The 288,358-nt window shown below is 43.3% G+C and overlaps 5 protein-coding genes and 1 non-coding gene across 7 annotated transcripts; 1 reads left to right on the top strand and 5 right to left on the bottom strand.

Moving 5' to 3' along the window:
• Positions 1 to 17,106: 17,106 nt before the first annotated feature.
• On the bottom strand, positions 17,107 to 21,565 carry LOC124040778 (lathosterol oxidase-like). Its single transcript, XM_046357872.1, has 4 exons — positions 21,290 to 21,565; positions 20,896 to 21,028; positions 20,700 to 20,800; positions 17,107 to 20,193 (listed from the first exon to the last, which is right to left on the bottom strand). The coding sequence occupies exons 1-4, from the start codon at positions 21,497 to 21,499 to the stop codon at positions 19,726 to 19,728; spliced, it is 912 nt and encodes a 303-aa protein (XP_046213828.1). The 5' UTR covers positions 21,500 to 21,565; the 3' UTR covers positions 17,107 to 19,725.
• On the bottom strand, positions 20,332 to 20,463 carry LOC124042378. Its single transcript, XR_006840133.1, has one exon. It is a non-coding gene; the product is annotated as a small nucleolar RNA SNORA57 (small nucleolar RNA).
• Positions 21,566 to 27,861: 6,296 nt separating the features above from the next.
• Positions 27,862 to 96,576, bottom strand: rin2a (Ras and Rab interactor 2a). The gene is given in 13 exon segments (XM_046358676.1): positions 27,862 to 30,715; positions 30,800 to 30,963; positions 31,157 to 31,288; positions 31,402 to 31,710; positions 40,765 to 41,281; positions 41,284 to 42,293; positions 50,310 to 50,401; positions 53,182 to 53,254; positions 54,147 to 54,258; positions 54,865 to 55,075; positions 56,203 to 56,303; positions 79,583 to 79,679; positions 96,249 to 96,576. Coding segments are annotated over 12 exon segments (3,252 nt in total). The 5' UTR covers positions 79,643 to 79,679; positions 96,249 to 96,576; the 3' UTR covers positions 27,862 to 30,244.
• Positions 96,577 to 105,951: 9,375 nt separating this feature from the next.
• Positions 105,952 to 110,566, bottom strand: si:dkey-187a12.4. The gene is made up of 4 exons (XM_046357871.1): positions 110,012 to 110,566; positions 109,079 to 109,305; positions 108,794 to 108,953; positions 105,952 to 106,667 (listed from the first exon to the last, which is right to left on the bottom strand). The coding sequence occupies exons 1-4, from the start codon at positions 110,304 to 110,306 to the stop codon at positions 106,474 to 106,476; spliced, it is 876 nt and encodes a 291-aa protein (XP_046213827.1). The 5' UTR covers positions 110,307 to 110,566; the 3' UTR covers positions 105,952 to 106,473.
• Positions 110,567 to 120,021: 9,455 nt separating this feature from the next.
• On the bottom strand, positions 120,022 to 236,946 carry slc24a3 (solute carrier family 24 member 3). The gene is made up of 17 exons (XM_046358674.1): positions 236,491 to 236,946; positions 183,517 to 183,645; positions 132,245 to 132,321; positions 131,231 to 131,305; positions 130,943 to 131,027; positions 128,628 to 128,731; positions 128,415 to 128,489; positions 127,888 to 127,913; positions 127,727 to 127,780; positions 127,480 to 127,607; positions 127,230 to 127,390; positions 125,053 to 125,326; positions 124,625 to 124,791; positions 124,191 to 124,305; positions 123,566 to 123,678; positions 122,708 to 122,773; positions 120,022 to 122,555 (listed from the first exon to the last, which is right to left on the bottom strand). The coding sequence occupies exons 1-17, from the start codon at positions 236,681 to 236,683 to the stop codon at positions 122,406 to 122,408; spliced, it is 1,992 nt and encodes a 663-aa protein (XP_046214630.1). The 5' UTR covers positions 236,684 to 236,946; the 3' UTR covers positions 120,022 to 122,405.
• A 15,700-nt stretch (positions 236,947 to 252,646) lies between these two features.
• LOC124040776 lies at positions 252,647 to 264,303 on the top strand. Of its 2 annotated transcripts, XM_046357870.1 has the most exons (5): positions 252,647 to 252,692; positions 261,510 to 261,741; positions 263,425 to 263,467; positions 263,561 to 263,812; positions 263,961 to 264,303. In XM_046357870.1, exons 2-5 carry the CDS (start codon positions 261,668 to 261,670, stop codon positions 264,174 to 264,176), a joined length of 585 nt encoding a protein of 194 aa, XP_046213826.1. In that variant the 5' UTR covers positions 252,647 to 252,692; positions 261,510 to 261,667; the 3' UTR covers positions 264,177 to 264,303. The 2 variants fall into 2 exon arrangements, with proteins under 2 accessions (XP_046213826.1, XP_046213824.1); XM_046357868.1 differs by having other exon boundaries at positions 263,561 to 264,303.
• Positions 264,304 to 288,358: the final 24,055 nt, after the last annotated feature.

The following is a 288,358-nucleotide window of genomic DNA, read 5'->3' as shown; positions in this document are numbered from 1 at the left end:
CAAGTTTGCGGATGACACAACAGTGGTAGGCTTGATTACCAACAACGACGAGACGGCCTACAGGGAGGAGGTGAGGGCCCTCGGAGTGTGGTGTCAGGAAAATAACCTCACACTCAACGCCAACAAAACTAAGGAGATGATTGTGGACTTCAGGAAACAGCAGAGGGAACACCCCCCTATCAACATCGATGGAACAGTAGTGGAGAGGGTAGCAGGTTTTAAGTTCCTCGGCATACACATCACAGACAAACTGAATTGGTCCACTCACACAGACAGCATCGTGAAGAAGGCGCAGCAGCGCCTTAACCCTAACCCACTCACAAACTTCTACAGATGCACAATCGAGAGCATCCTGGCGGGCTGTATCACCGCCTGGTACGGCAACTGCTCCGCCCACAACCGTAAGGCTCTCCAGAGGGTAGTGAGGTCTGCACAACGCATCACCGGGGGCAAACTACCTGCCCTCCAGGACACCTACACCACCCGATGTTACAGGAAGGCCATAAAGATCATGAAGGACATCAACCACCCGAGCCACTGCCTGTTCACCCGGCTATCATCCAGAAGGCGAGGTCAGTACAGGTGCATCAAAGCTGGGACCGAGAGACTGAAAAACAGCTTCTATCTCAAGGCCATCAGACTGTTAAACAGCCACCACTAACATTGAGTGGCTGCTGCCAACACACTGACACTGACACAACTCCAGCCACTTTAATAATGGGAATTGATGGGAATGATGTAAATATATCACTAGCCACTTTAAACAATGCAACCTTATATAATGTTACATACCCTACATTATTAATCTCATATGCATACATATATACTGTACTCTATATCATCGACTGCATCCTTATGTAATACATGTATCACTAGCCACTTTAACTATGCCACTTTGTTTACATACTCATCTCATATGTATATACTGTACTCGATACCATCTACTGTATCTTGCCTATGCTGCTCCGTACCATCACTCATTCATATATCTTTATGTACATATTCTTTATCCCCTTACACTGTGTATAAGACAGTAGTTTTGGAATTGTTAGTTAGATTACTTGTTGGTTATTACTGCATTGTCGGAACTTGAAGCACAAGCATTTCGCTACACTCACATTAACATCTGCTAACCATGTGTATGTGACAAATACATTTTGATTTAATTTGATTTGATTTGAATTTCACGATCTGACATGATGGTTGCTTCCTGGGCTTTATATTGGAGTTTAGCTATTTTTGTTCATGGTTCTAGTTCGATAAAATGGCACCGATGGAGAAGGGCAACATCTTACGAGTTCCAACCTAACTTTGCTATATAGTGACTTTTATCCTTTTTATCTGAACGTTTTTTTGTACAGAAAGTTCATACTATTATCACATATGACCGCCAAGCACTTCTGGACATCAGATCGACAGTTACTAACCTTGATTTCAAATACGACTTCTACTCAGACTCAGCTGTTCCACTGTTCAAACCGGACCTTATTCCTTTGTTCCATGGGCAAAATACTGCAGGCATAGACGTGGAGTCCTGGTGAAATTGAGGCGAAGAGAAAACAGAACGGTGCTCCCCTCCGTTCTATTGGCAAATGTCCAGTCACTGGAGAAGGAAATGGATGAGCTTCGTTCGAGAGTCTCCTATCAGACAGACTTGAAAAGCTGCAATACCTTGCTTTTCTATTTTATGTGTCATCTGTCAAATGTCTGCTAAGCCCACATGCTCACAAGCTCTATAAACTGAGAGTACAAACAATTAGGAACACATGCTCTTTCCATGACAGACTGACCAGGTAAAATCTATGATCCCCTTTTGATGATTTTCACAACTCACAAGCATACTTGGTGCTTATAATGATGTTTAGGTTACTAATATTTTCTTAATTGACCATGCATCTTGATGGTTTGGGCATTTGTATTTGTTTTGTCATCATAAAAATATGCTTTTACTGTGTTTCATAGTCGTAACAAAGGCAATACACAAATGAAATAGATTTTACACAGTAACATAAAGTAATGAAAGTGTTATTGTTCTTTCAAATATTTACATTTCATATTCTAATGCTATCTTCATAAGACTGGCGGCTACTCTAACCCACTTTTATTCTACCCACAGAAATGCATACAAGGCCCTCCCTCGTCCTCCCTTCGGAAAATATGACCTTGACTCCATTCTCCTGCTTCCTGTTTACAAACAAAAACTCAAACAGGAAGTACCAGTGGTTCGCTCAATACGAAGTGGTCGGACGAAGCTGACACGAGGCTACAAGACTGTTTTGCTAGGACAGACTGGGATATGTTGTGGGATTCATCCGATAGCATTGAGTAGTTTACCACAATAGTCATGGGCTTCGTCAATAAGTGCATAGACGATGTCGTCCCACAATGACTATAAGAACGTATCCAAACCAAAAATCATGGATTACAGGCATTATCCGCTCTGAGCTAAAGACTAGAGCTACCGCTTACAAGAAACGGGACACGGATGAATACAAGAAAGCCAGCCTCTGATGAGACATCAAACATGCAAAAGGACAATATAGCGACAGGGCTTGCAGACAATAACAAATTACAAAGGGAAACCCAGCGATAAAGAACTCTCAGACGAGCTAAATGCCTTTTATGCTCGCTTCAAGGAATAGAACATTTCGCCTTGTGTGTAGGCCCCTGTTTTTTAGATGACTGTGTTATCTTGCCCTCTGTGGCCGTTGTGAGAAAAACAGGTTAACAATCACAAGGCCTCTGGGCCAGACGGAATGACAGGGCATGTTCTCAAAGCATGCGCAGACCAGCTGGCAAGTGTCTTCACAGACATTTTAAATATCTCCCAGTCTGTGATCCCAACATCTTTTAAGACGGCCACCATTATCCCTGTTCCAAAGAGCTCCAAGGTAACCTGCTCAAATGACCATCGCCCTGTAGCACTCACATCTGTAATTATGAAGTGCTTTGAAATGTTGATCATGACATACATCAACACCATTATCCCAGACACACTAGACCCACTCCAATTTGCATACCGCCCCAACAGATCCACAGATGACACAATCTCAGTTGCACTTCACACTTCCCTCTACCACCTGGACAAGAGGGGAAATAACCACACTAAATTTCAAAAGTATGTAGACACCTGCTAGTCAAACATCTCATTCCAAAATCATGGGCATTAATATAGAGTTGGTCCCCCCTTTTGCAGCTATAACAGCCTCCACACTTCTGCGAAGGGTTTTCACTAGATGTTGGAACATTGCTGCGGGGACTTGCTTCCATTCAGCCACAAGAGCATTAGCGAGGTCGGGCACTGATGTTGGGCGATTAGGCAATTAGGCCTAGTTCGCAGTCGGTATTCCAATTCCCAAAGGTGTTCGATGGTGTTGAGGTCAGGGCTCTGTACAGGCCAGTCAAGTTCATACACACCGATCTCGACAAACCATTTCAGTATGGCCCTCGCTTTTGCTTCCGAGTGGTGCGGCGGTCTAATGCACTGCATCGCAGTGCTTGAGGCTTCACTACAGACCCGGGTTTGATCCCAGGCTGTGTCACAGCTGGCTGTGACTGGAAGATCCATGAGGCGGCATACAATTGGCCAAGCGTCGTCCGGGTCCTTGTCCCATCGCACTCTAGAGACTCCTGAGGCAGGGCGTATTCACGCTGACACGGTCGCCAGATGTACGGTGTTTCCTCCGACACATTGGTGCGGCTGGATTCTGGGTTAAGTAGGCATTGTGTCAAGAAGCAGTGCGGCTTGTCTGGGTCGTGTTTCGGAGGACGCATGGCTCTCGACCTTCGACTCTCCCGAGTCCTTACGTGACTTGCAGCGATGGGACAAGACTGCAACAACCAATTGGATGCAACGAAATTGGGGAGAAAAAACAATTTAAAAAAAAAGTTTTATGTCTTGCGAGCCGGATTTGTCTTAGGTCTTGGCTGATTTCTTTTGATTTTCCCATGATGTCAAGCAAAGAGGCACTGAGTTCGAAGGTAAGCCTTGAAATACATCCACAAGTATACCTCCAATTGACTCAAATGTCGTCAATTAGCCTATCAGAAGCTTCTAAAGCCATGACATAATTGTCTGGAATTTTCCAAGCTGTTTGAAGTCACAGTCAACTTAGTGTATGTAAACTTCTGACCAACTGGAATTGTGATACTGTGAATTATGTGTAAAATACTCTCTGGAAACATTTGTTGGGAAAATTACTTGTATCATACACAAAGTAGATGTCCTAACCGACTTTCCAAAACTATAGTTTGTTAACAATAAATTTGTGGATTGGTGGAAGAACAGGTTCTAATGACTCCAACCTAAGTGTATGTAAAAGTCATTAAAACTCGTTTTTCAACCACTCCACAAATTTTCCAGAAAATGATGTCATGGCTTTTCCAAATTCAACTGTACACACACACACCACATTAGACACTCCCACACATTCACATACACTACAAATGCACACGCACACACACACACACACACACACACACACACACACACACACACACACACACACACACACACACACACACACACACACACACACACACACACACACACACACACACACACACACACACACACACACACACGCATGAAAGCAAACACATACAAAAAATGAAATAACTTATTTGCATAAGTATTCAGACCCTTTGCTATGAGACTCAAAATTGAGCTCAGGTGCGTCCTGTTCCCTTTGATCATCCTTGGGATGTTTCTACAGCTTGATTGGAGTCCACTTATGGTAAATTAAATTGATTGGACATGATTTGGAAAGGCACATACAGTCGGAAGAACAAGTATTTGATTCACTGCCGATTTTGCAGGTTTTTCTACTTACAAAGCAAGTCTGTAATTTTTATCATAGGTACACTTCAACTGTGAGAGACGGAATCTAAAACAAAAATCCAGAAAATCACATTGTATGATTTTTAAGTAATTAATTAGCATTTTATTGCATGACATAAGTATTTGATCACCTAACAACCAGTAAGAATTCCGGCTCTCACAGACCTGGTAGTTTTTCTTTAAGAAGCACTCCTGTTCTCCACTCATTACCTGTATTAACTGCACCTGTTTGAACTCGTTACCTGTATAAAAGAGACCTGTCCACACACTCAATCAAACAGACTCCATCCTCTCCACAATGGCCAAGACCAGAGAGCTGTGTAAGGACATCAGGGGTAAAATTGTAGACCTGCACAAGGCTGGGATGGGCTACAGGACAATAGGCAAGCAGATTGGTGAGAAGTTCAAGATGACGGTCAATCTCCCTCGGTCTGGGGATCCATGCAAGATATCACCTCGTGGGGCATCAATGATCATGAGGAAGGTGAGGGATCAGCAAAGAACTACACGGCAGAACCTGGTCAATGACCTGAAGAGATCTGGGACCACAGTCTCAAAGAAAACCTGCAGCGCATGCAATGTCCCCCTGCTCAAGCCAGCGGATGTCCCGGCCCATCTGAAGTTTGCCAATGACCATCTGGATGATCCAGAGGAGGAATGGGAGAAGGTCATGTGGTCTGATGAGACAAAAATAGTGCTTTTTGGTCTAAACTCCACTCGCTGTGTTTGGAGGAAGAAGAAGGATGAGTACAACCCCAAGAACACCATCCCAACCGTGAAGCATGGAGGTGGAAACATCATTCTTTGGGGATGCTTTTCTGCAAAGGTGACAGGAAGACTGCACCATATTGAGGGGAGGATGGATGGGGCCATGTATCGCAAGATCTTGGCCAACAACCTCCTTCCCTCAGTAAGAGTATTGAAGATGGGTCGTGGCTGGGTCTTCCAGCATGGCAACGACACGAAACACACAGCCAGGGCAACTAAGGAGTGGCTCCGTAAGAAGCATCTCAAGGTCCTGGAGTGGCCTAGCCAGTCTCCAGACCTGAACCCAATAGAAAATCTTTGGAGGGAGCTGAAAGTCCGTATTGCCCAGCGACAGCCCCGAAACCTGAAGGATCTGGAGAAGGTCTGTATGGAGGAGTGGGCCAAAATCCCTGCTGCAGTGTGTGCAAACCTGGTCAAGAACTACAGGAAACGTATGATCTCTGTAATTGCAAACAAAGGTTTCTGTACCAAATATTAAGTTCTGCTTTTCTGATGTATCAAATACTTATGTCATGCAATAAAATGCTAATTAATTACTTACAAATCATACAATGTGATTTTCTGGATTCTTGTTTTAGATTCTCACAGTTGAAGTGTACCTATGATACAAATTACAGACCTCTACATGCATTGTAAGTAGGAAAACCTGCAAAATCAGCAGTGTATCAAATACTTATTCTCCCCACTGTACCTGTCTATGGTCCCACAGTTGACGGTGCATGTCAGAGTGAAAACCAAGGCCTGCGTTCGAAGGAATTGTCCGTAGAGCTCCGAGACATGATTGTGTCGAGGCACAGATTTGGGGAAGGGTACCAAAACATTTCGCCAGCTTTGAAAATCAATAGACCCCATCATTCTTAAATGGAAGAAGTTTGGAACCACCAAGACTCTTGCTCGAGCTGGCCGCCTAGCCAAACTGAGCACCTGGGGGAGAAAGGCCTTGGTCAGGGAGGTGACCAAGAACCTTAAGGTCACTCTGACAGAGCTCCAGAGTTCCTCTGTGGAGATAGGAGGATCTTTAGAAGGACAACCATCTCTGCAGCACTCTACCAATCAGGCCTTTATGGTAGAGTGGACAGACAGTAGCCACTCCTCACTCAAAGGCACATGACAGCTCGCTTGAAGTTTGCCAAAAAGCACCTAAAGACTCTCAGACCATGAGAAAGAAGATTCTCTTGTCTAATGAAACCAAGATTGAACTCTTTGGCCTCACATCTGGAAGAAAACTGGCACCATCTGTACAGTGAATCATGGTGGTGGCAGCATCATGCTGTGGGGATGTTTTTCAGCGGCAGGCCTGGAAGACTAGTCAAGATCGGGGGAAAGATGAGTGGCGCAAAGTGCAGAGAGATCCTTGATGAAAACCTGCTCCAGAGCACTCAGGACCTCAGACTGGGGTGAAGGTTCACCTTCCAACAGGACAATGACCCTAAGCACACAGCCAAGACAATGCAGGAGTGGCTTCGGGATAAGTCTCTGAATGTCCTTGGGTGGCCCAGCCAGAGCCCGGACTTGAACCCGATCGAACATCTCTGGAGAGACCTGAAAATAGCTGTGCAGTGACGCTCCCCATCCAACCTGACAGAGCTTGAGAGGATCTGCAGAAAAGAATGGGAGAAACCCCTCAAATACTGGTGTGCCAAGCTTGTAGCATCATACCCAATAAGACTTGAGGCTGTAATCACTGCCAAAGGTGCTTCAACAAAGTACTGAGTAAAAGGTCTGAATGCTTATGTACATGTCATATTTCCGTTTATAATTTTTAATAAATTAGCAAAAAATCTAAATCTAAAAACCTGTTTTTGCTTAGTCAATATAGGGTAGTGTGTAAATTGATGAGGAATTTTTTTTAATCAATTTTCAAATAAGGCTGTAAGGTAACAAAATGTGGAAAAGTAAAGGGGCCTGAATACTTTCCGAATGCACTGTACATTCGCACACACACACTTTTACACTCACCATTTGCTGCTGCTACTCTGTTCTTTATTTTACTCTTATTATCTGTTTGGATGCCTCGTCGCTTTACCCTGCCTTCATGTACATATCTACCTCAAATACTTCCTACCTCTGCACCTTGATCTGGTATTGGTACTCCCTGTATATAGCTCCATTCTTTACCCTGCCTTCATGTACATATCTACCTCAAATACTTCCTACCTCTGCACCTTGATCTGGTATTGGTACTCCCTGTATATAGCTCCATTCTTTACCCTGCCTTCATGTACATATCTACCTCAAATACTTCCTACCTCTGCACCTTGATCTGGTACTGGTACTCCCTGTATATAGCTCCATTCTTTACCCTGCCTTCATGTACATATCTACCTCAAATACATCCTACCTCTGCACCTTGATCTGGTATTGGTACTCCCTGTATATAGCTCCATTCTTTACCCTGGCTTCATGTAAATATCTACCTCAAATACATCCTACCTCTGCACCTTGATCTGGTACTGGTACTCCCTGTATATAGCTCCATTCTTGTGTATTTTATTTTAGTCCTTGTGTGTTACTATTTTATTTGCATTATTATTTTTAAACTCTGCATCATTGGGATGGGCTGGTAAGCAAGCATCTCACGGTAAACACCAGTTGTAATCCGCATGTGAGCATTTTGAACGAAGAGACATTTAGGAGCCAAATGAGCCAGCTAACCAAAAAGCCTCTGAATGACAATCACTACCATGTATCCTCACATGCTGACCACACCGCTGGTGTGAGCGTTGCAAAATAAATATACACATACATGTTATTCAATCATTGCACCCACACTCAGTGATGCCAATTTAGCAATTTTGTTGCTAGATTTAACAACTTTTCATAGTACTCTGGCAACTTGTTTTCAAACAGCACCTAGCAGCAAAGTTAGCTACTTTTAAAAATGTATTTGGAATTTTTAGCAACTTTTGAAAAGTGACTCAAACGCTAAAATGAGAGAAAACCGATTTTCTCTGTCACACACTCAGTCACAACACATGTGCCTGGCTGCAAAAGTGCATTGTGAGTGAAGTCAGCAGCAGGCGCTCAGCTCGTGCACAGGCAGCAGCAGGCCAGCAGCAATTTCAGCATATTACAAATCATTGTTGGCTGACTGCAGCAGCAGTAGTACGGGTTCGACCAGCAAAACCCAATGAATATAGTTGGTCACGAATGTTTGATCTTGAACAGAACTTACAACATCAATCAACATGTCTCAATCAAAATTGTACAGCCAGAAGTACAGAAAAGAGTGGGAGTCTGGACCTGAATTTAAAGGGTGGCTGAAGCCAGTAATTGGGGATGATTGTCGGGCATACGGTGCGTACTGCAGATCAGATATGCTTGCAAAAATGTATGACATCAAAAAACATTGTGCAAAGCATATAAATAAATCAAAACCGTACAACCCCACAACGCAGTCTACATTACCACAGTTGGTTAAGAAAGTGGAGAACTGCAAAAGCGCAGAAGCTACTATGGTAATGGCCATTGCGGAGCATTGTTCGCTGCTAGCATGCGACCATTTAGGTATGGCTTGCAAAGCTGCCTTTTCAGATTCTGTGGCAGCAGCAAACTTCCAAATGCACCGCATCAAGTGCACAGAAATGATTGAGGGAGTACTGGCTCCTTATTTTCTCAAAAGGGTCATGTCAGATGTGGGGGATGAGAAGTTCAGTCTCCTTCTGGATGAGTCCACTGATGTCAGTGTCTCGAAATACCTGGGTGTGGTGATTCGGTATTTCAATGCTAAAAAATAACTGTCGTGTCCACACTTCTAGGGTTGGTTGAGTTGGAGGGGGGCGATGCCAGATCAATAGCAAAGGCGGTAGTTGAGTTTCTTGAGAAGTGTAACCTTAAAAAAGAGAATCTTCAGGGTATTGGCACTGATAATGCGTCTGTGATGACTGAGGTGCACAACGGGGTGCACAAGATTTTAAAGGAGGAATGTGCATTGCCCAATTTGGTACTCATCCGTTGTGTGTGACATTCTTTACAATTGACTGTCAGTGCAGTATCCAAAGAAACCATCCCTAGGACTGTTGAGTACTTAATCAGGGAAACCTACAACTGGTTTTCAATTTCCCCAAAACTGTGCGAGGCGTACTAAGCAGTGTACGTCACCATTAATTGTGTCCAGAAACCCCTGCAGATCACCAAAGTGTGTGGCTATCGATTGAGCCTGCGGTAACTCGTATATTAAGCCAGTGGGAAGAACTGAATCTCCACTTTGAGATGACCAAGGCCAGTGAGCATTGATACATGGTGGATGTGCTCCACTCTATGTCCATGGACAAGACCAATTATGTCTACCTGACATTCTTGAAATCAATCCTGTCTGACGTACGGACACGTTGCAGTGAAGTCATTTGAGGGAGAGTAAACAGATCCTGTCAAACTTTTGGTCAATCTGGTACACCTCTTAATATCAATTTGCAGCAGAGTAGTCAACCCTATGGCAAAAATTGATGTCTTGAAGGATGCCATTGATGGACATCTCAGTCCATCACCATACCTTGGGTACCTTTTCGAGAGCATGGTGTACTAACTCAGTCTTGCGCCAGAGGAAAAAAAGAAGAGAAAGTGCATCTACTACATTGTTGCTTTAAGCAAGGAGCTGCAAGCAAGGCTCCCAGACAACCTTGAAGCCTTGTGAAACATGGCCCTGTTCAGTGTTAAGGAAACGCTAAAGTACAATAAAGGCACCACTGAAATGATTAAAGTAGCTGAGCTACTGGGGTACCGGCCCCAAACAATTGATACAATTGTTTCCCAATGGAGAAACATACATCTGTTTAGGTGGGACTCAACTGAAAATACAGTAGAGTTTTGGAGTGAAGTGAATAACTGCACGGACTCTTCCGGGTCAAATTCATTTGAAGAACTATGCAAAGTGGCACTCGCTGCCCTCTCCTTTCCCCACTCAAATGCAGAGGTTGAACGGCTGTTCATCCAAATGATTGTGGTCAAGTCAATGTTAAGAAATAGAATGTCACTGCACACTCTCAACTCCATACTCCTGGTGAGGTATGGACTGAAGTGGCTGGTGATACCTGTTACCAGCATAAACTACCAGGTGAAGTTCTGCAGCAGTTTGGCACCACAGCAGCATACAGCTTTAAGGCCACTCCATCCTCTACTGCTGGTTCCAGCTCCGTGACAATGCAGTTGGACAGTGAAGATGAAGATGATTTCCTTCCCAATCTATGATTCCTCATATTTACAGTACGTATGCAAGGGGTGGACCTGGAATTTTGCGGAGACACACAGCTGATGGTGGCAGTGTGTATTGCAGCGTGTGCAAGAACAGTGGCAATATCTGGAGGAAACCATTGAGCAGCTAGCCAGCCAAGCAGCACAACAACCTGGAGAGAGCTGGAGAGAGATTCTTAGAGCACACATCATTATTTGAGTTAAGTTGCTTGTTCAATAAGATAGCATATATACCTTGTTATTAGCTTGTACCTATAATTGCTGATCAGTCAGGTAGCATGTTAACTAACTACCAATACACTGCTTAAAACTATAATTGTTCAGAATGTGTAGGTTTACTAGTTTAAAAGAAAAATTTTTAAAATGTAATTGTTCGTAATGTGTAATTGTTCAATAATTCAATGTGTTGAATTCTGATCATATAAAATGTGTTTATATTACTTTTACAAATAAAAATATATGATAATAAACAAACAAATCTAAACTAACAAATGTCAAATCATATTTTTCACCGAGATGGCCAGTCAATTTGAGTAATGTTATTGTGTATTCTATGTAATGATGCAGTTTTACGTTACGTTATCACAACGTCATTTAGCAACTTTTAGCAACAAATCGACCTGCCTCAAGCAATTTCCCCTGAAAATGAGTTTGCAACACTGCCCACACTGCTCGCGTGCGCCAACGAGCGTCTGCATTGCCAAGCGCTAAAATAGAAATCAGTTCTATTTGTGACGCTGAACGCAGTGCAAGTCCTACCTCTCCTATCTCCTCATTCGTTTATAGAAGCTTATACCCACGTGCCATTCTGTCATTGGTTATACCCACGTGGGTGATTGAAAGATGAACTGAGGTCGGTCGGTCGGTTGTGGTATTTCACCTTATTATGAAAGTTAGATGCCAATCGCCATATAAAGTCCAAAGAAGAAAAATCTTGGAAGGAGGAGAGATGACTAGAAACGATTCGGTTGACCGTTTTATGTGTGGAATAATTGTTGGCGTAGAGGACCTTGTGCATTTCAGGTAAAATAACAACTCAACGTTTATATCTCAGGACAAATTAGCTGCAAGCTAACTAGCTAAATTGCCATAAATGTTTAATGCTTTCCGACCTGTCCCCAAATTAATATAATTGGTTCAGAGTTTGTTTTGATGATTTAACCGGCATGTCGAGATCGCGTTTGGTGTGGGGGGGACAAAATCAATTTACGCACACGCGTCACGTTTGGTCATGGTGTCAGACTCTTCAACAATGTACTCATTCCTTCTCCAAACACTTGACACATGGCCAAACTTTTTACACTAGCGATATTGTAATGGTTTGGGCACAAACACTCTTACCACATATCTCACATACCCCAGCTTTACGAGAAACTCATCAAGCATCAATAAAACCAATAGGCTTACCTCCTTCTATCCATCCACCTTTCGGGTCAAGTGACGTGCATCCACGAATCCTGGAATGTTCCGCCTGAGAAAATCTGCCTCAATTTCCGACGAGACGACAGAGATTACACTTTACACCTGCTCCGAAAATCAAGGCTCTCCACTTCATATGATGATAATTCACATGATGACTTCAGTGTTAACTTGTTAAGCCACAATGCCTTTTCCTTCTGCTCTTTTGACACACAGGAAATCAAAATGACTTCTGGTCACTCTGACTGACTCCACCTTTCCTATTGCCTAGAAGTCAAGCATCCCAGAGTCGCCTCTTCACTTTTGATGTTGAGACGGGTGTTTTGGAGGTACTATTTACTGATGCTGCTAGTTGAGGACTTACGAGGCGTCTGTTTCTCAAACTAGACACTATACCACTTGTCCTCTTGCTCAGTTGTGCACCGGGGCCTCCCACTCCTCTCTCTATTCTGGTTAGAGCCAGTTTGCTCTGTTCTGTGAAGGGAGTAGTACACAACGTTGTCCGAGATCTTCAGCTTCTTGGCGATTTCTCGCATGGAATAGCCTTCAATACTCAGAACAAGGATAAACTGACGTTTTTCAGAAGAAACTTCTTTGTTTCTGGCCATTTTGAGCCTGTTATCAAACCCACAAATGCTTATGCTCCAGATACTCAACTAGTCTAAAGAAGGCCTGTTTTATTGTTCTTTAGTCGGAACAACAGTTTTCAGTTGTGCTAACATAATTGCAAAAGGGTTTTCTAATGATCAATTATCCTTTTAAAATGATAAACTTTGATTAGCTAACACAACGTGCCATTGGAACACAAGTGTTGCGTGTGTGACTATCATTAAACGTGAAGACTGTTATTTTATCAAATCAATTCTCTACGTGTAATTATTATTACGTGATTAAAACTAATCATGTAACTTTAATTAGGAAGTCAGGGCACCACAGATGTTTTTTTATAGAGTCTCTAATTCCCGAATCGACTCTTCAGATATGTTAATTGTAACGGCTGTTGGAAGCAGAGCATCAAGGTGCAGCGTGGTATGTGTCCATATTTATTTAATGAACACAGAAATAACAAAAATAGCAAAGAGAACGACCGAAACCGTTCTGGCTGGTGCAGACACACGACAAAAAACACTAAACAGAAAATAACTACCCACAGATCATAGTGGGAAAACAGGCTACCTAAGTATGGTTCTCAATCAGAGACAACAGTCGACAGCTGCCTCTGACTAGGAACCATACCAGGCCAAACACAGAAATACAAAACCTAGAACAAAACATAGAATGCCCACCCCAACTCACGCCCTGACCAAACTAAATCTGAGATATAAAAAAGGAACTAAGGTCAGGACGTGACATTCATATCTTATCAATTAGTCTTCCATTAAATTATTATTAATTGCTACCTCATTAGTCTCATACCAAAAGACATAACATTCTTGGTTATCTGCACAAACCCTAGTTTCCATAATGAATCAGCAATATAGAAATTGGTTAATTATTTATTTACTAACTAACAAAATAATCACAGAAATACATGAACAAACAGTTGATATTGGTTACTAACAATGATAGAAAAGTCCCTAGTGGGCTAAGTCGATATGATGGCTTGGTAGACAAAAGGAAAGGGCTGGGGACTGAGAAAGAGTGGGAAAGACAAAATGGATTCACTCCACACAGTCTGTAATTATATTCATTGGAATGACAATCCTTTGCACATGAACGGCTGCTCAGTCGAGAATAATTGCAATTGATATATTTACGCCCGTATGTCATTGTTGTCTTCTCTGTTGGAATCCTCGATCGTCCTGTAGGATTCATCAGTCTCATGTTTTCTAGTCTTAGAAATTGAACCATTTGCAACCTTAGCTTATACTGTGGTCTGGTGTGAATTTCATCAGGAGTGGGTTATATACATTTCAGTAGAAAAGGGTGGTTCCATAACACAGACTCTCGTGGACGTGGCCACTGACTAGTTCATCTTTATATGAAAATCCTCTCCTTTAGAAGGTTAACATCACATTACATTTTTTCACAAATATTTTCATGTTTAATCACATACGTTTCACAATATTTAGATATAAACCTGACAGCTGGGAAATGTACACTTTAAGAGATACAGTTATGTGTGTTTCCTGTCCTTCATGAGATCGCCAAATGAAAGACACTCGTCATAACTGTCCCTTAGGTGTCCACGGACCATTCCCACATTTTCAAAAGTGGAAATATTGTTTAATTCTCCCATTTTGGGGATTTAGGAGTTTGGTCAAGAGAGGGTCTTTGTTCTCTTGGACTCTCTCAATATTGCATGGCAGGTATTTATGACCTGTCGTAAAGTCATAAAACTGTGAAGAGAGAGAGATGAGGGCTATGATCCACCCCCCAGGGCACGTCATGACACAGGAGTGATGGTTGCTGATAATGGGCCTCTATGTAGATATTCCTGTTACAATAGTCATTTACAACATAAACAATGTCTACACTGTATTTCTGATCAATTTGATGTTATTTTAAGGGACAAAACATTTGCTTTTCTTTCAAAACATGGATATTTCTATGTGGCCCCAAACTTTTGAACGGTAGTGTGTGTATGTGACGTTAAAACACGTTGTATGTACAGTAACTTTTATTGGACTGATCAACTCAACGTCTTACCTTCACAATCTTAGCTAGCAGTCATCATGAATCAAGTCAACTGGCAAATCTTTTTTTAATCCTTGTCATATCAAGAGAAATAGTGAAGAGAAAATACAGATAAAACGTATCAGTGCTCATCGGCCATTGGACATAAACATTACAAAACTTTTTGGAGATTGCAAATTCAACAATGAGTGGTTTGTAAGGAATCGGTGACAGTGGCTAAATGCAAGCATTGCTACTGGGAAGTTGGGAATAATACGTTTTGAACGGTCAATCAACTCAGAAATGTAAACCCAACATCTTCCTCTTTGATGACAACATTTGCCCACGAAGGACAGCCGCACCAGCTTCCTGTTCAAGCACATCACAACAACATGAGTCCAAACATGTCTTATGCTGCTTCATAAATTATGTAGGATGCCAGAGAGATGTATGTGTACAGTAGCTAAGAAAGTAATACTAAGTGTATGTTGTGTAGTAAGCTTTTAGTAGCCCATGTGCCTCACCCTAATCATTTGGTCTATTTTCACCAACGCGGTATTGTAAACACATCGTTTGTGGCAGGTGTGTGCTTGTTTGCAAACTTTTTTTTGTACAGCTTTGACAGTGCTACTGATAGTAGTACACTGTAAGAACAGCCCATGTTCTGAATTCTGTCGCTGTACATTTCAGCAACTGGACAGTAGTGGAGAAGGTGGAAAGTTTTAAGTTCCTCGGCATACACATCACAGACAAACTGAAAGGGTCTACCTACACAGACAGTGTGGTGAAGAAGGCGCAACAGCGCCTCTTCAACCTCAGGAGGCTGAAGAAATTAAAACCCTCACAAACGTTTACAGATGCACAATTGAGAACATCCTGTCGAGCTGTATCACCGCCTGGTACGGCAACTGCACCGCTCCCTCAACCGCAAGGCTCTCCAGAGGGTGGTGTTGTCTGCAAAACTTTATGTAGGCCCTAACAGTTTGTGGGCTCCGTTTGTCACCGTTATAGTGCAATTAATGTATTGTTTAGTGGCTTTGCTGGCAGGCATCCCACATTTTTTTTGTTGCCCCACCAAGATTTACATGCTACAATCGCCACTGGGAGCTTCGATAACTCTGACAGTAGGCCTATGTGAACACGGCAATGATTTCAAGCTCCAACATTTGGGTTTAAATCATACTTTGCACAACTTAATAACATGCAACTGAATAACATGCAACTGAATTAGTAAAAAATGTAATCAATAAAAGTGCTTTCAGAATATCAAGGTATATTATTCTATCAAAACTGTTTTTTGTGTGTTTCTATTACAGATGACTGAAGACATAATGGAAACACCAACCTATTGTCTTAATAGGGAGTTGGGCCACCATTAGCCCCTTGATCATGACTCTCAGTTCCATTACATTACACATAAGAGTCATTGGAGAGTTTTGTTCAGAGCCACAACGCTGGGTCTGAACATTAACACGCATCGCTTGCGGTACAGTTTTGGAAGCATAAGGACCTTATCGTTCAAATCGGCAAGAAATAATTGTGAAAAAAGTAAAGGTTAAATTGATACACACCTTTATTGGGCTAGGGTTCCCACAGGGTCATATTTCCACGTTACAGAGCTTGTTTACGTAAAAGAGATAGAAGACAGAGTGGACTACCTGTGCTAATTAGCTATCTGCGTCTCTAAACACCTGTGTGTAATCGGAAAACTGTCGCCACAAACGTGTTAAAACAGTGTACATACAGTAAGTGTGTATTTTGCATTTGTGAAATTATTTTGATGTGACATGAAAGTATAGGGATTCATGTTTCTAGAACTGTACCGCAATTGAGTATCGATTCACATTTAGATGGAGTAATTGGCTGTTTTGGCTTCCAGTGCCAATTCACCCTTTAAACAGAACATGTAAGGTCCTTGGACTAGGGCGTAACATTAGGCTCCTTTAGTCCAATATTGGGCTAGGCCACCAGAATAGCTATAAGGCACCTTGGCATAGATTAATTATTTCACAAGAAATTCCCATAATTTGGTCTTTCGTTGATGGTGGTGGAAAAAGCTGTCTCAAGCGTCGCTTGATAGCCTCCTTTTGGCGAGGAAGCACAAGTGTATCTTACCGTGGAAGAGTTTTGCATGCGTTCAGAAACAATATACAACTTATTGTTTTATCTATAAAATGTCTTGCTTCATTTGTTCGTATAAATGTACACATTTATTTTGAGAATTGTATTTCTCTCCAAGCCGCCTCTCCTTGATTACCTTTCAACCTTTTTCAAAAGTAGGCGAGAGAGGATGGAGTGAGGATGCAGGAGGTGAGCAAATCTAATTGAGAAAAGGCCATTGTTCTTTTAAGACCCTGTTGCCCCTTTAAGAGCTTTCTTGCGCAGTTACGCCTAAAAAGTACAACTCCGATTGTAATTCAAAACGGTGCCATGTATTGTTGTGTTAATTCGAATCTGGTATCAGGATAAATATGACACTGAGTCACCGATTGTATGCTATGTATTTTTTATTAGCTAAGCAATAAGTGGTAAATGCAATTTTTGTATATTTGGGCTCTCTGTCCCACCTCGCAGGGCAAACAGAGAACTAACTGACTTGTTCTTGACAAGGATATTATAAATATACCCTGACAGAAATAGTTCCTGCTTCCGTGCCGGCCTGTCAGAGTAGAGACTGAGCGTGGTTTAGACTCACCCAGCCTATCGTTGATTGTTGGCGCAGAGCTGGTCCCAACCCCCTAAGTGCTTCAGCTGATAGATGTAACTGTTGCTGTGTAGAATATATATGCGCTCATGCTCGATACTGTTATTTCGCACCTGGCTCCTGTTATCTAACAAAAGACTGTTTGTTCTCGCAACACTACCTGAATGTGCCCCCCCCTAACTCATTGCACAGTTCCTGTCTTCATGTTATTCTGTATTTTTCCATCATGAGAAAGGCCCATGGCCCTGAAACTGTTACCAATGTTTCAAGTCAGCTATGTTGCATAACACATACATACATCCACACAAGCCAACAGCAGATAATATTCAATCACATATATGGTAACGGGCTATAGTGCATAACACAGAATCCTCATAGTATGTAATTTTAACTATTGTTAGAATTATAATTGAATTGTTTCATATTATGTTGTAAAGCAAACATGTTAAAGAAATAATCTAAAAATAATGATTATCTTTGTAAGTAAGAATCTTCAATGGGTTTATAGTAAAATAACACTAAAATAAAATAACACTGCATTCATGACAAGTTGGAAACTCGGAACTTCGGAGTTAAAATGAACATACCTTATTTGCATAGAGTTTCATATTGGTTTATTCAGATACTGTCCAATTGGGGAACTCAGGTATCGTCTTTCTACAATGAGTTTCCAAGTCGGAAATTGTTGACTTTCCTAGTTCTGACATCTCATGAATGCTGCATTAAATCCACTCTCTTAGGCCTATTCTTCAGCAGCTTTATATTAACCTCAGACTCTCAACTTTAAATGGATAGTTCACCCAAATTACAAATTAACATATTGATTTCCTTACCCTGTAAGAAGTCTAAATATGACAGCTATCCATGCTTTGGTTTAGTTTCACTGGCACTGTTTTGAAATGCCATTGTTTTAGTATTTGTGGCACAAATCCCATGCAAGTCATATTAGCCTATATTAGCCTTTTTTTTGTGCATAATATCCAAATCCTCCTAAAGTATCTTAAATTGATTATGGAGCTCAGAAACATCACTCAGATGACATGAACTTAATGAGCTAAAAATGCTAATATAGGTATCTTGACTTGCATGGGATTTATGCCACAAATGCTGAAAACGTTAGCACTTGAAAACCGTTCCAGGGAAAATAAACCAAATAATGGATTACTGTCATACCTTGTATGCATACAGAGTACATTGACTGCTTACAGGGTAAGGTAACCAATATGTCATTTTGTGTAAGTTGGGTGAACTATCCCTTTCAGGAAAAATGGAATTTGTCTCAAAAGTAGCCTAATTACTAGTTATTGTTATTTGTTATTGACTGAATATTTTTTCCTAATGTCACTTTATATTTCTGTTTAATCTTTTTTAACTTTATATTTTTTCTGCATTGTTGGAAAAGGACCTGTAAGGAAGTATTTTACTGTTAGTCTACACATGTTGTTTATAAGGCATGTGACAAATAACATTTGATTTGATTTATAGTAACCTGACTCATAGGTTCTGAGAAGCTTTATACATACGGCACATGTTCTACTATATGTTTTTATTTGGACATTTTGTAACGTTGCACCCTCCAGAACAAGCCCTATGTATGTGCCACATGTGCACAAAGTGCCTCTGGTGGCCAAAGCTCCAGATGGAGGGATGAAAAACCAGGGTGGGAGGAAAAGGCGCCTGTGCTTGAATCCGAAAGTGCGGCAAGTGATGTGTGTGATAATGAATGGAAAATAGTGACATCACAGAATGGAACAAAACAAGCAAAAGTTGTAGTAGGAAGAAGACAAGGACCGGTCCATTAATGCATTTCTTATTGGGCTCCATTTGTAATATGGAGGACTGTGAAGAAAGCAGTAGGAAAGGTAGATCCAATCAAGGTGACTAGAAGTGGCCTTGTTTTGGTTAATTGTGTTGACGAAGAACAAAAGAAGCGTTCACTGGATCTGGCAAAATTGTCCATGTCAGAAGAAACATGTATTGGATATAGATGAGTACCTTAGTCAGACGTCAAGGTTATCCAGCTGGCTACTTTACTGCTTGGATGCGGCAGGGAGACCGCTTCTCCTCAGATATGGCGGTGAAAGGTTTGCTGAGAACCCATTGGCTATCAAACACACAATGGAGTGAGGCATGGGTCTTGATGGCCTGGGTGGTTCTCTGAAAGAATAGTTTGGTTAGCTGCTACCAGCTACTCCTCCTTGCTCGTTGTACCACTTCCATTATCATGCCCATTCGTGTGGCCATTAGCATTAGCCCCATTAGAGCTTATCTTCCCCTCGGCCGTCAGTCTTCTAATGCAGTCGAGGGGGACCTTCCCTTCGAGAACCGAGGGTTTTTTGTAAGACCCACCAATGCGGTCCCACAAGGTGAAGTACTGGCCGTAGTTGACGTTGAAGCAGAGGTGGTGGTCCGTGTGGTGGGCCGCCCCGTTGACCACCTCCTGCAGTGGACCGGGCATGCGGTAGGCGCCGTCGTGGATGGACACGGTCCAGATGTTGACAAAGATGTAGAGGGCCAGGTAGAGCACCTTGTGCAGGGGGAAGAGGAAGGGGTAGACATGGTAGGGCAGGCTCGAAAGGAAGCCATCCAGCGGGTGGAAGGCGTGGCTGGCGAACGGCGTGGGGATCTTCAGCACATGATGCTTCTTGTGGAAGTGCTGAGGGGAGGGAACATGTCACAGAGATGGTCCATTCAAGTGAAATAATTTAAAAAAGGAACTATATTTAAAAAAACATTTGCTGAGGAATAGATAACATACAAAACATAAAACCTACGGATGTTTTTGATCACAATCAAGTGTGCCAGCTATTGAGGAGCAGCAGACGATAACACACACTGTACCGAAGATATAGCGCTGGCTTTGTTCTACCACTGTACATTACATACACAAGAATTTAGCAACAACATGTACGCCAAGACGTGGAGGGGAAAACGGTTAGATTGTTAATCAACTTTAAGACAATGTCAATTGCCTTAATCTCAGTAAGATAATTAGTTGACTTATTATACAGTATTTGTCTGTCATTGTCTGTCATTGTGGACTGATTTGTAATACTGTGCATCTTCAACATCACATCTACAGCAACAATCCATGTCCAATTGACAGTGAAAGGGCCTACCCATTACCACACATTCCCATTGGTAACAAGACTTAATGCCCACCTTGTAAATACATCTGTGGTGAAGAAACCGATGAATCCAATAGATGCACCCATCCGTGAATAACACAAAGGAAATAATGCTGAAAAGCACAAAGGGCCAGTCTGATAAAACAAACCACCATTAGTATCAAAATGACAATCCCGTTTGACAAACATTACAGAACGTCTGAGCGTCAGTGAACGCAGCATTGTCTTACCCATGGGAGATTCTTCAACGATGTCATAGAGCTTACTGTATCCTTTGACCTCAATGAAAAATAACGCCACGGTGGGGATACTAATAATGGGTAGTGAGGTCATGGCATGTCTGATCTCCAGCCACACCTGGTTCTGAGGACCAACAATGATGTATGATCAATTTTCATCAAGAGAACATTTGGGAAGAAAGAATAGTAAACAAAAAGCAAATGGCAACTCTCAAGTAGTAACCTTACAGTATGTTAATAAACCTAAGTTGTTTGTCGCAGACCAACTTCATTCAACTATTGTAGCCTGGTCCCAGATCAGTTTGTGCTGTCCTACAGGTATTGTAACATTAAACAAGATCTGTGACCAGGCTACAAGTATTGAGTATAATAAAAAAGGACATACCTTTAGAAACTGTGGATGTTTCATGAGGTTGTGGTCAAAGATGAATTGGTAGCTCAGCCAGCCAAGGCCCAGGTAGAGGACCGCGATCCCCAGGTTGGTGACTACCAACAGGCTGATGATCTGGCGCAGTGCTGTGTCCTCGGGCCATGACAACGGGTACACGTAGGGGGTGAGGACATAGTGGTCGGCAACGTTCAGCACGAGATCCATGTCTGAATCAGTCAAGATGATAAGCAATGGCTTTGAGCAAAGCCTTCTAGGCTCCGGTTAGAAGACTCCTCTTAGACTCCTCCTCTCAAGGAGTTAATCCAACCCACCCACACATCATGTGAAAAACAATTCTTCTACATCTGCAAATTCCTCACTTATCAAAGCCAGAGAGAAGGCTCATCCAGAGAGAATGCTCTGGTTTTGATAAGTGAGGAATTTGCATGTGTAGCAGACAAAAATGTCACAAATGAATTGTGGGTAGAATAGACTCCTTGAGAATGACATGTAAACTGGATATGGCTTATACGTAGTGTGGGTAGTCAACTGGTCACTGTTAGATCTATAGACTATCAATTCTAGATTTTTCATACAGATACAGTATTGTGTTGTAATAGTACTACCGTAAATAACAGTATGATAAATGGTAGGGCCTAGTAATGTAGCTCTTTTAAAAAAAAAAAGCAGTGACATTTGGGAATGCTACTGATCATGCTTTTTAAAGCAATGACATCTGGAAATGCTACTGATAATGCTTTTTAAAGCAGTGACATCTGGGAATGCTACTGATAATGCTTTTTAAAGCAGTGACATCTGATAATGTCTTGAGGTAAACTGCTCGGTAGTCTTTTACTAGGCAATCTTTTACTAGGCACCACCAAACATTTTCCAGGAATGGGAATGCTTAACTGGGTACAGGTGTAGTCATTGTAGATTCTTGGTATTCCAGAAAGATGATAGCAAATGGCTTTGAGCATTTAGTCTGTCTCCCATATGTTCGGTCATTTTGGAAGATGTATGTTATCCCTTTTTTAATTTAATGGAACACCAAGGCTCTAATTTGGTAGTTCCATTAATTCCTCTAATTTGGTAGTTCCATTAATTCCTCTAATTTGGTAGTTCCATTAATTCCTCTAATTTGGTAGTTCCATTAATTCCTCTAATTTGGTAGTTCTATTAATTCCTCTAATTTGGTAGTTCAATTAATTCCTCCAATTTGGTAGTTCCATTAATTCCTCTAATTTGGTAGTTCCATTAATTCCTCTAATTTGGTAGTTCAATTAATTCCTCTAATTTGGTAGTTCCATTAATTCCTCTAATTTGGTAGTTCCATTAATTCCTCTAATTTGGTAGTTCCATTAATTCCTCTAATTTGGTAGTTCCATTAATTCCTCTAATTTGGTAGTTCCATTAATTCCTCTAATTTGGTAGTTCCATTAATTCCTCTAATTTGGTAGTTCCATTAATTCCTCTAATTTGGTAGTTCCATTAATTCCTCTAATTTGGTAGTTCCATTAATTCCTCCAATTTGGTAGTTCCATTAATTCCTCCAATTTTAGTTCCATTAATTCCTCCAATTTGGTAGTTCCATTAATTCCTCCTCTAATTTGGTAGTTCCATTAATTCCTCTAATTTGGTAGTTCCATTAATTCCTCTAATTTGGTAGTTCCATTAATTCCTCTAATTTGGTAGTTCCATTAATTCCTCTAATTTGGTAGTTCCATTAATTCCTCTAATTTGGTAGTTCCATTAATTCCTCTAATTTGGTAGTTCCATTAATTCCTCTAATTTGGTAGTTCCATTAATTCCTCTAATTTGGTAGTTCCATTAATTCCTCTAATTTGGTAGTTCCATTAATTCCTCTAATTTGGTAGTTCCATTAATTCCTCTAATTTGGTAGTTCCATTAATTCCTCTAATTTGGTAGTTCCATTAATTCCTCTAATTTGGTAGTTCCATTAATTCCTCTAATTTGGTAGTTCCATTAATTCCTCTAATTTGGTAGTTCCATTAATTCCTCTAATTTGGTAGTTCCATTAATTCCTCTAATTTGGTAGTTCCATTAATTCCTCTAATTTGGTAGTTCCATTATTAATTAATTTGGTAGTTCCATTAATTCCTCTAATTTGGTAGTTCCATTAATTCCTCTAATTTGGTAGTTCCATTAATTCCTCTAATTTGGTAGTTCCATTAATTCCTCTAATTTGGTAGTTCCATTAATTCCTAATTTGGTAGTTCCATTAATTTCTAATTTGGTAGTTCCATTAATTCCTCTAATTTGGTAGTTCCATTAATTCCTCTAATTTGGTAGTTCCATTAATTCCTCTAATTTGGTAGTTCCATTAATTCCTCTAATTTGGTAGTTCCATTAATTCCTCTAATTTGGTAGTTCCATTAATTCCTCTAATTTGGTAGTTCCATTAATTCCTCTAATTTGGTAGTTCCATTAATTCCTCTAATTTGGTAGTTCCATTAATTCCTCTAATTTGGTAGTTCCATTAATTCCTCTAATTTGGTAGTTCCATTAATTCCCTAATTTGGTAGTTCCATTAATTCCTCTAATTTGGTAGTTCCATTAATTCCTCTAATTTGGTAGTTCCATTAATTCCTCTAATTTGGTAGTTCCATTAATTCCTCTAATTTGGTAGTTCCATTAATTCCATTAATTCCTCTAATTTGGTAGTTCCATTAATTCCTCTAATTTGGTAGTTCCATTAATTCCTCTAATTTGGTAGTTCCATTAATTCCTCTAATTTGGTAGTTCCATTAATTCCTCTAATTTGGTAGTTCGGTAGCAGTTTCTGTTTTTATGTCAGTCAATCAATGTCAGCAAAAAAAAATAGATTTGTGAGTTAGCTTGCTTCTAGACTGTCTAAACCTGTAGTAATCATGGTTGAATTACCAACCGGAGCACCCCCATTGATAATCAGATATTATATTAAAAACTGCAAACATTTGTCTCCACCCTACAGTAAAATGTGTAGAATTCAAATCAAATCATATTGGTCACATACACATGGTTAGCCGGTGTTAATGCGAGTGCAGCAAAATTCTTGTGCTTCTAGTTCCGACAGTGCAGAAATATCTAACAAGTAATCTAACAATTCCCCAACAAGTACCTAATACACAGAAATTTAAAGGGGTGAATAAGAATACGTACATATAAATATATGGATGAGCAATAGCCAAGCGGCATAGGCAAGGTGCGATAGATGGTATAAAATACAGTATATACATATGAGTAATGTAAGATATGTAAACATTATTAAAGTGACATTATAAAAAGTGGCATTGTTTAAAGTGATTAGTGATCCATTTATTAAAGTGGCCAGTAATTGGGTCTCAGTGTAGGCAGCAGCCACTCTGAGTTAGTGATTGCTGTTTAGCAGTCTGATGGCCTTGAGATAGAAGCTGTTTTTCAGTCTCTCTGTCCTAGGATTGATGCACCTGTACTGACCTCGCCTTCTGGATGGTAACGGTGTGAACAGGCAGTGGCTCGGGTGGCTGTTGTCCTTGATCTTTTTGGCCTTCCTGTGACATCGGGTGCTGTAGGTGTCCAGGAGGGCAGGTAGTTTGCCCCTGGTGATGCGTTGTGCAGACCGCACCACCCACAGGAGAGCCTTGCGGTTGAGGGCGGTGCAGTTACCATACCAGGCTGTGGTACAGCCCGACAGGATGCTCTCGTTTGTGCATCTGTAAAAGTTTGTCAGGGTTCTGGGTGACGAGCTAAATTTCTTCAGCCTCCTGAGGTTGAAAAGGCGCTATTGTGCCTTCTTCACCACACTGTCTGTGTGGGTGGACCATTTCCGTTTGTCTGTGATGTGTACGCCGAGGAACTTAAAAACACTCCTGAGTGCCTCACCTCCTCCCTGTAGGCTGTCTCATCGTTGTTGGTAATCAAGCCCACTACTTTTGTGTCATTTGCAAACTTGATGATTGAGTTGGAGGCGTTCGTGGCCACGCAGTCGTGGGTGAACAGGGAGTACAGGAGGGGGCTGCGGATGCACCCTTTTGGGGTGCATTCAGTGTTGATGGTCAGCAAAGTGGAGATGTTGTTTCCTACCTTCACCACCTGGGGGGCGGCCCGTCAGAAAGTCCAGGACCCAATTGCACAGGCGGGGTTGAGACCCAGGCCTCCAGCTTGATGATGATCTTTGAGGGTACTATGGTGTTAAATGCTGAGCTGTAGTCAATTAACAGGATTCTTACGTAGGTATTTCTCTTGTTCAGATGGGATAGGGCAGTGTGCAGTGTGATGGCGATTGCATCGTCTGTGGACCTGTTGGGGCGGTATGCAAACTGAAGTGGGTCTAGGGTGACGGGTAAGGTGGAGGTGATATGATCCTTGACTAGTCTCTCAAGGCACTTCATGATGACAGAAGTGAGTCATTTAGTTCAGTTATCTTTGCCTTCTTGGTAAAGGAACAATGGTGGCCATCTTGAAGCATGTGTGGACAGCAGACTGGGATAGGGAATGGTTGAATATGTCCGTAAACATACCAGCCAGCTGGTCTGCGCATGCTCTGAGGATTTGTCTCTCTACCGCATGGCAAAATGAGAAGAATTGCATGAAATGGGTCATAAAATTGCAAATTATTTTTTCCGTTGTCGAATTGCAGTAAACTTGATTTAAAAATGCAACATTTTCTCTGTGCCCCATGGCAAAATGTGTAGAATCAAGAGGGGTGCAGAGGGCACATTCGCTATGTAACACATTTTTTGTGACAAAATCATAAGTAGAATTGAAAATGCAAGGGAAATTCATTTAACTTGTATTTTTTTTATTCGGTACATGGGAATTTTACTGCAAACGTATGTGCACAACATCATCATGCCCAGCTTTTAATTCGCAACAAATCAATTAGATGGAAACACATCTCTGGTGGGAAGTCACATTTATACATATTTTAGAATATTATAAAATCTGTCCCAAACTGGATGGAAACCTAGCTAGTGTGTGGAAATATCCTTTTAGAAAACAGGAAAATCTCACTTTTGACTGTGTTGCCCCATAAACAGTGAATAGCAAACTAGAGCAATCTCTAAGCAAAGGACTTTATAAATATGAGACTGCTCCTGAGCATGTTTACAACAAAGCCAGTTAAAATAGTACCACTCACTTCTGTCCATGCACTCCCTCAAACATGTCCACTTGGAGAGACTGAGGAGGCTCTGATCTGAGCAGGCAGAAGGGCTGGCAGGTGTGCAGCCCCCTAGAAACCTGAGCCTAGCAACCTATCAGTGACCTGGTCACAGAGGTCACTGGGATTTTGAGGGGCAGGTTAATGAACCCCTAGTCTCTCTGGCACCATCTGGGGATGGGTGGAGTGAGGTGTGAGATTAATAGAGACACAGCACCACTGGCAGTGGGAGTTCTCTACAGCACCAGTGGTGTAAAAATACTTTAAAGTACTACTCAAGTAGTTTTTTGGGGTATCTGTACTTTACCATTTACTTCCACACCCAAAAGTACTCATTACATTTTGAATGCCTAGCAGGACAGGAAAATGGTCCAATACACACACTTAGAAAGAGAACATCCCTAGTCATCCCTAGCTTCTGATCTGGCGGATTCACTAAACACAAATGCTTCGTTTGTAAATCATGTCTGAGTGTTGTTGGAGTGTACCCCTGGATATCCATAAATAAACAAGAAAATGGTGGGGTCCTGTTTGCTTAATATAAGTAATGTGAAATAATTGTTACTTATGATACCTAAGTACATTTTAGCAATTACATTTACTTTTCATACTTAAGTATATTTAAAACCAAAAGACTTTTTACTCAAGTGGTATTTTACAGGATGACTCACTTTTGCTTGTCATTTTCTATTAAGGTATCTTTACTTTTCCCACTACTGTGCAGCATATAACACAAAGAAAGAATTCCACCCGCCAGAATGTCAACAAAGTCTGCTGGGAGCCAACGATGTTCCACCACCCTGTCACTTCAAGTTGAATTTTGGCTACCACATAGCGCCCGAAAACATTGTACAACAGAATGGAACTTGAAAAGGAAAGACAAATGAATCCACCGGATGGTGATGTAGGCACATGATATTCTTCATTTCCTGGCAAAAATAAAATCAGATCACAACTTTGAGGAAGTTTGGTTGAGGTCATTCAAATTAAAATAATTGAAAAATCATCATAAAAATGTCAAATTACATTTAATTCTGAATAGCCTATTTGCTCGAAACTGATGTTGACCCTAAAAGACCAAGCCAGTATTAAATAGTGTAACTACACCTTTCTGTTGAATCAGTCCTATTGAACACTAAGGAATAGCAATTAAATTCTCACACACACACACACACACACACACACACACACACACACACACACACACACACACACACACACACACACACACACACACACACACACACACACACACACACACACACACACACACACACACACACACACACACACACACACACACACCTGTATGCCTCCACTGCAGGTGAGCGTACCATTTCCTGCGGGGGGTAGGTGAATCCCAGTAGGTGAATTTCAAGTTGGCCAAAGATGTGGAAGGAAGTGGCCCCTTTCGTGGCAAACACACACACCGCACACACATATGCACAGTCAAATTCATGACCAAAATTTATTGAGTGCAAAATAATATCATTCAATGATACAGAGAGTCTTTAGCATAGGAACATAAGTACATTTCTTGTTGAGATTGGAAGACTGTTTTTCCATTTCTGTTATATTGCAATCTGTGAACAAAATCCCAGCACAGATATAAATACAAACATGTGTATCATTTAAAATCTTGTTAGAGTAGCAATTGTATTATAGTATAACATACATTTAAAACAGGATAACACCTAAGTCCCAAAAAAGTTGAAATATATTTAAATATTTTTAACTAACATTACAAGCTACATAGTGTTTAACAATAATGCTATTGCCTCCTCAACCTTTCCTCAATCACATTTACCATTTCACTTTTCTGTTATCGTTCTACAGCACCAGCAATGCCCAACTCTACATTTCAAATGGTAAACATTGAAGTACTGATACATTAATAGAATGCAATTTGTTTAAACATGATTTGTGTTCAGTTAACGAAAAACATTAGAGCCTTATTTTATTAATGATTCAGTTCTACTTCACATCTCATTCTTTTCGCTCTCCGTCTTTTAAATCTGTGTCCTTCAAAATTCAAAAGGCACTTGCACATCTTAGCCATCTTTGTTGCAGGGTGCATGGTAACAATTGAAAAAGAAACCTGCACATTACACTTGCTAGTATCACTGCTCTTTATTAACCTTTATGTATCGACCTCAAGGCCTTTGTCAAAGCTTAAAAAAAGAGCAGTGATACCTAGCAAGAGCAGTGTGCAGGTTTCTTATGTTTTCTCAAATCTGCATCCTTGCAAATCTCTTATGTCCTCATACCCATTGCTCAAAATCTTACCAGCCAAGAGCCAAAACACACACAAGTTTGTGCATTTGTGTGTGTGTGTGTGTGTGTGTGTGCATAATCTCAGACCAGCTTGAGAATTGACACACCAAATTTCATAAGGCAATTTAGGCCTACTTTTAATATTTGTCAGTAGTACAATATTTCATGACCTTGTCTGGGATTTGACGCCGGTACTGTAGACCAAGCCAGTCAATCATATATCACACAATCACTATGACAGCAATGACCTCTATAAACTAAGGATTAGCTATGAGGGATGTACAGTATCATATCTCCTGGATAATCATAAAATTAAAGACGTTCATTATTTCGTCACTGGCAGACATGCCCGCTTCTAACATTTAACAAAGAAAAGAACATGCAATGATAAAACAATATTCCATAAAAATACATATCCTGCAATTTTACCAGCAACTGCAACAAGTAATTCATAATAGATGTAGGCTATCACCCAGATAAAGTAAATGCTGTATATTTGCTATAAAGGCTATATTCTGTCTGAAGAAAAAGTGAATGGACAGAATGAGTACATCACGAGATGGAACCATTGCAGACAAAAGTGAACCCTATCCACAGATCTGAGATCAGCTTTCCCTCGACTTATCCTTTGCTTCACCACTAGGAGTTACAAACCAAAAACTGACCCCGAATATGAACTTTCAGACACTTTTGCAGTATGACCGTATAGACGGTCTGTCTGTGTCTGTAACAAGACTATTTCAAAGCTTTTATCCATCCTTAATGTGAGTGGCGTTTGCCCTCACTTTATCCATCCATATCCATCCTTTATGTGAGTGGCGTTTGCCCTCACTTTATCCATCCATATCCATCCTTTATGTGAGTGGCGTTTGCCCTCACTTTATCCATCCATATCCATCCTTTATGTGAGTGGCGTTTGCCCTCACTTTATCCATCCATATCCATCCTTTATGTGAGTGGCGTTTGCCCTCACTTTATCCATCCATATCCATCCTTTATGTGAGTGGCGTTTGCCCTCACTTTATCCATCCATATCCATCCTTTATGTGAGTGGCGTTTGCCCTCACTTTATCCATCCATATCCATCCTTTATGTGAGTGGCGTTTGCCCTCACTTTATCCATCCATATCCATCCTTTATGTGAGTGGCGTTTGCCCTCACTTTATCCATCCATATCCATCCTTTATGTGAGTGGCGTTTGCCCTCACTTTATCCATCCATATCCATCCTTTATGTGAATGGCGTTTGCCCTCATGTGTGCTCCTTGAGTTCCATGTCCCAAAGGTTCACAAATAGAGCTGCAAAATAACCCCATCTGTCGCATTTCCTTCCCTCTTCCTCTCCTTTCCTCCTTTACTTAGACAAAGCTTTCCGCTTTGAGGACGCCCTGCTAGACAGAAGATTCACCAAAAAGGGAAGTTTGTTTTGGCTAAACTCAGCATGGCTCAGCTTAACCCAGTTAGGCCCAGTTCAATCCAGTTAAACACAGCTCAGATCAGTTTTGTTGGGTTACAGAAAGAATGTCCAGATGGAGGGTTTCCAGCCCTGCAGCCTCAGATAGATATGGAGTTGCCATTTTGCTGGTTGGGGGGTAGACTGAGGCTGAGACTGGGACTGAGACCCAGGTTGAAGTTGGGTTGGGGGTCCGAAGGGGTTAAGGCTACATCATTGTGATTGGGCTCAGAGTCCGTGGTAAGGGTGACGTTATTGAGGATGGACTGGGGGTCAAAAGAGGTCACGTCCAGTTCATTGAGGTTAGCCACGCGACGGAAGACGAAGTGAAAGGGTGCGGCCTGGGGTCGACTGTGGAGCTCAGCTTTGATCTTTTGGGGGTATGTGTCAGGGGCTAGCTGCTGGCTCGAGCCCTCTGTGAGCAGGAACAGAGCGTAATCCTCAGGGTCGGGAACTTTGAATTTGTAGGCACAGATCTGGCAGACTTCCTCTGTGGTGGCGTAGGGCTGCACCTGCAGGGTTTTGGCCGTGCAGCCGCTGTCCAGCTCCTGGAGCGCCACTCGCAGGTAGTTCTGAGGTAAATTAAAAAGATAGGGTTGTTTAGATGTATTTAGTCAAAGGGACTAAGAGTTAAGAATTCAGTGTGTGTGTGTTACCTGAAAGTCGTCTACAGAGGGAGCAGTGCGCTGGGTGGTGCGGCGACGGTGCCACTGGTGGAGTGTGTTGCGTGTTTCAGAACTGAGTACACGAGCTGCTTGCTCCTCTTGGAAGTTCCTAATGAGGGACATGGCTCCGTACGCACTGGTCAGGTAGTATCCACCTGGAACAACACAGGAGAGAGGTCAAACATCGCTGCAGCCTGACACTGCTGCAACAGCGGTCAATGATTGACACTCAAGATTTAGTTGAGTTTACGTGACCATTACCATCTACAATAACATGGAAGAAGAATGGGAAGATTAGGAAGGACATACAGTACACATAAAGCAGGTGTGTGTGCGTGCGTGTTGTACCTTCTCCATTGAGCAGAGAGGGGTCCAGCAGTTCCATCATGTAGAGGATCTCGTTATCTAGTTGAGGCATGTCACACTGGGCCAACACATAGGTCAGCATGGGCAGGAAGTCATCTGCCCCGTACAGACGACCTGAGACACACACACAACACTACAATTAGAAAGAGAGAGTGTCGATGTGTTTGTGTGTGTGTGCATACATATGTAATTGGTCTTGTTTATGCATGCGTCTGTACACTATGTACCTGAGTTGTCCTCCATGATGGTATAGATGAGTTTACACACGCGCAGCAGCATGGTCACCTTCTTCTCAGGGGAGTAGAGTTTACACATGGTGTGAAACTTGTGCCGGATCTTCTCTATGGCGACTGGATCTGGAGGGAGTGCGTCAGTCACGCCCATTTCCTGGGGCTGCCGGACCTTGGCCAATGAGAGGTTCTCCTTAAGCTCCTGCCATGCCCCGCTGCGGACCTGGAACTCCTGGAGGGCCACCCCCACCACACCTTTTAGGGGCTTCAGGACAATCTTATGCATGGCCTTCTCTAGGACATAGTCTGTTTGGGGGAAAGAGGGAGAAATACTATTATTTTGACAGCAAATACTGATAGGCACCATTCACTCTATATGAATTCATTGCAGGAAGTCTTAATAGATTCCTGGTAGTGGTACGAGTGGGATTCAATCCATATCAAGACATTATGCAGACATCAGGTTTTACAAGCACTCTCAAAGAGACCGACTACTAGGAACCATGATATCATAATACACACAGGATGAATGCAGAGTGGGAGTCTAACCACAGAGCTGAATAAGACAGAGAGAGAGAGCTGACTGTGCAGTCGAATGGGGCAAACTCAGCAGGATTATAGTGGAGACATCTGCAGACTTAGGAACAGCTTCTTCCAACACAACATTTTCAAGCCGTTCCCACATTGTCTTGACCCACTTTTCTCTCTTTCCTTTCTCCTGTGTCAGATTAGCTGCTTTCAGGGCTACTCTTCCTGGGGTCCAAGCAGGAAACTACACAACAAGTAAAATACATCATATTTACTGAACAAAAATATAAATGCAACATGTAAATAGTTGGTCCCATGTTTAATTAACTGCAATAAAAAAATCCAGAAATATTCCATATGCACAAAAAGCTTATTTCTCCAAAATGTTGTGCTCAAATGTGTTTAAAATCCCTGTTCGTGAGCATTTCTCATTTTCCAAGATAATCCATCCACCTGACAGGTGTGGCATATCAAGAAGCTAATTAATCAACATGATCATTGTGCTGGGGACAATAAAAGTTTATTTCACACAACACAATGCCACAGAGGTCTCAAATTGAGGGACCGTGCAATTGGCATGCTGACTGAGGGAATATCCAACAGAGCGGTTGCCAGAGAATTGAATGTTCATTTCTCTACCAATGTCATTTTTTAGAGAATTTTGCAGTATGTCCAACCAGCCTCAAAACCACAGACTACATTTAACAACGCCAGCCAAGGACCTCCAAATCCAGATTTTTACATTTACATTTAAATTTAAGTCATTTAGCAGACGCTCTTATCCAGAGCGACTTACAAATTGGTGCATTCACCTTATGACATCCAGTGGAACAGTCACTTTACAATAGTGCATCTAAATCTTAAAGGGGGGGTGAGAGGGATTACTTATCCTATCCTAGGTATTCCTTAAAGAGGTGGGGTTTTTTCACCTGCGGGATCGTTTGAGATCAGCCACCCGGACAGCTGATGAAACTGAGGAGTAGTTCTGTCTGTTATAAAGCCCTTCTGTATGGGTGACCGATGCTCTTCCAGGCCCACCCATGGCTACACCCTGTCCAGTCATGTGAAAGCCATAGATTAGGGCCTAATTCATTTATTTCAATTGACTGATTTCCATAAATTAACTGTAAATCAGTAAAATGGCTGAAATTGTTGCATGTTACGTTTAGATTTTTTGTTCAGTCGTACCCCAACAACGCATCACATACATAGCACTACATTTACATTACAATCTAGCCATTCAGCTGACGCTCCCATCCAGAGTGACCCACAGCTAGAGCATTCATCTTAAGATAAGCAGGCGAGACGACAACATCACAGTCGTACCACATTTCACATACATAATGTCGTGCCGTAGAGTGTTCTTTTATCTTTGTTTTGTTATTTGGTTTCATTGCTAGCTCGAGTAGCCTGGGGTGGCAGAGTTCCATGTAGTCATGGTTCCATTTAGACACTATTTAATACTGTGTGTTTCCCAGCCTCTGTTGGGGACTTGGGGGACTTCTGGTTGCATGTCTTGTGTGATACCGAAGAGTGTCCGAACTGTGTGCCAACTGCTTGAACAGACAGCTCAGTATCTTCAACACCTCGCACAAAGACCAATCGTGACAAAGTCAATCATTCCTCAACTTTAAGCCAGGAGAGATTGACATTCATGTCATGTCATTGACATTTGCCCTCCTTGTACATTAAGTGTAATACCTGCTGCTCTGTTTTGGACCAACTGCAATGTGCCTATGTCCTTCTTTACCGCACCTGACCACAAAACTGGACAGTAATTCAGGTGCAATAAAACTTCTCAGAGTCGCCTAACCACTCCGTCTGAGAATGTGTGTAATGCATATAAATGTGTCTTTCTTCCTCGTAAGTCAAGATCAGCAACATATTTCCTTCCTTGTAGGTGTTACATCACTGTATCATTATCAAAGGTATGGTTTAAAAATAGACACTGGTAGTACAAAATATAATTCTTCCAGTAAGCTGAATAACCAACAGGTTAAACTATACTTGTGACACTTCACTGGCAATTAGTCAAATTTGATCAAAGTCAACTTGTCATCTTCTATGAACAAGCCTGGTATTTGATATTTATTAGGATCCCCGTTAGGCACTGCAAGAGCATCAGCTACTCTTCCTCAGGTCTACATGAAACATAACATAACACATAGTACAGAACATTATTAGTCAAGGACTGAAATACATTTAAAACGTCAAAGTCTACATATCAGTACGTATCTAGGTCTAATACGTAGTACAATACAAGATATATAAAATGGCTGTCTGTTCACAGTCCCCTTTGTGCAGTAGTGTTTATTTATCTGTTTTTATTGTCAGCTTGAGTTACCTGGGATGGCAGAGTGTTCCATGTAGTCATGGCTCTACTTAATACTGTGTGTTTACCAGCCTCTGTTCTGGACCTGGGGTCTGTGTTAGAGCAAGCCCGGTACCTTGTAGTTCTGTTAAAGTGGTTCAAATCCATGGAATGCAGTGCCAGCACTAAAAGACCTCAGGCCTGCGGTTGGGCTCAGTGCATGTTTCCCAGTGGGAGCACACATGTACACACACGCACCCATACAAAATCCCCTGTGGCCTTTGTTTTTGCATGCACGTTATTTTCAAGTTTCGCTGGACTGGTCTTTAAAACAATGTGCCTCAAGCTACTGTCCTTCCTTACATACTTGTACCGCTCATAACTCTGGTCATTAGCACTGTGGAATGTAACAACATGGAAGCGTGGAGGGTTAGAATGCAATTCTGTAGTGTACTAATGCACAGGGAGGCAAACTTGTGAGAGCCCAAAAAGGTGATACTTTAAAAAAATTAAACAAATAATATGATCTACATCAGGGGTGTCAAAGTCAAATGGACGGAGGGCCAAATAAAAAAATTTAGCTACAAGCCGAGGGCCGGACTGTTCGAATGTTCATTGAAATTTTTTAAATGACGCATATAGTCTAGTGAACCTAATTGAACCTACTGAAAACCTAACAAATATATTCCAATATGATCAGATAAATAAAGCAATATTTTCTTATGGCTCTGTCAGTAATCTTTAATTTTCAACAGACACAAAAGACAAATTTCCTTTATATAAAAATCCCCATAACATGAACATTAAATGAAAGAAACCGGTATTCAAGGCACCATCAGTAGCCTATATTTTCTATTTTAGCAAAAGTGGGCTAAATTTACTTCAAAGAAAAAAACAATAATAGCAATTTTCTATCATCCACTCAACTGAAATATTTTTAAAATATAATTGGATTGAAATACAATAAAATAAAGTGCAAAAATCTATTAATCAAAAACAACACTTTGTTTAAGGAGAAGTAACATGCAGTGAAAACAAATATTAAACTTTAACTTTTAAACTTGAACTGAGTAAAAACTCTAAATATGTGATTGCACAGTAATGTTCACTTGTTTGAGGTTGAGGGTGATACTTGGTGGTGTCCCATCTTTTCCACAAGTTCATCAATGTTCGGGGTAAGGCTCTGAGCTGAGGAAATCCTCAGAATTGAGTGGAGGTGTTCAGCAGTAAGTCGACTTCTGTGTGATGTTTTGGCTCAAATTTTCTTTCCGCATCTGCGTCTCCCACAGAGTCAGTTTGGTTTTAAATGCCTTCACTGTACTGTACATATCAGAGATGACACGATCCCGACCCTGCAGCTGCAAGTTCATTGCATTCAGATGACTCGTAATGTCACACAGAAAAGCCATTTCACACAGAAACATTTCGTCTCTGAGTTGTGTTGTGTCTTTCCCTTTGCTGTCCAAGAACAGACAAATCTCCTCACGAAGCTCGAAACATCTTTGAAGCACCTTTCCCTGGCTTAGCCATCGCACCTCTGTGTGATAAGGCAAATCACCATGCTCCGTTTCTAACTCCGTCAGAAATGCCTTGAACTGGCGGTGATTCAAACCTTTGGCTCTGATAAAGTTAACTGTGCGCGTGATGATGCTCATTACATGCTCCATTTTCAAGGCTTTACCGCACAACGCTTCCTGGTGTATGATACAATGATAAGCTGTCAGCTCACCTGTCGCGTTTTCCTCTTGCATCTTTTCCCGTATCTTCGCCACCAGTCCGCTCCTGTGTCCACACATCGCAGGTGCTCCGTCGGTTGTCAAACCCACGAGTTTTTCCCAAGGCAGCTCCATCTCATTTACACATCTTGACACCTCTTCATACAAATCATGCCCCGTAGTTGTGCCATGCATAGGACGTAAAGCCAAAAACTCCTCTGTCACGCTTAGGCTGGAGTCCACTCCGCGGATGAAAATTGACAACTGGGCAATGTCAGAAATGTCGGTGCTCTCATCCACAGCCAAGGAATATGCAATGAAATCTTTTCCCTTTTTCACAAGCTGCTCTTTTAGATTGATGGACAACTGGTCTACTCTCTCGGCAATGGTGTTTCTGCTCAGACTCACATTTAAAAAGAGTTGCCTTTTTTCTGGGCAAACTTCGTCACAAACTTTAATCATGCAGTTTTTGATGAAATCCCCCTCCGTAAATGGCCGGGCTGATTTAGCGATCTCTTCTGCCAAAATAAAACTGGCCTTGACAGCAGCCTGGCCTTGTGATTTGGCTTTTTTGAACAGAGCCTGTCGAGATTTGAGGCCTCGTTTTAATTCCTCTGCCTTTTGTAGCCTTTGTTCCATGTCCATATTCTTGTTTTTGTCCGCGTGTTTCGTTTCATAATGTCGTCTCAGATTATACTCTTTCAGTACCGCCACACTTTCTCCACACAGAAGACACACAGGTTTTCCAGCTACCTCCGTGAACAAATACTCCGACTCCCACCTTGTTTGAAACCCCCGGTTCTCAGTGTCCACCTTCCGTTTTGCCATTTTTGATGGGTATCTGAAAGTTAATTTTACTGTGATGCTGACAACTGCTGTGCCAATAAATATTGAAATGAAGCAGCCTACTGCTCGGTGCGTCACCGTTGCATTGTGGGAAATGTAGTATTGGTGCGTGTAAAAGATCTGCGGGCTGCCGGCTTGCTGCGGTCTGCGGGCCGGTTCTAATAACAAATCAAGATCATCCCAGGGGCCGTAAAAAACCTTCTCGCGGGCCGGATGTGGCCCTTGACTCTGACATATGTGATCTACATGATCCGTCTCTGTGTGTAAAATAAAGTGGTTAATTTGAACCTAACTTTCATCTAAAAAATGTAAAGAAAGCAATCCAATGTTATTTGTTGCCTAGACTTTACTGCGTATGATACTCAAGGTCTTGAGAGAAAACAACAATACACTAATATTGCAGTTAGCCATGACAGCCTTTATAATATAACACTTGAACACACACATCAATATTGCACTTGGGGAAAAAAAACATCTAAAGTAGAAATAGAATGAAACAAACAGGCATTCTTTTTTTGCTCTATTATAGTGGCCACTATAGACATTGATCAAGTGCACAAGGCTGCATGTGAGTTGAGTTCAAGTGAGTGAGTTCAAAAAATATACTCTCTCACACACACACACACACACACGCGCGCGTTACTGTCAAATTCAACACAACAAAAGCAATATCTTTGGGCTACACTGCAAAAAGCCTCTTTTTGACCTAATTCTCTAATTCGGAAAATTAACCACGTAAATTACTGTAGATGGAAACATTAGTTAATGGTGGTTGGTTAGGGTTAGCCCTAACATTTCACAGATTGCCATGGTCCCTTAAGCAACTAACGCGTTATAACTTGAATGCAAGGGGTCGTATACCAGTTAATACTGTAATGAAACAGGCAGGGAGCAGGTCTCGAACCCTCGACCTTGTAGCCCGAAGTCCAGCGCCCCTATCGACTGTGCCGCAAAAGCATGTTCAAGCGGCAGAGTTGATATCCGCGCTTATAAACCCAAGGTCGTTACACTACTATAGCGAATTGGTTAGGTTACTAATGTTAGCTCATTTGATGTTGTAACATTAGCTAGCAAGCTAATTTTCACAACAACAACTCAATTATTTGATCAGACGAGTTGGCTAATGTTGCTCAACATTTCTCTGGCTGGCTAACGGAGAATTCAATCCAGTTTATCTAGCAAGATTCTTAACAATGCTAATCCTTGTTCCACCACACTTTCGCCCTCACCTAAAACTTTCCAAATGGCAGTTATTTTGGGGTTACAGCTCATGAGGTACGCCTCAACACCTTCTCACCCCCGTCCCGTGGTCAGGCTTCTCACCTAACGTTACCTCTTTGTTATCGTTCACTCGCTTCTGTAACTGCCTTTCTACTCTCTGCTGTCTTTCCAGAGCGCGCGCTGATCATGTAACTAGCAAATTGGTTGTCTCTTCTCTGTTCAGTTGCTTGCTGCGCTGCATTCTGTTGTTATGTGAACAATTGGCTGAGCCTTGGATACAGTCAGTATAGCTCCAAACGTGCATCACTCTTTCGCTTACAGCCAGTAGTGATCCCCCCTAACTTTTCTCATCGAATCTACATGAATCACGTAGGTCACCTATTTTGGATTCAAAACCGCGAATTTCGCTGAAAGGTGACTAGTTTGCATCCCTGAATGCAGTTGTTAAACTTACTGTATGGCTTACAACACATGCTAGATGAGTAAATGCTGAATGAGCAGGTTGTCTTTAGAGAAGTCTGAGGTCAATATGAGTAAGTGGGAGTTTGATGAGTGGTGTGAGAGGGGACACAGGAGGGACTTTTCATGGTCACACACTTATTTCCCATTAGGCCACAGACACGCAAACTCACACAAACGTACAGTATGTACTGAGGGCCACCTCCGCTTCAAATACACATCTCCCCACCAAAAGAACCTCCCTCACCCACAATCTCACTCAACACATCCTCCCTGCAGAGCTTGCACGTGAACCGGAGGGAGGGAGGGACGGGAGGGTGGGACAGACAGGAGAAGTGAATCCATTCTCACATCCCACACCCTTCCAGCGCCATCGTGCCGCCACATAGTGACAGATTGCCTCTCTGTGACGCACATTGAGGCCAACACGGGTGCACACTCACAGCGCAAACAGAAATCCCCTGACAGTATATTCACTATAGCTTTCAACACAACTTTGAATAGATCTCTAATAGCTCACACTATTCTTGTCACATTTCCCAAAAGTCAGTATGTAAAAATGGCCCTGCAATCTAGAGGTATGGCAAGGCCATCCAATCTGAGCTGTCGCCAAATTCAGGGCTGCAGCTGATATGGACTCTATTTACTTCCTCGTGAGTACTCTGCCTGAAGATTGGCTACCCCTCGTACATTTCCAACAGCCCCCACTCTTCCGCCTTCATGTCCCTATTGTTTTTTATCTATAGAAAAATGTACCCCTGGCCCCTACATAGTACAGTACTTGTGAGTCCTAAATGAATGGTGTTCATATGGTGAGATTTCCACCTAGCCTAACAGAGGGCCATGTGGAGCAAGCCATCGCTATTGCTAATGTCTGTCCAACCCTTTCAGATCTACATGAAGTGCTTAGGGTCTAGGGGTGGAGTTGGAATTGGGCAATAGAGTCTCCCTTCCACAAACTCCTTACAGGCCTATAAACAGAGCTTCAAAACAACTTGTTGCTCAACTTGGCACTGAGCATAGCAATGAAGCCAAAACAAGGAAAAACTGCCAAGTGGGTTAATTTAAGGAGACACAAGGGTCCCATTCTCCCCCCTCCCTCTTCACCCCTCTCTCTCTCCATGCTCTTGCCTCATACACCCACAGACAAATGCAAGCGCTGTCAACACAGAAAGGGATAGAAAAAGAGGGAGAGATTTAGCGGTTTGCAACAAAGGCTCCGTCTGTGATTGGAGAGAGTGGGAGAGTTGGAGAAGGATAGAAAGAGAAGAGAAGTGATGGTCGAGCGGGAGGAATTTGCTTACTTGGCGAACAGCCACTGAAGCACATCTGGAGAGGCAATTAATTCAGCTAAACTGAAAACACTTTCTGCTGCAACAAAAACATTGCATAACAATTCCGATTACCAAACATTGCAGGAAAACTAATCGTGATGTACGAAATCCTTGGATTAGTTGTCAATCAAGAATTATTTTACTGTCTTTGTCTTAAAGAACTATCTCTGATGTTTGTTCCTGACACACAATAAACAGGAGAACGGTTTTGTAAGGATCAAATACACCTCCCATGTGTTACTGCTTCACAGCTCTATGGTATATTGTCTTCTTCCTCTGCCAACTTTGAAAAGGACCAGTGGGAACAGGTTAGTTCACAGAAGGATCCTCTCTGGCTGAAACGCGTTTTCACTGTTTACATTTGGGCCAGTTTCTAATCCCAATAATTCCCACATGAATACCTTGGCCTTTCTCTAAGCCCCTCCCCTGGGCAGGTGTGTCATAAAGGCCAAGAATAACACTATCTAAATGCTAGCACTGTTGTCTCACTAGCAATAAAGTATCCCAATCCCATTGGTTAACCGGTTTGTCTGTAACTCAACTCCTGCTGCTTCACCGACCACAACCCCTATTCCGAGATGCATTCCAAAGAACTGTAATCATCCTGACCAAAAGCACCCAGCTCACACACAGACTTGCATACTGAGCTGCTCTCGCCATGGCTATAGGCATACAGAGTGTTGTCCAGTTGGCATATTTTCAGATATGACGGTTTATGATTTTCTTTAGTCGTTTGGTTGTTTCAATGTCAAACATGAACCATTTCAGAGATGACGATGGAACAACTTCCTAACAAGTTCAATGTACATTTTTACTGTAAATTCTAGCAAACGATCAACTTTTATGCAACGGTTAACCAACATTGACTGGTGTGATGTGCAATAGATGTACAAATGTTGTATAACAGTAAAAATCCATACATTCTTACACACCCCTTGCTACTCACCGATCTGATCCTCTGGGATGAGTGACTCGATGGGGGGCTCCAGCTCAGAGCTCTGCCGCAGGTAGCTCTTCATCTGGGTGATGAACTGGCGTAGCGTCTGCAGCAACTCCAGTCCTGATGCGTGGCATTGCCAGGCCTGGCTGCCGCCTCCCTCCTGCAGGAAGCTCAGGTAGTCCTGCACCAGGCAGCCGAAGTAAGACCCCTTGTCCCTCGACAGCTCCAGGACTCTCCGTATGGCCCGTTTCTCTGGAGTCATCAGCGAGTTAAACACCCCACTCATTTTACGGAGGTGGCCCCTGAGGGCCCGCTGGATGACCATGGCCCCGGCGCTGGCTCGCCGTTTGGTGCGCAGCCCAGGAGGGGTGATGGTCAGGTCCTGGTCTTGGTCGCTCTCCAGGCTCCCGCCGAAGTCTGCTTCGTCTTCATCATCATCATCTTCCTCCATGCTGCTGTAGGGGTGGGTGAGGGGGGGGCAGGACCAGGTTGTTGGTGGTGGGGGGGCTGGGTTCAGAGAGAGGGGGGGAAGAAGCCCTGGGAAAAGTCTAGTGAGTCGGCAGAGGATTCGGTGGAAAGGCTCATGTCGCTCAGGCGCTGCACACTGTCCCCTCTTCCTCCTCTTTCTCTTCCTCCTTCCTCTCGACGGGAGGGGGCTGGGTCTTGAGTGGACGGACTGTTTCCCTCTGTGTTGTCATCAGGCGTGGTGGCATTTCTCAGTGACAGCTTAGCCAGACTGAGAGAAATGGCATTCTCAATAGTCTGGTCATCGAGAGCAAGATGGCAGTCGACATCGCTTGGCGGCGTGGGTTTTGGCCTACTTGGGGAGGAGAGGGACAAGGGAATAGAGATGGGGGCACTGATGCTGAGCTTCTTAGGAGGGGAGGATAAGAGGAAAGAAGAGGATGGACTGATACTGAGAGAGGAGCCCAGACGGGAGAGAAGGCTACTGCCCTTCTCTCTTTCTCCTCCTTTCTCCCTCTCTCCCACCCTGTCCTTCTCTTTGGGGGGGTTGATCCAGGATATCTTCTCAGGCATGCTGCACTGGCGTCGAGGAGGGGCAGGGCGACGGGGAGCACAATGGGGAGGTGGGGGGCGAGGCGGTGGTGGGCGGGACACGCTCTTAGCCTGGCTCACACTGTTGTTATAATGCTGGGGGCTGTTGCCAGGGCTAGGACTCTGAGGGCTGTTGCTAGGGGGTTGAGGGCTGTTTGTGCAGTCGATAAGTTGCTCTGGGTTGCTGGTACAGTGCTGTTGACCTTGTACCGTTGTTGCTGTAGTACTATTGTTGTTTAGGTGGTGGGGGTTGTTGTAGTAGCTGGTGGAGGAGGGAGGGGTGTGGTTGCCCCCCTCTGGGTCGTGAACCTTCAGGAAGAGGGGGTTGATGAAGCAGAGAGCCCCGTTGGACTGGGAACACTCAAGCTGGGACGGGGTGCGGGTGACCAGGGGGCTGAGTGATTGGTCCTGGATGGTTGTCCCGGACAACCGGGAGACGGAACTCTTGTTCCTGCAGCAATGCTCAGAGTCCCAGAAGCCTGCAGGGCAGAGACAGGAGAGACAATATCAGAACAGTCAGACACTACAACAGCAACATTACTGAAAGATATAGCGCTGAGTGATTAGTGCTTTATGAGGTCAGTTCAATTATATATATATATATATATAAATAACCGATCAGTTTTCTATTTCCATAAGTTTTAAACATTAAATGCACTATACATTAGTGTTGCACGGTATACTTGTACCACGGTACCAAAACGTCATGATACTTATGATAAACATTTTAGAATACCGCAGTACCGTTTCATATGATACTACCAACTTTTTCCAGCCCTACAAATCTAAAGAACCTGCTGGCGCCTGTTATAAAATGTTTAGAAAGTCAGTTTTGTTTATAAATTCAGTTGAATTTAAGCAACAGCCACTAGACTCGAATATGCACAGGTCTAATAATATCCATTTCGCTTTAATGCTCATATCACACGGCAGCTGTAATCAGCCAGCCCCATCCCCTAACAGGCCTCACTCACCTGCTTCTCTGTCTGCTCTTTTTTTTAACCTGTATTTAATTAGGCAAGTCAGTTAAGAACAAATTCTTATTTACAATGATGGCCTAGCCCGGCCAAACCAGGACGATGCTGGGCCAATTGTGCGCCGCCCTATGGGATTCCCAATCACGGCTAGATATGATACAGTCTGGATTCAAACCAGGGACACCTCGTGCACTGAGATACAGTGCCTTAGACCGCTGTGCCACTCCGGAGCCATCGGTGTCGATTCCGCCATCAGTTTAAATAATATATAATTTAGTACTGATGGCGAGCGGGGATGCAGACCCTGATGAGTCTTCCGTTAGATTTGCTACATTGGAGCAGCGCAAAGCAAGCAATGTTGATACATTGTATAATTTCATCGTCTGTTATAATGAAGAGAACAGACCAGTCTGAGGAGTCTTTGCAAGTTCATGCAGCCTCAGTGTCAGAGGGGAAATGTAGCACATGTTTGTAGCTTTACAGCGAATAAAACAACTTGTCTCTAGTCTAAACAGTTAAAAAAAGATCACCCATATTACCGGAGATGCCTTTTTTTCTCCTACCGTGATTCCCGCGCATTTGACATAATTTCACAAACCATGTCGTGGGCCGTTTTAAACTAATCGCGGGTCGCCAATTACTGGTTTAATAACAATGTTGTTCTAGCTAAAAACCTGGTATTTTGACAGTCGGTTTGGGCTAATTTGATTGACAGGAAGAAAGGAAAAGAATCTGATGTGCTTCAAAAGGTAGGATTCATACAGACCGAATGTAAGCCTAAACTAAACCAAAAATCTATTTAGTTCTGGTGCTCCTTCAATTGTTTTGAGCCTATCGTTTCAAAAGCTGGGAGCAGTGTATGTATTGGTGGGATATCGAGTGGTGTGTGTCTATGAGAGTGAGGGAGAGAGTGTGTGTGTTAACTGAAGAGTAAAGGTTTGATGCAGTGTTTTCCCCTTATACATGCAAAATGACATGACATAATGACATTATCCATGTATACAGTATTCCTTCCTCCAGCCAAGTAACTGGTAGGCCTTAGCAAATAAGCCAGTTTATACACTGAACACTGAAGTTAAATTCAATGTGAAACTACTTGGTATTGTGATACTTGGCCTGGCATTGTGTCATTTGTAAAATGTTGGTATCCTGACAAGCCTACTATGCATTGTGGTTTGAATGCTGTAACACAGACTAAAACAATTAATACAAGTCAGATGATAGTAGTGCCTTCCCATTACTGCTTATCACTTACTAACCATCATTTATTCACATCACTTCAGTTATTGTGTAAATTACATTTGTTTTATTTGATGACTATTATATCATCCAACTCCTCTCTATAGAGCTGCTGCCTATGCTATCTGACAAAGTCACTATTTAGTATTTCTTCAAAGTAAATCAGGCATACTTTTATTCAGACATTCAATCAATTAGATCATGTATTTTCCCGGAGAGAAATGAAGCAACTGCTCTGTCACGCATTCTTCTCTGCTCGCTCACACTAACCTAACGTAGCAGGCATAAAAGAAACAGACAAGTAGGGGCGCAATATATTATGGTCATTGTAGTTAACTACCACGTTTTCTGTGGTAATTATGTAAAATATTGGCCTGTTGGAAACTATACCTCCCTACTACATAGCACATCTAATTTACAGTGCATTTGGAAAGTATTCAACCCCTTTACTTTTTCCACATTTTGTTCAGCCTTATTCTAAAATGGAATCAACACATTTCTTTCCTCATCACCCTACACACAATACACAATAATAACAAAGCAAAAACCCTTAAAAACTGAAATAACATTTTAGGCATTCAGACTCTTTACTCAGTACTTTGTTGAAGCACCTTAGGGAGTGATTACAGCCTCTTGTCTTCTTGGGTATGACGCTACAAGCTTGGCACACCTGTGTTTGGAGAGTTTCTCCCATTCTTCTCTGCAGATCCTCTCAGGTTGGATGGGGAGCGTCTCTACACAGCTATTTTCAGGTCTCGCCAGAGATGTTAAAATCGGGTTCAAGTCCGTGCTCTGGCTGGGCCACTCAAGGACATTGAGACTTATCCCGAAGCCACTCCTGCGTTGTCTTAGCTGTGTGCTTCGGGTCGTTGTCCTGTTGGAAGGTGAACCTTTGCCCCAGTTTGAGGTCCTGGGCGCTCTGGAGAAGGTTTTCATCAAGGATCTCTCTGTACTTTGCTTCGTTCATCTTTTCCTCAATTCTGTTGAAAAACATCCCTACGGTGAAGCATGGTGGTGGCAGCATCATGTTGTGAGTGCCAGGTTTTCTCCAGATGTGACGCTTGGCATTCAGGCCAAAGAGTTCAATCTTGGTTTCATTAGACCAGAGAATCTTCTTTCACGTGGTCAGAGTCCTTTAGGTGCCTTTTGGCAAACTCCAAGCAAGTTGTCATGTGCTTTTTACTGAGGAGTGGCTTCGGTCAGGCCACTTTACCATAAAGGCCTGATTGGTGGAGTCCTGCAGAGATGGTTGTTCCAAACATCTTCCATTTAAGAATGGAGGCCACTGTGTTCTTGGGAACCTTCAATACTGCAGACATTTTTTGGTACCCTTTTCCAGATCTGTGCCTCGACACAATCCTGTCTCTGAGCTCTACAGACAATTCCTTCGACCTCGTGTCTTGGTTTTTGCTCTGACATGTACTGTCAACGATGGGACCTTATATAGAGAGGTGTGTGCCTTTCCAATTCATGTCCAAACAATTGAATTTACCACAGGTGGACTCCAATCAAGTTGTAGAAACATCAAGGATGAGCAATGGAAACAGGATGCACCGGAGCGCAATTTCAAAACTAGCAAAGGGTCTGAATACTTATGTAAATATGGTATTTCTATTTTTAATTTTAATACATACGCAAAAAAAAAAAAATGTTTTTTAACTTTGTTTTTTTGGGGTATTGTGTGGAAATTGCTGAGTATTTTATCTTTTTTTTTTTGGGGGGGGGGGAGACTGTGCAATGTGCGCATTGAGCTCACTGAAAAAACCAGAATGAAATGGAATTCAAATAATTGAACTGAAGTTGCTCAATTAGTTGTTTAAAAACCTAAAATCACTCAGCACTAGTAAGATAACACTAACAGCATGCCAATATTACACCTACATTATTTCAATATTGCCCTAACTCACAATAACATTAATGGTCAAACGCTGCAGGAGTCCATCATTCTGATATTACACTACAGAGAAACATTAGGATAGCATAACACTGTAATATAATATCAACACAAAGTAACATGCAGTGATGTTCTACATTAACACAGAGGCTACAATAACATAGTAACTGAAAAGTATGCTAATAAAACAATGCCAATACACAGACATTAGACCATCGAGTCAATGAAGCTACTGTCATACCACGTTGCCAATGCCTACATTACAGTATTCATACAAAAAAACATTAACACATTGTTGCAAATAAGTACAACCATACCAGTCTACATAACAGCAACAAAATAACATTCCAAATCAGCATGATATAACCATAGAAGACTTAGAAAGAACAGCGCTGGTCACTACTCAACACAGCCACCAACTTAGCAACCAAAGCCATGTACCAACCAAAGACACTATTGGTGCATTTCAATACAGGATTTACCCCAGTGTTTTACTCAAAAGGCTGAGAATTTTCTGTTCCATCTACGCGGGCCAGAACTCTAGTATCACTGGACATTGCCTCCGGTGGACCTTCTCTTACTTGGGGCCAAAGTCAGGCCACTAGTACTTTTCAGCTTTCATTTACATAAGAGGCTAACTGTGAACTTGAACAACTTCTCACAAAGCAACTGTTTAGATTATGCAGAGGTTGTTGATTCGGCTCTTCACAAGTCCTCACGGTCAGCCCTAGCTACGGAAACAATGTACCTAGTATAACATAAGGGCATATACACTAGTGTAACACTGGTGTTACAGTCGAAAAAAGCAGCATGACAGAACTAACCTACTGCAAGAGACGCATCCAACTGAAGAGCATATACTACAGTGCTGTACTAGACAGAGCAAAACGCAGAAACTCTAGAACAATTAAAGACAAAGCCGTACCAGATTAAGCCGAAGTCACATCACAATGTAAGACCAGAGAAACTTTGACTTACTGTTCTCACATCAGCAGACAAAGACCAGCTCTGATTTTAGTTTACTAGTGAGAGACCTCTAGAGCACACTGCCGTCCAGTCTGAAGCCTCGCTGTCATGTCTCACACACACACAGACTTATGACTCACACATGATAACGAGTGCATGGGGGCGGAATGTCAACAGAGCACGCTCTCCTCCCCCCGCTTCTTGCTCTCAATCCCTCGCTCGCCAGCTCTCCGTCAGTATTTCCTGCCCCATTCCTCCAAGACTTTTATTTTTCTCTGCTGTTTTTGTTATTCTTCCATTTTGGCAACTCTTGCACTTTTCACGGTTATTGTCTGGGGTGAACTTTTGGTTTTATAGGTGGGGTGGAGACCAAACCTGTCAGGGGGTACTCCTTCAGAATTTATTTTCTCCATCTAAAGCTAATTTCCTGCATTTCAACACAATTTAAGTGATTCATAAGACTGAACTAGAGCAAATGTAATTCAATAATCAATATTTTGTTACACATAGAACAGAATAAGCAGCTTGAAAAAAAAGCAATCGTTGGGTACAAAGACGTAGCTTTTGATGGTCTTCATGAAGACTCCCTCTATATCAAATGTCTTCAAACTTAATTAGCCAGACAACATTTCATGTTTCTATGACTAAGATATCTTGTTTCAAAAGCCACTGTCATCTTGAGCTAACTTTAGGCAACAATAGCAGCAAGCTCACCATGTTCAAATGTTGTGGCCAATTCACCTATAAGTAACTTCAAACTAAGTATTTTAGAGTTGATTTGTTTTGCAATTTTGAACACTGAGCTTGCCACTATCCCTATGGTTTGTGGTTAATCTAGCTCAAGCTAGCAGTGGCTTTTGAAACAAAACAGTCGATGACAGCCTCTCCTGGCCCCATAAGACTTAATTCAGGGAAAATGGAGAAGAAAAAAAAGTCTAAAAAGTGACGATATCCTTTAACATTTTATTTGGTTCCCTCAAAAACACCAATTATAAAAACATTTTAATACACTCAGCATATGTTTAAATGTGCTCAAAACAGGAGCTACACAAGAAAATCACATTTAGACTCCGCTGGGCCTTTAAGACAGTGATAACATGGACCTTCACATTATTCTAGGACACTTGGGGGTATCGGAAACAAATGTAATTATTTGATTACACTTTTGAATCTGGCCTAATAAATAACAAAGCTGTTTCAGTCTGAATGAAGTATGCTTAGAAGTTATTGAAGTGCATCATACAGGTATTGGAAGATTCAGGAAAGCAGAAGAAAGCTCAGGCAATCATTGTGTATTTCATCTTTCTTAGAACAGAATATAAATTCATTTCCCCCAGTCATTCTGTGTTCCCCCAGTCATTCTGTGTTCCTGAGAGCCATAGACTTCCCCCAGTCATTCTGTGTTCCTGAGAGCCATAGATTTCAGGCATGGGGTCATAATTGAAAATGGCCAAAACGGTTCAACTGCTAAAGCCAAATTCATAGGAAGATCAATTACATTCAATTCATTTCCCCCAGTCATTCTGTGCGATTTTGTCAGTCCCGTCTAACGAGTCCTGTGCGACACGTGAGCTTTGTGACCAACTTTGTTTTTATACTTGTAATGATAAACCTAAATAATCAAAGAAATGCATACAAAGATGTCCCCCCACAATGGGTTGGGGGTTATGACCCTCCCGTCCCTAGTGAAAGTTCCACCCCTGGTTACCTTTAAAGTCAGTTTTTGTTCCTTGCCAACAATAGCAGTGGTATTTGATATTTTGTTGGGTTCTGGAAAATATGATTATTGATGAAAGTTCTGTTCCAGACATAAAATCACTTGTCTTGGACCAAAATATCACACATTTATCCACAAAGTGTTAACAATAACTGATGTGGTGGGATGTGGGGAGGCAAGGGTTAAACTGGTTGCAACAGAAACCCTGTATCCCAGGTAACACACCTGTGTTGAGTTCAGTTTGATTAAATATTTGCTATGTTGCTTGATGGTTTGTAATGAACGTTTCCCCAAAACATTCTTCAGTGTTCTTGAACAGACTGAGGTATGTTTGCTCTGTTTGGTGGGGTGTTGCTTGAAGCAATAAGAGAAGTTTTTAAAGGGCAGCGGAGTGTTCCCCAAACCACAATTCCTCCCAGTTTTTCCCCTAGTCGTTCAGAACATCACCATTTCCGTTTAATTGAACGATGCAGAACATTTTTTCATCCTGAACACTGCCCTGAGACACTGAGGGTGTGGCCTAATGGGGGAAATGTCTTTGTCTAAAACTGGCAGCTGGGAAAATCTAGGGTGAGCTGAGGACAATGAGGGGAGGAAACCTGAAATTCAGACAGATAACAAAGTGAATTCATTCTTGGCCAAAGTTTAGCCTCTTGGTAAAGAATGACAGAAATGTCAGCTAATGGTTCGCTGCTTGAAAAAACTTCTTTAACAAGCCTTGCTAGTACGTCCAGCTACTGTGTACTTCTTTTTCAATCAAGCTCATCTTCTGACAAAGGGTTGAATAGAGACCGACAGAATGAAAGAAAGAGTTTACTTTCTCTGAAGCATAGAAGGACACATCCCCATTGTATTGAATCAGACCCACGTCACAGGTGCGGTTACCAATCCAGACGTCAGAACTCAGCACTGATGTCTCTTGTTCTGTCCAAAGCCACATTTCAGTGACGCGACATAGCCTACCTACACACACAGCTCATCTCCGGCATGGTCACCTATATGAATGTCATTAAAATATATGTGAACCTTCACTGACGCTCATCTACGTCCACACAATCATTGTTCAAGTCTCAATGCAGTCTCCTCACATTACTCATAGGGAAAAATAGACAGTGGGGCTGTTGTGTGTGAAGATCACTCAAAACCACACCAAAGGAAGGGTGTTATCAAATTATTGTCTTTGCAGAGGCTAGTATATGCCTGTACTATATATCAACTCTTTCAGATGCAGCCAGGCAAAGTGACATTACGGCTTTGGCACAGAGAGCACATTGCACAGAGAGTGGTTCATGACCGAGTCTGAGGTTTAATACCCTAGTGAGGCCTACTCAGGGGCTCCAAAGCCCCAGTGCTCTCCTGATCATGTGCCCAGCTGAGCAGCACTGATTTGGGGCTCAGAGAGGCATTGTTATTATGGGTGACTCATTGAGCCATGTCACTTTGGGCTTTTACTAGTTTAACTTGGAGAATGTGGTTAAATGTGATTTATGAGAACACCCTGAGGAAGAAAAGCTTGGTTTTAAACAGAACAGATGTGGGATTAGACCTAAGGTAGTAACAATACTTTTCTAAAGCAACGAAAGTCAACTAGCAGGCAGTCAATGACCATCCAGATAGAAAGGGAGGCTACACTTTTAATATTCATGCTTCAGACATGCATTATCAATATAAAACGCATAGTATCAGTCTAGTGGACACTCACCTGCTCCTAGCTTGGCCACCTCCTCCAAGTCTGTTGGTGTCCTGGCTGCAGAGATGGCTTCAGGAAGCTTTAGGGTGAATGGCAAGACATCCCTAAGAGAGAGGCAGACAGAGTCAATATGTGAGATGAAAATGAGTGAGAAAGACAAAAAGAAAATGGAGTGAGAGAGAGTAAGAAATAGGGAATAAATCACTGTCCCTGCAGTGAGTCATTTAATTTGGGTGACCAAACAGCCCTTTCCTAACTAGTGTTTGTCCCATGTGTGGTTTCTTGGGCTAGAGAGAGAAGGAGTGGACACACACACACAGAGCGAGAGAGAGGCAGACAGACAGACACAGGCCAAGAGGCGCAGCACCCCACCCTGTTCTTCCTGTGTCTCAGATAACTTATGAGTCTGAAGTGCACATTTAATAAGCTCAAATTGACATTATCATGACAAAAAATGTAACCAACATAATTTCAAGAGTAAAATAAGGCTGCTATTTTGTCATAGGCTGTCATATATTTAATCTGAGCCTAGAGGAAAGTCCTTGTCCTCAGGCCTGAAGGGAAGCCAAAGTAATTCCGCTACCCATGAGTGGTAAAGCGCCTTTACTGGTTCTAACAGTAGACCTATAAGCTTTCTGCCAGCTCTGCTGAGCAAACTATTAGAAAAAAATGGTGTTTGACCAAATACAATGCTATTTCTCTGTAAAAATATTAACAACATACTTTCAGCATGCACTCAACATGCACTGCACTGACACAAATGACTGATGATTGAAAGAAATTGATAATAAGATTGTGGGAGCTGTACTGTTCGATTTCAGTGCAGCCTTTGATATTGACCACAACCTGTTGTTGAAAAAACATCCGTTATGGCTTTTCAACCTCTGCCATATTGTGGATTCAGAGCTATCTATCCAATAGAAGTAAAATGGTTTTCTTTAATGGAAGCTTTTCTAATGTCAAACATATAAAGTGTGGTGTACCGCAGGGCAGCTCTCTAGGCCCTCTACTCTTTTCTATTTTTACTAATGACCTGGCATTAAACAAAGCATGCGTGTCCATGTATGTTGATGATTCAACCATGTACGCATCAGCAACCACTGTTAACAAAGAGTTTCAGTCTGTTTTGGAATGGGTGGCCAATAATAAATTGGTCCTGAACATCTTTCAAACTAAGAATTTTATTTGGTACAAATCCTTCCATAAGTTCTAGACCTCAGCTGAATCTGGTAATGAGTGGTATGGCTGTTTAACAAGTTACTTTGGCGTTACCTTAGATTGTAAACTGTCAAGGTCAAAACATATTGATTCAATGGTTGTAAAGACAGACAGACCTCTCCCTGTAATAAAGAGATTATCTGCTTTTTTGACACCACACTCCAAAAACAAGTTCCACAGGCTCTTGTTTGGTCTAATCTTGATTATTGTCCAGTCATGTGGTCGAGTGCTGCAAGGAAAGACTAAATTAAGCTGCAGCTGGCCCAGAACAGAGCGGCACATCTTGCTCTTCATTGTAATCAGAGGGCTCATATAAATACTATGCATGACAGTCTCTCTCTTGGCTAAGAGTTGGCTAAGAGTTGAGACTGACTGCATCACTTATTTTTATAAGAAACATGAATGTGTTGAATCCCAAATGATTTGCATAGGCAACATACACACAGCTCACGCACGCACACAGCCACACACACACAGCCACACACACCACACACAGCCACACACACACACACACACAGCCACACACACAGCCACACACACACACACACAGCCACACACACACAGCCACACAGCCACACACACACAGCCACACACACACAGCCACACAGCCACACACACACAGCCACACACACACAGCCACACACACACAGCCACAGTGTTTTTACAGTCCCCAAATCCAGAAAAATGTAAGAAAGCGTACAGTATTATATAGAGCCATTATTGCATGGAACTCCGTTTCCTCTCATATTGCTCAAATAAACAACAGACCTGGTTTAAAAAAAAACGATAAAGCAACATCTCCGGCACAACGCCTCTCCCCTATTTGACCTAGATAGTTTGTGTGTATGCATTGATATGTAGGCTACGTGTGCCTTTAATTTAAAGTTGTTCTTGTCTATTAATTTTATGTTTCATGTTTTGTGTGGACCCCAGGAAGATAGCTTCTGCAACAGCTAAATGGGAACCCTAATTAAAATACAAAATATTCTTAACAGAATTGAGAACTTTGAGCCATGCACTCAGTTGAAATCATACTATACAAAGTTCATGATCATTTTTGACCCCTTATGTTTTGTTTGCAGTTTTGTTCCAGTCTCTATACGTAAACACAAGCTACAGACAGTTCAAGGCCTGTTTTCTTCCTCATAGACACTTCCTGCTTTCCACCCCGCATCCCTATTGATTTGTGGCCTTGACATGTTGCCATTCACCAGCATCAACAGACACAAGAATGTGTTTTCAATCAAGCTCAACCTCCACGTTTTAACCAAGCTTTAATAGCATTGTTTGAAAAGCCTTGAGCTTGTTCAACTAACCAAGTCAATATGTAATTAGAATTATTATAGTGCAGACTCGACTGACATTGTTAGCTTTCGAAGAAAACAGTGCAATAGTCTCAGTGCAATAACGTGAAGTGATGAGGTGGCTAGTAAATGCCATTCTTTGTACTTCAACTGAAGCATGGTTCTTTCAGTAACTTCTGGGATCCATGTGTTCCTCTTCAAAAGGAATATGTGATTTATAACTAGGATGAGAAAGGTAGTGTTTCTTGAGGTAGTGTGTGTGTGTGTGTGTGTGTGTGTGTGTGTGTGTGTGTGTGTGTGTGTGTGTGTGTGTGTGTGTGTGTGTGTGTGTGTGTGTGTGTGTGTGTGTGTGTGTGTGTTACCTGCTGATGCAGCAGAAGGCCACAAGACGGAACAGGTCTGCGAAGCCGAGGCCCGATCCCTCCAAGGAGAATGCTGTGAAGGGATACATTTATATTTAAGGAACTTCAAAATCAGGAGCAAAGCTGTACTTGCATAATCAGAACAAAAGCATGGCAATATTCCTAGATGGGAGAAGGGAGTTGGAGTGATGTTTTCACTTGGGAACTACTATGTCATACTATATACACACATACACCACTAGCATTATCATGAGAGTAGCTAACTGTTGCTCACATATTTACAGAAGGGTAAGTCTGTTTTCTTGGCGTGCTGGCATGGCTGAGTGGGTGTGCCTACACCTAGTAGGCATTTGGTGCACATACAAGCTGCAACAGGCCATCACACTTACCAGGCTACATCGCATTAGTAAAGAAAGGCAAAAATACCTGGTGAGACATTTTCTGGGATAACACACCCAACAAATAGCCTAATACGATTGTTCTATTCACTTCAAGAACATCAACAAGATGTGGCTATATTAAGCCTTGTTAAAGGTTACCTTTTGTGGGACTCTTAACTACATAACACAACTACTTTCACTAGGTAAGTATCAGGAAATAGGTTTTTGGGAAACTCCAAACGCTCTCGGCATTGACCTCGGAGCAGGGAAAGTGAAGTGAAAGGGGGATACCTAGTCAGTTGAATGCATTCAACTGAAATGTCTTTCACATGTAAGTAGAAAGAAAGAAGAGAATATTGAGGCCCAGGATGACGTCACATATTGTACTAGACAGCAGTAAACTGTGACAGCAACACAGCAAACCCAAGGGGAAATGCACAGAGAGCAAAAGGAATACATTAGAATAGAATATTCAAATGATCAGAGGGAAATTGTTATTTTTTTAAAAATAAGCTTATAATAACCACATGTATTTGCGGGATACATTTGAATGATAAAGATGGGAATGAATAGGCAGGTGCTTACTGTATTGACTCTCCTTCACAGGGAAGTCTTTGACGGGTGTCTCAGAGTCCTGATGCATACGCAGAGAGATCACCTTCCTCTGCAGGGTAGTCGACTTCCTCACCAGAAACGTCTGCAGACAGGGTAAAAAAGCAACTTGAGAAACACAGACAACAATAAAAACATTGAAATGTAGAATATCAGATAGTTTGAAAGTATATGTCTCCATTGTGTGAGATTGTCGAGGTGTCTTTGCGTATTGTGAGGTTGTTGTTGCATGAATAGGAGTTTAATGGTCGGGTCAAGTAACTGATGCACCTAAAACTGGTTTCTGTATTCCTCCGATTAGCTAAACGGAAATGGCTGTCAAATGGCTCTGCTCTTTAAATGGAATGAAACAGCCGTGTGAGATGTTTTATGTTGTGTTGACCATCTATGCGAGATGTTTTATGTTGACTATCTATGCAGCTTTAAAAAAGAGATGGAAATCACAGTGTGACCTCTATGGCTAAATAAAGGATCAACATTTAAAAAATAATAAGTGATCAAAATGTAATGGTTGAGTGGTGAGATACATCTCATCTAAATACACAGTAGTTTAGAATTGTATCATTGATTATATTGTAAAACAGTGTAAGCTTTATACATGGACAATCCATGTAAAACTTGACTCCTGTTTCACAATCAGTAAAAAAAAAAATATATATATATTAGAATGACTGAGTGTATCTGGTCTCACCCCGGTGGGCTGCGGTTCCAGTATGCTTGTGGAGTCTGCATGGTTAAGTCCCAGCTGCAGCCACACAACGTGCGTCTGCACCAGCCTGTCCAACACACTCATCCTTCTACGCAACGAGTCGTAGCCTGAATCTCTAGCTCCAGCCAGCCGTGCCCCCACACCAACACAGGGAGGAGCCTGTAGAAACAGACCTCCCACTTCCCCATCCAGCCTGAGAGAGGGAGAGAGATGGGGAGAGGAAGAGATCAAATTAGAAATATACCTTTCAAATCCTGTTTCCTGATAGTAATACCCACACGAACACAGAAAAGCAAGCATGCACAAGTGCACATACACACAGACTAATAATAAAAAATGGAATGTAATACATTAGCATGGGAGTCAATTAGTGATATTGAGATAAATCATAGTTATAAATGGATTTCAATACTGAGAAAAGCATAATGGCCCAGGAGGAACATTACTTCAGTGGAGAAGGGCAAATGTACCCAATAACATCTAAAAATGAAATGACGCAAAACAAGCACACTTACTGAGGCCCGTATCCCTCACCACTCATACTTCTGAAGAAATGGGTGCTGGGTACACTGACCCACGAGCCACTGCGGCCCCTCATTAGGAGTTTGGTTTTTTGGGGGGGCAGGTGACCAGTACGAAAATGTATGCACTCTAAAATGTAAGAAAAACGTGATTTCCTTTTTATAATCGAACCGAAACGACCTCAAATCATTAATCGCTCAGCACAAATATTTAGCAATCGACAAAATGAAGCCAATACTGGGTATATTTTATTATAATCTACATGTCATTATTATGTACCTAATGTCAGGTAACCTGTAACCCATTATCTAATTTACACATATATGCTTGGTGTTCACTTTGAAAATCCTATACTCTTATACTCTTTCTACTGTCAGATCCCTCTGACTTCCTGTCAACACAATGACATGATGAAACTCCACTACGTGAATGACCAGAGCACACTATCCACACCTGCTGGTGGACACCAGGAATTACAGTGGAACTAAAAATCAACGTTACTCAAACTGGCACTCATCATCATAATCAATCATTCCTATCAAGCATCCAGTAACAATGAATTTAACCACTGTTATTACATTTGAACAAGCAACAGAGGTCTGGAAGGATATTCTACTCCTTCCTTAACGAAACAATCCCCGTTTGAATGTCTTCCACTGTTTCCTCTCCCTCTAACATGCACAGCTAACGTTAGTTGTACATCAGCCCATGAAGGAGGCTGAAGCCTTCTCATCATACTGGTACTAGAGTAAACAGATGTACAGAAATAACCATTTTGTCTGTTTTAAACACACTTACCCCTGTAGTACGACAGGCTCTGGGTCCCTCTCTGCTGGCTCAGCCTTCTGCACCACCTCCCTCTTCAGAGTCCCGATCTCCCAGGCAAATGAGTCGATCAGCTACAGTACAGAAAGACGGGAGAATGATCAGTGATGAGGGATAAAGGAAGAGTGATAGAAGCAACCAAGTTGAGAAAGAAATGAAACCGAGTGAGAGTGTGTGTGTACATTTCTTGTATTTGCGTGAGACTACTTTTCACTCATTCCTGCAGACTCAGGAGCAGGGAAAATGTTAGTCACCTCCCAGTGTGTGTGTCCACCCTCGCCTCAGAAGAGCCACTTCCCCTTTACTGACTGGCCAAGACGACAAGGAAAGAGAAAAATACCCATTTCTAGACAAAACAAAACAGAAGAGACGCCAAACTCACATAACATCCTCTAGCCTAAAACATCTCACGCTGATACTGAAGTTTACAAGATAAATAAATCCAGCCATGCAAAACAAATAGTCCAATTTAGAATTTTTCCACAGACCAGTCATATCCAGTATATGTCACTGTTTCAAACACACAAACACAAAATTAACTGAGTTCACACACACAACTGTGAAATCTGACTGGACTCATACACGCACCCAGACCCCATCCTCAGAGTCTATGCTTCTACAGCCATTCCTTGCTCCTTGTTAGTCTAACCATAAATGAGCACCAGTCAGCAAACCGTGCACGCACGCACTGCCTGCTACTCTCCCACTACAGCTCACTGCCAAGACACACAGCCGGAGAAGAGCAAACGGAAGCTTTAACACATGCTTAATCCTAGAATCCAGTAGATTTAGACAATTACAACCTTCCCTAAATAACCACTTTAGCCATGCTTAAACGACATCAGCTTCTATACTGAATTACTTACATTAGCAATAGTTCACAATATCTAGTGTAAATCTCTGCTTATCTTGAAAGTGGGTTAGGTAAAATAAGCAAAGGTCAAGCATCATTACCGCAGAACAAAGACCTCAGCTTGACCACAGTCACCTCTGGGTGTTTTCATTTCATATGAGGCGACAAACGTCTTCCTGAAAATCAGGAAGATTGCTCAATTACGTATATGGTTGATTCTAAAGAAGTGGTGTAAATTGCAGTCCCACACGCCAAAAAAAAAACATTAAAAAAAAAAACGAATTCAATCCAAGGCAATAGCAAACATATTGTTGAATTTATATAGTAAAAAGTACATGTTTAAACACCTATTTCTATTAAAAAGGTGGTTGTCCCAAACCCTGACTCCTAAACATAATGTTTGAAAATAAAGCAATTAATACATTATTACTTTTATTATTTCAATAGAACAGAGTTCTTATTATATTGAAATAAAGGTACCGATCTAATTAGTAGTTTTGTTTATTTTTAAACATCTAAAAAAAATTCTGTTCCACCTTTTGATGTCAATACTGAAACACATTAAAAGACTGTAGAACGAATGTCTTAAGCCACACCCCTACAAATATTACCTGGTGATGGGATTGCACCCCTCAACAATGGCCACATGGTGAATAGTCCACAAACTTTCTCCAAAATATTTGCAGGCAAGTTGACACATCTTCATGTATTTTTAAGAAGTGTAACTACCGGACATCTAATATATCAAGAAATATGTAAAGTACGGTTTTGGTACTAAAATAGGCTGTTTGCTGGAATGTACAGTCGTGGCCAAAAGTTTTGAGAATGACACAAATATTAATTTCCACAATATTTGCCTCTTCAGTGCCTTTAGATATTTTTGTCAGATGTTACTATGGAATACTGAAGTATAATTACAAGCATTTCACAAGTGTCAAAGGCTTTTATTGACAATTACATGAAGTTAATGCAAAGGGTCAATATTTGCAGTGTTGACCCTTCTTTTTCAAGACCTCTGCAATTCGCCCTGGCATGCTGTCAATTAACTTCTGGGCCACATCCTAACGGATGGTAGCCCATTCTTGCATAATCAATGCATGGAGTTTGTCATCATTTGTGGGTTTTTGTTTGTCCACCCGCCTCTTGAGGATTGACCACAAGTTCTCAATTGGATTAAGGTCTGGGGGGTTTCCTGGCCATGGACCCAAAATATCGATGTTTCGTTCCCCGAGCCACTTAGTTATCACCTTTGCCTTATGGCAAGGTGCTCCATCATGCTGGAAAAGGCCTTGTTCGTCACCAAACTGTTCCTGGATGGTTGGGAGAAGATGCTCTCGGAGGATGTGTTGGTACCATTCTTTATTCATGAACATCCGGCGCCGACAGAGATGGCCGCCTCGCTTCACGTTCCTAGGAAACTATGCAGTATTTTGTTTTTTTGTGTGTTATTTCTTACATTGTTACCCCAGGAAATCTTAGGTTTTATTACATACAGTCGGGAGGAACTATTGGATAAGAGCAACGTCAACATTACGACCAGGAATACGACTTTCCCAAAGCGGATCTTCTGTTTGGCCCACCACCCAGGACAATGGATCGGATCCCAGCCGGCAACCCAAAACAACGGCAACGCAGAAGGGGCGGTCTTCTGGTCAGGCTCCGTAGACAGGCACATCGTGCACCGCTCCCGAGCATACTACTCGCCAATGTCCAGTCTCTTTACAACAAGGTAGACAAAATCCGAGCAAGGGTTGCCTTCCAGAGACACAGAGACTAACGTTCTTTGTTTCATGGAAACATGGCTCACTCGAGACACGCTATCAGAGTCGGTACAGCCACCTGGTTTCTTCACGCATTGTGCCGACAGAAACAAGCATCTCTCAGGTGAGAAGGGCGGCGGTGTATGCCTTAAGATTAATGAGACGTGGTGTGATCATAACAACATACAAGTCCTTTTGTTCACCTGACTTAGAATTCCTCACAATTAAATGCAGACCGCATTATCTACCAAGAGAATTCTCTTTGATCATAGTCACAGATGTGTATATCCCCCCCCCCCCCCCCCCCAAGCAGACACATCGACGGCCCTGGACGAACATCATTTGACAGCATGCATTGTAGCTGTGGATTTTAACAAGGCTAATCTGAAAACCAGCCTCCCTAAATTTTATAAGCATATCGATTGCGCGACCGGGCTGGCAAGAATCCTGGATCATTGTTATTCTAACTTCCGCGACGCGTAAGGTCCTCGCCCGCCCTACTTTTGAAAAAGCTGACCACAACTCCATTTTGTTGCTCCCAGCCTATAGACCGAAACTAAAACAGGAAGCGCCCGTGCTCAGATGTTCAACGCTGGTCCAACCAATTGGATTCCAAGCTTCAAGATTGCTTCGATCATGTGGACTTGGATATGTTCCGCATAGCGTCAAACAACAACATTGATGACTACGCTGATTTGGTGAGCGAGTTTATTAGCAAGAGCATCGGTGATGTTGTACCCACAGCGTCTATTAAAACATTCCCCAACCAGTGCTTTTAAATCAGGGCAAGGTGACCGGAAACATGACCGAATAAAAACAGTGTAGCTATTCCATCCGCAAGGCAATCAAACAAGCTAAGCGTCAGTATAGAGAAAGTAGAGTCGCAATTCAACAGCTCAGACATGAGAGGTATGTAGCAGGGTCGACAGTCAATCATGGAGTACAAAAGAAAAACCTGCCCCGTCGCGGACCTACGATGTCTTGCTCCCAGAAGAACTAAACAACTTCTTTGCTCGCTTTGAGGGCAATACAGTTCCACGGAACAGCCCACTACCAAACCCTGCGGGCTCTCCTTCACTGCAGCCAATGTGAGTAAAACATTTAAACGTGTTAACCCTCGCAAGGCTGCAGGCCCAGATGGCATCCCCAGCCGCATTCTGAGAGCACGCGCAGACCAGCTGGCTGGTGTGTTTACGGACATATTCAATCAATCCTTATCCCAGTTTGCTGTTCCCACATGCTTCAAGAGGGCCACCATTGTTCCTGTTCCCAAGAAAGCTAAGGTAACAGCTAAATGACTACCACCCTGTGGCACTCACTTCCATCATCATGACGTGCTTTGAGAGACTAGTCAAGGATCATATCACCTCCACCCTACCTAACACACTAGACCCACTCCAATTTGCTTATCGCCCCAATAGGTCCACAGACGACGCAATCGCAATCACACTGCCGTAACCCATCTGGACAAGTGGAATATCTATGCGAGAATGCTGTTCATCGACTACAGCTCAGCATTTAACACCATAGTACCTTCCAAACTCGTCAATAAGCTTGAGATCCTGGGTTTCAACCCCATCCTGTGCAACTGGGTCCTGGAATTCCTGACGGGCCACCCCCAGGTGGTGAGGGTAGGTAACAACATTTTCACCCCGCTGATACTCAACACTGGGGCCTGTTCTCAGCCCTCTCCTGTACTCCCTGTTCACCCATGACTGCGAGGCCATGCACGCCTCCAACTCAATCAAGTTTGCAGACGACACTACAGTGGTAGGCTTGACTACTAACAACGACGAGACTGCCTACAGGGAGGAGGTGAGGGCCCTCGGAGTGTGGTGTCAGGAAAATAACCTCACACTCAAAGTCAACAAAACAAAGGAGATGATCATGAACTTCAGGAAACAGCAGAGGGAGCAGCCCCCTTTCCACATCGACGGGACAGTAGTGGAGAGGGTGGGAAGTTAAGTTCCTCGGCGTAGACATCCCGGACAAACTGAAATGGTCCACCCACACAGACATCGTGGTGAAGAAGGCGCAGTAGCGCCTCTTCAACCTCAGGAGGCTGAAGAAATTCGGATTGTCACTAAAAACACTCAAACTTTTACAGATGCACAATCAAGAGCATCCTGTCGGGCTGTATCACAGCCTGGTGCAGTAACTGCTCTGCCCACAACAGTAAGGCTCTCCAGAGGGTAGTGCGGTCTGCACAACGCATCCCCGGGGGCAAACTACCTGCCCTCCATGACACCTACAGCACCCGATGTCACAGGAAGGGCAAATAAAATCAAGGACAACAACCACCCGAGCCACTGCCTGTTCACCGCGCTATCATCCAGAAGGCGTGGTCAGTACAGGTGCATCAAAGCGGGGACCGAGAGACTGAAAAACAACTTCCATCTCAAGGCCATCAGACTGTTAAAAAGCCACCACTAACATTGAGTAGCTGCTGCCAACATACTTACTCAACTCTAGCCACATTAATAATATAAAAAATGTAATAAATGTAGCACTAGCCACTTTAAACAATGCCACGTTATATGTTTACATGCCCTACATTACTCATCTCATATGTATATACTGTACTCGATACCATATACTGCATCTTGCCTATGCCGTTCGGCCAGCACTCATTCATATATTTGTATGTACATATTCTTATTAATTCCTTTACACTTGTGTGTCTAAGGTAGTTGTTGTGAAATTGTAACGTTAGATTACTTGTTAGATATTACTGCATGGTCGGAACTAGAAGCACAAGCATTTCGCTACACTTGCATTAACATCTGCTAACCATGTGTATGTGACAAATAAAATTTGATCTTAGGCAAAATTGTGAGTGAGCCCACTCCCTTGGCTGAGAAGCAACCCCACACATGAATGGTCTCAGGATGCTTTACTGTTGGCATGACACAGGACTGATGGTAGCGCTCACCTTGTCTTCTCCGGAGAATATTTTTTCCCGGATGCTCCAAACAAATCGGAAAAAGGATTCAGAGAAAATGACTACCTCAGTCCTCAGCAGTCCAATCCCTGTACCTTTTGCAGAATATCATTCTGTCCCGGTTGCTTTTCCTGGAGAGAAGTGGCTTCTTTGCTGCCCTTCTTGACACCAGGCCATTCTCCAAAAGTCTTCGCCTCACTGTGTGTGCAGATGCACTCACATCTGCCTGCTGCCATTCTTGAGCAAACTCTGTACTGGTGGTGCCCCGATCCCGCAGCTGAATCAACTTTAGGTGATGGTCCTGGTGCTTGCTGGACTTTCTTGGGCGCCCTGAAGCCTTCTTCGCAACAATTTAACTGCTCTCCTTGAAGTTCTTGATGATCCGATAAATGGTTGATTTAGGTGCAATCTTACTGGCAGCAATATCCTTGCTTGTGAAGCCCTTTTTGTGCAAAGCAATGTTGATGGCATGAGTTTCCTTGCAGGTAACCATGGTTGACAGAGGAATAACAATGATTCGAAGCACCACCCTCCTTTTGAAGCTTCCAGTCTGTTATTAGAACTCAATCAGCATGACAGAGTGATCTCCAGCCTGATTCTAGTCAACACTCACACCTGTGTTAACGAGAGAATCACTGACATGATGTCAGCTGATCCTTTTGTGGCAGGGCTGAAATGCAGTGGAAATGTTTTTGGGGGATTCAGTTCATTTGCATGGCAAAGAGGGACTTTGCAATTAATTGCAATTCATCTGATCACTCTTCATAACATTCTGGAGTGTACAAACTGAGGCAGCAGACTTTGTGAAAATTAATATGTGTCATTCTCAAAACTTTTGGCCACGTCTGTACATCTGTCCAAATGAAAGATAACCAGCCATATGTTAGCTATGGGGATTCTTCAAAGTCCAAAATAAGTAAACATTTGTAAACTAAAATGGTCACAAGCAAAACAATTGACACTACAGAGGCAGTGCCATTGAGGTCATCTCCATTTTAAAGTTGCATGTGCCATGCTCTACCAACTGAGCAACAAACGACCACCATCTGGATAGTGGACAATTGCATACTTCAGGAAAAAGTATAGAGATGCATAGGCAGCATGGGGCTCCAACCGTCTAAGAGCCCAAACATTTACATCTATTTCGCCAAAGCACAAACATCTATAACGTGCTATACTGTATTGTACCCTACTGTGATCTACTATACCTTACTCCACTGGACTGTGCCCTACTCTACTGTGCTCTACTGTACCCTATTCTACTGAACTGTGCTTTACTGTATTCTTCTATGCTGTACTCTACTATAGTGTACCCTACTCTACTGTACTTAAGTGTCTTACAATTAAAGGGCCCATTGACTCTTGATCTTGTGGTATTGAGACAACTCAAGACCACAAATTAAGTCTTTAATTTGTCGTGGTCTCAACTCACTGGGTCTGGTTCTTTCTTGGGACAAAGGAGGAAATGCTCTCTGATCATTGGCTGAACACTCCCAACCTATAGGAATCCCAACCAAGTTGACTACATTTAAAATGGTGGAAGCCCTCAACGGCAATGTCCATACTAAATTAAGTAATATCCTCCTTATATCTCTAGGGTTGACACACGACACAAAAACTGCTTTTATTTTACCAAAATAAAGATTGGTAAAATGATAATTCATAATATGCATAAGTAATAAAATCAAAATTCATAATATGCATAAGTAATAAAATCAATCAACACGTTTCAGATTCGTACAATCAACATTGAACATTTTACAGAGAACAATAGAGAAGACATTGCACTAAATTCAATTGAAAGGTTCGGAAAATCAGGTTAAATCCTGTTTTTGCTATTTTGTTAATTTGGTATGCAACTTTTTCCATTATGTTTCTGCACTGACAAATTTAGTGGGGTGGAAAGGAATTCAGGTAAATATTTCAAATATACCAACAAAGTGTGTGAGTAGTGTGTGTGTGTGTGTGTGTGTGTGTGTGTGTGTGTGTGTGTGTGTGTGTGTGTGTGTGTGTGTGTGTGTGTGTGTGTGTGTATATATATATACACATACACATACACATACAGTGGGGCAAAAAGTATTTAGTCAGCCACCAATTGTTCTCCCACTTAAAAAGATGAGGCCTGTAATTTTCATCATAGGTAGGTACACTTCAACTATGACAGACAAAATGAAAAAAAAAATCCAGAAATTCACATTGTAGGATTTTTAATGAATTTATTTGCAAATTATGGTGGAAAATAAGTATTTGGTCACCTACAAACAAGCAAGATTTCTGACTCTCACAGTATGTGTACAGTGAAGCTAAAACATGAATGTCCTCCTGTATTTTGGATTTGAGATCAAATTAGCAAAATTACATGACATTACAGAATGCCACCTCTTATTTGAGGGTATTTTCATACATATGTGTTCTACCATTTAGTAGAGGTGTTAAGGTTAAACAGAAATTGGAATCGTTAACATTTAGAAAAAAAGAAAATAAGAGAAAAACAAAGTATTGCTACAAATGTTTAAATGTAGCTAATTAAACCAATCACACGCCAGGCACACAACCAATCCCATTTCACGGAAATTTTCTCCTCAGATCTGTGCCGCCCATTTCTGTCAGCTAAGTAATAGCTAGCTAGCAAGAACAACAATGAAATGTGGTGTAATTGAAGCTTTTTCTTTTACAAAAAAAAACAAATGAACATGAACAACCACAACCAAAAGTAGAAGATGGATGATGAAGATTGTAGTGCCGGAGATGTTGCTACCAATCCACCACCTCAGAAAAAGATCGCTTCGCAATTTCAAGTGGCAAAGGAGGGACAAAACTTGCAACACAATGTTCTGTGTGTACTGTCGAAAATGTGGAGTAATAGCAGTAGGGAAGAGTTATTTTGCCACTGGGTTCAAAAACATAAAACACGAGTCGCTGCTAAAACACAACTTAAGCCAAAAGCACATCCAGTGTAGAGGTCGACAAATTTAAATCGGAATGGCTGATTAATTTGGGCAGATTTCAAGTTTTCATAACAATCGGAAATCTGTATTTTTGGACACCGATTTTTTAAATATTTTTTCTAACTTTATTTAACGAGGCAAGTCAGTTAAGACCAAATTCATATTTTCAATGACGGCCTAGGAACAGTGGATTGTTCAGGGGCAGAACGACAGATTTTTTTTTACCTTGTCAGCTCAGGGATTCAATCTTGCAACCTTACAGTTAACTAGTCCAACGCTCTAACCACCTGCCGCACGAGGGGCCTGCCTGTTACGCGAATGCAGTAAGAAGCCACGGTAAGTTGCTAGCTAGCATTAAAGTTCTTAAAAAACAAACAATCATAATCACTAGTTATAACTACACATGGTTGATGATATTACTAGTTTATCTAGCGTGTCCTGCATTGCATATAATCGATGCAGTACGCATTTGCGACATGTACCTAAACATAAACATCAATGCCTTTCTTAAAATCAATACACAGAAGTATATATTTTTAAACCTGCATATTTATCTAAAGAAATATGTTAACCAGGTGAAATTGTCACTTCTCTTGCATTGATTGCACGCAGAGTCAGGATATATGCAACAGTTTGGGTAGCCTGGCTCATTGGGAACTAATTTGCAAGAAATGTACGTAATTATGACAAAACATTGAAGGTTGTGCAATGTAAAAGCAATATTTAGACTTCGGGATGCCATCCATTAGAGAAAATACGGAACGGTTCCATATTCCACCGAAAGAATAAACATTTTGTTTTTTCGAAATGATAGTTTCCGGAATCGACCATATTAATGACCTAAGGCTCATATTTCTGTGTCTTATTATGTTAAAATTAAGTCTAGGATTTGATAGAGCAGTCTGACTGAGCGATGGTAGGCACCAGCAGGCTCGTAAGCATTCATTCAAACAGCACTTTTGTGAGTTCTGCCAACAGCTCTTCGCAATGCTCCAAGCATTGCGCTGTTTATGACTTCAAGCCTATCAACTCCAGAGATTAGGCTGGTGTAACCAATGTGAAATGGCTAGCTAGTTAGCAGGGTCCGCGCTAATAGCGTTTCAAATGTCACTCGCTCTGAGACTTGGAGTAGTTGTTCCCCTTGCTCTGCATGGGTAACGCTGCTTCGAGTGTGGCTGTTGTCGATGTGTTCCTGGTTCGAGCCCAGGTAGCGGTGAAGAGAGGGATGTTATGCTGTTACCCTGGCAATACTAAAGTGCCTATAAGAACATCCAATAGTCAAAGGTATATGAAATACAAACGGTATAGAGAGAAATAGTCCTATAATAACAACAACCTAAAACTTCTTACCTGGGAATATTAAAGACTCGTGTTAAAAAGGAACCACCAGCTTTCATATGTTCTCATGTTCTGAGAAAGGAACTTAAACGTTAGCTTTCTTACATGACACATATTGCACATTGACTTTCTTCTACAACACTTTGTTTTTGCATTATTTAAACCAAATTGAACATGTTTCATTATTTATTTGAGGCTTTTTTGGTCCTCCAATAATCGGTATCTGTGTTGAAAAATCATAAATTGGTCGACATCTAATCGAGTGCCAGGACAATTGCATCGTGGCAGGAGCAACATCACTACGTCAACTAGCTTAGACATATATTTGACAGGCAACAGGTGACAGCCGAAGCCGGTGAACAGGCAAAACTAAAGATAAAATGTAACACTGCAATGCCAAAAGACATTATTTTTATACCAAATTCATGCACATGTTTCTCAACCCAGTAAAATAATGGAATACAAATCAACCCGATATATGGAAGCATGGTGTCCTGCACAAATGTTATTGGTAACATCGCGGACACTATCCTGTAAGAGGGTTAGTGCTATCTGGGATCCTTGACGTCCCTACCCTAAACCTAAAAGCAACTTTATTTATTAGCTAGATTCTAGAGCAAATCAATTGATTAGTTATTGTGAGAGGAGACTAAACATTTATTTAATTATTGTCACCATCATAATCTGTTAGCCAAATGCAGTAATGGATAACAGTTCAGTTCTGTTATACTTTTGAATACAATCAATGTTATGTTTTGTATGTTACATATGTTTATCCAAAACAAATCACCTATGTAAATATGTTTGCAGTTGCACTTTTGAATAGAATTATAAAAATAGTTTTTATTCTAATGTCTTGCCCACTCTCTAGTGATGTGTTCGACACAATCAAGGTAACAACTGATGACCATTGAGAATGATAGGAATGTCACTTGCAGTTTTTTTTTTTAAACAACACATTTTGTCTGGTGCTCCATATTATTTGAAGATCGGAACATCAGTGCTACCAATGAAAAAACACATTTAGAGCCCTGCATACGTGGCGTTAACAGATGTTTGGACATCTATGAACATGCTATCATATCATTTGCAATGAGCCATCACATTGCTGAGAAGTGGGACTGACCACCGAGAACATGGAGGAGGCACACAGCAAAGGACCTAAAACAGCATCTAAAAACAGCATTGTGTGTGGGGGACAGCAGTAAGGTAAGCTCCGTCTGGTAGCCATGACTGTGATAAATGGAACTGCACTGCAACCTCACGGTCATAACCAGGACCATATCTGCATTGTGAATTCACTTCATTTCATTTTATGATTTCAAAAAAGAATTTAAAACGTTAAGAACAATTTTAATTTGTTACATCCCTACCTAGGGCTGAAGCGGTCATGCCATTTTGTCAGCCGGTGATTGTCAAGCAAATAACTGGCGTGCTCAAGGTAATTGACCGGTAATAAACACATTTAGCATCTCCTGGCCTCCACGCACAGCCTACAACCTACTGATGCAGACCTATGGAACATCTACATTTTAAAAAGTCTAATAAATCCAAGTAATATATCCAACACAATAAATCCATTATTTATTTTAGACACGTTTAAAGAAACATGACATGAAGAAAATGTAGTCCATTTCAGAAGAACAGAATAGCACTCTCTGATTTGGCTATGTCATATAGCTGTGAGCTACACTACTTCATTTAGCAGACAAGACTTTCTTAGAATTTGGTTGCATTATTTTATAGTATGAAGAATAAGATTAAACAGCTGAATGAAATAGAAATGATACTTTCTCCAAACGATTTGAGGGAGTGAACACATGCAGCTATTCTGTGTTGAGCGGCTAACAAAGAAACAGGTCCTCCTATATGCTTTATTTACAGTTATTTATGTAACTTTAGTTATACAAATGTTGGGAAATATGTTCTGATTTGTAATACATTCTAAGGCTGTATGATGCAACTAATGATCATTTGAAAAAAGTTGCATGAAAGGCTGTACACACTTCATCAGTCTCTTATTCATAATTTGACAAGCACTTGATAATGCCTCAAATTCCCCAGCTGCACCCCGTGTGTGGCTGTAAAGCTCCATAAAAAAAACAATGCCTTTTGCGGCCAGTGGGCGTCGTGCCCTTGGGCTGAATATAATAATTATAATTCCCTCTCCTGGCTGTGTGCCGAAGCACTTCTAACCCACATGGGTCTTTCTCACAGGCTACAAGTGAAGACCGACACATCGGGAAGCAACTGCGCGTGGCGCATATTGAAGATATTGGAAGAACTGTCCACATTTACTTTTTGTCAGCCGACAAGATGAGTAGACCTAACGAACAGCAAAAGCTCCAGCCTGTCAATCTACTATCCCCTTGGTACAAAGGTTGACCTATTCTCTTCTGTACCAGAAATAAATATTCCAAACATAGTCTGCAACAGTTGTGGGATGCGATAGATACCAAATTAATACAACCACTACCATCAAAAAAACATGTTTTAAGCAATAAGTCTGATGCAAAGATGAGAACATTTAGCTTAAAATTGATAAACTATTACACTATTTCTTCACATTATAAGCGCAGCAATGTGCACACGGAAGTAGGCTATAATTGCGAATGTTTCATTAGCAGGAAAACACCACGCTCCAAAGTGACCACAAATGCGATTATGCACGTAATACCTTTTATTATAAAGGAGTATTTTTATGGTAAATTATCTTCCCCAAAATTGAAACTCGATGCCTATGTACGCCAGTTAGGCTCTACACTCGTTGTAAAGTGGATTAATGTGTTTCATTTTAAGAGGATATTTAGCCACTTTAGTTGTGATACAAACCTTATCATGAGGCGTGCTACATGAGGTGTGAGACCTATGATTTGAAAAAGTTGCAGCGTAAGGTTAGTATTTGGTCCCATATATTGCTTCTACCCAATGACAACAAACATGCAGCTTGTTGGGTGCATTTGCTGTTTGTTTTGGGATGTAAAATGTAAATGTAAATGGATGTTTATGGGCCATGTCTAGTGATGGGTGTCTGGAGTAATTTTCTTTATAACAGAGCATAGACAATATTTCTGAACACTTTGAAATACATCATGATGCTGCAATGATTAACTTCTTATGGCTGCAGGGGCAGTATTGAGTAGCTCGGATGAAAAGGTGCCCAGAGTAAACGGCCAGCTCCTCAGTCTCAGTTGCTAATATATGCATATTATTATTAGTATTGAATAGAAAACTCTAAAGTTTCCAAAACTGTCAAAATATTGTCTGTGCGTATAACAGAACTGATATTGCAAGCGAAACCCTGAGGAAAATCAAACCAGGAAGTGGCTTCTATTTTGAAAACTTCATGTTCCATAGGCTGCCTTTGCTCCATTTAAAGGGATATCAACCAGATTATCTTTCCTATCGCTTCCTCAAGGTGTCAGTCTTCAGACAGTTTCAGGCTTTTATTTTGAAAAATAATTCAGAAAGATAACATCGCGTCAGGTGTTCGCATGAGTTTTGCTTGCGCAACAGTTTGGGCAGCCACTGCCGTTCCCTCTCCTACTGACAAATACAGTTGCAGTTGATATATTATCAATCATATATTTTAAAAACATCCTGAGGATTGATTATAAAAAACATTTGACATGTTTCTGTGGACATTACGGATACTATTTGGAATTTGTCTGCGTTGTCGTGACCGCTCTTTCCTGTGGACTTCTGAACATAACGCGTGCCAAACAAACTGAGGTATTTTGGATATAAAAATAATCTTCATGGAACAAAAGGAACATTTATTGTGTAACTGGGAGTCTCGTGAGTGAAAACATCCGAAGATCAAAGATAAACGATTAATTTGATTGCTTTTCTGATTTGTGACCAAGCTACTTGATGCTAGGTGTACATAATGTTTTGTCGGGTGATCGATAAACTTACAAATGCTTGGATTGCTTTCGCTGTAAAACATATTTTCAAATTCTGACACGACAGGTGGATTAACAAAAGGCTAAGCTGTGTTTTGCTATATTGCACTTGTGATTTCATGAATATAAATATTTTTAGTAATATTATTTGAATGTGGCGCTATGCAATTCAGCGGTTGTTGATGACAATTATCCCGTTAACGGGATGGCAGCCATAAGAAGTTAAGACAATTAATAAATTGACATAGGCTACAACAACAGATGCTAACCTTTACCAGGGAAGGTTAGCATCTTTAGGGGTATCACATTGTCATTATTCGGATTTTTCATAATCATGGCAGCATCCAAGTGAATGTATGTCTTCAAACCAGGACTGTCAAAGTTAAAATAAAAAAGCATTGCGCTACATTTTTAATGCTGTAAATATTTTTGACTGCATTAATCGCATCTCTATTTCTTCACCGCACTGACCTTAACACATACGTTACTGCACGGACCCTATACCACACACGGCACTCGATGACAGTAGCACCTTACGTCTTAAAAATCCACTATGTGCGCAGTTGAGCAACAATTTTTAAAGGAGAACTTAAGAGTTCAACCATAAACACATTTCCAGGCATTTCATTAGAGAACAGCAAAAATATAATTTGTACAGAAGTAGCTAGCTAGTTAAGCTAACATTAGCTATCTAGCTAAACAAAAGATTGTTTACTATGCCATGGCTGAATGCCTCTTAATATAGCTCTAATTTCCTACAATGGTTCCCCCCCCCATCCATAAGATTCTAAGAAAGTTGAAGCTCATTTACAGCATTTCTATACAATTTAAAAACTCTAAAATGCTATTTGGAGATCTCAAAAACCAGCAAAAATGACCCCAGCCATTATCACATTGGCTGGCGTGAATGAAGAAGCTACAGCAACCAATCTACAAACACATTGCCTATTAGCGGCACCATGAATTCACATTAACTCATCACCGGATTAAAAACTATAATTTAATACGTACAGAAAAGTTAGCAGAAAAGGTATTTTATTAACAGATGGTAAACAAATACATTTGCTTGAAATATTTTTCAGATTTACTGCTAATTTTCTGCAATTCTACACATTTTGTCTGGGGTGGAGATACATTTTTGCAGTTTTAAAAGCTATTTTCCTGCAATTCTACACATTTTGTCTGGGGTGGGGAGACATTTTTGCAGTTTTAAAAGCTAATTTCCTGCAATTCTACACATTTTGTCTGGGGTGGGGAGACATTTTTGCAGTTTTAAAAGCTAATTTCCTGCAATTCTACACAGAATGCCATGACTTATGCCATCCGAGTAAACACTCATGAATTACGGACCGGGCTCGCAGGGTTAGTTAGGGCCCCCGGGAACATGCCCTGTTGGTAATTCACCCATGGTAACTACAAGTTTAAATAGCTGGTTAGACTAACTAGACTAATTTACCAATCAAAAAATGTTTAACTGACATAGTCTAATTGAGTGACTGTCAGTGAGTGACATATAACAAGCGCAACCAAGTTTCAAAATTGCACCTTGTGTATTCTACTAACAATCAACAATAAGTTGAGCCGCCAACAGAGTTCCTAAATAAATAAAAATACAAAGTCCCGACCTCGGGGTCCTCACATGTAGCTACGGCCGTGTGTGTGTGTGTGTGTGTGTGTGTGTGTGTGTGTGTGTGTGTGTGTGTGTGTGTGTGTGTGTGTGTGTGTGTGTGTGTGTGTGTGTGTGTGCAAGTGTTAACCTTCAAAAACATTGATAACAGGGAGTAGGCCTAAGGTGGTTGCTGAGGGGAGAAGTGCTCATAATAATGGCTGGAATGGAGCAAATAGAATGATGTCAAACACCTGGTTGCCATGTGTTTTATGTATTTGATACCATTCCAGCCACTACCATGAGCCCGTTCTCCCCAATGTTCCTCGGCCTTCATTGAAAATAAGAATCTGTTCTTAACTGACTTGCCTAGTTAAATAAAGGCTAAATAAAAAATTAAGGTGTCACCAACCTCCTGTGGAGTAGGCCTACTTAAATATTGGGAGCATTTTGTTTATGATACAGATTCATTTTGTTTCCGTCCCTGCAATGCACTGCTTTTTAAATGGACAAATCTTTCTTTAGGACCAAAATTTTAGCAAATTAAAAAATGTTGATTAAAATCACGATAAACTAACAAAAATCATTTGATTAATCACGATTCATTATTTGACAGCCCTAGTTCAAACATCTTCTACTCTCACTTACAAAAAATGTAATACAAAATTACACCTGACATCATTCAGTTACTAATGGGCAAGACAAACTGGGCGGCAGGTAGCCTAGTGGTTAGAGCATTGGACTAGTAACCGAAAGGTTGCAAAATCGAATCCCCGAGCTGATAAGGTAAAAATCTGTCATTCTGCCACTGAACAAGGCAGTTAACTCACTGTTCCTAGGCCATCATTGACAATAAGATTTTGTTCTTAACCGACTTGCCTAGTTAAATAAAAGGTAAATAAATATACACTGCTCAAAAAAATAAAGGGAACACTTAAACACAATGTAACTCCAAGTCAATCACACTTCTGTGAAATCAAACTGATTGACAATACATTTCACATGCTGTTGGACACTCCCAATAAAGGAGTGGTTCTGCAGGTGGTGACCACAGACCACTTCTCAGTTCCTATGCTTCCTGGCTGATGTTTTGGTCCCTTTTGAATGCTGGCGTAGCATGAGCCGGAGTCTACAACCCACACAAGTGGCTCAAGTAGTGCAGCTCATCCAGGATGGAACATCAATGCGAGCTGTGGCAAGAAGGTTTGCTGTGTCTGTCAGCGTAGTGTCCAGAGCATGGAGGCGCTACCAGGAGAACGGCCAGTACATCAGGAGACGTTGAGGAGGCCGTAGGAGGGCAACAACCCTGCAGCAGGACCGCTATCTCCGCCTTTGTGCAAGGAGGAGCACTGCCAGAGCCCTGCAAAATGACCTCCAGCAGGCCACAAATGTGCATGTGTCTGCTGAAACGGTCAGAAACAGACTCCATGAGGGTGGTATGAGGGTCCGACGTCCACAGGTGGGGGTTGTGCTTACAGTCCAACACTGTGCAGGACGTTTGGCATTTGCCAGAGAACACAAAGATTGGCAAATTCCCCACTGGTGCCCTGTGCTCTTCACAGATGAAAGCAGGTTCACACTGAGCACGTGACAGAGTCTGGAGACACCGTGGAGAACGTTCTGCTGCCTGCAACATCCTCCATCATGACCGGTTTGGCGGTGGGTCAGTCATGGTGTGGGGTGGCATTTCTTTGGGGGGGGGGGGGGGGGTCGCACAGCCCTCCATGTGCTCGCCAGCTGTAGCCTGACTGCCATTAGGTACCGAGATAAAATCCTCAGACCCTTGTGAGACCATATGCTGGTGCGGTTGGCCCTGGGTTCCTCCTAATGCAAGACAATGCTAGACCTCGTGTGGCTGGAGTGTGTCAGCAGTACCTGCAAGAGGAAGGCATTGATGCTATGGACTGGCCCGCCTGTTCCCCAGACTTGAATCCAATTGAGCACATCTGGGACATCATGTCTCACTCCATCCACCAATGCCACGTTGCACCAGACTGTCCAGGAGTTGGAGGATGCTTTAGTCCAGGTCTGGGAGGAGATCCCTCAGGAGACCATCCGCCACCTCATCAGGAGCATGCCCAGGCATTGTAGGGAGGTCATACAGGCACGTGGAGGCCACATACACTACTGAGCCTCATTTAGACTTGTTTTAACGACATTACATCAAAGTTGGATCAGCCTGTAGTGTGGTTTTCCACTTTAATTTTGAGTGACTCCAAATCCAGACCTCCATGGGTTGATAATTTATCAATCAAAATCAAATGTGCGTGTGATTTTGTTGTCAGCATATTCAACTATGAAAAGAAAACAGTATTTAATAAGAATATTTAATTCAGATCTAGGATGTGTTATTTTAGTGTTCCCTTAATTTTTTGAGCAGTATATATATTTTTTTAAATGGACCCAATGACTCACAACCGTGATGCAGTCATTACATGCAAGGGATATGAAACAAATACTAAACTTTAGACTAATTGAATACACTACATGAATTTGTCCAAAAACATGATTTCTACAAACAGATCTGTATGAAAATACCCTCAAATAAAAAGTGACATTCTGTCCTATCACCTTATAGTAATCATTTGATCTTATAACCAAAATGCTGGAGTACAGAGCCAAAATTAAAATGTTAGCTTCACTGTCCAAAGTATAGAGTATATAGCCTTTCATCTTTCCCTTGGTCTGGTAAGCCACATGAACAGGAACTGATTTATGACTGGACTGATAAGACTCAGGTTGAAGTCAGACAGATTCCTGGAATTTCAGTCTGGAGTGGACCTAGTGACACTTCTCTTTTTTCCCCACTTTCCTTTTCATCCTCCTCTCTATTACATTTTAATCATTTAGCAGGACGCGCTTACCCAGAGCGACTTACAGTTAGTGCATTCATCTTAAGATAGCTAGATGAAACCACCACTTATTTCACTGTTGTAGTAAGTACAACAATGTCAGTGACAGTACGAAAAGACAAGGTTATTATTTTTTAAATACATTTTGTGTGTGTGTGTGTGTGTGGGGGGGGGCATATGTCTTATTTAAGATACTCTTCTGAAGAGGTAGGTTTTCAGATGTTTTCAGAACATGGGCAGGGACTCTTCCTTCGTAGCATCAAGGGGAGGCTGGTTCCAGAACTGAGGTGCCTGGACAGAGAAGAGCCTTGACTGGGCTGAGCAGGAGCTGACTTCCCATAAGGGTGGGATGGCCAACAGTTCCAGAGGTGGCAGAATCGAGTGCTCAGGTTGGGATGTAGGGTTTGAGCATTGCCTAAATGTAGGAAGGGGCAGTTCACATTGCTGCTCCGTAGGTAAGCACCATGATCTTGTAGTGGGTTTAGACTGAAGGGGCGAAGGAAAAAAGTAGTTGCATGTCATCTGCATAGCAATGATAGGAGAGACCATGAGAGAACATGACAGAGCCGAGTGACTTGGTGTATAGAGAAAAGAGGAGGGATAAATCTATGAAGATGAGAACAGAGGAGAGAGTCAGCTTTGGCAGAGCGGAGATCCTCCGTGACAGAGTAGAGCAGTCTCAGTTGACTGACCCGTCTTGAAGCCTGACTGATTAGGGTCATGAAGATCATTCTGAGAGAGAACGAGATAGTTGGTCAGAGACGGCATGCTCAAGTGTTTTGGAAAGAAAAGAAAGGGATTCCGGTTTATAGTTTGAAAGAGGGATCGGGTGATGGTTTCTTTTATTTTAAAAAAAAGTTTGTATTTACCCCCTTTTTCAATCTTGTTTCATCGCTGCAACTCCCCAGCGAGCTCCGGAGGAGAAGGTAGAGTCATGTGCTCTCCAAAACATGACCAGCCAAACCACGCTCACTTAACCCGGAAGCCAGCCACACCAATGTGCCGGAGGAAACATCGCTCACCCAACCCGACCCGCCACAGGTGTAGCTAGAGCACTGAGCCACCCCGGCCAAACCCTCCCCTAACCCGCTGGGCAATTGTGCGCTGCCCTATGGGACTCCCGATCTCGGCCGGTTGTGATACAGCCCAGGTTAACAAACAGATCAACGACCATTTCGAATCCCGCCATGCCTTCTCCGTTATGCAATCTGGTTTCTGATCTGGTCATGGGTGCACCTCAGCCACGCTCAAGGTCCTAAACGATATCATAACCACCATCGATAAAAGACAGTACTGTGCAGCAGTCTTCATCAACCTGGCCAAGGCTTTCGACTCTGTCAATCGCAGACTCAATAGCCTTGGTTTCTCAAATGACTGCCTCGCCTGGTTCACCAACTACTTCTCAGACCGAGTTCAATGTGTAAAATCGGAGGGCCTGTTGTCCGGACCTCTGGCAGTCTATGGGGGTGCCGCAGGTATACTCAGGCCGACTCTTTTCCCTGTATATATCAATGATGTTGCTCTTGCTGCTGGTGATTCACTGATCCACCTCTACGCAGACAACACCATTCTGTATACTTCTGGCCCTTCTATGGACACTTAACTAACCTCCAAACGAGCTTCAATGCTACACAACACTTCTTCAGTGGCGCATGCTCTTCAACCGATCGCTGCCCGCTCCCGCCGGCACGACTAGCATCACTATTCTGGACGATTCTGACTTGGTATTTGTAGTTGTCCACATATTCTTAGGTATCTGGTTAGACTGTAAAATTTCCTTTCAAACTCACATTAAGCATCTCCAATCCAAAATTAAAATTCTGCAACAAAGCCTAATTCACTCATCCTGCCAAACATACCCTCATAAAACAGACTATCCTACCAATCATTGACTTTGGCTAAGTCATTTTAAAAAAATAGCCTCCAACAATCTACTCAGCAAATTGGATATAGTCTATCACAGTGCCATCCGTTTTGTCACCAAAGCCACATATACTACCCACCACTGCGACATGTATGCTTTCGTTGGCTGGCCCTCATCTTGTATGTCTTTCATTTCCTAATAATTGCACCCACAGTTGATTTCTTCAAACCAAGCTGCTTACCTATTGCAGATGCAGTCTTCCCAGCCTGGTGCAGGTCTACAATTTTGTTTCTGGTGTCCTTTGACAGCTCTTTGGTCGTGGCCATAGTAGAGTTTGGAGTGTGACTATTTGAAGTTGTGGACATGTGTCTTTTATACTGATAACAAGTTCAAACAGGTGCCATTAATACAGGTAACTAGTGGAGGACAGAGGAGCCTCTTAAAGAAGAGGTTACAGGTCTGTGAGTGCCAGAAATCTTGCTCGTTTGTAGGTGACCAAATACTTATTTTCCACCATAATTTGCAAATAAATTAATAAAAAATCCTACAATGTGATTTTCTGAATTTTTTCCCCCTCATTTTTTCTGTCATAGTTGAAGTGTACCTATGATGAAATTTACAGGCCTCATCTTTTTAAGTGGGAGAACTTGCACAATTGGTGGCTGACTAAATACTTTTTTGCCCTGCTGTATATCACTGCACCTGTACACAGCCCATCTGTAAATAGCCCACCCAACTGCCTTATCCCCATATTGTTCGTTTTTTTGCTCTTTTGCACCCCAGTATCTGTACTTGCACGTCACCATCTGCACATCTATCACTCAAGTGTTAATGCTAAATTGTTATTATTTCGCCACTATGGCCTATTTATTACCGTACCTCCCTAATCTTACTACATTTGCACACACACTGTATATATATTTCTCTACTGTGTTATTGACTGCACGTTTGTTTATCCCATGTGTAACTGTTGTTTTTAAATCGCACTGCTTTGCTTTATCTTGGCCAGGTCGCAGTTGTAAATGAGAACTTGTTCTCAACTGGCCTACCTGGTTAAATAAAAGGTGAACTCAAATTAAAATAAAACTGGAACTATGAACCAGTCCCAGACCATTATACCTCCTACACCAAACTTTACAGTTGACACCATGTATTCGGGCAGGTAGCATTCTCCTGGCATCCGCCAAACCCAGATTTGTCCGTTGGACTGACCGATGGTGAAGTGTGATTCATCACTCCAGAGAATGCGTTTCCACTGCTCCAGGGTCCAATGTTGGCGAGTTTTACACCACTCCAGCCGGCACTTGGCATTGCACATGGTGGTCTTAGGCTCCTGCTCGGCCATGGAAACCCATTTCATGAAGCTCCCGGCGAACAGTTATTGTGCAGACCTTGCTTCCAGAGGTTGCTCCTGCTCTGCAGTGAGTGTTCAAACCAAGGACATATGGTTTTTAAGCACTCAGCGGTCCCGTTCTGTGAGCTTGTGTGGCCTACCGCTTTGCGATGTGACCTACAACTTTGCGGTTGAGCCATTGTTGTTCCACGTCACAATAACAGCACTTACAGTTGAGCAGGGCAGCTCTAGCAGGACAGAAATCTGACGAACTGATTTGTTAGAAAGGTGGCATCCCATGACGGTGCCACGTTGAAAGTCACTGATCTCTTCAGTAAGGCTATTCTACTGCCAATGTTTGTCTATGGAGATTGCAAGGCTGCGTGCTCAATTTTATACACCTGTCAGCAATTTGTGTGGCTGGAATAGCAGAATCCACTAATTTGAAGGGATGTCCGCATACTTTTGTATATATAGTGTAGTTGGCACTGGACCAAGGTATGGTTGCGCTCTCCCTGGTGCACATCTACATTCAACACCTAGGTGAATTCTGCTGATTTCTCACATAGACACCCATCTTATATCAGGTTACAGACCAGCTAGCTAGGTCTAAGAACACTAGCGAGTGCAACAATTTTATCAGGCTAGTTATTGGTTTCGTAACAACTGCCACAAGTACCGAGCATTCAGCAGTTCAAAGCAATGATTAAAGGTGTCCCCATGCTTCTGGTCTGAAACAGTTCTTGCATATATTATGACAACATTTGGGTCTTCGGCAAGTGGTTTTTACAGCTGTTCATGCACACTGCATTTGTTCCCTGAGGCTAGCCGAAGTCCTGTAGCTAAAGTCTACGCCCCTTCGTCTGATTTGTCAACAGTAGGGATTCTTCCATTAAGTGTTTGTCGTCATTCAACGAGAGACGACTGGTTTTCATGCACATTTTTTTCTCTTGATAAATACTGCACCACACACTAAGATATCCTTGGAAAAATGAATTCTACTCGAAGGGCAGCACTTAATATAGTCTGGCTAGGGCAATTGTAGTCTGGCTAGGGCAATTGTCATTTACCTCTCATCCCCTTTCCATTCTTCCCTCCTCCCCTGCTAAAGCATCACATGTATGACAGGCTGTTACAGCAGCCTTACTGTATTTCCTATTGAACGCCACAACCACATGAAGCCTTTGATTTACTATATGAAATGAATGGCTTCAAAGAAATTAACTGGTATAAAAATAGAGTGGTTGTGTTCTATGGAACACAACAGTTCAAAAGAGAGTAAACCTCTTACTCTCCCATTCAGAGTGAAGATCTATAGTGTTTATTGGAATCAGTATATCTTCTAACCCTTTTCACAGCAATGAGGGGTGAGTTGTGGTGGTGCTGTGTGTAGGTCTATAAATGACTTTTCTCCCCGAGTGAGATAGCAGGGTTTACACAGTTAACAGCCATAATATATGCCTGGCTGGGGATATGGGTCCTTGAGTAGGCTAAAGAGACTCACTAGCTAAAGTCTCAGCAAGTTCCCAGCACATAACCACCAGATTTATTGAAAGAGGAGCTTCACTGAGTTCACAGCTTAAATGTGGTAGATGTCATTACTACAGAGAGATTAGTCTCTGAGCTGTGGGTTCGTGACTCTATGGTAAGGCGTGCTAAACTACAACTAAATCACTTCAGCCTATGACATCACATTTCATATGGAGGGTATTTATAAATCTGATGCATGGACATTGAGAGGAGAAAAAGAAAGAACATGGGGACTGATTAATGTTAACAAAACTAACCCAAACTTCCTCTCAAATAAGTATCAACTGAGTAACTTGATAAAACACAACTAGAACAGGCCGTTAAAGGACAGAACAAAAACAAACCACAAGGAGTTTCAGGAAGGTGCCTCCTATCTACCCCCCACCTAATCTTCTCCTTTGTTTATCTTCTCTCCCTCCATACCTTGAAGAAGCTGCCTTTCTTCTCCCTGAGGCTGGGTTGGATGAGTGTGCTTGTTGACATGCTATCCTCCTGTCCTTCGTCGTGCCTGTGTTTGTTTCTGTGGGGGAGGAAAATGTCATTAGCTGGGTTTGTGTCCATACAATTGACAACAGATTTTCATTCAAATCATTTCAAATATGCATTTCCCCTCCAGCGGGGTGTTTACACCAAACTGACGTGTTGCGGATAAACGGATGCACGTGATGACGTAGTGCATGTAAAGATAACTTCAAAACTACAAGTTTAAAAATAAGTTTCCATCGCAATATCAACTCTACTGGTGGTTTTTGTCTGTAAAAATGTTGCGTTAAATAGAGTGTGTGCCCTATCTAGCCAACAGCTCACAGCTGCAGTGCAGTATCCCCTACATGATGAGTACAGACAAAAGACAGAGATTCTTTAATTGTCAAACGACAGCCAAGCATCGATCGTCATGTCACCAGAATAAGACCCTGGATATTTATTGGAAAGCAGCATCAAGCTCATCACCGTGCACGTTCACCACCCCGTGAAGTTAATCATAACGTATTTCATCTGTAGCCTAATAAAAAAACGGCACGCTTTCCCGAGTTGTAGTGGGAGAAGCACATAACATCTTATCACATGACTCCAAGTTTACTTCGATATGATGGTTATTATATCAATGTTTCTATTACGATTTCTCGCACTATTTATTTTAACGATACAAAAAGATCGCACCCTAGCGTATTTTGTTTTGTCGACATTTGGAATGTTTACCGTAAATTTGCTTTTTCCATCAGGCCTGTCCTGAGATTTTAAATCCAGTTAGGCTAGTGTCCGCCCTCCAGTACAGCCCAGTACTGTCTAGTTCAGGTGTCCCCAATTAAATTCAGTTATGAGCCGATTCTTCCAGATATAGTATTTGACAGAACAGAATTATTTCAAACCTTGATTATTGGGATAGATCACATACAGTACCTTCAGATAGTATTCACACCTCTAGACTTTTTACACATTTTGACATGTTACAGCCTGAATTTAAAAATGATATAAATTGAGGGGGAAAAAGTGTCTACACAAAATACCCCATAATGTGAAAGTGGAATTAATTTACACTTAAATGTCTTGCGTCAATAAGTATTCAACCCCTTTGTTAAGGCAAGCCTAAAAATGTGCTTAACAAGTCACATACTAAGTTGCATGCACTCGCTGTGTGCAATAATGTATAACGTGATCGCAAAAGCTCGCAACTGGCGATGATTGAAAGACTGCTCCTGCCTGTCGATGCAATAGCCTACAGTCCTCCTCGATGCGCTCTGCAGAAATTGGGAGAACAGCAATACATCACATCCATAGGACATGATCCAATTCTGATTGGAGTTTGATATTGTCATGTGTGATTATTTTACCTTACATTTTTTACTTGTCCTGGGCAAGTGGACATGCATTAACATCGAGCCCTGTATCTGTTGTGCTCCATCATCGCAGAAGAAAATAATGACATGAGCTCCAGTACCATCATGTTTGTGCCTGCTGACTGGTTGCCTTGGTTAGGAGTAAGAACCAGAAGGTTACGCTTGCAGCTCTATTATTGCATCGCAGGCTTCTTGTTGTTTTCTATTTATGATTCGAGTGCAATTACTGAGCACTAAATCCATGAAAACAAACCCTTTTGCTCGAAAGGCAAAAAATGCTGGGTCGTTCCACCAATTAGGTGCCTTTCACCCTTGGCAGAAAGTGGATGTTTCTGATTCAGGGATAAAGTATATTCAACCAAACTCTGCCCAGGTGTCATTCTAGGTCTGCTACAAGTTTGAGTAGTGTAACTTGCTGGAAAAAAACAACTTTGATTTCACAACATTTTTCCATTGTCATAAAGTGCCACAAATCCAACATAAATCCCCTTGTGACAGGGGGAATGGAAGCGTGTTGTGTGCAACCGGGGATAATTGAACGCAAGCTTTAAAAACAAATGTATTGTTAAAATATTTCTAGCCTGTCTAAGGGTAAGAGGGTTGACTTATGCTCGACCTGCTCAGTTTTCCACCACCACACAACACCAGAAAATGACCAAAGAGTAGAACCAGCTCTTTTATTAGATGTTCAATGTTTTAAGGAAAAGTTTCACCATATTAAAAAGAGTTCAGTTCACGTAACAGGGTTGACCTTAAAATGAGGGACAGGTTGTGTGTGTATATATATATATATATTGAATTTTGGCACTTTAGCAAGTCTTGAGTCATATTATAAATTTGATTTATTGAATTTGAATGTTGCCTTTATTAAAAAGGGCACTTCATTTAATATAATATGCTTTTTTTAAATGCAATATTTGTGCACAATATCTACCTAAAATATCAAAGGGACGCAAAAGGTACTCATTTAGTAGTAGCAGTAGTAGTAGTAAATGGGTGGAATATGCCACCTGAAAAGACGAAACAAGCCATTCTCATGCTAATGTTAAGGTAGGGCTGGAAAATTGCAGTATCTTTATGTCCCTTCTCTATGTGAGGGCAGCCTCGTCATAAATCTGCATTTTCTCTGAGCAGACAAGCTTTGATAAGTATTGTGGTTAACCAATTGTGAACGAGTAAACTCCAAACACTGGCCAGCACACAGTATAAGACATGACACATCTGAGACTGTGGACTGTAGATAGAGGAGCAGACAATCTGAACTATCCCTCCAAGATCCAATTCTACTTCTAAATAATATTCAGGACAATTTGAACACACAGAACCTGCTATTCTCCCTCTATCGGAGAAAGGGGGAAAAACTATTAGCTAAGTAATTAACTGCCAGTCTTAGCACACTTATATTCCTTACCTCAAGTTATACTAGGACTTCAACAAAGCTCAACTGTAATATTGTGTGCCCTCAACATCTCACACTACCTCAACATGACAAGTCAAGATCTGTCCGCCTGTGTTTTCTGGAACATCGCTTCAGGGAAAACGTTGTAGTATCTGATGATTTTTCTCCTCTCAGTTACCAGTTACCTACTCATTAGATTGGTGAGACTTAACTTCTTATGGCTGGGGGCAGTATTGAGTAGCTTGGATGAATAAGGTGCCCAGAGTAAACTGCCTGCTACTCAGTCCCAGTTGCTAATATATGCATATTATTAGTATATTTGGATAGAAAACACTCTGAAGTTTCTAAAACTGTTTGAATAATGTCTGTGAGTATAACATAACTCATATGGCAGGCAAGAAGCTGAGAGAAAATCCAACCAGGAAGTGGGAAATCTGAGGTTGGTCGTTTTTCAACTCATTCCCTATTGAAGTTAGTGGGATATTGGTCATGTTACGCTTCCTAAGGCTTCCACTAGATGTCAACAGTCTTTAGAATATTGTTTGATGCTTCTACTGTAAAGTGGGAGCGAATGAGGAGAAGAGTATCTAATGTTCCATGTATAACACATGTATTTTCATCAACATTTATAATGAGTATTTCTGTAAATTGATGTGGCTCTCTGCAAAAATCACTGGATGTTTTTGGAACGACTGAACATAACGCGCCAATGTATACTGAGATTTTTTTTATATAAATATGAACAAAAAATACATGTATTGTGTAACATGAAGTCCTATGAGTGCCACCTGATGAAGATCAAAGGTTAGTGATTCATTTTATCTCCATTTCTGATTTTTGTGACTCCCCTCTTTGGCTGGAAAAATGGCTGTGTTTTTCTGTGACTTGGCTCTGACCTAACATAATCGTTTGTGGTGCTTTCACCGTAAAGCCTATTTGAAATCGAACACTGTGGTGGGATTAACAAGATGTATATCTTTAAAATGGTGTGAAATACTTGTATGTCTGAGGAATTTTAATTATGAGATTTCTGTTGTTTTGAATTTCGCGCCCTGCACTTTCACTGGTTGTCATATCGATCCCATTAGTAAGAAGTTTTAAAGGATGGCAGCAGTCCTGCACATTGTTTAAGAATGAATTGATCTGTGGTCTTTTGCAAAACTTTGTTATAGCATTCCCTGTGATCTACCATTTTCTGCTCAGACGTACTGTGATTTTAGGGGAATGGTGCACGGTACATTATTTTGTTATGGTCACTGTCTTTTTTAGCTGATGGCTATGGATCTCATGGCAGGAGAAATTTGTGTTTATTGTCCACAGAATCCACTACCGGAGAAAAACTCCCAGGCACGTGTAGCTTGCCTTGGGGCTAATCTGGGTGCTGAGTGTCTGCGTTGGCAGGAATCATCTTGTCCTGCTCAAACCACAGGATGCATTCATTTTAACAGAGCCACTGCAGGGCTGCTCTGTGAGCCTAGAATTATGAGAGCATCTATGAACTTCAGTGCTATGGAAATGGTACTGCTCTATGGCCCTCCCACTATAATCATGACTCTTTCAATAACAATCTTCTGCTTCTGTTGTGGATGCATGTACATGTAGGCACACAGGGCTGTGGCTCTCAAAACTGTACCCTTCTATTTCTTCATGTTTTCACTGTAGCTGATGCCAATAATCTACAGAGCAACCTGCATACTATTACTAGAGCAAACTATGTCCTGTCACTTGACTTAAGTGTGTATGAAGCATATATTGGGGCGGCAGGGTAGCCTATTGGTTAGAGCGTTGGACAAGTAACTGAAAGAGTTGCAGTTCAAATCCCCAAGCTGATAAGGTACAAATCTGTCGTTCTGAGGCAGTCATTGAAAATAAGAATTTCTTCTTAACTGACTTGCTTAGTTAAATAAAGGTAAAATAAAAAATAAAAATCACAATTATACCGTTTAGCATTGTACCACCATTCATCAGCACAATTGTCTATATCAGGCATTCCCAGACTGGGGTACGCCAAATAAAAATGTGATTCACATGTTTTTTTTTAATACCAAAAAATGGTAATAAAAAAATTAATAAAAAATCACATTTTCAAACAGTCCATTTAGTAAGGCCCGTGTTCATAGAGACACATACCAGCTCTGTTGGTAGTACTGCCACTACCAGCACTACTACAACTTCACCTGTCGATGACACAAGTTGTTCTGCTTCCATGAGCACATCCAAAGCTAGCATCAGTCATTCTACATTTGTTGTTAGCTCAGCTAGCATGGACACTGAGTTGTGAATCTGATGCAGCCGAACAGCTACTGCCCCCTTACCCAGGAATGCACCAAACAACCAGGACAACAGGAGAGGATTTTTTTAAACTACTGGACAACTTTGTGACATCAAATGGAATTTGGTGGTCAAGATGTATTGGTTGGTATCCGTACTGATGGCGCAAAAACCATGACAGGGAGACATAATGTAGTGGTAACGCACACGCACACAGTTGCTCCCGACGCCACATGGGTACACTGCAGCATCCACCGAGAGGCTCTTGCTGCCAAGGGAACACCTGACAGATTGAAATACGTTTTGGACATTACAGTGAAAATAGTTAACTTTGTTAAAGAAAGGCTTCCTGAACTCTTGTGTATTTTCTGAAACGCTTTTACAACATACATAAGTGTGCTGGTTATCAAGGGGCAAAGTATTGACACTTTCGTAATTGAGAAACGAGCTAAAAGTTATTTTTACTGACCATAATTTTCACTTGTCTGACAGCATGCATGATGAGTTTCACACTACTGGCCTATCTGATGTTTTTTTCTTGCCTGAATGATCTGAATCTAGGATTATACAGAGACTCTCCGCAACTAAACTCAGCAAAAAGCAAAAAGAAACGTCCCCTTTTCTGGACCCTGTTTTTCAAAGAACATTTGTAAAATTCCAAATAACTTCAAAAATCTTCAGTGTAAAGGATTTGAACACTGTTTCCCCATGCTTGTTCAATGAACCATAAACAATTAATGAACATGCACCTGTGGAACTGTCGTTAAGATACTAACAGCTTACAGACTGTAGGCAATTAAGGCCACAGTTATGAAAACTTAGGACACTAAAGAGGCTTTTCTACGAACTCTGAAAAACACCAAAAGAAAGATACCCAGGATCTCTGCGTGAACGTGCCTTAGGCATGCTGCAAGGAGGCATGAGGACTGCAGATGTAGCCAGGGCAATAAATTGTAACGTCCGGACTGTGAGACGCCTAAGACAGCGCTACAGGGAGACAGGACGGACCGCTGATCGTCCTCACAGTGGCAGAGCACATGTAACAACATCTGCACAGGAGCGGTACATCCTAACATCACACCAGCGGGACAGGTACAGGATGGCAACAACAACTGCTCGAGTTACACCAGGAACGCACAATCACTTCATCAGTGCTCAGACTGTCCGCAATACTCAGAGAGGCTGGACTGAGGGCTTGTAAGCCTGTTGTAAGGCAGGTCCTCACCGGCAACAATATTGCCTATGGACACAAACCCACTGTCGCTGAACCACAGGACTGGCAAAAAGTGCTCTTCATTGAGGAGTCACGATTTTGTCTCACCACAGGTGATTGTCGGATTCTCGTTTATCGTTGAAGGAATGAACGTTACACCGAGGCCTGTACTCTGGAGCGGGATCGATTTGGAGGGGGAAGGTCCGTCATGGTCTGGGGCGGTGTGTCACAGCATCATCGGACTGAGCTTGTTGTCATTGCAGGCAATCTCAACGCTGTGTGTTACAGGGAAGACATCCTCGTTCAGATACGGATTTGCTTTTGATTTTGAACCCCTTTGTTCAGGGGCACATTTTTCCATTTCTGTTAGTCACATGTGTGTGGAACTTGTTCAGTTTGTGTCTCAGTTGTTGAATCTTGCTATGTTCATACAAATATTTACACGTTAAGTTTGCTGAAAATTAACACAGTTGACAGTGAGAGGACATTTGTTTTTTTTGCTGAGTTTATATTCAGTGTGGAAATAATTGAGGCTATGATTAAGAAGCTGGAGCTCTTCTCTGTCTGCATTAACAAGGACAAACAGGTCTTTCCATCATTGTATGATTTTGTGTGCGCAAATGAACTCAAGCTTACGGACAATGTCAAATGTGATATAGCGAAGCACCGGAGTTGGGTGCGCAATTACGCAGGTACTTTCCCAAAACTGGATTCGTTATCCCTTTCATGCCCTGCCTCCAGTCCACTTACGGTTATCTGAACAAGAGAGCCTCATCGAAATTTCAACAAGCGGTTCTGTGAAAATGTAATTTAAAATCAGAAGCCACTGTCAGATTTCTGGATTGGACTACGGTCAGAGTATCCTGACTTGGCAAATCGCACTGTTAAGATACTGATGCCCTTTGCAACCACAGTATCTATGTGAGAGTGGATTCTTGGCCCTCACTAGCATGAAAGCTAAATACAGGCACCAACTGTGTGGAAAATTATTTAAGAAAGACTCTCTCCAATACAACCCAACATTGCAGAGTTATGAGCATCCTTTCAAGCACACACTTCTCATTAACCTATGGAGTTATAAAAACTTATTTGTTAATCAAAAATTGTGAATATATAAGTTGTTTAAATAAAGAGCAAATTGATTAATTATTATTAGTGCCCTGGTCCTATAAGAGCTTATTGTCACTTCCCAAGAGCCGTGTTGTGACAAAAACTCACTCATTCTTATGTTTAATAAATGTATCGTATAGTGTGTGGGGCAGGCTTACAATGATGGCAAAAAACAACATTTGAGAGTGCGCTGACCCTGATGCTAGAGGGGGTACGCAGCTGGAGGTTGAATGTTTGAAGGGGTACGGGACTATAAAAAGTTTGGGAACCGCTAGTCTATATGGTCCGTAATGGGGTTGTGCGGATCTGGCCATGCTAATAATCGTATCCGTAAATTGACAGTTGATAGTCTGATCAGATAATACTCAATCTGAAAAACATACGGTTTTTTAAATGCCTTAAAAATGTCTGCGCACGTTTGTAGAAAGCACAACATCTGCAGATCAAGAGTCTAGAGTATGAGTGTGTTCTTAAAACATGCAGATGAGTTAGTGGTCACTCAGTCAGAATGCGCATCTGTTTTATCTATTTTGTTTAGTCTTTTTCATTGACGTTTTGTCTGTATCCTTGCTTCCATATCACCCTTCCTGTCTCACTATCCCCCACCTGGCTGCTTCCTCTGATTCCACCATACTCAGGGATACATTCTCCATCCACTCTGATGTCCTACCATGTGATTCCTCCACCTTTCCTCCTGGCTGTCACTGGATTCAATGTTTTACTGTTGTAATATTACATTTATCCCCCATTTATCTGTTTATGGTTTTGTTTATTATAATTTTCGCTAGGCGTTTATTGTCTTGGCATTTCAGTATAAATATGCTCTTTTTTTTAAAGAATGCCTTCTACAGGAATGCCAAGACAAAGGCTTTTTATATCAAGACGCTCATCCTTCCATTTTCTTTAATAGTACGCCTGCCTTGATTGGAAAAGTAAGCACCACAATTAAAGGGGAGGCCAACATACCCTTAATTTTTCTGCCAGTCATAGACTGACCAGACAGGTCGCCTACCATAATGTATCCAATGCATCGGCTGGACCGGAGGCGGAAATGACACTCGCCCACGGAATCAGTCCATGTCCTGCCGTAAGCATTAGCCTACCACCAGACACAAAATTGGTAGCAAGTCGTTTGAAGCCTCCCAAGTGAATCAAACATCCTCTCCAGACCTTGTGCTGTTGCTCCAAGGTCGGGGGATTACCAAGACTAGTCATAACCTAACCTTGAGACAGAACTCAACCAAAACAGACATCTCAATGATAAAGACTCACAGCACAAAAGCAAATGCACACAGTTTTTTGGTGCTGTGCCTTTCCTTTATCACTGAGGTGTAATTCTTGTTTTCACGGCTTTGGTTGAGTTCGGTCTCAATTCTACAACATTAAATATATTCTGTGTAAATCTATAAATGGACATGGGATATATGTTAAACATTTGAAAATATTGTATTTTGATTATACCTTGTGTTGATGTTATGAGCTTATTTGTATTTTTGAAGAAATTGTGAGTGAACAAGTTAAATATTTCATGTAAAATATTTAGGAAGAATAAGAAAATGGAATAATGAACACCATGTCAGCGATATGGTTGATAATGTGATAGTGTGTGTTGGTGCTGTCTTTTCTTCATCATTGAGATGTACAGTGCCTGCAGAAATAATTCACATCCCTAGACTTTTTCCACATTTTGTTGCATTACAGCCTGGGGAAAAAATTGATTGAATTTAGATGTTTTATTGTCACTATAGCCTACACACACTACCCAATAATATCAAAGTGGAAAAACTTGTCCATTTTTTAAAACAAATTAATTAAATGGACTGTTTACACTTTGGATGGTGTATCAATACAGTTGCCGGAGAGGAAGGAAACCATTCAGGAATTTCACCATGAGGCTAATGGAAGGATGGATCAACAACATTGTAGTTACTCCACAATTCTAATCTAATTGACAGAGTGAAAAGGAAACCTGTACAGAATAAAAATACATATTCCAAAACATGCATCCTGTTCGTAATAAGGTACTAAAGTAAAACAGCAAAAAATGTGACAAAGCAATTCACTTTTCATTCTGAATACAAAGTGTTATGTTTGGGGCATACCCAATACAACTCATTACTGAGTACCACTCTCCATATTTTCAAGCATAGTGGTGGCTGCACAATTTTTATTTTATTTTAGTAATTTAGCACACTCTTTTATCCAGACAGATTTTTAACTTAGACGGCTCGGGGGATTCGAACCAGCGACCTTTCGGTTACTGGCCCAACGCCTTGGCTACCTACCACCCATGTTATGGGTATGCTTTTAATCCTTAAGGGCTGGGGAGTTTATCAGGATAAAAAAATAAACCAAAATGGAGCTAAGCACAGGCAAAATCCTAGAGGAAAACCAGGTTCAGTCTGCTTTCCACCAGACACTGGGATAATAAATTGACCTTGCAGCAAGATAATAACCTAAAACACAAGGCCAAATCTACACTGGAGTTGCTTACCAAGAAGAAAAAGCATTCCAGGTGAAGCTGGTTGAGCGAATGCCAAGAGCATGCAAAGCTGTCATCAAGGCAAATGTTGGCTAATTTGAAGAATCTAAAATGTATTTTGATTTGTTCAACACTTTTTTGGTTACTTCACAATTCCATGTGTTATTTCATAGTTTTGATGTTATCACTATTATTCTACAATGTAGAAAATAGTAAAAATATAGAAAAACTCTTGAATGAGTAAGTGTGTCCAAACCTTTGACTGGTACTGTATATATTTGCAGACACACACACACTTTTAGAGCAGACTGTAGCATAACTGTTTTCTTTCAATCAAAATAGATTTTGTCTAGTGGTGCGAGCTGTTGAGTTTTGAACACATGAGAAAAATGACAGTAACGCTATACTATGCTATTTAATTTGGTTCTGTTATGTAGAATACTATCATTATGTGATCTTGCAGACATTGATTCAACGTTGACCTAACTAGACAAGCACCATTCTCCACTCATCACTGAAATTCAACTGAGTAGTCTTTTCTTTCAGAACCCCCCCCCGCGGTTCTAAAGTTCTGATGACTCTTTCAGCCATCAAAGCATCCCATGTAACACCCTAAAATCTCAACTCCCGCCACCCCTCTTCTCCTCACACCCCAAACTAATGTCAACAGACTGGTTTTCTTGCTCTGATAGCAACATATTTCCTGCACTGGCACATCTACAGTACTATTTAGTTGGGGCAAGCAGACAGATGTGTGAGGTGAAAGACCACAGGTTTATGAGCTGTGAGTGTTGTCACGGCTTGTTATGGTAGGCTTTAAACCAAACTCCGTATGACAGCATTTATGACTACTATTTTCAGAAGTTGAAACTTTCTTCCTCTCTCAGGGCTGAATCCTAACTTGAGACACTCCAACTCTTGACCGAGTCTCTCATAAAGCGTATATCTTAGGGTGTCTGTGGTTGGAGTCTCAAGTGATGACAAACACACTTCTCTGTTGGTGATCTGCATACAAACACAGCAGACTGATTGGGAGGGGGGGGGGATCTGCGAGACCTGGGAAAGAAAGCTACAGCCAGTTACACTATGGTGATAGGGAGAAATACTGTGGTAGAGAGTATTATGGGGCTGAGTGTGCCTTTTTATGTGGCCTGTTTTGGGGAAGAGATAACCACTAATAACTGCTCCAGGGGCAGATATGTCAGAATGTTATAGGGCAACAGTGACAGGAACAATGTGTGGAGACAGCTGGCAATGTTATGCAGTTGGGCAATTCCACGGTAATGGATTTACACTCACATTTTTCACTTTAAAAATGTATGCCAAAACAAAAAACATACAACTCTATGCACAATGACTACTTTGGACAAATATTTGCTGAAAAAACTGTAGATGCAAAGTCTCTGTGCAGATACAAAGTTTGGAAACCGTAATTATGTTACCAAACCTTATGTTTTTGTAAAATGTTCAGTGTATTCCAATATTTGAAACGTTATGTACTTTGCCTTGCCATTGGCCAACTGAGGAAACCCGAGAGCATACACTTTGGCTCACACAATCTGCTCCTAAGCTACACTGTAACCTTGACAACACATGATTTAAAACAAATTGCCCATGCAGGGAGCTTTGAACACAGGGAACCTGCTAGTCTCTAAAGGAGAGAGGGTAAAAAAAACTATTTTCTAAGTAACAAACAGCCAGTCTTAGCACACTTCTTAAATTCCTAACCGGTGACGAAAGTTCTACAAAACAACACCAGTCTGTTTTTCCCCCAAAGCTATGCTTAAGCATATTAACATATTTTAGGGCAGACTGGAAAACTGGCACCTTGGCAAGTATGTAATTGGCAAAAAAAAGTGTTACTCTTTTGCAGAGAAAGTGAGAGGTTTGAGAAGATTGTGGAAAAATAATGAACAGGTTTTCAGTCTAGTTTGGAAATCTTTAGGGTGACAGCTACCGACTCTGAATAAAAAGGATGTAATCAGAAACTGTAATCGTTAAACACTAGAACAGAAGTAACCTCTAAAAATGGAACCGCTCCTTAGATCACACATTCAAGTGAAGGTCTATCTGTGACTCCCTCTTATGACTCACCCAGCTGAACAGAAAGCGAACCTTCCAGTACTGAGTCACAATGAGCTTTGTTCCACCTGTATAACTCCTTTGTATTCCCCATACTTTCTCTGAATTCACAGGGTGAAATAACACACCGCTGATCACTTAGGGGCAATTTAGAGGGTGATGAGAGCATAAATTGGGATAATTACACAATATTGATATTCTATTTATATTATTAGTAAAAGTTGGTTATAGCCTTCTGAGGGCTATGTCTTCGTATATCTTATCAGGCCCACTAGAGTAGGCTTACTTCAATATTCCAATGTACAGTTTACACTTGTTGATTGCAGCACACCCCTTGCTTAACAACTCACACAATATTCCCCTGTTGCCTTGCTTGGCAAGCATTTTGAACTTTGCTTAGGGCCTGTACTGTAGCACATTAATGACAGTCCATACTCCTAGAGTGAATTGCACAGCATTGCAAACGTCTTCTACTTCTTTACATTTTGTGTTAAAGTGGGATTCAAATAGATTTAATTGTATTTTTTGTCAACAATCTACAGAATATACCCTGTCAGAGTGGAAAAAAATCTACAATTTAAAGATTCATTAAAAAAATGTCTATCTAAAATATGGTTGTTGCATAAGTATTCAGCTCCCTGAGTCAATACATGTTAGACACCTTTGCTATCGATTACAGCTGTGAATATTTTTGAGTAAGTCTATAAGCGCTTTACACACCTGGATTGTGCAATATTGGCTCATTACAATAAAATAAAAAAATTAAAGTCAAGATCTGTCATTATGTTGGAGGAACATGGCTAGACAGCAATGTTCAAGTCTTGCCACAGATTTTCAAGCAGATTTAAGTCAACTGTAACTTGGCTCCTCAGGAACATCTTGTAAGTCTTCTTGTAAGCAACTCCAGTGTAGATTTGGGCTTGTGTTGTAAGTTATTGTCCTGCTGAGAGATTAATTGCTCTCCCAGAGGAATGGTTTTCTAGGATTTCGTCTGTGTTTAGATCCATCCTGTCTCTTTTTATCCTGAAAAACTCCCCAGTATTTGCCGATCTCAAGCATGTTTATAAAAAATAGATACAAAAAAAAAGGAGGCAGTGATGTGTTGTGTTTGACCCAAACAGAAGACTTTGCATTTAGGCCAAACAGTGTATTCATTTGCAGTATTACTTTAGTGCCTTGGTGCATACAAGATGCATGTTTTGGAGTAATATCCCTGAGCAGTTTCATACCTGTCCTGCAGCTCAGAAGGATGACACTGTCTTTGATGTGTCTGGGCGGTTTAAGAATTCATCCACAGTAGGGCTGGGCGATACGACGATATATATCGCATGACGATAGAAAAACGTCTATCGTTTCATATTATGCTCCATCGCTCATTTCGTTGCGTCACAAATCACTCTTTACGGCAATATCTTTCGTCAATTAGACGACACGTTGTGTTCTTCCACGTGGCAATTTGCAAAAAAAAAAACTAAAAAAGGTGGAGAGTGAAAGTGACACAGAGCACGAGACACGGAGCTCGTACCTAAATGAGGGGCTACTTCCGTCGCATGGATGTGGTTGGAGTATGAAAAGTATGACAGACAAGAAAGTCGTCCTCTGCTAAATATGCCGCAGGCCGGTCCCGACAACAGGCTCAAACACCACTAACCTCTTTACCACCTACGCGAGAATCATGTGAAACAATACGGAGAGATTCTATGGATGAGACCCCAAAAAGTATAGTTGAGTGCTCAAAACAATCCCGACTCAGACGTTGCAAGAGGCTTTTTCCTGCGGCACACCATATGGGCAGGAATCACAAAGATGGAAAGAGATAACAGCTGCCGTTACAACTTACATCTGCAAGGACATGGCCCCAATTTACAAGGTCGAGAAACAGGGATTTAATGAGTTGGTACTAACACTTGCCCCAAGGTACCAAATGCAAATTGATATACAATCGTGGCCAAACGTTGAGAATGACACAAATATTAATTTTCACAAAGTCTGTTGCCTCAGTGTGTTTAGATATTTTTGTCAGATGTAATTATACTTCAGTATTCCATAGTAACAAGCATTTCATAAGTGTCAAAGGCTTTAATTGACAGTTACATAAAGTTGATGCAAAGAGTCAATATTCGCCCTGACATGCTGTCAATTAACTTCTGGGCCACATCCTGACTGATGCCAGCCCATTCATGCATAATCAATGATTGGAGTTTGTCAGAATTTGTGGGGTTTTGCTTGATTCCAAGCACCACCTTCCCTTTGAAGCTTCCAGTCTGTTATTCGAACTCAATCAGCATGACAGAGTGATCGTCATACCTGTGTTCATGAGAGAATCACTGACATGATGTCAGCCAGGTCCTTCTGTGGCAGGGCTGAAATGCAGTGAAAATGTTTTTTGGGGGGGATTCAGTTCATTTGTATGGCAAAGAGGGACTTTGCAATTAATTGCAATTCATCTGATCACTCTTCATAACATTCTGGAGTATATGCAAATTGCCATCATACAAACTGAAGCAGCAGACTTTGTGAAAACTAATATTTGTGTAATTCTCAAAACTTTTGGCAACAACCACTCCACAAATTTCTTGTTAACAAACTATAGTTTTGACAAATCGGTTACGACATCTACTTTGTGCATGACACAAGTCATTTTCCCAACAATTGTTTACAGGCAGATAATTTAACTTATTCTCTGTATCACAATTCCAGTGGGTCAGACGTATATATACACTCATTTGACTGTGCCTTTAAACAGCTTGGAAAATTCCAGAAAATAATGTTATGGTTTTAGAAGCTTCTGATAGGCTAATTGACATCATTTGAGTCAATTGGAGGTGTACTTGTAGATGTATTTCAAGGCCTACTTTCAAATTCAGTTCCTCTTTGCTTGACGCGGTACCTTCAGTATTTGGAAATTGCTCCCATCTGACATAATTTGTGGGCCGAACTGAAATATAGTGTGCAAGCAAGGAGGCCTACAAACCTGACTCAGTTACACCAGCTCTGTCAGGAGGAATGGGCCAAAATTCACCCAACTTATTGTGGGAAGCTTGTGGAAGGATACCCGAAACGTTTGACCCAAGTTAAACAATTTAAAGGCAGTGCTACCGAAAACCAATGTGTATGTAAACTTCTGATCCACTGGGAATGTGATGAAAGAAATAAAAGCTAAAATATATAATTCTCTCTACTATTATTCTGACATTTCACATTCTTAAAATAAAGTGGTGATCCTAACTGACCTAAGACAGGGACTTTTTATGAGGATTAAATGTCAGGAATTGTGAAAAACTGAGTTTAAATGTATTTGGTTATAGTGTATATGTAAACTTCTGACTTCAACTGTATGATGTTTTAATGCCAAAATAACATACAAAACAGGCAAGCCCTCAAAAATATATATTTTAGGCCTATATTTATTTTGTTTGCAACTATAGTTGAAGTGTTCTCCATTTACGTTTTATACATTGATATTATATATTTTGTTACATGCTACATTGAAAATTTGCCCCAAGGTTCTAAATAAAAGGAGAAGTTATCAAATGAGTAAGTACCTTTTATTTGTTGAGTATAATTCAACATGTAATATGAAAACAGCCTTTACGTGGTCATTTTATATAAACTATTTATTAATTGAATTCACAGAAAATGTGCTATATCATGATATGTATCATTATCGGGATATGAGATTTTGGCCATATCGCCCAGCACTAATCCACAGCATAATTATTCAAACTGACCATGCTTAAAGATATATTCAATGTCTGATTTGTTATTGTTAGCCATCTACCAATCACTGCCCTTCTTTATGAGGCTTTCAAAAAGCTCCCTGGTCTTTGTAGTCGAATTTGTGCTTGAAATTCAATAATTGACTGAGTGACATTACATATGTTACATGTATGGGGGACAGAGGAAGGTTTAGTCATTAATAAAAAATCATGTCAACCATGTCAGTCATTTTTCTTCCACTTTTACATTAGAGTATTTTGTGTAGATTGTTGACAATTAAATAGATTTAAATACCACTTTTTAACACAATCAAATGTAAAGACATCCAAGGGGTCTGAAAGCTTTTCCAAGGCACTGTAACTGAGCACATGAAGTTGGCCCACTGTTCAGTTTACAGTTTCAATCTCTCTGACCCTGACCGAAGTGTCTCAGCGCTCACTACACTGTATCTCTCTATCGAAGCTAAAACAACAGGCAATAAACAGGTGGTGAATAACCACATCCTAGCCATTTTGGAATGACAAGAAAATAGAATTGTGCAGTTTTAAAGCTAACTCCGCCTCATTGCAAAATGTGTAGAATAGCATGAAATTCGCTTTCAAAATAGTATAAGATTAGCTGGGGGGGGGGGCTTGCTCGGCCTCGCTCCACAGTGTCCTAGCCTACAGTTTCAACAAGCCATTTTTTATTTGTAAAACATAAACACACTTTCACACCATTTTGTAAGGGTCTCGAGCGACAAGTGTAGCTTAGTACAGTAGCGGAGGAAATATTCAGTTTCCATTCCTCAGAGAGGGATACGTGATGGAGGATTGTCAGGGACAATACTGGCAAACAAATACAGTAGAACCTATTACTGTCAAAACATGCACTTTTACACTGGCAAACAGGCTTGCTAGCATGGAAATTGAGAAATAATATGAGAAAAAAGTTGTGTGAGCTGAACCCTACTTGTCAACACACTGAAAACTTACCTCTTTCATAGGTGCACGCCCAGTCGGCAGAATTGAGCTCCTAAACCGACAACCCTGCTGTATGTAGGCTTATAGAATAGCCTATCATTGTGTAGTAAAATATAAATGAAAAGTTATTTCTGTGTCATTGAAATTACGGTGTAGTTCATCGTAGAAAGTTGGGCTCCGCTCCTTTCCCGAGTCGGCTCCGTCCAAGATTTGACCTAGTGCCTTTCCATTTTCTTTCCTTCGTCCACCGCGCAAACGACCTCCCCGGGCATCAACGTCTGGAGAGGAAAACAAAAGCCTGACGGAGTGGCAGGATAAGGAGTTTTGTATGTTCATTTGCAAACGCTATTTCTGCGCATGTGCATGCTTCTTTTTTTTTACGTGGCTGCTGTACTCAGTGCCCTGCTGCCGCCCACGTACTTGATTGCCTTTGTCTCATCACAGAACTTCATGTTGTAGAAAACTGTTCGAACTATTGCCTTCCCTCAGTAAGCTACTAAGCAAAAGTGGGATTTCCTACAAACTTGATGTTGTCCACAAAACTGTTTTTAACTATTGCAATCCATGCCTCATTAAGCATAAGAACGATTTCATGTTCTTTGTATTTTGTTTTACACAAAATACATTATCAACATGTTCGTACAAACAGTTCTCAGCATTGCAAACATAAGCGAGTAACGAGTCAAACAGGTAGTCTATTGATTTCATGTTCTAAGCTGCTGTGTTAGTTATTTACTCTGCCATGATATCAGCGTATATGGCATAAATGTGGCACTGGGCAACCATAGCTACGATTTGGCAACAACTATAAAGATTAGCCTACATCATCAGACAAAACGATGATTGTTTTTGCCCCGTGTAAGGAATGTGTTTTGCTTGTGCAACTGCAATATGCGTTACAACAGACAGAAAGAGAAGGTTGTAACTTCATTAAAAAAACGGAACAAAAATATCAACGCAACATGTAAAGTGTTGGTCCCGTGAGATGAAATTAAAAGATCCCAGAAATGTTCCTTATGCACAAAAAGCTTATTTCTAAAAAAATGTTGTGCACAAATTTATTAACAACCATATTAGTGAGAATTTCTCCGTTGCCAATATAATCCATCCACCTGACAGGTGTCGCATATCAAGAAGCTGATTAAACGGCATGATCATTACACAAGTGCACCTTGTGCTGGGGACAATAAAAGGAAACTAAAATGTGTAGTTTTGTCACACAACACAATGCCACAGATGTCTCAAGTTTTGAGGGAGCATACAATTGGCATGCTGACTGCAGGAATGTGCAACAGAGCAGTTGCCAGATAATGTAATGTTAATATCTCTTGTATAAACCACATCCAACATCGTTTTAGAGAATTTGGCAGTGAGTCCAACTGGCCTCACAACCGCAGACCACGTGTATAAATTGAGCGATTTGCTGATGTCAATGTTGTGAACAGAGTACCCCATGGTGAAAGGTATAAGCGACAACGAACACAATTGCATTTTATCAATAGCAATTTGATTGCACAGAAATACTGGGACAAGATCCAATCAAATCAAATTGTATGTGTCACATGCGCTGACTACAACATGCGCCTTACAGTGAAATGCTTACTTTACAAGCCCTTAACCAACAATGCAGTTAAGAAAAATATAAAAAACATTATTTAAAAAAGTCACAAATAATTAAAGAGCAGCAGTAAAATAACAATAGCGGGGGCTATATACAGGGGTCCTGAGGCACATTTTTAAAAAATGTATCTGTGACCAACATATGCATATCTGTATTCCCAGTCATGTGAAAACTCCATATCGTAGTGTAACAGTATAATTTTAAACCGTCCCTTTCGCCCATACCCGGGCGCGAACCAGGGACCTTCTGCACACATCAACAACAGTCACCCACGAAGCTTCGTTACCCATCGATCCACAAAAGCCGCGGCCCTTGCAGAGCAAGGGGAACTACTACTTCAAGGTCTCAGAGCAAGTGACGTAACCGATTGAAACGCTATTTAGCGCACACCGCTAACTAAGCTAGCCGTTTCACATCCGTTACAGTAGCGTATCTCAGTGATCCGTAGGCACGGCCAAAATTTAATCCCTGTTGCCTTTCACGTCACATGTCTTCACCTGGAATTGCGGTTTTGATTCTATGGAATACATCGTTATTGTCAGACATTTTACTTTTTGTAGCATGTTACGATAATTAGGTTAAAGTTAGCTAAAATGCAAAAAATTAATCTAACATTTGACTTTAATTTCACAAAAGCTGTATCCATTCTAGCCACGTTCTGGAATTACTTAGGCAAGGGTACTTGTTATTTTATACCTCAATCAGACAGAGAAGAAGAGGAAGAGAGAGGGTTAGGGTTAGGTCCAACTCAGCAGAAAAGTGAGTTATTTTTCATTGTTTTTCCCAACAAGTAAGGAATTTTTGTATTGACGTCAATGAGACAATGTCGAATTTGGTCAGCAAAAATAAGTATGGCTTATTTGCTATTATTTGCTATGTTCAATTGAATACAGGCTGCTAATGTCAACAACCCTCATCTAATATTTAAAAAATATTTAGATGCATCAGGGAGGTGACCAAGAACCCGATGGTCACTCTGACAGAGCTCCAGAGTTCCTCAGTAGAGATGGGAGAACCTTCCAGAAGGTCTCTGAAGCACTCCACCAATCAGGCCTTTATGGTAGTGGCCAGACAGAAGTGACGCCTCAGTAAAAAGCATGACAGCCCGCTTGGAGTTTGCCAAAAGGCACCTAAAGAACTCTCAGACCATGAGAAACCAGATTATCTGGTCTTGTGAAACCAAGATTGAACTCTTTGACCTGAATGCAAAGCGTCACATCTGGAGGAAACCTGGTACCGTCCCTACGGTGAAGCATGGTGGTGGCAGCATCAGGCTGTGGGAATGTTTTTCAGTGGCAGGGACTGGGAGACTAGTCAGGATTGAGGGAAAGATGAATGGGGGCAAAGTACAGAGAGATCCTTGATAAAAATCTGCTCCAGAGCTCTCAGGACTTCAGACTGGGGCAATGGTTCTCCTTCCAACAGGACAACGACCCTAAGCACACAGCCAAGACAATGCAGGAGTGGCTTCGGGACAAGTCTCTGAATGTCCTTGAGTGGCCCAGCCAGAGCCCAGACCTGAAAATAGCTGTGCAGCAACGCTCCCAATCTAACCTGAGAGAGCTTGAGAGGATCTGCAGAGAATAATGGGAGAAACTTCCCAAATACAGGTGTGCCAAGCTTGTAGCGTCTTACCAAAGAACACTCGAGGCTGTAACCGCTGCCAAAGGTGCTTCAACAAAGTACTGAGTAAAGGGTCTGAATACTTATGTACATAAGGTATATCTGTTTTTAATTTTTAATACATTTGAAAACATTTCTAAAAACCTGTTTTTCAATTTTGTCATTCTGGGGTTTTGTGTGTAGATTGATGAGGGAAACAAATTTTATAGAATAAGAATAAGGCAGTATTCTATATATTGGCTGGTGTATTTACAGACATATTCAATCTCTCCCTATCCCAGTCTGCTGTCCCCACATTCTTCAAGATGGCCACCATTGTTCCTTTGCTCAAGAAGGCAAAGGTAACTGAACTAAATGACTATCGCCTCGAAGTACTCACTTCTGTCATCATGAAGTGCCTTGAGAGACTAGTCAAGGATCATATCACCTCCACCTTACCTGTCACCCTAGACCCACTTCAATTTGCTTAGCGCCCCAATAGGTCCACAGACCTATTTCTGCACTGTCGGAACTAGAAGGACAAGCACTTCGCTACACTTTCAATAATATCTACTAACCATGTGTGTGACCAATAAAATTAGTAATATAACAAAATGAGGAAAAAGTGAAGGGGTCTGAATACTTTCCAAATGCACTGTATGTACACTCACCGGACAATTTATTAGGTATTAGGTTCAAGAAAATGTATCGCTCATACAGACAGAGTCACATGGCAGTGGCTTGCTAAATAAAGCAGGCAGACAGGCATCGAGGCATTCGATTACATACAGTTACTCTTCAACGCGACTTTGAGTGTGGTATGATCGTCATTGCCAGGCACACTGGATCCAGTATCTCAGAAATGGCTCCCCTTTTCATGCACAACAGTGTCTAGGGCAGGGTTATTCAAATCTTACTCTATGAAGTCCGGAGCCTGCTGGTTTTCAGTTCTACCTGATAATTAACTGCACCCACATAGTGTCCCAGGTATAAATCAGTGGAACTGGCTTCGAGGTCCACAGTTGAGTTTGAGGGGTGTAGTCAGTGGTAGTCCTGTGAGCTGGTGATCACGGTGGGGTCATGGTATGAGCAGACATAAGCTACGGACACAAACACAATTGCATTTTATCAATGGCAATTTGAATGCACAGAGATACCGTGACGAGATTCTGAGGCCCATTGTCGTGACAATCATCCGCCGCCATCACCTCATGTTTTATCATGGTAAGGTACAGTTGTCGGAAGTTTACATACACTTAGTTTGGAGTCATTAAAACTCGTTTTTCAACCACTCCACAAATTTCTTGTTAACATACTATAGTTTTGGCAAGTCGCTTAGGGCATCTACTTTGTGCATGACACAAGTCATTTTTCCAACAATTGTTTACAGACAGATTATTTCACTTATAATTCACTGTATCAAAATTCCAGTGGGTCAGAAGTTAACATACACTAACCTTTAAACAGCTTGGAAAATTACAGAAATTATGTCATGGCTTTAGAAGCTTCTGATAGGCTAATTGACATAATTTGAGTCAATTGCTTGACGTCATAGGAAAATCAAAAGAACTACTAAAGAACTACAAAAGAACTATCCGCCAAGAACTACAAAAAACAATTGTAGACCACAAGTCTGGGTCATACTTGGGAGCAATTTCCAAACGCCTGAAGGTACCACGTTCATCTGTACAAACAATAGTACGCAAGCATAAACACCAAGGGACCACGCAGCTGTCATACCGCTCAGGAAGGAGACGCGTTCTGTCTCCTAGAGATGAACGTACTTTGGTGCGAAAAGTGCAAATCAATCCCAGAACAGCAGCAAAGGACCTTGTGAATATGCTGGAGGAAACAGGTACAAAAGTATCTATATCCACAGTAAAACAAGTCCTATATCGACATAACCTGACATGCCGCTCAGCAAGGAAGAAGCCACTGCTCCAAAACCGCCATAAAAAAGCCTGACTACACTTTGCAACTGCACACGGGGACAAAGATCGTACATTTTGGAGAAATGTCCTCTGGTCTGATGACACAAAAATAGAAATGTTTGGCCATAATGACCATCGTTATGTTTGGAGGAAAAAGGGGGAGGCTTGCAAGCTGAAGACACCATCCCAACCGTGAAGCATGGGGGTGGCAGCATCATGTTGTGAGGGTGCTTTGCTGCAGGTGGGACTGGTGCACCTCACAAAATTGATGACATCATGAGGTAGGAAAATTATGTGGATACATTGAAGCAACATCAAGACATCAGTCAGGAAGTTAAAGCTTGGTTACAAATGGGTCTTCCAAATGGACAATGACCCCAAGCATACTTCCCATACTTCCAAAGTTGTGGCAAAATGGCTTAAGGACAACAAAGTCACGGTATTGGAGAGGCCATCACAAAGCCCCGACCTCAATCCTATAGAACATTTGTGGGAAGAACTGAAAAAGCATGTGCAGGCAATGAGGCCTACAAACCTGACTCAGTTATATGTGATGAAAGAAATAAAAGCTGAAATAAATCACTCTCTCTACTATTATTCTGATATTTCACATTCTTAAAATAAAGTGGTGATCCTAACTGACCTAAGACGGGGAATTCTTACTAGGATTAAATACCAGGAATTGTTAAAAACTGAGTTTAAATGCATTTGGCTAAGGTGTATGTAAACTTCCGATTTTAACTGTATCTGTAACCAACAGATGCATATCTGCATTCCCAGTTGTGTGAAATCCAGAGATTAGATTAGGGCCTAATTAATTTATTTTAATTGACTGATTTCCGTATATGAACTGTGACTAAGTAAAATCTTTGAAATTGTTGCACGTTGCGTTCATATTTTAGTTCATTAAACATCGACAGGCAGTATTGTACACTTTAACTAAAAATCTTTAACTAAATTTAACAAAAAATTATTTTCATTTTTTGGGGGGTACCTGTACTTTACATTTTTGGCAACTTTTCCTGTCACTTCACTACATTCCTAAAGAAAATAATGTACTTTTTACTCCATACATTTTCCCTGACACCCAAAAGTACTGGTTACATTTTGACAGGGAAATGGTCCAATTCACATACTTATCAAGAGAACATCCCTGGTCATCCCTACTGCCTCTGACCTGGCACTCACTTAACACAAATGCTTAGTTTGTAAATTATGTCTGAGCGTTGTAGTGTGACCCTGGCTATCGTTAATAAAATATAAAAATTGTGCAATCTAATTTGAAATCATTAATAATTTTACTTTTGATACTTAAGTAGATTTTAGCAATTCCATTTTCTTTTGATACTTAATTATATTTAAAACCCAAATAAATACTTTTAGACTTTTACTCAAGTAGTATTTTACTGGGTGACTTTCACTCGAGTCATTTTCTATTAAGGGATCTTTACTTTTACTCAAGTATGACAATTGAGTATTTTTTCCCCAATTCTGTAGAATACAAAATGTAGAAGCACTTTTTGAATGTGCAAATGCACGTTCCAGTTGTAAATGTTAAGGATTTCTGATCATTTGCTCACAAATTGTTCAAATTGTAGTTTTATTTGTGCGTTGTTGAATCGTTAATTTATTTGTGAGTTATCTTGAATATACACACAGATCCTGGAAGACATACTTGTAAAATAAACAAATCTCACTCCATACAGGTCAGCCAAAAGGTTTGGTGAACCGCACTCCAACAATAAACTGATGTTCATTTCCAACTTTTAGCTCAATTATTCTTTAACACCTTCCTCCACTCATTCTTACTAACACTATTTTTAAAAACATAGCTGATGCCATTGCTCCGGCCAGGGTCGTTCACCCCGCTTTGTTGGGATTGCATTGTTTTCTAGCAAAAGACCCACGTTTTCATTACAAAAACAAGGAAACAGGAATGAATGAGAAATATGTATTTTCAAAAATGTATTTATGGACATTTACAATGTATTATGTCTGTTACAAGAAAGCTTATATGGACATTTATATGACTGACATATAGTAAATTGCTTTCGCGTCTCTGATATTCAATCATAATACTGAGTGACAATGTGCAGAAAGGTGGTGATTTGAATAACCTGGAAGCCTGGGTTTTCATGAGGATGAAAACACATGCCTACTTCAAACTGTAATGTCCATGGCATACTATGAGCCATGCAGGCCAATTGGGTTAACTATATATTTTCCAATACTCTCATTACAAGAATTAGACAAAATCTGCAGGAAAGCTTACTCATCAGTACCTTCAAAGCATTACATGCAATACAACTTTTATCAACAGGTTTTGCAGCATATTTGGTTTGAATTAATTACACAGGTATTAACAGGGATAGCACACCATACCGGACAGATCTGTGATGGTGAGGAGCTTCATGGGGTGTGTCTATTGGAGACTGTGCAGTGTGGGCAGAATCTTGAGAACTGTGTGAGAAACTGGACTTTGAGTAGAAATCCTCAATGTATATCAATGCATGATTCATGCAGGGGTCCAAGTTACGTAGATCACAGGTTCGGCCCTGTATGAAGTAATATGGGCCCAACCTGCATGTACCATTTATGTCTTATTTTACGGAATGTAACACATGTAGAGAAATACATCAATTTTAAAACACTGGAATATATTTAAATACCGTAAATCTTCAATTAAAAGCTGAGTCTCAAATAGCCACCTGTCCCTTTAAATAGCAGGGCAAAGACATATTTCAGCAAATAAACACCTGTTTAAAATAAACACTGGGTATAAATGTAATTGTTTATGGAGGTTACCATAAATAGAGGATTTGTTGGATTTGTTACATTACTTCATTCTTTAATGATTTTTAAAAATGGTAATCATACATTTTTAATCGCTGGTAAGAAACAGCTGCGAGCTAACTGGCAAGCACAAAAACAGTCAACTTCAGGAGTAGACCTCCAGAAATGCTGATTGCCCTCTAGTGGCGAACGTAAGAACTGAATATGCCATCAGAGAACAATTAGTCGTGGCCAAAAGTTGAGAATGACACAAATATTACATTTTCACAAAGTCTGCTGCCTCAGTATGTATGATGGCAATTTGCATATACTTCAGAATGTTATGAAGAGTGATCAGATGAATTTAAATTAACTGCAAAGTCCCTCTTTGCCATGCAATGAACTGAATCCCCACAAACAAATTCATTACATTTCAGCCCTGCCACAAAAGGACCCGCTGACATGTCAGTGATTCTCTCATTAACACAGGTATGAGTCTTAATGAGGACAAGGCTGGAGATCACTCTGTCATGCTGATTGAGTTAGAAAAAGGAGGGTGGTGCTTGGAATCATTGTTTTTCCTCTGTCAACCGTGCGTTACCTGCAAGGAAACACGTGCTGCCATCATTGCTTTGCACAAAAAGGGCTTCACAGGCAAGGATATTGCTGCCAGTAAGATTGCACCTAAATCAACCATTTATCGGATCATCAAGAACTTCCAAGGAGAGCGGTTCAATTGTTGTGAAGAAGGCTTCATAATGCCCAAGAAAGTCCAGCGAGCACCAGGACCGTCTCCTAAAGTTGATTCAGCTGCTGGATCAGGGTAACACCAGTATCAGCAGCAGGCAGGTGTGAGTGCATCTGCACGCACAGTGAGGCGAAGACTTTTGGAGGATGGCCTGGTGTCAAGAAGGGCAGCAAAGAAGCCACTTCTCTCCAGGAAAAACATCAGGGACAGACTGATATTCTGTAAAAGGTACCGGGATTGGACTGCTGGAGGACTGGGGTGAAGTCATTTTCTCTGATGTATCCCCTTTCTGATTGTTTGGGGCATCTGGGAAAAAAGCTTGTCCGGAGAAGACAAGGTGAGCGCTACCATCAGTCCTGTGTCATGCCAACAGTAAAGCATCCTGAGACCATTCATGTGTGGGGTTGCTTCTCAGCCAAGGGAGTGGGCTCACTCACAATTATGCCTACGGACACAGCCATGAATAAAGAATGGTACCAACACATCCTCAGAGAGCAACTTCTCCCAACCATCCAGGAACAGTTTGGTGACGAAAAATGCCTTTTCCAGCATGATGGAGTGGCTCGGGGAACAAAACATCGATATTTTGGTTCCATGGCCAGGAAACAAACCTTAATCCCATTGAGAACTTGTGGTCAATCCTCAAGAGGCAGGTAGACAAACAAAAGCACACAAATTCTGACAAACTCCAAGCATTGATTATGCAAAAATGGGCTGCCAGCAGTCAGAATGTGGCCCAGAAGTTAATTGACAGCATGCCAGGGCGGATTGCAGAGGTCTTGAAAAATAAAGGTCAACAATGCAAATATTGACTCTTTGCATCAACTTCATGTAATTGTCAATAAAAGCCTTTGACACTTATGAAATGCTTGTATTTATACTTCAGTATTCCATAGTAACGTCTGACAAAAATACTTAAGACACTGAAGCAGCAAACGTTGTGGAAATGAATATTTGTGTCATTCTTAACTTTTGGCCACGACTGTATTCTGTCAAGGAATAGAGGTATACTAAGGCAAAAGAAAACATGTGTGCAAATGATAACAGTGTAGAAAATGCTGAAATTTATTCAAATGATGGAAATGAATGCTGAAATTAAACAATTAACTATGTAAATAAGAAACTGCTAGTTGGGAATGCATGTCAGAAAAATTCTACAAATGCCTGAACAATTTTTAAAAATGTTGTGGTGAAAATAACCGACACTGATTGCATTTATTTGTTACAATTGAAACATTTTGAGTCGCAGTGGTCGAAGACACTGCATCTCAGTGCAAGAGGCATCACTACAGTCCCTGGTTCGATTCCAGGCTGTATCACATCCGGTCGTGATGTGATAGGGCGGAGCACAATTGGCCCAGCGACGTCCGGGTTTGGCCGGGGTAGGCCGTCATTGTAAAAATGATTTGCGTAGTTAAATAAAAGGTAAAAAAAAAAAAAAAAAAACTCTATGCATTAAGGAAATAAATGCCTGTCTCTAATAAGCACCTGTTGTGTTCAGTGATTTAAGCAAATAAATGTCTGGGCTATGTAATTGAAGTTTTACGGTGAGCTGGTTGAGCGTTACTGTGGATGTGTAGGCAGATGTGTAGGCAGACCTACACATTCATTTGGACACAGGAACTCGACAGGTGGTTTGTAAAGCCGTCGACCACTCCCTCCCTGTCTGAATGGGGTGTACCGCAGCCATTTCTTCACCACGTCTGCAAACTGATGATGTGTGGCCTCTTTGCCCACAGGGGTTCTTTTCAGAGCACCTAAAGTGACAGAAGTAGAGGTCAGTGCTGCATCCAAATTAACTTCCGAGGTTTACTTTCCAAATGTCTCTTTTTGTCTGTATGGAGACTGATCGGAATCCTTCTAATGAACCATCCATCCCTCCCAGTATGTGTAAGGTATGATAGTATGGACCTATAAAGTCTGCATTGTGGAGAATGAGCCAGAATCACGGAATCCAGAAACAAAAAAATGGAACAATATTTTTAAAAAATGTATTGAACAATCATGAATTTTCCTAAGATTATCACAAGACATTAATAAATAACAAATCAGTGATTGATATTTTCCTTCAACTTTCTGAAGAGGCAATGGCACAGAAATGCACGTCTGTGTGCGCGCATTTGTCTACCATTTTGTTCAGCCGTTAATGATGCTAATGTAATGACGACAGTCTTCTGGTGGATGGAAAGGCTTTACCTAAAACCTTCTCAATTAAATGTTAACAACAAAGTAGCCTATGCCTACCTGGCCTAATTATATCATGACTATTTGCAACAATCCAGTTGTCATTTGTTCTGCAAACTCTGCAATCACAAGCGCTACAGAAACATTGCTAACCAAACAGTCTCTTGCTGGTGCTCACTTGCATTAAAAGGGTCCAATTTTTAATATATATATATATATATATATAGTACCAGTCAAATTTGGCACACACCTACTATTTTCTACGTTGTAGAATAAGTGAAGGCATCAAAACTATGAAATCATATAGTAACCAAAAAAGTGTTAAATCAAAATATATTTTATATTCTTCAAAGTAGCCACCCCTTGCCTTGATGACAGCTTTGCACACTCTTGGAATTGTCTCAACCAGCTTCATGAGTTAGTCACCTGGAATGCATTTCAATTAACAGGTGTGCCTTGTTGAAAGTTAATTTGTGAAATTTCTTTGCATCTAAAAAAATATATATATATATGTTTTAATGTGACTTTGGGAGTGAAAAACATTTTTTTTTAAACTGAAAGCTGGAAAAACAAAACAGAGAAAAGTGAATGTTAAAACTAAATGGAATTAAGCAACAAAATATAAATATACACACTACCGTTCAAAAGTTTGGTGTCACTTAGAATGTCCTTTTTTGTCTATTAAAATAACATCAAATTGATCAGAAATAGACATTGTTAAAGTTTTAAATGACTATTGTAGTTGGAAACTGCAGCTTCATTAAATAGTACCCCACAAAACACCAGTCTCAACGTCAACAGTGAAAACGCGACTCTGGGATGCTGGCCTTCTAGGCAGAGTTGCAAAGAAAAAGCCATATCTCAGACTGGCCAATAAAAATAAAATATTATGATGGGCAAAAGAACAGACACTGGACAGAGGAACTCTGCCTAGAAGGCAAGCACCCCGGAGTCGCCTCTTCACTGTTGACAATGAGACTGGTGTTTTGCGGGTACTATTTAATGAAGCTGCCAGTTGAGGACTTGTGGACAAACTAGACACTAATATACTTGCTCAGTGCTCTTGCTCAGTTGTGCACCGGGGCCTCCCACTCCTCTTTATATTCTGGTTAGAGCCCGTTTGCTCTGTTCTGTGAAGGGAGTAGTGCAAAGCATTGTACGAGATCTTCAGTTTCCTGGCAATTTCTCACATGGAATAGCCTTCATTTCTCAGAACAAGAATAAACTGACGAGTTCCAGAAGAAAGTCTTGGTTTCTGGCCATTTTGAGTCTGTAATCAAAACCCCAAATGCTGATGCTCCAGAAACTCAACTAGTCTAAAGAAGGTTTTATTGCTTCTTTAAATCAGAACAACAGTTTTCAGTTGTGCTAATTGCAAAAGGGTTTTGTAAAGATCAATTAGCCTTTTAAAATGATAAACTTGGATTAGCGAACACAATGTGCCATTGGAACACAGGAGTGATGGTTGCTGATAATGGGCCTCCGTACGGAGGTCCTATGTAGATATTCCATTAAAAATCAGCCGTTTCCAGCTACAATAGTCATTTACAACATCAACAATGTCTACACTGTATTTCTGATCAATTGATGTTATTTTTAAATGGACAAAAAAAGGAGCTTTTCTTTAAAAACAAGGACATTTCTAAGTGACCCCAAACTTTTGAACGGTAGTGTACATATATCTTTTATAGAGTCTTACGGAAGAGAACCCCTTGGAGGCGGGTGTTTCTGAAGCTCCTTTTCTGGCCGCGGCCCACCCAGTTGAGCTCAGAGCCCACAGCGAAAGATAGCACAGCCTGCATGAGCCGTCGCACTGCATCATCCACTGTGGCCCCGCCCATCCGTGACAGGTGAGACACCTGTCATATATATATATATTAATATTAATAACACAATCACTTACCATAATGTAACAGTATAATACCACAGTGGGTAGTGTGCTTGTTGCCGGTTCAAGCCCTATCGGGTCACTCGGTCCACCTACCATTCTCTTCTGTGCTCCGGCATCCTCCAGGTGCCTCTCTGTGTCATCTAGCTGCTCCATGGTCCTCAGCGGGATGTCGATGTCTAGAGCCTCCACCTCCTCTTCTACCTCCGTAAAGCTCTGGCCCTGAACCCTGGCCTGCAGCTCCCTCAACACTGCCCACTGTCTCTGCTGCTCCTCCTTGATCTCCACCAGCAAGGAGATTATTTTACGCTGGGCAGCAGTCTCTGAGGAACAGTGGATAGGAACAGATTTGGGATGACGCCAGGGTCAAGGTAGGGGCCCCAAAAAGTTGTGTTGGTCAGTTAGTTTGTTGATTTGTCATATTGTGTCACATTTTAGAACAGTAACAGACCTGGTGTAGTTAGTCATTTCTCCCATCAATCTAAAACAAGAGTGTAAGCGTCATTGGCAACTGTAGCTAACTCTTCATTCAACTTTTCTTTTGTTGCTACGACTAGTTCCTGTAAAGATGCTGAGAAATGCTAGATGTGCAGCAGTTAATGCCAGGAACCTCTTTGCGCGGTTCAAAACATGGATTTATTATCTTTCAGAGTTATCTGGCGTTTGTAGAACCACCTGCAACTGGACATTTATAAGACTAATGTTTTCCAGAATCGAGAATTGAGAGTGTCGGCAACACCAGATTAGTTGAAAAATCGATGGTGAAGTTTTGTATAGGCAAACCTGTAACGTCCAGTACAAACAAACATATTTGGTTATATCACATTCTGGCGTACAAACTGTAGCAATTAAAACATTTAGCCTGAGATCGATTTGATTAATCCTGCGAATCTGATTGGTCACACAGGTGAATAATTAATGCAATTCTTCGTTTTTATCGCTGCTTGTTACTTCCAAGTAGGCTAGATACAAAACAAAGTGAAGAATTCGGTAATATTAGAAGTACATTTAATCAGGGTAAAACGTTACCTGCTGATGACGAGGTACCTGGCATCAACAACTTTTCCCCAACACCACCCGTGCTAAACGTCGCACTCAGGGACTCAACGTCAAAGTTGACATCAGGTCGTCTTGAAATATCATCTTTGGGCATATCCTCCGAGCGTCTCGAGACATGTTCCGCAAGATTGTTCATTTCGTCGGACACAGCTGAAAGTCTCTGCTGGAGTGTTTCTAGAGCTATGTCTGCCATATGTTTGTTGACCAAACCTTCCATACGTCGCTGCATCGCCCAGCTAGAAGTATCTCCATTATTATGCTCCATAAAATTCCTCAAACAGTCGACCTCCTCAACGTTTAGTTTAAACCAACAAAAACCTTTCTACAATGTCTTTCTATCGTTCAAGGTAAACGCAAATGTGGACTAGTGAGGGAAAAACGGAAGTGGTGATCAAACAGTCCACAGCCACAGCACGATATCACGTTGCAACAACGTCACAGTAATGTTGCGAGCACATTGAGGGAGCTCGATTCATCCTACCCCGGCGCCCGGGCAGCGGCTGAAAGTTGATTGCATTCGATTTGGAACCGGGCTTCCTCTCGGGCGTGAGCCAGGTCCCCCTTTCAGCCCGACGGCGTAGTCGGCTCAAAACAAAAGTAATGTAATTAAAATCGTGTAGCAATGAGTAAGATACTGTGTTTTCTCATGTTAAAGTGATTGCTTTAATGGCATTCCCAATTAAAACTAGTTTGAAAATTCAAACATATTTTATACAATACTTGTATGTTTCTGGACAATGCACCATGCTACCTTGTTGACAACATACCAAACTACGAAGATTACTGTCCAATTTGAGAAGGCCTGAAGACGTGCCGGGCCATAGCTTGGTGTACCCCGGGCCAGATTAATCGAGGCCCCACGTTGGGAAGGCCAGAATAACTGCATTTCCCAATAGCACCAACAAAACAATAATTTCCTACGGGTTGACTGCATATTTTGTAGCGTTCAAAACAACTGGGAACTTGAAAATCTCCGACTTCCGACTTCAATGCGTTCAAGACAACTGGGAACTCTGAATTTTTTTTTAGCTCCGATTGGGAAAAGTAGTTTTGAACGGTCATCCAACTCGGAATTCTAAGTCGTGGACTCGGGCCTCATCTTAAACATGTGAAATGGATATGTACAATTGAATAGTCATGGATGTGAGCTGATAAAAATTGTATTCAATGTTATCCCATTAACTGTTTTCATAAAACAGGGGACTACAAAACATGTAAAATTCCATAAGAATGACAATACGTTTTAACCTAATATCTTAATGAGAGCAGCAAACCATCACACATAGTCAGTCTTATTTAAGATGTATTTTTACCATGGGCCAGTTACTAGAATACTAAAATAAATATCATTGGCCTCAACAGTCCCAACATTGCATTTTATTACATTGTAATGGAAAGAATGGGACATGTTTATAGTCCTCATGATGAAAACAGTTAAAGGATAACATTGATTATCATTTTGATCTGCCCACATCAATGACTATTGAAATGTACAAATACATTTAACGTTTGAAGATTGATTAAATTATGTCAATAATTTATCATCTTTACATATCTGACACACCTGGTTCATTTGGATGTGTATTCAACATCACCACCAACACATCATTGAGCCTACTACAATTATATTTCATACAGGTATGGTCATGCTAAATTGATCCAATAAGACGCCATTGAGTTGTTTGGTGGCAATATTGGAAAAAGGTTTCTGTGTGGTTAATATGTATATACTGTGATGCCCTATATGTACAAATCTTTTTAAAATCCTGTTCTAGCTGTGTGTGAAATGTGGTGCCTCTATAACCAAAGTTACAATCCAAAAACATAGCTGCCCCAGGTTACATGGATCACCACTGACAACACTGCTACTCCTTACCGGGACCACCCATACGTAGAATGTATGCACACATGACTGTAAGTCGCTTTGGATAAAAGCGTCTGCTAAATGGCATATATTATTATTATTATTATTGCTCTCTCTTCGTCCGCCCACGTGTTCTCGCACACCCCGAGAGCTTCTGGTCAGCGGGGTGGTGGCACCGGGATCCTCATCTCTCCCAAGTGGTCATTCTCTCTTTCTCCCCTTACCCATCTGTCTATCGCCTCCTTTGAATTCCATGCTGTCACAGTTACCAGCCCTTTCAAGCTTAACATCCTTATCATTTATCGCCCTCCAGGTTCCCTCGGAGAGTTCATCAATGAGCTTGATGCCTTGATAAGCTCCTTTCCTGAGGACGGCTCACCTCTCACAGTGCTGGGCGACTTTAACCTCCCCACGTCTACCTTTGACTCATTCCTCTCTGCCTCCTTCTTTCCTCTCCTCTTTTGACCTCACCCTCTCACCTTCCCCCCTACTCACAAGGCAGGCAATACGCTCGACCTCATCTTTACTAGATGCTGTTCTTCCACTAACCTCATTGCAACTCCCCTCCAAGTCTCCGACCACTACCTTGTATCCTTTTCCCTCTCGCTCTCATCCAACACCTCCCACACTGCTCCTACTCGGATGGTATCGCACCGTCCCAACCTTCGCTCTCTCTCCCCCGCTACTCTCTCCTCTTCCATCCTATCATCTCTTCCCTCTGCTAAAACCTTCTCCAACCTATCTCCTGATTCTGCCTCCTCAACCCTCCTCTCCTCCCTTTCTGCATCCTTTGACTCTCTATGTCCCCTATCCTCCAGGCCGGCTCGGTCCTCCCCTCCCGCTCCGTGGCTCGACGACTCATTGCGAGCTCACAGAACAGGGCTCCGGGCAGCCGAGCGGAAATGGAGGAAAACTCGCCTCCCTGCGGACCTGGCATCCTTTCACTCCCTCCTCTCTACATTTTCCTCCTCTGTCTCTGCTGCTAAAGCCATTTTCTACCACTCTAAATTCCAAGCATCTGTCTCTAACCCTAGGAAGCTCTTTGCCACCTTCTCCTCCCTCCTGAATCCTCCTCCCCCTCCCCCCCCTCCTCCCTCTCTGCAGATGACTTCGTCAACCATTTTGAAAAGAAGGTCGATGACATCCGATCCTCGTTTGCTAAGTCAAACGGCACCGCTGGTTCTGCTCACACTGCCCTACCCTGTGCTCTGACCTCTTTCTCCCCTCTCTCTCCAGATGAAATCTCGCGTCTTGTGACGGCCGGCCGCCCAACAACCTGCCCGCTTGACCCTATCCCCTCCTCTCTTCTCCAGACCATTTCCGGAGACCTTCTCCCTTACCTCACCTCGCTCATCAACTCATCCCTGACCGCTGGCTACGTCCCTTCCGTCTTCAAGAGAGCGAGAGTTGCACCCCTTCTGAAAAAACCTACACTCGATCCCTCCGATGCCAACAACTACAGACCAGTATCCCTTCTTTCTTTTCTCTCCAAAACTCTTGAACGTGCCGTCCTTGGCCAGCTCTCCCGCTATCTCTCTCTGAATGACCTTCTTGATCCAAATCAGTCAGGTTTCAAGACTAGTCATTCAACTGAGACTGCTCTTCTCTGTATCACGGAGGCGCTCCGCACTGCTAAAGCTAACTCTCTCTCCTCTGCTCTCATCCTTCTAGACCTATCGGCTGCCTTCGATACTGTGAACCATCAGATCCTCCTCTCCACCCTCTCCGAGTTGGGCATCTCCGGCGCGGCCCACGCTTGGATTGCGTCCTACCTGACAGGTCGCTCCTACCAGGTGGCGTGGCGAGAATCTGTCTCCTCACCACGCGTTCTCACCACTGGTGTCCCCCAGGGCTCTGTTCTAGGCCCTCTCCTATTCTCGCTATACACCAATTCACTTGGCTCTGTCATAACCTCACATGGTCTCTCCTATCATTGCTATGCAGACGACACACAATTAATCTTCTCCTTTCCCCCTTCTGATGACCAGGTGGCGAATCGCATCTCTGCATGTCTGGCAGACATATCAGTGTGGATGACGGATCACCACCTCAAGCTGAACCTCGGCAAGACGGAGCTGCTCTTCCTCCCGGGGAAGGACTGCCCGTTCCATGATCTCGCCATCACGGTTGACAACTCCATTGTGTCCTCCTCCCAGAGCGCTAAGAACCTTGGCGTGATCCTGAACAACACCCTGTCGTTCTCAACTAACATCAAGGCGGTGGCCCGTTCCTGTAGGTTCATGCTCTACAACATCCGCAGAGTACGACCCTGCCTCACACTGGAAGCGGCGCAGGTCCTAATCCAGGCACTTGTCATCTCCCGTCTGGATTACTGCAACTCGCTGTTGGCTGTGCTCCCTGCCTGTGCCATTAAACCCCTACAACTCATCCAGAACGCAGCAGCCCGTCTGGTGACGTTCTCTCACGTCACCCCGCTCCTCCGCTCTCTCCTCTGGCTTCCAGTTGAAGCTCGCATCCGCTACAAGACCATGGTGCTTGCCTACGGAGCTGTGAGGGAAACGGCACCTCAGTACCTCCAGGCTCTGATCAGGCCCTACACCCAAACAAGGGCACTGCGTTCATCCACCTCTGGCCTGCTCGCCTCCCTACCACTGAGGAAGTACAGTTCCCGCTCAGCCCAGTCAAAACTGTTCGCTGCTCTGGCCCCCCAATGGTGGAACAAACTCCCTCACGACGCCAGGACAGCGGAGTCAATCACCACCTTCCGGAGACACCTGAAACCCCACCTCTTTAAGGAATACCTAGGATAGGATAAGTAATCCTTCTCCCCCCCTTTAAGATTTAGATGCACTATTGTAAAGTGACTGTTCTACTGGATGTCATAAGGTGAATGCACCAATTTGTAAGTCGCTCTGGATAAGAGCGTCTGCTAAATGACTTAAATGTTAAATGTAATGTTAGGGCTCTGTGCGGGTCAGTCAAGTTCTTCCACACTGATCTTGACAAACTATTTCTGTACTGACCTTGCTTTGTGCACGGTGGCATTGTCATGCTGAAACAGGAAAGGGCCTTCCCCCAAACTGTTGCCTCAATGTCATTGTATGCTGTAGCGTACAAGATTTCCCTTCACTGGAATTAAGAGGCCTGGCCCTGACCATGAAAAACAACCCCAGACCATTTTTCATCCTCCACCAAACGTTACAGTTGACACTGTGCATTCAGGCAGGTAGCATTCTCCTGGCATCCGCCAAACTCAGATTTGTCAGTCGAACTTTAGATGGTGAAGTGTGATTTATCACTCCAGAGAACGCGTTTCCACTGCTTCAGAGTCCAACAGTGGCAAACTTTACACCACTCCAGCTGACGCTTGGCATTGTGTATGGTGATCTTAGGCTTGTGTGCGGCTGCTTGGCCATGGAAACCCATTTAATGAAGCTCCCGACGAACAGTTCTTGTGCTGATGTTGCTTCTAGAGGCAGTTTGGACCTCGTTAGTGAGTGTTGCAACCGAGGACAGACGATTTATACACATTACGTGCTACAGAACTCGGTGTCCCGTTCTGTGAGTTTGTGGGGCCTACCATTACACGGCTGAGATGTTTCCACTCTACAATAACAGCACTTACAGTTGAACGTGGCAGCTCTAACAGGGTAGACATTTGCCGAACTGATTTGTTAGAAAGGTGGCATCCTATGACAGTGCCATGTTGAAAGTCACAGCTCTTCAGTAAGGCCATTCTACTGCCAATGTTTGGAGATTGCATGGCTGTGTGATCGATTTTACACACCTGTCAGCAATAGCTGTGGCTGAAATAGCCGAATCCACTAATTTGAGGAGTGTCCACATACTTTTGTATATATAGTGTACCAACATTCAATTGTCAATGGCACAATTTGTTATTTTTAAACAAAGTTGGTTATATTATATATCATTTGAAAGGTAATTTCCTGACCTTTCAGAACCACTTGTCAAACAGAGGTTAAATGTATCAGAGTTTCCTTTTTTATGTGAGTTATATACACTACTGGTTAAAAGTTTGGGGTCACTTAGAAATGTCCTTGTTTTTGAAAGAACATTTTATTTTTGTTAATTTAAATGGCATCAAATTGATCAGAAATACAGTGTAGACATTGTTAATGTTGTAAATTGTAGCTATTGTAGCTGGAAACGGCAAATTTTTTATGGAATATCTACATAGGCGTATGGAGGCCCATTATCAGCAAACACCACTCCTGGGTTCCAATGGCACGTTGTGATAACTAATCCAAGTTTATAATTTTAAAAGGCTAATTGATCATTAGAAATCCCTTTTGCAATTATGTTAGCACAGCTTAAAACCGTTGTGCTGATTTAAAGAAGCAATAAAACTGGCCTTCTTTAGACAAGTTGAGTATCTGGAGCTTCAGCATTTGTGGGTTCGGTTACAGGCTAAAAATGTCCAGAAACAAATAACTTTCTTCTGAAACTCGTCAGTCTATTCTTGTTCTGAGAAATGAAGGCTATTCCATGCGAGAAATTGCCCAGAAACTGAAGATCTCGTACAACGCGGTGTACTACACCCTAACCAGAATAGAAAGAGGAGTGGGAGGCTCCAGTGCACAACTGAGCAAGAGGACAAGTACATTAGTGTCTAGTTTGAGAAACAGACGCCTCACAAGTCCTCAACTGGCAGCTTCATTAAATAGTACCCGCAAAACACCAGTCTCAACGCCAACAGTGAAGAGGATACTTCAGGATGCTGGCCTTTTAGGCAGAGTTGCAAAGAAAAAGCAATATCTCAGACTGGCCAATAAGAAGAAAGATTAAGATGGGCAAAAGAACACAGACACTGGACAGAGGAAGATCGGAAGAAAGTGTTATGGACAGACACATCTAAGTTTGAGGTGTTCGGATCACAAAGAAGTACATTCGTGAGATGCAGAAAAAATGAAAAGATGCTGGAGGAGTGGTTGACGCCATCTGTCAAGCATGTTGGAGGCAATGTGATGGTCTTGGGGTGTTTTGGTGGTGGTAAAGTGGGAGATATTTACAGGGTAAAATGGATCTTGAAGAAGGAAGGAAATGACTCCATTTTGCAATGACATGCCATACCCTGTGGATGGCGCTTAATTGGAGCCAATTTCCTCCTTCAACAGGACAATGACCCAAAGCACAGCTCCAAACTATGCAATAAATATTTAGGGAAGAAGCAGTCAGCTGGTATTCTGTCTATAATGCAGTGGCCAGCAGTCACCGGATCTCACACCTATTGAGCTGTTGTGGGAGCAGCTTGACCGTATGGTACGTAAGAAGTACCCATCAAGCCAATCCAACTTGTGGGAGGTGTTTCAGGAAGCATGGGGTGAAATCTCTTCGGATTACCTCAACAAATGAACATCTATAACATCAAAGGTCTGCAAGGCTGTAATTGCTGAAAATGGAGGATTCTTTGATGAAAGCAAAGTCTGGAGGACCCAATTATTATTTCAATTAAAAATCATTATTTATAACCTTGTCAACGTCTTGACTATATTTCCTATTCATTTTACAACTCATTTCATGTACGTATTCATGGAAAACAAGAACATTTCTAAGTGGCCCCAAACTTTTGAACGGTAGTGTAGGTAATTCTGAGATGTACTCTAGAGGTCAAATTCCAGAAATGTATTTGATTGATAGCTGTGATTCTAAGCTTTTCAATGGTATATCAATAAAGGAAATATGTGAGTAATAACTTGTTGTATGCTGACATGGTTTGTTATAGGGTAAAACCCCTATGGGAAAAATGATGGCACTAGCACACATTTTCCAACTCTAGGAACATAGAGCTTTAAGGAAATCCCTATGAAACATTGTCAGCCAAAGTGAGCCCGACTGACCCCCCCCTGGCTTGGCCTAGTTGATGCAACGTTCTATAATGCTTTCACATAGCTCTGATGGAATGTCGAATACATTATAATATGCTGAGACTGATTACTTGGGGGAACATCTACTTGAGTTTGGGGGTAGCAACATACTATTCTGCATTTTGAGAGTCTGATAGCATTTTTGAAGACTAGAGTGATGGTCACTACTTTGTGCTAATTTGTCCAATGTGTGCTCTAAAAGTTGTGAATGCCCCAAAACTCTGTACACAATACAGGAGGCAGTATGTATTGTGAAATTATAAACCACGTGATTCAAGCCCTGAATGCTGATTGTCTGAAAGCCATGGTATATCAGACCATATACCATGGGTATGACCATTTAAAAACATTTTTTACTGGTCTAATTACATTGGTAACCAGTTTATAATAGCAATAAGGCATCTTTGTGGTTTGTGGAATATGGCCAATATACACAACAGCTACAGGCTGTATCCAGGCACTCCACGTTGCACCTAAGAACAGCCCTTAATTGTGGCATACTGTCCATATACCACACCTCCTCGGGCCGTATTGCTTAATTATACATCAGGTAATTGACTCATGAAAATACAGTTTTAGTGAATTTCTCTCTGTACCTTTCTCGGTTACATCTAAAGGTACATAATGGATTTTGTTGAACAAAAACAGCTTTTCTGGAGCTAGTATGGATTCAAAGCAACACAAGGATACATGCATTACCTTAAGCAAAAATGACTTTATTTATGCTCAAGTAGCAAAATTATTCTAAACATCTGAAACATTAGAACACAAAGTAAACCATTCTGTCTAGATCTCCCTGTTCAGGAGGCATACCTTGGGCCATTTGATTAACATTACGTCATTAAACTCAGCAATCCTATCAGCAACAATGCAGTCATCTAGGAAATCCAGTTTAACAGCTGCATCTAGTCCATCTTTAATATATATATATATATATATACAGTTCCAGTCAAACGTTCGGACACACCTACTCATTCAAGGGTTTCTCTACATTCCAGATGACTACATGAAGCTGGTTGAGAGAATGCCAAGACTGTGCAAAACTGCCATCAAGGCAAAGGGTGGTTACTTTGAAGAATCTCAAATACAAAATATATTTTGATTTGTTTAACTCTTAACTTTTTTTTGGTTACTACATGATTCCATATGTGTTATTTCATAGTTTTGATTTCTTCACTTTTATTCTACAATGTAGAAAATAGTAAAAATAAAAATAAATCCTGGAATGAGTACGTGTGTCCAAACTTGACTGGTACTGTATATAACTATGATTCAATTACATTATAATTGCCATAAATAATGTATTATAATAAAATATATCCATGCGAGTTAACAAAGGATACAGTGATATCAATAAAATCTCAACCACAAAACAAGGACTAAGGAGGGTAACAAGGATCACATCTATGAAAATATATTCGACAGATAGGTTGACTAAATATATAAATACATTTACATGTATGTATATCTATGTACATCAGCAATATATCACCATGTTTATATCACCAATTATTAAAATATTCATTTCTTCAAGACACTCATATCTGCAGATGAGTTCTTGGCAATAGTTTGGTTAATTTCAAGCACATGATCGTATAGTATATGTTTTTAGAACATAATCCTCAAACGTACTGTAGAAGCTGTAATACAGGGATAAATGAACAGCAACACATGACATCTGACCATATTGTCCATGCTATTATGGTCAATGATGAACTTGTCACTGGTTAACATTTCAGTTACAATAGATGTGCCACTGAATATAATTCTTTCCCCTCAACATAAATACCTGTATATGGAACGCTGCATGGGGATATTTGCATGATATTTGCAAAACAAAAGAGAGTTGGGAGCCTTTAACTTATAGGCTGGTAGATATTTAGACAAGTCCCATTTTCATAACAAGCTTCCAGTGCAGATTTCTGTAAACCATTTAGCCTTAATTAAGTCTGTCCTACAAGAAAGATGTTCCTCTATTGACAGATAGATGTGCTACTGTGTACGTGTGTGTACCATCTAGAAAACTGTCATATGTGCCTTCAAACAAACAACATATTTACATTGTAAAGCTCATAATTATTGCATTATAAATCATTTGACATTTGAATGATAAACCCTGTTTTCCTGTGACACTAGAGTTGTGCTCTGTCTGTACTAATCTCCAGAGGAAAATATGTTAAATATGATATGAACAAAAACAAACAAACATCCTTTAAAAACAAATGCAACCCTAAGACTTTGTACATTCTGAGACTTTTTCCCCCGTTATAACTTATGCATTTGAGATGTTGTGCTATTGGTCCATGAAACGAGTGTTCACAAGATAAGTAATTCAGAGCAGTTTGTAAAACAACGTTTTTCTTCTCCAATAAATGTGTTATTTTGCATTTATGAAGTAAACCCACCAGGTGAAACATCACGATTTGAACAGTGTTTTAACAGTGTTCCCCTGCTTTCAGGAGTGGATAGAGAGAGAAATATAATACTTTCTGTAGGGCCAATATAATTATGGTGCTTTGCTGGTTGGCTTGCCTTGAGCAACAGTCTCTCAGAATCCCCTGTAGGTTGACAGATGATGTCTGATATATTCCCTTTAAACTAAAGTCGCAAAGGACATAAGCAGTGATTTAAATGTACCACAACCTCTAAACATTGTGCATTCCAAAACACAAATTACCACAGCCCAACCAACACCAGGTCAGGTCAAAGTTCAGATGCTTTATTCAAAGTGCATCCCTACCATAGAGATAGATCGAGGACTAATGTTTGTATATGTGGCATTATAGCATCTGTGACAACATGAGCGCATCTCCATGTTTAAGTAGTACATTTTCTTCTTCAGGATTGGCTGATCCCTCCTGATGACCCGGGTGGACATGATGCCAACAGGGTGACAAGGAGGGATCAGCCAATGAAGTTGGAAGTCCCACCCAGTTGACTATATTGAAATGGTGGAAGCCCTCAATGGCGCTGCCCATGCTAATATGACTGTTTGGCCACTAGAGGCCTCTGTCATTCTCAATGATCTCTACTCCTATGAATAATATCACTAGGAGTAATTAGTACAGATACGCCTCATTTCCTCTGTGTGCCACCCTTTAAACAGGAAGTCCTTCCAGGCAATGTACATTTGGTAAAAGTTACTTTGAATAGGAGAAAGTCTGTAGGAATCCAATAGTGTGCTGTTATTCATGGTTGTGCCCCTAGGTAGCGGCACATCTCATTCCCTTGAGCTACACGAGTAGAAAGAAAGGAGTTCACTCTTTTTCACAACCGCTTGCTTCATTTTACCAGGGGATTGTCCTAACAATCAGCAAGTAGGGACATTCATGGCCATTGAAACAGAGTCTCCCACCTTGGATAGGTACCACATATAATATACCTCAGTGTAAATACATTCTCACTGAAGAGGTTGGACTTGCTAAGGAGCAATACATTTTCTTCTATAAATTGTGACCATCTCAGTCAAGTCCATCATAAAGTAAATGTTCAGAATAATTGAAGTAGAAATTCCTCTCTTGCAAGAGTCAAAAGAGTGTTGAAAGGATGTTTTTCCTAAAAGTGACTTTTGACTTGAGTCTCACAACATGCCAAGGAGTATTGGTGTCACTAAGCTCTGCAGACAGTATCTCCAAAATGAACTAAACTTTGAGACCAATATGGATTGGTTTGGATTTAAAATGCAGACACCCCCCCCCCCCCCTCCCCTCCAAATATGCATAAATAATGTTCAATAAGTTAATAAATAAAATATCTGTCGTCTGGGTGTATTTACAAAGGGTAAAAATGTACAAAACCCCTAATTCAACACATTTCATTATCTTTTAGAGATACCTTTCACTTTCCAACAGTATAGCATATCTGACCTCATATTGCCGTTGCCTACTCCAACCAAATGCACTCCATTTATCCTGTCCTCTCCTGAAATCGACTCTATACATTAAATCAAAAGGGACAGAATCAATAAAAGCTGCTTAAGCGATGTTTAAAAAGTATCTTTGTGTACATACTGCTGCTCAACAACAGTGTCTGTGTGTGTAGATGGGGGGAGGGGGGGGTAATGCCCACAGATCATGATGAGAAGTCTGGGGTGTCATCCAGCTAAATGTCCTCTGTCAACTATTTACATCAAGTTACCTGGCACTTTCACCTTACATGATTTCCATTGACATGATCAACCATAAGAATCATTGCTAATATTGTTCAAAGAACAACACTATTCCAGTAGACTATCAATTTTCTTCAGGCCGGCAATCCTCCAAGACAGTTAGCAGCTATTAAACACATTACATTATAAAATATAGTCAAGATCACACTGTAGAATATAACGCAGTTTCAATCACCTTTACAAAAGAAATCCCAAACAAAAACAATCTTCACATCAAAGCAGGCAGTAGTCGACAAAAATAGCTTTGTTCACGAGTCCTCGTGAGAGCTTTTTACAAGTCAGTTTGTGCTCCCGCATGTGTGTGCCCAATCATCTCGTCTCCTGTTTAAAAACAACCCCACACACCAGGGCTGCTCCATATTACACTGACCATAAAGAAAAGAGACGAAATTCAAAAACGAATGCTTTGAATAATAAAAAAAAAAGATCTGAGGCGCAGACAGACAGGGGGCGACAGAGAGGAGAAAGAGGAGAGAGAAACGAGCCTCAGCGGTCTCTGCAGGTGGGCAGGTTGACGAAAGTGAAGATGTTGTACTCTATGAGTATGGAGAAGCAGAGAAAGATGGAGTACATGAACAGACACACTAGGCCCAGACGACGGTCCAGTTTCCACCCGTTCAGATGTACCCCCAGGACCTGAGAGAGAGAGAGAGAGAGAGAGAGGTGGGAAGAGATGAAGAAATTATATCTATAGTTGCTCAATTCAATTTCAATTGTGCATAAACTGTGTAAAATACAAAAGCACAAGTACATTTGAGTATTTTAAAAAGTGCTAAAAGGTCACACACCGTGAGGAACACAGACCCCAACAGAAGTCCCACAGAGAAGATGAGCCCTTTGCTGTTCAGTTGAATCTAAGAGAAGAACGGGTTAAACAGAAGAGGATAAACCACGGGGTTGGGAACTGATTTACAACACTTTTGCACCAGTGTAAAGGGTACACCTGCTATTTCCAAAAGAGAACAACCGTTTGAAAAACAACACCAACTTTACACGACCAAACTGATGCATTAGAAGGACGCCATCTCTTTTGAATTCGAGCCCTTCTGAAATGAATACAGTACATCAGCTGTTCTCTGTGTATCCTCTTCTACACCCTCAATACACAGCTCGATTCTCTAACACACAGTCAAAGCCTTCATTCAGAATAATCATGTCACACTCCAAAAGCAGGAAAGCTGTATGTAGGCATTCCTTCACAGCAACCCCACGTGTGTTTGATCTAGTGGGGTTATGGGCTGCAGGTGCACTCAGCTCTATATTTCACTTGGACTGCCGACAGCTACTTTTCTCCTCCCTCTTTCAGCTGTTAGGACCATCTCCCTTCCATGCCAAGCTGGAAGATATGCTTATCTACAGAGATCACAAATAACACATGCTCTAATGGCTACGTTAGCATGACATGACTAATATTGTATATAAACCTACATACCATTGGTACCATGTGACATGAGCAGAGAGGGCTCTGGACAGAAGATCAATTGTGTCATCTCTCACATGATAAAGCAACATCAAAATGACCTTCTCAGAATAGGCCGAGCATGTCTAAATGTCACAGGGGTTGTACATGCCAGTTTTGATTGTGTATTGCTAGTAGAGGTTTACTAAAGACCGTACACGGTCAGGGTTAGGTGTTTGCTACTTACGTAGGAGCCGTAGTTGATGGCGAGGGTCTGCAGGGCCCAGGGTAGTCCCAGTCCAATAAGGATATCAAACACATTACTGCCTATAGAGTTAGACACAGCCATGTCCCCGAGACCTGAGCGAGAGAAAGAGAGAGATGAGTCATAGGCCGAGAAATATAAATCAAAAGACATAAGAAGGAGGGAGAGGGAGGCAGAGAGAGAGAGATGTTGGTAAACATCTGTAACATCAATAAAGAATTCCAACTTGCTGAGGTATTCAGGTTGCCACAAACAACAACAAACACAACAACAACAAACAGACTGTCAGGGAATGCGGTTCCCATTTCCCCCTCTCAGACAGACTGATGAATATTTGACAGGGGGAGTTGGAATTGACACAGATTTAAAAAATGGAGGAAGGAACCACACTGTGTTTTCTTCTGTCACTGCCACACGACTCTGTCAGAGAGGTTGGGAGGGGACCTGGGTGACACCCAGACTGCCTCATCCCTTCTCGCTTTCCCCTCTCTCTGTTGACCAGGTACACAGCCCGTATGGAGCTGTTTGATTCCTGGGTGTTGGTTCATGGGGCAGGTGAGCAGCAATGCAAACAGCCTGGTAGAGAAAGTACTCTGTGCGTCCTCACCTTGCCGTGCCACTATAAGACTGGCCATGCAATCAGGGACACTGGTGCCAGCTGCCAGGAAGGTGATGCCCATGATAACATCAGGGATACCCAGAGTAAACCCGATCACTGTCACCTGAAGGGAATAGACACACATCAGTCTGTCTGTCTGTCTGTCTGTCTGTCTGTCTGTCTGTCTGTCTGTCTGTCTGTCTGTCTGTCTGTCTGTCTGTCTGTCTGTCTGTCTGTCTGTCTGTCTGTCTGTCTGTCTGTCTGTCTGTCTGTCTGTCTGTCTGTCTCTGTCTCTGTCTCTGTCTCTGTCTCTGTCTCTGTCTCTCTCTCTCTCTCTCTCTCTCTCTCTCTCTCTCTCTCTCTCTCTCTCTCTCTCTCTCTCTCTCTCTCTCTCTCTCTCTCTCTCTCTGTCTCTGTCTCTGTCTCTGTGTCTGTGTCCTCACCATCCAGACCATGACATAGGAAAAGCCAGCAATCCAGAGGGTGGAGTTGACGAAGGAGACCATGAACCATCTCTCCCAGCGAGGGGTGGCACAGTTAGGCACCGTGAAGAACAAGAGCAGGCACAGAGGCCAGGCCAACAGCCACTTGATCTTATTACAGCACCCAGCTAGAGAGAGAGAGAGAGAGAGAGAGAGAGAGAGAGAGAGAGAGAGAGAGAGAGAGAGAGAGAGAGAGAAGAGAAGAGAAAGGAAGAAGAGATGTAGTTTCAATGTGTTCTTTGCTTAGATTACATTGTGTGATGCTTTTATTGAGGAAATCTAAAAATACCTTTAAGTGGATGTGATTGTGGCTGACCAACACAATAAAGAGAGCTCAGAGAGACTGAAAATTGTTTGAAACCCTTTCAATGTTATTTAAAAAATTATACCTGGGGCATGAAAGGGTATGAAAGGTCCCTCCCCTTCTTCCTCCTCCTCCTCTTCCTCATCATTCTCATTATTCTCATGGTCTTCGTTCTCGTTTTCCGTCTCGTTGCCAGACTCCACCCCTCCCCTGTCGTCCTCTCCATGGTGACCACGGCGACCATTGACGCCCCTTTCGGGCCCGCCCAGTCCATTCTCCAGGCCCCGCCTACCGCCGACTTTCACCGTGATCTCCGAGTCTCCGTTCGTGAACGGCCGGGTGCTAATCAGACGCTGTCTCTGCACAAATGCATGCACACATCATAGCTAAAGCCCTGTGTTTTGGTTAATCATGTCACATGACCTGGATTTTAAACTTTGTTTAAAGCTTTTTCATCAAACTATCCCCTTTTCTTTTAATGTTAAATAGACCAACACCACCCTCAGAAAATTGCTTTCATTTTTTGGTCTAATTCCCATTTCTGGAAAAGGCTTAAAATAAAGGTTAAAATCCATGTCATATGACATGACTTACCAAAACAGGTATCTAGTCATAGCCTATACTGTACAAACACATGCCATTTTCTGAACATGTTTGTACAGCATAAGTATGCTGTAAGAATATATTTTCTTCATACCCACACAACAAACAGAAATACCCACGTGTGCAGAAGGCCATGGGAAAGTGTGTGTGTGTGTTTGTGTGGTCCTACCTCAGTGATGAGCATGCATGAGGCCATGGTGAGGTGTGTGTGTGTCTGTCTGTGTGGTCCTAACTCAGTGATGAGCATGCATGAGGCCATGGCGAGGTGTGTGTGTGTTTGTGTCTGTGTGGTCCTACCTCAATGATGAGCATGCATGAGGCCATGGTGAGGTGTGTTTTGTCTGTGTGGTCCTACCTCAATGATGAGCATGCATGAGGCCATGGTGAGGTGTGTGTGTGTGTCTGTGTGGTCCTACCTCAGTGATGAGCATGCATGAGGCCATGGTGAGGTGTGTGTGTGTGTGTATGGTCCTACCTCAGTGATGAGCATGCATGAGGCCATGGTGAGGTGTGTGTGTGTGTGTGTGTGTGGTCCTACCTCAGTGATGAGCATGCATGAGGCCATGGTGAGGTGTGTGTGTGTGTGTGTGTGTGTGTGTGTGTGTGTGTGTGTGTGTGTGTGTGTGTGTGTGTGTGTGTGTGTGTGTGTGTGTGTGTGTGTGTGTGTGTGTGTGTGTGTGTGTGTGTGTGTGTGGTCCTACCTCAGTGATGAGCATGCATGAGGCCATGGTGAGGTGTGTGTGTGGTTCTACCTCAGTGATGAGCATGCATGAGGCCATGGTGAGGTGTGTGTGTGTGTGTGTGTCTGTGTGGTCCTACCTCAGTGATGAGCATGCATGAGGCCATGGTGAGGTGTGTGTGTCTGTGTGGTCCTACCTCAGTGATGAGCATGCATGAGGCCATGGTGAGGTGTGTTTTGTGTGTGTGTGTGTGTGTGTGTGTGTGTGGTCCTACATCAGTGATGAGCATGCGTGAGGCCATGGTGAGGTGTGTTTGTGTGTGTGTGTCTGTGTGGTCCTACGTCAGTGATGAGCATGCATGAGGCCATGGTGAGGTGTGTGTGTGTGGTCCTACCTCAGTGATGAGCATGCGTGAGGCCATGGTGAGGTGTGTTTGTGTGTGTGTGTCTGTGTGGTCCTACGTCAGTGATGAGCATGCATGAGGCCATGGTGAGGTGTGTTTGTGTGTGTGTGTCTGTGTGGTCCTACGTCAGTGATGAGCATGCATGAGGCCATGGTGAGGTGTGTTTGTGTGTGTGTGTCTGTGTGGTCCTACGTCAGTGATGAGCATGCGTGAGGCCATGGTGAGGTGTGTTTGTGTGTGTGTCTGTGTGGTCCTACCTCAATGATGAGCATGCATGAGGCCATGGTGAGGTGTGTGTGTGTGTGTCTGTGTGGTCCTACGTCAGTGATGAGCATGCATGAGGCCATGGTGGGGTGTGTTTGTGTGTGTGTGTCTGTGTGGTCCTACGTCAGTGATGAGCATGCATGAGGCCATGGTGAGGTGTGTGTGTGTGTGTGTGTGTGTGGTCCTACCTCAGTGATGAGCATGCGTGAGGCCATGGTGTGGTGTGTTTGTGTGTGTGTGTCTGTGTGGTCCTACGTCAGTGATGAGCATGCATGAGGCCATGGTGAGGTGTGTGTGTGTGTGTGGTCCTACCTCAGTGATGAGCATGCGTGAGGCCATGGTGAGGCGGGTGCGAGGGGAGAAGTGGCTGGTGATCATGATCCTCATGCCGGCATCAGAGAAGGACAGCTGGTGGGGGTAGGCTGACAGCAACTCATCTACCATCAACACTGACTGCTTTCTGTGTAAGTTAGCTACAGGAGAGCGTGAGAGAAAGAGAGAGAGAGACATGATGCAAACACACACACACAGACACACGTATGACAGAACAGGCAGACCATACCTTTCTTCAGCAGGACAGCGGTGGCATCACAATTATCATCCAGGTCGGCGTTACTGGCTGTGCCATTCCCCAGGCTGGACGAGTTCTTCTTCCGCCTCTCCAGGAAGCGCACAATGTTCGAGTTAAACCTATACACAGAAGCGAACAACGCGACAGTTAAACCTAGACAAAGAGGGACAGAACAAGGACGTGGATCCGACTGCACTGTTTTGAAGTGTGCACCGATGGTTTCAGACACAAGACTTACTTCATTATCAAAATGTAGCCAAAATACATCAGAACCAGTGTCAGAGACTCCCACCTGGAACAAACATCAAGAGGGATTCAATTGAAGCAGATTTTAACAGCTATACAATACAACACATAACTTATGTACTGTATACACAAGAAAGTGAAAGCCATATTTACCACGAAACCTTTTCATCATATATGAACTGTAAGGAGAAAAAGAGGAATGATACTGAACACTTGGAAGAATGCCTGGAAGTACAGTAAAAAACATTGTGGTTCTCTGATGTAAACAGCACTGTATGGATCCACTGTAGTTGCACCCTCTGATCGACAGGATGCAACATACTAAAATCTAAATCATTCTCTGGGATTGCGACCCGGAGGCCCGTATGGAGGGTGTGACACAATTACGGAGCCTCTGGAGGCCCAATTGAGCTCCGTACCGCATTGCCGTGCGCCTCCCAAATTTTGTAACAATGCGGCGGGCTCCGTATAGTTCCGCATTGACATGATTGGTTGGTGGTAGGTGGGGGCGGGATGTCCTGTGTAAACACAAACTCGCTTCCTTGACAACTTCCTTCACAACAGCCCTGCTCTACGAAGCGCAAGAAGTAGGAATGGTCTGACTTCTACAGATGTCGGATTGACCATGCAGAGCCATGAAGGCTCACTTCACTGGTTTGCAATGGTCAGGCTCCACTCACCACTATGAGAGCAGCGATGGACAGGGTGTAGTACACGGAGTCTCTCAGAAGAGACCAACGAGACAGATGCACCGCCTGAGAGTGAGAAAGAGAGAGAGAAAAAAAAGATAAAGAGAATGGGAGAGAGTGGAATAGACAACATTTTAACCCGGGGTATTCATCCCTTCCGGTGTATGTGTGTATACCTGAGCAAGTCAAGGTACAGAAACCTACCTGGCCAGCAAAGATTCCACACACTCCGATAATGCAGAGGATATTGAAGACAGCGGAGCCCACAATCGTGCCCACCCCCACATCCCCTTTAGTGATAAACACACCTGCACAGGGACAGAAAGAAAGAGAACAGAAGTTATACAATGGTTGGTAATGGAGTATAAAAATGGAGTGTTACAAGCTTGTACATGTAAAGTATTGACATGGCAAACAGTGTCCCTTGACCTTCTCTATATTTTGTTACGTTACAGCCTTATTCTAAAATGGATTAAATAAAACAATTTGCAATCAGCAATCTACACACAATGACCCACAATGACAAAGCGAAAACAGGTTTTTAGACATTTTGGAAAAATGTATTCAAAACAAAATAAACAGAAATACCTTATTTACATAAGTATTCAGAACCATTGCTATGGGACTTGAAATTGAGCTAAGGTGCACCCTGTTTCCACTGATCATCCTTTTTTAATACTACTTTTCGCTGCAACTCCCGTACAGACTCGGGAGAGGCGAAGGTCGAGAGCCACGCAGCCTCCGAAACATGACCCTGCCAAGCCACACTGCTTCTTGACACACTGCTCTCTTAACCCGGAAGCCAGGCACACCAATTTGTCAGAGGAAACACCGTCCAACTGATGACGGTGTCAGCGTGCATGTGCCTGGCCCGCCACAGGGACAAGGTCATCCCGGCCGGCCAAACCCTCCCCTAACCCGGATGATGCTGGGCCAATTGTGCACCGCCTAATCGTCTCCCAGTCGCGGCCGGTTGCGACACAGCCCGGGCTCAAACCCAAATCTGTAGTGATGCCTCTAGCACTGCGATGCAGTGCCTTAGACCGCTGTGCCCCTCGGGAGGCCCTTCCATTGATCATCCTTGAGATGTTTCTACAACTTGATTGGAATCCATCTGTGGTAAATTCAATTAATTGGACATGATTTGGAAAGGCACACACCTGTCCATATAAGGTCCCACAGTTGACAGTGCATGTCAGAGCAAAAACCAAGCCATGAGGATGAAGGAATTGTCCGTAGAGCTCCGACACAGGATTGTGTCGAGGCAGAGATCTGGGGAAGGGTACCAAAACATGTCTGCAACATTGAAGGTCCCAAAGAACACAGTGGCCTCCATCATTCTTAAATGAAAGAAGTTTAGAACCACCAACACCCTTCCTAGAGCTGTCCGCCCGGCCAAACTGAGCAATCGGGGGAGAAGGGCCTTGGTCAGGGAGGTGACCAAGAACCCGATGGTCACTGACAGAGCTCTAGAGTTCCTCTGTTGAAATGGGAGAACAACCATGCAGCACTGCTCCAATCAGGCCTTTATGGTAGAGTGGCCAGACGGATGCCACTCCTCAGTAAAAGGCACATGACAACCCACTTGGAGTTTACCAAAAGGCACCTAAAGACTCTCAGACCATGAGAAACAAGATTCTCTGGTCTGATGAAACAAAGATTGAACTCTTTGGCCTGAATGCCAAGCGTCACGTCTGGAGGAAACCTGGCACCATCCCTACGGTGAAGCATGGGGGTGGTAGATGTGGGGATGTTTTTCAGCAGCAGGAACTAGGAGACTAGTCAGGATCGAGGGAAATATGAACAGAGCAAAGTACAGAGAGATCCTTGATGAAAACCTCCTCCAGAGCGCTCAGGACCTCAGACTGGGGTGAAGTTTCACCTTCCAACAGGACAACAACCCTAAGCACACAGCCAAGACAATGTAGGAGTGGCTTCGGGACAAGTCTCTGAATGTCCTTGAGTGGCCCAGCCAGAGCCCGGAATTGAACCCGATCGAACATCTCTGGAGAGACTTGAAAATAGCTCTGCAGCGACGCTCCCCATCCAACATCAGAGCTCGAGAGGATCTGCAGAGAAGAATGCGAGAAACTCCCCAAACACAGGTGTGCCAAGCTTGTAGCGTCATACGCAAGAAGAATCAAGGCTGTAATTGCTGTCAAAGGTGCTTCAACAAAGTACTGCGTAAAGAGTCTGAATACTTATGTAAATGTTATGTAAAGGTTATGTAAAGGTTTTTGTAATAAAATAATAATAATAATAAATTAGCAGAAAAAAAGTAATTATGGGATATTGTGTTCGAGATGGATGAGATTTTTTAGAAATCAATTTTAGAATAAGGCTGTGATCTAATAAAATGTGGAAAAGTTAAGGGGTCTGAATACTTTCCTGAAGGTACTGCATATCACTATCACTCTTTAAAACATACTGGGACTGCTGATAAAGTAAAACATAAAAAAAGTATGTGTGTGTCCAATGAAAGATGTGGATGTGTCCATCTACGTGTCTGTACGTCTCACCGATGACAGAGGTGAAGAGTTCAGGAGCTGAGCTGCCGGCCGCCATGAAGGTTGCACCTGCCACATCCTCACTAAGATGAAGACGCTGAGATAGCCAGAGCGACAGAGGCAGAGAGAGAGAGAGAGAGAGAGAGAGAGAGAGAGAGAGAGAGAGAGAGAGAGAGAGAGAGAGAAAGAGAGAGAGTGAGTATAGGGGGAGTAGAAAGCACATCTTGAATTGTGTGCTTAAAATTAATTCCAGTTGAATTGACCCCGACCCTGTTACAGAATAGTGTGTTACATTTTTACCTCGCATATCTTCTCCAGAGACGGAACAAAGTAGTCATCACACACTAGGGCCAGTGCATAGAACATGTACATTGCCTATAGAGCAATTACACATAACAAATCGTCAGAACATGCATGCACATATAAGAACAAACAAATCTCAGCAGTGTTCTGGAACCTTTCAGAACCCCATGTGATGCAGTGATAGTGTCCCAATGTGTGTTTTTCTGAGGAGGTATCCTAAGCTGAGACACTCTGTGCCATTTGGCCTCATATGCCAGCTAAGTCTCTATACAACATCTGGCACCCAAGCCTGCCAGAGAGACGCTGCCCTCTTTATGATGGCTAGGCAACTTTGCCGTGGTGTAAATGATTTAAGCACAAATACTTTAAAGTACTACTTAAGTCGTTTTTTGGAGTATCTTTTACTTCACTACATTACTAAAGACAATTATGTACTTTTTTACTCCATACATTTTCCCATACACCCAAAAGTACTAGTTACATTTCGAATGCTTAGCAGGACAAAACATTTGTCCAATTCACACACTTATCAAGAGAACGTCCCTGGTCATCCATACTGTCACTGATTTGGCGGACTCACTAAACACGAATGCTTCGTTTAAAAATGATGTCCGAGTGTTGGAGTGTTGGAGTGTTGGAGTGTTGGAGTGTTGGAGTGTTGGAGTGTGCCCCTGGCTATCCATATAATAATAAAACAAGAAAATAGTGACGTCTGTTTAGCTTAATATAAGGAATGTTGAATTATTTATACTTTTACTTTTGATACTTAAGTATATTTTAAGTAGTATTTTACTGGGTGACTCACTTTTACTTGAGTCAATTTTTTATGAAGGTATCTTTACTTTTATGACAACTGGGTACGTTTTCCACCACTGCAGCTGTGTTAAAGACTCAATCCTGCTTGTCAATGCATTGCATCACATGGTCAATGGCAGGTAGCCATTGTATGTAGAGTAGATCGTGTGTTGAGTGTAGAATGGGGAGGTGGTGGGGTGGGGGGGTTACACTCACAAATAGGACATGTAAGGCCACCGCTCCCTCTGTCCGCTCCTTGTTGGTGAACAGGTCTGTGGGGAACTCATGTAGCGCTGGAGAGAAAACACACACAATATTACTGTGAAAACACTGTCTTTTTAATGCAGCAGAAACTTGTGCAGTGGCACTATCATACACAGTCCATTTGAGTGACAGGACCTAAAAATAGCATTGCCATGAGTGTGTGTGTACACGCACACATGCCAGGGTGTGTTTGTTTGTGTGTATTTGTAAGGGGAGCCGTGTGTGTGTGAATGTATGTGCGTGTTGATGGCTGCACAATGTGCAGTGACATTCTCCCTCTAAACACCCAAGAGGTTGTGTGAGTCAGCGAGCTTCAGCCTGCCCTCAGTGCCCGAACAAAACCATTTCAGCTCATAAGAACTGACAAGGCCCGAAAGAGAGAGAGAGAGAGAGAGAGAGAGAGAGAGAGAGAGAGAGAGAGAGAGAGAGAGAGAGAGAGAGAAGAGAGGGGTGAGGATGTGTGAATTGTGTAGGGTTGTAAGACACATCGTTGTGTTCGATTTTAATGGCCTCGTCCCTTAGAAAGTGTATAATATCTATCTCCCTACCTCCTTCCAATATTACATTCCCATTTTAATCATTTAACAAATACTATTGTCCAGAGTGGCTTTCAAATAGTGTGTTCCAGTAAGCTGAATCAACTACATAGTCCGATCATCAAAACCCTCAATCCATCCCTTCCTCCCACCATCATTTTAGTACAGTACAGAGATATTCTCCCAGTAGGCACTACTGTACCATTCAGTTGGCAGGTCAGCAACACACTGGAATGCATTTCACACTGTGGCTCTGCAGCCAAAGCAACCAGTGGTAGGGCTATTGCCCACTCTGTGCCCAGTGCTGCCCACTCTCATACAGGGCAATCACTCAGGGAGCCACTCACCCAACCAACCCTGCTGCCAACAGCGCAACTAGCAAGTATGGCTTCACTAAACAAAGCTCCACACACAGGCACACACACGGTGCGAATAATAACAAATACCTCAACCACACTCCAACCAACAACAAACAAATAAATACATCAACAAACACCAAAACAACAGTTGGCTAGACACTTAGGTAAAGAAGATGGCTCCCTTACCCAATTTTGTGTTGGAGTTCACTTCAGCTTAGTTCAGTGATTCTTGGTAAAAAATCAAATAAAATTATTGGTCACATAAACATTAAGCTGATGTAATTGCGAAATGCTTGTGTTTCTATCTCTAACAGTGCAGTAATATCTGACAATACACACAAATCTGATATAAATGAATAGAATTAAGAATATATAAATATTTGGACGTGCAATGTCGGAGTGGCATAGACTAAAATACAGTAGAATAGAATACAGTATATACATATGAGATGAGTAATTCAAAATATGTAAACATTACTAAAGTGGCCAGTGATTTCAAGTCTATGTATATAGGGCAGCAGCCTCTAGGGTGCTAGTGATGGCTATTTAACTGTCTGATGGCCTTGAGATTGAAACACAGCTTCTGTCTCTTGATCCCAGCTTTGATGCATCTATAGTGACCTCGCCTTCTGGATGATAGCGGGGTGAACAGGCAGTGGCTCGGGGGGTTGTTGTCCTTGATGATCCTTTTGGCCTTCCTGTGACATTGGGTGCTGTAGGTGTCCTGGAGGGCAGGTAGTGTGCCCCTGTGATGCATTGGTCAGACCGCACCACCCTCTGGATAGCCCTACGGTTGCGGGCTGTGCAGTTGCCGTACCAAGCGGTGATACAATTGTGCATCTATAGAAGTTTGTGTTTTAGGTGCCAATCCAAATTTCTTCAGCCTCCTGAGGTTGAAGAGGCTATTCTTCACCACACTGTCTGTGTGGGTGGACTATTTCAGTTTGTCTGTGATGTGTACTCAGAGAAACTTGAAGCTTTCCACCTTCTCCACTGCGGTCCCGTCAATGTGGATAGGTGCGTGCTCCCTCTGCTGTTTCCTGAAGTCCACGATCAGCTCCTTTGTTTTGTTTACGTTGAGTGAGAGGTTACTTTCCTGTGACCACACTCCCAGGGCCCTCACCTCCTCCCTGTAGGCTGCCTCGTCCTAGTTGTTAATCATGCCTACTACTGTTGTGTCCTCTGCAAACTTGTTGATTGAGTTGGAGGTGTGTGCATGGCCACGCAGTCATGGGTGAACAGGGAGTACATTGTTGAGGATTAGTGAAGTGGAGGTTTTGTTTCCTACCTCCACCACCCAGGGGGGGCCTGTAAGGAAGTTCAGGACCCAGTTGCACAGGCCGGGGTTCAGACCTAGAGCTCCGAGCTTAACGATGAGCTTGGAGGGTACTTTGGTGTTGAATGCTGAGCTGTAGTCAATCAACAGCATTCTTACATAGGTATTCCTCTTGTCCAGATGGGATAGGGCAGTGTACAGTGCAATGATGATTGCATTATCTGTGAATCAATTAGGGTGGTAAGTAAATTGAAATGGGTCTAGGGTGTCAGGTAAGGTAGAGCTGCTATGATAGTCTCTCAAAGCACTTCATGATGACAGAAGTGAGTGCTACAGGGCGATAGGCATTTAGTTCAATTACCTTTGCTTTCTTGGGTACAGGAACAATGGCAGACATTTTGAAGCATTTGGATACAGCAGACTGGGATAGGGAGAGATTGAATATGTCCATAACACACCAGCCAGCTGGTCTGCGCATGCTCTGGGGAAGCGGCTAGGGATACCGTCTGGACCTTCGAGGGTTAACACTGTCATGACGTTGGCCTGGGGGTAGGTTTATGACAGTCATAAATGCCTCTTCCCCCTTTTTCCTCTCTCTACCCCACTGATGTGAAATTTGAAAACCCATTGGTTAACATAGAGATTCTGCGAACATCAGAAGGTGGGGAAAAATGAACTATATTCTGGTAATCCGACCAATTGAACATATGCGGTGGTACTTAATGAATATGATGTCAGTTCGGTTGTCCTCTGAGAAATTATTCTCAAAGATAAGATGTCATAAACTCTACAGTGGAAAGTCTGCACATTATAGTTATCGGATTCACGTGGAATTGTTGTTCAATTTAAATGTTTGAATATAAAATTATTGGTGAAGAGATTAAATGTAATTTTAGCTTCCAAATGAGAGATTTGGGTTTTCATAAGGTTAGGGCTCTGCTCAATCAGTTACCCGCCCCTGTGAAGAGACATGGGCTGTAGACTGTGAAACACGCCCTTCTCCCTCCACTATATAAGCCCTTGATGATAATATAATCTCCCGTTCCAAGTACGCGAGGTCTGCAGCCTCTGCGTTAAAAGGACTAACATGTCAACTACAGAACTAAGCCAACCTCAGCGTGCGCTTTGGTTGTGAATGGTATAAACTTTGAACTCTTATTCACTACAGAAGTGATACCTCCTAGCTGTTGAGTTAGCAACAGTAGCTGCAAATGTGGTCTAGGAAAGAACAGACAGAGTAGCAACGACGTTACTACAGAGTATCCAATTGACCACCAGAAACATTCTTTAAAGGACAAAGGACTCGGTTTGGCAACAAGGCCTTCCATCTACCACCAACCTACCGAAGCGCAGAGTAAATATTTATGCATTTTCCTTTTCCAAATGGGTGGTAATTTAGAATGCATAAGATACTCTATTTACAATAGCACAGCTTATCCCTTTGTCTCTTAGTCTTTCCGCTCTTTCACTCAAACCCAGCCCCTCTTCTTTTGTGTAACCAGCTGTCATATCTGTTCCGCCCACCAGGGACGTTTTCCTTTATGACGTTATTTTTAATCAAGGTATGATTCATTCTTTGTATATGTAATTCTGTATGATTAGTTAGGTATTTAGTAAATAAATAATTGAACCCAAGTTTGCATTGCTGATTCAACTTGTTAGCCAGGGTTCGTGAAGATAACCAAGAATTGACATCTTTCAGATGAGACTGAATTAAGGTGACGATTAATATCGACTGCTATTGATGTAAAATATTACTAGGTCTTTAAGAGTTTATTCGGAAGATAACAGCTCTATAAATACTATTTCATGGTGCCCTGACTCTCTAGTTAATAACATTTACATAATTAGCTCAATCAGGTAATATTAATTACGGAGAAAGGATTTTATAGAATAGCATGTCATATCACTTAATCCGGCATAGCCAAAGACACGACAACACACTTAAATGTCTTAATCACGTCAGCCATGGAGAAGGAGAGCCCACAGTCCTTGGTAGCTGGCCGCGTCGGTGGCACTGTTTTATCCTCAAGGTGGGGCGAAAAAGGTGTTTAGCTTATCTGGAAGCAAGATGTCGGTTTCTGTGACGTGCCTGGTTTTCCTGTCTGTAGACCCTGCCACATACATCGCATGTCTGAGCCGTTGAATTGCGACTCCACTTTGTCTCTGTATTGACGTTTTGCCTTTTTGATTGCCTTACGGAGGGAATAACTACACTGTTTGTATTTGGCATTATCCCCAGTCACCTTGCCATGGTTAAATGTGGTGGTAGTGGCCAGGGTTAGGGTCAATTCTGTCCATGAATCAACTGAATAAATCCCTCATTGAAAAGAGATAGCCCAGACAGATTGTACCATGTTTTGGGGCATCTTTGACTGTGTCCTTAATTCTCCCTAGTCTTACCACTCCATACAGAGGATCTTTGCACTTCATTTTGAAGCCGTATGAAAGCATACACATACATATTTTACACACAAGGTTTGAGTCCTAAATTAAAAATCACATAGAACCAATGCAGGATTTCCATAAAAGTTACGCATCCGTTTCCCAGTTAGGATTAAGCCCTAAGCGGTGTGAGGGTGCAGGGTTGGAGAAGAGAGGGGGCTAGTCTGACAGGTCATGCCCACAGAGACTCATCTCTGCTCAGCCTGGCACCGGGAAAGAACACCCCTGCAGGAAGGACAAAGCTCCACATCCACATACATTACAGTTACCGCTGACCGAGACCCCACTCCATGTAGAAAAAGTTATTGTTACCATGGCGACGAGGCATCTCACACACACACACACCCCGCGAGTAATCTCATCATAGATTCTGTAAATATTCTGATGCCACAGTAAAAGCTTTCAGTGCCCTGACCTTTATTTAGACATCCTCGAGTTTAAATCCCTAAACTAACTAAATCCCTAGGCTAAAGTCTACTCAATGTCCTGTCTGACGGCTCAAAACAATATGCTTTCGGCTGCATGAACCATTGCTGGAAATACATAATCGATTCTACTGTACATACTACAACAGTCTGGCTAAGTGCGTAGTGCCATACTGGAAAAAGCTTGATCCTGTGGTATGGCTAGGGAGAATGACATGGTATTAGGACAACACAAAGTGCTGTAAGGGGTGATAGAGGAGCTACGGCTGTTGTATCTGCTCTTAAAAACCGTCAGAGAAGTAAGATACGATTTGGTTTTACTCGAAAGCACGTTACACATAGTAGCTAGCACGAGATAAACGCACACGCTCCACAGACTCTCTCATAGCACATGATGGTTACTATAACCAAGTGTCAAAGAGCAATCGATTCCAATGTTAAAAGTCATCTGGAAAGCATTTTCATTTGGACACATAATTCCAATCCAATACATTGAGGCTTCAGAGGTTGCTGTAGTTATTGTATAGTTTAAGACTGTTGAACACCTCTTTGGTTTATTGCATTGTCAAGCTAGAAGTCAATCCTTTCAGCTCCTCAATCGATTTCTTCTGAAGGTTTCAGGCATGGTTAAATATATACTGAACAAAAATATAAAACGGAACATTTCAAATATTTTACTGAGTTACAGTTCATATGAGGAAATAAGTCAATTGAAATCATTTCATTAGGCCCCAGTCTATTTCACATGACTGGGAAAATGGATATGCATCATTTGGTCACAGATACCATAATAGAAATGGGCCTCACAATGGGCATCAGGATCTCGTCACGGTATTTCTGTGCGTTCAAATTGCCATTGATTACAATGCAATTGTTTTCGTTGTCCATAGCTTATTCCTGCCCATACCATAACCCCACCGCCACCATGGGGCACTCTGTTCACAACGTTAACATCAGCAAACTGCTCGCCCACATGACCCCATATACATTGTCTACGGTTGTGAGGCAATTGGATGTACAGCCAATTTCTCTAAAACGATTTTGGAGGCGGCTTATGGTAGAGAAATTAACATTAAAGTCTCTGGCAACAGCTCTGGAGGACATTCCTGCAGTCAGCATTCCAATTGCACGCTCCCTCGAAATATGAGACATCTGTGGCATTGTGTTGTGTGATAAAACTGCACATTTTAGAGTGTCCTTTTATTGTCCCCAGCACAAGGTGCACCTTCTTGATATGCCACACCTGTCAGGTGGATGGATTATCTTGGCAAAAGAGAAATGCTCACTAAGAGGGATTTAAACAAATTTGTGCACATAATTTGAGAGAAATAAGACTTCTGTGCTTATGGAACATTTTGGGGATCTTTCAGTTCAGCTCATGAAACATGGGACCAACACTTTACATGTTGTGTTTATATTTTTGTTCAGTGTAAGTTTTAAAAAAAAGAAGCCAACACCTCTGATAGGGCTTTGTGTTTTGTTGTGTGAGAGGGGTTTTGGTTTTAAATCAGTGATAACTTTGCTCCATGGGACAGTATGTGAAGTTAAGATAACCTGTCACTTCTGTGTGGCATCACAGTGTGATTGGTGGGCGCACACGCACACACACACACACACACACACACACACACACACACACACACACACACACACACACACACACACACACACACACACACACACACACACACACACACACACACACACACACACACACACACACACACACACACACCTCAAATCCCTGACTTTGAAATCTGGACTGGATCAGGCAGGATTGAACTGAGCTGTGAGCTGTGATGGCTTGCTGGGGGCAGAGGGCTGCTGAGGAACAACAGCGACTTGACAACTCTCTCTCTCTTCTTACATAAGCATCACAATCATTACATAAGGCGGTGTGTTGGAGAGAGATAGAGAGACGAGTCCTCCAAATTTTCTGCATCATTACAGAGATCTCAGGAGGTTTGAACAGTAGAAAAGACCACATTGAAGGTTTTCACCTGGTGGTGTGGTTTGTTTACTTTCGCGATGGGAATATAGAGGTGCATTGTTAGAGAGAGAACAGAGCTAGCTGTCTTCCGTGTCACACAGAACGCATACACACCTATTTATAGTTTATTTCCTTTGGGGGAAGCACATTGGATTGCACATGCTTTGTTTTAAATGTGCTATATGAATACAGATTGTGCCTGCAAGCCCAAATTACTCACACACACAGGCACGTGCCAATGTACGCTGGATCAGGTGTATGCATATGTGTGCGTGTTGTATTAGCGGTGTCATGCAGTGTTGTATGTGGCTTTTGAAGTTCATCTTCAATATGATTTTAAAAATACAGCAGCTTTAGAAGCACAAATCCAGCACTCATCTATGAAACACTATTGTTTCTGACCTCTACGGACACCCACTGAGTGCTGTGTGGTCCTTATGCTCCCAGATGGGACAAAAGCGACCACCAATAAAGACATAGCCAAGGTAGCTGAACTAAGGCAGCCGTGCCATACACACCGAAATGAACAGTCACCCTCGAAAAGGGATCAAAGCCTCCCACCTTTTGCATTTTCCACCTCTCCATAGCGCTCCTGAAAACATGTGTACACGGAAACATGTGGTTGCATTTCATTTTCACCATGTGCTTAAAAACAACTGGGTGGCATTACCTAATGTGTCGGACATTCATCTAATTGTGCAGAAACGGGAAGAGGATGGGGGGAGGGAAGAAAAAGGGGAAAGAGTGAGTGAGTTTAGTGATGGTATGCTTTCCAGTTGTGACATTAGGATATGAGTCTGATCATCCCTCAGGAATGGAAAGGAATTAAATGAGAGTAAAGGGCAGAGGAGAGGATCAGCCACACAGGTTGAATATCCCCCGGCTCTACCACTCTGCAAAGTGCTCCTATGAATGTCTCCAGCTATGAGCTGCAATTAGGACCAGGGGTGGCTCTGAGAGAGGGTGAGATGGGTCATCTTAGCCCAGCTCCGAGCTCCTCTGGCTGGGTTATTGACCTCGCACAGCCCTGCTCACTAACTCAGACATCCAGAGCCCCAGATCATGCCAAAACCACCACTCCTCAATTAGCTCCTGTCAATCATTTCATTTAGTCACTCATTAAATGGAGTGGGCACGAAAGTGTGAAACAATGGATGGTCATCTCTCGTGTGAGATTTTCAAATAATATAACCCCCGTTTTCCTGGAACTAATTAAAGCAAGTGTGATTCAATGGTTTAGTTTTTCTATTAATTGTTTTATTTGCATATGCTTCAAAATGTATTTCCTCATTGAGGTTAATACCATTCGTGATCTAATCTAATGTATGCCAGGCTCAACAACATATTTATCTAACGTTCCACACTCATTATGATTCACTTCTCCACGTCTCCCTTAATGGAACAGCTAACATCTAAATTAGAGTATTGCGTCATACGACTTGTAACACAACCATACCCCGAGAGTTCAATCTCTGTCAATTATCAGCGTCTCCGTGGCGACAGGTTTAAGGCTCCAGCCCGCTCCTGCGCCACAGCCTGAAATAGGCACTTCTCCTCGTCGGAAGTTACAGCGTTCCGGTCTCCAAGGAGGCTTGTTCCCTAGAGACGTCATATTCATGGAAACGTGTCTATTTCCGACTCAGAGAAGAGAGAACATAAATCATGCAACACAAGGATCAGGTCAGCAGCAGCGCATCAGGAGGGTGTGTGTGTGTGTGTGTGTGTGTGTGTGTGTGTGTGTGTGTGTGTGTGTGTGTGTGTGTGTGTGTGTGTGTGTGTGTGTGTGTGTGTGTGTGTGTGTGTGTGTGTGTGTGTGTGTGTGTGTGTGTGTGTGTGTGTGTGTGTGTGTGTGTGTGTGTGTGTGTGTGTGTGTGTGTGTGTGTGTGCGTGAGTGTATGAGAGCAAGGGAGCAAGAGAGTGTGAGGGAGCGAGAGAGAGCAAGAGGGCGAGTGTGAGACACCGACAGATAGTCAGAGAGAGAAAGAGAGAAAGAGAGCGAGAGAAAGGGATTTGTATCTGTGTGCACGGGCTTGTGTGCGTGAGGAAAAGGGAGGGAAAGAAACGCGTTTGGTCAGGGGGACCAGCAACCAACGAAAGGTTACATGGTAATGCTGCCATTTAACCAGAGCGCCAGCCAACGTGCGCAGAAAGAAATCATGGTGCTGAGATCGCGCCACTGACCTAGGCCACAGGAACACAGTAGAAGAGTACAGTTTCACAAAGAAAGTCACTGGTAAATGCATTGTTCCCAGGCAGGGCACACAGGCCCCCTGACAAAACATTCTAGGACACAAACACTATAGATTTTCGAGTGCAAATTGCAGGATTTTATTGTCCTTATTGGGATACATTGCTTGTGGTTTACTGCAGGTGAGTGACGTCACCAGCTCACCCGTGGTCTCTCTTGTCTAAGTAATGATAGAGGAAACGCTGCTCTATGATCTAACTATCTAAATTCAGATTACATCCCACGGCGTTATGCCACAATGTAGGATCAAGGGTGTCTAAATGAAAGTGTGTAAATTATGAACAGATGACATGAATCCCTCTGTAAACCAGTAAGCCCTATAACGCTCTAGTAACTCTCAGAAGAGTGCAGCTCATAAGAGAATACAAAAATGCCGTTGTGGTAAATAATATAACATAAAAGATTACAAGAGCCATCCTATGAAAAACGGCTTACCCTGAAAGTACAATTAAAATATAGTAAGTTTGCATAGCTATTTGATTGATCAACAGAAATATATCACAGAGCAGGAAATCAGAAGCCAAATCCGAACCATAACTGGTGGGAAAAACACAAAACTGACCTCCTGTCAGTGTCTAGGGGAAACTAACATAATTCTTCAATAGCCTACTCCTTAGAAAGGGGGTATTGATCCCCCTAAAGGCCCCAGTGGAGTGTAAGGACTTTTAAGGGGACACAGATTTTGGGTGGGGATATGCTACTTTACTGTACTGTGTCTGAGTTGTTTTGAGGGATTGGAGGAATCACGTGACAGTCCTAGTGCTTAATTGCAAACACATTTAAGGAAGTAGAATGCTTGTAAATAAAAGGTTATGTGCCAGAGTGGTATGTGGAGAGAGAGAGAGAGAGAGAGAGAGAGAGAGAGAGAGAGAGAGAGAGAGAGAGAGAGAGAGAGAGAGAGAGAGAGAGAGAGAGAGAGAGAGAGAGAGAGAGAGAGAGAGAGAGAGAGAAACAGACAGGCAGAGGGAGAGAAACATGTACCGTTATGCGTCTGTAGCAGAGTTGTTATTCTGATGAGATTGTGTGTTGAGCTAACTTCTATAAATGAGCATCAGAAAACATCCAACAATACACACAAACATGTTAGCATATTACAGCCTGGTCTCATGGACTAGACATAACATAGGAAATGAAAATCAGGGACACTCAAATTAGTATGATATGCTAAGTTTGGTATAGCTACATAAAACAGATTGTTACTTTAGGCAAAAGCCTAAAAGGAGGGTTGTTGGTCGGGGTGGGCGTATAATGTGAATCACATCACAGACAACTTTTGTATTTCAGCACCTTTGCAACTATTACTACTTTTTAGCTACTTTGCAACTACTTAACATGGTTAGTTAAATGGTTAGGGACTAATCATTAAATGGTTAACTCTAATCTTAACCCTAACCTCCAGTGTAGCTAACGTTAGCCACCTTGCTAACGTTAGCCACCTTGCTAACGTTAGCCAAGACCAACTGAAATGTGTAACATATCATACGTATTGCAAATTCGTTACACATTGTAATTCGTAACATGTCATACAAATTGTAATTAACATTATCATACGAAATGGATGATGGACATCCACAAATGAATACATACCATACTAAATGCAACATATCACACTGGATATTGTTTGACTATGTTATGTCTACCCCTGAGTCCACGTTGCATATTTCCTGTGAGAGAGTAACTAATAGAAATCTCTCACTGTCTCCTGACCTCTACCATTTTCTCTCAACCATGTGGCCCATTAGAGAGAGGTGGGAGCATCAATGAGGAAAACAACAATATCAATCCCTGCAGTTTAAACATAACACGCATAGCCTGTCATAAAATTAGCAACACATGTATGCATGCACACACACTCATGACATGATGTAATCAGCTTAAAATTGGTCTGGCTTGTTTGAAAGCCACTTAAGAGCATTACATGTCATTTTTTATTAAGAGGCTGTAGTTCCCTTCTGGGCAAGGGGCATGGGTCGTGGAGAGCTATGTTGGTTTTCACAGGGACATTTCCAATGGTATGTATGAATCCTATGGGACTAAGAGTACATGTAGTGATGGAGAGGAGGATGGAAGTGTTTGTACTATGGATAGACGTTAGACACACACATACGTAACAGCATGCATGGCACATAACGCTGAGCTATTAACCAAAATGTTTTTGTTTAAAAAAAATGTTATTAACAACTAAATGATAGACGTCTGTTCAATTACTTGAATTCCATTCAGTTCATTTTTTTTGTGAGCCCAACACTCCACTTCTCTGGAGAGAAATCAGATCATTCATGAGCGAAATCAAGTCAACTGTGGGACGTTGGGCTGAAGGGAGTTGTAGTTTTCATTAAGTAAATGTTCAACCAAGTTCAGCACAGAAACATGGTAATGAAATATAATGACCATAATCCATTGCGCCTGTTCCAACTAGCTCAGACAGAAATGGATACACTTTTACGCCTGCTACATTAGGTTAGAAACACACAGACCGCATGAAAGAGGAATGTACACAACACAATGGACGAGAGAGAGGGATAGCGACAGTTCGTGAAAGTATGCCTCATCTACTTTGAAGAACTAGCAAAATGATTTTTTCAGACAGCTCTACAGCATACTTAAGCAGCAGTGGTCGGAGATGTTTAATATGAGGGAGGACGATCTTTTTTTTATGAGAGTGGCCTTATTTATATTACAGCATATTGGATGACTGTCATTCATATTCCATTCACCCAATTCAATGTAACATCGATAGGTTTAGACTACTACAAGATACTCACATTTTTCCTATACCCATCATGAGGTTGCTACAACCTAGCCTATTAGTGAAAGTTTAAAAAGTAGGTGCACAGGTTGAGAAGAAATGTGAGTAATCAAGGTGACAGTGACACATTCAATACAGCCTTGCACACTTTTGCCTGTATCTAGCTGATCTAGGATGCAATAATTAGTCCAACAGTTGTAAACAAGAGTTTCTATTGGACAAATTCAGGTATGTTTATCCCTGTTTTGTTCCGTTTAATAAATGTTTTTCAACAGACTTGGTGGCATGAATACACCCCTGATCACACGCAAACACAGTTCACTTTCATAGCAGCCACATACAAACAGCATCATCACTTTGCTCATTGCATACTTTGTTCTACTCACTATCCTCCTCTCACATTTCCCCTTTGCTTGTGGACTTTAGAGCATAACACATCAGCTGTCCGTGACCAGGCAAAAAAAACTTTCCAAACCTTCATACCATAACCGCTAACTGCTACACACAGCCTACATCGGTGTCACCATATAAGCTAACATCATAGCTACTAGAATTAACACGTTAGTAAACCCGCTACAATCATGCAGTAGTTTAGCAGTTTAGCAGTTACACCAGCCCACTGGTGGCAATAAATTAAGAAAACCAAAATTTGACCTTGACTTGGAAGAGTTCCAGTACTGGATAGCCATAGCCAGCAAGCTTACATAGCATCCTGCTCTGTTTCAGCCATGTGATTGAGTAGGCTAAACTAACTAGTTGCATTTTTCAAAACTGTTCAACTGCTGTCTTCCGAGTCAACTACTCACCACATTGTATGCACTGCAGTGCTAGCTAGCTGTAGCTTATGCTTTTCTGATCCTTTGAATGCGTGGGCAATGTCAGTTCATGTTGCAAGAGCTCTGATAGGTTGGAGGACGTCCTCTGGAAGTTGTCAATTACTGTGTAAGTCTATGGAAGGGGGTGAACCATGAGCCTCCTAGGTTTTGTATTGAAGTCAATGTACCCAGAGGAGGACTGAAACTAGCTGTCCTTCAGCTACAACATGGTGCTACCCTACAGTGTGCTGTTGAAGCTACTGTAACCTTCATTGCAAAACAGTGTGTTTTAATCAAATATTTGGTGACGTGAGTATGTTCAGTATAGTTTGATCTAAAAAGGATAACTTTAATGTTTCACTCTTTTTATTTTTATGAAATTCACTGAGGTGGATGGTCTTCCCCTTCCTCCTCTGAGGAGCCTCCACTGTTAAGCAGGCTAGCCTAACTAAAGCTAGGATGACTAATGACAGTACAGTATGGGGAGCATAGAGATAACGTTTTCTGGCTGGCTGCTCAAATCAAAGTTTATTTGTCACGTGCGCCGAATACAACAGGTGTAAACCTTACAGGCTCTAAACAATGGTGCGAAAAAAAGGTGTGTGTGTGTGTGTGTGTGTAGGTAAGTAAAGAAATAAAACAATAGTAAAAAGACATTTGAAAAAAGAGTAGCAAGGCCATATACAGACACTTGTTAGTCAGGCTTATTGAGGTAGTATGTACATGTAGGTATTGTTAAAGCGACTATGCATATATTATGAACAGAGAGTAGTAGACGCGTAAAACGAGGGGTTGGCGGGTGGTGGGACACAATGCAGATAGCCCGGTTAGCCAATGTGCGGGAGCACTAGTTGGTCGGGCCAATTTAGGTAGTATGTACATGAATGTATAGTTAAAGTGACTATGCATATAAGATAAACAGAGAGAAACAGCAGCATAAAAGAGGGGTTGGGGGGGTGTACACAATGCAAATTGTCCAGGACCATTTTTAGGGCCTTCCTCTGAAACCGCCTGGCGTAGAAGTCCTGGATGGCAGGCAGCTTTGCCCCAGTGATGTACTGGGCCGTACGCACTACTCTCTGAAGTGCCTTGCTGTCGGAGGCCGAGCAATTGCCGTACCAGGCAGTGATGCAACCGGTCAGGATGCTCTCAATGTTGCAGCTGTAGAACCTTTTGAGGATCTCAGGACCCATGCCAAATCTTTTTGGTTTCCTGAGGGGGAATAGGCTTTGTCGTGCCCTCTTCACAACTGTCTTATTGTGTTTGGACCAATCTAGTTTGTTGTTGATGTGGACACCAAGGAATTTGAAGCTCTCAACCTGCTCCACTACAGCCCCGTCGTTGAGAATGGGGACTTGCTCGGTGCTCCCTTTCCTGTAGTCCACAATCATTTCCTTAGTCTTGGTTACGTTGAGGGATAGGTTGTTATTCTGGCACCACCTGGCAAGATCTCTGACCTCCTCCCTATAGGCTGTCTCGTCATTGTCGGTGATCAGGCCTACCACTGTTGTGTCGTCAGCAAACTTAATGATGGTGTTGGAGTTGTGCCTGGCCATGCAGTCGTGGGTGAACAGGGAGTACAGAAGGGGACTGAGCACGCACCCCTGGGGATATCCAGTGTTGAGGATCAGCATGGCAGATGTGTTGCTACCTACCCTCACCACCTGGGGGCGGCCTGTCAGGAAGTCCAGGATCCAGTTGCAGAGGGAGGTGTTTAGTCCCAGGATCCTTAGCTTGGTGATGAGCTTTGAGGGTACTATGGTGTTGAACGCTGCGCTCTAGTCAATTAACAGCATTCTCACATTGTTTTTCCTTTTGTCTAGGTGGGGAAGGGCAGTGTGAAGTGAAATGCCAAATGCCTCCAAATACTCTTAGACGCTAGTAAAACTAAATACATGCTATTCAATCGATCGCTGCCTGCACCCGCCGCCCGACTAGCATCACTACTCTGGACGGTTCTGACTTAGAATATGTGGACAACTACAAATACCTAGGTGTCTGGCTAGACTGCAAACTCTCCTTCCAGACGCATATTAAACATCTCCAATCCAAAATTACATCTAGAATCGGCTTCCTATATTGCAACAAAGCATCCTTCACTCATGCTGCCAAACATACCCTTGTAAAACTGACCATCCTACATATCCTCGACTTCGGTGATGTCATCTATAAAATAGCCTCCAACACTCTACGCAACAAACTGGATGCAGTCTATCACAGTGCATCCGTTTTGTCACCAAAGCCCCATACACTACCCACCATTGCGACCTGTACGCTCTTGTTGGTTGGCCCTCGCTTCATACTCGTCGCCAAATCCACTGGCTTCAGGTTATCTACAAGTCTCTGCTAGGTAAAGCCCCACCTTATCTCAGCTCACTGGTCACCAAAGCAGCACCCACTAGTAGCAAAGCCAATTCCTCCTTTGGTCGTCTTTCCTTCCAGTTCTCTGCTGCCCATGACCGGAACGAATTGCTCCTTTGCACCCCAGTATCTCCACCTGCACATTCATCTTCTGCCGATCTACCATTCCAGTGTTAATTGCTATATTGTAATTACTTCGCCACCATGGCCTATTTATTTCCTTAACTTACCTCATTGCACTCACTGTATATAGACTTTTTGTTTTCTTTTGTTCTACTGTATTATTGACTGTATGTTTTGTTTATTCCATGTGTAACTCTGTGTTGTTGTATGTGTCGAATTGCTACGCTTTATCTTGGCCAGGTCGCAGTTGCAAATGAGAACTTGTTCTCAACTAGCCTACCTGGTTAAATAAGGGTGAAATAAAAAAAATACAAAAATAGTAATGGCAACATCTGTGGATCTGTTTGGGCGTTATGCAAATTGGAGTGGGTCTAGGGTTTCTGGGATAATGGTGTTGATGTGAGCCATTACCAGCCTTTCAAAGCACTTCATGGCTACGGACATGAGTGCTACGGGTCTGTAGTCATTTAGTCAGGTTGCCTTTGTGTTCTTGGGCACAGGGACTATGGTGGTCTGCTTGAAGCATGTTGGTATTACAGACTCAATCAGGGAAATGTTGAAAATGTCAGTGAAGACACCTGCTAGTTGGTCAGCACCTGCCCGGAGCACACGTCCTGGTAATCCGTCTGGCCCCGCAGCCTTGTGTATGTTGACCTGCTTAAAGGTCTTACTCACATCGGCTACGGAGAGCGTGATCACACAGTCGTCCGGAACAGCTGATGCTCTCATGCGTGCCTCAGTGTTGCTTGCCTTGAAGCGAGCATAGAAGTGATTTAGCTCGTCTGGTAGGATCGTGTAATAGTTTGCAAGCCCTGCCACATCCAACAAGCATCGGAGCCGGTGTAGTATGATTCAATCTTAGCCCTGTATTGACGCTTTGCCTGTTTGATGGTTCGTCGCAGGGCATGGCGGGATTTCTTGTAAGCTTCTGGGTTACGAGTCCCTCACCTTGAAAGCGGCAGCTCTACCCTTTAGCTCAGGACGAATGTTGCCTGTAATCCATGGCTTCTGGTTGGGATATGTACGTACAGTCACTGTGGGGACCACGTCCTCAATGCACTTATTGATAAAGCCAGTGACTGATGTGGTGTACTCCTCAATTCCATCGGAAGAATCCCGGAACATGTTCCAGTCTGTGATAGCAAAACAGTCCTGTAGTTTAACATCTGCTTCATCTGACCACTTTTTTATAGACCCAGTCACTGGTGCTTCCTGCTTTAATTTTGCTTGTAAGCAGGAATCAGGAGGATAGAGTTGTGGTCGGATTTACCAAATGGAGGACGAGGGAGAGCTTTGTACGCGTCTCTGTGTGTGGAGTACAGGTTATCTAGAATGTTTTCCCTAGGTTTTCTCTAGGTAAGTAGTGTGGCCTGCAGTTTATCAGAATATACTCAACTATACCCCCCCCCCCCCCGGAGTGTGCTGTTCTATCCTGCTGGTGCAGCGTGTATCCCGCTAGCTGAATATCCATGTCGTCATTCAGCCACGATTCAGTGAAGCATAGGATATTACAGTTTTTGATGTCCCGTTGGTAGGATATTCGTGATCTTACCTCGTCTAGTTTATTGTCCAATGATTGCACGTTGGCGAGTAATATTGACGGTAACGGCAGCTTTCCTAGTTGTCTTCTGCTGGTCCGGACGAGGCATCCGGCTCTTCGTCCTCTGCGTCGCTTCCTTTTACAAATAATTGGGACGTCTGACCTGTGGGGTGTTTGGAGAATATCGTGTGAGTCCTGCTTGCTGCTGTTGTTGAAGAAATCTTTGTCTCTTCCGAGGTGAGTGATCACTGTCCTGATATCCAGAAGCTCTTTTCTTCCATAAGATACGGTTGCAGAAACCTTATGTACAAAATCATTTACAAATATCGCAAAAAAACCACCACTTAATAGCACAATTGGTTAGGAGAGCGTAAAACGGCGGCCATCTCCTCCGGCACCATTTTGTATGGCCTGTGCAGAGATGAGATGACTATATAAGAACTGAAAATGAATAAAGCCATCAAATTAAAAGTAATATACACAACTGAAATATTTTTTTCTTAGTAATTTCATGTTTTATTGATGTTTACTCAATGTGAAACGAGACAATTGAATATTTGAAATGTTTTGGCAATTGAATGTTCTCAGACGAAACAAGACTTCCGGCGCCGACTGAGATGGCCGCCTCGCTTCGCGTTCCTAGGAAACTATGCAGTTTTTTGTTTTTTTACGTGTTATTTCTTACATTAGTACCCCAGGTCATCTTAGGTTTCATTACAGTCGAGAAGAACTACTGAATATAAGATCAGCGTCAACTCACCATCAGTACGACCAAGAATATGTTTTCCGCGACGCGGATCCTGTGTTCTGCCTTACAAACAGGACAACGGAATGGATCGCATGCAGCGACCCAAGGAAACGACTCCGAAAAAGAGGGAAACGCGGCGGTGTTCTGGTCAGACTCCGAAAAAGGGCACATCGCGCACCACTTCCCAGTATTCTTCTTGCCAATGTCCAGTCTCTCGACAACAAGGTTGATGAAATCCGAGCAAGGGTGGCATTCCAGAGGGACATCAGAGACTGCAACGTTCTTTGCTTTACGGAGACATGGCTTACTGGGAAAACGCTATCCAGGGCGGTGCAGCCAACGGGTTTCTCCACGCATCGCGCCGACAGAAACAAACATCTCTCTGGTAAGAAGAGTGGCGGGGGCGTATGCCTCATGACTAACGGGACATGGTGTGATGAAGGAAACATACAGGAACTCAAATCCTTCTGTTCACCTGATTTAGAATTCCTCACAATCAAATGTAGACCGCATTATCTTCCAAGAGAATTCTCTTCGATTATAATCACAGCCGTATATATCCCCCCCAAGCAGACACATCGATGGCTCTGAACGAACTTTATTTAACTCTTTGCAAACTGGAAAACATTTATCCGGAGGCTGCATTCATTGTAGCTGGGGATTTTAACAAAGCCAATCTGAAAACAAGACTCCCTAAATTTTATCAGCATATCGATTGCGCAACCAGGGGTGATAAAACCTTGGATCATTGTTACTCTAACTTCCGCGACGCATATAAGGCCCTGCCCCGCCCCCTTTCGGAAAAGCTGACCACGACTCCATTTTGCTGATCCCTGCCTACAGGCAGAAATTAAAACAAGAGGCTCCCACGCTGAGGTCTGTCCAACGCTGGTCAGACCAAGCTGACTCTACACTCCAAGACTGCTTCCATCACGTGGACTGGGACATGTTTCGTATTGCGTCAGATGGGAATATTGACGAATACGCTGATTCGGTGTGCGAGTTCATTAGAACGTGCGTCGAAGATGTCGTTCCCATAGCAACGATAAAAACATTCCCTAACCAGAAACCGTGGATTGATGGCAGCATTCGCGTGAAACTGAAAGCGCGAACCACTGCTTTTAATCAGGGCAAGGTGTCTGGCAACATGACTGAATACAAACAGTGCAGCTATTCCCTCCGTAAGGCTATTAAACAAGCTAAGCGTCAGTACAGAGACAAAGTGGAATCTCAATTCAATGGCTCAGACATAAGAGGCATGTGGCAGGGTCTACAGTCAATCACGGACTACAAGATGAAATCCAGCCCAGTCACGGACCAGGATGTCTTGCTCCCAGGCAGACTAAATAACTTTTTGCCCGCTTTGAGGACAATACAGTGCCACTGACACGGCCTGCAACGGAAACATGCGGTCTCTCCTTCACTGCAGCCGAGGTGAGCAAGACATTTAAACGTGTTAACCCTCGCAAGGCTGCAGGCCCAGACGGCATCCCCAGCCGCGCCCTCAGAGCATGCGCAGACCAGCTGGCCGGTGTGTTTACGGACATATTCAATCAATCCCTATACCAGTCTGCTGTTCCCACATGCTTCAAGAGGGCCACCATTGTTCCTGTTCCCAAGAAAGCTAAGGTAACGGAGCTAAACGACTACCGCCCCGTAGCACTCACTTCCGTCATCATGAAGTGCTTTGAGAGACTAGTCAAGGACCATATCACCTCCACCCTACCTGACACCCTAGACCCACTCCAATTTGCTTACCGCCCAAATAGGTCCACAGACGATGCAATCTCAACCACACTGCACACTGCCCTAACCCACCTGGACAAGAGGAATACCTATGTGAGAATGCTGTTCATCGACTACAGCTCGGCATTCAACACCATAGTACCCTCCAAGCTCGTCATCAAGCTCGAGACCCTGGGTCTCGACCCCGCCCTGTGCAACTGGGTACTGGACTTCCTGACGGGCCGCCCCCAGGTGGTGAGGGTAGGCAACAACATCTCCTCCCCGCTGATCCTCAACACGGGGCCCCACAAGGGTGCGTTCTGAGCCCTCTCCTGTACTCCCTGTTCACCCACGACTGCGTGGCCACGCACGCCTCCAACTCAATCATCAAGTTTGCGGACGACACAACAGTGGTAGGCTTGATTACCAACAACGACGAGACGGCCTACAGGGAAGAGGTGAGGGCCCTCGGAGTGTGGTGTCAGGAAAATAACCTCACACTCAACGTCAACAAAACTAAGGAGATGATTGTGGACTTCAGGAAACAGCAGAGGGAACACCCCCTATCCACATCGATGGAACAGTAGTGGAGAGGGTAGCTAGTTTTAAGTTCCTCGGCATACACATCACAGACAAACTGAATTGGTCCACTCACACTGACAGCGTCGTGAAGAAGGCGCAGCAGCGCCTATTCAACCTCAGGAGGCTGAAGAAATTCGGCTTGTCACCAAAAGCACTCACAAACTTCTACAGATGCACAATCGAGAGCATCCTGGCGGGCTGTATCACCGCCTGGTACGGCAACTGCTCCGCCCTCAACCGTAAGGCTCTCCAGAGGGTAGTGAGGACTGCACAACGCATCACCGGGGGCAAACTACCTGCCCTCCAGGACACCTACACCACCCGTTGTTACAGGAAGGCCATAAAGATCATCAAGGACATCAACCACCCAAACCACTGCCTGTTCACCCCGCTATCATCCAGAAGGCGAGGTCAGTACAGGTGCATCAAAGCTGGGACCGAGAGACTGAAAAACAGCTTCTATCTCAAGGCCATCAGACTGTTAAACAGCCACCACTAACACTGAGTGGCTGCTGCCAACACACTGTCATTGACACTGACCCAACTCCAGCCATTTTAATAATGGGAATTGATGGGAAATGATGTAAATATATCACTAGCCACTTTAAACAATGCTACCTTATATAATGTTACTTACCCTACATTATTCATCTCATATGCATATGTATATACTGTACTCTACATCATCGACTGCATCCTTATGTAACACATGTATCACTAGCCACTTTAACTATGCCACTTTGTTTACTTTGTCTACACACTCATCTCATATGTATATACTGTACTCGATACCATCTACTGTATGCTGCTCTGTACCATCACTCATTCATATATCCTTATGTACATGTTCCTTATCCCCTTACACTGTGTATAAGACAGTAGTTTTGGAATTGTTAGTTAGATTACTTGTTGGTTATCACTGCATTGTCGGAACTAGAAGCACAAGCATTTCGCTACACTCGCATTAACATCTGCTAACCATGTGTATGTGACAAATAAAATTTGATTTGATTTGATTTGGGCTTGGAATTTCCATTAAAAAGACCCAAAATATATTTTTCAATTCATTTTTAAAACAATTATCGAAACCAAAATCTATTTTGTATAATCGAACAGGAACCGGACCGAACTCAAAAAGCACTAATCACTCAGCACTAGCTAGCACAGAGTAAAGCACACGCACGCACGCATGCACGCACGCACGCACGCACGCACGCACGCACGCACGCACGCACGCACGCACACGCACACACACACACACACACACACACACACACACACACACACACACACGGGGAGCAGAAAGAAGTGTCCTCATAAGACTCAGTTCATAATTCAGAGAAGTGTTAATAATTAAGCAGTGTTCTCGTTTTAAATCATGTAGCTACAGTCCAACACTCCACTACACCTGAGCCCTTGCAGCTCTCACCATACTGGCAAGAGAGATCATTATGTGCTATGCAGAGTCAGCCCATGAAGTGTGTGTGTGTGCAAAAGAGCCATCATCACTGTGCGTGCGTGTGTGAGTGTGTGTGTGCGTGAGCGTGTGTGTGCATGCTTGCGTGAGCGTGTGTGTGTGTGTGTGTGTGTGTGCGTGCTTGCGTGAGCATTTGTGTGTGTGCTTGCGTGAGCGTGTGTGTGTGTGTGTGCATGAGCGTGTGTGTTTGCGTGAGCGTGTGTGTGCGTGCTTGCGTGAGCGTGTGTGTGTGCGTGAGCGTGTGTGTGCGTTCTTGCGTGTGCGTGCTTGTGTGTGTGTGAGTGTGTGTGTGTGTGTGCGTGCCTGCCAAAAAAAGTGCAAAGTAGCTGGCAAGGTATTGCTCTGTGTCAGCTGCTGAAGAAAACGTATCTCTATGAACTCTGTTTTCAGTTTCCAGACATCAGTAACTTTTGAAATATTTGCTTCTTTTTTCACTTACATGTGTGTGTGCGCGCACCCTATTGCATTTTCACTCATACATTTCACAAGTGTGTAGTTACATTAGATCTATATTGTCAGATAAACATATACATAAAACTAAATCAAAGGGGCACCCGAGTGGCTCAAGTCTATGGCACTGCATATCAGTTCTAGAGTGGTCATTAGAGACCCTGGTTCAATCCCGGGCTGTATCATAACCAGCCGTGATCGGGAGTCCCCATAGGGTGGCGCACAATTGGCCCAGCGTTGTCCAAGGACAGAGGAGGGTTTAGCCAGAGTAGGCCATCATTGTAAAATAAGAATTTGTTCTTAACTGGCTTGCCTAGTTAAATAAAGGTTCAATTTAAAACATATATACATCTAATATGCCTTTTATTCCATAGGTGTCATGTTTTGTCATATATTGTCTTGTCATTGTGCTTTCCCTTCTGTTCGTTTCCCCCTGCTGGTCTTATTAGGTTCGTTCCCTTTTTCTATCCCTCTCTCTCCTCCTCCCTCTCTCTCCTCTCTCTATCGTTCCGTTCCTGCTCCCAGCTGTTCCTCATTCTCCCTACTCACTCATTTAGTCTTTTCACACCTGTCCCCTATTTTGTCCTCTGATTAGAGTCCCCATTTCTCCCCTTGTTTTCCGCTTCTGTCCTTGTCGGATCCTTGTATGACGTTCGCTGTGCTGTGTCCTTGTCTCGCCCTGTCGTGTCTTGTCTCCTTCAGATGCTGCGTGTGAGCAGGTGCCTTAGTCTGCTACGGTCGGTGCCTTCCCTAAGCAACCTGCAGTCAATGGTCGAGTCTCCAGTCTGTCCTCGTTACTACGAGTGGATTTCATTTTTATCCTGTTTTGTTTTCGTCTTGAGTTTTCCTGGATTATTACTTTTGCCTTTTATTGGAATAAAGACTCTGTTTTCGCTAAGTCGCTTTTGGGTCCTCATTCACCTGCATAACAGAAGGATCCGACCAAGAATGGACCCAGCGACTACGGATTCTCGTAACACTGCCGTCGAGATCCAGGGAGCTATGCTCGGCAGACACGAGCAGGAATTGTCTGCTGCTCGTCATGCCGTTGAGACCCTGGCCGCTCAGGTTTCCGACCTCTCTGGACAGTTTCAGAGTCTTCGTCTCGTGCCACCAGCTACTTCCTGGTCTGCCGAGTCTCCGGAACCTAGGGTTAATAACCCATCATGTTACTCCGGGCAGCCCACTGAGTGCCGCTCCTTTCTCACCCAGTGTGATATTGTGTTCTCTCTCCAACCCAACACATACTCAAGAGAGAGAGCTCGGATTGCTTACGTCATTTCACTCCTTACTGGCCGGGCTCGAGAGTGGGGCACAGCTATCTGGGAGGCAAGGGCTGATTGTTCTAACAATTACCTGAACTTTAAAGAGGAGATGATACGGGTTTTTGATCGTTCAGTTTTTGGTAGGGAGGCTTCTAGGGCCCTGGCTTCCCTATGTCAAGGTGATCGATCCATAACGGATTACTCTATAGAGTTTCGCACTCTTGCTGCCTCTAGTGACTGGAACGAGCCGGCGCTGCTCGCTCGTTTTCTGGAGGGACTCCACGCAGAGGTTAAGGATGAGATTCTCTCCCGGGAGGTTCCTTCCAGTGTGGACTCTTTGATTGCACTCGCCATCCGCATAGAACGACGGGTAGATCTTCGTCACCGAGCTCGTGGAAGAGAGCTCGCGTTAACGGTGTTCCCCCTCACCGCATCGCAACCATCTCCTCCCTCCGGCTCAGAGACTGAGCCCATGCAGCTGGGAGGTATTCGCATCTCGACTAAGGAGAGGGAACGGAGGATCACCAACCGCCTGTGCCTCTATTGCGGTTTTTCTGGACATTTTGTCAATTCATGTCCAGTAAAAAGCCAGAGCTCATCAGTAAGCGGAGGGCTACTGGTGAGCGCTACTACTCAGGTCTCTCCATCAAGATCCTGTACTACTATGTCGGTCCATCTACGCTGGACCGGTTCGGCTGCTTCATGCAGTGCCTTGATAGACTCTGGGGCTGAGGGTTGTTTTATGGACGAAGCATGGGCTCGGAAACATGACATTCCTCTTAGAGAGTTAGGGAAGCCCACGCCCATGTTCGCCTTAGATGGTAGTCATCTCCCCAGTATCAGATATGAGACACTACCTTTAACCCTCACAGTATCTGGTAACCACAGTGAGACTATTTCCTTTTTGATTTTTCGTTCACCTTTTACACCTTGTTATGCAGGTGAAGGAGGACCCAAACGCGACTTAACAGAAACAGAGTTTATTAATGCTCAAAACCGAATAACTGAAATCCTCTAGATAGTAGAGGGGAAAACAACTGGAGAAGCGGCCACAGACTGCAGGTCGCTTCGGGTAGGCGCAGGCCGTAGTCAACTGAGACACCTGCTCACACGCAGCGTCTGAAGAAGGCACAAAACACGACAGGACAGGGTGATACACAATCACGGCAAAAAAACACGACAGGACAGGGCGAAACGCAATTACAGCATGGAATACAAAACAAGGAACCGACCGCACAGGAACGGATCACAAAGGAATAAATAGGGACTCTAATCAGGGGAAAGGATCGGGAACAGGTGTGGGAAGACTAAATGATGATTAGGGGAATAGGAACAGCTGGGAGCAGGAACGGAACGATAGAGAGAAGAGAGAGCGAGAGAGTGAGAGAGGGAGGGGGAGAGAGAGGGATAGGAGGGAAAGAACCAAATAAGACCAGCAGAGGGAAACGAATAGCATGGGGAGCACAGGGACAAGACATGATAATAAATGACAAACATGACAGTACCCCCCACTCACCGAGCGCCTCCTGGCGCTCTCGAGGAGGAACACTGGCAGCAACGGAGGAAATCATAGATCAAACGGTCCAGCACGTCCCGAGAAAGAACCCAACTCCTCTCCTCAGGACCGTAACTAAAAACGATAAAAAGGGAAACTAGGGTACTACTCTAAAAAAAAAATGAGAACTAGGGACAGACTGAGACACAGCAAGGGCAGGGACAAGAACAGGAGAGATGCGATGGCAGGGAACAGACTGAGACCCAGCAAGACCAGGAGCAGAAGCAGAAAAAAATTACCAGACTTCTTCTGCGCGCAGTCTGAACACGCAGCCACGAAACGGCGCGTGTCACGCTCCTGAGTCGGCCACCAAAAGCGCTGGCGAATAGACGCAAGAGTGCCTCGAACACCGGGATGACCAGCTAACTTGGCAGAGTGAGCCCACTGAAGAACAGCCAGACGAGTGGAAACAGGAACGAAAAGGAGGTTACTAGGACAGCGCGCGGCGACGCAGTGTGCGTGAGTGCTTGCTTAACCTGTCTTTCAATTCCCCAGACTGTCAACCCGACAACACGCCCATAAGGAAGAATCCCTCGAGATCAGTAGAAGCCACAGAAGAACTAAACAGACGGGATAAGGCATCAGGCTTGGTGTTCTTGCTACCCGGACGGTAAGAAATCACAAACTCGAAACGAGCGAAAAACAACGCCCAACGAGCTTGACGGGCATTAAGTCGTTTGGCAGAACGGATGTACTCAAGGTTCTTATGGTCTGTCCAAACGACAAAAGGAACGGTCGCCCCCTCCAACCACTGTCGCCATTCGCCTAGGGCTAAGCGGATGGCGAGCAGTTCACGGTTACCCACATCATAGTTGCGCTCAGATGGCGACAGGCGATGAGAAAAATAAGCGCAAGGATGAACCTTATCGTCAGACTGGAAGCGCTGGGATAGAATGGCTCCCACGCCTACCTCTGAAGCGCCAACCTCGACAATAAATTGTCTAGTGACGTCAGGAGTAACGAGGATAGGAGCGGACGTAAAACGTTCTTTTAGAAGATCAAAAGCTCCCTGGGCGGAACCGGACCACTTAAAACACGTCTTGACAGAAGTAAGAGCTGTGAGAGGGGCAGCAACTTGACCGAAATTACGAATGAAACGCCGATAGAAATTAGCGAAACCTAAAAAGCGCTGCAACTCGACACGTGACCTTGGAACGGGCCAATCACTGACAGCTTGGACCTTAGCGGAATCCATCTGAATGCCTTCAGCGGAAATAACGGAACCGAGAAAAGTAACGGAGGAGACATGAAAAGAGCACTTCTCAGCCTTTACGTAGAGACAATTCTCTAAAAGGCGCTGTAGAACACGTCGAACGTGCTGAACATGAATCTCGAGTGACGGAGAAAAATCAGGATATCGTCAAGATAGACAAAAACAAAAATGTTCAGCATGTCTCTCAGAACATCATTAACTAATGCCTGAAAAACAGCTGGCGCATTGGCGAGACCGAACGGCAGAACCCGGTACTCAAAATGCCCTAACGGAGTGTTAAACGCCGTTTTCCACTCGTCCCCCTCTCTGATGCGCACGAGATGGTAAGCGTTACGAAGGTCCAACTTAGTAAAGCACCTGGCTCCCTGCAGAATCTCGAAGGCTGATGACATAAGGGGAAGCGGATAACGATTCTTAACCGTTATGTCATTCAGCCTCGATAATCCACGCAGGGGCGCAGAGTACCGTCCTTCTTCTTAACAAAAAGAACCCCGCCCGGCCGGAGAAGAAGAAGGCACTATGGTACCGGCGTCAAGAGACACAGACAAATAATCCTCGAGAGCCTTACGTTCGGGAGCCGACAGAGAGTATAGTCTACCTCGAGGAGGCGTGGTCCCTGGAAGGAGATCAATACTACAATCATACGACCGGTGAGGAGGAAGGGAGTTGGCTCGGGACCGACTGAAGACCGTGCGCAGATCATGATATTCCTCCGGCACTCCTGTCAAATCGCCAGGTTCCTCCTGAGAAGTAGGGAGAGAAGAAACGGGAGGGATGGCAGACATTAAACACTTCACATGACAAGAAACGTTCCAGGATAGGATAGAATTACTAGACCAATTAATAGAAGGATTATGACATACTAGCCAGGGATGACCCAAAACAACAGGTGTAAACGGTGAATGGAAAATCAAAAAGAAATAGTCTCACTGTGGTTACCAGATACTGTGAGAGTTAAAGGTAGTGTCTCAAATTTGATACTGGGAAGATGACTACCATCTAAGGCAAACATGGGCGTAGGCTTGTCTAACGGTCTGAAAGGAATGTTATGTTTCCGAACCCATGCTTCGTCCATGAAACAACCCTCAGCCCCAGAGTCAATCAAGGCACTGCATGTAGCACCCGAACCGGTCCAGCGTAGATGGACCGACATAGTAGTACAAGATCTAGATGAAGAGGACTGAGTAGTAGCGCTCACCAGTAGCCCTCCGCTTACTGATGGGCTCTGGCCTCTTACTGGACATGAATTAACAAAATGTCCAGCAACTCCGCAATAGAGGCACAGGCGGTTGGTGATCCTCCGTTCCCTCTCCTTATTCGAGATGCGAATCCCTCCCAGCTGCATGGGCTCAGTCTCAAAGCCAGAGGAGGGAGATGGTTGCGATGCGGAGCAGGGAAACACCGTTGATGCGAGCTCTCTTCCACGAGCCCGGTGACGAAGATCTACCCGTCGTTCTATGCGGATGGCGAGAGCAATCAAAGAGTCCACATCTGAAGGAACCTCCCGGGAGAGAATCTCATCCTTAACCACTGCGTGGAGTCCCTCCAGAAAACGAGCGAGCAGCGCCGGCTCGTTCCACTCACTAGAGGCAGCAAGAGTGCGAAACTCAATGGAATAATCCGTTATGGACCGTTCACCTTGGCATAAGGAAGCCAGGGCCCTAGAAGCCTCCCCACCAAAAACTGAACGGTCAAAAACCCGAATCATCTCCTCTTTAAAGTTCTGGAATTTGATAGAGCAATCAGCCCTTGCCTCCCAGATAGCTGTGCCCCATTCTCGAGCCCGGCCAGTAAGGAGTGAAATGACGTAAGCAACCCGAGCTCTCTCTAGAGTATGTGTTGGGTTGGAGAGAGAACACAATCTCACACTGCGTGAGAAAGGAGCGGCACTCAGTGGGCTGCCCGGAGTAGCAAGGTGGGTTATTAACCCTAGGTTCTGGAGGCTCGGCAGGCCAGGAAGTAACAGGTGGCACGAGACGTAGACTCTGGAACTGTCCAGAGAGGTCGGAAACCTGAGCGGCCAGGTTCTCCACGGCATGGCGAGCAGCGGACAATTCCTGCTCGTGTCTGCCGAGCATGGCTCCTTGGATCTCGACGGCAGTGTAACGAGCGTCAGAAGTCGCTGGGTCCATTCTTTGATCGGTTCCTTCTGTTATGCAGGTGAAGGAGGACCCAAACGCGACTTAACAGAAACAGAGTTTATTAATGCTCAAAACCGAATAACTGAAATCCTCTAGATAGTAGAGGGGAAAACAACTGGAGAAGCGGCCACAGACTGCAGGTCGCCCGGGTAGGCGCAGGCCGTAGTCAACTGAGACACCTGCTCACACGCAGCGTCTGAAGAAGGCACAAAACACGACAGGACAGGGTGATACACAATCACGGCAAAAAACACGACAGGACAGGGCGAAACGCAATTACAGCATGGAATACAAAACAAGGAACCGACCGCACAGGAACGGATCACAAAGGAATAAATAGGGACTCTAATCAGGGGAAAGGATCGGGAACAGGTGTGGGAAGACTAAATGATGATTAGGGGAATAGGAACAGCTGGGAGCAGGAACGGAACGATAGAGAGAAGAGAGAGCGAGAGAGTGAGAGAGGGAGGGGGAGAGAGAGGGATAGGAGGGAAAGAACCAAATAAGACCAGCAGAGGGAAACGAATAGCATGGGGAGCACAGGGACAAGACATGATAATAAATGACAAACATGACACACCTGTTGTTTTGGGTCATCCCTGGCTAGTATGTCATAATCCTTCTATTAATTGGTCTAGTAATTCTATCCTATCCTGGAACGTTTCTTGTCATGTGAAGTGTTTAATGTCTGCTATCCCTCCTGTTTCTTCTGTCCCCTCTTCTCAGGAGGAACCTGGTGATTTGACAGGAGTGCCGGAGGAATATCATGATCTGCGCACGGTCTTCAGTCGGTCCAGAGCCAACTCCCTTCCTCCTCACCGGTCGTATGATTGTAGTATTGATCTCCTTCCGGGGACCACTCCCCCTCGGGGTAGACTATACTCTCTGCCGGCTCCCGAACGTAAGGCTCTCGAGGATTATTTGTCTGTTTCTCTTGACGCCGGCACCGTAGTGCCTTCTTCCTCTCCTGCCGGAGCGGGGTTTTTTTTTTGTTAAGAAGAAGGACGGTACTCTGCGCCCCTGCGTGGATTATCGAGGGCTGAATGACATAACGGTTAAGAATTGTTATCCGCTTCCCCTTATGTCATCAGCCTTCGAGATTCTGCAGGGAGCCAGGTTCTTTACTAAGTTGGACCTTCGTAATGCTTACCATCTCGTGCGCATCAGAGAGGGGGACGAGTGGAAAACGGCGTTTAACACTCCGTTAGGGCATTTTGAGTACCGGGTTCTGCCGTTTGGTCTCGCTAATGCTCCAGCTATTTTTCAGGCATTAGTTAATGATGTACTGAGAGACATGCTGAACATCTTTGTTTTTGTCTACCTTGACGATATTCTGATTTTTTCACCGTCACTCGAGATTCATGTTCAGCACGTTCGACGTGTACTCCAGCGCCTTTTAGAGAATTGTCTCTACGTGAAGGCTGAGAAGTGCGCCTTTCATATCTCCTCTGTCACTTTTCTCGGTTCTGTTATTTCCGCTGAAGGCATTCAGATGGATCCCGCTAAGGTCCAGGCTGTCAGTGATTGGCCCGTTCCAAGGTCACGTGTCGAGTTGCAGCGCTTTCTAGGTTTCGCTAATTTCTATCGGCGTTTCATTCGTAATTTCGGTCAAGTTGTGCTGCCCCTCTCACAGCTCTTACTTCTGTCAAGACGTGCTTTAAGTGGTCCGGTTCCGCCCAGGGAGCTTTTGATCTCCTCAAGAAGCGTTTTACGTCCGCTCCTATCCTCGTTACTCCTGACGTCACTAAACAATTCATTGTCGAGGTTGACGCTTCAGAGGTGGGTGTGGGAGCCATTCTATCCCAGCGCTTTCAGTCTGACGATAAGTTCCATCCTTGCGCTTATTTTTCTCATCGCCTGTCGCCATCGGAACGCAACTATGATGTGGGTAACCGCGAACTGCTCGCCATCCGCTTAGCCCTAGGCGAATGGCGACAGTGGTTGGAGGGGGCGACCGTTCCTTTTGTCGTTTGGACTGACCATAAGAACCTTGAGTACATCTGTTCTGCCAAACGACTTAATGCACGTCAAGCTCGTTGGGCGTTGTTTTTCGCTCGTTTCGAGTTTGTGATTTCTTATCGCCCGGGTAATAAGAACACCAAGCCTGATGCCTTATCCCGTCTCTTTAGTTCTTCTGTGGCTTCTACCGATCCCGAGGGGATTCTTCCTTATGGGCGTGTTGTCGGGTTGACTGTCTGGGGAATTGAGAGACAGGTTAAGCAAGCACTCACTCACACTGCGTCGCCGCGCGCTTGTCCTAGTAACCTTCTTTTCGTTCCTGTTTCTACTCGTCTGGCTGTTCTTCAGTGGGCTCACTCTGCCAAGTTAGCTGGCCATCCCGGCGTTCGAGGTACACTTGCTTCTATTCGCCAGCGCTTTTGGTGGCCTACTCAGGAGCATGACACGCGCCGTTTCGTGGCTGCTTGTCAGGTAACTCTCCTCCTGCCGGTCGTCTCAGACCGCTTCCCATTCCTTCTCGACCATGGTCTCACATCGCCTTAGACTTCATTACCGGTCTGCCTTCGTCTGCGGGGAAGACTGTGATTCTTACGGTTGTCGATAGGTTCTCTAAGGCGGCACATTTCATTCCCCTCGCTAAGCTTCCTTCCGCTAAGGAGACGGCACAAATCATCATCGAGAATGTGTTCAGAATTCATGGCCTCCCGTTAGACGCCGTTTCAGACAGAAGTCCGCAATTCACGTCACAGTTTTGGAGGGATTTCTGTCGTTTGATTGGTGCTTCCGTCAGTCTCTCTTCCGGTTTTCATCCCCAGTCTAACGGTCAAGCAGAAAGGGCCAATCAGACGATTGGTCGCATACTACGCAGCCTTTCTTTTAGAAACCCTGCGTCTTGGGCAGAACAGCTCCCCTGGGCAGAATACGCTCACAACTCACTTCCTTCGTCTGCTACCGGGCTATCTCCGTTTCAGAGTAGTCTGGGTTACCAGCCTCCTCTGTTCTCGTCCCAGCTCGCCGAGTCCAGCGTTCCCTCCGCTCAGGCGTTTGTCCAACGTTGTGAGCGCACCTAGAGGAGGGTGAGGTCTGCACTTTGCCGTTACAGGGCGCAGACTGTGAGAGCCGCCAATAAACGTAGGATTAAGAGTCCTAGGTATTGTCGCGGCCAGAGAGTGTGGCTTTCCACTCGTAACCTTCCCCTTACGACAGCTTCTCGTAAGTTGACTCCGCGGTTCATTGGTCCGTTCCGTGTCTCCCAGGTCGTCAATCCTGTCGCTGTGCGACTGCTTCTTCCGCGACATCTTCGTCGCGTCCATCCTGTCTTCCATGTCTCCTGTGTCAAGCCCTTTCTTCGCACCCCGTTCGTCTCCCCCCCCCGTCCTTGTCGAGGGCGCACCGATTTACAAGGTACGTAGGATCATGGACATGCGTTCTCGGGGACGTGGTTACCAGTACTTAGTGGATTGGGAGGGTTACGGTCCTGAGGAGAGGAGTTGGGTTCCATCTCGGGACGTGCTGGACCGTTCGCTGATTGATGATTTCCTCCGTTGCCGCCAGGATTCCTCCTCGAGTGCGCCAGGAGGCGCTCGGTGAGTGGGGGGGTACTGTCATGTTTTGTCATATATTGTCTTGTCATTGTGCTTTCCCTTCTGTTCGTTTCCCCCTGCTGGTCTTATTAGGTTCATTCCCTTTTTCTATCCCTCTCTCTCCTCCTCCCTCTCTCTCCTCTCTCTATCGTTCCGTTCCTGCTCCCAGCTGTTCCTCATTCTCCCTACTCACTCATTTAGTCTTTTCACACCTGTCCCCTATTTTGTCCTCTGATTAGAGTCCCTATTTCTCCCCTTGTTTTCCGCTTCTGTCCTTGTCGGATCCTTGTATGACGTTCGCTGTGCTGTGTCCTTGTCTCGCCCTGTCGTGTCTTGTCTCCTTCAGATGCTGCGTGTGAGCAGGTGCCTTAGTCTGCTACGGTCGGTGCCTTCCCTAAGCAACCTGCAGTCAATGGTCGAGTCTCCAGTCTGTCCTCGTTACTACGAGTGGATTTCATTTTTTTCCTGTTTTGTTTTCGTCTTGAGTTTTCCTGGATTATTACTTTTGCCTTTTATTGGAATAAAGACTCTGTTTTCGCTAAGTCGCTTTTGGGTCCTCATTCACCTGCATAACAATAGGTTTAGATTACCGTCCAGTCCCTCTTTACTCCTCTGTCATCGCTCTCAATGATGACATCATCCCTAGCGTGTGTTGCGTAATCACAGTGATCTGATCGGGCTACTAGGCACAGACTGCTCAAACAGAGCTGCAATCGTGATGACATCTTACCAGAACTGGTTGTCTTGGTAACATACATTCAATGAATGAATGCACTGGCGATTTTGAGGATGGAATCTTATAAGGGCGACTGAAGGCTACATTTGCTACTTTAAGTTTGGCTTGGGGGAGAGTGAGAGAGCGGGAGAGAGAAAGGGTGGGAGACAGAGAAAGAGGAGAGAGCAAGAGCGAGACTAATACAGAGAGTACAGCATAAGAGTACAGTCTTCAAATGTTCAGATCCCTTTTCCTTTTTTCTTGGGTCCTCTACCCTCTCCAGTTCTAGCTCCCTTCTGCCGTTGTGAGTTGCTGAAAGGAAAACATCCCCTGCGGGCCAGCATGGAGGTGGAATGTAGAGAGGAGAGGCCCGGCAAGAGGTAGTGAATGCCTGGGTGCATGAGTATCACAGCTGGCACACTGCAGTGGTGTGAGGGTCATGTCCGTTAACTTATGTGCCAGCGCACACGTGCATGAGCACACGCACATGCACACATGCACACATAAACACACACACACACACACACACACACACATCCTGGCAGGAGACAAGGGACATGGCAAGTTGCCATGGTAACTGGAGGGGGACTGAGGGGTTGTTCAGTGCATTGGCAATGCTGTCCGTGTGCATACCTGATGGGAGATGCTGACTCGTCTGAGCAAGGAAATAGAATATACTGTGGAGTCCTTAGATCAGTCACATATACAGACCAATAATAAAAAAAACTAAAGTCCTCAAAAGAGAGAGGAGGAGAGAGGAGGAGAAAAAAGAGAGTGTAGGTCATCCTGTCAAGAACATGAGGTGTTAAAGTTCAACCGAAAGAAATCCTGACAGTGTGGAGAGATGCAGAAGAATGGATTAGCAGGGAGACATAATGTTCCTCAGTGCAGGAACAGGTGTGTGTGTGTGTGTGTGTGTGTGTGTGTGTGTGTGTGTGTGTGTGTGTGTGTGTGTGTGTGTGTGTGTGTGTGTGTGTGTGTGTGTGTGTGTGTGTGTGTGTGTGTGTGTGTGTGTGTGTGTGTGTTTGTGTGTGTTTGTGCGAGTAGGGCTGTGGCGGTCATGACATTTTGTCAGCCAGAAACTGTCAAGCAAATTACTGCCGGTCTCACGGTAATTGACCATTAATTAACATAAACATGTTTAGCATCTCCTGGCTTCCACGCATAGCCTACAAGCTACTGATGTGGACCTTTGAAACATCTACATTTTAAAAAGTCTAATGAATCCATTTAAAGGGTAACTCTCAACCCCAAATTCAGCCTTTGCCCAACCCCCTGTAGTTGTACCTGATCCCAAACCCTTTCTCACTAGAGCATACTTACCCGCTCTGACAATAAAATTGTGTGCATCGCAAGCACACAATATACTCTTATAACCTCCCCCCAGCCGATTATAAGAGTATATTTAGCCTGGTTCCTCTCTAGGTTTCTTCCTAGGTTCCTGCCTTTCTAGGGAGCCACCGTGCTTCTACTTCTGCATTGCTTGGATGTCTGTATAAGCACTTTGTTGATGTAAAAAAGGATTTAAAAATACATTTGATTGATTGAAATATGGCTCTGGACAGTTCGCTCACAGTGGCGCCAAGTTCCTGACATCTATTGACACTTGCGGTGGAAAAGGAGCTACTGCGTAAATACTTCAATGTGGGTTGGATTGAATTGAGCCCTTAATCTTCATTTTCAAGGTGATGATTGCAATTTTCTTCCCAACACATTACCGATGTGTATGAAACTGTAAGCATTAACTTTGAATTTGGTCTATGTAGAAATGTGCCTTAAAGCCTTTTGAATTTTGTGGAACGTCAGGTGTTTAGTCAAGGAAGCATCATCCAAAATATAATGGCACACTCCTTGTACTAAGACCATTGCCAAATAAGGTGCGCTATCTCCTGATTTAATAGTAAGCCTTGAGGTGGTACGACACAGCACATCTAGAAGGGAGTGCATTCTCCATTGAGATGATGTAGAGGGACCTTCTCAAAGTGCCTCTACATCAACATTTCAATGACAGAGTTGAATCTCTAGGGGCAAAAAGAGCTAGATTTACTACTAAAAGACCCAAATATATACATTTTGCAACGAAGTGTCAAAATAAAGATCAGAATTGACGTGTTTGACTATAACTAAGCCTAAAACATCCGGTTTTCATTTTTATTTTCATGATTACTCTTTACTATAAACTGCGTGGTTAGAGACCTGAATTCTGATTGTGTGACAGCTGTAGTATATCAGACCATATACCACAGGTATGACAAAACGTTTATTTTTACTGCTCTAATTACATTGGTAACCAGATTATAATAGCAATTAGGCACCTCGGGAGTTTGTGGTATATGGCCAATAAACCACGGCTAAGGCCGGTATTCAGGCACTCAGGGTTGCGTCGTGCGTAAGAACAGTCGTTAGCAGTGGTATATTGGCCATATTTATTTATTTAACCATTTACCACATCTCCTCCTACCTTACTGCTTTAATGTAGCCTACACCATCATAAAAAAAGCCATTGTTTATTTTAGGCAGGTCTAATCTTGTTTTTACATATCCTAAATAATATGTATGAAATTAGTTTTGATTTAGAATGGGACATTATCACCCACCTGTCGGAACAGGGCAAGGGGGGAAAATACGTCATCTGTATGCATGCACTTGAATAGCGAATGGAGGACCCTTTTCCCGCGGTTCATTTTCATGTCAGCCAGGTAGGCTACTCCGGCTGTAAAGCGAAGCAATGTGCTTAATATATGGAGAGTTTATCAATAAATATAGTAGGCCTAGCCTATAGAAAGCTGATGGGATCCACTTTTTTAAGAGGCCATCTAAACTCTGTTTTCTCACGCAATTGCATAGCCTAGGCTATATAAAAATGTTGCGCAACATAGGCTTGCTTTTCGGAACACATTTCATTACATGCATCAACCAGCTATGAGGAGCTGGCTCTCACTGCGCAACAGGTGATCCTTTTCCGCTCAAACTGAATGTCAGGGATCTCATGACGTGTTCGATTGGATTTTCAATTACATTTGCATTGATGCCAGAGTGATTAGAGGGACAATTGAGCGCTTAGAGGGACAATTGAGCGCTTAGAGGGACAATGGAGCGCTGAGTACAAGCCCTTTAGCGACTTGCATTTAGCAAGTTTGGTAGGCTACTAATTACCATCAGAGGCATCACACTGTTTAGTGTGTTTTGCACCTGACGGAGCTGTTTCGGTTGTTTCTTTTGTTCCTTGTTGTATTTAGTGTTCAGTTTATTAAAATAATGATGAACACTTACCACGCTGCATCTTGGTCCTCACCTTCTTCCACCAACGGTCGTTACAGTTCATTTAAGGTGTGGTGAGGTGTGTTGGGATGTCAATCATCTGTAGCTCAGTTGGTAGAGCATGGCGCTTGTAACGCCAGGGTAGTGGGTTCGATTCCCGGGACCACCCATAGGTAGAATGTATGCACACATGACTGTAAGTCGCTTTGGATAAAAGCGTCTGCTAAATGGCATATATTATATTATTATTATTAATCAGTGTTTTTGATTGTTTATACTTTTACCTGTACCTGAATGTATTTTTTCTGTTCTGTGTTTATTTTTTGCAATAAAACACACACACACTAGCTAGCTAGCTGCTGCTACCGAGTGGCCCAGCCCCGAAGCTAGCCTTGAGCCAGGCCCATCTCCCGGCCTGCCCAGTGGACCCAATGGACCCAATGATCACTCGGCTACACAGTTGACGCCTCCCGGACTCTTCACTAACACGACTAGAAGCCACTACATCACCGGATTCCTGCCGTAAGCTCTGGACCTTTGCATCAGATCATCGCAGCTAGCTAGCTGCTACCGAGTGGCTATAGTGGCTAACACCCTTGTCCCAAAGCTAGCACCAGTTAGCCTCAAGCCAGGCGCATCTCCCGGCTAGCAAACAAAATGACTCCATCTACAATACCTCTTTTGCCAATTGGCCTGGACCCTTTCTCGACACGGAGCCCTGCCGGTCCGTCACGACTGGTCTGCCAACGTAATTCCGTTCGATGTGCCCTTAACCGGCCTTTGCCGGATGTCGGTGAAGACGCTTCTGCTAGTCCCGTCCTGCTAACTTTATGAACGCCGTGTCTCCCGCTTGCTAGTGTACTAACGACTTCCTAACGGCTTCTCTGTTTCATCTATTGCTGTTCACTGGACCCTATGATCACTTGGCAACATAGCTGATGCCTGCTGGAGTGTTCATTAATCACGGTACTCCATTTTATTTATTTTGTTTATCTGTCGGCCCCAGCCTCGAACTCAGGCCCTGTGTGTAATTAACTGACCCTCTTTGCACATTCATCGTCATTTTACCTGTTGTTCTTGTCTTAGCTGTTGTTCTCTTACCCATTGTTGACTTTGCTAGCTCTCCCAATCGACACCTGTGATTGCTTTATGTCTCTCTCTAATGTCAATATGCATTGTATACTGTTGTTTAGGATAGCTATCATTGTTTTAGTTTACTGTGGAGGCCCTAGTCCCACTCAACATGGCTCAGATAGCTCTTTTGTCCCACCTCCCATACATGCGGTGCACTCACCTAGCATAACTAGTGCCTCCAGAGATGCAACCTCTCTTATCGTCAATCAATGCCTAGGTTTACCTCCACTGTACCTGCACCCTACCATACCCGTCTGTACATTATGCCCTGAATCTATCCTACCACGCCCAGAAATCTGCTCCTTTTATTCTCTGTCCCCAACACACTAGACGAACAGTTTTGATAGCCTTTAGCCGTACCCTCATCCTACTCGTCCTCTGTTCCTCGGGTGATGTAGAGGTTAACCCAGGCCGTGTGTGTCCCCAGGTGCTCTCATTTGTTGACTTGTGTAACCGTAAAAGTCTTCGTTTCACGCATGTTAACATCAGAAGCCTCCCCCCCCTAAGTTTGTTTTACTCACTGATTTAGCACACTCCGCTAACCCTGATGTCCTTACCGTGTCTGAATCCTGGCTTTGTAAGGCACAACATTTTCCGTCAAGATAGAACTGCCAATGTCACGCCCTGACCTTAGAGAGCCTTTTTATTTCTCTATTTGGTTAGGTCGGGTGTGATTTGGGTGGGCATTCTAGTTTTTCTATTTCTTTGATGGCTGGGTATGGTTCCCAATCAGAGGCAGCTGTCTATCGTTGTCTCTGATTGGGGATCATACTTAGGCAGCCTTTTTTTCCACCTTTAGCTTGTGGGATCTTGTTTGTGTGTAGTTGCTTTCTGCACTGCATGTAGCTTTACCTTCGTGTTTTGTATTTTGGTGTTTTTTCGGTGTCATTTAAAAGAAAAGAAAATGTACGCCTACCATGCTGCACCTTGGTCCAATCCATCTTTAAACGATTGTGACAGAAGATCCCACCACAAACAGACCAAGCAGCGTGGCCAGGAGGAGCAGACATCCTGGACATGGGAGGATATCTTGGATGGTAAGGGATCCTGGATGTGGGAGGAGATCCAGGCTGGAAGGGATCGCCTTCCATGGGAGCAGACGGAGGCAGCGAGGGAGGAACAGCGGTGACACCGGGGTTCGCGACCACGAAGGAAGCACGAGAGGCAGGCCCAACATTTTTTTTTGGGGGGGGGGGGTTGGCTGAGCCAGGCTTCAGACCAGAGGCTACTCCCCGCACTCGCTTTAAGGAGCGTGTGACCGCTCAGGCACCATGTTATGCGGTGATACGCACGGTATCTCCAGTGCGCATTCACAGCCGCTGCGCTCGGTGGCAGCTCCTCGCACTTGCCGTGCGAAAGTGAGCATACCGCCAGGACGGGTTGTGCTGGCTCAGCGCTCCTCGTCTCCAGTACGCCTCCTCGGTCCAGGATATCCTGCGCCGGCTCTACGCACTGTCGCCAGTGCGCCTTCACAGCCCAGTGTGTCCTGTGCCAGCGCCGCGCACTTGCCGGGCTAAAGTGAGCACCCAGCCAGGACTCGTTGTGCCAGCTCTATGCTCCAGACCTCCAGTACGCCTCCAAGGTCCAGTATATCCTGTGCCTGCTCCACGCCCGAAGCCTCCAGTGATGATCCATGGCCCGAAGCCTCCAGTGATGATCCATTGCCCGGAGCCTCCAGTGATGATCCATGGCCCGGAGCCTCCAGTGATGATCCATGGCCCAGAGCCTCCAGTGATGATCCATGGCCCAGAGCCTCCAGTGATGATTCATTGCCTAAAGCCTCCAGAGACGATCCAAGGTCCAGAGTCTCCAGCGTTGGTCTGCGGTCCAGAGTCTCCAGCGACTGTCTGCGGTCCAGAGTCTCCAGCGACTGTCTGCGGTCCAGAGTCTCCAGCGACTGTCTGCGGTCCAGAGTCTCCAGCGACGGTCCAGAGCCTCCAGCGACGGTCGGCGGGCTCCGATCTGCGGTCCAGAGCCTCCAGCGACGGTCGGCGGGCTCCAGTCTGCGGTCCAGTGCCTCCTGCGAGAGTTCCCAGTCCGGGGCCTCCAGCGACGATCTACAGTCCGGAGTCCCTGACGACGATCTACGGCCTGGAGTCCCCGGCAACGATCTACGGTCCGGAGCCCCCGGCGACGATCCACGGTCCGGATTCCCCGGCGACGATCCACGGTCGGGTTCCTACGGCGACGATCTAAGGTCCGGAGTCCCTGGCGACGATCTACGGTCCGGTTCCTCCGGCGACGAACCTCATTCCGGAGCCTCTAAAGATGATCCACGGTCCGGTTCCACTGAAGCATAGGGATCAGTGAGCGGAGCGGGGTCTACGTCCCGGACCGGAGCCGCCACCGAGGCTAGATGCCCACCCAGATTCTCCCACATGGAGTCAGGTTTTGCGGAATGTCACGCCCAGACCTTAGAGAGCCTTTTTATTTCTCTATTTGGTTAGGTCGGGGTGTGATTTGGGTGGGCATTCTAGTTTTCTATTTCTTTGTTGGCCGGGTATGTTTCCCAATCAGAGGCAGCTGTCTATCGTTGTCTCTGATTGGGGATCTTGGGATCTTGTTTGTGTGTAGTTGATTCTGCACTGCATGTAGCTTTACATTCGTTTTTGTATTTTGGTGTTTTTTCGGTGTCATTTAAAAGAAAAGAAATCTATGCCTACCACGCTACCCTTGGTCCAATCCACCTTTAAATGATCGTGACAGCCAAAGGGGGAAAAGTTGCAATCTACTGCAGAGATAGCCTGCAAAGTTCTGTCATACTATCCAGGTCTATGCCCAAAGAGTTCGAGCTTCTAATTTTAAAAATGAATCTCTCCAGAAATAAGTCTCTCACTGTTGCCGCCTGTTATAGACCCCCCTCAGCTCCCAGCTGTGCTCTGGACATCATATGTGAATTGGTTGCCCCCCATCTATCTTCAGAGTTCATTCTGTTAGGTGACCTAAACTGGGATATGGCTAACACCCCGGCTCTCCTACAATCTAAACTAGGTGACCTCAATCTCACACCAATTATCAAGGAACCCACCAGGTACAACCCTAAATCCATAAACATGGGCACCCTCGTAGATATTATCCTGACCAACTTGCCCTCCAAATACACCTCTGCTGTTTTCAATCAGGATTTCAACGATCACTGCCTCCTTGACTGCATCCGTTATGGGTCCCCGGTCAAACGACCACCCCTCATCACTGTCAAACGCTCCCTAAAACACCTCTCCAAGCAGGCCTTTCTAATCGACCTGGCCCGGGTATCCTGAAAGGATATTGACCTCATCCCGTCAGTAGAGGATGCCTGGTTGTTCTTTAAAAGTAATTTCCTCACCATCTTAAATAGGCATGCCCCTTTCAAAAAAATGTAGAACTAAGAAGATATAGCCAGCCCTTGGTTCACTCCAGACCTGCCTGCCTTCAACCAGCACAAAAACATCCTGTGGCGTACAGCACTAGCATTGAATAGTCCCCGCGATATGCAACTTTTCAGGGAAGTCAGGAACCAATACACACAGTCAGTTAAGAAATCAAAGGCTAGCTTTTTCAAACAGAAATTTGCATTCTGTAGCTCTAACTCCAAAACGTTTTGGGACACTGTAAAGTCCAAGGAGAATAAGAGCACCTCCTCCCAGCTGCCCACTGCACTGAGGCTATGAACCACTTTTACTACTGCTAAATCCAGGATAATCGAGAATTTTAATAACATTTCTCTACGGCTGTCCATGCTCTCCTCCTGGCTACCCCAACCCGGCCAACAGCTCCACAACCCCCCACAGCTACTTGCCCAAGCCCTCCCAGCCTCTCCTTCACCCAAATCCAGATAGCAGATGTTCTGAAAGAGCTGCAAAACCTGGACTAGTACAAATCAGCTGGGCTAGACAATCTGGACCCTCTCTTTCTAAAATTATCCGCCGTCATTATTGCAACCCCTATTACTAGTCTGTTCAACCTCTCTTTCGTATCATTCAAGATTCCTAAATTGTTATGCAGGTGAATGAGGACCCAAAAGCGACTTAACGAAAATAGAGTCTTTATTCCAGTATTTGACAAAAGTGATAATCCTGGATATATCAAGGTGAAAACAAAACAGGAAAACTGAAATCCACTCGTCAGTAGAGAGGACTGACTGGAGACTCGACCATAGACTGCAGGTTGCTTCGGGAAGGCACCGACCGTAGCAGACCTAGACACCTGCTCACACGCAGCATCTGAAGAAGGTAAAACACGACAGGGCGAGACAAGGACACAGAACAGCGAACATCATACAAGGATCCGACAAGGACAGAAGCGGAAAACAGAGGGAGAAATAGGGGCTCTAATCAGAGGGCAAAATAGGGGACAGGTGTGAAAAGAGTAAATGAGGTAGTTAGGAGAATGAGGAACAGCTGGGAGCAGGAACGGAACGATAGAGAGAGAGAGCGAGAGAGGGAGAGAGGGAGGGGAAGAGAGGGATAGAAAGAGGGAAAGAACCTAATAAGACCAGCAGAGGGAAACGAATAGAAGGGAAGCACAGAGACAAGACATGGTAACCAATGACAAAACATGACATAAATATTGGAAAGCTGCCGTGTCAAATCGGAGGGCCTGTTGTCCTCTGGCAGTCTCTATGGGGGTACCACAGGGTTAAATTCTCAGGCTGACTCTTGTCTATATATATATCAACGATGTCGCTCTTGCTGCGGGTGATTCCTTGATCCACCTCTATGTAGACGACACCATTCTGTATACTTGTGTTAACAAACCTCTAAACGAGCTTCAATGCTATACAACACTCCTTCCTTGGCCTCCAAATGCTCTTAGATGCTAGTAAAACTAATGGCGTGCTTTTTAACTGATCGCTGCCTGCACCCACCGCCCGACTAGCATCACTACTCTGGACGGCTCTGACTTAGAATATGTGGACAACTACAAATACCTAGGTGTCTGGCTAGACTGCCAACTCTCCTTCCAGACTCATAATAAACATCTCCAATCCAAAATTAAATCTAGAATAGGCTTCCTATTTCGCAACAAATCCTCCTTCACTCATGCTGCCAAACATACCCTCATAAAACTGACTATACTATCGATCCTCGACTTCGGCGATATCATTTACAAAATAGCCTCCAACACTATACTTAGCAAACTGGATGCAATCTATCACAGTGCCATCTGTTTTGTCACCAAAGCCCCATATACCACCCACCACTGCGACTGGCATGCTCTCGTCGGCTGGCCCTCACTACATATTCGTCACCAGACCCACTGGCTCCAGGTCATCTATAAGTCTTCGCTAGGTAAAGCTCCACCTTATCTCAGCTCACTGGTCACCATAACAACACCCACCCGTAGCACGCGCTCCAGCAGGTATATTTCACTGGTCATCCCCAAAGCCAACACCTCCTTCCAGTTCTCTGCTGCCAATGACTGGAACAAATTGCAAAAATCACTCAAGTTGGAGACTTATATCTCCCTCACTAACTTTAAGCATCAGCTATCTGAACAGCTTACCTATCGCTGCAGCTGTACACAGCCCATCTGTAAATAGCCCATCCAACTGCCTACCTCATCCCCGTATTGATTTTATTTACTTTTTTCTGCTCTTTTGCTCACCAGTATTTCACTCCAGTATCTATCACTCCAGTGTTAATTTGCTAAGTTGTAATTACTTCGCTACTATGGCCTATTTATTGCCTTACCCCCTTACGCCATTTGCACACACTGTATATATATTTTTCTATTGTGTTATTGACTGTTCGTTTGTTTATCCCATGTGTAACTCTGTGTTGTTGTTTTTTGTCACACTGCTTTGCTTTATCTTGGCCAGGTCGCAGTTGTAAATGAGAACTTGTTCTCAACTGGCCTACCTGGTTAAATAATGTTATGCAGGTGAATGAGGACCCAAAAGCGACTTGGCGAAAACAGAGTCTTTATTCCAGTAAAGGAAATATGCAATACTCCTAGACAAATCGGAGCGGTAAACAAAGCATAAAAAACAATTCCACTCGTAATGACGAGGACAGACTGGAGACTCGACCATAAACTGTAGGTTGCCTCGGGAAGGCACTGACCGTAGCAGACTCAGACACCTGCTCACCACGCAGCATCTGAGGGAAACACGACACGACAGGGCGAGACAAAGACACAGCACGGTGAACAATATACAAGGATCCGACAGGACAGAAACGGAAAACAAGGGGAGAAATAGGGACTCTAATCAGAGGAAAAGATAGGGAACAGGTGTGGAAAGACTAAATGATTGATTAGGGGAATAGGAACAGCTGGGAGCAGGAACGGAACGATAGAGAGAAGAGAGAGAGGGAGGGAGAGAGAAAAAAAGGGAACGAACCTAAAAAGACCAGCAGGGGGAAAACGAACAGAAGGGAAAGCAAAATGACAAGACAATATAAGACAAAACATGACAGTACCCCCACTCACCGAGCGCCTCCTGGCGCACTCGAGGAGGAATCCTGGCGGCAACGGAGGAAATCATCAATCAGCGAACGTTCCAGCACGTCCCGAGACGGAACCCAACTCCTCTCCTCAGGACCGTAACCCTCCCAATCCACTAAGTACTGGTGACCCCGTCCCCGAGAACGCATGTCCATGATCCTACGTACCTTGTAAATAGGTGCGCTCTCGACAAGGACGGGAGGGGGAGGGAAGACGAACGGGGTGCGAAGAAAGGGGCTTGACACAGGAGACATGGAAGACAGGATGGACGCGACGAAGATGTCGCGGAAGAAGCAGTCGCACAGCGACAGGATTGACGACCTGGGAGACACGGAACGGACCAATGAACCGCGGAGTCAACTTACGAGAAGCTGTCGTAAGAGGAAGGTTGCGAGTGGAAAGCCACACTCTCTGGCCGCAACAATACCTAGGACTCTTAATCCTACGTTTATTGGCGGCTCTCACAGTCTGTGCCCTGTAACGGCAAAGTGCAGACCTCACCCTCCTCCAGGTGCGCTCACAACGTTGGACAAACGCTTGAGCGGAGGGAACGCTGGACTCGGCAAGCTGGGATGAGAACAGAGGAGGCTGGTAACCCAGACTACTCTGAAACAGAGATAACCCGGTAGCAGACGAAGGAAGCGAGTTGTGAGCGTATTCTGCCCAGGGGAGCTGTTCTGCCCAAGACGCAGGGTTTCTGAAAGAAAGGCTGCGTAGTATGCGACCAATCGTCTGATTGGCCCTCTCTGCTTGACCGTTAGACTGGGGATGAAACCCGGAAGAGAGACTGACGGAAGCACCAATCAAACGACAGAAATCCCTCCAAAACTGTGACGTGAATTGCGGGCCTCTGTCTGAAACGGCGTCTAACGGGAGGCCATGAATTCTGAACACATTCTCGATGATGATTTGTGCCGTCTCCTTAGCGGAAGGAAGTTTAGCGAGGGGGGAATGAAATGTGCCGCCTTAGAGAACCTATCGACAACCGTAAGAATCACAGTCTTCCCCGCAGACAAAGGCAGACCGGTAATGAAGTCTAGGGCGATGTGAGACCATGGTCGAGAAGGAATGGGAAGCGGTCTGAGACGACCGGCAGGAGGAGAGTTACCTGACTTAGTCTGCGCGCAGTCCGAACAAGCAGCCACGAAACGGCGCGTGTCACGCTCCTGAGTAGGCCACCAAAAGCGCTGGCGAATAGAAGCAAGAGTACCTCGAACGCCGGGATGACCAGCTAACTTGGCAGAGTGAGCCCACTGAAGAACAGCCAGACGAGTAGAAACAGGAACGAAAAGAAGGTTACTAGGACAAGCGCGCGGCGACGCAGTGTGCGTGAGTGCTTGCTTAACCTGTCTTTCAATTCCCCAGACTGTCAACCCGACAACACGCCCATAAGGAAGAATCCCTCGGGATCAGTAGAAGCCACAGAAGAACTAAAAAGACGGGATAAGGCATCAGGCTTGGTGTTCTTACTACCCGGACGGTAAGAAATCACAAACTCGAAACGAGCGAAAAACAACGCCCAACGAGCTTGACGAGCATTAAGTCGTTTGGCAGAACGGATGTACTCAAGGTTCTTATGGTCTGTCCAAACGACAAAAGGAACGGTCGCCCCCTCCAACCACTGTCGCCATTCGCCTAGGGCTAAGCGGATGGCGAGCAGTTCGCGGTTACCCACATCATAGTTGCGTTCAGATGGCGACAGGCGATGAGAAAAATAAGCGCAAGGATGAACCTTATCGTCAGACTGGAAGCGCTGGGATAGAATGGCTCCCACGCCTACCTCTGAAGCGTCAACCTCAACAATGAATTGTCTAGTGACGTCAGGAGTAACGAGGATAGGAGCGGACGTAAAACGTTCTTTTAGAAGATCAAAAGCTCCCTGGGCGGAACCGGACCACTTAAAACACGTCTTGACAGAAGTAAGAGCTGTGAGAGGGGCAGCAACTTGACCGAAATTACGAATGAAACGCCGATAGAAATTAGCGAAACCTAGAAAGCGCTGCAACTCGACACGTGACCTTGGAACGGGCCACTCACTGACAGCTTGGACCTTAGCGGAATCCATCTGAATGCCTTCAGCGGAAATAACAGAACCGAGAAAAGTAACGGAGGAGACATGAAAAGAGCACTTCTCAGCCTTCACGTAGAGACAATTCTCTAAAAGGCGCTGGAGTACACGTCGAACGTGCTGAACATGAATCTCGAGTGACGGTGAAAAAATCAGGATATCGTCAAGGTAGACAAAAACAAAGATGTTCAGCATGTCTCTCAGAACATCATTAACTAATGCCTGAAAAACAGCTGGCGCATTGGCGAGACCAAACGGCAGAACCCGGTACTCAAAATGCCCTAACGGAGTGTTAAACGCCGTTTTCCACTCGTCCCCCTCTCTGATGCGCACGAGATGGTAAGCGTTACGAAGGTCCAACTTAGTAAAGCACCTGGCTCCCTGCAGAATCTCGAAGGCTGATGACATAAGGGGAAGCGGATAACGATTCTTAACCGTTATGTCATTCAGCCCTCGATAATCCACGCAGGGGCGCAGAGTACCGTCCTTCTTCTTAACAAAAAAACCCCGCCCCGGCCGGAGAGGAAGAAGGCACTACGGTACCGGCGTCAAGAGACACAGACAAATAATCCTCGAGAGCCTTACGTTCGGGAGCCGACAGAGAGTATAGTCTACCCCGAGGAGGAGTGGTCCCCGGAAGGAGATCAATACTACAATCATATGACCGGTGAGGAGGAAGGGAGTTGGCTCGGGACCGACTGAAGACCGTGCGCAGATCATGATATTCCTCCGGCACTCCTGTCAAATCGCCAGGTTCCTCCTGAGAAGTGGGGACAGAAGAAACGGGAGGGATAGCAGACATTAAACACTTCACATGACAAGAAACGTTCCAGGATAGGATAGAATTACTAGACCAATTAATAGAAGGATTATGACATACTAGCCAGGGATGACCCAAAACAACAGGTGTAAAAGGTGAACGAAAAATCAAAAAAGAAATAGTCTCACTGTGGTTACCAGATACTGTGAGGGTTAAAGGTAGTGTCTCATATCTGATACTGGGAAGATGACTACCATCTAAGGCGAACATGGGCGTAGGCTTGTCTAACTGTCTGAAAGGAATGTCATGTTTCCGAGCCCATGCTTCGTCCATAAAACAACCCTCAGCCCCAGAGTCTATCAAGGCACTGCATGTAGCACCCGAACCGGTCCAGCGTAGATGGACCGACATAGTAGTACAGGATCTAGATGGAGAGACCTGAGTAGTAGCGCTCACCAGTAGCCCTCCGCTTACTGATGAGCTCTGGCTTTTACTGGACATGAATTGACAAAATGTCCAGCAAGTCCGCAATAGAGGCACAGGCGGTTGGTGATCCTCCGTTCCCTCTCCTTAGTCGAGATGCGAATACCTCCCAGCTGCATGGGCTCAGTCTCTGAGCCAGAGGAGGGAGATGGTTGCGATGCGGAGCAGGGAAACACCGTTAACGCGAGCTCTCTTCCACGAGCTTGGTGACGAAGATCTACCCGTCGTTCTATGCGGATGGCGAGAGCAATCAAAGAGTCCACACTGGAAGGAACCTCCCGGGGAGAATCTCATCTTTAACCACTGCGTGGAGTCCCTCCAGAAAACGAGCGAGCAGCGCCGGCTCGTTCCAGTCACTAGAGGCAGCAAGAGTGCGAAACTCTATAGAGTAATCCGTTATGGATCGATCACCTTGGCATAGGGAAGCCAGGGCCCTAGAAGCCTCCCTACCAAAAACTGAACGGTCAAAAACCCGAATCATCTCCTCTTTAAAGTTCTGGTAATTGTTAGAACAATCAGCCCTTGCCTCCCAGATAGCTGTGCCCCACTCTCGAGCCCGGCCAGTAAGGAGTGATATGACGTAAGCAACCCGAGCTCTCTCTCTAGAGTATGTGTTGGGTTGGAGAGAGAACACAATATCACACTGGGTGAGAAAGGAGCGGCACTCCGTGGGCTGCCCGGAGTAACAAGGTGGGTTATTAACCCTAGGTTCCGGAGGCTCGGCAGACCAGGAAGTAACAGGTGGCACGAGACGAAGACTCTGGAACTGTCCAGAGAGGTCGGAAACCTGAGCGGCCAGGTTCTCCACGGCATGACGAGCAGCAGACAATTCCTGCTCGTGTCTGCCGAGCATGGCTCCTTGGATCTCGACGGCAGTGTTACGAGCGTCTGTAGTCGCTGGGTCCATTCTTTGGTCGGATCCTTCTGTTATGCAGGTGAATGAGGACCCAAAAGCGACTTGGCGAAAACAGAGTCTTTATTCCAGTAAAGGAAATATGCAATACTCCTAGACAAATCGGAGCGGTAAACAAAGCATAAAAAACAATTCCACTCGTAATGACGAGGACAGACTGGAGACTCGACCATAAACTGTAGGTTGCCTCGGGAAGGCACTGACCGTAGCAGACTCAGACACCTGCTCACCACGCAGCATCTGAGGGAAACACGACACGACAGGGCGAGACAAAGACACAGCACGGTGAACAATATACAAGGATCCGACAGGACAGAAACGGAAAACAAGGGGAGAAATAGGGACTCTAATCAGAGGAAAAGATAGGGAACAGGTGTGGAAAGACTAAATGATTGATTAGGGGAATAGGAACAGCTGGGAGCAGGAACGGAACGATAGAGAGAAGAGAGAGAGGGAGGGAGAGAGAAAAAAAGGGAACGAACCTAAAAAGACCAGCAGGGGGAAAACGAACAGAAGGGAAAGCAAAATGACAAGACAATATAAGACAAAACATGACAAATAAAGGTGAACAAAAATTAAAAATTAAACACACACACACACACACACACCTCAGATGCTAATTAAGTGATACATCTCATGATAGTTAGCGTTGCTTCCCGTCACTGTGCTGACTAATATGACATTTAAGCCTCATGTCTGTTGTTGACATGCAGCTGATTTGAAACAGATGAGTCCCTATGCATATTGAATTAATTTTTGCAACAGGAATACAGCTGACACCTAATTTCTTTTGCCACTGTTAGTTTGCTGAGTGACAGTGTCATGAAGCAAATACACCAGAAATGCTGACAAAATCCCTGATTATAACACTGAAAATAAACCCAAATTGTGAATCAGGTGCAGAGTAACACAAATCTCCCTCTAATCCTTCTTGTCCACATGGGTCAATAGAAACAAGACCTGAACAATTAGCAGGTTCAATTCCCCCAGTCGGCATGGACACAGCTGACCAACAGGTTAAACTCACACACGGGCAGTCATGCAGGCAGGCAGAGTGTGCATGCGTGTGTTTCTATGTGTGTTACTGCACATTGTGTGATTTTGTGTCCTTCTGCTCCATTCATCTTAGCCTCGATCCTGACTAGTGTCCCAGTCCCTACCGCTGAAAAACACCCCCACAGCATGCTACCATGACCATGCTTCACCGTAGGGATGGTGCCAGGTTTCCTCCAGATATGATGCTTGGCATTCAGGCCAAAGAGTTCAATCTTGGATTCATCGGACCAGAGAATCTTGATTCTCATGGTCTGCGAGTATTTAGGTGCCTTTTGGCAAACTCCAAGTGGGCTGTCATGTGCCTTTTACTGAGGACAGGCTGGCCACTCTACCATAAAGGCCTGATTGGTGGAGTGCTGCAGAGATGGTTGTCCTCCTGGAAGGTTCTCCCATCTCTACAGAGGAACTCTGGCGCTCCATCAGAGTGACCATCGGATTCCTGGTCGCCCTCCCTGACCAAGAAAACCCCGACTCCCCCGATTGCTTAGTTTGGTCAGGTGGCCAGCTGTGTAGATTGCTGAGGAATTGTTCTTATTTAATCCATTTTAGAATAAGGCTGTAACGTAACAAAATGTGGAAAAGGTCAAGGGGTCTTCGTTGGCCCAAGTTGAGAGATGTGCAAGGAAGTTGGATTGGAGGAGTAGTGGAAAGGAGAGAGAGAGCAATGGAGTGAAAAGGGGGGAAGGGAGAGAACGATCAAGAGGGAGTGAGAGATGAGACAGGCTCTTGTGCAGAAAAGCAGGAATAATCCCTATTAAAATAATTACAGCGTTTCAGGAGGCAAAGCGATTAAGCGGAAAACAGGCTATTAAGTATTTCTGTCTAAATATAACTCCCATATAACTCACTCAGAGAGGGCAGGGTTTGGGAGCAGGCAATACACTCCTAGAAAAAAAACGTGCCAACTAGAACTTAAAAGGGTTCTTTGGCTGTCCCCATAGGATAACCCTTTCCCCAGAGGTTCTACATGGAACCCAAAATAATTCTTCCTGGAACCAAAAAGGGTCGTTCAAAGGGTTATCCTATGGGGAGAGCCGAAGAACCCGTTGGAACCCTTTTTTCCTAAGAGTGTAGGGTAAAGAGTTGCGTATGCGCATCTGTGTGTGTGAGTGATTGAGTGTGTTTGACTTAGGTGTGTGTTGCTTCTAGGACCGGGGCGAGATTTGGGAGGTGGTGTGTTAACAGTGAGATCAAGAGAATGCTTGGCAGGAACGCAGTCTCGTTAAACCCCAGGATTCCACATGGAAAACCCTCACACACAAGGGCCCAGAAAAACACACACGCCAACCCACCCACGGGCAATGCAAACACACCAAGTGCCATTAGAATAGAGCGTACATATCTGCACATCCTCACAACACACACGTGCACTCACACACAAAACTCACTCCCCATACACACAGACTGCATTGACTGCAATAAACCAAACCTCAAACAGAAATAAAATATTGATAGAACAATGTGTAAAAATAGGGAAGGGAGAATTATCGTTTAAATCGTGTAACTGTCAATTATGGACAATAATCAAACTAAAAAAAAATAATAGTCAATCATCTTAATACATTCAGTTTAGGAGAAATGGGGATTCAACATTATAGTTATAGTATTTTTGTTTAACATGAAGTGGGAAAAGTTTATGAGCAGAACGACAGTCAGCTTCATTTCCAAAAGTGGTAAAATCTATTGTCTAAGATTGGGGTGTCACCCCTGTGTTGTAGCTCATTTTTAAATATGCATTAGAATTGTAACGTCTGCTTCCAGCTCACACTCCCAAACACACAGATCCCCTGAACGCAGCTCACGCTCCAGATCCCAATCACGTGAATTCTGATCACCTGTTCATACACCTGTATGTCATTATCACACACTATTTAGTTCAGTTCTTTGCACCCCATCATTGTGAGGTATTGTTTGTTTTGTGACACACTTCTAGTCGGAGTGCTGGGTTTCCTGTAATTTAATCCTCCCATGTATGATAGTTTTGCCTGCCTCACTAATGATGTCTTTTGCCTATTCTCTCCCTGTACTTTAGCCTATCGGATTTCCTGTTATCAACCTATTACCTGATCTCCCAGACGACGTCACTAGCCTTTTCCCTGCCTGTACTGTTGCCTTTTTGGACCCCCTGAGTATGACCTTCTGCCTGCCCCTGGACCCAGCTACCTGCCTCCTCCTGTGGTCCTTTACAAATAAACACCTGCTGCGCCCTGCGTGTGAAAGCAGCTCTCTCTCCCATCGTGTTTATTACAATATTGCATTACAAGCTCAAACATTTTTCCAACATTACAATTATGACATTAACCATGGTAATTTGCATGACAATGAATCATTACCAAACATTCCTTAATCACAGCACTACCTATAACACTATCCCCGTCTGCCATGTGTATCTGAATTCTCAACCCCTGGTACTTTCTTTTCTTTCATCTGTACTCCAGTCTTCCCTACAGTATATCCTCCAGGAGTCCCTCCGGTCTTCCCCAGGAGTGCCATGTACACTCATTCTGAAGCTTCAATTTGAATCTTCAACAGAATCTCTCACTTCCTGCTATCTGAGCAATTGGTTTTTACAGAGACGGGAAAACGACACCAAACACATTTCAGCCACTGCAGGAAAACACAGGTTGCAATATAGCAGGCATGTCTGTAAACATACACTTTGTTATTGTGGGAATAGGAGATGTGCGTGTTGTGTGTCTGTGTGTGTGTGTGTATATCAGACTTCCCCACCGTATTAGGTTTTAGGACAAGACCTACCTGGAATCTTACCTTTTGGCTAAAATAGTTACACTAATCTGGCAAAAAAACATGAATCTCATCTTCCAAATCGAGGCCTGACCTACCTGGCTCAGTGCAGTTTTTGGACGGGGGGCCCAACAGAGGGTCTGTCTCATTGTCCCAGGATTCCTGTAGTAGCCTTCGAGTCTCCCACCCGGCGCCCTCCTCAGTAGTAATGCTTGAGAGGTCATATCCTGGGATGGAACAAGAGAATATTGTTCAGTTAAAATCACACTCTGTTAGGTGCGTATACCATAAAAGAGTGGGCCACCAACAAACTAATGTTAACAGTGGAGCGAATACATCCCATAACATTCACATACTGTACAAATATATTTTGACTTCCATGACAAATATGTGGATATATCTGTCGGTCATGTGAGGCTAGATTGTAGCTAGCAGTGCAGAGTTCATTGAATGTGTTCTTCAGAATGTAAGAATGTCACATAGGATGCAGAGCTCAGCCCCATTCCCATTATTAGATACCAGCGCTCCGAAAATCTGGTAAGTCGGAATAAGATGAGATCATTAGGAGCATCCCTACGGCAACACAGTCTGCGGTGGCGTGCTACGGAGGCCCTGGGGTGATCATTCTGGCGGCTCCGTCATCTGGGTCACCATGTCCTCAGGCCACCGCCTCCAACTCAGTGCAGCTCCCAAGATGCAACAGGGCCTGACATTAGGATTTGGCAATGCCTGCTAATAATAGCCCTTACTATATTTATCAAAACAGGGATTAAAAACAAATCACAGCTTCGCTCGCCTGTCCACATATTGAGGAGCAGGCGGATAGGATGATAACATGTGGACGCTGACCCGAGAACCAAGAATGGGTCCATGTTGTGTGACTGTAATCATAGACATTAATACAGATCCTTGAAATAAATAGAATGTCTATCCTTGTGTTTGTTTGTGCAACCTGCACAAGACTGCAGACAATTTTGTCTTGTCTTTGTAGGACAATCTTCTATTTATGATCTGAAGTGTTTATTTCAACCTTGGTGTATCAGAAAGGCCAACTGTGTATGTCTTCGCCAACTGTGTATGTCCCCCCCCCCATACCAAAACACTGGAGTGGCTCTCTCTGGGGCTCTCTGATGACGCGTGTTCCAGGCAGGTAGCCTAGCAGTTAGAGCGTTGGGACAGTAACCGAAAGGTTGCTTGTTTGAATCCCCGAGCTAGCAAGGTGGAAAAAAATCTGTCATTCTGAAAATGAACCCCCACAACAACTGCTCCCCGGGCAACGTTGACGTTGATTAAGGCAGTCCTCCGCACCTCTCTGATTCAGAGAGGGTTAAATGTGTAAGACACATGCAATGCATTCAGCTGTGCAACTGACTAGGTATCCCCTTTCCCTTTCCTTCTCATTAAGCTGTGGGAGCACTGAGCAGACTCTACATGTTAGGGGACAGAGGCCTTCTCCATGCAGGGCCGGCGCCAGAACAAATTCGTTGGATTGGCCATTGATTACCATAGGCAGGCAAATATTTTCATGGGATCTCCTATGCATTCATTTTTTTATGGGAGTTATAGTAAAGACCATAGGCAGCTCATGAGTTTCAAGTTTGGGGAAGCTTACAATTTATCCTACCATTTCTACCGATCTGTGTGCCAGTTGATTATTTTTCTATGATTATTTTAGTGGAACGGTTTTATTTCAATAATATCATGTTGGTTTCTCAAAATTATTGTCACATTGGGCTTCCGGTGACGCAACTTAGGAAATGGCTGCCTAGTTTTTCGTACTGCACATCGGTTGGGTATTTCACCCCCTAAATTCAAGTATTTACTCTGAGCATTATAATAACTTTCGCAAAATAGGAAAAGGTCACGGAGCTACAACAACAGCCCGTAACAAGACAGAAGAAGATATCATCGTCGATGAACCAGAAATGGCTAATGCTAGCGCAAATAAGACAGCAGCAGCAAAAGAACCCTCATTTCATGAGGTGATGAAGGAGGAATTGCATGAGGCGCTCACAGGCTTACGAGAGGAACTTCGAGAAGATGTAAGAAAATAACTAAATGAGTTCAAGAAGGACATTAACCAGAAACTGGAAGAAAATAAATGAGAACTTCACAGCATATCTACAAGAATGGGGGACGCAGAACAGCGCATTGGGGAAACGGACACATGGAACTCTGCAGTCAAGGAAATACTTGAACAGTCACTGAAAAGCCAACACGCACTACAGGCAAAAGTGACAGAACTCAAAGGTTTCTCACGTTGAAACAACATTAGACTTTATAACGTAGTAGAGGGCGCAGAAAAAGACTCTATGCCCAACTTCGTGGAGGGTCTATTCAAGGGCATGCTTGAAGACGACACTGACCTGGGAATCGAGAGAGCACACCGAGCTCTGGCCTCAAAACCCCCCAGCGGCGCCCCACCAAGATCCATAGTAGTACGGTTCCTAAAATTCTCAGTCAAAGAGAAAGTCTTACATGCAACCTGGAAAAAGCCTGTTAACCTCCAAGGCCAACGAGTGTTCTTTGATCATGACTACGAGGGAGATATACTGAAAAGAAGGAAAGAATACACCCCTAACTCTACACCTTGAAAGCACTTAAAGAGAATGGTATTCGCTTCCAAACACCATACCCGGCAAAAATGCAGGTATTTCTGGAAAATGGCCCGGTTACATACCAGCATGCAGACGAGGCGGCTGAGGACCTGAAGTCAAGGGGCTCCCCAGTGGAGTATACCGCCAGGAGAAAGGTGACATCACCAGTGGAAAGACTCAGCAGGCTCTCCCATGGATCACTGTTGACAAGCAGGGTCATGGAGAAAGAGGGAAACCATCTCGGAGAGAGGACGTTCACATCCGAGGGAGACTCAGGCATTTCCAATGGGAAGATGTAAGACACTGAATCGGATTTAACAGAATTAATAGTTACCGCGAGCTGTTAAGACTTTGTTGTTATGGTTGACATTACAATAGGTAAAATATATCCCCTATTTTCCCCCAATGCTGAACAAGAGTGAGTAGCCAAAAGCATGTGTTCTTTAAGAACACACTAAGTAGTGTCATGTTAATAACATATATATATATATTAGCTAAGGATTAATGACAACGGGGCGACAGAAGGGCATATCAAGGGTAGGATTCATGATATGCAAGCATGACTGATATAGTTTTCACTTGTAATTAACCGATGTGTATAAGCGACGAAATAGGCGCCCTTATTATTTTCGGTTCCACCAGGTCTTGTTTATGACTACGTCACGCATTTTCATATCTGAGCAAGGGGCCCGTCCTGCGGACAGGCTCATCCCCTCAAACCCCAGAGGCAAGAGACAGTCGTCTGACATGGGAGTCCAAATACCAAAGTATTTTCCCACTTTGGTTTACTTTATTATCGTTCTTGATTTTTCGTTCATTTTTAGGTTCATGATAAGCAGGCAGATATGTTGTACAGGGTTTTTATTTATATCGATGCATCACCGGGAATTTAAGGTCATAGGTCTCAATGTAAACGGACTGGGGAGTGACATCAAGAGAAGTAAGGTCATAAGTCTCAATGTAAACGGACTGGGGAGTGACATCAAGAGAAGTAAGGTCATAAGTCTCAATGTAAACGGACTGGGGAGTGACATCAAGAGAAGTAAGGTCATAAGTCTCAATGTAAACGGACTGGGGAGTGACATCAAGAGAAGTAAGGTAATAAGTCTCAATGTAAACGGACTGGGGAGTGACATCAAGAGAAGTAAGGTCATAAGTCTCTATGTAAACGGACTGGGGAGTGACGTCAAGAGAAGTAAGGTCATAAGTCTCTATGTAAACGGACTGGGGAGTGACATCAAGAGAAGTAAGGTCATAAGTCTCTATGTAAACGGACTGGGGAGTGACATCAAGAGAAGTAAGGTCATAAGTCTCTATGTAAACGGACTGGGGAGTGACGTCAAGAGAAGTAAGGTCATAAGTCTCTATGTAAACGGACTGGGGAGTGACGTCAAGAGAAGTAAGGTCATAAGTCTCTATGTAAACGGACTGGGGAGTGACATCAAGAGAAGTAAGGTCATCAGTCTCAATGTAAACAGACTGGGGAGTGACATCAAGAGAAGTAAGGTCATCAGTCTCAATGTAAACAGACTGGGGAGTGACATCAAGAGAAGTAAGGTCATAAGTCTCTATGTAAACGGACTGGGGAGTGACGTCAAGAGAAGTAAGGTCATAAGTCTCTATGTAAACGGACTGGGGAGTGACATCAAGAGAAGTAAGGTAATAAGTCTCTATGTAAACGGACTGGGGAGTGACATCAAGAGAAGTAAGGTCATAAGTCTCTATGTAAACGGACTGGGGAGTGACATCAAGAGAAGTAAGGTCATAAGTCTCAATGTAAACGGACTGGGGAGTGACATCAAGAGAAGTAAGGTAATAAGTCTCAATGTAAACGGACTGGGGAGTGACATCAAGAGAAGTAAGGTCATCAGTCTCAATGTAAACAGACTGGGGAGTGACATCAAGAGAAGTAAGGTCATCAGTCTCAATGTAAACAGACTGGGGAGTGACATCAAGAGAAGTAAGGTCATCAGTCTCAATGTAAACAGACTGGGGAGTGACATCAAGAGAAGTAAGGTCATTGGTCTCAATGTAAACGGACTGGGGAGTGACATCAAGAGAAGTAAGGTCATCGGTCTCAATGTAAACGGACTGGGGAGTGACATCAAGAGAAGTAAGGTAATAGCAAAGATGAAACGGGAGAGAGTTGACATATTATTCTGACAGGAAACTCACTTAACCACACCTGAACACGAGATACTCAAGAAAACGGGATATAGGAACACTTATTTTTCTTCTTACAAAATGGGTAGAAGGGGAGTTGCAATCTTGATCCCAAATTCAGTTAATTTTGAGTTTATGTCAGAAATAAAAGACAAGGAGGGTAGATTTATACTTGTTAAATGTAAACTGGATAACAAGGAAGTTACATTATTTAATGTATATGCACCCCCTGGGAGTGACATGGTCTTCTACAGGAAGGAGTTTGATTTAATTGCCACAGAAACCACTGGCACTCTTATCTGTGGAGGGGACTTTAACACAATTCTAAACTCAAAATTGGACAGCACAAACCAAAATAGGAAAATGAGCCTAGTTGCCAAAAAGATCAATAGGATACTGCAGGATCTAGGACTGCTCGATGTATGGCGTGACACCCACAAGACCGATAAGGAATATACTTTTTACTCAGACCGCCACACTGAATACTCCAGGTTAGACTACTTTTTCATGTACAGTGCAGATAGACACAGGCTTAAGGATTGTAGGATCGGGCAGAGCGACTTATCAGATCATAATGGAGTTGACCTAACTCTACACCTCGATAGCAAACCAAGAAATACTATATGGAGACTTAACACAAGCATGCTGAATGATCCAGCATTCAAGGAATCAATAAAGACAGAATTGAACAACTATCTGGAGAATAATGATAATGGATAAGTATCTCCTGCTAAATTGTGGGATGCAGCTACTAGAGGGAAGATCATAGCCACATCATGCCTCAAGAAAAAGATTAAAGCACAGAAACTGCTGAAATTACAGGAAAACCTAAGAAACTTAGAACGATCTCATAGTCAATACAGAGACCCTCTTATATTACGAGAGATTCAAAAGGTAAAACAGGAAATTGACCAGATTTATAGAGAAGAAGTAGTAAAAAAGCTTAGGTTCCTGAAACAACGATATTATGAAGCAGGCACAAAGGCAACCAAATTACTAGCATGAAGACTCAGGAAACAACAAGCACAGAATACCATTTTCAAAATAAAAGACCCCAAAACAAAAAAGATCACATGCAAATTAGATGAAATACAGAATGCATTTGAATCATATTACACAAACCTGTACAAGCAACCAGAGAAGACAGATGCACAGACAATAGAGCCCTTTTTGAACTCACTTGATCTCCCGTCAATTGGGACAGAGCAAAATGATAGACTAACTTTAGAAATATCCACCGAAGACATTAATAAAGTAATATCTCAACAAAAAGTCAATGATTGCTTCCACATTACAGTTACCAAAAAACTGTGGGGGTATGGCCTTACCAAACCTAAAAGATGATTATGTGTCAGCCCAATTGAGACCTCTGGTGTGTTGGTGCAATTCAGAATACAAATCCAAATGGAAAGACATTGAGACTACTCTGACAGAGATACCCATACAGACAGTACTGGGAAATAAAGACATTGAGACTACTTTGACAGAGATACCCATACAGTCAGTTTAGGGAAATAAGGACATGATAAAATAAATATACAATAGACAAAATCAGTGGGTTAATTTCTCTCTGAAGACATGGTTTAAAGTAGTTAAGCAAAATAATTTAGACAGAGAGATCAAACTGCTGAGTTTGCTTCATCTCTGCAATTCAGGACAGCAGGTTTAAACAATGGACGCAGAAAGGCATCACATCATTCAGTACAATTATAAGGAATGGGAACCTAGATAACTTCCAGGACTTAAGTAAAAAAACATGGCTTGGATAAACAAGATTTCTACAAGTTTGACACTATTTCTTAAGGGAGATAAAAGTGACTGACCCTCGAGCGCCTCCAAAATTAATCCAAGTATTCACTAACGCATACAACTTGGGGAGTAACAAAACAACTATTTCAAATCTCTACTTGGGTATTCAATCCTCAAAGAAGCATTCTACAAACTATATTAAAAAGAAATGGGAGGAGGAACTTAACATTGAAATAACGGATGAAACATGGCTGAACATATTAGAGACACAACATAGCTCCACCAACTCAAGGTCATGGAGAGAATTCTGTTGGAGGAATGTTATACGCTTCATCATAACACCTAAACTGGAATCAAAACCGACTGGCTCACTACACCCTTGTTGGAGAGAATGCGGTCTATTGAGGGCGGACCACTCTCATATCTTTTGGCCCCGCAATCGAAACTTACTGGGGAGAATAAAGATCTAACATTGGAAAAATAATGGGATTTGACATAGAACAAAAATTCATTTCTTTGTACATGGGTGAAATACCTGGAAACTTACACAATAGAGAAAAGTACCTCTTGAAGGCCCTACTGGCAGCCAGTAAAACGTCTATCACTAGGAAATGGCTACAAAAATACCCTCCCACAGTCTTACAATGGATAGACATTGTAGAAGAAATACACCACATGGAGCGTATGACCTTTGCTTTAAGAAGTCAACAGGAGAGAGGTCAGGAATACTAGGAAAAATGGGTTTCATCTTGGAAAAGGTCTAATTCAAAGATGTTAATGTAACTAATATGATGATATGATGAGGAAGGTATGAAGAGCACTGTAACTGACAGATGTTTTTTGTTGTTCTTTTATGTGACTTTATTTGTACTTTCTTTGTGTTCCTACAATAAAAACAAAGTATAAATATATATATATATTGTCACATTGTTAATCATAAAGATCTGAAGTAAAATGATGCAAATTGAAAAGTTAAAATTCAACTAAGTCGAGAGCACCAGCTTCTGCCACATTGCCACATTGATAAACAGATCCATTGGCGGCTAAAGAAATGAGCCAATACAGCAGTAAGCCTACAACTTAATCTTCAATGAAGTAAAATACATTGGTCTAAAGCCGGGGGAAAAAACTGTTCAAAATATCCTGATGAAAATTCTGGTTCTTTCAATCACATTCATCTCTCTATACTTTGCCTGTCTGCCTCCCTTTCTATCTCTTGACTTGAGCTATTGTTGGTGAAGTGCACCATTGTATCAAATAATTAACTGGATTCAGCCTGAAGCCGTCGCTATAGAGTACCACAGTATGAGTAATAATAATCATAAAACCTGGAGGTCAAATAGGGAAATGGTTCCAATTGTTTTTCCAACATTTATTTTTCCCATAGGGGATTTTAGAAACACATATTAAGGGCTGTGTTTGGTGTAGGTTTACCCTGCTGTGACGTTTCCATAACCATGTAAATCTCTCTTAACCTCTCTTAAGACAAGGTGACTTTGATCAATATATTTGCCTGTATTTACCCCCCTAAAATGAAATACTAAATTTGCTGCTAATGTGGATATCATAAAGAACTACAAATGCCACAATCCTGACGAGACTGCCAAATCGAGGCAAAGGAAAGAATCTCAGGATTAACTAATGTTAGCTAAATATAGTAATGAATACATTGGAAAATGTGTTTAAGTTGACAATTCTGTGAACCGTATTGTGCAAGTTTTAAATTGACAATACCTGTAAGCAAAGGTGTCAGCTAGATGTGCAGAGGCTTGCAGGGATTTGTAGTTTTGCAGGATGTCTACTTTCATTCTAATTAGCATTTTCAAATCAGAGTAAATACAGGCGAATATATTGATAAAGTCACCTTATCCGAGAGAGATTTACACGGTTATCAAAACGTCATGCCAGGGTAAACCTACACAAAACACAGCCCTTATTTTAAGTGTTTCTAAAATCCCCTATGGGAAAAATTAATGGTGGAAAAACGATTAGAACCATTTCCCCGTTTGACCCGCTACTGTAGGTTTTATGACACCTCCACTGTGGGGCCCTATAGCTAACATGCAACATTTTCTGAACTAGCCTATTCCGGGCCCTCTGAGTTTCCCTTGCCAGTGAGCTTGGGACAGACCGCTGTATTCATGACGTTTTCACTAAATACGTGGAATCCTCAGATCATGATATTTTGCTCCGTCACCCCGAGGCTTGGTGATTATCGAGGCCGGGAGTGTTGGAAAGATTTTTCATATACTGACGAACTATCACTGGCAATGGATGTTTAAAAAAACTGATGTTGTTGACTTTCTGTGTGAAGTGAAGAAAAAATGACTGAGAAGTAGTGGTGGACGTGATGAGTTATGACAATCAGAAATGACTTATTTTTGCACGCAGCAGACCAGGTAGGCCTACTTCTGTGCGTGCTCAGGTGTGCTCATTGTGCACATGGAGCACACGAAACAAAAGACAATGCATTTTTAATAGTAATGAAACTAACCAAAACTTGTTTCTCACAAGTGTAGCAGGTTGTGAACTCCGCAAACAATGAAATGGAAAACGGAACGGCTTGTGGACTGTGGTGATTGGTGAATTCCCTCTTCTTTCCCCGTGTGCAAAGATCCCTAATAAACTTCCCCTTTGCGTGCTATTGGTGCCTGTTTTGTGACTGAACTTGATGACATGGAATCCCCACACCCTTGATCTTGCTACACTATACTCACGACACATTATCTTCACACATATTTTAAATGCTTATCACTGACAACCGCAACTCAATCAGCTAGAACTAGTGCCACGAGCACTACTCAAATTGTGCGCTTCCAAATAGGCATACTATAGGCCTACACAATTGTGATTTGAAACAATCCACAGCAAAAAAAGAAGTTAATTATGCTCTGTGGCTAAGTCATGCTCCCTGGTGAAGTATTTTGAATGAGACCCATGAGGCGACGCACAATTGGCCCAGCGTGGTCCGAGTTAGGGGAGGGTTTGGCCGGCTGGAATGTCTTCGTCCCATCGCGCTGTAGCGACTCCTGTGGTGGGCCAGGCGCATGCACGCTGACACGGTCACCAGGTGTATGGTGCTTCCTCTGACACAAAATGTTTTTTTTTTTTTTGTGGATGGGTATAATCGTATGTATAAAATGTATAATAGTACTATTGTTTTTTATATATATATATTTATTTATTTATTGAATATTCAAAACATACAATATACTTGCAGTGAAGCCGCTCAATAACTACATCATACCAGTCATCCAACAGACTCCCATTCAGAGTGACACACAGAAGCATCCTGATCTACCACCAGGCCAAAAAACGTGAACCCGAACCCTCCAAGATCCCCGCATAGTTCCCCAATAGCTTTCCTTTAACCATTCGAGACCTCTCCCACAGTCCCCCCAACAGGAAGAAAAATAAAAAATGGAATCAATTCCATTCCCCCAAGAACCCCCCAATGCACCAACAACCAAGAGAATGAACTAAAGACAAAAAGGAAAAGACTGAAGAAAACAGCAAACAATTTAAAAATAATAAAAAGACATTTAAACAAACAACATCAAGGACAATTAAAATCATAACAGCAATGCCAACTGTATGTTTGTGTGCATGTCTGGCACTATTGCATGTATGTGTGTGTTGTTGTATGTGTTTATTTGAATATTTCAAATAACTAAAATCGGGTAATTTTGTATACACTAGTTTAAATTTGCATCGGGCCGCTTCTTCTGGGATTCTGGTAAGATGCCGGCAAAGTCGGCTGAATTCCGTTAGACGTAAACGGCCCAATGTACTTGGGACAATTATGGGCAGTCATTCATTTTGATTCCGGGCCGAATCCGACACCTGATTCCTGGCCGATTCAATCAGTTCCGATCCCCTCAGAAGAGGGCCGCTTCTGGGCCGATTCCTCATTGCTAGCTGGGATGCATCTATCCAATGTTATGATTTGTTTTAAGAGATATTATACTTTAGTAATCCACAATGACCTGGTGATGACATTATCTTCCATATTCCTACAGATATCTTGAACTGGAGATTCCTTCAAAACGATTGCCTACAGTTATCTTGTAGGGAATGGCAAGGTTGGGTGACTAGGTCTCACGCCCTGACCTTAGTATTCTTTGTTTTCTTTATTATTTTGGTTAGGTCAGGGTGTGACATGGGTGATGAATGTGTTTTTGTTCTTGTCTAGGGGTTTTGTATGTCTATGGGTGTTTTACTTGTCTAGGTGTTATGTATGGCTATGGTTGCCTAGATTGGTTCTCAATTAGAGGCAGCTGTTTATCGTTGTCTCTGATTGGGAACCATATTTAGGCAGCCATATGCATTGGGTATTTCGTGGGTTATTGTCTATGTGTTAGTTGCCTGTGTCTGCACTTATCATATATAGCGTCACGTTCGTTTTGTATAGTTTGTTTAGTGTTCTTCGTTTCAATAAATAGAAGAATGTATTCACATCACGCTGCGCCTTGGTCTCCTCCATTCAATGAACGTGACAGAATAACCCACAAAACAAGGATCAAGCAGCGTGAAAGGGAGGAAAGCACATTGTGGAAGAATGGACCCTGGAGAAGGATGAGTGGGTAACAACCTGGGAGGAGACAGAGAGGTGGTCCATCGATGCAGGGAGAGTACCAGAGCCCGCGTGGGATTCTTTTCTTTTTTTTCATCTTTATTTAACCAGGTAGGCTAGTTGAGAACAAGTTCTCATTTGCAACTGCGACCTGGCCAAGATAAAGCATAGCAGTGTGAACAGACAACACAGAGTTACACATGGAGTAAACAATTAACAAGTCAATAACACAGTAGAAAAAAGGGGGAGTCTATATACAATGTGTGCAAAAGGCATGAGGTAGGCGAATAATTACAATTTTGCAGATTAGCACTGAAGTGATAAATGATCAGATGGTCATGTACAGGTAGAGATATTGGTGTGCAAAAGAGCAGAAAAGTAAATAAATAAAAACAGTATAAAAACAGTATGGGAATGAGGTAGGTGAAAATGGGTGGGCTATTTACCAATAGATTATGTACACCTGCAGCGATCGGTTAGCTGCTCAGATAGCTGATGTTTGAAGTTGGTGAGGGAGATAAAAGTCTCCAACTTCAGCGATTTTTGCAATTCGTTCCAGTCACAGGCAGCAGAGTACTGGAACGAAAGGCGGCCAAATGAGGTGTTGGCTTTAGGGATGATCAGAGAGATACACCTGCTGGAGCGCGTGCTACAGATGGGTGTTGCCATCGTGACCAGTGAACTGAGATAAGGTGGAGCTTTACCTATTCTATGGAACAGTGCGAGGAGGGATACAGGAGAATGGAGGAACAGAGATGATATAAGGGTACACAGCTAGCACGGAAGCCCGAGAGGCAGCCCCAAGATTGTTTTGGGGGGGGCACACGAGGAGATTGGCTGAGTCAGGTAGGAGACCTAAGCCAACTCCTCGTGCTTACCATGGGGAGCGTGTTACTGGTCTGGCACCTTGTTATGCGGTGGAACGCACGGTGTCTCCAGTGCGCAGTTTTAGCCTGGTGCACTCTATTCCAGCTCCTTGCATTTTCCGGGCTAGAATGCGCATCCAGCCAGGAAGGAGGGTGCCGGCTCAGAGCTCCTGGTCTCCAGTATACCTCCATGGACCAGGATATCCTGCGCCGGCTCTGCGTACTGAGTCTGCAAAGCCCTGTGCGTCCTGTGCCAGCGCCATGCATTTGCAGGGCAAGTATAAACATCCATCCAGGACGGGTTGTGTCAGCTCTACACTCCAGGCTTCCTGTGTGTCTCCAGAGCCCTGTACGCCCTGTTCCTCCTCCCCGCACTCGCCCTGAGGTGCGTGTCCTCAGCCCAGTACCACCAGTGCCGGTACCACGCACCAGGCCTCCAGTTCGTCTCCAGGGTCCAGTTCGCCCTGTTCCTCCTCCCCGCACTCGCCCTGAGGTGCATGTACTCAGCCCGGTACCACCAGTGCCGGTACCACGCACCAGGCCTCCAGTTCGTCTCCAGGGTCCAGTTTGCCCTATTCCTCCTCCCCGCACTCGCCCTGAGGTGAGTGTCCCCAGCCCGGTACCACCAGTCCCGGCACCACGCACCAGGCCTACAGTGCGCCTCGCCAGTCCAGAGCGTCCGGTGACAGTACCCAGTCCAGAGCGTCCGGTGACAGTCTACAGACCGGAACCTACCACGACGGGCCGCAGTCCGGAATCTCCTACGACGGGTCGCAGTCCGGAACCTACCACGTGGGGTCGCAGTCCAGATCCGCCAGAATCTCCCCATTTAGGCAGCCATATTCCTTGGGTATTTCGTGGGTTATTGTCTGTGTCTGCACTTAACATATATAGCTTCACATTTGTTTTGTTGTTTTGTATAGTTTGTTTCAATAAATAGAAGAATGCAGGAATCCATGTGCAGGAGACCTTCACCTCCTGCTTCTTTGAAGAGGGTGCTGTTCCCTGGCAACACCATAGACTACACTATGCACAACCAAAGGCTCTTTTAAGAGCCATCCACATTGCAATAAGAGTATTGTTCCATTTACTTAGCTATGTCAACTGCAGTTATTCAACTCCCAATTTCTCTCCCTATGATTTCTACTTCTCAGGTGAGGGTGTTGTTCAGGTAAGTCACTTATGTAGTTAAGGGTGATGTCTGTACAAAAACAAACCGTCCTCTTTCAAGAGTCAACCATATTGAAAAAAAGGAACAATTAGACACCCTATAACCCACACATACACACTTGTGTATCAATCTGATTGATGGACTGAGTTGTGCATTAAGCAGGCTCAGGTGCATAACTGTGGCTCCTTCCACATTAGACAAGAGGACCAACACTTCATTATTAAGAAGACACTTCATTATTTCCAGTTATATACTACGCTATACTGTTTGTCCTCATGTGTCTGTGCATGTTTTTCAGTGTAAAGCACACTGCAGCCACAGTGTGGGCGCCAGATGAGGCCACACACACACACACAGATTCCTGTTGAACATCGTCTTTAACTACCTTATTTTCTCAATAAGTCTCTCGTTCACTTCATCCATCTCCCCCTTCTCCCTAAAGCCTCTAGGTTACATCAGCTGTGTCAGTGAACACCTCCCGCATCTGAACTGGCTACATAGAGGGCACAGCATGATCAGAAGTGAGAGGTCACTTGGTCGGGTCAACAGGAAGTATTATTAAAGTGTTGTGATGAACTGAGAGAACATTAAGTTTAGGTGCCTTGTAACTCATCAATCACATGCCGTCTACCCTGCTCCTGCTCTTAGCACGTTCCCTTGGTCTTCTCACACATCTCTCCTCACCTCCTTTCTCCTTATGGTTTAATAATGTACACCAGGCCTGCGTTGAAGATTGAACTTCTATTTGTATTTTTTTGATGATTATTTAATTTTTAAACCTTTAACTAAGAATGCAAGTATTATGTTTTTATAACACTTGGATAAGAACTTTTCAATCAAGCGTTTGACATTCTCTGCTGGTTGAAATGAAGTCTCTCATTTGATGAAATACTACACCTATCCTGTGTCCTCAGATTTGTTATTTTATTTCAACTTTATTTAACCAGGAAGGGCTAATTAAGATTTTTAAGAGTGTCCTGGCCAAGATGGGCAGCACCAACTACAGACAGACAACATGCAAAACTACAAGTAATCTTGTAAAAACCATAGAATTCACAAGAGTATAACAAAATCATTAAACAGCAAATTAAAAACATTGACAGGTCAGGGAATCAAAATCCTTCATCAGTGATTTTAAAATACCAATCGGGACAAGTTCTTCCAGTTTAAAAGTATTTTGTAAGGTGTTCCAAGACGATGGCGCAGAGTACATAAAAGCCCTTTTACCAAATTCAGTTCGGACAGTTAGTAGGATAAAGTCCTGCGAACGAAGAGAATACTCACCACATTTCTGAACAATGCATATGTCCAAATAAAATGGTAGTAAACCCAAAATGGCTTTGTAAATAAAAGTATACCAGTGACTGAGCCTACGAGTGACTAGAAAAGGCCAGCCAACCCTGGTACAATGTGCAGTGGTGCGTAAGGGTTTTGCAGATTAAAATAAATCTCAAAGCGCCATGGTATTGAGATGAACCGGTTTTAGAGTATTTACATGATGCATAGAAAGTGTAGTGTACTGTTTAAAAACAAATCTGTTTCTGTATATATTAATTACAAATCAGCCTTTAACTAGTTAAATCATGTTTCTAGTCTATTGCGGTTACAATGTGTAAACATTGATGTCCCAGGACCAGGATTGGTCCAGTAAACACTGTTGAAGTGTATAATTGTAATCCATATAATTATTAGCCTCATATACATTGTCTACTGGCATTGTTTTTAAATTGAGAACAATAGTCAAAAGTTTGGACACACCTACTCATTCCAGGGATTTTATTTATTTACTATTTTCTACATTGTAGAATAATAGTGAAAACATCCAAACTATGAAATCGTGTAGTAACCAAAAAACAAATTCTTCAAAGTAGCCACCCTTTGCCTTGATGACAGCTTTGCACACTCTTGGCATTCTCTCAACCAGCTTCATGACGTAGTCACCTGGAAGGAATTTCAATTTACATGTGTGCCTTGTTAAAAGTTAATTTGTGGAATTTCTTTCCTTCTTAACGCGTTTGAGACAATCAATTGTTTTGTGACAAGGTAGGGTATACAGAAGATGCTATTTAACCAAACTCCATATTATGGCAAGAACAACTCAAATAAGTAAAGAGAAACAACAGTCAATCATTACTTTAAGACATGTTGGTCAGTCAGTCTGAAAGAACTTTGAAAGTTTATTCAAGTGCAGTCACAAAAACCATCAAGCGCTATGATGAAACTGGCTCTCATGAGGACCACCACAGAAAAGGAAAACCTTTGCTGCAGAGGATAGGTTCATTAGGGTTACCAGCCTCAGAAATTGCAGCCCAAATAAATGCTTCAGAGTTCAAGTAACAGACATCTCAACATCAACTGTTTCGAGGAGACTGCATGAATCAGGCCTTGATTGTCGAAGTGCTGCAAAGAAACCACTACTAAAGGACACCAATAAGAAGAAGAGACTTGCTTGGGCCAAGAATTACGAGCAATGGACTTTAGACCGGTGGAAATCCGTCTTTTGGTCTGATGAGTCCAAATTTTTAATTTTTGGTTCCAACTGCCGTGTCTTTGTGAGACGATGAGTAGGTGAACAGATGATCTCCACATGTGTGGTACCCACCGTGAAGCATGGAAGAGGAGGTGTGATGTGTGAGGGTGTTTTGCTGGTGACATTGTCTGATTTATTTAGAATTTAAGGCACACTTAACCGGCATGGTTCCCACAGCATTCTGCAGCAATACGCCATCCCATCTGGTTTGCACTTAGTGGGACTATAATTTGTTTTTCAGCCGGACAATGACCCAACACACCTCCAGGCTGTGTAAGGGCTATTTGACCAAGAAGAAGAGTGATGGAGTGCTGCATCAGATGACCTGGCCTCCACTATCACCTGATCTCAACCAAATTGAGATGGTTTGGGATGAGTTGGACCGCAGAGTGAAGGAAAAGCAGCCAACAAGTGCTCAGCATATGTGGAAACAACTTCAAGACTGTTGGAAAAGCATTCCAGCTGACGCTGGTTGAGAGAATGCCAAAAGTCTGCAAAGCTGCCATCAAGGCAAAGGGTGGCTACTTTGAAGAATATGAAACACATTTTGATTTGATTACTACATGATTCCAAATGTACAATTTCATAGTTTAGATGTCTGTTTTCTCAGGAGTCCCTAAAACATTAAAACAACCCAAATTACAATTTCAAACTTATGTTACAATGCCCATAAAGCTAGCTGGCTAATGTTAGCTAGTCAGCTCGCTTGCAAAATAGCAATTTTCACTTCCATAATTTCATATGCATAATTGTTTGTCTCTACATTAACTAACATATTCCTCTCAACTGTAAATGTTTTGCATGATTCCTAATGACATTATAATTACTAACATTTGCTTCCATCCTAGTATTTTTGTCAGCCATCTTTGCTGAAGAAAGTCTCCAGCGTTGGGTTACCTAGTGTCAAATTCATCATGGGAACCACTCGATATGATTGGTCATTGCCCAGCTGTCGCCGCTGGTGATTTGCAGAAAGTTTGGAAATACTGAACTTTTTCACCGTCTCCCACGCCACGTTCGTGCTACCCAACGGTCTCCCGCCCACTCCACTTCTCACCGTTTTCCTTCCATTGAAAATCAATTGGAAGCGGTGTTTCACCGCGTGCTTGTGTACACGAAGGGATAGGTCTGCATATAATGCCCATAAAAACGCTTTGTCTTATTCTTGACAGATTTTGGTGAGAGTGAGCCCTCTCGCTTCAATCTCTTCCTCTGCTTAAAATATGTCACTGGAGAAAACATTAGAGCAGGCAAAACAGCACCCCTCTGTCTCTGTAGGTGTAGACCATGTATCTGATTCTGTCTGTCCAGAAATAGTATGACATGCCATACTCATTTGGTCCAGACAGCATCAGATACTTGGTCTACACATACTGAGACAGAGGGGTGCTGTTTTGCTCGCTCGGACGATTTATCTGAGATTGATGCGTCTTTCTGTCCGTGCATCTCTGTCAAATAAATAAATGGGCAAGGTGGTATGGTAGGGTGGGCAAGGTGGTATGGTAGGGTGGGCAAGGTGGTATGGTAGGGTGGGCAAGGTGATATGGTAGGATGGGCAAGGTGGTATGGTAGGGTGGCAAGGTGGTATGGTAGGGTGGGCAAGGTGGTATGGTAGGGTGGGAAAGGTGGTATGGTAGGGTGGGCAAGGTGGTATGGTAGGGTGGCAAGGTGGTATGGTAGGGTGGCAAGGTGGTATGGTAGGGTGGCAAGGTGGTATGGTAGGGTGGGCAAGGCCCACTCATAAAGCTGTACCTGTCTCCATGACTGGACACAACCACAGGTAACAGGAACACAACTATTCAAACACAGCAGACACCAGAGACTTCTGATAGGTTCCTGCTGCTTTCTGGATGGATGCATACACACACGCAGACACTCAGGCACAAACGCACACAAAACACTACATCTTGTACTTTTCTGTTGTGAGTACATGCATTACCTGTTCAATGAGCCATAATGCACCCGGGAGCTGGAGTTACTATGGTGATGTGACTTAATTGCCAATGCCGGGACCAGGGAGAGTAGATGACATAACACACACACACACACAGACTTTAACAATGTAGTCACCACGTCGCCCCTTGCATCCAGTAGTCCAGTAACATATTTTGTGGTGTGTCTGGGCCTGAGTAAATGCATACGGATGTAATCCCTGGGCAAGTTTGAAATAAATCTCCATGTCAGACACGTCAGGCTCACAAGCCTGCTGGAAGAGGCTCCCCCATTTCCTCCTCTCACAGGAAACCTCTTCTATATTGGTTTAATCTTAACAGAGAAAAATAAGGCCTCGATTTCACTCAAATCACATCATGAAGCTGGTTGAGCGAATACAAAGTTGTCATCAATGCAAAGGGTGGCTACTTTGAAAAATGTCAAATATATTTAAATTTGTTTAACACTTTTTTGGTTACTACATGATTCCATGTGATTTATTTCATAGTATTGATGTCTTCACTATTATTCTACAATGTAACAAATAGTCAAAATAAAGAAAAACCCCTGAAAGAGTAGGTGTCCAAACTTTTGACGGGCACAGTATACTCCATATAATCACACGTTTCATTTTGGTATGAAATGACCATTTCCTTCTCCTCTGAGTGGGCACAATGTTGGGTTTGATGTGGGTTGTTCTTGTGTGTGACTGCCATTCAATCACAACAAACCAAGGGCAGTGGTGAGTGGCGACAGCAAGGTAAACGAAGCTAGCTTTGCTATGGAGAGAAGTTTTGAATTTGGAGACTTCTCCCTTCCTGACTGACTCACCATCTCAAGATGGTTAGCTAATTCAGTCTATGTGTAGGCTGAAGCCTGCGCTAACCTTGTGTTTAGCAAAGATGACAGCAGTTAGCTAGCATTGCTTGGGGATAGCTGCAGCTGGCTAGCCCATCTAGCTAACTGATATTTCTCTGTCAACTCACAGTTATGCCAAGATGTCAAGAACCAGTGTCTGGAATGTATTTCATGAGACACTCGTTCTACAACGACTTGCTACAAAAGTAGCTTGCAACTTAGTTTCAGAGTTTCATCATGTCACGCAAAGAACATGGAACCGATGTCAACTGTGAGTTGAATGCCTCGTCTTCAGTCAGCTCAGCTGTCCTACAACACAATATTCAATAACTGGCTAGTTTTTTGTGATGGGACAATTGATACAGGAGTGCCGATGCAGTGTTTAAAGCACTACTGATCTGACAAAATGTACAAATGCTTGTTTTAAAGAGCATTATCACGTAATCAATGACATCCGAAGCTTCATTGTATCACATGGTGTTTCAAACTGTGTTTTGCAAAATGTGAGATCCCACTGAATTCGCAGTGGTTCCAGTGCTTTCAAACACCAACCTCGACTGGATACCGTACTTAGGCCTACAATGTACAGTAGTTAGGATTGTTCCATGTAGCCTCACCTGAATGGTACCTAAGCAGGAAGATTAGAGGACAATAGAACACTCACTGACGACAGAGAATGGGGTCAAATTCCAGTGAAGGCATATTTCGGGAAAAAAATTGTGACGCTTTCTGCATATTGTTGTTCAAACAATTCATCTTATTTATACTGAACAAAAATATAAATGCAACATGCAACAATTTCAAATATTTTAACAGTTCATACGGAAATCAGTCAATATAAATACATTCATTAGGCTCTAATCTATGAGTTTTACATGACTGGGAATACAGATATGCATCTGTTGGTCACACAGGAACACCTTTAAAAAAAGGTAGGGGCGTGGATCAGAAAACCAGTCAGTATCTGGTGTGACCATCATTTGTCTCATGCAGAGTGACATCTCCTTTGAATAGAGTTGATCAGACTGTTGATTGTGGCCGGTGGAATGCTGTCCCACTCCTCTTCAATGGCTGTGTGAAGTTGATGGATATTGTTGCTGTCGTACAAGTCGATCCAGAGCATCCCAAATATGCTCAATGGGTGACATTACTGGTGAGTAGTCCATGGAGGAACTGGAACATTTTTAGCTTCCAGGAATTGTGTAGAGATCCTTGCGACATGGGGCCTTGCATCATCTTGCTGAAAGGCGAGGTGATGGCGGCGGATGAATGGCCTCAGGATTTCATCACGGTATGCCAATTGTAAGCTCCCTTAAAACTTGAGTCTCCTGTGGCATTGTGATGTGTGACAAAACAGCACATTTTAGAGTGGCCTTTTATTGTCCCCAGCACAATGTGCACCTGTGTAATGATCATGCTGTTTAATCAGCTTCTTGATATGCCACACCTGTCAGGTGGATGGATTATCTTGGCAAAGGAGAAATGATAACTAACAGGGATGTAAACAAATGTGTGCACAACATTTTAGAGAAATAGGCATATAGAAGTTTTCTGGGATCTTTTCTTTCAGCTCATGAAACATGGGACCAACACTTTACATGCTGCGTTTGTATTTTTGTTCAGTGTATATAGGTTAAGCTTCAGTCTGAAGCATCCTAAATAATGCCGTAGATTCAGTTTTACAGCAAAATGAAGGGATTCACAGCAAAAAGGGAAGCATGATGTACGGTGCAAAACTGTAATGGCAGCTGATTGTAGGCTATTGACATCCACGACTAACAGCTGCCCCACAGAGATTTGATGAATATTGTGGAAAAAACTATAGATGAACACTAATGTGCATTGTGTTAAAAGCTCAGAGTAATGAACTGTTTTTGGCACAATTTGGTGAACGCCCCAAAGGCTTCAGAAAGTTTCCAATCACTACTAATTTGTCTTGCCTCTCCTTATGCTAATATAACCTAAATGTAATAGTGTTGTTGGTGTACCTTCACCAACAACACTAGTCTCAGGTTTGACAGTTGACAGCCCGCAGAAGTAGTAGTTAGTGTCGAATGTAATCCATATGCTGACCATCTTCCCAAGATTGCTGAACAACTTTATGGAAGCCTATTTTCACTAGAGTATTTCCAGAGCATCTGTGGCAGACCACCAGTCTTCGGCATGCCAGGGGGAGTAACCACACCGTATTGTCCGTGCATGACATTTCTCCCTTGGATCGGCCACCATGTGTTAATGGGCAAAAAGCGGGCATGTATGTTGACATAATCACGACGAACTCACTTACAAAACTCAGTTTTGGACAAGATTGACTTTATGACCCACATTATCCAACTTTGTAGTCAATTTTGACACTAGAATAAATGTTTATAGTTTTTTGCATTGATTACCACCAGCTATGTGGCTCATTGTAATTATTACATTTGTAGGTCCCAGGGAGGGGCTGAGTAAATATAAGCGCCAGTCTTGGGCAGATTTGTCTTGGTAGTGTTGGAGAGGGTGGCTGACCTGAGCCTGGTATACCACAACCTAAGTCTTAATGGAGAGGGTGGCTGACCTGAGCCTGGTATACCACAACCTAAGTCTTAATGGAGAGGGTGGCTGACCTGAGCCTGGTATACCACAACCTAAGTCTTAATGGAGAGGGTGGCTGACCTGAGCCTGGTATACCACAACCTAAGTCTTAATGGAGAGGGTGGCTGACCTGAGCCTGGTATACCACAACCTAAGTCTTAATGGAATGGACAGGTGTCCCTGCTCCTAGGCATTTTATAAATATTGTCAATTGCACCTGTAGACCGCCATCTTCAATAGTAAATAAAAGCACAACTTATGCACTGGATTCTGCCTGCCTCCTCCAACATTTCTACTCTTCCAACTGTTACAAGGTCCCGGCTTTAGAGTGTATTAAAGTAAGGAGGTGACCAAATAAATACATGTGGTGCTACATTTGCCTGTTCACTGACATAATGTAAGGATGTGCTAAACCTACAGGTCTTTTCCAACAGGAATCTGGGCTAACTGTGTGTGTACTATTTATGACAGCAGGTAAGCTGTATGTGTTCTCCCTCTGTGCTTCGACTAATTGTCTCCCTTTGTGCGTGCAAACCACACACACACACACACACACACACACACACACACACACACACACACACACACACACACACACACACACACACACACACACACACACACACACACACACACACACACACACACACACACACACACACACACACACACACACACACACACACACACACACACACACACAATAATGTCCCAGATCTCTAGAGTCCCCACCCATTCCTATAGGTTTAGACTGACCCCATAATGTCTTTGTGGGGGTATAATTGGCGGTCCATCTATCCCTCCTGCATCCTGTCCTGCCATGCTTAATCAGGTAGTTTATCTTCATTAGTAACCCAGGCATGTGTGTCTTCATCTGAGCCACATCTGGGCTAGTTAGAGAAGAGCTGCATTCACATCCCTGGAGAGTGGAGAATCAAGGAAGGGGCACGTGCCACTGCATGTCGCCTACTACATGTCTCTGATGTATGCTACAACATGTTGAGAACAGCCTCAATTCGTGGAGGCATGGATACAAGGTGTCGAAAGGGTTACACAGGGATGCGGGCCCATGTTGACTCCAATGCTTCCCAAAGTTGTGTCACGTTGGCTGGATGTCCTTTGGATTGTGGACTATTTTTGATACACACAGGAAACAGTTGAATGTGAAAAACCCAGCAGCGTTGCAGTTCTTGACACAAACCGGTGCGCCTGGCACCTACTACCATACCCCGTTCAAAGGCACTCTTTTGTCTTGCCCATTCACCCTCTGGATGGCACACATACACAACCCACGTCTCAGTTGTCTCAAGGCTGACTCCTGTCTCATCCCCTTCATCTACACTGATTGAAGTGGATTTAACAAGTGACATCAATAAGGGATCATAGCTTTCAGCTGTCATGGTGAGAGCAGGTGTTCATAATGTTTTGTACACTCAGTGTAAGCCTTTGCTATTTGTCTGTATTGGGTAAATCCATTTGAATGCAATCACTTCTAGACAGCATCTCTTTTGATTTAAACAACACTCTCCATACATGTTTGCCCATGGAAGAAATCATTATTTTCCACCATAATTTGCAAATAAATTCCTAAAAAATCCTACAATATACAGGCCTCTCTCATCTTTTTATGTGGGAGAACTTGCACAATTGGTGGCTGACTAAATACTTTTTTGCCCCACTGTATATGAGGTAGATATGTACGTGAAGCAGGGTAAAGGGACTAGACTTCAGGATAGGTAAGAGTAAAAAAAGGCAACAGTAAACATGTAGTCCCCCACGAATGATGCAGCGCCAATCAATGTCCTTTTGTGAATGATGACAAGACTCTTCACCCAAGTTTTATGAAAATCGTGAAAGTGGATGCCTGAGATATCACGTGTGACTAACATACGTACAGTTTATTACTATAGCGCCCCCCATTGGTCCAATCAGTGTCATTTTGGAAATGCCGGATCTCTATGGCAAGACGCATCATTCACCCAAGTGTCGTCAAAATCGGGACAGTGGTGTCTGAGATATCACGTAGGTTAGCGAGACTCGTATCCATGAGCATGTGTGCCAAATTTCAGAACTGAGTCAAACAGATCAAAATATAAACTTGTGACCGATATAGCGGCACCATGTGGTTGATATACATTTTTCTTGCATATGTAGTGTCGACCGTGTTTGCAACTTGTGTACCAAATTGTGTTGCAATACGAATATCCTTGACTGATTTATATCATTTTTGTGCCAGACCATGCCCACGTGAATGTTTATTGATCAATAACGGCCATGTTGTTTAAGGTACTCGTTTAGAAAATATTGCAGAATGGTCAAGTGTTTTTCACAAAAATCTATCATGGCAGACCATATTGGTCCCTGAAGCAAATTTGTTCCTTGTGTGAAGAGGGACGTATATAGCGAATTTCATGACTTTTGGTCAAATGGGGTGATGGGCGTGACCTTTCAAGTCTGCATTTTCAATCTTGTTATAGCGCCACCATCTGGCAAATCAGTGTAATTTTGTAAATGCCGGATTTCTATGGCAAGTCGCATCATTCATCCAAGTTTCATCAAAATTGTGCAAGTGCCGTCTGATATATTGCGTGTGACTAACGTGCGTACTAACATACGGATGGACAGACACCGATCCACAGTCCCCTCCCCGATTTCATCGTGGGGGACAAATATTTAATGACGTTGAATCAGCGTGAAAAACTTATTGGATTTTTAAAAAATCATCAATGTAAGGGAATTTCATATTTTCTTCACAACTTTTAACCTAAATCCAATCCAAGACGTTGAACTGACGTCTGTGCCGAGTGGGACGTCTCTAGGAATTGTTAGCAGCTGCTGGTCACAATTTCTCCATGAATAAATCAATATGGCATTAACATTTACATTTAAGTGGGATGAATGACACTGGATAAAAATAATGCCAACATCCATCTAGGCCACCTCACCCACAAATGAGGTCATTACGGGTGGCCGAGGATGGGCCCGAACAGAATAATTAAAAACACACCATGTCAACAGTGGGTCAAAAAATAAAAAGCCCCATCTGAGGGCATCAGTAATTGGCCATTTATGAGTTTGACAGCTCATTAATGGGTTTGTTAATAAGCTTTTTAGCTGAAGGTGTCAGCAGCCCTCCCACTGTGTGTGTGAGAGTGTGAGAGTGTGTTGTCAGTTTGAAGGGTTTCTAATGGTCTTCTATCTCTCCATCAGAAGCTCAAGACAGGCAGGCTTTGAGGAGCTGCTTCCCACAGTGGGAGAAGAGTTTTGTAGGTTATAGTGCTCTGTGAAGTCCCCAATCTCTCTCTCCTGTTGAGCTCATGGCAGGCCAGGCAAGTAGCATCTCACATATGGAGGTATCTGCAGGCATATGCTCAAATTCGCACACAAACAAACACTGTTGCTGCCTCAACCTCATCGGCTCTCTCAGACACATACAAATGCATTCACAATCCTCGACAGCTCTAGAGACGAGCGGGCCTTTATCAGGCCTTTTAAGGTATCAGCCTCAGCCAACTTACAAGCAGTATCACAGCTTCCAAGCAGGTTTGTTTTCTCCGCATTCTGTTCTCTGGCAATAGCACTAATCAAATTAGATGTCCACAAGCAATCAAGATGATGTCAGATGATTTTAATCAGGGAGAGAGACACCAGAGCAGTGAGGTGGTTGTTTGAGTTTGACCGTTGATGAGTTGGACTGTTGCCTTGACCATTTAGAGTGACCCCTTTTTTTTAAACGTTACTGGCCCTGTACATCCACAATGCGTGTGTGTGTGTGTGTGTGTGTGTGTGTGTGTGTGTGTGTGTGTGTGTGTGTGTGTGTGTGTGTGTGTGTGTGTGTGTGTGTGTGTGTGTGTGTGTGTGTGTGTGTGTGTGTGTGTGTGTGTGTGTGTGTGTGTGTGTGTGTGTGTGAGAAAGAGAGAGAGAGAGAGGTGAAGTCACCTCTTCTGCAATTACAAAAATACCCCACTGTCGGTTGACACATTGTGACTTAAACATTAACAACTAATCACACAACCAATGGGATGTGACATGTCCAGGTCACAACAGTGATAAAGAATTTCACCCCCCTCTTCCCAGGTAGAGTTATGGCTACTTGACCTCACAGAATGACACCACACCCCAGCACAGCTAATGCTTACAGCACATGCCCCCCCCCCCCCCCCCCACACACACACACCTCTAACCAATTCTGACATTTGATAGCTTGAAATTAATTGGTGTAATCAAATCAATCAAACTTTGTCACATGCACCGAATACAAGTGTAGACCTTACCGTGAAATGCTTACTTACAAGCACTTAACCAACAGTGCAGTTCAAGAAGAGTTAAGAAAATAACTACCAAATAAACTAAAGTCAAAAAATATATAAAACGTAACACAATAACGAGGCTATATACAGGGTACCGGTTCCTGAGTCAGTGTGTGGGGTACAGGTTAGAGGTAATTTCTACATTTGTATTGCTTTTTAATCTTTTTAATTAATTTTTTATGTTATTAACACTTTGTTCTAGCTAGCTATTTGTGGAGGTAGCTATCAGGTAAACACAATGAACTGACTATGCAGAGATAACAAACAGTGAGTAGCAGCAGTGTACAAAACAAACGGGGGTGGGGGGGTCAATGTAATAGTCCAGTGGCCATTTGATTAGTTGTTCAGCAGTCTTATGGCTTGGGGGTAGAAGCTGTTAAGGAACCTTTTGGTCCTAGACTTGGCGCTCCGGTACTGCTTGCCGTGTGGTAGCAGAGAAAACAGTCTATGACTTGGGTGACTGGAGTCTGGCAATTTTATGGGCTTTCCTCTGACACAGCCTTTTATATCGGTCCTGGATTGTAGGAAGCTTGGTCCCAGTAATGAACTGGGCCGTACGCACTAGCCTCTATAGAGCCTTATGGTCAGATGCCGAGCAGTTGCCATAGCAGGCGGTGACGCAACCGGTCAGGATGCTCTCAATGGTGCAGCTGTAGAACTTTTGAGGATCTGGGGACCCATGCTATATCTTTTCAGTCTCCTGAGGGGGAAAAGGTTCTGTCGTGCCCTCTTCACAACTGTCTTGATATGTTTGGACAATGATAGATCGTTGGTGATGTGGACACCAAGGAACTTGAAACTCTCAAACCCGCTCCACTACAACCCCGTTGATGTTCGCGCCCCCTTTCCTGCAGTCGACAATCAGTTCCTTTGTCTTGCTCACATTGAAGGAGAGGTTGTTGTCCTGGCACCACACTGCCAATTCTCTGACCTCCTCCCTATAGGCAGTCTCATCGCTGTTGGTGATCAGGCCTACCACTGTTGTGTTGTCAGCAAACTTAATGATTGTGTTGGAGTTGTGTTTGACCACACAAACAAACATGTGAACAGGGTGAACAGGGAGTACAGAAGTGTACTAACTACACACCCTTGAGGGGCCCCACATTGAGTATCAGCGTGGCAGACATGTTGTTGCCTACCCTTACCACCTGGGGGCGGCCCGTCAGGAAGTCCAGGATCCAGGTCCTTAGCTTAGTGATGAGCTTCGTGGGCACTATGGTGTTGAACGCTGAGCTGTAGTCAATGAACAGCATTCTCACATATGTGTTCCTTTTGTCCAGGTGGGAAAGGGCAGTGTGGATTGCGATTGAGATTGCGTCATCTGTGGATCTGTTGGGGCGGTATGCGTATTGGAGTGGGTCTAGGGCAGGGTTGCCCAAGTCCTGGTAATCCATCTGGCCCCGTGGCTTTGTGAATGTTGACCTGTTTAAAGGTCTTGCTCACATCGACTACCAAGAGCATTATCACACAGCTGGTGCTCTCGTGCATGCTTCAGTGTTGCTTGCCTCGAAGCAAGCATAAAAGGCATTTAGCTCATCTGGTAGGCTCCCGTCACTGAGCAGCTCACATCTGGGTTTCCCTTTGTAGTCCGTAATAGTTTTCCAGCCCTGCCACATCCGATGAGGGTCAGAACCGGTGTAGTAGGATTCAATCTTAATCCTGTATTGATGCTTTGCTTGTGATGGTTCGACTGAGGGCATAGCAGGATTTCTTATAGGTGTCCGGATTAGTGTCCCGCTCCTTGAAACCGGCAGCTCTAGCCTTTAGCTCGATGCGGATGTTGCCTGTAATCCGGTTACTGTGGGGACGACGTCGCACTTATTTATGAAGCCGGTGACTGAGGTGGTATACTCCTCAATGCCATTTGATGAATCCCGGAACATATTCCAGTCTGTGCTAGCAAAACAATCCTGTAGCGTAGCATCCGCGTCATCTGACCACTTCCGTATTGAGCGAGTCACTGGTACTTCCTGCTTTAGTTTTTGCTTGTAAGCAGGAATCAGGAGGATAGAATTATGGTCAGATTTTCCAAATGGGGGTAGGGGGAGAGCTTTGTATGCATCTGTGTGTGGAGTAAAGGTGGTTGAGATTTGTTTTCCCTCTGGTTGCACAAGTAACTTGCTGGTACAAGCATTGTGTGAGCATTTTCTTGGTTGCTTATGGCCTTATATAGTTGGTTGATTGCAGTCTTAGTGCCAGCATCGGTCTGTGGTGGTAAATAGACGGCTACTAATAATATAGATGGGGACTCTCTTGGTAGATAGTGTGGTCTACAGCTTTTCATGAGGTACTCTACCTCAGGTGAGCAATACCTTGAGACTTCTGTAATATTTGACATCGAGCACCAGCTGTTATAGACAAAAAGACACACAACCCCACCCCTCGTCTTACCAGAGGTAGCTTCTCTGTTCTGCTGGTGCATGGAAAATCCCTCTAGCTCTATATTATCCATGACGTCGTTCAGCCACGACTCGGTGAAACATAAGATATTACAGTTCTTAATGTCCCGTTGGTAATAATCGTAGGTCATCAATTTTATTTTCCAATGATTGCATTTTAGCAAGCAAAATTGATGGCAGTGGGAGTTTACTTTCTCACCTACGGATTCTCAAAAGGCAGCCCGATCTGTGTCCTCTTTACCTCCACCTTCTCTTCACGCAAATGACGGGGATCTGGGCCTGTTCCCAGGAGAGCAGTAGATATTTTTCGTCAGACTCGTTAAAGGAAAAAGCTTCTTCCAGTTGGTAGTGAGTAATCCCAGTTCTGATGTCCAGAAGTTATTTTCGGACAGAAAAGGCGGTAGCAGCCACATTATGTACAACACAAGTAAAAAATAAGTTGCAAACAATGCAAAAAAAGAACAAAATAGCATAATAATTGGTTACAGGCATGTAAAACGTCAGCCATCCTCTTCGGCGCCATCTTATCCGTCTGCATCTAAAAGTGGATGCTAATAATAAGGAGCAGTCTGAAGATAAGCTTAATGTAGTCATTGTGTGCTAGGAATATGGGACCAAATACTTAACTTTTTCACAAGTACCAACACACGGGTGTGATCCTTCTACAGTTGTCCCTGTAGCATAAGATCAAACCGGTGTGATTACAAAGCTTATTTAGAACGGCCAGTTTCGAATGATGCAACAATCAGCATTTGAGCCGGCCACACTTTTTTTCAGAAACATTTTGCACAAACAGAGTCCTTACAAAGTTATGTCCAGAATGTGAGCAGTTTATTTGTGGATGCACTGTTCAGACATTCACAAAGGTATCTACAGCGTAACACAATCATCCAAACCGGAAAAATTTAGGCTACATTTGTCCTAGCGCTAACAAAGCAATAGGTCATATGTGTAACTCTCGCTGACAAACTACAATATGAATTAGCTAATATAAATTACTATTTAGAGTTAATCACATCATGGGTGAACTCACCATTGATCGAAATAATTGATTAAAACACTTTAGAAATGTAAAGTAATCCGACGATGGGTAGTTTCTGCGCGCTGCAATGCTTTTTTTCCCCTCACAGAAGCCAAAGATAATAAGAGGAGACAAGATGAGTTTGGTCTGTTTATAGTATGCATGTTCAAGGGGGTGTGTCGTCCACCATCGTTCACATCCCTCCATTTCATTTCTGGAAGTCTTCAAAAAATGAGTGAACTCTTACTCACCTCATTTTGTTATAACATCTTTGGTCCAACAGACGATTACGTGAAACCCAGAATGCATTACATGTCAACAAACATGGCTACACACAGCTGGAATTAGCTTAGCTCATCATAATCAGTACAATCTTCAAAAAAGTATTTTACACACATAATATGTGCCCATTACAATCTATGCAATAATCGTAATGCATGCAAACAATTGGGAAGTGCTTGGGAAATTTTGTCCGGGTCAGAAATGTCCCAAAAAATGAATTGTCCGCAAAAATAAAAATGACTATTTTTACGTGAATGAATGAGGAGGCAGAACACACCTCAATTCAAACTGTTTTTAGAAAATAAAAACTTGTTCGAATATCATTTGAAATTGAAGTTGAAAAGTCTATAAATAAAAACCTGCTAAGTGCCTTGGTTTGAGGGCAGCGCAGATTAAATGTACTGTTGAGTAACAATCACATTCTGGAATTGAGAGAACGTTCTAACATCACGTGCATAAAAAAAACTCACGCTGGGGCTTAATACACGTAAAACTGTTCACCCTTAAATTAAAGCTGACAGTCTGCACTTTAACCTCTGTCATTGTATCAATTCAAATCCAAAGTGCTGGAGTACAGAGCCCCCCAAAATTGTCACAGTCCCAATACTTTTGGAGATCACTGTACATGCGCACACACACAACTTCATTTTCCCTCCAAGAGACTCTGAGCAGACGATTGATGTGCTCTGAGTAATTAAAAAGCTAATGGGTTCCTCTAGCCCTGGAAGTGCAGGTGAAGAGAGCTCTGATTGTGTTTGCTTTGTTCAAGTGAACAAAGGCTCCGGGCTAATCTCTGTTGGAGAGCTCCGGCTATTTCACACACAGTGAGAGACTTATCACAGCCGTGAATAGGATGACGGATAGCAGGGCGTGATGATGATGGGGAGATAAGCGTCTGTTGGCTCAGGCTGTATACAATATGAACACCCCCTCCCTCTCCCTCTCCCTCCCACACAGTTAACATTCCCTCTCTGTGAGTGTGGTACCTGGTGTGTGCGTCATCCAGTCACAGTGGACTCAGTGAGTTCCACACAGATGGGACCTTCCTGCCAGTACAATACAGCAGGGGTACTAAGTATTATTTGAGAAGGTCCGGTCACACATTTCCTAGGTGGATAAGGTCTGGATGGATTTGGTCATTTATTGCTGTAGTAACAAACCCCCATCTCGCAGCCCAATGCGACCAAAAATGGTTCACACGCTTCTTGTTGGCGGAGAGAACATTTCGCAGTTTTAAAAGCAAATGTCCTGCAATTCTACACATTTTCCAGGTCTTATGTGTGTTTATGTGATACCAGGAGTCGAAGCCCAACCGAGTTCTGAAAATATTAAATAATGGGGTCCGTATTGACCGCGTTCTGGGTCTGTTGAGTATGGGGGGTATACAGTATATTTGCCATTTCATTTTGATGTTGTCTGGGAAACTCTTTCCTAATATTCCCTTCCAATACAGTGCCTCTCCAATGGTCGATGTTATGAATTCTAAAACGTCATGGATTGCCTGAAAGCTCATTCTCCAAATGGCCAAATCTGACAGGAGTAAATGACATAAAGTGCATGTACGCTAGTGTGTAACAGTATGAGTATCTCTGTGTGTGTCGAGTGCACAACAGAGCCTTGCACGTCTGACCCCAGGCATGTAGTCAGGGAGCTTGTTACATTACTCACATTGCTGTAAGTGTGTGTGTGTGTGTGTGTGTGTGTGTATGTGTGTGTGTGCACTCAACACATCTTTACACAATTACAGTCCCGGTCTGTTTCTCCTCCTCTAGCGTCAGAGCTTTTCAAACCAGCTGCCTGCCACCCATCTCTACTTCCCCTCAGACATAAAAAGAGTTCGGTGCTCTTACAAGGTTAAAAGGTCAAGGTTTAGAGTTGTGACTGGTTCGGTAAAGCTGTTATGACTGCTTTATGATGAGTCCTGGGGTTCAGTAGAAAATAAAATGTTGAAACTACCCGTAGAAAATTGCATGCCATTATGAAACTGCATAAACATGTAGTTTGGGTGACAATGACATCATGTGAATCTGGGCTGTATCTGGGCAGACTCTGCCCTACATAATGGATCATGGAGGCTCGGTACTGTAAGCCCCGAGTCTTTACTCCTCTGAAGTGTGGGCGCCACCTCCCTTCCTGTGTTCTCCTATGGCCCATTGGATGAGGTAGACACCCATAGAGAGGGATAACAGGACTCGTCAATTACCTGGTTAATGAGGACATTTATGGGACTTAAATATATATATATATATTTATTTTTATTTAACCTTTATTTAACTAGACATGTCAGTTAAGAACAAATTTATATTTACAATGACAGCCTAGGAACAGTGGGTTAACTGCCTTGTTCAGCGGCAGAACGACAGATTTTTACCTTGTCAGCTCGGGGATTTAATCTAGCAACCTTTCGGTTACTGGCCCAGCATTCTAACCACTAGGCTACCTGTTGCCCCACCTGGTATATAGGGATGTGGGATGGACCTCACAGCCAACAAACCACCACCCCTCTCAAGAATTACCGGTGAGAGGTACAAGCCCAATACTCTCCCCATCAATGGTTGGTGTGAAAGGCGGGGGGGGGAGAGGAGATGGAGGCAGAGGAGCATTCTGTACTCTTCAGGTACAGAACACTCTCCCCCACCTCCTATCCCTGTCTCCTCCCGTCCGCCATTCTTCTCCAGGTCCTGTGGGTTCCCAGAATACATGAGGTGCTAATCTGGGCGGGGGTGATGAATTAGGCAGGGTGTATTTGGGGAGCTGGAATAGTGTTTAATCACAGCCAGAGCTAATACTGTACTGCAGAGCATGAATAGTCTCACTGACCCCTGCTCCTATCAGCACATCCATCAGCAGTTTTCACTGGGAGGACAGACACACTGCTCCACTCCCCAATGCTGGGAATGAAATATCTACTGCCTGTGTGTGTTAGTGCTGAGCGATTAGTGATTGGAGGTCGTTTGGTTTGATGATTAAACAATTACAGTTTTTCATTTCAATATTATCATTTTGTTTTACATTAAATGCATCATGAAATGATGATATTCAAATGGTTTTTAGAGCTTTTTAAATTGAAATTCCAAAGCCAAAAATTGTGAACATTCGATTGCCAAAACATTGAAAATATTCCATTGTCTCGGTCAGGTCCACATTGGGTGGACATCAAAAGAAAAATAGGAAATTATGAAATAAAACATTTTTAGTTGTGTAATTCTTTGTTTGTATTGGATGACTTTATTAGGTTTCATTCCTTTTTAAAGTAATCATCTAATCTCTGCTCAGGTAGAAGCAACCAGCCAGGCCATCTAACGTTGTCTCTGTGCTCCATACTGTACTGTCTTTAGTCATTCTATTTAGCTAGCCAGCCTAAGTATGCTTCAGAGCTGTCTGACAAAATCCTTTTTTTAGTTCTTCAAAGTAGATACGGTACACTTTCCTGAATTGTCTCTGTCCCTCGTCGTTATCTTCTCTACATTCCACTCTCATGTGGTCTGTGTGTATCTAACCTAACGTAGCAGGCGTAAAAGTGTATCTGTCCAGAGATCTGTATATAATGATGAGATGCTCATGATGTCCCAAAGGCGGGAAGGCAGGCGACAAGCTTATGTCCAAAATAAGCCAAAAGAAAAGCATTTAGCTTATGCTTATTTTGGACATATTTTGGTGAGTGAAACCTCTCGCTTCGCCTTCTCATCTCTGATCCTTCTCTGAGCCAGAAAATACTGGAGCAATGGATTGTGGTCAATGTTGTTAAATACTGAACTAGGTTGAATATCTGCTTCATGAAAACTACAACTCCCTTCAGCAAAGCGCCCCACATAGTTCTTGACTTGATTTTTCAGATTTCTCTCGTGAATTATTCGATTTCTCTCTAGAGACAAAAAACTAGAACAAAATGGATTCAAGTATTTGAACCGACGTCTGTCGGTCAATTAGCTGATGAATAACTGAAAAACCAAAATGTTGGTTAATCGCTCAACACTAGTGTGTGTGGTCTACTCGCGCAATGACAGAAATAACATTTTTTTTGGTAAGATTTACAGAAATGTCACTACCGTTTCAAATCAGCCGAATTCCCTCACTTTGACCAAACGCAGGCCTTAGAGTCAACTACTTTTACACAATGAACATTGTACACACCAACTCCCAGAAGTATCCATTATTTCATATCGGGGACTGAATTAGTAATAGTCTGGGACTTCCATTGAATCAACAGCCTTCTTATAGTAATGACATTGGAGCTGACTGAACGTAATCAGACAGGATGGGTGTATATGCTTAAGAGATACCTAAAAGGAGTGAGGGTGCATGTGTTCGTGTGCATGTGAGAGATCAAGAAAAGGGGAGGGTACTATGAAACGAACAACGAACAAGCCGACACAGATACCATAGAATGTGGTCATAAAACATATTTTCCCCTCGCATAGTCAAATAGCTCAGTGGTGGTCATGCAGTCCAACCGTGCGGTCATAAACCCATTAACCATCACTAAATTCAATGGACGCCAAGGTAACCAGCATGACAGTCTAGAGACAGACAACCTGTTTCCCTGGGTGTCAATGAGGTTTACAACAGACCTCTTCCAGATGGACTGGAAAAGTGCTGCACTAGATGGGAGTATGTGTATGATGTCTGTTTGAGAGAAAGAGAGACAGCAGGTGTGTTTGGGCCCCCTAGCTATAATAATGCTCATTATTCTATGACAAAAGCATGAGTGGTCCCACTCACACATACATACAACGGGAGTCTCCACTATGTCACACCGTCAGCTAGTTTTCAGCTGACAGCACGGTGTAGCAGTAAAAGCAGACGCAGGAGGACTACATAGAATACACACAATCCCTCTATTACCCCCTACCTACCTACATACATACTTAGCTCTTATTCTCTTCAACTGTTCAACTGTTTCAATATTCCTGTAATGGAACAACACTATAACCTTATGTCAAACCCAACTAAGGAAGTCCCTACGCTATAATTGGAATATGTTGTGGATGGTAGGATATCTGAAAAGTTGTTTGTAGATCATCATTGTTTTGTAATCTAGTCAACGTACTGGCCCATCTACTCTACAGGTTCCATGAATCTAGCTTACTCTATACTTAGGGTATGGAGCTCTTCCTGAACTGACCTGATTATGAAACACTTTTTCCGGGTCAGGTCAGGTTAGCCCGGTCAACCAGACTGACCGCTGCGCTCATCATTCACAAAATAAAATAAAAACAATAAATACATTTATTCAATCAACTTTTTAAAATTATATTTCTCAAAAGCATTTGTATATTTTCTCTTCATAATAATACCTCACTGCAGTTCCCCCGACATTGAATACCACTGGCCTGTTGTGTAGCAAGGCACCACCTAGGTTTAACCCATAGAGACTTTCTGTGAAAGGTCTGGTTTATTATACAACCACATATCTAAACACTTTGTCTGTCACACTGTGCACCCACAGAGCCATATAAAACTAGGTAAAATAATGAAGTGCTTTAGAGAGAGAGAGAGAGAGAGAGAGAGAGAGAGAGAGAGAGAGAGAGAGAGAGAGAGAGAGAGAGAGAGAGAGAGAGAGAGAGAGAGAGAGAGAGAGAGAGAGAGAGAGAGAGATTACTTTGTGTGATGACTGATGAATGAGGTAGTCAAGATATAGTGGGAGCAAAGATACTGCTCCCTTCACTAGGGACCTTGTGGATTTCTTTCTCAAGCACACATCTCCACCTACATCCACCCACACCTACACACCCCCACAGTCTTTCCCATTATCTGCTAAGAATTCAGTTTTCTGATAATTATTCCCTATTGGAATTTGGCCTGAGGTCACCGTAAAGCAGGTTTTAGTAACTTGAATCTGGGCCCGGCTCCTATATGAGTGTGTCAGTCTCTGTCGGTATTCTTGCTAGCTAGCTGTCTTTGTTTCTGAGCCAGAGGCTATACTGTATCAGATGTATTTGCTGATAGAAAGGCATAGCACTCTAACAAGACATTCTTCCCTCTGCCATATTTCAAAGATATATAATCATTGGCTGTTATTATTTGTAGTATAGGGATTGGAGTACGTGTACAATATCTCTGTGTGTGTATGTGTGTGTGTGCATGTGTGTGAGAGAGAGAGTGAGTACAGCCCAGGCAGCTCTCCTCTTTGATTGAGGAGATAAAAGGTGCTGTTCATTCCACTGGTTGTTATATCAGTATATAAAGCCTGATGGTGGGAACCTCTCTAATAATCACCTTACAATTCCCAATATTAAACCTTAACTGTTAAGAAATGGAGAAAACGCAATCAATTAGAGCAGCGTCTCTCGGGGCAACTTTACCCTAGTCTGTCACTCTCTCCCACCAGGTACACTCAAATAGATTTGATGTAAATCATCTGTTTTCCTGTCCAGGACCTTGTCTATATCACATACCCTAAGATGGTGGTGCTGAGGGCACCCGGTTTGCCGGTTCCTGCTCAACATAGCTTTGTTATGGCTATTTGTGTGTTAATTATTACTTTGTTTGCTAAGAATGTTCGTGCCATAATTTCCTACGACCGAAAAATACTTCTGGATCATGACTCAGAAGCTAGGGGGGAGGGGTATGTTTCCTCAAACAATTCCTGGTGTACCGAAAGTTGAAAACATCGCAAGCTCCGGTTCACCCGACCTGGAGTTTCTGATGCTGCGATGACATCCCCACTCTATGCCGAGGGGATTCACATGTGTTATTATCACAGCTATGTACAACACCAAGGCGGCACTAAGCGAACTGTACAATATTATTAGCCAGCAAGAATCCTCTCACCCAGAAGAGATCTATTGTCGCAGGTGACTTTAACCAAGCCTGTCTAAAACAAATTTCCCCAAAATATCACTAACATATATCCTGCCCCACAAGAGGATCCAGTGTGCTTGACCATGTATACACAAACATCTGTCACGTACAAAGCCACCCCTCGCACTCACTTCGGCCAATCAGATCACATCTCTGTTCCTACTCCCTGCCTACAAGCAACAACTCAAGAGGAAATCACCAACTGAGAACAATGAGGCGCTGGACAGAGGAGGCAGAAAATGCTGGAGGATGGTTTTGAGAATACTGATTGGAATATGTTCAAAGATTCCTCCATCCAGGACTCAACCATCAACATTGGTGGACCGTCAGTTACAGGCTTCATTAGGAAATGTGTTGATGATGTACTACAATAACAATCCGGACATACCCCAACCAAAAACCATGAATGAATGGAGATATTCATACAATGTTGACTCAACACAGACTCAAACTTGAATTGATGTTCGACAACTCAGACTGGCGTCACGTGGAAAGGACTACAGACTATCAATCACAGACTACAAAGGCAAATCCAGCCGAGCTTAACACATTCTACGCTTGCTTTGAAGCAGCCAATACCGAGCCATCAAGGAAGACTCACTGCTCCGGACGACCAGTCTCCGAGGCTGACTGAGGAAAACTCTCAAAAGATACCCAGATGGCATCCCTGGCTATGTCATCAGAGTGTGTGCTGACCAGATGGCATCCCTGGCCACGTCCTCAGAGTGTGTGCTGCCCAGATGGCATCCCTGGCCACGTCCTCAGAGTGTGTGCTGACCAGATGGCATCCCTGGCCACGTCCTCAGAGTGTGTGCTGAGTAGATGGCATCCCTGGCCACGTTCTCAGAGTCTGTGCTGACCAGATGGCGTGTGTCTTCATCTTTAACCTGTCCCTGTCCCAGGCTCTAGTCCCCACCTGCTTTAAGGAGACCACCATTGTCCCAGTGCCCAAGAAAAACAAGGTGACATTCCCAAATGTGTCCTCAGTCCTCTGCTGTGCTCCCTGTTCACCCACGACTGTGTGACGTTGCACACACAACTCCATCATCTAGTTTGCTGACGACACCAGGGTTGTCGGCCTGATAACCAACAACGACGAGTCAGCCAATAGGGAGAAGGTAAGTGAACTGGCATTGTGGTGTTGACTTCAGGAAGCAAAGGAAGGAACATGTCAAGAGGGCACCACAGCGTCTCTACCACCTAAGGCGTCTGAAGAAATTCAGCATGCTTCCCCGGGTCCTCTCCAAATACTACCGCTGCACCATCGGGAGCGTCCCGTCTGATTGCATTATGGCCTGGTATGGGAATTGCTCCGTCCAGGACGGCAAGGTCCTCCAGCGGGTGGTGAAAATGGCCTAGTCCATCACTGAGACTGTGCTCCCACCCATCCAGGACATCTACTCGAAACGGTGCCTGAGGAAGGCACGCAGCATCATCAAGGACCCCACACACAAGCTGTTCGGAAGACGGTATCTGAGCATGAGGTCTGATAGAAACTGTCTCTGAGGCATCAGATTGCTGAACACTTGAACTGGACTGACCACACACACACACACACACACACACACACACACACACACACACACACACACACACACACACACACACACACACACACACACACACACACACACACACACACACACACACACACACACACACACACACACACACACACACACACACACACACACACACTTCTTATACTGCTCAATTTATACACGGCCCCCTTATCCCCAATACATGTGTAAATATTGGACTATGAATTGTGTATTTCTGTATTGTACTTATGCTAAAATGTTTATTCTACTGAGCCATTTACTTTGTTCGTATTCTCATCTTTTGAACAAAAATAATCTTATTGTTGTTGCATTGTTGAGAAGGAACCTGCACGTAAGCATTTCGTTGGACAATGTATACCATGTGTATCCCGTACATACAACTAAGAAAAACAGCCTCCACTTTACTGATGAAGTGGATTGAAGGTTGGAGAGTGCGAAAGAGGGGTAGTGAGAAAGCATAAGAGAGCGATAGATAAACGAAAGAAGGAGAGTGCATTAGAGAGAGGGAGGGGAAAAGATGAAAAGTAAGAGAGACTGACAGAAATTGCAAGCGAAGGAAGGTGATAGTGTTTTAGAGAGAGATGAAGACAGACGGAGGGAAAAATACGTTGTGTTCTCTCAGTCAGACTGGCGCAGAGCGGAGCCCTGCTCTCTGTTCAAACCGGCTGACCCAGATACAGCCGAATTAGTGACAGCCTCAAAGAGCAGAGAGAGAAAGTGTGTTCGTGTAAGACAGGAAGTGAGAGGAAGAAAAAGAGAGAAGGGGGGGGGGCAAATAGAAAGAGGGAGATGGAAAGGGAGACAGAAAGAGAGAGTGCAAGTGAAAGAGAGCAAACATTTTTGCCTCAGACTCGCTGCTGATGACAAGTTGCTGTCTACATCTCCATTCTCCACCAAGATCTTCACCTCTCTCATTTCCTCTTCATCTCTACCCCTTATTTCACCATCCTCTCTCATTTCCTCTTCACCTCTACCCCTTATTTCACCATCCTCTCTCATTTCCTCTTCACCTCTACCCCTTATTTCACCATCCTCTCTCATTTCCTCTTCATCTCTACCCCTTATTTCACCATCCTCTCTCATTTCCTCTTCATCTCTACCCCTTATTTCACCATCCTCTCTCATTTCCTCTTAATCTCTACCCCTTATTTCACAATCATACAGTTCTCATTTCCTCTTCATCTCTAGCCCTTATCCACCATCATACCTCTCTCATTTCCTCTTAATCTCTACCCCTTATTTCACAATCATACAGTTCTCATTTCCTCTTCATCTCTAGCCCTTATCCACCATCATACCTCTCTCATGTCCTCTTAATCTCTACCCCTTATTTCACAATCATACAGTTCTCATTTCCTCTTCATCTCTAGCCCTTATCCACCATCATACCTCTCTCATTTCCTCTTAATCTCTACCCCTTATTTCACAATCATACAGTTCTCATTTCCTCTTCATCTCTAGCCCTTATCCACCATCATACCTCTCTCATGTCCTCTTCATCTCTACCCCTTATTTCACCATCCACTCTCATGTCCTCTTCATCTCTATCCCTTATTTCACCATCCACTCTCATGTCCTCTTCATCTCTACCCCTTATTTCACCATCCACTCTCATGTCCTCTTCATCTCTACCCCTTATTTCACCATCCACTCTCATGTCCTCTTCATCTCTACCCCTTATTTCACCATCCACTCTCATGTCCTCTTCATCTCTATCCCTTATTTCACCATCCACTCTCATGTCCTCTTCATCTCTACCCCTTATTTCACCATCCACTCTCATGTCCTCTTCATCTCTACCCCTTATTTCACCATCCACTCTCATGTCCTCTTCATCTCTATCCCTTATTTCACCATCCACTCTCATGTCCTCTTCATCTCTACCCCTTATTTCACCATCCACTCTCATGTCCTCTTCATCTCTACCCCTTATTTCACCATCCACTCTCATGTCCTCTTCATCTCTACCCCTTATTTCACCATCCACTCTCATGTCCTCTTCATCTCTACCCCTTATTTCACCATCCACTCTCATGTCCTCTTCATCTCTATCCCTTATTTCACCATCCACTCTCATGTCCTCTTCATCTCTACCCCTTATTTCACCATCCACTCTCATGTCCTCTTCATCTCTACCCCTTATTTCACCATCCACTCTCATGTCCTCTTCATCTCTACCCCTTATTTCACCATCCACTCTCATGTCCTCTTCATCTCTATCCCTTATTTCACCATCCACTCTCATGTCCTCTTCATCTCTATCCCTTATTTCACCATCCACTCTCATGTCCTCTTCATCTCTACCCCTTATTTCACCATCCTCTCTCATTTCCTCTTAATCTCTACCCCTTATTTCATCATCCTCTCATCTCTATCCCTTATTTCACCATTCTCTCTCATTTCCTCTTAATCTCTACCCCTTATTTCACCATCCACTCTCATGTCCTCTTCATCTCTACCCCTTATTTCACCATCCTCTCTCATTTCCTCTTCATCTCTACCCCTTATTTCACCATCCACTCTCATGTCCTCTTCATCTCTACCCCTTATTTCACCATCCTCTCTCATTTCCTCTTAATCTCTACCCCTTATTTCACCATCCTCTCATTTCCTCTTCATCTCTACCCCTTATTTCCTCTTCATCTTTACCCCTTATTTCCCTCTCACTATCATCCCTCTCACTATCATTTTCCATCTCTACACCACTATCTCCCAACTACCCTTCTCAATTCCAGCCACTCTCTGCCCATTTCCTTTCCTCTGTCCACTCTCTCTCCAACTCCGCCAACCATCTCAACTCTATTTTTCTCTTGCTCTCTCATTCCCAATCTACCTCTATTCCTACTTCACACTCTCTTTAGTCGGTATTCTCAATCAATAACAACACCATGGTCCAAATCAATAAAGTACTCCTTTGTTCTTTGCTGTTTTTTAGTGTTCTGCCATCGCTGCCACAACACAACCATGATACACAATGAGATTATCTAGCAGACCATAGGGAAAAGCACATTAGTGCCTAGATGACACTCCATACATTGCCTGTGTTCATTTGTCTGAGCGGCATCTACGTAGATATCATGTCTTTCAGGAATCACTCACCAACCCATAGGGCGTAATGGTCTGACTTAGGTAAAGTGTCAAGCCAATCATTTTAAATGGCAGGAGATAATACATCCGCTAAAACATGTTTGCTCATATTAATAACCATGGCTTTCTCTAAGGGTTCTATTTTAACAAACCTAACGCAATGATAAATCTAAGCGCTGGTGGTAACGCTATACTGTAGGTTTGGGGGTGTCATAACTATTTTTGCTATTTTCACAACCACAATTATGGGCGCAGTTGCTGGCGGTGGCGCAAAATGATTGGGTTTTGATAAATAAACAAGTTGTGGGTGTGTCGAGGCTTGGCTCCTCATTAGCCAATCAGAACAAGCCCCTGGCTAGGTATGTGGTTAATTCAAGTTGTCTATTTATGATGGGAGGGCTGCCGTCTTATCGGCTCTTAACTTGTTTGGGATAGAGGGCAGCATTTTCACTTTTTGATGAATAGCGTGCCCAGAGTGAAATGCCTCCTACTCAGTCCCAGATGCTAATATATGCAAATTATTATTAGTATTGGATAGAAAACACTCTGAAGTTTCTACAACTGTTTGAATGATGTCTGTGAGTATAACATAACTAATACGGCAGGCAAAAACCTGAGAAAATCCAAACAGGAAGTGGAAATCTGAGGTTTGTAGTTTTTGAACTCCTCCCTATCGAATACACAGTGGGATATGGGTTATTTGTCACTTCCTAAGGCTTCCACTAGATGTCAACCGTCTTTAGAACGTTGTTTCAGGCTGCTCATGTGAAGGGGGGCCGGATGGGAGCTGTTTGACTAAGGGGTCTGCTTACAGCCTCGTTCTCAGTCACGCGCTTTCACTTGAGAAGTAGCTCTCGTTCCATTGCTTTTCTACAGACAATAGAATTCTCCGGTTGGAACATTTATGATAAAACCATCCTAAAGATTGATTCTATACTTAGTCTGACAAGTTTCTTCTTCTTTTTGAACATTTCGTCCGAATGGACCAGATCACACTTTTGGATTTGTTTACCAAACGCCCTAACAAAAGAAGCTATTGGACATAAATGTACATAAATGATGGACATTATCAAACAAAACAAGCATTTATTGTGGAACTGCGATTCCTGGGAGTGCATTCTGATGAAGATCATCAAAGGTAAGTAAATATTTATAATGCTATTTATGAATAATGTTGACTACCCAACATGGCGGATATTTCTCTGGCTGGTTTGAGCTCTGAGCGCCGTTCTCAGATTATGCTTTTTCCGTAAAGTTTTTTTGAAATCTGACACAGCGGTTGCATCAAGGAGAAGTGAACTCTAAAGTTCCATGTATAGTAGTTGTATTATCAACATTTATTATGAGTATTTCTGTGAATTCATGTAGCTCTCTGCAATATCACTGCATGTTTTGGAACTACTGAACGTAACACACCAATGTAAAATAAGATTTTGGGATATAAATATGAACTTTACCGAACAAAACATACATGTATTGTGTAACATGAAGTCCTATGAGTCCATCTGATGAAGATCATCAAAGGTTAGTGATTAATTTTATCTCTATTTGTGCTTTTTGTGACTCTCTTTGGCTGGAAAAATGGCTGGGTTGAGTTGGTGATGACCTAACATAATCGTTTGTGGAGCTTTCGCTTTAAGCATTTTTGAAATCAGACACTGTGGCTGGATTAAAGAGAATGGTATCTTTAAAATGGTGCCTAATACTTGTATGTTTGAGAAATTTGATTTATAAGATTTCTGTTGATTTGTATTTGGCGCCCTGCAATTTCATTGGCTGTTGGCGAGGGGTTCCACTAGCGGAAAGTCCTAGACAGGTTAACCAATCATGCTATTTTGTTTGTTTTTCCGTGTTTGTAACTTGTTTTGTGCAAAATGTTGCTGCTACTGTCTCTTATGACCGAAAAGAGCTGCTGGATTGGGTTGGTTGGGTTGGGTGAATAATGGCCCATTCCTCCTGACAGAGCTGGTGTAACTGAGTCAGGTTTGTAGGTCTCCTTGCTCACACACGCTTTTTCAGTTCTGCCCACAGATTTTCTATAGGATTGAGGTCAGGGCTTTCTGATGGCCACTCCAATACCTTGGCTTTGTTGTCCTTAAGCCATTTTGCCACAACTTTGGAAGAATGCGTGAGGTCATTGTCCATTTGGAAGACCCATTTGTGACCAATCTTTAACTGATGTCTTGAGATGCTGCTTCAATATATCCACATCATTGTCCTACCTCATGATGCCATATATTTTGTGAAGTGCACCAGTCCCTCCTGCAGAAAAGAAACCCCACAACATGATGCTGCCACCCCCATGCTTCATGGTTGGGATGGTGTCCTTCGGCTTGCAAGCCTCCCTCTTTTTCCTTCAAACATAACGATGGTCATTATGGCCAAACAGTTCTATTTTTGTTTCATCAGACCAGAGGGTATTTCTCCAAAAAGTATGATCTTTGTCCCCATGTGCAGTTGCAAAACCATAGTCTGTCTTTTTATGGCAGTTTTGGACCAGTGGCGTCCTCCTTGCTGAGCGGCCTTTCAGGTTATGTCGATATAGGACTTGTTTTACTGTGGATATAGATACATTTGTTCCTGTTTCCTCCAGCATCTTTACATGGCCCTTTGCTGTCGTTCTGGGATCAATTTGCACTTTTCGCACCAAAGTACGTTCATCTCTAGGAGACACCACACGTCTTCTTCTTGAGCGGAATGACGGCTTCATGGTCCCATGGTGTTTATACTTATGTACTATTGTTTATACAGATGAACGTGGTACCTTCAGGCATGTGGAAATTGCTCCCAAGGATGAACCAGACTTGTGGAGGTCTACAATTTATTTTCTGGGGTCTTGGCTGATTCCTTTTGATTTTCCCATGATGTCAAGCAAAGAGGCACTGAGTTTGAGGGTAGGCATTGAAATACATCCACAGGTACACCTCCAATTGACTCAAATGATGTCAATGATCCTGTCAGAAGCTTCTAAAACCATGACATCCTTTTCTGTAATTTTCCAAGCTGTTTAAACGTCTGACCCACTGGAATTGTGATACAGTGAATTATAAGTTAAATAATTTGTCTGCAAACATTTGTTGGAAAAATTACTTGTGTCATGCACAAAATAGATGTCCTAACCGACTTGCCAACGAGAAGTTTGTAGAGTGGTTGAAAAGGGAGTTTTAATGACTACCACCTAAGTGTATGTAAACTTCCGCCTTAAACTCTCTAGGTACAGTTTTCATCTGGATTTTTCGTAGCTGTCTACATACCACCACAGACTGATGCTGGCACTAATACTGGGCGCAATGAACTGTATATCGCTATAAATAGGAAAACGCTCATCAAGAGGCTGCGCTCCTAGTAGGCAGGGACTTTAATGCAGGGAAACTTAAATCAGTTTTACCTCATTTCTATCAGCATGCTAAATGTGTAACCAGAGGAAAAAATTCTAGACCACCTTTACTCCAGACACAGAGACGCGTACAAAGCTCTCCCTCGCCCTCCATTTGGCAAATTCTATCCTCCTAATTCCTGCTTACAAGAAAAAATGTAAGCAGGGAGCACCAGTGACTCGGTCTATAAATAAGTGGTCAGATGAAGAGATGCTAAACTACAGGACTGCTTTGCTAGCACAGACTGCAATATATTCCGGGATTCTTCAGATGGCATTGAGGAGTACACCACATCAGTCACTGGCTTTATCAATAAGTGCATTGAGGGCATCGTCCCCACAGTGACTGTACGTACATAACCCAACCAGAAGCCATGGATTACATACAGGCAACATTCGCACTGAGATAAAGGGTAGAGCTGTCGCTTTCAAGGAGCGAGACTCTAACACGGAAGCTTATAAGAAATCCTGCTATACTATCCAACGAACCATCAAACAGGCAAAGCTTCAATACAGGACAAAGATCGAATCGTACTACACTGGCTCCGATGCTCGTTGGGTTTGGCAGGGCTTGCAAACTATTACAGACTACAAAGGGATGGGACAGCTGAGAGCTGCCTAGTGACACGAGCCTACCAGACGAGCTAAATAACTTCAATGTTCGGTTCGAGGCAAGAAACACTGAAACATGCATGAGAACATCAGCCGTTCCGAACGACTGTGATCACGCTCTCCGCAGCCGATGTGAGACCTTCAAAACAGGTCAACATTCACAAGGCCGCAGGACCAGACGGATTACAGGACGTGTACTCCGAGCATGCGCTGACCAACTGGCAAGTGTCTTCACTGACATTTTCAACCTGTCCCTGTCTGAGTCTGTAATACCACCATATTTCAAGCAGACCACCATAGTCCCTGTGCCCAAGAACACTAAAGTAACCTGCCTAAATGACTACTGACCAGTAGCACTCACGTCTGAAGCCATGAAATGATTTGAAAGACTGGTCATGGCTCACATGAACACCATTATCCCAGAAACCCTAAACCCACTCCAATTTGCATACCACACCAACAGATCCACAGATGATGCAATCTCTATTGCACTCCATACTGCCCTGTCACACCTGGACAAACGGAACGCCTATGTGAGAATGCTTTTCATTGACCTCAGCACACCCAAGCACACCAAGACAGTCATGAAGAGGGTACGACAAAACCTATTCCTCCCCAGGAGACTGAAAAGATTTGGCATGGGTCCTCAGATCCTCAAAAAGTTTTACAGCTGCACCATCGAGAGCATCCTGACTGGTTGCATCACTGCCTGGTATGGCAACTGTTCGGCCTCCGACCGCAAGGCACTACAGAGGGTAGTGCGTACGGTCCAGTACATCAATGGGGCCAAGCTTCCTGCCATCCAGGACCTCTATACCAGGCGGTGTCAGAGGAAGGCCCTAAAAATTGTCAAAGACTCCAGCCACCCTAGTCATAGACTGTTCTCTCTGCTACTGCACTGATCTCAGCTGTGCCGAAGTGCCAAGTCTAGGTCCTAGAGGTTTCTAAACAACTTCTACCCCCAAGCCATAAGACTCCTGAACAGCTAATCAAATGGCTACCCAGACTTTTTGCATTGACTCTGTACCGGTACTCCCTGTATATATATATATATATATATATATATATATATATATATATATATATATATATATATATATATATATATATATATATATATATATTTTATATTTTTTTTACCTTTATTTAACTAGGCAAGTCAGTTAAGAACAAATTCTTATTTTCAACGACGGCCTAGGAACAGTGGGTTAACTGCCTGTTCAGGGGCAGAACGACAGATAGCCCCGCTATTGTCATTTACTGCTGCTCTTTAATTATTTGTTATTCTTATCTCTTACTTTATTTTCTCCTCTGTATTTTCTTAAAACTGAATTTCTTGTAAGTAAGCATTTCTCTGTAAGGTGTAAACCTGTTGTATTCGGCACGTGACAACATTTGATTTGTATTTATTTTATGTATTGCAATGTCATCAACTCCAATTTGAATGTTAGTCTAGCTCACTAAATAGCCTGCCCCATTTGCTAAATATGTTAAACTTGTTTGCAGTCCGCATTGTTCTAATTGCGTTGCTTCAATATGGAAATACATTACAGCCTACTGTAAATTGCAGGCTGGACATTGCTGTGGGCGTATAATACAGACTAGGCAACTTAGACTATGGAGGGTTTTACGCACATCCTCACTTTTCACAGGAGCTGGATAAAGAGCCAAAATAAAGAGAAAAGTGAATGTCCACTCACCGTTTATAGTGTGAAAACGTGTTGTGTTTTATAAACACTCAATGAACCATCTTACAGATCAAATTTGCACTTCTCCAGCAATAGCAGACGGATTTGCATTGCATTCAAGCCATGTAGCCTACGTTCTCACCATAAACCCAAGGAAGGTGAATCTTTCTAATTAGTTTGGTTTTTAATCAAGTTAAACAAAAAATGATCAATCAATCTGCTTTTTAAACCAACAATGATAATTCTAAATAGGATTGGGTCAGAAGCATGATATCATAAATCACTTCTCATTCCATGGCACTGTGTGTGTAAAGTATGTCACGCAGCTTGCATAGCGAGTACCACTTCCTCCCGATTCGGCCCATTCCTGGCTTAAACTCTGGACTGCCTCACGAAGTCACGTGACCACCCTCCTCGAGCGTCTTAGCCGATTGTGCCACCTCAAAAGCTAGCTAATGAGGCGCCGCAAGCGGGACACGTAGGGCTGAGGAGTAACACACATCCCCATGTGCTACATGTGCACATATAAGCCTAAATGTCTTTATTCATAACATTTGCTTGTCTATAGAAACTACAAGGCTCCTGTCAATTGTGTCGTTGCCTATGTGTGAGGCGGGTTTTTTTTTTAAATGGTCGTCGGCATTATAAGAGAATTGAATAGTTTGGAGGAGCGCGTGTTAGTGGTGCGCGGGTCAGTTTTTTGTTCACCCGCAACTGCTAATAACCCATCCGCAACTGCCCGACTAGACGAGATGTGATAAGGTGAAAATCTGAGTCCCGTACCAGACCCAAACCCGCTAATATAGAAAATGCGCTGTAGGCTGGTCAGAGACTATTTTTTGACTGGGGGTGCATGATTTTTCTAACCTAATTTAGATGTAGCCTATGTTTCTGCTTATAATTTCAGACATTTTGGTAGGCTATTTGTTAGTCAACTTGTCAATAATTAGATACATGCAGCTTCTCTCCTGTCATTACTAGAATACTAAATAAACCCTTGATCACCAGAATGTCATAAATCGATAGAATGAATGCTTTAATCCAGTTTTCATCAGTACAGAGAAAATCCAATATATTTTTTTTTTTATAATAACAGGAAATATTTTCTTTGCAAAATGTCCAAATGACATCAGTTTGGCCGGTTGTAAGGAAATAGGAAGCTGTAAAAACGACCCAACATTTAGGCCTATGTTTCTGGTAAGATTTCAGTTCGGCTTGGATTCATTTTATGTGGTTGTAAAATACTATCAACCTTTATGATGCTGATAAAGATAGCACCTCTACAGACAATATCTAATTGCATTCCCATTCTCTCAAGAAGCTGAAAGAAAGAGATCATATTTCTCCCATCCTTTTCCCTTGTCAAAATATTGGTTACATTTGGTCTATAAATTACTGAAAGAAATGGTTTATTCTGCAGGAGGTAATATTAAGGCTATGTGAGAGGATATAGACCTACAGTCAGAGACAACATTTCTCTTTCCATTTAACCATCATCTGAACAGTAGGCTACAGATCCGTTGATGTGCCATAGGTCTATATCTTGTGACTGTTGAATTTGCTAACCGCCTCAATCTTCACACATAACATTGACGGCACTGCTATCATCCCTTTACCACTTCACCAAATCTTTCCCAAACATGACTTTTCTGGCCCTCCCTTCTTTCCAATTTCAACTCTCATTTTTGCAGCTTTTTTCTTATTGAATTAAACTTTACCACCGAGACATTGTCCTTTTCGGCATCCGTGGTTCGACTTCAACTTTTTCTGCACATCCCCAAATGGAACTGCTGGTTGAGTCAACCCGAACAGCACTAGCACAAATATATCTTTGGTAGCCTGATCGTTTGAGGGTCGCTCTTTGAAAATTGGGATGGATAGCCTACTCGAACAAGCTAAATGAAGTATGCAGGTATGTGTATTGTGAATAATGAAAAAGCAGGAGGGCAAAGACCTCCAAATTATTTCAAAGCCCTTAGTAGACCATTTAAAACCTCTTGATTCATAGGCTAGTTGGCTAATGGCCAGGATAAAAAGATGCACCTAAGTGACTCTGCTAAACTAGCCGTGATTAAGGGGAGGGAAGGCGAAATATGCAGAAACCAAGTATTTTTTATTTTGGGGGGAAATTCAGACACAAAATGCACATCTCTTCCATGGGCAGCATCAAGGCTAGGTAGGCTGTGCTTCCACTCTCAAAACCCATTCCATTATCAACTGCATTACTGTTAAGACCGGCTTTTTGTGGATCTTCAAACTTCCCATTACCCTGCATGAAATTGTCACTTTTGCGCTTGTTAAGGACACACCTCAAATATTGCCACCCCTTCCACCTCAGCGCAATTGAGCTGACGTTAGACAGGTAAATTGCCAAACCTGGCATTAGGTCTGGAAAATGCCAATGCGCCAGTTTTTACATAACGAAATTGCAAACTAATGTGCGTTTGACACTTGCGCCACCTTACCGCCAGACGAAAATAGAACCCTAAATGTAATTATTATATTGCTTTGTTTAAAAAAAGGGCCTGAATGGAAAGACATAGGAGCAGATTGAGGAGGAACAGAGGGAGGGACGTGAAGGGGTTGATGCTATATGGGAGACAGAGTAAACAGTGCCCACAGGCAGGCACACATGCACAATTTGTTGGTGTGGGTTCATGATGACTGACGGTCAGCCCTGGAAAACATCACTATATTCTGAGGAAGGGAATCAGCACCACCTGACAACACAATCAATGATCAAGCTTACAGTCCCTGACACCGCCATCTTATCAGTAGAGGAAAAAAACAACATTCCTACAGGTGCTTAACAACATACAGTTGAAGTCGGAAGTTTACATCAACTAGTTTTAACGACTCCAACCTAAGTGTTTCAACCACTCCACAAATTTCTTGTTAACAAACTATAGTTTTGGAAAGTCGGTTAGGACATCTACTTTGTGCAAGATACAAGTAATTTTTCAAACAAATGTTTGCAGACAGATTATTTCACTTACAATTCACTGTATCACAATTACAGTGGGTCAGAAAGTTTACATACACTAAGTTGACTGTGCCTCTAAACAGCTTGGAAAATGTTGTCATGGCTTTAGAAGCTTCTGATAGGCTAATTGACATAATTTGAGTCAATTGGAGGTGTACCTGTGGATGTATTTCAAGGCCTACCTTCAAACTCAGTGCCTCTTTGCTTGACATCATGGGAAAAACAAAAGAAATCAGCCAAGACCTCAGAAAAACAATTGTAGACCTCCACAAGTCTGGTTCATCCTTGGGAGCAATTTCCAAATGCCTGAAGGTACCACGTTCATCTGTATAAACAATAGAACGCAAGTATAAACACCATGGGACCACGCAGCCGTCATACCGCTCAGGAAAGAGGCACGTTCTGTCTCCTAGAGATGAACGTACTTTGGTGCGAAAAGTGCAAATTAATCCCAGAACAACAGCAAAGGACCTTGTGAAGATGCTGGAGGAAAACCGGTACAAAAGTATCTATATCCACAGTAAAACAAGTCCTATATCGACATAACTTGAAAGGCCACTCAGCAAGGAAGAAGCCACTGCTCCAAAACTGCCATAAAAAAGACAGACTACGGTTTGCAACTGCACATGGGGACAAAGATCATACTTTTGGGGGAAATGTCCTCTGGTCTGATGAAACAAAAACAGAACTGTTTGGCCATAATGACCATCGTTATGTTTGGAGGAAAAAGGGGGAGGCTTGCAAGCCCAAGAACACTATCCTAACAGTGAAGCACAGGGGTGGCAGCGTCATGTTGTGGGGGTGCTTTGCTGCAGGTGGGACTGGTGCACTTCACAAAATATATGGCATCATGAGGCAGGAAAATCATGTGGATATATTGAAGCAACATCTTAAGATGTTAAGCAACATCTTAAGCAACATCTTGGTCGCAAATGGGTCTTCCAAATGGACAATGACCCCAAGCATTCTTCCAAAGTTGTGGCAAAATGGCTTTAGGACAACAAAGTCACAAAGCCCTGACCTCAATCCTATAGAAACTTTGTGGGCAGAACTGAAAAAGCGTGTGCGAGCAAAGAGGCCTACAAACATGACTCAGTTACACCAGCTCTGTCAGGAGGAATGGGACAAAATTAACCCAACTTATTGTGGGAAGGTTTTTGGAAGGCTACCCGAAACGTTTGACCCAAGTTAAACAATTTAAAGGCAATGCTACCAAATACTAATTGAGTGTATGTAAACTTCTGACCCACTGGGAATGTGATGAAAGAAATAAAAGCTTAAATAAGTAATTCTCTCTACTATTATTCTGACATTTCACATTCTTAAAATAAAGTGGTGATCCTAACTGACCAAAGACAGGGAATTTTTACTCAGATTAAATGTCAGGAATTGTGAACTACTGAGTTTTAATGTACTTGGCTAAGGTGTATGTAAACTTCCGACGTCAATTGTAGATACCACAGAGCATCAACACCTTGGTTCTGTAGAAAACTAGTGGATGATGGAATGTACGCCTACTTTGACAATCTGGAAGAGTGTTATAATAATCCAATCCATTATGTCCGTATAGGTGTAAATAAAATAATGTAATAAAATAAGAGGTGCCCAAAGAGTGTGTCATTGATACAATAGCATGTTGTACTTTACCTCCAAATAGCCTACAAGTGATTTCTTAGACACATTGAGTCGCAACTAACATTCAACTTTGAGCTTGCTTCCCCTAAGATAAAACCTAACTCTGTATTTGGTAAGTAGCATTACGTGAAATCTAAAATCTTTCGTTTTATGATCTCTCTTGCTTTGACAGTGTATAAGGGGGAGAATGCAGGAAGTTGTCGCCAGTGTCCCTCTCCCCTCTTGGTCATTTTTTTTTAACCTTACAAGAACGTGAATTGTTTCACTTTTCTCCACTTCAGTGGTGATCAAATAACATATTATGGTCATGTTCAGTTTCTCATGTTAAGTTCTTCTACCCATTTTAGACATAGGATTTTAAACACACGTTAAGACATTTTATTGTCAGAGCAAAATACACATAGCTGGGTTGTGTTTGAATTACGGTGGCATTTGGAAATGGCATTTGAGAAAAAATAAACATACTTTTTCAAGATGTTTGCATTTAAATGTATTTGCGTACATCTTCCCATAGTAAATCAACTAATATGGTGGCTTAATGACTTTTTACCATTACAATAACATTGGCCACAAGTAGGAGTAGTAACACCAATGATGGTAACGCCAATGAGACATTTTTGGTAAATGAAGATTTTCTTAAATGGCAAAAATTCTCAATTTTTATGTAAGCAACTATTTAAAACTAATTTACTAAAGTGATAATCAATCATTTTAAATTGACTAACGCCACGTAACACTTTGGATTTAGATAACAAATGATCAATGGAATCCTCAAATTTATGGCATACTAAATAATAATTGTATTTAATATATCCCCCAATAACAGTTTGCCATTGGAGAGAATGCTCATGGTCCTTGTTTATCTTTGTAAAGAGTGATTTTGAAGGGGGTAACATCAACGACATAAAACTGAGGGACACACATCATACTAGTAAAAGTTATGTTTTAATAGCATTCATTTTTTTTATTGATCAATACCATGTGTCAAACTCATTCCACGGAGGGCAGAGCTTATGCGGGTTCACACTTCTCCCTTGTACTTGATGAATTAAGGTCACTAATTAGTAAGAAACTCCCCTCACCTGGTTGTCTAGGTCTAATTCCATGGAGGGCCTACTGTCGGCAGGTATATGTTTTTTCCTTTCAATTAAGCCCTAGACAACCAGGTGTGGAGAGTTCCATAATTAGTGACCTTAATTTATCAGTCATGTACAAGAGAGGAGCGAAAACCCACAGACACTGCCGTCCACGGAATGAGTTTGACACCTTTGTTTTAACTTAACTCCTAGACTAGTTCATGTTAGCCACAACAAATTGGAATTCGTAACATAGCATTAATTTAGAAAAGTTGTAACATTTAACACATTTCAGTTCTTGCACCACACGTGGGTGGCAGGTACCCTAGTGGTTAGAGCGTTGGACTAGTACCGAAAGGTTGCAAGATCGAATAATTAATAATTAATTTTACATTATTTGTTGTAACTAATTTATGCGCAACCCTCGCTTTAGGTAAACATAACAAAGACCATTCTCATGGAAACTAAAAGGTCACACTCCAACCTGGTCTCAGAGCATGTCATATTATTCTGTATGTAAATCCGGAATACCGGAATATTATACAATATAGTATACCATACAATATTATGTTTCGTATGTATTTATTTGTTGATGTCCATCACCCATTTCGTATGATATGTTACGAATTACAATTCATATTATATGTTACGAATTTTAGCTAGGTGGCTAACATTACTTAGCTGGTTAATGTTAGCTAGGCTAGGGGTTAGGTTAGGGTTAAGTTTAGGAGTTCGGTTAAACGGTTACAGTTAGGGCTAAGGTTGGGGAAGTGTTAACTTACTACAAAGTAGTAATTAGCAGAAAAATTGCTAAAATTGCCTGTAATGAGATTTGAACTCACAACCTTTGGGCAACTAGACGTTCGTGCTATACCACCCTACTTTCGTTTTTGCCTTAAGTAAACATACCAAATGTAACACATACTAGTTCGTGTCCCTGATTTACCTTTCCTATATTACGTCTAGAATGAGACCACGCTGCACACTCACTATGAAGTGCCTACTAAAACTGATATTGAACAAAGTTCTAACATCACTGCCTATATTTTCATTCTTAGGAGCCTCATACAATAGTGAAACTCAATTACAAACACTCTCCCAAACGATTGCAAATAGGCAACTGTTCAACAAACCATTCTGGCAACAAGTTGTAAGTCGCTCTGGATAAGAGCGTCTGCTAAATGACTTAAATATAAATATATAATATAAATATAAGTATCTCACCTGCTTTCTCCGCCAAACACGAGAGCCCCATTACAAGCATGAGCAGCACACCAATGAAGCACATCTGCACACCGAGCAAATCCTTTCGCTTTTTCCGCCGAGCTTTGGTTTTCTGCTGGTTCAGCATCACTTGAAGCGGCCCACATCGCACCCGGACGGTCCCGGGCATCATGCCAACAGACATCCCATCCATGGATACGTTTTTACGGCGACAAGGCTTCTGGGGTACCAGAAAGTGAACGTGGAGGGAAGCCGGGAGAAAGAGGGTTTCGGAAAGTTACACAACGAAAGAGATGGGCGAAAGAAAATGTTGTTGTTCTATCTTGCGTCGGTTGCGATGTTGTCTTCTATATTACTTCGGACCGAAGTGTTGTTGTGGATGTTGCGAGAGGACTGAGCACTCCATGGATGCTTCAGTTTGGTGCCAGTTCTCGCAGGACACAGTCTGCAGCGAGGCTGGTGATGTTGAAGAGAGAGCGCAAAAAAGAGAGGGGAGGAGTATGTGTGTGTGTGTGTGTGTGTGTGTGTGTGTGTGTGTGTGTGTGTGTGTGTGTGTGTGTGTGTGTGTGTGTGTGTGTGTGTGTGTGTGTGTGTGAGAGAGAGAGAGATTGTAAAGCTATAGCCAACAGAATTAGCCTATGGTTTACATTTTTTATGATTTAATGTTGAATTCAGGTTAATTGACAACACAATTAAATGTAAATCAACACTAGACGTTGAACTTGCGTATGTGCTCAGTGGGATACATTTTTGAAGCAGCAGGCGTTATTTGGAATAAAAAAATACTCGCTCATCGTTGCCCTCTCCTGGATGCAGTAGGCCCATATTCCATCGTTTCTTTCTGCTAGCCTATTGCAGTAAAACCCGTTTGACAATGGATGGCAATTTGGACATTGTAAATCCTTTGCATGAGAATGGCAGGCACCCATAAGTACACACACACACACACACACACACACACACACACACACACACACACACACACACACACACACACACACACACACACACACACACACACACACACACACACACACACACACACACACACACACACACACACACACACACACACACACACACACACACACACACACTGTGGGTGAATGTCAATCTTAACACTCATGCACCGCACCACTCTCCTCTCCATTATCTCATAATCACAGGTTGACCTCTTCTAACCCGGTGAGACCCAGCATACACCCACTCTACTCTGCTTTTGATGCATTCCACTCATCAGTGGGTTCATGTTCAGTATCAGCCTCCATTCAGTATGTAGTATAACGTAGTCAGCCTCAATAGACTGAACAACAGGTTGATCACACACACTCCAGTTGATTGGGGTCAAAGGTAACACCCTCTGTTCCTCCCAAGCCAGAAACATCCATAGTGCATTTTAAGCACTTACATGAATCACAGGATGGAGGTGTCCTCAGACCCACCTATCCCATAATGCCCTCTGATTGAGTGTTAGCCAATGAGTTGCCAGATTAGAGCTATCGCCCCTTGGTCCGTACTCGCACAATCTCACTCACACATACACTCTCATATGCCCAAACAAACGCAACACACTTCAGGTTTGAACATAATCCTGTTCCAGAGCGCATCACAGCAGGGATTCAGGACATTGGAAAATTGAATCAAATGGATTATGATGAGGAAACGGATTTTTGATTCAGTGCCGTTTCTACTGCCTTAGTGGAAAGGAGGAAGACTGGTTTAAACACGCAATGAACCTGAGATTCGCTGGTCCGACCAAGCTGACTCCACACTCCAAGACTGCTTCCATCACGTGGACTGGGATATGTTTCGTATTGCATCAGATAACAACATTGACGAATACGCTGATTCGCTGTGCGAGTTCATTAGAACGTGTGTTGAAGATGTCGTTCCCATAGCAACGATTAAAACATTCCCTAACCAGAAACCGTGGATTGATGGCAGCATTCGCGTGAAACTGAAAGCGCGAACCACTGCTTTTAATCAGGGCAAGGTGACTGGTAACATGACCGAATACAAACAGTGCAGCTATTCCCTCCGCAAGGCTATCAAACAAGCTAAGCGTCAGTACAGAGACAAAGTAGAATCTCAATTCAACGGCTCAGACACAAGAGGCATGTGGCAGGGTCTACAATCAATCACGGACTACAAGAAGAAAACCAGCCCAGTCACGGACCAGGATGTCTTGCTCCCAGGCAGACTAAATAACTTTTTTGCCTGCTTTGAGGACTATACAGTGCCACTGACACGGCCTGCAACGAAAACATGCAGACTCTCCTTCACTGCAGCCGAGGTGAGTAAGACATTTAAACGTGTTAACCCTCGCAAGTCTGCAGGCCCAGACGGCATCCCCAGCCGCACCCTCAGAGCATGCGCAGACCAGCTGGCCGGTGTGTTTACGGACATATTCAATCAATCCCTATACCAGTCTGCTGTTCCCACATGCTTCAAGAGGGCCACCATTGTTCCTGTTCCCAAGAAAGCTAAGGTAACTGAGCTAAACGACTACCGCCCCGTAGCAGTCACTTCCGTCATCATGAAGTGCTTTGAGAGACTAGTCAAGGACCATATCACCTCCACCCTACCTGACACCCTAGACCCACTCCAATTTGCTTACCGCCCAAATAGGTCCACAGACGATGCAATCTCAACCACACTGCACACTGCCCTAACCCATCTGGACAAGAGGAATACCTATGTGAGAATGCTGTTCATCGACTACAGCTCGGCATTCAACACCATAGTACCCTCCAAGCTCGTCATCAAGCTTGACACCCTGGGTCTCGACCCCGCCCTGTGCAACTGGGTACTGGACTTCCTGACGGGCCGCCCCCAGGTGGTGAGGGTAGGCAACAACATCTCCACCCCGCTGATCCTCAACACTGGGGCCCCAAAAGGGTGCGTTCTGAGTCCTCTACTGTACTCCCTGTTCACCCACGACTGCGTGGCCACGCACGCCTCCAACTCAATCATCAAGTTTGAGGACGACACAACAGTGGTAGGCTTGATTACCAACAACGACGAGAAGGCCTACAGGGAGGAGGTGAGGGCCCTCGGAGTGTGGTGTCAGGAAAATAACCTCACACTCAACGGCAACAAAACTAAGGAGATGATTGTGGACTTGAGGGAACACCCCCCTATCCACATCAATGGAACAGTAGTGGAGAGGGTAGCAAGTTTTAAGTTCCTCGGCATACACATCACAGACAAACTGAATTGGTCCACTCACACAGACAGCATCGTGAAGAAGGCGCAGTAGCGCCTCTTCAACCTCAGGAGGCTGAAGAAATTTGTCTTGTCGCCAAAAGCTCTCACAAACTTCTACAGATGCACAATCTTGAGCATCCTGGCGGGCTGTATCACCGCCTGGTACGTCAACTGCTCCGCCCACACCCGTAAGGCTCTCCAGAGGGTAGTGAGGTCTGCACAACGCATCACCGGGGGCAAACTACTGCCCTCCAGGACACCTACACCACCCGATGTTACAGGAAGGCCATAAAGATCATCAAGGACAACAACCACCCGAGCCACTGCCTGTTCACCCCACTATCATCCAGAAGGCGAGGTCAGTACAGGTGCATCAAAGCTGGGACCTAGAGACTGAAAAACAGCTTCTATCTCAAGGCCATCAGACTGTTAAACAGCAACCACTAACATTGAGTGGCTGCTGCCAACACACTGACATTGACACTGACTCAACTCCAGCCACTTTAATAATGGGAATTGATGGGAAATGATGTAAAATATATCACTAGCCACTTTAAACAATGCTACCTAATATAATGTTACACACCTTACATTATTCATCTCATATGCATATGTATATACTGTACTCTATATCATCTACTGCATCCTTATGTAATACATGTATCACTAGCCACTTTAACTATGCCACTTTGTTTACATACTCATCTAATATGTATATACTGTACTCGATACCATCTACTGTATCTTGCCTATGCTGCTTTGTACCATCACTCATTCATATATCTCTATATTCTTTATCCCCTTACACTGTGTATAAGACAGTAGTTTTGGAATTGTTAGTTAGATTACTTGTTGGTTATTACTGCATTGTCGGAACTAGAAGCACAACCATTTCGCTACACTCGCATTAACATCTGCTAACCATGTGTATGTGACAAATAACATTTGATTTGATTTGAGATTCAAGAGTTTTGCTAGGTAATATGCTGACCACACCGGTCACGTCGCGTGCGTGAGCATTGCAAAATACATTTACACATACATGTTATTCAATCATTGCCCCCACACTGCTCGCACGCACCAACAAGTGTCAGTTCTATTTGTGACGCTTAACGCGGTGCAAGTCCTGCCTCTCCCATCTCCTCATTGGTTTATAGAAGCAGATACCCATGTGCCATTTCTTCACTGGTTATACCCACGTGGGTGATTGAAAGACGAACTGAGGTCGGTCGTCGTCATGGTAATACTATGAAAGTTAAATGACAATCGCCATATAAAGTCCAAAGAAAAAAAGCCTGGAAGGAGGAGAGATGACTAGAAGCGATTTGCTTGACCGTTTTATGTGTGGATTAATTGTCAGAGTAACAACTCAACGTTTATGTCCCACAACAAATTAGATGGCAACAGCTAACTATCTAGCTAAATTGCCATAAATGTTTAATTATTTTCGACCTGTCCCCAAATTAATATAATTGTAGAGTTTGTTTTGATATTTCAACCTGCATGTCGTGATTGCGTTCGGAGTGGAGGGACAAAATCTATTTGCGCACGATGGCACACATTGTCGCACGCACCTGGTTTGGGTATGGTGATAGCCTCACTGGGAATTAAATGCTAGCCCAAGCAGACCTAGGGGGTATCTTCAACATTACCTCTTATTTTCATACGTTTATCACTCTTATTCTCTTTCCCTGCCTCTCATCCTCTTGTGTATTCATTTGCTCATGCACTTCCCCTCCCTCTCTTTCAGCCATGCTGTACATTTTTTCATCTCTAGTGTGTGATCTCTTTCTCCCTTTCTCTCTCTCTCTTTCTCTCTGGCGTGATTTGTCCCTGTCCAGTCTTTGATGTGCTGTTAGTCTTGTAACTCTGTGTGAAGCTGGTTTCAGTTCAATTGAGCTCTGTTTTCTCCTTCTTTTGATCAATAGAGATGGACGTTTTGTTTACCCAGTTATAAGGCTTCAAACTGTATCGGAGTGGCCAGCTGTGTAAGTGACCGCATTACTCAGATGCACCACTTAATGCATTACTCAGTGGCAGCCATGCAATTTCAGGCAGCAGATATTGTTATTAATGAAAGACATTTATCTCCACATTTGTATGGCGCCTCCGTAGATACACATTGACCTCTCCAAACATAACATACCACTTCAAGAGAGTTTACCCAAATGTTATAATTGTATAACCTTGTGGTTATGGAGGAAGAGAGACAGTTACAAATGATTAGCATTGAATAATTCACAGCCACCACTGGCAGAACGCATTGTAATGAGATAGAGACTCAGGTTTCAGGTTGTTTGAGATTCCGAGTGGCGCAGCAGTCTAAAGCACTGGATCTCAGATCCCGTCTGTACCACAACCAGCAGTGATCGGGAGTCCCATAGAGCGGCTCACAATTGGCCCAGCATCGTCCGGGTTTGGCCGGGATAGGCCGTCATTGTAAATAAGAATTTATTCTTAACTGACTTGTCTGGTTAAATAAAAAGTATATTGCTGATTTATGTGGGAGATTGTTGTTGTATGATGAAGAGGAAGTAATCAGGGACAAGCTTGAGTGCCACATTTAACCATCATGCACTGCTTCATGCCACATTTACCAATTTACAAAAAATACTCTCTAGCACTTCCCAGTAATGGTTAAACTTCTTCAATGGTTTAGTAGCTCATAAAATCTCTCCTCTTCAGGTAGGTTTCAGCCTCTATCACTTGGATATTGGTCCCTATATAGGCAATACCCTGTGTACTATTAGTGCCTGCATCACTGAGCAGTGATTTGTCTCAGCTATTGATGAAGTGAACCTCTCCCATTGATTCTGTAGGGCTTTAGATCAGCATAGGTTGCAGTGAAGCATTTTGAGGTGCGTGTGTGAGAGAGAGAGAGAGAGAGAGAGAGAGAGAGAGAGAGAGAGAGAGAGAGAGAGAGAGAGAGAGAGAGAGAGAGAGAGCGAGTGAAAGAGGGTTTGTGGTGATATTGTTCCATACTACTGGATTGGAGAGTTTTGCTGATGTTAGTTGGTGCCCGATTGATCAAATCTGGTTGACATCAGATTTATAACCCCGTACAGTCTGTTATGTGAATGTCAGTGTTTGACCCTACACACCTGTTTAATCACACTTTGCTCAGCATAGTCTAGCCCTGTAGTATGATGTTTTGAGGCAGGCCCACAATCCCCTCTGTCCGTCTGTTCTTCATGGAAACATGAGACAGTGTGACCCTGACATTGTAGTCTAATATTAGGGAGGGTAATAACATTCTCTGTCTGTCTTTCATGCCTCAACAGTTTCATTCAAAGACAGTCTGCAGCAGTGCCTGTTGCTTGGTTGTGGCTCCCGCTGTGTTACCCGCTGTGACTCATTTAAAACCATGTACCGTGTGTGTGCATTTGAAGATGCCTGATTTTATTAATGTAAGAGAGAGAATGGCTTGATGTGCTACTATTGATCGTCTCCAACTATAGAAGCAGTAGTGACAATCCCCTCTACAGTATCTTTCTCATAACTGTTCATTAATTTAACAATTTTTACAAGATGCTGTGTACTCAATTTGTATTATCTAAAACAGACCTACATTCAATGAGTATACATTAAGAACACCTGCTCTTTCCATGACATAGACTGACCAGGTGAATCCAAGTGAAAGCTATAATCTCTTGATGTCACTTGTTAAATCCAATCAGTGTAGATGAAGGGGAGGAGACAGGTTAAAAAGGATTTTTAAACCTTGAGACTATTGAGTCATGGATTGTGTTTTTGTGCCATTCAGAGGGTGAATGGGCAAGACAAAATGTGCCTTTGAACGAGGTATGGTAGCAGGTGCCAGGTGAAGCCTACACACTTCTATGCATTGTTCTTCTACAATTGAGAATCAACTATCAGAAACAGAAAGGGCAGACAGCTATGTACGTCATACATATAATTCTGTGTATTAAACGGATCTATGGTAAAGCCATGAAATGGCATCTATGCTCTCCATGTCCACATGACAGTGCCACCTCAGGTATTCAATTAATAAGAGGCGTATGATGACTTGATACCCATGTCATACAGGGCCGGATTAACGAACGGGCACTCAGGGCACGACCTCCCTGACCTCCAGGGGGTCGGTGGGCCCCCAGATGACATATGATAGAAACATTTGTAGAATTGCAGTAAATTAGATTTAAAACGGCAACATTTTCTCTCAGCCTCATGGCAAAATGTGAACAAAAGCATGAGATGAGCTATAAAACGGCAAACAAAAATAGCAAAAAGTGTAGAATTGCAGGAAATTTGCTTTAAAACTGGAACATCTCTTAGAATCATGACAAATTATGTATAATAGCACTATAAAACTTCACATTTCTTCTCTCTGCACCATGGCAAAATGTGTTTAAATGCAGGAAATCAGTTGATTTTTCCAGCCCCTTCGTCATATAGTGTAAGCGAAAGACTGTCCTCGCTATCATTTGCCTCCCCTGAATACCAATGTCTCCTGCTTTATCAGGACAGTCAGATACAGTTGAAGTCAGAAGTTTACATACACTAGGTTGGAGTCGTTAAAACGCGTTTTTCAACCACTTCACAAATGTCTTGTGAAAACAAACTATACTTTTAGCAAGTTGGTTTAGGACATCTGCTTTGTGCATGACAAGTAATTTTTCCAACAATTGTTTACAGACAGATTATTTCACTTATAATTCATAGTATCACATTTACAGTGGGTCAGAAGTTTACATATACTAAGTTGACTGTGCCTTTAAACAGCTTAGAAAATTCCATGTCATCGCTTTAGAAGCTTCTGATAGGCTAATTGACATAATTTGAGTCAATTGGAGGTGTACCTGTGGATGTATTTCAAGGCCTACCTTCATACTCAGTGCATCTTTGCTTGACATCATGGGAAAATCAAAAGAAATCAGCCAAGACCTCAGAAAAGAAATTGTAGACCTCCACGGGTCTGGTTCATCCTTGGGCGCAATTTCCAAATGCCTGAAGGTACCACGTTCATCTGTACAAACAATTGTACGCAAGTATAAACACCATGGGACCCCGCAGCTGTCATACAGCTCAGGAAGGAGACGCGTTCTGTCTCCTAGAGATAAATGTACTTTGGTGAGAAAAGTGCAAATTGATCCCAGAACAACAACAAAGGACCTTGTGAAGATGCTGGAGGAAACCGGTACAAAAGTATCTATATCCACAGTAAAACAAGTCCTATATCGACATAACTTGAAAGGCTGCTGAGCAAGGAAGAAGCGACTGCTCCAAAACTGCCACAAAAAAGCCAGACTACGGTTTGCAACTGCACATGGGGACAAAGATTGTACTTTTTGGAGAAATATCCTCTGGTCTGATAAAACAAAAATAGCACTGTTTGGCCATAATGACCATCGTTATGTTTGGAGGAAAAAGGGGGAGGCTTGCAAGCCCAAGAACACCATCCCAACTGTGAAGCACAGGGGTGGCAGCATCATGTTGTGGGGGTGCTTTGCTGCAGAAGGGACTGGTGCACTTCACAAATTAGATGGCATCATGAGGTAGGAAAGTTATGTGGATATATTGAAGAATTATCTCAAGACATCAGTGAGGAAGTTAAAGCTTGGTCGTAAATGGGTCTTCCAAATGGACAATGACCCCAAGCATTCTTCCAAAATTGTGGAAAAAATGGCTGAAGGACAATAAAGTCAAGGTTATTGGAGTGGCCATCACAAAGCCCTGTCCTCAATCCCATAGAAATGTTCTGGGCAGAACTGAAAAAGCGTGTGCGAGCAAGCATGCCTACAAACCTGACTCTGTTAACCATCTCTGTCAGGAGGAATGGGACAAAATTCACGCAACTTATTATGGGAAGCTTGTGGAAGGCTACCCAAATTAAACAATTTAAATGCAATGCTACCAAATACTAATTGAGTGTATGTAAACTTCTGACCCACTGGGAATGTGATGAAAGACATAAAAGCTTAAATAAGTAATTCTCTCTAATATTATTCTGACATTTTACATTTTTAAAGTAAAGTGGTGATCCTAACTGACCTAATACAGGGAATATTTACGAGGATTAAATGTCAGGAATTGTGAACTACTGAGTTTTAATGTATTTAAACTTCCGACTTCAACTGTAAGTAACTGGAATGACTAGCTAGCTTCTTGCTTCAGAAGGTTGAACGGTCAACTTGAGTGTGTTATGAAGTTGGGGATGCTGGTTCGAATGCACATACACATTTTTGGCAGGTGTCCCTGAAAGAAAACAGGCTGTAAAACGTTGTCTTCAACAACAGTGGTGCTCATTGTCTGACTAATCCTGTTGTGCTATAGCGTATTATGTTCAAATGTTTTTACAGGTTCCTGCTATTTTTCACACACACACACACACACACACACACACACACACACACACACACACACACACACACACACACACACACACACACACACACACACACACACACACACACACACACACACACACACACACACACACACAGACAGACAGACAGACAGACAGACAGACAGACAGACAGACAGACAGACAGACAGACAGACAGACAGACAGACAGACAGACAGACAGACAGACAGACAGACAGACAGACAGACAGACAGACAGACAGACAGACAGACAGACAGACAGACAGACAGACAGACAGACAGACAGACAGACAGACAGACAGACAGACAGACAGACAGACAGACAGACAGACAGACAGACAGACAGACAGACAGACAGACAGACACCCAAAAAAAAGCCGCTACCTGTTCCCTTCTAGGACTGGGTGTTCTCTCTGTCTTGGTAAGAGAACATCCCCTTCTTTAGAGAACAGAATGCCTCAGCCATACTGCGCTCTAATAAAGGCTTCTCCACAACTTACCAAAACACTTGCATGCATGCACAAACACACACAGAGCATATCCATCTGCCCAACAAGATCTCATAGTTTCCCTTCAAAAATTGACGAGTTATGGATAAATGTCTATTTAATGCATTAATTCTGTGTGGTTACACTGTTAATTCTGCATGGCTACAGGGTTAATTCCGCTTGGTTACACGGTTAAAACAGAAACAACTCAAATGGTTAAGTTTGGGTATTCATTTTGAGTGGTTAAGGTTAGGACTATGAAGGGAAGGGCTTAAAACAAAATAATTGAAAACTGCTGTTTCCATCAACTACCATTAAGTATTCTCAAGGCTTGCTAGAGCATTGTGAACTGTGGTGGAGCAGTGGTCTAAGCAGCATGCTCTGGCTCCAGGCATCACAAGTTTGCACCCAGTGCTGGGCAATTGTTTTTATATATCGACATTCTCAGGACCTTTTCAAACCTCCGAAATCACGGTTTATTTCAAGTGATCAGGCTGCATCTGACACCAAACAGGATTGATTACGCTGAGAGCACAAAACAACAAAGATTTTACACAGTATCACTCAATGCCTCTGTCTAACATTTGTTCCAGACGCATATCACGAGATGGCATAGCAGTTCAGACGTCTTTTGTCCTCGTCTTGTCGTGTTCTGTATATATATATATATTTACAACTTTTTTTCACATACATTTTATTTGTATTTTCCATCAACTCATCTTCAAAACACTCTCCTGCAACCCGCCTCACCAATTTATATTTATAAATAAGTATTATTTACCTCAAATCTGCAATCCTCCAAGAAGCTAGCCATAAGCTAGCCAGAAACTCCAAGAAGCTAGCCAGAAGCTAATCAGAAGCTAGTTCAGAAGCTAGTTAGCTTCTTTACTGGCAAATCGTTAGTATTCAGCCAACCACGGTTTGTGGTCATCAGCTATCCTTTAGCTCGAAAATCTCTCGCCAGTTTTGTACGGCGCAGCGCGGCTCGAAACGGAACATACCGGACCAATTTTTCTCTCCATGTCCTTGGATTTCAACTGCTCTCTAGGACATTCATTCCCGGATCTCACAGCTAGCTAGCTGCTATCCGTGTGTCTATCTGCTCTTGTCGATTCCGGAGCAAACATCAATTACTCCGGAGCTAGCCAGCTCCGTCAATCACTCCTGGGCTGCAGTCACCTATCCAGACCCGTTTTACTGCCTACGCGCAGCCACACCGGGCCTTAACAACTGGACTGCCGACGTTATCTACCCGAAGGAGATCCGGCTGGCTCCTCCGTCGCGACGTTACCTGAATGCCCATCTGCGGCCTGCTAACCGTTAGCTGTCTTACCGGCTGCTCTCAGAATAGACAATCGGACAATTTATTTATTTTTATTATGTTTCTTCTTGGGCCTCTATAACTATATCTATTTTTAACAAATTTTTTGTTGTTGTGTGATTTGGACTAATCCCCTCTACCACACGGAACCCCACTAATCTACTGACGGAACGCAAGAGGTGGCTAACAACAGACCTCCATCCTATGCTAGCTTGCTACCGATGTCCTGGCTAGCTGTCTAAATCGCCGTGAACCCCAAACCAACCACTCCACTCACTGGACGCTTTTGATCACTCGACTAAGGATGCCTCTCCTTAATGTCAATATGTCTTGTCCATTGCTGTTCTGGTTAGTGTTTATTGGCTTATTTCACTGTAGAGCCTCTAGTCCTGCTCACTATACCTTATCCAATTTATTAGTTCCACCACCCACACATGCAATGACATCTCCTGGTTTCAATAATGTTTCTAGAGACAATATCTCTCTCTTCATCACTCAATACCTAGGTTTACCTCCACTGTATTCACATCCTACCATACCTTTGTCTGTACATTATACCTTGATGCTATTTTATTGCCCCCAGAAACCTCCTTTTACTCTCTGTTCCAGACGTTCTAGACGACCAATTCTTATTGCTTTTAGCAGTACCCTTATTCTTCTCCTCCTATGTTCCTCTGGCGATGTAGAGGTGAATCCAGGCCCTGCAGTGCCTAGCTCCACTCCTATTCCCCAGGTGCTCTCTTTTGATGACTTCTGTAACCGTAATAGCCTTGGTTTCATGCATGTTAACATTAGAAGCCTCCTCCCTAAGTTTGTTGTATTCACTGCTTTAGCACACTCTGCCAACCCGGATGTTCTAGCTGTGTCTGAATCCTGGCTTAGGAAGACCACCAAAAATTCTGAAATTTTAATTCCAAATTACAACATTTTCAGACAAGATAGAACTGCCAAAGGGGGCGGTGTTGCAATCTACTGCAAAGATAGCCTGCAGAGTTCTGTCCTACTATCCAGGTCTGTACCCAAACAATTTGAACTTCTACTTTTAAAAATCCACCTCTCTAAAAACAAGTCTCTCACCGTTGCCGCCTGCTATAGACCACCCTCTGCCCCCAGCTGTGCACTGGACACCATATGTGAACTGATTGCCCCCCATCTATCTTCCGAGCTCGTGCTGCTAGGCGACCTAAACTGGAACATGGTTAACACCCCAGCCATCCTACAATTTAAACTCGATGCCCTCAATCTCACACAAATTATCAATGAACCTACCAGGTACCCCCTCCCAAAGCCTTAAACACGGGCACCCTCATAGATATCATCCTAACCAACTTCCCCTAAATACACCTCTGCTGTCTTCAACCAAGATCTCAGCGATCACTGCCTCATTGCCTGCATCCGTAATGGGTCAGCGGTCAAACGACCTCCACTCATCACTGTAAAACGCTCCCTGAAACACTTCAGCGAGCAGGCCTTTCTAATCGACCTGGCCGGGGTATCCTGGAAGGATATTGATCTCATCCCGTCAGTAGAGGATGCCTGGATATTTTTTTTAAATGCCTTCCTAACCATCTTAAATAAACAGACCCCATTCAAGAGATTTAGAACCAGGAACAGATATAGCCCTTGGTTCTCCCCAGACCTGACTGCCCTTAACCAACACAAAAACATCCTATGGCGTTCTGCATTAGCATCGAACAGCCCCCGTGATATGCAGCTGTTCAGGGAAGCTAGAAACCGTTATACACAGGCAGTTAGAAAAGCCAAGGCTAGCTTTTTCAAGCAGAAATTTGCTTCCTGCAACACTAACTAAAAGTTCTGGGACACTGTAAAGTCCATGGAGAATAAGAACACCTCCTCCCAGCTGCCCACTGCACTGAAGATAGAAAACACTGTCACCACTGATAAATCCACCATAATTGAGAATTTCAATAAGCATTTTTCTACGGCTGGCCATGCTTTCCACCTGGCTACTCCTACCCCGGTCAACAGCACTGCACCCCCAACCGCAACTCGCCCAAGCCTTCCCCATTTCTCCTTCTCCCAAATCCATTCAGCTGATGTTCTGAAAGAGCTGAAAACCTGGACCCCTACAAATCAGCCGGGCTAGACAATCTGGACCCTTTCTTTCTAAAATGATCTGCCGAAATTGTTGCCACCCCTATTACTAGCCTGTTCAACCTCTCTTTCGTGTCGTCTGAGATTCCCAAAGATTGGAAAGCAGCTGCGGTCATCCCCCTCTTCAAAGGGGGGGACACTCTTGACCCAAACTGCTACAGACCTATATCTATCCTACCATGCCTTTCTAAGGTCTTCGAAAGCCAAGTCAACAAACAGATTACCGACCATTTCGAATCTCACCATACCTTCTCTGCTATGCAATCTGGTTTCAGAGCTGGTCATGGGTGCACCTCAGCCACGCTCAAGGTCCTAAACGATATCTTAACCGCCATCGATAAGAAACATTACTGTGCAGCCATATTCATTGATCTGGCCAAGGCTTTTGACTCTGTCAACCACCACATCCTCATCGGCAGACTCGACAGCCTTGGTTTCTCAAATGATTGCCTCGCCTGGTTCACCAACTACTTCTCCGATAGAGTTCAGTGTGTCAAATCGGAGGGTCTGCTGTCCGGACCTCTGGCAGTCTCTATGGGGGTGCCACAGGGTTCAATTCTTGGACCGACTCTCTTCTCTGTATACATCAATGAGGTCGCTCTTGCTGCTGGTGAGTCCCTGATCCACCTCTATGCAGACGACACCATTCTGTATACTTCCGGCCCTTCTTTGGACACTGTGTTAACAACCCTCCAGGCAAGCTTCAATGCCATATAACTCTCCTTCCGTGGCCTCCAATTGCTCTTAAATACAAGTAAAACTAAATGCATGCTCTTCAACCGATCGCTACCTGCACCTACCCGCCTGTCCAACATCACTACTCTGGACGGCTCTGACTTAGCATACGTGGACAACTACAAATACTTAGGTGTCTGGTTAGACTGTAAACTCTCCTTCCAGACCCATATCAAACATCTCCAATCCAAAGTTAAATCTAGAATTGGCTTCCTATTTCGCAACAAAGCATCCTTCACTCATGCTGCCAAACATACCCTTGTAAAACTGACCATCCTAACAATCCTCGACTTTGGCGATGTCATTTACAAAATAGCCTCCAATACCCTACTCAACAAATTGGATGCAGTCTATCACAGTGCAATCCGTTTTGTCACCAAAGCCCCATATACTACCCACCATTGCGACCTGTACGCTCTCGTTGGCTGGCCCTCGCTTCATACTCGTCGCCAAACCCACTGGCTCCATGTCATCTACAAGACCCTGCTAGGTAAAGCCCCCCCTTATCTCAGCTCGCTGGTCACCATAGCATCTCCCACCTGTAGCACACGCTCCAGCAGGTATATCTCTCTAGTCACCCAATTCTTTCTTTGGCCGCCTCTCCTTCCAATTCTCTGCTGCCAATGACTGGAACGAACTACAAAAATCTCTGAAACTGGAAACACTTATCTCCCTCACTAGCTTTAGGCACCAACTGTCAGAGCATCTTACAGATTACTGCACCTGTACATAGCCCACCTATAATTTAGCCCAAACAACTACTTCTGTTCCAACTGTATTTAATTTATTTATTTATTTTTGTTCCTTTGCACCCCATTATTTTTATTTCTACTTTGCACATTCTTCCATTGCAAAACTACCATTCCAGTGTTTTACTTGCTATATTGTATTTACTTTGCCACCATGGCCTTTTTTGCCTTTACCTCCCTTCTAACCTAATTTGCTCACATTGTATATAGACTTGTTTATACTGTATTATTGACTGTATGTTTGTTTTACTCCATGTGTAACTCTGTGTCGTTGTATCTGTCGAACTGCTTTGCTTTATCTTGGCCAGGTCGCAATTGTAAATGAGAACTTGTTCTCAACTTGCCTACCTGGTTAAATAAAGGTGAAATAAATAAATAAATAAAATATATAGTTTATCCTAATCAATCCAAAGTGTATCATATTGCTCCTTTCTTTTCTGTGAATATCACTGAGACAGTGAGTGAGGATAGTAATGTGTGTGTGTGTGTGTGTGTGTGTGTGTGTGTGTGTGTGTGTGTGTGTGTGTGTGTGTGTGTGTGTGTGTGTGTGTGTGTGTGTGTGTGTGTGTGTGTGTGTGTGTGTGTGTGTGTGTATCGGTCTGTCCTACTAATCAATAACCCCGGTCACTGTGTCCCAGTCTCTCCTGCTCCGCTGCGACACTCATGGTAGGCTTTCCCTATGGGGATTTCCAAAATACTACCTCTTGTCTATTTAAAGTGGAACTGAAAGCGTTCATAACTACTTCGCATATATTAAACATCATAATACAATCACAATATCAGTCAAAAATATCAAATTCACAGTTTATGCTACAAAACCAACTGTACAAGAGATTTGAAATATAGCTTCTACCTGACTCAAAATTCCATGACGTACAATAAGGCATTGTTGGCAGAATAGATGGATGCAGTTCAATGTATGATTATATAACTCACCAATACATTTCTTGGTTCAAAAAGGTTTACTATCAGGTTGTAAATCACAGCTGGTCTGGTACATTGTTTGCTGCCTCCACCCATTTGGGATGCACTGTTTCAGTTTCAATATTTTGGACAAAAATGGACGCATGTAACTAAGGCTGGGATTGTCAATACAATCAAACTAGCAAGGGCAATGATCAATTGTCAGTCATAATGTGGCTAAAAAGGCTAGCATATGTATTTTTGTAGCTATTTATTTAAAAACACAGAGCCTAACATTAGCTAGCTGCTGGGAGGATGTCATGTCATTGAAGGTGGGGGTGAGTGACTGACTTTTTCCCCTCATATCATTTTGTGGCTTCAGTTAGATGCAGGTGTCATTTCGTTAGCTAGCAAGAAATGAGAATCACTTCACTAGATAATTAGCTATGCTGAACATGAACAACTGTTATCCAGTTAGCATATCTCTTGCGTTTGTAAATTCACTCTGGCTATCTCCTCCGATTTCAGAGTGTGCCAGAGCACAGAATAACTGATCAATTTACAACTGCGCAACTCTTTGGCAAAAAAGTAATTAAATTGTTGACAGCAGCACAGTTAGTCACTCACTAACGCTCTAGATAACATGCAAATAGATCTGCTGAGGCGATTAAAGTGGTCAGACTGAGTGAAGTAGATAGCAAGCTAGCCAACTTTAGCTAGTTAGCTTGGGTGCTTGACTGCCATTGTTGTGAGGAACGCTTGGACCAATCCTACTCCTTGTCCAGAGTGTCCAGTGTCAATAGTGCAGTGTGCGCTCTGAATGCTCCAAATTTACGAACAGACATCAGAGCGTACTCAGACACACTGGGGGCAATTTACGAACACACCCTTAGTTGTCAATCAAATGTATTTGGCATCGATGAAATGGGCAGTCAGAGAGGCAAGTTCCCATTCAGTTGTCAAAAATGTGGGTTGGGACAAGCATGCATTGGCAGGAAGGCAGCAGAAGCACGAGCAGTCTACTATTCTCCATTTATCAGTGCAATTTTGACGGCCAACTAGCTGAAAGTTTGAAAAGGTTTATCGAATGTTCCCTTGTTAGATTTTAGCTCATCTCACCATGGCTAGCATTAGTTGTTGATCTTGTTGTTGATGTGCATAACTGAGGGGGAGAGAGCTGCCCATTTCATGTTTTGTTAACAAATATTTGCAGAAATCCATTCAGGTTTATTTTGTATCTTTTGGTGAATGTGTTCTAATGATCTAATGTTTCACTTTTGCTACTGCCTGTAAACACACATTCCAGTTCAAAGTGAATGATGGCATTCCGAGTGGCAAAGGCTTATTTGCATAAAGGGTTACTGTAAATCTCTGATTGGCTATGGCACACCGGTTTGCATAGACTCAGATCCTGGACGAGACAGATGTTTTATTTACTGCAGTGTCTATTAACTGTCCAAACGCATGACTGCTTTCCCACTCTATATTTTTACTTTTTATTTTTTTAGAATGGCTCCAGAGGAGATGGCTGCCGTTTTACGGTCTCCTAACCAATTGTGCTATTGTGTGTGTTTTTTCGTGTTATTTGTAACCTATTTTGTACATAATGTCTCTGCCACAGTCTCTTATGACTGAAAATAGCTTCTGGATATCACAATTTACCTCTGTCATGACGTTGGCCTGGGGGGTTGGCCTGGGGGGTTTATGACAGTCATAAATACCTCTTCCCCCCTTTTTCCTCTCTCTACCCTACTAAAGTTACATTTGAAAAACCCTTGGTTAACATAGAGATTCTGTGAACGTCAGAATGTGGGGGGAAATTAACTATATTCTGGTAATCCGAACAATTGAACATATGGTACTTAATGAATATTATGTCAGTTCGGTTGTCATTACATTTACATTTAAGTCATTTAGCAGACACTCTTATCCAGAGCGACTTACAAATTGGTGCATTCACCTTATGACATCCAGTGGAACAGTCACTTTACAATAGTGCATCTAAATCTTAAAGGGGGGGAGGGAATACTTATCCTATCCTAGGTATTCCTTAAAGAGGTGGGGTTTCAGGTGTCTCCGGAAGGTGGTGATTGACTCCGCTGTCCTGGCGTCGCGAGGGAGTTTGTTCCACCATTGGGGGGCCAGAGCAGCGAACAGTTTTGACTGGGCTGAGCGGGAGCTGTACTTCCTCAGTGGTAGGGAGGCGAGCAGGCCAGAGGTGGATGAACGCAGTGCCCTTGTTTGGGTGTAGGGCCTGATCAGAGCCTGGAGGTACTGAGGTGCCGTTCCCCTCACAGCTCCGTAGGCAAGCACCATGGTCTTGTAGCGGATGCGAGCTTCAACTGGAAGCCAGTGGAGAGAGCGGAGGAGCGGGGTGACGTGAGAGAACTTGGGAAGGTTGAACACCAGACGGGCTGCGGCGTTCTGGATGAGTTGTAGGGGTTTAATGGCACAGGCAGGGAGCCCAGCCAACAGCGAATTGCAGTAATCCAGACGGGAGATGACAAGTGCCTGGATTAGGACCTGCGCCGCTTCCTGTGTGAGACAGGGTCGTACTCTGCGAATGTTGTAGAGCATGAACCTACAGGAACGGGCCACCGCCTTGATGTTAGTTGAGAACGACAGGGTGTTGTCCAGGATCACGCCAAGGTTCTTAGCGCTCTGGGAGGAGGACACAATGGAGTTGTCAACCGTGATGGCGAGATCATGGAACGGGCAGTCTTTCCCCAGGAGGAAGAGCAGCTCCGTCTTGCCGAGGTTCAGCTTGAGGTGGTGATCCGTCATCCACACTGATATGTCTGCCAGACATGCAGAGATGCGATTCGCCACCTGGTCATCAGAAGGGGGAAAGGAAAAGATTAATTGTGTGTCGTCTGCATAGCAATGATAGGAGAGACCATGTGAGGTTATGACAGAGCCAAGTGACTTGGTGTATAGCGAGAATAGGAGAGGGCCTAGAACAGAGCCCTGGGGGACACCAGTGGTGAGAGCGCGTGGTGAGGAGACAGATTCTCGCCACGCCACCTGGTAGGAGCAACCTGTCAGGTAGGACGCAATCCAAGCGTGGGCCGCGCCGGAGATGCCCAACTCCGAGAGGGTGGAGAGGAGGATCTGATGGTTCACAGTATCGAAGGCAGCCGATAGGTCTAGAAGGATGAGAGCAGAGGAGAGAGAGTTAGCTTTAGCAGTGCGGAGCGCCTCCGTGATACAGAGAAGAGCAGTCTCAGTTGAATGACTAGTCTTGAAACCTGACTGATTTGGATCAAGAAGGTCATAGAGAGTCAAAGGATGCAGAAAGGGAGGAGAGGAGGGTTGAGGAGGCAGAATCAGGAGATAGGTTGGAGAAGGTTTGAGCAGAGGGAAGAGATGATAGGATGGAAGAGGAGAGAGTAGCGGGGGAGAGAGAGCGAAGGTTGGGACGGCGCGATACCATCCGAGTAGGGGCAGTGTGGGAGGTGTTGGATGAGAGCGAGAGGGAAAAGGATACAAGGTAGTGGTCGGAGACTTGGAGGGGAGTTGCAATGAGGTTAGTGGAAGAACAGCATCTAGTAAAGATGAGGTCGAGCGTATTGCCTGCCTTGTGAGTAGGGGGAGGGTGAGAGGGTGAGGTCAAAAGAGGAGAGGAGTGGAAAGAAGGAGGCAGAGAGGAATGAGTCAAAGGTAGACGTGGGGAGGTTAAAGTCGCCCAGAACTGTGAGAGGTGAGCCGTCCTCAGGAAAGGAGCTTATCAAGGCATCAAGCTCATTGATGAACTCTCCGAGGGAACCTGGAGGGCGATAAATGATAAGGATGTTAAGCTTGAAAGGGCTGGTAACTGTGACAGCATGGAATTCAAAGGAGGCGATAGACAGATGGGTAAGGGGAGAAAGAGAGAATGACCACTTGGGAGAGATGAGGATCCCGGTGCCACCACCCCGCTGACCAGAAGCTCTCGGGGTGTGCGAGAACACATGGGCGGACGAAGAGAGAGCAGTAGGAGTAGCAGTGTTGTCTGTGGTGATCCATGTTTCCGTCAGTGCCAAGAAGTCGAGGGACTGGAGGGAGGCATAGGCTGAGATGAACTCTGCCTTGTTGGCTGCAGATCGGCAGTTCCAGAGGCTACCGGAGACCTGGAACTCCACGTGGGTCGTGCGCGCAGGGACCACCAGATTAGGGTGGCCGCGGCCACGCAGTGTGGAGCGTTTGTATGGTCTGTGCAGAGAGGAGAGAACAGGGATAGACAGACACATAGTTGACAGGCTACAGAAGAGGCTACGCTAATGCAAAGGAGATTGGAATGACAAGTGGACTACACGTTTCGAATGTTCAGAAAGTTAAGCTTACGTAGCAAGAATCTTATTGACTAAAATGATTAAAATGATACAGTACTGCTGAAGTAGGCTAGCTGGCAGTGGCTGCGTTGTTGACTTTGTAGGCTAGCTGATTAAATTAGTTGAATTTAATCAATTTATTTCAGTTGACTGGTTTCCTTATGAACTGTAACTCAGTAAAATCTTTGAAATTGTTGCATGTTGTGTTAATATTTTGTTCAGTATACATGAGATAGCAGCATTGGTTGTGTGTCTAGCCATTTAATTAGATGTTCAGGAGTCTTATGGCTTGGGTAACAACTTTTTAGAAGCCTCTTGGACTTAGACTTGGTGCTTCGCTTGCCATGCGGTAGCAGAGAGAACAGTCTATGACTAGGGTGGCTGGAGTCTTTGTCAATTTTTAGGGCCTTCCTCTTACACTGCCTGGTACAGAGGTCCTGGATGGCAGGATGCTTGGCCCCGGTGATGTACTGGGCCATACACACTACCCTCTGTGTAGTGCCTTGCAGTCAGAGGCCAAGTATTTGCCATACCAGGCAGTGATGCAACCCATTAGGATGCTCTCTGGAGCAGGTTTTCATCAAGGACCTGTCTGCACTTTGCCTTGTTCATCTTTGCCTCGATCCTAGTCTCCCAGTGCCTGCCACTGAAAAACATCCCCACAGCATATTCTGCCACCACCATGCTTCACCGTAGGGATGGTGCTAGGTTTTGCCCAGATGTGACGCTTGGCATTCAGGCCAAAGAGTTCAATCTTGGTTTCATCAGACCAGTGAATCTTGTTTCTCATGTTATGAGAGTCTTGAGGTGCCATTTGCCAAACTCCAAGTGGGCTGTTGTGCAGTTTTCTGAGGAGTGGCTTCCGTCTGGCCACTCTGCCATAAAGGCCTGATTGGTGGAGTGCTGCAGAGATGGTTGTCCTTCTAGAAGGTTCTCCCATCTCCACAGAGGATCTCTATAGCTCTGTCAGATTGACCATTGGGTTCTTGGTCACTTCCCTGACCAAGGTCCTTCTCCCCCGATTGCTCAGTTTGGCCGGTCGGCCAGTTCTACGAAGAGTCATAGTTGTTCCAAACTTCTTCCATTTAAGAATGACGGGGACCTTTACTGCTGCAGAAAGGTTTTGGTACCCCTCTCCAGATCTGTGCCTCAACACAATTCTGTCTCAGAGCTCTACGGATAATTCAGATCTTCATTGTAAAGGGTTTAAACACTGTTTTCCATGCTTGTTCAATGAACCATAAACAATTAATGAACATGCACCTGTGGAACAGTCATTAAGACAGCTTACAGAGAGTAGCCAACTAAGGTCACAGTTATGAAAACTTTCTGCTGACTCTGAAAAACACAAAAAGAAAGATGCCCAGGGTCCATGCCCGTAAGGCTCACTTTTTTTCTTTCTTTATTTAATTTGAAGATTCTACATTAGAAAATACAAGTTTTTTTTGTATGATATGGCCTAATTGTAGAGGTCGGGTATATTAAAAGCTGTTATATAGTGCAGCCCTTGTTCGCGGATGTGAATCGGAATGATTACCTTTTAAGAAAACGTAATAAATATAAATAGATCTAATGTAGAGCTAGGATAAAGGATTATACATTAAAAAGCTGCATAGGGTCTATTGGAGTAGGCCTATATACGATCCCCAAAAATTGGTGTCATTACACTTTTACATTTAAAAAATGCATCTCAATATAAAAAATGTAAAGGATTATTATTGTTCCGATTCACACCGGCAAAATGGTTATAGTTAACGGTAGAACAAACACAATAACTGGTTTATGGAAGTACTTCTCTAAGCGAGAGGTAAATTACATATTTCTACAAACTATTTATGCTACCTTTTAAATTCTTGAACCTAATGATATAGGCCTAGGTGTAAAACAGCCGAGGTGTTAGAGCAACGACCCTGGAATAAAAACAAATTGTGTATGGGTGGAGAGAGGGTAGGTTTTATAGGTTCTTGCTCTGGAATGTCAGTACTGCATGTATTATTGGTCATCGTGCCATAGTCGATTGTAAGTTAAACTTGTGTATTCCTTCATGGGTAGTGTGATGCCTAATACCCTGACTGATTTAGGAATCTATGTTATTCAATTATTGCACCCACTGCTCACTTGCTCGCGCCAAAGAGTGTCTGCGTTGCCAAGGGCTAAAATATATTTCTGACGCAGATCGCGCTGCAAGTCCTGCCTTTCCCATCTCCTCATTGGTGTATAGAAGCAGGTACCCACGTGCCATCTGCTCGTTAGTTATACCCACGTGGGTGATTGAAAGATCAACTGTGTTGCTGGTTGTCATGGAAATACTATGAAAGTGTAGATGCCAATCACCATATAAGTTCAAAGATGAAAAAGTGTGGAAGGACGAGAGATGACTAGAAACAATTCGGTTGACCGTTTTATGTGTGGATTAATTGTCGGAGTAGAGGACCTTGTGCATTTCAGGTAAAATAACAACTCAATGTTTATATCCCAGGACAAACTATCTAGCAACAGCAAGCTAGCTAAATAGGACAAATTAGCTAGCAAGTGAAAGCTATCTAGCTAAATTGCCACACATGTTTAATGCTTTTCGACCAATCCCCAAATTAATGTCCTTGGTTCAGAGTTTGTTTTGATATTTTAACCTGCGTGTTGTGATTGCGTTTGGTGTAGGGGGACAAAATAAATTCACGCACGATGGCGCACGCGCGCAGCCGGTTTCGGTTCCATGTAAGACACATTTTTACTTGCAGTAATTAGCAGCTGTTACATTCTATGTTCCTTTTTCCTTCTTTGTCGGAATAAAACAGGATATAATGAGGACTACATGAAACATATCTTGAATATTATGGACATAAAGACCTGGTTTTGCGAAAAATATATATATATATATATATATATATATATATATATATATATATATATATATGTTGTTTCCTCTTCATTCTTTCTTCATTATTCAAAAAATTGAATCCAGTGACATGAGCAGGCTGGGATGACACTTTCTAAAATATGACAATGCATTTATAAGATTGTGCTGTTATTATTTCGATTAGTACTATCTATTATTGTTACTACTTTTTTTCTGACTGTTTTCCATGTTATTTGGTTGATTCTCTTAAAAAGCACCCTCATAGATATTTGTGTTGTCATGGGACTGCCCGTATTTCCCTCTGGCTTACGCCAATTAGCAGCTAAGTGCTTGCCTTAGGACGCAAAGGTGCAACATGATTCAATACGATGTTCTGATGGTCTTAGTAACAACAGGCCTAGATATGGGGGGAGGTTTTAATGGGTTGAATATTAGGACAATTGGAGGTTTACAAAGTTACAGCTACAGAACACAGTGCAAATATTATGGTACAGCTACAGTTGAAGTCAGAAGTTTACATACACCTTAGCTAAATACATTTCAACTCAGTTTTTCACAATTCCTAACATTTAATCCTCGTAAAAATTCCCTTCCTTAGGTCAGTTAGGATCACCACTTTATTTGAGGAATGTGAAATGTCAGAATAATAGCAGAGTGATTTATTTCAGCTTTTATTTCTTTCATCACATTCCCAGTGGGTCAGAAGCTCCTGACAGAGCTGGTGTAACGGAGTTAGGTTTGTAGGCCTCCTTGCTCGCACCCGCTTTTTCAGTTCTGCCCTCACATTTTCTATAGTATTGATGGCCAATCCAATACCTTGACTTTGGTTGTCCTTAAGCCATTTTGCCATAACTTTGGAAGTATGCTTGGGGTCATTGTCCATTAGGAAGACCCATTTGCGACCAATCTATAACTTCCTGACTGATGTCTTGATGTTGCTTCAATATATCCACATAATTTTCTTTCGTCATGATGACATCTATTTTGTGAAGTGCACCAGTCCCTCCTGCAGCAAAGCACCCTCACAACATGATGCTGCCACCCCTGTGCTTCACGGTTGGGATGGTGTTCTTCGGCTTGCAAGCCTCCCCCTTTTTCCTCCAAACATTATGGCTAAACAGTTACATTTTTGTTTCATCAATCCAGAGGACATTTCTCCAAAAAGTACGATCTTTGTCCTGTCTTTTTTTATGGCGGTTTTGGAGCAGTTGCTCAAGTTATGTCGATATAGGACTCATTTTACTGTGGATATGGATACCTTTGTATCTGTTTCCTCCAGGATCTTCACAAGGTCCTTTGCTGTTGTTCTGGGATTGATTTGCACTTTTCGCACCAAAGTACGTTCATCTCTTGGAGACAGAACACGTCTCTTTCCTGAGCGGTATGACGGCTGCGTGGTCCCATTGTGTTTATACTTATGTACTATTGTTTGTACAGATGAACGTGCTACCTTCAGGCATTTGGAAATTGCTCCCAAGGATGAACCAGACTTGTTACAATTTTCTTTCTGGGTTCTTGGCTGATTTCTTTTGATTTTCCCATGATGTCAAGCAAAGAGGCACTGAGTTTGAAGGTAGGTCTTGAAATACATCCACAGGTACACCTCTAATTGACTCAAATGATGTTAATTAGCCTATTAGAAGCTTCTAAAGCCATGGCATCCTTTTCTGGAATTTTCCAAGCTGTTTAAAGGCACAGTCAACTTAGTGTATGTAAACTTCTGACCCACTGGAATTGGGATACAGAGAATTATAAGTGAAATAATCTGTCTGTAAACGATTGTTGGAAAAAATGACTTGTGTCATGCACAAAGTAGATGTCCTAATCGACTTGCCAAAACTATAGTTTGTTAACAAAAAATGTGTGGAGGGGTTGAAAAACGGGTTTTAATGACTCCAAGTGTAACTTCCGACTTCAACTGTATATGGAGCATAAAACAATGTCAGCTCGTTTTGGGCTTAGTGGGACTATCATTGGTTTTTCAACAGGACAAGCACCCATTCTGAGAGGCGGTCGTGGGCCTCATTTGAGAGGTGTGGGGGAACGTGGTAGAGGAAAAGACCACGGACCAAGACAGCTGTAACAACAGCAGAGAGTGTCCAATGAAATCCGAGCAATAGTTGTAGACCATGTCGTAAATCATGGCATGACAATGATTCAACCAAACCTCAGAATATCAACCATGGCCTCAATCATCAGAACTTTCTGCAATGAGAACCGGTAAGTCTTCAGCAATCACTAAACATTAGACTACTCAATTGTCAAATTACCACATACAGCGGGGGCAAAAAGTATTTAGTCAGCCACCAATTGTGCAAGTTCTCCCACTTAAAAAGATGAGGCCTATAATTTTCATCATAGGTACACTTCAACTATGACAGACAAAATGAGAAAAAAAAATCCAGAAAATCACATTGTAGGATTTTTTATGAATTTATTTGCAAATTATGGTGGAAAATAAGTATTTGGTCAAAAAAAAAAGTTTCTCAATACTTTGTTATATACCCTTTGTTGGCAATGACAGAGGTCAAATGTTTTCTGTAAGTCTTCACAAGGTTTTCATACACTGTTGCTGGTATTTTGGCCCATTCCTCCATGCAGATCTCCTCTAGAGCAGTGATGTTTTGGGGCTGTTGCTGGGCAACATGGACTTTCAACTCCCTCCAAAGATTTTCTATGGGGTTGAGATCTGGAGAATGGCTAGGCCCCTCTAGGACCTTGAAGCCACTCCTTCATTGCCCGGGCAGTGTTTTTGGTATCATTGTCATACTGAAAGACCCAGCCACGTTTCATCTTCAATGCCCTTGCTGATCTCACGATACATGGCCCCATTCATTATTTCCTTTACACGGATCAGTCTTCCTGGTCCCTTTGCATAAAAACAGCCCCAAAGCATGATGTTTCCACCCCCATGCTTCACAGTAGGTATGGTGTTCTTTGGATGCAACTCAGCATTCTTTGTCCTCCAAACACAACGAGTTGAGTTTTTACCAAAAAGTGATGACCATATGACATTCTCCCAATCTTCTTCTGGATCATCCAAATGCTCTCTAGCAAACTTCAGACGGGCCTGGACATGTACTGGCTTAAGCAGGGGGACACGTCTGGCACTGCAGGATTTGAGTCCCTGGCGGAGTAATGTGTTACTGATGGTAGGCTGCTTACCTATTGCAGATTCAGTCTTCCCAGCCTGGTGTAGGTCTACAATTTTGTTTCTGGTGTCCTTTGACAGCTCTTTGGTCTTGGCCATAGTGGAGTTTGGAGTGTGACTGTTTGAGGCTGTGGACAGGTGTCTTTTATACTGATAACAAGTTCAAACAGGTGTCATTAATACAGGTAACAAGTGGAGGACAGAGGAGCCTCTTAAAGAAGAAGTTATAGGTCTGTGAGAGCCAGAAATCTTGCTTGTTTGTAGGTGACCAAATACTTATTTTCCACCATAATTAGCAAATGAATTCATAAAAAATCCTACAATGTGATTTCCTGGATTTTTTTTCTCATTTTGTCTGTCATAGTTGAAGTGTACCTATGATGAAAATTACAGGTCTCTCTCATCTTGTTAAGTGGAGAACTTGCACAATTGGTGGCTGACTAAATACTTTTTTGCCCCACTGTAGTAGGGGATGTGACGTAATGTGTTATTACTGTAATTTTCCCTTCAGAATTGAGACCAGGCCAAATAGGGGAGGCAGAGTCAAAATTCTGAATGACCAACAAGAGCGGGCTGTGGTCAATTTGGTTCGGGCCAGAAATGATATTCGCCTTACAGATATTTAGCAGCACATCTTGAACAATGACAACATGTTCAACAATGTGGAAGCCATAAGTTTGCCGACTATTGCATGCATGCTGAAAAAGGCACCAGGTGTCTCTTAAACAGCTATACTGTGTGCCTTTTGAAAGAAATGCAGACCGAGTGAAGCAACTGAGGACTGAGTACGTTCAGGTATGTTCAGTTTCAAGGTGCTTATTGTGAAAAATTCCCCCCAAATTCTACATCATTGTAATCCGTAATTCTCTTTCCAAAATGTATTTTTAGAGGGTGACGGAGTTGGATGCTGATGAAAACCACAAATTCCTCTTTTTGGATGAGGCAGGCTTCAACCTGGCCAAGACGAGGAAAGGCCAGAATTTCATTGGCCAGCGGGCAACCATCCAAGTACCTGGACAATGTGGGGCCAACATCACCATCTGTGAGACCATATCAGAAGATGGTGTGGTGGGACGCAAACCTCGTATCGGATCATATAATGCAGCTCTCCTTGTAACCTTCCTTGATGAGCTAAATCAGGTCTGTAAAGCTAATGGCTTGACCTATGTCATTGTGTGTGATAATGTCAGGTTCAACCATGTTCAAATGGTGCAAGCATGGTTTCAGGCCCATCCACAATTTACCACCCTGTACTTACCCCCATACTCTAATTTTTCTCCACATGGAGATGGAAGAGTATATGATAGGCGCCCTCACGAACAAGCCACCCTTCTCCAGGCCATGGATGACACATGCAATGACATCACATCAGACTAGTGTCAGGCCTGGATTCGCCCGAAGATTCTTCTTGAGTTGTTTGGATAAGGAAAATATTAATTGTGATGTGGATGAGAACCTGTGGCCAAATCCAGAAGACAGGGTTGATGGAAATATAGAAGTATAGTAATCAATCCTTTGTTTTGCTTTTTACAGTAAGCCAGGTGAGGAACACTGCGGTTGACGTTTTACTGTTTCTTTTTTGTAGCTAATTATTTTTGTTTTGATTCAAAGAAACCTGTTGTGATTATATTGTATTTCATCAATACATTTCAGATTTTGTTCAATGATTCCACTGTGTCTGTTGTATTCTCTCTACTAGTCATTTTACAGTGATGTATTTACATGTAGTTGTCACGTCCTGACCTTAGTTCCTTTTTTATGTCTCTATTTTAGTTTGGTCAGGGCATGAGTTGGGGTGGGAATTCTATGTTTTGTATTTGTGGTTTTGGCCTGGTATGGTTCCCAATCAGAGGCAGTTGTCAATCATCGTCTCTGATTGAGAACCATACTTAGGCAGCCTGTTTTCCCACTATGGGTAGTGGCTAGTTGTTTTCTGTCTTTGTATTAGTTACCAGACGGAACTGTTTCGGTTGTTCTGTTGTTTACTTTGTATTGTAGTGTTCAGTTCAGTTTAATAAAATGCCGAACACTTACCACGCTGCATATTGGTCCGATCCTTCCTACTCCTCCTCAGAAGAGGAGGAAAACCATTACAGTAGTAACATAATGAAACATGTAATACAATATTTAATGATTGTATGAACAACTACACAGTGAAACTATCAGTATCTTGTGTGTGGGTGATCTAAATAAATGTTACAATGGTATTTCATGATAAATGAGTTATTTGAACCAATGATTATGAAAGTGCAAAGTTCCTTTAAAGATGTGAATGCACAATGCAATGTTTGAACATTGGACAGCCGGTGTTACAAGTGATGACCGTTTTGAGTTGTGTCTAAAGTTTTGAAAAATGACCACAAGGTTCTGAAATTAGTGCCAAAGTGATTGTAAAAAACTATATAAGCATGCTGTGAAAGTTAATTTGTGTGTGCATGCATGTACTGTACTGTAATGATGTAGAGTCTTTTAGGGATTAGGAGATGGGTCTGTCCACAGTGGGATTTATGGAAGAGGATTATGGTGACTTGGGGACAGATATCAAAGGCCCCTGCACACACACACTACATACTGCCCCTACCCCCCATGCATGACAGTCCCTGCTTTGCCTTATCTTGGTCAAGCACAGCGGCTGAACAACTAGTGATGTTCAACTTCCAGACAACCTGTATTTGGTGTGGTAAAGACCATTATAAGCGCCTCCCACTCATAGGCTACAGCTGGTGTCCAGTGATTTATCTGTCCGCGTGTCTCTCCATAATGGACAGATAAATCACTTATTTTGAGACTGTTACAGTAAGTTTGTTAACACTTAGATTATTCAAAAGGCAGAGTGTTGTGTCTTCGCTCGAAAGGCTACAGACGGTCGCTATCTGAAACGTCATGTCGTATTTACTTCCTGTGAATGGATATGGGAAATATACATTGCAATGGAAGGGATGAGGCAAAGGACTCAGACATTTTCCTAATTTCCCAGAATTCCCACTGGAGAAATGATATCATCACTGACCCACCGGTGACCTCGACAGGTTGCCCCAGACACAAAGCCATAGGGAAAGAGGGTTAGAGCATCTGCCTCTAACCCTAGGAAGCTCTTTGCCACCTTCTCCTCCCTCCTGAATCCTCCGCCCCCTCCCCCCCCCTCCTCCCTCTCTGCAGATGACTTCGTCAACCATTTTGAAAAGAAGGTCGACGACATCCGATCCTCGTTTGCTAAGTCAAACGACACCGCTGGTTCTGCTCACACTGCCCTACCCTGTGCTCTGACCTCTTTCTCCCCTCTCTCTCCAGATGAAATCTCGCGTCTTGTGACGGCCGGCCGCCCAACAACCTGCCCGCTTGACCCTATCCCCTCCTCTCTTCTCCAGACCATTTCGGAGACCTTCTCCCTTACCTCACCTCGCTCATCAACTCATCCCTGACCGTTGGCTACGTCCCTTCCGTCTTCAAGAGAGCGAGAGTTGCACCCCTTCTGAAAAAACCTACACTCGATCCCTCCGATGTCAACAATTACAGACCAGTATCCCTTCTTTCTTTTCTCTCCAAAACTCTTGAACGTGCCGTCCTTGGCCAGCTCTCCCGCTATCTCTCTCTGAATGACCTTCTTGATCCAAATCAGTCAGGTTTCAAGACTAGTCATTCAACTGAGACTGCTCTCCTCTGTATCACGGAGGCGCTCCGCACTGCTAAAGCTAACTCTCTCTCCTCTGCTCTCATCCTTCTAGATCTATCGGCTGCCTTCGATACTGTGAACCATCAGATCCTCCTCTCCACCCTCTCCGAGTTGGGCATCTCCGGCGCGGCCCACGCTTGGATTGCGTCCTACCTGACAGGTCGCTCCTACCAGGTGGCGTGGCGAGAATCTGTCTCCTCACCCGCGCTCTCACCACTGGTGTCCCCCAGGGCTCTGTTCTTGGCCCTCTCCTATTCTCGCTATACACCAAGTCACTTGGCTCTGTCATAACCTCACATGGTCTCTCTTATCATTGCTATGCAGACGACACACAATTAATCTTCTCCTTTCCCCCTTCTGATGACCAGGTGGCGAATCGCATCTCTGCATGTCTGGCAGACATATCAGTGTGGATGACGGATCACCACCTCAAGCTGAACCTCGGCAAGACGGAGCTGCTCTTCCTCCCGGGAAGGACTGCCCGTTCCATGATCTCGCCATCACGGTTGACAACTCCATTGTGTCCTCCTCCCAGAGCGCCAAGAACCTTGGCGTGATCCTGGACAACACCCTGTCGTTCTCAACTAACATCAAGGCGGTGGCCCGTTCCTGTAGGTTCATGCTCTACAACATCCGCAGAGTACGACCCTGCCTCACACAGGAAGCGGCGCAGGTCCTAATCCAGGCACTTGTCATCTCCCGTCTGGATTACTGCAACTCGCTGTTGGCTGGGCTCCCTGCCTGTGCCATTAAACCCCTTCAACTCATCCAGAACGCCGCAGCCCGTCTGGTGTTCAACCTTCCCAAGTTCTCTCACGTCACCCCGCTCCTCCGTTCTCTCCACTGGCTTCCAGTTGAAGCTCGCATCCGCTACAAGACCATGGTGCTTGCCTACGGAGCTGTGAGGGGAACGGCACCTCAGTACCTCCAGGCTCTGATCAGGCCCTACACCCAAACAAGGGCACTGCGTTCATCCACCTCTGGCCTGCTCGCCTCCCTACCACTGAGGAAGTACAGCTCCCGCTCAGCCCAGTCAAAACTGTTCGCTGCCCTGGCCCCCCAATGGTGGAACAAACTCCCTCACGACGCCAGGACAGCGGAGTCAATCACCACCTTCCGGAGACACCTGAAACCCCACCTCTTTAAGGAATACCTAGGATAGGTTAAGTAATCCCTCTCACCCCACCCCCCTAAGTTTTAGATGCACTATTGTTAAGTGACTGTCCCACTGGATGTCATAAGGTGAATGCACCAATTTGTAAGTCGCTCTGGATAAGAGCGTCTGCTAAATGACTTAAATGTAAATGTAATGGAAATGCCCCTTCTGTACTGGACTAGTGCTCCATGCAGCAGAAGATCTGTCTCATCAATCTCTCTCGGTCTCATCTCCATCTCTCTTGGTTCTAAGATTTTAGGTCTGTGACAATTAAATAAAGTTTGCGCTTTTAATGATGTTACTATACAAACATCTCTCTCCTTTCTCCGTTTATATTTTTCTCTTTCTGTTATTGTCCATCTCTATCTACCTCCCTCCCTCATCTTTCCCTCTCTTTCTATTTGTTATGTTTGTGTCTGTGTTTGCATGTTGTGTGTGAATGCCTGAATTAATGTGTGTCAATGCCTGTGCATGTTTGTAAAAGTGTGTTAGATCTCAGTGTCTGTCTAAGATCAGTAAACCTAGGCATTAATTCAGTCTAGTTTCACAACATTCTCAAAATAACAGATTAGTGCTTCTGGCAAGATTTGAGGGATTTTCCTCATTAGGTGTTCTCTCTAAACACAAGATGAATAAATGATACTACACAGGGCTTACAGTTACCATTAATGGCTCTTTGAATAAGAGAGTTGAGGTCACATGTCCACTCTGTTTTTTATTCTCTTTACTATAGGTGATGGATGGAAGAGATAAAAAGAAAGATGAGAAGAGTTTGAGTGAATGAGGTGATCCTTCAGCGTCTTGTGTTCCCCAGTGTCTCTCTCCATTGATTCCCTTTCAGGTCACTCACACTTGCACGGACACACACACACACACATTTGTGCGTGACAAGAGAGGAGAAGACACTCATCCTCACAACAGATTGTGCTGACAGTAGACTACTTCATTTATTCATATATCTTTCCTAATCCCTCTTCTTTCTCCATCCATCCATTCTGCTGTTCTGATACCAGGTGTCTACTACAGATTAGTCTCGTCGACAACCAGGCTTAGGCGTGACAACAACGTGATTTTGGAGGTATAGTTTTACGTTGCTAACTACAGATGGACTGTCTCCCCCTCTTCATCTCCATCCCTCTTTCCTAACTCCTCTTCTTCTCTATTATCTACTCACCTCACATCCCATCTCTTCCCTCTCCTCTCTACCTCCCTGTCCATTGCTCTTTCTCGTCTCTCACCCCCACCCCCCTCTTTCTTGCCCTGGCTCCCCAGTTACTCTTTTCCCTTTCACCACTTTCCTCTCTATGACCTTGGACTGACATTGGTAACCTATCCCTAGATGATATAGAGGCACCATAGACAGAGCATTCCTTAAAGTGGAACTGACAGTGTTTAAGCAACATGAAATCTTATTCAAATCTGTTCATCAACACCCCCAGGAAGAATGACAGATTTTTTAAAAACATTTTCTGACAAGCGAACACTTACAATAGATATGGTCATTTTCACATTTTCATAAATTCATAGAAAGTTTGGGAATCAAATCGAACCAAATCAAATTGTATTTGTCACATGCGCCGAATACAACAGGTTTAGACCTTAAAGTGAAATGATTACTTACAAGATCTTAACCACCAATATAGTTAAGAAAATAACTGTAGGGGAAAAATAGCAGCAGTAAAATAACAGTAGCGAGGCTAAATACAGGGGGTACCGGTACAGAGTCAATGTGCGGGGGCACATGTAGGTAGTTATTAAAGTGACTATGCCTAGATAACAGAGTAGCAGCAGCATAAAATCGTTTGGGTTGACATTTGATAGGCTGTTCATGAGTCTTTTAGTTTGGGGGTAGAAATTGTTAAGAAGCCTTTTGTACCTAGACTTGGCGCGGTAGCAGAGAGAACAGTCTATGACTAGGGAGGCTGGAGTCTTTAACAATTTTTAGGGCCTTCCTCTGACACCGCCTGGAATAGAGGTCCTGGATAGCAGGAAGCTTGGCCCCAGTGATGTACAGGGCAGTACGCACTACCCTCTGTAGTGCCTTGCAGTCGGAGGTCGAGAAGTTGCCATATATCAGGCAGTGATGCAACCAGCTCTCAATGGTGCAGCTATATAACTTTTTGAGGATCTGAGGACCCATGCCACATATTTTCAGTCTCCTTTGTCGTGCCTTCTTCACGACAGTCTTGGTGTGTTTGGACCATGATAGTTCGTTGGTGATATGGATACCAAGAAACGTGAAGCTCTCAACCTGCTCCACTACAGGCCCGTCGATGAGAATGGGGGTGTGTTCAGTCTTCCTTTTCCTGTAGTCCACAATCATCTCCTTTGTCTTGATCACATTGAGGGAGAAGTTGTTGTCCTGGCACCACATGGCCAGGTCTCTGATCTCGTCCCTATAGGTTGTCTCATTGTTGTCGGTGATCAGGCCTACCACTATTGTGTCGTCTGTAAACTTAATGATAGTGTTGGAGTCGTGCCTGGCCATGCAGTCATGAGGGAGTACAGGAGGGAATTGAGCATGCACCCGAGGGGCTCCTGTGTTGAGGATCAGCGTGGCAAATGTGTTGTTACCTACCCTTACCACCTGGGGAGGCCAATCAGGAAGTCCATGATCCAGTTGCAGAGGGAGGTGTTTAGTCCCAGGGTCCTTAGATTAGTGATGACCTTTGAGGGCACTATGGTGTTGAATGCTGAGCTGTAGTCAATGAATACCATTCTCACACATGTGTTCCTTTTGTCCAGGTGGGAAAGGGCAGTGTGGAGTGCAATAGAGATTGCATCATCTGTGGATCTGTTGGATCAAATTGGAGTGGTTCTAGGGTTTCTGGGATGATGGTGTTGATGTGAGCCATGACCAGCCTTTCAAAGCATTTCATGGCTAGAGACATGAGTGCTATGGGTCTATAGTCATTTAGGCAGGTTACCTGAGTGTTCTTGGACACAGGGACTATGGTGGTTTGCTTGAAACATGTTATTACAGACTCAGACAGTGACGGGTTGAAAATGTCAGTGAAGACACTTGCCAGTTGGTCAGCACATGCGCGGAGTACACATCCTGGTAATCTGTCTGGCACTGCGGCCTTGTGAATGTTGACCTTTTAAAATATCTTACTCACTTAGGCTACGGAGAGCATGATCACACAGTCATCCAGAACAGCTGATGCTCTCATGCATGCTTTAGTGTTGCTTGCCTCGAAGTGAGCATAGAAGTAATTTAACACGTCTTGTAGGCTCGTGTCACTGGGCAGCTCGTGACCGTGCTTCCCTTTGTAATCTGTAATAGTTTGCAAGCCCTGCCACATCCGACGAGTGTCGGAGCCGGTGTAGTATGATTCAATCTTAGTCCTATGTTGACACTTTGCCTGTAAGCGGGATTTCTTATAAGCTTCCGGGTTAGAGTCCCGCTCCTTGAAAGCGACAGCTCTACCATTTAGTTCAGTGCGAATGTTGTCTCTAATCCATGGCTTCTGTTTGGCGTACGTACGTACAGTCACTCTGGGGACAACGTCATTGATTCACTTATTGAAGCCAGTGACTGATGTGGTGTACTCCTCAATGTCATCTGAAGAATCCTGGAACATTTTCCAGTCTGTGCTAGCAAAACAGTCCTGTAGTTTAGCATCTGCTTCATCTGACCACTTTTTATATAGACAGAGTCAATGGTGCTTCTTGTTTTAGTTTTTGCTTGTAAGCACGAATCAGGAGGATAGAATTATGGTCAGATTTGCAAAATGGAGGATGAGAGAGAGCATTGTACGTGTCGCTGTGTGTGGAGTAAAGGTAGTCTAGAGTTTTTTTTCCATCTGGTTGCACGTTTAACATTAGGGTAGAAATGAGGTAAAACAAATTTAAGTTTCAAGTTTAATTTAAGTTAAAGTCCCCGGCCACTAAGAGCGTCGCCTCTGGATGAGCGTTTTCCTTTTTGCTTATGGCCGTATACAGCTCATTGAGTGAGGTCTTAGTGCTAGCATCGGTTTGTGGTGGTAAATAGACAGCTACGAAGTATACAGATGAAAACTCTCTTGGTAAATAGTGTGGTCTACAGCTTATCATGAGATACTGTACCTCAGGCAAGATAACCCTTGAGACTTCCTTACTATTAGATTTTGTGTACCAGCTGTTGTTTACAAATATACACAGACCACCACCCCTTGTTTTACCGGAGGTGGCTGTTCCATCTTGCCGATGCAGCACAAAAACCCATCAGCTGTATGTTATTCATGTTGTCGTTGCCACGACTCTGTGAAATTTAAGATATTACAGTATTCGTGATCGTAGTTTGCCTATTTTGTTATACTATGATTGTACGTTGGCTAATAGTACTGATGGTAGAGGCAGATTACCCACTCGCCGTCAAATCAAAACAAATTTTATTTGTCACATACACATGGTTAGCAGATGTTAGTGCGAGTGTAGCGAAATGCTTGTGCTTCTAGTTCCGACAATGCAGTAATAACCAACAAGTAATCTAGCTAACAATTCCAAAACTACTACCTTATAGACACAAGTGTAAGGGGATAAAGAATATGTACATAAAGATATATGAATGAGTGATGGTACAGAGCGGCATAGGCAAGATACAGTAGATGGTATTGAGTGCAGTATATACATATGAGATGAGTATGTAAACAAAGTGGCATAGTTAAAGTGGTACATGTATTACATAAGGATGCAGTAGATGATATAGAGTACAGTATATACGTATACATATGAGATGAATAATGTAGGGTATGTAAACATTATATTAGGTAGCATTGTTAAAGTTGCTAGTGATATATTTTACATCATTTCCCATCAATTCCCATTATTAAAGTGGCTGGAGTTGAGTCAGTGTGTTGGCAGCAGCAACTCAATGTTAGTGTTGGCTGTTTAACAGTCTGATGGCCTTGAGATAGCAGCTGTTTTTCAGTCTCTCGGTCCCAGCTTTGATGCACCTGTACTGACCTCGCCTTCTGGATGATAGCGGGGTGAACAGGCAGTGGCTCGGGTGGTTGTTGTCCTTGATGATCTTTATGGCCTTCCTGTAACATCGGGTGGTGTAGGTGTCCTGGAGGGCAGGTAGTTTGCCCCCGGTGATGCGTTGTGCAGTCCTCACTACCCTCTGGAGAGCCTTACGGTTGTGGGCGGAGCAGTTGCCGTACCAGGCAGTGATACAGCCCGCCAGGATGCTCTCGATTGTGCATCTGTAGAAGTTTGTGAGTGCTTTTGGTGACAAGCCGAATTTCTTCAGCCTCCTGAGGTTGAAGAGGCGCTGCTGCGCCTTCTTCACGATGCTGTCAGTGTGAGTGGACCAATTCAGTTTGTCTGTGATGTGTATGCCGAGGAACTTAAAACTAGCTACCCTCTCCACTACTGTTCCATCGATGTGGATAGGGGGTGTTCCCTATGCTGTTTCCTGAAGTCCACAATCATCTCCTTAGTTTTGTTGACGTTGAGTGTGAGGTTATTTTCCTGACACCACACTCCGAGGGCCCTCACCTCCTCCCTGTAGGCCGTCTCGTCGTTGTTGGTAATCAAGCCTACCACCGTTGTGTCGTCCTCAAACTTGATGATTGAGTTGGAGGCGTGCGTGGCCACGCAGTCGTGGGTGAACAGGGAGTACAGTAGAGAGGACTCAGAACGCACCCTTTTGGGGCCCCAGTGTTGAGGATCAGCGGGGTGGAGATGTTGTTGCCTACCCTCACCACCTGGGGGCGGCCCGTCAGGAAGTCCAGTACCCAGTTGCACAGGGCGGGGTCGAGACCCAGGGTGTCAAGCTTGATGACGAGCTTGGAGGGTACTATGGTGTTGAATGCCGAGCAGGAAGTCGATGAACAGCATTCTCACATAGGTATTCCTCTTGTCCAGATGGGTTAGGGCAGTGTGCAGTGTGGTTGAGATTGCATCGTCTGTGGACCTATTTGGGCGGTAAGCAAATTGGAGTGGGTCTAGGGTGTCAGGTAGATTGAATATGTCCGTAAACACACCAGCCAGCTGGTCTGGCATGCTCTGAGGGCGCGGCTGGGGATGCCGTCTGGGCCTGCAGCCTTGCGAGGGTTGACACGTTTAAATGTTTTACTCACGTCGGCTGCAGTGAAGGAGAGTCCGCATGTTTTAGTTGCGGGAAGTGTCAGTGGCACTGTATTGTCCTCAAAGCGAGTAAAAAAGTTATTTAGTCTGCCTGGGAGCAAGACATCCTGGTCCGTGACGGTGCTGGTTTTCTTTTTGTAATCCGTGATTGACTGTAGACCCTGCCACATACCTCTTGTGTCTGAGCCGTTGAACTGAGATTCTACTTTGTCTCTATACTGACGCTTAGCTTGTTTGATTGCCTTGCGGAGGGAATAGTTACACTGTTTGTATTCGGTCATGTTTCCAGTCACCTTGCCCTGATTAAAAGCAGTGGTTCGCGCTTTCAGTTTCACGCGAATGCTGCCATCAATCCACGGTTTCTGGTTTGGGAATGTTTTATCGTTGCTATGGGAACGACATCTTCAACGCACGTTCTAATGAACTCGCACACTGAATCAGCGTATTCGGCAATGTTGTCGTCTGACACAATACGGAACATATCCCAGTCCACGTGATGGAAGCAGTCTTGGAGTGTGGAATCAGATTGGTCGGACCAGCGTTGAACAGACCTCGGCGCCGGAGCTTCTGGTTTTAGTTTCTGTCTGTAGGCAAGGATCAACAAAATGGAGTCGTGGTCAGCTTTTCCGAAAGGAGGGCGGGGCAGGGCCTTATATGCGTCGCGGAAGTTGGAATAGCAATGATCCAAGCTTTCTCCAGCCCTGGTTGCGCAATCGATATGCTGATAAAAGTCTTGTTTTCAGATTAGCCTTGTTAAAATCCCCAGCTACAATGAATGCAGCCTCCGGATATATGGATTCCAGTTTGCAAAGAGTCAAATAAAATTTGTTCAGAGCCATCGATGTGTCTGCTTGGGGGGAATATATACAGCTGTGATTATAATCGAAGAGAATTCCCTTGGTAGATAATGCGGTCTACATTTGATTGTGAGGAATTCTAAATCAGGTGAACAGAAGGACTTGAGTTCCTGTATGTTGTTTTGGCCACACCACGTCACGTTAACCATAAAGCAAACACCCCCGCCCCTCTTCTTACCAGAAAGATGTTTGTTTCTGTCTGCGCGATGCTTGGAGAAACCAGCTGGCTGCACCGTCCCCGATAGCGTCTCTCCAGTGAGCCATGTTTCCGTGAAGCAAAGAACGTTACAGTCTCTGATGTCCCTCTGGAAAGCTACCCTTGCTCGGATTTCATCAACCTTGTTGTCAAGAGACTGGACATTGGCGAGGAGAATGCTAGGGAGTGGTGCACGATGTGCCCGTCTCCGGAATCTGACCAGAAGACCGCTTCGTTTTCATCTTTTTCGAAGTCGTTTTTTGGGGTCACTGGCTGGGATCCATTCCGTTGTCCTGGGTGAAAGGCAGAACACAGGGTCCGCTTCGCGAATGTCATATTCTTGGTCGTACTGATGGTGAGTTGCTCTTATGTTCAGTAGTTCTTCTCGACTGTATGTAATGAAACCTAAGATGACCTGGGGTACCAATGTAAGAAATAACACGTAAAAAAAACAAAAAACTGTATAGTTTCCTAGGAAAGCGAAGCGAGCCGGCCATCTCTGTCGGTTCCTTACAAGGGTCCCTGACATCTCAGTCTCTTTCTCATGCGAATCACAGGGATAAGAGCCTTGACAGGTGTCTGACGTAAATCCTTCATGTCCGACTTGTTAAATATTTTTTTTTCCCCCAGTAAGAGGTGTCGTGTCTTTGGCTATGCCGGAATAATTGATAAGACATGCTATTCTATAAAATAATTTATCCGTAATTAATATCACCTGATTGAGCTAATCATGTAAATGTAATTAACTAGAGTCGGGCACCACAAAATAATATAGAGCTGTCATCTTCCAAATAAACTCTAAAAGAACTAGTAATATTTTACATCAATAGCAGTCAACATTAATCTTAATCTTACTTCAGTCTCATCTGAAAGTTGAAACTTCTTGGTTATCTGCAGGAACCCTGGCTAACAGTTTGAATCAGCATTTATTTATTTACTAAATACCTAACTAATCACACATACACATAATTAATCATAACTTGATTACAAATTACGTCATAAAGGAAAACGTCCCTAGTGGGCGGAACAGATGACGGCTTGTTACACAAAGGAAAAGGGCTGAGTTGAGTGAAAGAGCGGGAAGACAGGAACAAAAGCGAAGCTGTGCTATCGTAAATACAGTATCTTATGCATTCTAAATTACCGCCCATTTGGAAAAGGAAAATGCAATAAATATTTACTCTGAGCTGCGCATCAGTAGGTTGGTGGTAGATAGAAGGCCGTGTTGCGCAACCCGAGTCCTCTGAGGAATGTCTCTGGTTCTCAATTGGATACGTTGTGGTAACATCGTTGTATGGTAGATGGGATACTCTGCCTCGCAACCAAAGCTCATGCTGAGGTTGGCTTCGTTCTGTAGTTATCTGAACCATTCTGACATAGGATCGTCATCCTACCTCATCGGAACAGGAAGTTATGTTGTCGTCAAGGGCTTATATAGGAAGGGAGAAGAGGGTGTGTTTGAAAAGTTTTATAGCCCTTGTTCCTTCACAGGGGAGTGCCACTGATTGAGCAGCCCTATCTTATGAAAACCCAAATGTCACATTTTAGAAGCTAAAATCACATTTCATCCCATCACAAATCATTTCATATTCAAACATTTCAATTGAACAACAATTCCATGTGAATCTGATAACTCTGTGTTGACATTCCACTGTAGAGTTTATGTCATCTTATCATTGATGAGAATGTCTCTAGAACTCAACAACCCGGTCGCATTTACAGGTAGTATCACATTTTCATTTCATTTCATTACAGTACAACGGTTCGATTTGTTTGATCGTAGCTAGCTACATAGCTAGCTACATAGCCGTCTTTGTATCAAAGATAATTGTGTAGTCTAGAGCGATTTTCTAGGTTAGCTAGCCAGCTATTGTCGTTCTTTTAACGCAACGTAACGTAAACAACACCACTACTCATCAATGAGCTTGATGCCTTGATAAGCTCCTTTCCTCCCAACCTTCGCTCTCTCTCCCCCGCTACTGTCATGTTTTGTCATATATTGTCTTGTCATTCTGCTGGTCTTATTAGGTTCGTTCGCTCTTTCTATCCCTCTCTCTCCCTCCCTCTCTCACTCTCGTTCCCTCCTCCCCTCTCTCCCCGCTAGGACATTATGCTTTCCTGTTCAAGATCGGCTCACCTCTCACAGTTCTGGGCGACTTTAACCTCCCCAATCGTCTACCTTTGACTCATTCCTCTCTGCCTCCTTCTTTCCACTCCTCTCCTCTTTTGACCTCACCCTCTCACCTCCCCCCCTACTCACAAGGCAGGCAATACGCTCGACCTCATCTTTACTAGATGCTGTTCTTCCACTAACCTCATTGCAACTCCCCTCCAAGTCTCCGACCACTACCTTGTATCCTTTTCCCTCTCGCTCTCATCCAACCCCTCCCACACTGCCCCTACTCGGATGGTATCCCTATGTCAAGGTAATCGATCCCATTACTCAATAGAGTTTTCGCTCTCTCTGGAACGAGCAGGCCCCCGTTTTCTGGAGGGACTCTCTCCTCTTCCATCCTATCATCTCTTCCCTCCGCTCAAACCTTCTCCAACCTATCTCCCCCTGATTCTGCCTCCTCAACCCTCCTCTCCTCCCTCTCTGCATCCTTTGACTCTCTATGTCCCCTATCCTCCAGGCCGGCTCGGTCCTCCCCTCCCGCTCCGTGGCTCGATGACTCATTGTTCACCTTTTACACCTGTTGTTTTGGGTCATCCCTGGCTAGTGTGTCATAATCCTTCTTTTGATTGGTCTAAGCGTTTCTTGTCATGTGAAGTGTTTAATGTCTGCTATTTCTCCTGTTTGTTCTGTCCCCTCTTCTCAGGAGGACCGAGATTCTTTAAGAACTTGCTTTTATCCTTGTTGCATGAATGGGGTCCACCCTTGTGTATTTTTCTGCAACAGGGAACAGGGCTCCAGGCAGCCGAGCGGAAATGGGAGGAAAACTCGCCTCCCTGCGGACCTGGCATCCTTTCAGTGTGTCTCCCTCCTCTCTACATTTTCCTCCTCTGTCTCTGCTGCTAAAGCCACTTTCTACTCCCTTCCTCCCACGCTAAATTCCAAGCATCTGCCTCTAACCCTAGGAAGCTCTTTGTCCCACCTTCTCCTCCCTCCTGAATCCTCCCTCCCCCTCCCCCCTGTCCCTCCCTGGCCTCTGCAGACTACTCTCATTTTTTTTTTTAGAGTAGTCAACCATTTTGAAAAGAAGGTCTGGACCGTTTGACATCCGATCCTCGTTTGCTATTGTCTTGTCATTAGTCAAACGACACCGCTGGTTCTGCTCACACTGCCCTACCCTGTGCTCTGACCTCTTTCTCCCCTCTCTCTCCAGATGAAATCTCAAGTGCGTCTTGTCAAGACGGCCGGTTCCGCATCCAACAACCTGCCCGCTTGACCCTATCCCCTCCCCTCTTCTCCAGACCATTTCCGGAGACCTTCTCCCTTACCTCACCTCGCTCATCAACTCATCACTGACCTGACCTGCTGGCTACGTCCCTTCCGTCTTCAAGAGAGCGAGAGTTGCACCCCTTCTGAAAAAACCTACACTCGATCCCTCCGATGTCAACAATTACAGACCAGTATCCCTTCTTTCTTTTCTCTCCAAAACTCTTGAACGTGCCGTCCTTGGCCAGCTCTCCCGCTATCTCTCTCTGAATGACCTTCTTGATCCAAATCAGTCAGGTTTCAAGACTAGTCATTCAACTGAGACTGCTCTCCTCTGTATCACGGAGGCGCTCCGCACTGCTAAAGCTAACTCTCTCTCCTCTGCTCTCATCCTTCTAGATCTATCGGCTGCCTTCGATACTGTGAACCATCAGATCCTCCTCTCCACCCTCTCCGAGTTGGGCATCTCCGGCGCGGCCCACGCTTGGATTGCGTCCTACCTGACAGGTCGCTCCTACCAGGTGGCGTGGCAAGAATCTGTCTCCTCACCACGCGCTCTCACCACTGGTGTCCCCCAGGGCTCTGTTCTCCTATTCTCGCTATACACCAAGTCACTTGGCTCTGTCATAACCTCACATGGTCTCTGCTATCATTGCTATGCAGGCGACACACAACTAATCTTCTCCTTTCCCCCTTCTGATGACCAGGTGGCGAATCGCATCTCTGCATGTCTGGCAGACATATCAGTGTGGATGACGGATCACCACCTCAAGCTGAACCTCGGCAAGACGGAGCTGCTCTTCCTCCCGGGGAAGGACTGCCCGTTCCATGATCTCGCCATCACGGTTGACAACTCCATTGTGTCCTCCTCCCAGAGCGCTAAGAACCTTGGTGTGATCCTGGACAACACCCTGTCGTTCTCAACCAACATCAAGGCGGTGGCCCGTTCCTGTAGGTTCATGCTCTACAACATCCGCAGAGTACGACCCTGCCTCACACAGGAAGCGGCGCAGGTCCTAATCCAGGCACTTGTCATCTCCCATCTGGATTACTGCAACTCGCTGTTGGCTGGGCTCCCTGCCTGTGCCATTAAACCCCTTCAACTCATCCAGAACGCCGCAGCCCGTCTGGTGTTCAACCTTCCCAAGTTCTCTCACGTCACCCCGCTCCTCCGTTCTCTCCACTGGCTTCCAGTTGAAGCTCGCATCCGCTACAAGACCATGGTGCTTGCCTACGGAGCTGTGAGGGGAACGGCACCTCAGTACCTCCAGGCTCTGATCAGGCCCTACACCCAAACAAGGGCACTGCGTTCATCCACCTCTGGCCTGCTCGCCTCCCTACCACTGAGGAAGTACAGTTCCCGCTCAGCCCAGTCAAAACTGTTCGCTGCTCTGGCCCCCCAATGGTGGAACAAACTCCCTCACGACGCCAGGACAGCGGAGTCAATCACCACCTTCCGGAGACACCTGAAACCCCACCTCTTTAAGGAATACCTAGGATAGGATAAGTAATCCCTCTCACCCCCCCCTTTAAGATTTAGATGCACTATTGTAAAGTGACTGTTCCACTGGATGTCTTAAGGTGAATGCACCAATTTGTAAGTCGCTCTGGATAAGAGCGTCTGCTAAATGACTTAAATGTAATGTCTATGGATTTCACATGACTGGGAATACTGTTCGTCACAGATACCTTCAGAACACCAGTCAGTATCTGGTGTGATACCGTACCATTTGCTTCATGCAGCGCAAAATATCTCCTTCGCATAGAGTTGATCAGGCTGTTGATTGTGGCCTGTGGAATGATGTCCCACGTCTCTTTAATGGCCGTGTTACGTTGCTGGATATTGGCGGGAACTGGAACACGCTGTCGCTCGTGTCCTACACGTCGATCCAGAGCATCCCAAACATGCTCCATGGGTAACATGTCTTGTGGTTATGCAGGCCATGGAAGAACTGGGACAGTTTCAGCTTCCATGAATTGTGTACAGATGCGTGCAACATGGGGCTGTGCATTATCATGCTGAAACATGAGGTGATGGCGGCGGAAGAATTGCACCACTATGGGCCTCAGGATCTCATCACGGTGCATTCAAACTGCCATTGTTAAAATGCAATGCAACAAGGATTCAGATGTGAAGAGCACACTTCTTCAGCATGCCAGTTTCCATCGAAGGTGAGAATTTGCCCAATGACGCGGAGTTGCAGTCAGGTCAAGAACCTGGTGAGGACTGTTTGAGACAGTTAGTGCAGAAATTCTTCAGATATGTAAACCCACAGTTTGTCCAGGTGGCAGATCTCAGACGATCCTGCAGGTGAGGAAACAGGATGTGGAGGTCCTGGAATGTCATGGTTACACATGGTCTGCAGTTGTGAGGCCGGTTAGACGTACGGCCAAATTCTGAAATATTATGTTGGGGGGGACTTATGGGATGTAAACAAATTTGTGTGCAACATTTGAGAGAAAAAGGCTTTTTGTGCATATGGAAAAGTTCTGTGATCTTTTATTTCAGCTCATGAAACATGGGAACAACACTTTTTATGTTGCGTTTTTTTTTCTGTGTATATAGAGACAATAAACACAGTTTTTAACACTGTATTCATATACTGTATTCTTCACATAGCTCGTTCGAATACAGTGCTTTTAGAAAGTATTATCACCTCTTGACTTATCCCCCATAATGACAAAGTGAAAACTTGTTGAGTCATTTTAGCTAATCATTGAAAATTAAATGCGAAATAACTCATTTACATACAGTACCAGTCAAAAGTTTGCACACACCTACTCATTCCAGGGTTTGTCTTTATTTTAAGTTGACCTTACAATGGCAGTCAATCTAACATTGGCTAGCTTGCTAGCTACTTCCAAACACCTCACTGACCCTTTTACTCGCCCTAGCAGAGCTGGGTGGGCATTTTTCATGTTATCCAGAGTGTTGGTGACTGTGCTGCTGGCAACAATTTAAGTATGCTTTTTTGCCAATGTTTATTGACACCGGCCATATTCAACGGATGTTGAGAGATCATAAATTCATCAGTTATTCTGCTCTGCTACAATCAGATGAGACTGCTCTGAAATCAGAGTAGACAGCCAGAGCGAATTTATGAAAGCACCCGAATGTCCATTGAGGACGCCCATCGACCATACCACTTAGCTAAGCTATGAATGATGTGAAAAATCAAGTCAATAAATGTTGGGTAGTTAGTTAGACAGCATAAAGTAAATATAATGTCAAGTTCGTTGTACTAGTAGCCAACTAACGTTACAGTAGGTAGCTAACATACCCGGTACATACTGCTGTAATGTTATGCTATGCAGTTCATAAGGATAGCGTAGCTAACATATTGTCAGCCAACATAACGTGTAACGTAACTTATTTGAAAAGCCATTACTTTATTACATTTTCTTAACATTTGTCATAATTAGTTAAAGTAATTTGTATCCTCTTCGGACTTCGGCTGCATATTTTCTTCAAATCTGAAAATGTTGTGAAGCCACACCCATTTTCTGAAGAATTGCATAATGGGCTCTAAAAGTAAAGAAAGTGTTCATTGCTTGTTTTTTAAATTTAAAATACATTTTCTATATTTTTTTGTTGTATTTTTTTATTAAACAGCAACATGCAAAATATAAACAGAACAGCCAGAGGGATTCCACAAAGAAATAAGAGAGAAAAATAATAATAATTGTCACGCCCTGACGTTAGAGCTTTTTATGTCTCTATTTTGGTTTGGTCAGGGTGTGACTAGGGTGGGCATTCTATGTTCCTTTTTCTGTGTTTTTGTATTTCTTTGTTTTGGCTGGGTATGGTTCTCAGTCAGGGACAGCTGTCTATCATTGTCTCTGATTGGGAACCATACTTAGGTAGCTTTTTCCCCACAGGGTTTTGTGGGTAGTTAATTTCTGTTTAGTGGTTTGCACCTTTCAGGACTGTTTCAGTTATTCCCTTTGTTATTTTGTTATAGTGTTCAGTTTTAATAAAGAAAGCATGAACACTTACCACTGTCACGTTCTGACCTTAGTTCTTTTGTTATGTCTTTGTTTTAGGTTGGTCAGGGCGTGAGTTGGGGTGGGTTGTCTATGTTCGTTTTTCTATGTTGTGTTTTGCGTTTGGCCTGGTATGGTTCTGGTATGGTTCTCAATCAGAGGCAGGTGTCGTTAGTTGTCTCTGATTGAGAATCATACTTGGACAGCCTTTTCCCACCTGTGTTTCAGGTGGGAAACTACATTTAGCAACTACATTTTTTAGACATTTTGTTTTGTATATATTTTAATGACTAAATAGTTTTCCAAATCAAATAAAACAATTAAGAAAAGGGGGGTTTTGAGTACAATTTTGCTTGTACACTTCGTATTTTGGTGAATATAGTACGACATCCGGGAACTTTTGGCATACTAACTATATTCATACTATGACTAATAAGCATACTACATTCTCAATTTACTTCACAAATAGTATGGTTAGAATGAGTATTCGAACACAGCCAAGGTGTTCATGAAACGTAATCTCAAAATGACGAACGAACAGGTCAAAATAATTGATTTTTAAAGGGCTCACCATTTCGGTGGCAGAGCAGAGGGAAGGCCCCGTCCGATCGTAGCTATGCTAACCCACTACAAAATTGAAATAGCCTTGTTACAGCAGGTTAGGGAATTGAAGAACCCCCACGTTCTCTATTAATGAACAATTCCCCCATGAAATAGTGGAGAGACGACGTGTCCTGTACCCCATTTTGAAAAGGCTCCGAGCAGAGAAGCAGAATGTTCGTCGAGTGGTCGATAAATTATATGTAAACAACCAAATGTTCAAGGACTTGGAAATTTCAACGTGGCTGTGAGTAATAGCTACCTCCTGTTGAATTAGTCACCGAAACGCATTTGTACCGCATTACTCAGTACAATTATGGATTCATTTATTTTTACTCATGCAGTATGGAACCATGGACTATGTGGACATAAAATAAGGTTGGACTTGATAATGCAGAATGGGTACGATGAAGTAATTTTTTGAGGCAATATGGAACTTTGGACTATATGGACATAATATCAGGTTTTGATTTAGGGGAAGGCCGAATATGGCTCTGCGTTAACGTGCTTTCCTCATGCTGCAAGGGGGCATGAGGACTGCAGATGTAGCCAGGGCAATAAATTGCAATGTCCGTACTGTGAGACGCCTAAGACAGCACTACAGGGAGACGGGACGGACTGCTGATCATCCTCGCAGTGGCAGACCACGTGTAACAACACCTGCACAGGATTGGTACATCACACCTGCGGGACAGGTACAGGATGGCAACAACAATTGCCCGAGTTACACTAGGAACGCACAATCCCTCCATCAGTGCTCAATAGGCAGACAGTCTGGTAAGGCAGGTCTGGTAAGGCAGGTCCTCACCAGACATCACTGGCAACAATGTCGCCTATGGGCACAAACCCACCGTCGCTGGACCAGACAGGACTGGTGCGCTTGAGTGATGAGTCGTGGTTTTGTCTCACCAGGGGTGATGGTCGGATTCCCGATTATCGTCGAAGGAATGAGCGTTACACCGAGGCCTGTACTCTGGAGCGGGATTGATTTGGAGGTGGAGGGTCCGTCATGATCTGTGGCGGTGTGTCACAGCATCATCGGACAGAGCTTGTTGTCATTGCAGGCAATCTCAACGCTGTGCGTTACAAAGAAGACATCCTCCTCCCTCATGTGGTACCCTTCCTGCAGGCTCATCCTAACATGACCCTCCAGCATGACAATGCCACCAGCCATACTGCTCGATCTGTGCGTGATTTCTTGCACGACCGGAATTTCAGTGTTCTGCCATGGCTAGCGAAGAGCTCAGATCTCAATCTCATCGAGCACATCTGGGACCTGTTGGCTCGGAGGGTGAGGGCTAGGGCTAATACCCCCAGAAATGTCCTGGAACCTGCAGTTGCCTTGGTGGAAGAGTGGGGTAACATCATCTCACAGCAAGAACTGGCAAATCTGGTGCAGTCCATTCGGAGAAGATGCACTGCAGTACTTAATGCAGCTGGTGGCCACACCAGATACTGACTGTTACTTTTGATTTTGACCCATTATTCCATTTCTGTTAGTCACATGTCTGTGGAACTTGTTCAGTTTATGTCTCAGATTTTGAATCTTGTTAGGTTCATACAAATATTTACAGATGTTAAGTTTGCTGAAAATAAATGCAGTTGACAGTGAGGACATTTTGTTTTTTTGCTTAGTTTTCTTTATTTGTAATAAATTAGCAAAAAAATCTAAACCTCTTTTCACTTTGTTGTTATGGGGTATTGTGTGTAGATTGCTGAGGATTTTAAAATTGTAATCCATTTTCGAATAAGGCTGTGACGTAGAAAGTCAAGGGGTCTGAATACTTTCTGAAGGCAGTGTATGTAGCGTTTACCGTGAATACAATCTACACGAATGCAGAAACATTGCATTTAAAAGCTGCAGTTCCTATAACCTGCAGTCGGATTGCATCCCAGCCTTAGATCTGGCATTCAGGCAATGGAAAGTTGAGTTGGATTACAGAACGTTCTATGCACAATCCCTCTGATAGGTCCCGATTGGTCGATCCACTGCCACAGCCAATGGGTTCAGTGAAAAAGGAATCCATGACTGCACTGCATAACAATCCTAGCTGTGTGCCAGAGAAAATATCTCGCTCTCCCTCTCTTTCTCTCTTTAACCATTGTGTTTGTAGACCAATATTTCATGTCAAAGTGGAGCCAGAGACATTGTGTACAGGGGTTCCTCTGCTCTCGATGCTCCCTCACCCTGGATCTGGGCTATTGGTTAAAGCTGTAGAGAGATAAGCACCAGGCATGCTGACTGTCTGACTGGGCCGTTCATCCAGAACACACACTCACCAACATACTGTACAGGTGACTATCACATCTTATCATACAGATGCAACACAGGGGGACACTAATGATAAAGACATGGGAAAGCCTGTTTGAAGTGGAAGCATGTACAGGGAATGGGTGGATAACGTCAAGGACGGATGGACTACCTGCTCTCACAGTCTCACGTCAGAATTAGACATTTATTCATGTTTCTCAAACGTCAAATTTCGAAGTTGTTCCAAAAGTCACATAGTATTTTACTGCAGTGGGCTAAATCATGGTCACACAGAGTATTTCTTGGTAGCCTTAAACAAATCTAATTTGAAACAAAAATATACACCTCATACACCTGTAAAAGGAGACACCATGTCAGAGTTGAAATGCATTCTATTCTGAGTTTGCATTCTAATATTACACTTTATATACACCACAGAAAACTGTAAAATAACAAAACAATTTTTCACACTTATTTAACCAGGCAAGTCAGTTAAAAACAAATTCTTATTAACAATGATGGCTTAGGCTTAACTGCCTTGTTCAGGGCTAGAATGACAGATTTTTACCTTGCCAGCTCGTGGATTCGATTTAGCAACCTTTCAGCCAATGCTCTAACCACTAGGCTACCTGCCACCCACAAAAACTGGATTTTCGGGCAGATTTTTAAAAATAAAGTTGATTTATTATGAAAAATATTAATAACATTCCACCCATGAGGCCACTAGGTCATTTGACTGCAGAAAAGGGCTAGTCTATATTCTTAAGGTTAGGCATTAACACTGAATAGTAAGGTAAGGGTTAAGGTTTTGGATAGACTTAAAACAAAAATATAAAAAATAACTTATCACTGGATTTTAACTTGCAACCTCTGGAATCAGAGTTAGTTGCTTACACTCATCTGCCATCCCCATCCACAACACCCTGGCAAAACCAAAACCTACTTGAAGGTACCAGCGCTCACTGTTGCCCCTAGTGGACGGTTTTCACATCATCTCTTGATGTCCTCAGACATGGATGGACGTCGAATACTGACTTGTATCACGGGTGACCTGGCTGGGATGGATGGTAATCCAGCAATTTAGAGAAACGTTTTACTCCTGGTGTGACATTTTACTCTTAGACCTGTGTGTGTGTGTGTGTGTGTGTGTGTGTGTGTGTGTGTGTGTGTGTGTGTGTGTGTGTGTGTGTGTGTGTGTGTGTGTGTGTGTGTGTGTGTGTGTGTGTGTGTGTGTGTGTGTGTGTGTGTGTGTGTGTGTGTGTGTGTGTGTGTGTGACAGACAGACAGAACCACAAAGGGTGTGTATGTGTATATGAATGCACTCTGTGTGGTAACATTTTAGCATTCCACAGACAACCAGTGAAGCATAGCATTGCTAACCTCAATCCAAACCTAACGTTTGGAGAAATTAGACTTGAACTTTCATGAGAGCAGCAGAAATATTTATAACTGAGTTGAAATTTGAAACATCCCTTTTGAAGAAACACAGATGTATTATTCATTAACCTAAATGTTGAGATGTATTATGGGAAATGTTTCCAATTATGGAAAGTGATAAATTGGGAGGGAATTAGAGGGCAGAGGACAGATCCATGTAATGGCGCAATTCCACTAGATAAACCGGGCCGGGCCATGCCGGAACCAGCAAGTACTAGCCTTGTTGGTTCTTTGTAGTTTTCCATTTGCCGTGGAACTGGACACAGGATGAGGTTTAATTTGCGGGAAAAACTGCTAAAGTCCACAACCAATGATGAAATTCGACAGTGACATTGTTGTGATCCTCGGTGACTGGCATTTTTGGGAGGGAAATGTGCTGGTAGAGTTAGCCAGGCTATTTTGTGCCATCCTTTTCAATTTGGTTTGTGGGCAGCAATTGAGACTAAACAGAATATAGGAGACAGCTGAAAAGAAACTGAGATATACACGACGTATCGTCATGCGAGGAGAGGATTTCTTCAGCTGGTTCAAACATGCATGGAAACAAACACTCGAGGTATGTGTATCTGTTTTGTGTATCTGTCTTTGTGAATTGTTCAAAACTTAGTTGGAATGAAGACAGCTGTTACTGTTGCTTGTAATAGGGTGCAGTCCTGCGATACTGTATTACTCTTGGATTATGCTGTGTATGATAGGCCCCTAGGAGGTATGGACAATCTATTTAGCTAGCTAGCTACATAATGTCTATCTATCTTTGGGATAGATATACATTGTAACAGTGGAGGCTGCTGAGGGGAGGTCGGCTCATAATAATGAATGAAACAGAGCAAATGGAATGGCATCAAACACATGGAAACCATGTGTTTGATGTTGTTGATACCTTTCCACTTATTCCACTCCAGCCATCGTCCTCCCCAATTAAGGTGCCACCAACCTCCTGTGCTTTGTACATACCTAGGCCTAACGCTACATCATTCACAACATAATGCAAGAGTAATATTGCCTACTGCACCTTATTGCAAGTGTAACAGCTAGCTGTCCTCATTCAATACTGCAAGAAGAATTTAGCTGAACATTCTGATGAGAAAAAAACTTCCTGACCTTAGCAGATGATAATTATTCGACCCAATCAACAATATTATCTCCACCTATTCAGTGGTGAGTTGATGTATGTTCTATTGACTGGAGTGGCCAGCTCACATTCTATTGATCACCTGGGTCCAGACGGTCTGATCGGGTGTGCATTACCATCTGGATGGTAATTGTAATTGCACTCAGGAAGTCTGTGAGTGGGGGGGTAGGTGCCAAGGTAGAAACTGCAGACAAAGTACTATTTCCCTAAGGAACATAACAATATCATGAAACTATATTAAAAAATCTGCAGTATACTGTATTGCATGTGTTTCAGATCTATCACATGTTGCAGAGCCGCAGGTGAGCACCCAATGTCTGGAGCCGATTCCAGTCAACTGAGTGGTGGTACAACTGCGTTCCAGAATTTACAGACACCTAATGGATTGATAACTTCTGCTTGTCGGCAGCGATTTTACAGTTCCTCTGCAACAGGCTGAGTCCTGTTAATGTAAGCACAGTGACTGATGGACAACTAGGTACATCAACGTGGATTACACAGGATTGCTAAAACGAAGGCGGATGCTCTCTGGTGTGTAGGTAGCCAAAAGAAAAAGAAATTACCACAAGACAAATAAACAATGTTTAATAACAGATTCTCTTTTTTCTTTCTTTGTGATTTTCTCCCTCCCCTCACAGATACCCAGCCCCACCAACACCCTTTGGACAACAAAGCACCTGGACCAACAACAGAACTAGCATGATAGACCGAGCCTGGTCCCTTAGCTCAGTGGTTCTCTCCCTTTTTTGGGTTACTGTACCCCCTAATCACATGACTTTACCTTTGGGTATTAATACAGTACTACTATATACTCCCTTATGTTAATTTCACCATTAGACCTATGTTCTTATTCAGTTAGTTTTTTTTACCCTGTAAACACACTGCTACACAATCGTATCTCAATTTTCGACCAATGTTTTGTTTAAGTAAGCATGTTTAAGTGTATTGC

This window comes from Oncorhynchus gorbuscha, linkage group LG08 (genome assembly GCF_021184085.1).
Source record: "Oncorhynchus gorbuscha isolate QuinsamMale2020 ecotype Even-year linkage group LG08, OgorEven_v1.0, whole genome shotgun sequence".
Classification (NCBI taxonomy): domain Eukaryota; kingdom Metazoa; phylum Chordata; class Actinopteri; order Salmoniformes; family Salmonidae; genus Oncorhynchus; species Oncorhynchus gorbuscha.
Note: the sequence above shows the minus strand (reverse complement) of the source record. Positions and strands in the feature narration are given on the sequence as shown.

Bases quoted from the DNA above. Each gene is read 5' to 3' on its own strand.
- LOC124040778 (XM_046357872.1), bottom strand. From the start codon at position 21,499: ATGGATCTCGTGCTGAACGTTGCCGACCACTATGTCCTCACCCCCTAC. The intron at 21,029-21,289 runs GTATGTCCTTTT...GTTGGTCCTCAG, and splicing joins AACATCCACAGTTTCTAAAG to AACCAGGTGTGGCTGGAGAT. The intron at 20,194-20,699 runs GTGGGCATTAAG...CCCTCCCCTCAG, and splicing joins ACCACAGATGTATTTACAAG to CACTTCCACAAGAAGCATCA.
- si:dkey-187a12.4 (XM_046357871.1), bottom strand. From the start codon at position 110,306: ATGGAGCATAATAATGGAGATACTTCTAGCTGGGCGATGCAGCGACGT. The intron at 108,954-109,078 runs GTAGGTGGACCG...TATATATGACAG, and splicing joins CCGGAGCACAGAAGAGAATG to GTGTCTCACCTGTCACGGAT. The intron at 106,668-108,793 runs GTAAGACTCTAT...CTGTCACTTTAG, and splicing joins CCTCCAAGGGGTTCTCTTCC to GTGCTCTGAAAAGAACCCCT.
- slc24a3 (XM_046358674.1), bottom strand. From the start codon at position 236,683: ATGGATGGGATGTCTGTTGGCATGATGCCCGGGACCGTCCGGGTGCGA. The intron at 127,391-127,479 runs GTATGGTCTGCC...GCTCTCCTGTAG, and splicing joins CGCTGTCCTGCTGAAGAAAG to CTAACTTACACAGAAAGCAG. The intron at 122,556-122,707 runs GTGTGTGACCTT...TCTCTCTCTCAG, and splicing joins TGGGGTCTGTGTTCCTCACG to GTCCTGGGGGTACATCTGAA.
- LOC124040776 (XM_046357868.1), top strand. From the start codon at position 261,668: ATGACAATGATTCAACCAAACCTCAGAATATCAACCATGGCCTCAATC. The intron at 261,742-263,424 runs GTAAGTCTTCAG...GCCTTTTGAAAG, and splicing joins ACTTTCTGCAATGAGAACCG to AAATGCAGACCGAGTGAAGC. The intron at 263,468-263,560 runs GTATGTTCAGTT...ATGTATTTTTAG, and splicing joins TGAGGACTGAGTACGTTCAG to AGGGTGACGGAGTTGGATGC.